At 40.8% G+C, this 286,784-nt stretch overlaps 14 protein-coding genes across 35 annotated transcripts in view; 7 read left to right on the top strand and 7 right to left on the bottom strand.

Moving 5' to 3' along the window:
* Positions 1 to 42,861, top strand: part of mrtfab (myocardin related transcription factor Ab) — a 43,357-nt gene extending 496 nt beyond the window's left edge. For 2 of the 10 annotated variants that reach the window (XM_085170455.1, XM_085170447.1), the window contains exons 2-20: positions 409 to 470; positions 4,019 to 4,204; positions 24,003 to 24,068; positions 28,438 to 28,493; positions 28,844 to 28,919; positions 29,453 to 29,614; positions 31,020 to 31,183; positions 31,292 to 31,441; positions 31,642 to 31,710; positions 32,249 to 32,433; positions 32,793 to 32,964; positions 33,985 to 34,380; positions 34,490 to 35,491; positions 35,593 to 35,799; positions 36,482 to 36,574; positions 36,969 to 37,109; positions 37,284 to 37,376; positions 37,853 to 37,916; positions 38,002 to 42,861. In XM_085170455.1, coding sequence (XP_085026581.1) covers positions 4,042 to 4,204; positions 24,003 to 24,068; positions 28,438 to 28,493; positions 28,844 to 28,919; positions 29,453 to 29,614; positions 31,020 to 31,183; positions 31,292 to 31,441; positions 31,642 to 31,710; positions 32,249 to 32,433; positions 32,793 to 32,964; positions 33,985 to 34,380; positions 34,490 to 35,491; positions 35,593 to 35,799; positions 36,482 to 36,574; positions 36,969 to 37,109; positions 37,284 to 37,376; positions 37,853 to 37,916; positions 38,002 to 38,549 — 3,807 coding nt within the window. In that variant the 5' untranslated portion in view covers positions 409 to 470; positions 4,019 to 4,041 and the 3' untranslated portion in view covers positions 38,550 to 42,861. The other 8 variants (XM_085170456.1, XM_085170448.1, XM_085170450.1 and 5 more) reach the window with 8 other exon arrangements.
* A 39,530-nt stretch (positions 42,862 to 82,391) lies between these two features.
* shisa8b (shisa family member 8b) lies at positions 82,392 to 127,559 on the top strand. 2 transcript variants are annotated; one of them, XM_085169788.1, is made up of 5 exons: positions 82,392 to 82,899; positions 83,899 to 84,556; positions 101,150 to 101,274; positions 117,130 to 117,243; positions 123,077 to 127,559. In XM_085169788.1, exons 2-5 carry the CDS (start codon positions 83,925 to 83,927, stop codon positions 123,637 to 123,639), a joined length of 1,434 nt encoding a protein of 477 aa, XP_085025914.1. In that variant the 5' UTR covers positions 82,392 to 82,899; positions 83,899 to 83,924; the 3' UTR covers positions 123,640 to 127,559. The 2 variants fall into 2 exon arrangements, with proteins under 2 accessions (XP_085025914.1, XP_085025913.1); XM_085169787.1 differs by having other exon boundaries at positions 82,394 to 82,899; positions 83,892 to 84,556.
* On the bottom strand, positions 124,798 to 134,428 carry desi1b (desumoylating isopeptidase 1b). 2 transcript variants are annotated; one of them, XR_014875651.1, is made up of 7 exons: positions 134,008 to 134,428; positions 133,873 to 133,894; positions 133,689 to 133,761; positions 133,449 to 133,558; positions 132,962 to 133,084; positions 132,237 to 132,369; positions 124,798 to 130,832 (listed from the first exon to the last, which is right to left on the bottom strand). XR_014875651.1 is itself a non-coding variant. In XM_085169799.1 (6 exons), the coding sequence occupies exons 1-6, from the start codon at positions 134,093 to 134,095 to the stop codon at positions 132,291 to 132,293; spliced, it is 495 nt and encodes a 164-aa protein (XP_085025925.1). In that variant the 5' UTR covers positions 134,096 to 134,428; the 3' UTR covers positions 124,798 to 132,290. The 2 variants fall into 2 exon arrangements, 1 of the variants encoding a protein (XP_085025925.1); XM_085169799.1 differs by having other exon boundaries at positions 124,798 to 132,369.
* A 70-nt stretch (positions 134,429 to 134,498) lies between these two features.
* Positions 134,499 to 140,005, top strand: xrcc6 (X-ray repair cross complementing 6). Its single transcript, XM_085169786.1, has 13 exons — positions 134,499 to 134,614; positions 135,000 to 135,104; positions 136,036 to 136,148; positions 136,262 to 136,403; positions 136,649 to 136,900; positions 137,099 to 137,285; positions 137,379 to 137,565; positions 137,707 to 137,875; positions 138,266 to 138,427; positions 138,644 to 138,773; positions 138,944 to 139,044; positions 139,131 to 139,247; positions 139,431 to 140,005. The coding sequence occupies exons 2-13, from the start codon at positions 135,032 to 135,034 to the stop codon at positions 139,628 to 139,630; spliced, it is 1,833 nt and encodes a 610-aa protein (XP_085025912.1). The 5' UTR covers positions 134,499 to 134,614; positions 135,000 to 135,031; the 3' UTR covers positions 139,631 to 140,005.
* Positions 140,006 to 140,114: 109 nt separating this feature from the next.
* On the top strand, positions 140,115 to 145,852 carry LOC146513078 (GTPase IMAP family member 7-like). Of its 2 annotated transcripts, none has more exons than XM_085169793.1 (8): positions 140,115 to 140,314; positions 140,526 to 140,626; positions 140,996 to 141,073; positions 142,227 to 142,277; positions 142,387 to 142,437; positions 142,525 to 142,575; positions 142,818 to 142,868; positions 143,578 to 145,852. In XM_085169793.1, exons 2-8 carry the CDS (start codon positions 140,587 to 140,589, stop codon positions 144,354 to 144,356), a joined length of 1,101 nt encoding a protein of 366 aa, XP_085025919.1. In that variant the 5' UTR covers positions 140,115 to 140,314; positions 140,526 to 140,586; the 3' UTR covers positions 144,357 to 145,852. The 2 variants fall into 2 exon arrangements, with proteins under 2 accessions (XP_085025919.1, XP_085025918.1); XM_085169792.1 differs by having other exon boundaries at positions 140,516 to 140,626.
* Positions 145,853 to 145,965: 113 nt separating this feature from the next.
* get4 (guided entry of tail-anchored proteins factor 4) lies at positions 145,966 to 155,605 on the top strand. 4 transcript variants are annotated; one of them, XR_014875648.1, is made up of 10 exons: positions 145,967 to 146,167; positions 147,012 to 147,090; positions 147,263 to 147,344; positions 147,717 to 147,866; positions 149,470 to 149,608; positions 150,991 to 151,131; positions 151,246 to 151,321; positions 151,550 to 151,622; positions 153,095 to 153,307; positions 154,305 to 155,605. XR_014875648.1 is itself a non-coding variant. In XM_085169796.1 (9 exons), exons 1-9 carry the CDS (start codon positions 146,028 to 146,030, stop codon positions 152,119 to 152,121), a joined length of 888 nt encoding a protein of 295 aa, XP_085025922.1. In that variant the 5' UTR covers positions 145,966 to 146,027; the 3' UTR covers positions 152,122 to 152,264. The 4 variants fall into 4 exon arrangements, 3 of the variants coding, with proteins under 3 accessions (XP_085025922.1, XP_085025921.1, XP_085025920.1); XM_085169796.1 differs by lacking the exons at positions 153,095 to 153,307; positions 154,305 to 155,605 and adding an exon at positions 152,114 to 152,264 and having other exon boundaries at positions 145,966 to 146,167; XM_085169795.1 differs by lacking the exons at positions 153,095 to 153,307; positions 154,305 to 155,605 and adding an exon at positions 152,111 to 152,264 and having other exon boundaries at positions 145,966 to 146,167.
* vps35l (VPS35 endosomal protein sorting factor like) lies at positions 155,379 to 167,025 on the bottom strand. Of its 4 annotated transcripts, none has more exons than XM_085169784.1 (30): positions 166,873 to 167,025; positions 164,880 to 164,979; positions 164,577 to 164,759; positions 164,380 to 164,499; positions 164,158 to 164,182; positions 163,803 to 163,879; positions 163,579 to 163,707; positions 163,413 to 163,497; positions 163,280 to 163,336; positions 163,051 to 163,147; positions 162,644 to 162,691; positions 162,369 to 162,462; positions 161,846 to 162,046; positions 161,697 to 161,743; positions 161,395 to 161,506; positions 160,560 to 160,676; positions 160,414 to 160,467; positions 160,251 to 160,331; positions 160,093 to 160,155; positions 159,911 to 159,996; positions 159,737 to 159,817; positions 159,554 to 159,617; positions 159,319 to 159,417; positions 159,155 to 159,232; positions 158,759 to 158,873; positions 158,471 to 158,610; positions 158,183 to 158,348; positions 156,661 to 156,779; positions 156,268 to 156,417; positions 155,379 to 156,166 (listed from the first exon to the last, which is right to left on the bottom strand). In XM_085169784.1, exons 1-30 carry the CDS (start codon positions 166,887 to 166,889, stop codon positions 156,068 to 156,070), a joined length of 2,904 nt encoding a protein of 967 aa, XP_085025910.1. In that variant the 5' UTR covers positions 166,890 to 167,025; the 3' UTR covers positions 155,379 to 156,067. The 4 variants fall into 4 exon arrangements, with proteins under 4 accessions (XP_085025910.1, XP_085025911.1, XP_085025908.1 ...); XM_085169785.1 differs by having other exon boundaries at positions 156,268 to 156,414; XM_085169782.1 differs by lacking the exon at positions 166,873 to 167,025 and having other exon boundaries at positions 156,268 to 156,414; positions 164,880 to 166,008.
* An 88-nt stretch (positions 167,026 to 167,113) lies between these two features.
* zdhhc16b (zDHHC palmitoyltransferase 16b) lies at positions 167,114 to 175,834 on the top strand. 3 transcript variants are annotated; one of them, XM_085169791.1, is made up of 11 exons: positions 167,114 to 167,194; positions 167,290 to 167,507; positions 169,405 to 169,709; positions 169,791 to 169,985; positions 172,375 to 172,463; positions 172,553 to 172,581; positions 172,696 to 172,829; positions 173,237 to 173,322; positions 173,406 to 173,529; positions 173,687 to 173,757; positions 174,097 to 175,834. In XM_085169791.1, exons 3-11 carry the CDS (start codon positions 169,440 to 169,442, stop codon positions 174,197 to 174,199), a joined length of 1,101 nt encoding a protein of 366 aa, XP_085025917.1. In that variant the 5' UTR covers positions 167,114 to 167,194; positions 167,290 to 167,507; positions 169,405 to 169,439; the 3' UTR covers positions 174,200 to 175,834. The 3 variants fall into 3 exon arrangements, with proteins under 3 accessions (XP_085025917.1, XP_085025916.1, XP_085025915.1); XM_085169790.1 differs by lacking the exon at positions 167,114 to 167,194 and having other exon boundaries at positions 167,208 to 167,507; XM_085169789.1 differs by lacking the exons at positions 167,114 to 167,194; positions 167,290 to 167,507 and having other exon boundaries at positions 167,514 to 169,709.
* Positions 175,361 to 193,347, bottom strand: mms19 (MMS19 homolog, cytosolic iron-sulfur assembly component). The gene is made up of 31 exons (XM_085169780.1): positions 193,217 to 193,347; positions 192,679 to 192,727; positions 192,464 to 192,564; positions 192,203 to 192,288; positions 191,970 to 192,044; positions 191,263 to 191,332; positions 189,686 to 189,814; positions 189,493 to 189,554; positions 188,055 to 188,141; positions 187,855 to 187,929; positions 187,561 to 187,638; positions 187,108 to 187,246; positions 186,049 to 186,203; positions 185,764 to 185,842; positions 185,183 to 185,308; positions 184,772 to 184,853; positions 184,580 to 184,677; positions 184,336 to 184,494; positions 183,952 to 184,107; positions 183,644 to 183,743; positions 183,249 to 183,351; positions 181,801 to 181,878; positions 181,557 to 181,683; positions 181,363 to 181,469; positions 181,204 to 181,260; positions 180,918 to 181,104; positions 178,534 to 178,616; positions 178,281 to 178,445; positions 178,051 to 178,110; positions 177,180 to 177,280; positions 175,361 to 176,674 (listed from the first exon to the last, which is right to left on the bottom strand). The coding sequence occupies exons 1-31, from the start codon at positions 193,302 to 193,304 to the stop codon at positions 176,644 to 176,646; spliced, it is 3,093 nt and encodes a 1,030-aa protein (XP_085025906.1). The 5' UTR covers positions 193,305 to 193,347; the 3' UTR covers positions 175,361 to 176,643.
* Positions 193,348 to 193,755: 408 nt separating this feature from the next.
* ubtd1b (ubiquitin domain containing 1b) lies at positions 193,756 to 207,223 on the top strand. Of its 2 annotated transcripts, XM_085169798.1 has the most exons (5): positions 193,756 to 194,551; positions 202,474 to 202,538; positions 203,078 to 203,305; positions 203,428 to 203,585; positions 205,527 to 207,223. In XM_085169798.1, the coding sequence occupies exons 3-5, from the start codon at positions 203,131 to 203,133 to the stop codon at positions 205,797 to 205,799; spliced, it is 606 nt and encodes a 201-aa protein (XP_085025924.1). In that variant the 5' UTR covers positions 193,756 to 194,551; positions 202,474 to 202,538; positions 203,078 to 203,130; the 3' UTR covers positions 205,800 to 207,223. The 2 variants fall into 2 exon arrangements, with proteins under 2 accessions (XP_085025924.1, XP_085025923.1); XM_085169797.1 differs by lacking the exon at positions 202,474 to 202,538.
* Positions 207,224 to 232,519: 25,296 nt separating this feature from the next.
* Positions 232,520 to 272,385, bottom strand: antxr1c (ANTXR cell adhesion molecule 1c). The gene is made up of 18 exons (XM_085170344.1): positions 269,356 to 272,385; positions 258,835 to 258,906; positions 257,545 to 257,616; positions 255,883 to 255,964; positions 255,730 to 255,760; positions 255,569 to 255,642; positions 255,368 to 255,436; positions 254,856 to 254,936; positions 252,267 to 252,327; positions 250,914 to 251,012; positions 250,651 to 250,720; positions 247,195 to 247,273; positions 245,101 to 245,196; positions 244,965 to 245,003; positions 244,741 to 244,842; positions 244,467 to 244,634; positions 243,229 to 243,309; positions 232,520 to 236,259 (listed from the first exon to the last, which is right to left on the bottom strand). The coding sequence occupies exons 1-18, from the start codon at positions 269,514 to 269,516 to the stop codon at positions 235,996 to 235,998; spliced, it is 1,701 nt and encodes a 566-aa protein (XP_085026470.1). The 5' UTR covers positions 269,517 to 272,385; the 3' UTR covers positions 232,520 to 235,995.
* A 106-nt stretch (positions 272,386 to 272,491) lies between these two features.
* Positions 272,492 to 275,873, bottom strand: rbp3 (retinol binding protein 3). Its single transcript, XM_085170343.1, has 4 exons — positions 274,279 to 275,873; positions 273,931 to 274,121; positions 273,516 to 273,658; positions 272,492 to 272,935 (listed from the first exon to the last, which is right to left on the bottom strand). Exons 1-4 carry the CDS (start codon positions 275,470 to 275,472, stop codon positions 272,601 to 272,603), a joined length of 1,863 nt encoding a protein of 620 aa, XP_085026469.1. The 5' UTR covers positions 275,473 to 275,873; the 3' UTR covers positions 272,492 to 272,600.
* A 126-nt stretch (positions 275,874 to 275,999) lies between these two features.
* Positions 276,000 to 280,580, bottom strand: irbpl (interphotoreceptor retinoid-binding protein like). Its single transcript, XM_085170342.1, has one exon. It carries the CDS (start codon positions 280,488 to 280,490, stop codon positions 277,710 to 277,712), a length of 2,781 nt encoding a protein of 926 aa, XP_085026468.1. The 5' UTR covers positions 280,491 to 280,580; the 3' UTR covers positions 276,000 to 277,709.
* A 133-nt stretch (positions 280,581 to 280,713) lies between these two features.
* On the bottom strand, positions 280,714 to 286,564 carry gdf2 (growth differentiation factor 2). Its single transcript, XM_085170345.1, has 2 exons — positions 285,861 to 286,564; positions 280,714 to 285,113 (listed from the first exon to the last, which is right to left on the bottom strand). The coding sequence occupies exons 1-2, from the start codon at positions 286,303 to 286,305 to the stop codon at positions 284,194 to 284,196; spliced, it is 1,365 nt and encodes a 454-aa protein (XP_085026471.1). The 5' UTR covers positions 286,306 to 286,564; the 3' UTR covers positions 280,714 to 284,193.
* Positions 286,565 to 286,784: the final 220 nt, after the last annotated feature.

The following is a 286,784-nucleotide window of genomic DNA, read 5'->3' as shown; positions in this document are numbered from 1 at the left end:
TATTATTGTAGTTGATAGCGTTTCACGTTCAGTATGGTGCGTGTGTCCGCTTTTCTATAGCAGCCCGACTTTGGCTCGCGTATTGAATGTTTAGGTTCACTCCCACCCAGACAGGCTAACAATAGCTTAGCATGCCTGTGTGTTTTGGACAGTGACAGCTGCGGGCTGCGGCCCCATGACATCTGTGGAAAGGCCTCCTGAAACGTGGATTTCTTTAGCCCATCTTATCAGTTGTCATGAGTCTTGTACTGTTGTAGATCTTTTTTCTCTTCTTTTTTTTCCTGCACATGCCCTGGTTACTGTGATACAGCTGCTCAGCATCATAGTACGTACAAGTAGTGGATCAGAAGAGCAAAGGGGTATAACAGACTATTTGTACTGAAGCTTTGTTCTTATTTTGCTTTACAGGACCGTTCAAAGCTCTGTCCTCCTGAAATGGGAAAACCCCCCTTCCAGATTTTGTAACACAGGTAAGCAACAAGCCTTGTTCACATCTGGCCTAGTTTATGATAAGCCAGGTTGCAACCACATCCTTTTACCTGTTTGCTGGGGAACTGAAAAGCTCTTGTAATTCTTGGTAGCTGGTTTCCTGTGACTGATGGTGAAACAGCCCTGGCTGTCAGGACGTGTGTGCCTGGCAGTGTGTACCAGTGTAATGATGATGCATATCTGAAAGGCTAGTGTGGGCGTGTAGGGAGGAATGCTTCCAGTGTGTTTCAACATTTGAATGTACTATTCAGCAGAATAGCACATTATGCATGTTTGAACAGCAGCTGTTTGTTGGGGAAAGTAGGGATGAGGCAACTGTGAAGATCTGTCGTATTCATTTGTGATTTGGAGGTTAATTTAATGTGTGACACTTGATATTTAGGTCACTGGCTGTTATTGTATTAAGCTAGCTTTTGTGTGAGGCCTCGACAAAAGCTGCAGACATAACGCCTCGCAGTTTTTCTCACCTGTTGTCGAGGAGATAGGCATCTCAGAGTGGTGTGCTGAGACAAAGATCACACATCAGATTGAAGAAGCAAGTGCATGCATTATCTTGCGTGTCTCATCATGTTGGCTTACGCTGTTATTGAGCTCATGCAGATACAGCACTAAATAATTTCTTTATACAATTACAATACAATACAAGATTTAGTCTCAATTATTGAGTTAATGTTATTTTAACACCATTGTCAAGGTTTTCTGAGCCTTTCTAAACCCGTTTTCGGATTTGTTTTCTCTGGGTGAGCAGTCAGGCTGTCTAGCTAGACTAGTTTTGGCTGTTGTCATCTGTAAAACGATTACAAATCTCTTGCGTGATCAGGTCAAAAAATCATTGTTAAATATCAGGTGATTTTGACAGCTGGACAGAATGGTGAAAAAAATGCTTATGCAGTTTGATTTCTGTCTGTAACATGTATACGCACTGATACAGGGTTATTTGGACCAGCTATATAATTTGTTTAAATAATTGTCATCTTATTAAATCATATTAAATTATAATATTTTGCTAATTTTTAGCTGTGTTTTATTAGGTCCGTCATTGACTAGTAATGAGAGAATCTGGTTTATAATTTGTAAAAGCGGGTTGTGTTAGCCTCGTGATAGACTGGTGACCTGTTTCTCACACTTTCACAGCTGGGTTAGACCCTAAAATTGGATGGATGGATGCTCTGCATAAGGTGCAGATACTTACTGAGTAAAAGCCTTGTGCCAGATAAATGACTGAACAATATGTTTAGTTGTTTCTTTAGAGGATCTCTTGTCCATTTGTTGAACCCCCGACTCTACCATCTTGGACAGTAGCTGCCAACGTGAACCCGCTCGTATTCTCAGATGGATAAAAAGTAAATTAAAGTCAGTTTGTGAGGAAACTCAGCCCCACAGATGAGAGAAGACTGATTTTCAATCCAGTTTTAACAACTCAAAATTATTAGTATTTTCCATAAAAAGTAACACTATTCACCTACATTCTGATAGGTTCACATATTTTTTTTATCTCTCTGTTTTAATTGACATAAAAATAGCATTTGATAGAACACAAATGTTATCTAAATGTTTTATGTCTGTTGCGATCAAACGTGCAGTGATCCAGTGAGATCAAGAGAAACTTTAGTGTCGTGCGGTTAGTGTGTCGCTATTCAGACGTGTGAGCTTGTGTTTGATTGTGAGAGAAAGAGAGGAGCAGCATCTCAGACAACACTGCCTCATTGTTTGCAGCCCCGCTGTGCAGTAATGACAGAATCCCCATCAGAACCCCACAGCTAGAAAACACATATTTGCAGAGAGAGCCTTTGTAAACAACCATTAGCGAGTAGCTGTCAAAAGTTACCGGGCCTGCTCAGTCCAGAGGAGTGCTTGAGAAAGGAACCAGTTACACTGGGCTTGTGCCAGCAAATCAGGAAAATCTCTTCCATAACATGGGTTTGAATGGTTTGACTATTCACAGGAAGGTTAGCCTTCAGGCTTCGCTTCTTCACACGCTTAACCAGTTTGTGTTATAAATGTACCTGCCAGTCAGAAAGCAACAGCGATTTTAAGAATTTTTTTTGCCCCCAACCATTACGCCAATGAAGTGTTAATCGCATCAAGAACACATTTTACACAATTGCACCTGTTGCATCACTTTCACACTGTGATGGCTTATTGGGGCTTTTTTTTTTTGTAAACACAGCAATAATCACCTAAGAACCAGAAATGGAGTAAAGTTATTCAAAAGTCAGTGACATGTACGACTTTTGGCTTATTACGGAGCAGTTTAATGCTCTATGTGTTTGTGCTTTGCATAAAATTTCCATGGAAACATTAGAAGATATCCATGCTAATAATATGATAATGAATTGCATTTATATAGTGACACTTGTCACTAAAGCCAAGTAGCCTAAGCTAAACTGAACGCTTTTGTTGCTAAAAACAGGTTTAGCTTGTTTAAACCTGCACATTAGTTTAGGTTACATTTGCATTATTCCCATTGCTCATTACAGGTTTACAGGGAGTGGGCAGCCTCAGATAGGGAAGTGTCTCCTGAACTCTTTGTCTCGAGGCTCCATTTAGTCCAAATTGACTATATGGAAGCATTTAAGTTTTTTATACACTTCCTCAACTCAACGTTCAACTTTACTTTAACTCTTCCCATGGAGGGACTTTGTCTCTCTGCAAGTGCAAGGCAACACACAGCTAGACAGGCACTTTTTTTTCTTTAATAGCTTCCTTTATGAGATACCTCGAGCTCTGATGGCGACTCATTACACGGGCTAAATGTATGGAAATCGTGCTGAGGTTGTTAAGAAGTAAAGAACAAAACAAAACATAAGCTGCCTTTTTAGAACAGCGGCCACAGCAACAGTTGTAAAAGTTGAAACATGCAAATTCTTCCGCGATGGCTGATTTAATCCCTGGTCTACAGTCCAGCATTCTTTCTCTTTCCCAAGTTATTTGTGTATGAAAGAGACAGACAGTCAGACTGAACGGTTTCTGGGACTAGGACTCAGGTTCCTGGAACTATGTTTTTCAGACTTGTCAAAGCCTGTGAACATGTCTGGAGTATTGTTTTGTTTTTATAGCGTGGCATAGTTGAGGGTTCCTCTAACTACATAAAGGACAAGCTGACACTGGAATTTCTTAAATCCAATTCTTAGTAATTCATTAATAGATCTGTTTTTAATGGGGAAATGAATTGCAATTGGAAGAATGGAGGTCACTGCGGCTTCAGCAATTAGACCAAGGGAATATTATCCATATTGCAACAGCGCTTCATAGTCAGTATAGCTCAGAAAAGTACAAACTGACTCAGTTATGAGCCACACTTTGATTTGTTTATTCATTTCCTGTGTAGACATGCTGCAAAAAAATGAAAAAAATAGATGTGTGTGTATATATAATCCTGTTTGGTCAATTCCTAAATAAAAACTGCATACATATGCATTAGTTGCATTAATCACTGTCCCTTTATATGGAGCTTTCAACTCTGTGTCCTCTGATTATTTCACGAGACATAACACTTTCTCTTTCTCTTTTGAAAAAACGATTCCAGGTCTTTCTGTCACCTTGGCATCGATGGACTCACAGAAAGGGGAGGAGCCAAATCCTGGCAGTATGGAAGTTGCCAGTGTGCCAGGCTCGGCCTCGAGCCCCCAGAGCGACGCCGTGACCAGCGAGCTTCAGGAGCTCTCCCTTCAGCCTGCTCCCAATCTGCTGCCTATACAGGAGCGCAAGAACGGTGAGACAGTGACGCGCATGACCTTTGTGTTTTTCAGCCACCACCGCTTCAGTTGGATGCTAGGTTTTGGATAGGTGTTAAAGAAACCACAGCAGACATCTGTCACGTGGCACAAATACATCCAAAGCTACGACTGTTATTTTAATTAGACGTTTTTACACATAAGAGCTTGCTCTCCAAAACGATAAAGAAGTTAAAAAGGTTCTAAAATCCAGTTTTTATGAATTAATACCATTTTACCATTCACGGTGCCAGGATGTTTGATTAAATCACACACTAAGTATTTTCTCACAGCTGCATGTAAACAGAGTTAAATGTGATTCAGACCTGTAAGATTGTGGTTTATACACGTCAGTTTCTCTTCATAAACTTACCTCTGCCTGCTCTTTCTGTGCTACAGCCCTGCAGTTTCTGAAACGCCAATTAGTGACATAGTCGATGGATAGTGTTGCTTTGATAGAGTGCAAGATTAAATTTTAGCGAACAGACCCACCTGACCCCCCCCAGTCATATTGCAGCCACTGCGTCTAACAACTTTTCTGGTGGAAAAACCTGGTATAAACACTGTCTAGCTACACTTCCTTTGAGCATGTCACACCAGGTTTGCTTCAGTAATTGGGTCTTTCTGTGAAAATTCACACTTATGTGCTTTTCAACATGTATGTTTTCTGCTCATTTTTAATGAAGTAGTATTCTGCCCTACTGCCTGACTCTTGGCTCTCACCACGAGTTTTTGTAAAGCAGTTTTAAAAACACTTTGTCCCTCTGTCATCTTGTAGCGTCACACTGTTTGTTTGGGGTTTTCTGCCATTAGATGTTTGCCATTATATACATTACTATTATGTCATAATGAATAAGTGTTGTATTTACAGTTATCCCTGTTGGCTTTTCAGAAATGTCCTTTTTCTAGGATGATGTGTAAGAAACGCTTAACAGCAGCACTCTTGCTTCTGCCCCAAGTTAAGATTTTGTCGAACACTTCTCATGCCTAATAGAAGTGAACATAAAATCCTCCAAGCAAAGAAAAGGTGTGCTTGGGGAATATGTTACGTAAGTTGAGGACACGTGAAAGGTGTGGAAAGCACTTGTCTGGGAGGCAGAAGTTAAATGTCAGATGCGCCTGTACTTCTTGTTCATTAGTCAGTAGAGAGATTAGCTCACCATCCAGGGCGTCTAAAGGCAAGCGAGAGACTGAGATTTAAGTTCTGACGTGGTACTACGTGTATGTAAAAGACTGTGTGCACTGAACTCTCCAGAAAGAAGGGAGTGAAGAAGCTTCTGTGCCTAATTGGCTTGCTCCTCAGCTTTGACCTCCCGCTGCAGTAGATTAGAGTGTGCTGCATGTTTGCTCTGTGGAGTTAACACTCTGTAGACCCTTTTTATGTCTGGAATTAGGATAGAGCTTGGAGTACTTTGTTCTTCTGAGTTACTTGAGCATCTTCCTTTAGTCACCGTGGAAAGGTTACGTTTGCTGGATTAATGTCTTTGATTTGTTTAAGGTCATAATGCTAAATTACAAGTGAAGCAGTGCTTAGTGGCATAGTGTCAAGAAAATGCTTGGTAGCTAAGAGAGCAGAACTTGAGCTGTTTCCAAAAAGGTATAAGTAAAATTTTTCTAGTGAATGTCTTTAAAAACGTATTCGTTTGTTACAGTTTCAGAAGTAACCAGAAAATACTTAGCAAAAGTCAAAGTTTGTTAAAACATTTTTGTAGCTAAGAGTCATCGAGTCCTTCTCCCTTTTCATCCATTCTTTCTGCAAAGGGCTTCTGTTCTCTCTTGACCCATCTTGTATGCAGTGCTATTTATGTCCATAGTCCTCAGTGGACTATGAGGGAAATGGCAAAACCTTTAGCTTGCACCTCTTGAAATAGTCTATTGTGGATTTTACTTTGTAAGCGAAGACATGCAGCTGGTCATCTGGTAGGGAGTACGCCTAGACTAGCTGGTGTTTTTTAACCATAAAGTGGGCTTGTGCTCTTGTGGAGGGCAGAATGGAAGCTATGGGGAGAGTTGAAGCCAACTCATCTGAGATCTTGTGGAAGCAAAGGCGGCTGTAGTCAAACACCTTGTTATGCCTTTTAGAAAGATTTTGCTGACCAAAGACTCATTTTCTGTCATCTTGGCTTGAGCTGAACTACGCTGTGAGTAAGGTTGAACTTATAGGGATGGCTGTGAGCGCAGTGCTATAAAAGGAAGGAGGAAGTATCTAATTTATAATGCAAAACAAAATGAAAGCTATCGGCTGATTGCACAGCGCTACCTTTGCTCATAGAGCCCCACAAAAAATCTATTTCAGCTTCATCAGTCCACAACATTTGTTTCCAGAATGTATTAGAAGGTCAGTCAAACACACTCACACATGCACATGTATCTTGCCATATCAGAATTGTCAGCCATATTGGCCATTGTTCCCAGCTGGGCGTTGGTCACCCATTTACTTGGAGGGAAAGTTAGTTGACTTGGTGTTGATTTGTATGGAGATGAAGGTTAGGCAAGGTTGGATCAGTCAATGATTTATAAATCACCAGTGGGAGAGAACAATGCACAATAACACATACAATAAAAATCCGAGTTACAAAGTACAATGGAAAACAGTTAAGGCAGTAGACGGCTAACTTTTAGAGTGCACTGAAAGCAATAAGATAAGAAACTTCGTGTTTCTTGAACATTATTTCAAATATGTTTATGTCGTTACGGAAGTATTTAAGAGTGACTCTGTGGCTGCTTGTCCCAACACCCTGTTTACTTCACCGTCTCACAGCCTCAGGCCATCACTCCCTTATTTAAACAACCCCTGCTCTTCTTGGCCTTCTCCTTACACTTCAGTGTGGCAGCCAGGAGCAGACATGTTGCTGCAGACACCCCTGCAGCTTATCTAGATGCCTTTACAGCACTGCGTGTGATTGCATGCACATTTCTGCACATGTGTTGCAGTGGAAGCGCAGAACCTGCATTGGGAAGGTTATCAAAGCGTTATCTCTGATACCAGGTTGTGCAGTATGCTAACTGTACTGGATGAAGGCTGGGACATTTGTTGTTAAACACGCCGTAGAGATTGGGGGCATGTTTTTCAGGATGGTCAGGTCTGTATACATTAATGCTTATGCAAGAGAGAAGAATAGGTCTGTTTTTAAGGTGGAAGGCTGATATAAACCAAGACTAGTCTTGAAAGCATTTTACATTTCCTGCCTTCCAGGTTGCAAACTTGTCTCTGAGGTTTTCTGTGCCAAAAAAACCTGGTTATGCTATGATAATGGAAGTGAGATCATTTGAAACTTTGAGCTGGAGAAACTTGCTTGAGTGTGGGCTGCGAGAGCAACATGAGAAGGAGGATGGGGATGTCGTAAAGAGCGGGGGGAAGAAGGGAGGTCATGTCTGAAATGGCTGTATTGCATAATTTCCCAGAGAGGGAACAGAAGGATAGTGAGGAAAGTGGAAAGGAAGAGAAGAGGGGGTGTGTCACTTGGACTTGAGGAGGTGAGGCTTGGAATCGGCTTGTTTTTATTCTTGTTTTAGAGTGCAGAGGAGTGACCAAAAGTTTCCCTTTTCTTTTTAAGAAGAGCTTAAAACTCATTCACGGAACAGTGTATGGGTGGATCTTGTTCTTATCCAAGGAGCAATAAGACACAGACGCACAGACCTACACACACCCTTTTTGTTGGGGCGTGCATGCACTTGTAGTTCAGAGAAAGGGACTGTGAGGTGGAGTACCTGTGGAGTACTTTGCTGTGGCTTTTCTGCTGTCTGACTTCTCCTCAGACTCCTGCGTTTTCTCAAATGAACAACGCTGGCTGTCTTTGGAATATGAATCCATAATCTTGCCAGGAAGGTGAAGTCTCCCTTCAGCATGGTGCAGAGGGATATGACTATCCAGTCAGGTAAAGCCCATTTGAGTCTCTAGTCCTCGTGCATTTTGTTTTAAACTTAAGGTCCATCTTAAGGTAGACCAAACTTTCAATTGTTTCCTTAAGGTGAAATACATGTGAAATCTTTAATCGTGCAAAGTGCCACCTTAGCTTTTAGCTGCAACGCTGCAACCTTTTGAATATATATAATCATGTGTATGCAGTACATGTGTGTAAATTAGATCCGCAGGGCACAGAAACTAGGCGGGGCTGTGAGGCCAGGTTTGTAGAGTGTGTCCTAAGTGGAAGTTAGGGAGTGAGGGAGCTGTGCAGGTTGGAAGATGTAGTTAAGGGCAGGAGGAAGGCTATCCGTCACTTAGCAGCTGTGAGCTGTCCAGCCAGGGCAGCAGTTCTGCCCGAGGAGTGACTGCAGGCAGTGGGCCAGGATCCGGGCAAACTTGGAGAGTCAGAGGTTAGCTGAGGGAGGAGGGATAGAGGTATATGTCGGGCTCACTGACGGAGACTGAGGCTGGGGGGAAATTAGGTTAGAGGCGTCACAGATTTTGCTCTCGATTTAAGCAGAAATGACCTGCTCAGTCAGAACAGATTGTTCCAGATCACAATGTAAACTACGTCTACTGCCACTCAGAGTAGAAAGTGGTTTTTAAATGATAAATGGAATGAGACCGTGTCAGCGCTGTCTGCAGCTGACAGCTGATTGAAGAAGCAATATACCTGCAACTACTAGATGCTGCAATGTTTGCTATGAATTTAAAACCTGCAGAATGTTCTGTTACAGGCACAGAGGCGAGTTCAAACTGTCTGATCCAGAAAAAGCCTCCATGTTTTTAAATAACCTCTTGTACTTTCTGGTCACTTAAACCGTTTTGACCTTCAGGACTTGACTGCAAATGACCCCTTTACAAACTAGAGGTAGTTGCAGACTAAGAGAGGTTGACTGCTAAAACATGGTCACGAAAAGGGTGAAATGTAAGAGTGGAGCTGATAGCCTCCTGCTGAAATTCCATGAAGTGAGATTTTGGATTTGCATCCCTGTGTCATTCAGACTTGTAAACAAAGACAGATAAATATCACATGCTTCTTCATCTTCAACACATGACGGGCTATAGATTACATCGGGATGTAGGACAAGGGTCTCGTTTGCATGAGGCTGAAACGATCAGTGTGAAAAATTAAAAATGTGAATATAATGTGATCCCTGCACAGCCAGACACTCATGCTTTTGGGTAGTAGTTAAGATATGTATCATTGCTGAGGCTAGCCTAGCCCAGCAGTGATTCAAGGGAGGCTGCTGGTACTGTTATGTAACCTACTGGGATGCTGCCAGCAGCAGAGACCCCAGATCATTCTGTCAAGCTGAGAGTAGGAGTGAAAGGAGAGGGAAGAATAGGATGGAGGGACTGATAGATGGTGAGAAAGCGAAGGAATAAACGTGGAGAGAAAGAAGAAGAAATGCAGAAAGAACTGAATATTCCAAAAGGTAGAAAAAATATAAAAATTAAAGAGAGGAGGGATGGAAGGAAAAGTTGTTTTACTCTTATCCCTGCAAACAGCTGCAACCGACACAATCCAGCTGCATGTCTTCTTTATTTTATAACAGTAATTCTTTCATGGCATTAGGTATTCTCCATAATTCCCAAAAAATCATTAACACACATGAAATGATACAACATAATTGCAACAACACGCTTTTGGTCATATTTTCACTGGACATGCTTCATATCTTTATGCATTTGAGGATAGATAGATCTATGCACATTGGAGTTTATGAAACTGCAGCACAAATCTGTGCTTCCTAGCAACACGGCAAAACAGATTGAGTCCAAACAACGGGACACCAAATGTCGTAGCTTTTGGTGAATGTAAACAGCATCCAGTCTAATAAACACACAGGCAGGAGAATATTTATGCAACACAGGCAAGTCCTGCAAGAAGCTTAGATCTTAAGTGTGTCCAGCACACCACGCACACACCCACAGGCTACCCGTGACTCACCCTCACCCTCACTCACTCACACACACACACACACACACACACACACACACACACACACACACACACACACACACACACACACACACTTTTCACAACTGGTGTCACTGTCAGAATCTGGACATGCTCTTCTGGGAATTGGTAGGCTTCCATTTTTTCATTAAAAAAATGTTTTTTGACTGTGTGTCCTGAGAGCATGGTATTTGAACAAGCACAGACACACACATACATGTTTGATTTACAATCCTGCAAATTCCTGTTAGATAATGAGAAGTGTGAGAGCATATCCAAAAAAACCTCACTCAGATCTGTTGCCTAAAGCTGAAGAAAAACACTTCGCAGGTCTGCTCGTAGCAACAAGAACACAATGCTTGCACACCCACAGGTACAAGCCCACTCATGTAGCTCAGTGATCTTTAAAGACACACAAGCACACATCTTGCAACGTGCAATTCAGTTTCAAAGCTGACAGATGGACACACATTTACCCCAGCTAATATCAGTTTTTTATCACTTGAATGCAACATGCTGTGTACAACATGAAACCTTTTGATATTCTGCTTCACAAACACGGTTATGCTGCGGTGTGTATTTTGAGCACAGCTACAGCACACATTTGCACATTTATAATTGGTGCTGTGAGTAGCAAGACAGAACATGAAGGCAATAGAGTGCTTTATTAATGAGAATGTGTGCTGCCTTCACATTACTGCAGTAGTTGTGCATTGTATGGCAGGGGTATTGGTAATCATGTATTGGAATAATACTATATTACTAACATGGTACCAAACATACTAAACCCAATGTTATCCACTTAAAAACTGGAAGTGTAAAATATGGAAACGAGGTAATCCCAGTGCAATGGGAAATAAACTGACTGGCTATTTTATTTATGCAATAATAACTCTGCCATAGACTGGCAACCTGGCCAGGCTGTACCTCCCCTCTTGCCCTGTGGCAGGTGGAACAGGCACCAGCCTGTCATCGTATACTGGGTAAGCGGTTAAGAGGATGAATGAGTGGATGGACCGTGACAGTCAATCTTGCTGTTTTTCAACGCAGCAACAGATTCCTAATTTATTTTATCTTTACATCTTTCTTTTCTTTTCTTTTCTTTTCTTTTCTTTTCTTTTCTTTTCTTTTCTTTACGAACTACCACAAAATGGCCTTTTTAAAAAAAAAAAAAGTATTGAATACATTCAGTAAACTGGATGTGAATTAATTAGAAAATAACAATGGAAAACTACTAAACGATGCACTGATTTCAATTTTTATAAGAAAAATCTGGCCTGACAATTCAGTTCTTGGCCTGTTCAAATTTTTCTTTCTAGGAGTTTTAATAAAAGAAAAAGGTTATTTATCTGCAAATTCATTTTAATTTAAAATCAATCTGAAAAGAATTGCATGCGTCACACTTTAACATGTTTTACATGTCTTTGTCTCTGTAATTACACTTCCTAATATGCTAGATGGCAATGTGGTTACTATGCTGTGTTTAGGTTCTTCTTGTATGCAAACAGAGTTGAATGAACCCAGCAGTTCATGCAGAATTAGGAGTAATACATTATATCTTTGCTAAAATGACTGCAATGCAAAGAAGAGACAAGATTTTTGAACAATTTGAGTTTACTCACGACAGACTGAGGAAACTGCTCATGCTACACTGTTAAATTATTGCCTGTTGTGCTAGCATCAGCATTATAAGGCAGTCTGACAGAATTATAGCCAAACCAATGTGAAAAAAATGTATTATTACCAAACAGAATATGTTGGGTTTTTGGGGTTTTTTGTTTTTTTTTGCGAAGGTAAAAGTCAAGTTGGAGTGGAATTGGCACAGAATTGCATAGATTTGAGGCTGACTGGCCCGACACCAATCATGGCCAGTCAGCTGAAAACTGGCAGATTCTGTTCATCAATCAATTGATCAGTGAATCTCTAAAATTATGCTCAGGTTGTGTAGTCCCTCACTTAGAGTTCCAGGCAAGTGCAAAACAAAAAAAAGAAACTGTGAGAGTGAAAACAAACAAAGAAGACAAGGCGAGCACGTAGCTTAGGTCACATTTTCCTCTAATCTATTACATCTACTACTTCCTGAACAAAGACAATCTGTTAACCAGCTGCAAGCAGGAGAAATAATTATGATTTTAAACAATAATTTCTGTCCTACTTGCTACACTTGGATGGAATTGCACATGTACAGATAAATATCTGGACAGTTGCATTGTGTTTTTCAGCCTTTTTATGGTCACCTTCATTTGCATCCACATCTCCTAAGACCTTATATCTAGAGTTGCAATGATCTTGCATGCATCTTTTATCAATTGACCTTTTTGAGCCTCTGAAAGTCTGCGCTTCAATCATGCCTTGATTGCTTGATTTAAAATTCACTGTAGTGGTGTACAGAGGTATAAGACAAAAACTGTGTCATGTTTCAAAACCTCCTGCAGCTAACTGAAGGTTTAAGCTCTTGCTGTCACAGGTGCAAGCTGTGGGAACAAGTAGGCCCACAAACAGAAGACATGTGCTCTATGATCATCACCAACCCAGTGTGCTCTGGTGTTTCTGAATAATAGAAGACCTATTAGCCTGTGACTCACCTGCCAACACCAAATGTGGCGCACTTAGTGTTCGCTGATGAATGTAACAGAGGTCACCGTGAACAGGCAGGACTCCTGTTTCATCAGGATGACTCAGACACGAGTCACAAGAATCAAAAATCAGGGCTGTAGGCTAGGATGTGCCTAGCATACATTATTAAAGCTATATGTGAAACACACAAAGAAGAACCACCAACATTTGTCATAACAAATGACAAATCTTAAGTATTTTCTCCCTGACATGTCACCTCTTTGGCTAAATAAACTGGAAAATTGTTTTAAGTTCCAGTAAGTGTGAGAACAGAGTTGTCTTTCTGCACAAACAAGAATATCTGTTGGCAATGCTCGATAACATCAAACCTTTCACCAATCTGCAGAGATTGGGAAACTCTCGTAGAGGTTATGTCACATCTCAAGCATTCCTACACTCGACTAAAAACAAAGCTGTGTGTGGCTGGATTGAATTTCTTGAGTTTGTTCTAGACTTTACAAAGTCATTTGAGGTTTCTGCATTTTGACACATTTCTTTCTTGCAGGTTTATATGCTTTTGTGTTATGTCTTTTGCTTTTGCAATGAACGCAAACCACATTTAAAGTTTTGTGTGTCTGTTTAGTCCCTGTGTAAAAAATCTGCCTTGTAATAGAACATGAAAGATCTTTTTAATCAGCATCGCGACACATCTGCAAATATGTCATGTGACTAATGATGAGTTTTCTTGAAAGCAAAGGTAGAAGAATGGGTAGCACTAGCAGCTAGCTGTCTATGAAGCTCAATCGTTTTGTACGCTTGGATCTGCACCTGCCTGTCACTTAAACTCTTGTAATAAATAGAAACCTGTGTCCCCAAAGGTCTGTGTCTAATAAAAACTCTGCTGAAGCAAATTAAGAGCCAGGCTTTTATTAGATGTTATATACAGTAACAGAAAAAGGAGAGGAGAGGATGAAGCAGAAAGAGCCCTATAAAACTCTAAAGAGCACCTGAAGGAAAGAGACTTGTAAGAATACAATCAGTAAGTATTAAAAAGACTTTCTCAAGCCAGAAAAAAAAATCTCTATCAGATGCTTCTGTGCTGTAATGTGCACTCAGTCCAACAGTTTTTTAAATTTGTGTCCACTCTGTCTTTGTTTGCTGACGGCCTGCCCAGGAGTTTGTTGTTGTACATCTGAAGGAAGAAAAAAAGTTGTTTCCTCTGCAACTAGGGCAGGAGGTTAGGGGGTTTGCTACAATAAAAATTATTTTCAGATGTTGGAGTTATGTAACAGTGTTACGAAGCTGTCATCCCAGCACTGGGAGCTCCCTTTCTGCTGCTCTTGCTCTCTGTTTTTCCCTCTGTTTCTCTGAAAGTCTCATTTTGCTGAACACGACCTAAACCCCCACCCCCCGTTCTCCTCCTTACCCAGTCGTTTCTGTTTTACAATAAAAGTTCACAGAACCAGATGCTAACAGCTGCCAGCTGGCTTGTGGGTCTTTCGGTGCTTGCACACTTATAGATGCTTCTGTTTCCTTCAACAGTATACAATAAGAGCTCGTTTAGACTACTTTTCATTGACATGATGTGACAGAGTGAGGGGTGCTGCTGCAAGCTGGTCAACAAAAGAACCTTTGACTGCGTTTAAAAGGAGTGGGCTTAATTAGTTCCGCTGCTTTTAAAAGCAGAATTAATTTTCTCTTTCGGCCATCTGATGAATAATCATGTGGGGAAATCAAATCAAATAAAGTAGTAGTAGTTAAAATAGGCAGGACTTCAAACCTCTGAGCTCCTTAAGCATATGTGAAAAGTCAAAGCTACCAAACCAGCCTGTAAAGATGTAGCTCAGTAGTACAGACTAGTTATGACTTGCTCCAGCTGTGACATTTGAGGATTATCGGCGGTATTTCAGGTAGATCATATTGAGGTTATATCTGATTAGGATCTGGGAAAGGTTTGTGCTTATTTTTATTATTCTATTTGAACTTGTGCTAATTGAACCAATTAGTATTCCGTGCATTTGGATATCTGACTGTAGCACTTTGCAGTAGAAATAGCCAAATAAGTACGTTGCAAAGTATAACCTGTCTTTGAAGTTTTGTTACCTCTGACAGCTGAGAAAAGCACAAAACTTGATTCCTCTTTGGAGTGAAGCTGAAGTTCAGCAGTAGGTCAGTCAGGGATTATGCATCTGATAAACCCGGGACTTCTACTGTTCCCTCATCCCCAAACATGTAAAGAGCTGCCTTTTCCTGTGAGTTTGCTACTTTAATTACAACTATAAAGCAAAGTAAATGATTAAGTTCAGTCTTGTGCTGCATTTTGTGGTTTGTTCAAAATTCCACGTCTTTTCCTAATGATTACGCACATGGCTACAATGGCTAAAAGTCTCCTCGGTTCAGGATGACGCTGAGTAATCCCCTGCCTGATGTCAGTGAGTCCCAGGAAACAGTGCTGGTAAATTCCACAGAAGAGCGAGTGGGTGGGGGGAGACCAGGAAGTAAAAAGGAAAAAAATTGTTGCCTGTTTTCCTTGCTGGAATGTTAATGGCTGGTCTGACCTACGGTGGCCTGTCACTTGGCCTGGTTTGTTTCTTGGCAGCTCGGGTTTTGTTGAGTTCATCTGTTTAGTGCATTCTTTGTCCATCTGTAAACTTGCCTTTGACTAGAAAGGCATCAATTCAAACATTCGGACATCGTGAAAAGATACAAGTGAGGAGTTTTGTCTGGCTCAGTGCTGATGATGTTATGCAAGTTTAAATTTACTTGTGGTGCGTCTAGTTTTTATATAACATTGTAAATCCTTTTGCACTGGACAAACTATTTGATGTGTGTTTGGTGTAAAATGTTGCCTAAATAAAACACTCTGAAGTTAAAAGCAAGCTTAAACAGTGGTGGTCAGGTAGTGAATAAACATGCCAAAACATTCTAGTTAATCCAGTTGACGGCAAATTTGTAAGGTGAGGTCTTTGCCACTTTGTGGAAGAGGTGCTAGTTCCCAAGGATGTATTTATTCAGTCAGAATTCATGAACTCTTATTCGATAATTAACATACTTGGAATCTCGTTGCCTAAAATGATTGCTTTGAAGACCAGGACCAGATCTGCAATCGCCCAGTCAGTTACTGTCTTCAAAGTGATTTTGAGGCATCAAGGCAGTGATAAGATGGCAATAAAATAGAGTCAGTCTGCTATCAGTTTGTGATTAATCAACAAGGAGACACAAATCCCTTCTGGATTGTGTCATGAAGGGAATTTTGAATAAAAAGGCTGCTGCAGTGCTAGCCACTGTGATCAGACTGAAATCAGCTATTTCTATTTAATTAAAAAAGACTTAAAAATACCACAGAGCGGCGGTGTACCGAACGAAAAACACCATGGTGGACAAAGAATAGCGGAAACAGACACGTGTCTTTAAACAAAGGAAGTCCCAGATATATGAATTACCACTTATAGTTTGAACTTTCAAATAAAAATTGAAATCAGGCTTTGAGATCAGAATTGAAGTAGCAGGCTTCAACATTAAACACTCAAGAGTTCAACATTATATTCTTCTTTTAACCTTTAGACCAGATTATCCACTCCTACTAGATAACGTGTTTTCAGGTTTTCCCTCCATTAATTTATGGACGTCTCTGACTAACTGTGAGACCTTCAAGTCATTCTGTCTTCTTCACAAAATGCGTCTCTTTTTCTATTATAAAGTCACAGAAATGTTTTTAGTGAAGGATAAAGGAAAATACCCAAGGCCAAATAACTTCAGTGGAAAGTACTGACGCCCAACAACACCCATCAGGTCAAAGGTTGTAGAGTCCAATACTTTACTCGAGCAGCGGTACAGTTTGGACACAGTTTAAGCTTTCACCTCTCTTTGGAATCAGACCCTTTGGAGTTTGCAGTGCTTTGGTGGTTTTTTGTGTAGTTATAGAGATCCTAGTATCAACTAATTCAAAGTAATTCTAAAGAAGATCATAACTTATCTATTAGTGTGGGTTACTGGTTGCTACATAATCCTATTTAGTGGGGTAAATCCTGGGAAACTGTGAAACGTGCCTTCCACACACTGTGGTCAAGCTGATTTAAAACCATAAAATATTTGCCTGCATTACTGGCTCGCTCAGTACTGTTATTACAGGGGAATCGCTGCCCCTGAGGTTTTTAGTTATGTGAAATATACAGCTGGCTGGACTGTAGAGGCTGAAAGCTGGTTACGAATAGTTGAAATGTTAATGTAACGAAGGATTTATGATTTTGAGCTGTGGAGGTGTAAATAAGCCAATATGTGTTTAGCATGCTGTGTCGGTTTGTGATGTGTGCAGTGCTGAGATTCAGCCTACACAGCCATGTCCTAATCCCAGCGTGTGCTGTCTTTTCTGTGTTTCCTGCCCAGACTGTGAATCATAACAGCAGGTGGACTTTAATCTCACACTCATAACACACAGTAATTGTAGTCACCAGACAGGGTTTGTCTAAGGTGTTGTCTGTGTTTTCAGGTGCACTGCTGCCCTGTGTGATATCAGTGTAGTATGCTGTTCATTTCAAATTTGGTGTTTAAACCGGCTGCGGTTGAAGCCTCTCTGTGCTGAATGTATGGTAAAGTCTTCTTTTGTATCATAAAAAACTGATTTAGTTCAAGGAAATGGGGCTTAAAGTTTTCTTGTATGTGTTTGGAGCTAGAGATGTGCATGCCTGTCTCAGAGTAACCTTACCCTGCGAGTGCACAGGTGATACCAAGCTGTATTTAGCCCCCTTATGGCCAGCTGGCCCTGCTATTTAAAACAGATTGAGGGGGAAGGGTGACTGTGGCCGTGGCCGGCGTTTACCGTCAGCAGACAGTAGTGCTGAACTTCAGAAGAATCTGAACATTTTAAGACCAGGTTAGGACGCATTGGATAAGTCGCTGGTCGCACCAGACCAATTAGACTGTTGTTGCTTTTCTAAAATGTTTTTTCCAGTATGAGTGCAGATTTGTGTTCGCTGTCTTCCCTGAAGGGCAAACCGTTTGGAAAATCTTTCAGAATTTCGTTTGTGATTGGGTATCAAATCAGCCACTCTAAAAGTCAGCCTGTGACTCATCCTGGTATCAGATTTACTCAAGCATCTTTGGCAAAGGTCGTTTATGGTGCACGGAATCATTTCTACCTGTCTAATAAAAACTGTCCATAGCTTGTCTGAGTCATTGTTTTGTTTAGCCAGACGAAGTTTTTATGAGCCGATCTTCCGTGTTGTTGCTTTGATTTTGATCAGCTTGCTGTGTTTGGGTTGAACAGCGAGCAGGTTTTCATGTTGGAGCCCCCCTGAGCTTGTAACTGTGAATGAATGGCAACAGCTGAGCAGGAAAACTTTATCAGCAGCCCTCACTGTGTGTGTGTGTGTGCGCGCGTCTCCCTGCATGTGTGTGAGATTCAGGAGGAGCTGCAATCAGAGCAGTCTCACTGGGGAATCTCTCTGCTGAGCTCACTGCTGTCCTCCCTTCCTCAGCCGCTGGCCTCTTTTCAGTTTCCTCCCTTTAGCTCTCTTGTTCTTTCTATCCACGACTCGTCCTGTGGATTTCTTTACCCCGGCTCATTGGGAAACTGCAGAACTGCGCTGTCGTGACTCGCCGGCTGTCACTGCAAGGAAAGTAGAGCACAGGAGGCAGGAGAGAGAGAGCAAAGCTGAGACAGCCCAATCGATTTCTTTGATACAGAGAAGAAGCACCGGGATAGAAGGGCAACGGCGGTAGCTGTGCTTTTCTTTGTCATTTTGGTTTAAAAGGAGATATCTGTTAACTTGGAACGGAGTCTTCTGAAGCATTTGAATCACATCTTTCCCTTGAGAAGAGAGGACAGCTTTTGACACGTCAAGGGTGCCCTTCTTCAGGGATACGGTCAAATCTGGGACTTGGGAGGAAATCTACTTTAAACCGTGGTGTTCAATGTTTACCTAATAATCAATCCCTATTCTGAATGATAATGCTGGACACCAACCATTGCCTGTCCTTTGAACCCTCCTCCCTGGACTCTCCTCCAATGGGGGATGACATGGAGAAGGCAGGACTGAAGATGGATCATGACAGACTTGTCTATCACAGCTTGAAAGAAGGTGGGCAATCTAGAGTCGGATCTGGAGATCTGTGTTGTGTTTTTGTTCCTGAGTTCACTGTACATTTTCAAAACAGGGCTTTATGGCCTAATATAAATAGCTAATGGGGTGTTGCTAAAGATAAGTGATAGAGTTTACTGGCTTGTGTAAGATGGAAGGAAGTTGAAGAGGTTTTAGGTTCTTTCTGATAAACCCTTCCAATAGAGCAGACTTGACCACTGTGAATTCAGGAAGTGCTGACATCCGGGCCTGTGACGTCGGGCTAACTTTGCTCATTTCTTCAAGGTTAAAGCTTCCAAATAATATTTCAACTTAAAAGGTCAAGTTAATGTTTAAAATTAGTCAGTGCTCACCCCAAAAAATCATGCATATGTTTAAAGAAAGAAATGTGTTGACGTGCGTTCACTCACAAACAGCTTTCCCTAGTGTAGTTTGAATTTGGGAATAGTGTAACTGTGGTGGAAATTTACAAATGTCACATAAATGCTCCACACATTCATAAAGGTACAGACTTCAAAGGAAGACAGCTATGAAGACACTCTGAGTGTGTGCGCACGTTTATGTCTGTTCAAAAAGTGTGTCTATAACAGGCAGATTGTGGGTTGTAGTTTGCTCTAGAGCCACGCCTCCAAACTCAATGAGCGAGCAACACATTTGTCACAGGAAACCAAAAGCATAAATAAATAACATAAATAATAAATAAATATAACACGTCCAGGTGCCGTTGTGAGTCTCAGCTTGGGTTTTAGACCAACAGTGCAATGAAATGGCTTTTGTTATTTTTTTATAATATTGAAAAGATTGTTTAAGTCCTAGAGTCTAGGTTTTAGGGTTTACGTTTAAAAAAAAATAGATTAAACAAAAGCTTTATAGGATAAGAGGTAGAGTGAGGGTTCAGCACTTATTTGTGATGCTAAAACGTGGAATTAATTAACCTGAGAATGTGTTAATGTGAATGTGAGAGCCAAAAAACATGGCTTTGTGTGGATGTGTGCCCTCCGTACTGCACACGGATTAGGGCAAGTAACTCGAAGGGAAACTCCAGTAACAGATTTTAGCCTAAATATGAGATCTCCACATCCCAATATTGGAAGTTTGAAGTGGATCGTAGAAATGGAGATGCATGCACCTTACTTCACCTACAGTGCAAGTTTCAGCTTTTATCTTTTTACAGTAGTGTTTTATTTCTAAAGTATTTCAGGATGTATTAAATATGACTGTGTGACACTTGTTGCCACTGTGCATGTTTGAGATTTAGATGTGGTGTGCAAAAGGCTCAAAAAAACATGGCGTTCCAAAAAAATGAAGTCATCCAACACTGACATACTATCAAAAATTAGCCTAATTTGGTATGGTCCGTGCAACAGTAAAAAGGCTTCACTTTGTTTATAACCAGCGTTACGAGCATGGACCAGAGTCTCAGATGACTGGCTGCAGATGAAACAAAACATTCCTGTGAGGTTAGAATGACTGAAGATGGATGGAGTCTAGAGAAAAGCAAAGGGATTAAAAAAAAAGCCATCAGTTAAAGATTATTAATCCTGGTGTGCTTTTTGCTTACTCTGAAGTATGAGTGACACAAACTGCAAAAGCTGCAAAAGCCATTATCCGTCTGTTCTCACTTGAACTTTAAGGATGATTAGTATTCACCGCACCTCTCCGTGTTGTCATCCTGCTTCTCGGCACAGTGCAGCAGAGAAAAGGCAGCGGGAGTGAGTCCAAGGTGTGAATGGCCTTAACCTTGCATTGTTTCTGCCCTTTTAGTTCTCTAGCTTCTTTCCACTCTCACTGATGTGCGAAACATTCGCTGCGGTCATGCTCTGCGTTCGCCTCTCCGTTCAGCACATGCAATTGAACGGTGCTACCGTGCGAAAGATGAGAACATCTTTCCCGATTAAAAAACATTTCCAAAGCCAGTGCCAAGCGTAACGTCTGTTCAAAGCGTCTGCAGGGCTCGTCTTTAGGTGGGTATGTGGCACACGCTCTGTGGGCCTGAAGCCTTTTGCCTTCATGTGTGTCACTTGGGTTGGTGCGCGCAGGCTTAGTCGTGCCAAGCCAGGGGTCTTTGGGGACAGTGACGAACTCAGACATGTTTAATCAGATCTACTGACACATGAGCACAGCAGGCTTAGCCCAGTTGGCCACCAGCATCCCAATTCATCCTCGTTCTTCTTCTAATGTGACTTTTTACCTGTACAGCCTACTTTTAGACAATTATGATGACTTGAAACCGATCTGATCTTGACATTTAGGAAATAAAAGCTCTATAAGTTCAGGTAAAGATTTCATTATTGGTGATTTGTTGTAAAGTTAAGCTTGTGATAGGTTTAAAGAAAGCCATGACTTTAGTTGCCGGGGAGAAAAAGTGTTTTGTTTTGGGGGGTTTTATGTACACCCACACAGAGATCTTAGAAATAACAAATCAATGTGCAAATCATAGTGTTAGTTCTCTGACGTTTGCAACGACGAGTTTAATCAAAAGATCGAACAAGCGAATTGTCTTCAAATAAGCCACCTGCTGTCATTTCCTCTGCTTAATCTAAAATCTTCAAACGCTTGCATCTCTGCCGTCTTCCTCTTTCTCCCTTGTCTTTCTTTGCTCTAACTTTTTATGAGTGTAGTAGCAAGCTTTGGCTGTGGCCTAGTATCCCAATAAAACTGTCCTGCCTTTTCATCCATTTTCTTAAATTAACCAGAATGGCCTTCAAACCTGATTTGAGTCCCAGAGCATGTCCTGGTCGCAAAACACAAAGACACATCCCTCCTCTTTTTTCCCAAGCAGTAATCTGCTTACAGTTAACAAAACATCACTATCCTTGTTGGTTATGTTTTTGTCCACTGTCTTATCTTATTATAAGTTCTTGCTGCAGTGCATGTAACCATAGTCACAGTCGTAGTGCAAAAGTTTTCATTTGTCTTTCTGGCACCCATTTAAAGTTTGTTTTGTGGTTAATCCAGAACAAACAGTTCACAGCCTCCAAGTGGTTTTTGTCTGTCTGTTATACTCCTGTCTTTGTTGCTATGCTGCAAGCAAGCAGTATTTATTTGTGTAGGACTAGAGTCACAAAGTGCTGTACAAAACACATGACAGTTTAGTTCAGCAGACAAAAACTAGGATTAAAAGCACTGCAACATTAGGAAAAGTGGAATTAAAGTAGATACAAAATGAGAAGAAAAGTTAAGAAAGAAGACAAAATAACAGGCAGTGGCGCAAACATGATTATTTTATGCACATGAATCTACAATTTCAGCGCTGCTACATTTTTCGCGCCATGATTGTCTGCCAGAGACTTCTGCAATGTTGGGTTTGGAGGTTTATTGATAGCTGACGCTTTTTTATTATTATAGGCAACTATTATAGTACAGTGTTGCAACTGTACTGAGCTCATCAGCTTGGTGTTTAGGGTGGACAGGAAAGAGAGGGCGGGAGAAAACTGGAGTATCCTGGGGGAGGGATAGAAGATGTGGAGGGGATTATGGATAGAGGGAAAGTGTAAGAGTCTCTTTCTAAGAATAAACCTTCCTTCCCTGGAAGCCCCGTGTGGCATGGCATCTAATGCCGCATGGCACGGTCAGTCTGTATCAGTGTGTGTCTGTGTGTGCACGTTCCTTTATTGAAAGTGTTTTCCTGTGCGTTTGCTACTGAGACAAAATGAGTGCTGCCAGCTGCTGTACAGGCAAGACCATATAGATCGACTCGCCTAAGTGTGTTTAGGCGTGCGTGTTTATAATGTTAAATGTCAAATGGCAAGTTATTGCTTCTAGAGAGGAGTCTGATACTTTCAGACTTGGAGCATACACACTGCAGAGGGGAGCCGGGATCGGCAGCAAGAATTTGGAGCCAAAGAATGACATTTAGTTGCACAGGCTCTGACATTAATTCATGGCTCTTGCAGCATTCCCGTCTAGGCGATGATTCCTTGTCATAATACAGAGGCAGCACCGCAGCAGCAACAGCTATATCGTGAGCTAGACAGAGTAGCAGTGATGTCACTTTGTTGGCGAGGAAGAACAGGTGCTGCTTGACTGAAGTAGCAAACACAACCCTAGCTAGAAATGCTTGGGAATCTTCTGTGGTTTGCACCAAACTGTATATACACACACACACGCAAATAGATACGTAGCCCTTCAGTAAAGATTGCTGGGACAACTTGAGCAGGAGCGTCAGCTAAATGTTTACATCAGTAGTGAAGTTACTTGGTATAACAACATACTGCTTCCTCTTCTGATACTGTTAATATCTTGGAAATAAAAGATAAACAATGAGATGGAAAGACATCATGCACTGTCTCTTACTTACTTACTTACAAGCTAAAAAAAATCATTACACACAAGTGTCTGCAGCCATTCTGTGTGTCTTTTTTCATGGGTGGTATGTTTGTGTGATGTGATGGTTGACTAAATAGTTCAGGTCACTTCCCTAAATTGCTGTCGTGTTGCAACGAAGCCATCATGACAGTGATGATGAAATGCTGTGTACTTGTGATCTTGCAGGTGTCTATATGTAATTGTTAGTTTGTTATATTTGTGTCTTTGCTTTGTTTAAACGATAGCCAGCTCATTTCTAATTTATTATCCGGTTACAATGATGACGCCAGACTTTGTGGGCTCGTTAAAACTTAAAAAAAAAAAGTATCAGGATGAGGAGGACTGTGCCACACAGCACTCAACAACTGACATTTTATTTGTTTAGAAATGTCAGACATAGTCCAACTCTTTCTGTCCAGCTTTGTGTTCCTTACAGTTCTCCCCCACCCCGCCGCTCCATTATGTAACAAGAGCTTCCTGTTTTGAAATGACGATGCAATCGGCCCATTTGAAAAGGAAAAAGGAAAAAAAAAGTAATTTAGCTTCAAATCGGAGCTTTTATTTTTTCATTTCTTTTAATTTTTTCGTTAATTTCTTATAGCAGCATTATGCCTTAGTGTTCTGTCTCTCTCACTCTTTGATGGATGTTTGCTGCTTTTTCACACATCTGTGCTCAGAAACAGGAAGTGTGTCTACACACACACACACACCTTGTACCCGCCTCCTTTGTAACTTCAAAAAAAAAAAAAGATGCATGCGAGGCAGGGAGACTGGAGAATGAACCGGTTGCCACAGAGTAAAGGTCCTCGTCGTGTCAGTCATATATGTTCCTTTATGTGCTTATTTACCTAAATATTGTGGATCTGTTGCTGATTGTAAGGCTTTACGGGCACAGAGGTTCACCGCTGCAGTTTCTTAATCTCCCCGGCCGTCACTGACTGTCTTCTCTTCTTTCTCCTCTTACCTCCTGTGTCTCCATGCAGTCCTCCAGCTCAAACTTCAGCAGAGACGCACACGAGAGGAGCTGGTCAGCCAAGGGATCATGCCACGTAAGTCTGCTGAGTGTGTTTTACTTGCTTTTTTTCTTTTTTTTAAGCTCATGAACCAAAGTATATATCGTCAATGTACAGTAGTCTGACTTTAAGTGTGCTTTGAGACGCTCAACTGATAGAGTTTTACCCAAAGAAAGCACTTCTTTATTGTCTGGAACAGACAGTATCATCTCGTTTTTAGAAACTCGAGCAGAAAACAGGAGCTTTGGCTGTGAGCTGAGGTCAAACTGCTAACCCTTTCCTGTTTCAGGATTACACACCAAATCTTAAACAGTCACACACTAACAAAGTCGCTACCTGATGCTAGACGCTAAACGATACTCACGTATTTTTGGAATGTCGTTTAATTCACATCCCGCTGACACATATTGGTTCTCAACAACAGAACCTGGATATGTTGGTAAATAGCGTCTGTCAGTCTGTGCCATATATGCTGTCATATGATGGGTTGCATAGTGAAGGTCTGGAATGTCGTTTCTTGTTTTTTGCTGAAAATGTCGTCTCTTATCGGCATTATCAGTATGAGTATGTGTGTTCTGCAAGTGTCATATTTAGCTGTATCTTTGCAGCACTTTGTGTTATCAAATAGGGCAGCTTCCTCTTTATGTCTATCCACTTCCTGTTTCAGGGTTCCTCACATCACAAGAGTCAGAAATATAGTTTTAAAAGTTTCCCTCCGTTTCTGTGTAGAACCGAAAGCACTCTGCTTTTTCGTTTTTCCAAGAAGACTTTTGGTTTGAATTAAAAGTGTGCAAGCGAGTGTTCGCCCTCATACTGTAGACGTGGTAGCCAACATTCATTCTAACTGAGTAGATTTTCAAATGGAGACTAAATACCTGTTAGATTGCCCAATAGGCCTGTTCAGACATACAAACTTTGACGTGCAGATTATGATAGCTGTGTGTTAAGAAGGGTATCAGGGAAACAAGTAACTGTGAATGGATGGTAACATGTGGCACAGCTGTTGTCATATTTTGTTTTTGACAAAAGCAGATGCGATTGAAAAGATACACCATGCAAGCTGCTGTCAGCCTGCAGTGCTGCACATTCGGTTTACATAACAGTTTAAGTGTTAGATACATAAGAGTACCATAAAGTGATGACTGAGGGTTTGTTTTGGTGGGCAGCATGGAGCCTTCCAGTGAACCATTTAAGTAGTGTAGTAAATCGCTCTGTGTCCTCTTTTCTGCAACAGGCCTCGTGCCAGATTGTTGCAGATTTAGGATTTCGCTTAAATGAGATTTTAGATTGCTCCCAAGTCGATGACTTTGTTGACTACAGAAATCCTCTTTTAAATTGTTTCTCCGAGATGCAGAAAGATGGGGCAAAGGTTGTCCAGGCATCAGGTCCGCTGTCGTGTTATAGTTCAGTAAAGATCATATGAACCGTTCTCTTCACTTCTCACTTCATCTTCGATCGATTTTCACGGTAACTGTATCTTGTTGACAGGAACAAACTTTGCCAAGTAGTTCCACATTGCTCCACACCCTGAACACTTTCCAGCAAAGAAAAAATAGTCTTTATATTTATTAATGACTCTGTAATTACTGTTATTTGCTGGATTTTTGAAACATAAAAAAACAAAATCTGAAAATTTCACTTACAATGTCACCACATGGTTTGTTTTAGTCAACATAGAACCTTCAAAGGTGACATAAATGATCAGGTGTTTTCTGTCACTTCTCTAATTCTTACATTTAAATGTCCTTTGTGCTGTGTTTTCTGGTACTAAAAAAAGACTTTTATGTCTGAGTGCTGAGGTAGGGTCAGTTCCTCCTGTGGTATCAAATCGTCTCACTGGTTTTGCAACTGAAGGTGGTGTGAATGAATAACTTTCCACTTTCAAACACTTTGGTGAGGTTCCTGAACACAGACCTTGACTGTCCAGCTGTGAGCAAAAGTCAGTTAATCGTCATTTAAGAATGCCAACAAATCTATAGTTTTGTAGCATTAACATATTTTGTTGCTCCGCTGTATGAAAAACTGGGCTATGTGTGAAGAAACCACCAATGTTTTTATAGTGAAACTGTAGCTAATGGGGTCAGGGAGGTTGTGGTGTTTCACAGGGGAAAGTTCTGAACAGTGTTATGTGCCCAGCTATAAGAATAGGCTTGAAAATGCTGTTTTTGAGCCGAATGTTTTCACTTCCTCCTGGCATGTTCAAATAACTTTTTAGTGTTTTCTTCCCCATGAAGTTTCGGTTTAAAAGTGCTTCAGGAGCAACATCGTGAAAGAAGAACTGTTGATCCAGTAGCTCGTTTTGGGAGTTTAATTTGCACCTTGTTCTATTAGTGTGTGCGTGTTTTGGTGTTTCCAATTCTTTTAATGTTTGAGTATAGGTTACATATGCAATGATCATTTACACATCATAAAAAACTAGCTGCTTTGGGTCTTTTCTCTTTCCGTTTAAGCCATATTTCTTTTGATTGGCTGCCTCTTGCAAATAGAAGGTTTAAACTGCAAGGGTTACGTGAAACTGGGACTGGTGGGGACGGCCGCACCAATAAGCACCAATGACAGAAGGGCTCACAGGCCAACAGACTCGTTGTCCATTCTTTTATGCATTTGGTGAACAAGGTCATAACCTAACATTTATTTCCCAATGAATGCCAGTAAGAGTCTGATATGATTAAAATAAAACCAGCCCAGCCTTCCCTTGCCCATACGCAAGGAAATGTTTTCATTGAACATCATATTAAAGCAATTAATCTGTGTTTAAGTAGTTTATGGGCCCGGTTTGTCCTTGTGGTGTTATTATTGTGATCCAGACCACTCGTTGGTCATATTACAACTGGTATTCTTTGAACGCCAGGGGTTGTGACACAAGGAATGCTTCCGACCCCCACCCAGTCATCTGTGGTGCACATACAGTTGACGCCCAGCTGTAGCCAGAATGTCCTATCTCAAACACCCTTGGCAGGGATTTCACCAACTCTTGACCAATCAGACGATCGCTGTCTTACATCATTATAACTGCCGCTGTCCTCTGAATATACTTCCCCAAAAACGGAGCGGGCATCTCCCCTGTCTGTTTAGCTTTTCTAAAACCTCGACTTTATATTTGTGGTTAAAAAGAGTTTGATGTCTAGCGCTTTGTTTTTTGGATAGAAATGATCTTCTAGGCTCAAAAAAATCTGTGATGGGAGATGGACTGTAAAACTTTTTGTTTCCTTGCACTGGACCTTTCTGCAAACTGAATAATTATAAAAGTGTAAGATAAAATGCAAAATATATGATGCTTTGGACTCATTTTTCATGTTGACCACCTCTTTCACCTCAAAGGTAATACAGATTTTTTTTCTTTTTACACAATTTTAGCCAGCTGAAATTGCTTTTATGCATTTCTCTCTTACAAAAATACTGCATAGACGTTCACTCCCCCACCCCATACACTGGTCATGGCTGAGCAATGAAGTGATGAATCTAGACTTTCGCTGGGTGTGCTGCACTCTATTCATCAGCCTCTCTTCTGCTGCTCGCTCCTTTTTAAAGAGCCCTTCCAGACTCTGTTCATCAAGAATTGATGTCCCTCAGCTACAGTCCATCTGCCAGACTTATTGCAGATAGTTTGACCTCTGAAATGCAGTTTCTTTAGACTTACCTTTTGTCATGGAAAAACTTAGAATGCACCACAATCTGCAGCACGTTTCTGTGTAAAATACCAATAAAAGTATAATGAAGCTGGGCTATATGTAACCTGTAATCTTTATAAGTGTTTGTATTCCCTTTTTAACACTGTGTAATTCTAAATAACAGATCAAGACAAAGCCGAATGTGTCCAAAAGTGTCTAACGTCAGTTCAAAGTATGAGAAAGAACATTTGGAAACTTTGGAATTCGTGGAAAACTCTTGCTGAATAATGAACAGTGTGTTCTCATTTAGGTTAATGAAACTGCTGAGTGAATGTTTGGTACAGTTTGCGCTCATGGTTTTAGTCATATTGTTCCATTAAATCAAGCTCATCTAAACTACTTCACTACCACTGACCACATCGCGACACTTCCTGCAGCTGCCTTGGTGTTTGAGTTGCAATGAGAATAAACGTAACACGACTGATGTGAAAGGCCGAGGAAACGCTGGCAGTAACGGTTTTCTCGGTGATAACTGAGGTGGATGTGCACCACACTCAGCAGCAGAGGCTGATCTGCCTACTGAGTTGTCATCAGAGTGTGTGGTTTAGAATAGCACTCCTGACCTTCTCTGCCAGAAGCCACTTCTGCTTTGAGTCTGTCTTTGACTGTAGCCGTACAGGTTCTTACATTTTTGCTTGCTGAAAGGAGCATCACGACTTCCTTCACAGTCGGTCTGAACTGCATTAATCTTGGCTTTTTGTTTCTCCTCCTGTTCCCCCTCCCTCTCCATGCAGCACTGAAGAGCCCAGCAGCCTTTCACGAACAGCGGAGGAGTCTAGAGCGAGCAAGGGTGAGAGCCATAAGAACAATGAGTCTCCTGCAGTCTCAGTGGATTTTCTTCAGAGAGGCAAAAAACAAACGAACAAAAAAACCCCACAAGAACCTAACAAATTGAAAGCTTGGACGCCACGGATACAGATTGGTTGTAGTTGGGTTATCGTACAGATCATTTCTGGTTAGTTGACGTTTCTGCAAAATTGTTGTGAGCTGCAGAGCCAGGAAATGATGAAAACAAGTGACTTCACAGTTTAATCAGAGTGACATGGAAACAAAAGCGTATATTAAACTGACAGAATAATATTTTATGGTGTTGTATCAATTTGGAGTTCATGTGATTTTGGCATCTTGTTTTCTTCCCAGACTGAGGACTACCTAAAGAGGAAGATCCGGAGTCGTCCTGAGCGCTCCGAGCTGGTCAGGATGCACATTCTGGAGGGTGTGTGTTTTTCATTTGTTTTTTTAATCAGCAAGTGCCAGTGTTGTCAAAAAGTCACATTTTAAGCTTTGTAAAATACCTAGACAAAAACAGAACCAAATCTTTATGAAGAGGTTAATGTATAGTTCCTCCTTCATATTTCTGCTTGAAGCAATTCCGTGTTTTTTGAGGGTACTGCTTCTGCATCTTAAAACTCGGTAGCTCGGTTCAGGCGCTGTGAAAACTCTTTTATAAAATGTGTTTCGGCATGTTGTCTTCATGAGGCAAGGTGCTTATCTTCACATTTTCACATTCATTTTAATATATGTGTTTGTGGTTTAAAGTGTTGTGTTTGTTATGATTTTTTTGAAGCAGCTGGTTTGACTGTTGGTTTAGTTTCTTTTAAATTAGGTTGAAGTCAAATCGAGGAAGTGTTAAAATAGGCTAAAACCTGCTGTTACGTATTTAACAGATCCACAGAGGATTATATGTGTGTGAATCACTTGATAAATAAATGCACATGTATCCATAACGGCCTGCTGTGCCCTCTGCAGAGACGTCGGCAGAGCCGTCTCTGCAGGCTAAGCAGCTGCAGCTGAAGAGAGCACGACTGGCCGACGACCTCAATGACAAAATCTCTCACAGACCGGGTCCCATCGAGCTGGTCCACAAGAACATCCTGTCTGTTAACTGCCATCTGCAGCACTCACTCCCAGGTAATAACACACACCTCATCAGCGTTCACGTGTACACGTCTCAGCTCGGGAAAAGAAAATGTCTTCATTGATGGCCTTACTCTTTCTTTCTAATGTAATCACAAGTTTAAGTCGTTGGGAAGGTTAGATTGAACCTGCGATCAACGTCGTCAACGTTATCGTCGTTTCACCTGTGTTTCATCTGCTGCACCTTCCCGTGTGTGAGAACGTGCACCCGCAGTTAAACTGAGAGCAGGAAAAGGAAAAGCTGGCGTGACCTTAAATGACAGTAAAGCACAGTAACGACTCACACTGAGATGAAGTGAAAATGAGTGAAAATAAATGAGATTTGTATAAAAGTCTCTTTCTGAGGAATAATCACTGGTGCAGGATTGGTGCTCATTATCAGTAGATGCTTAAAGTCCCGAAATACACAAGTTTTACAAATAAATGCCTGAAAAAATAAATCTTATCTCACGATAACGATCGTACTGTATGCATTTATTTATGTCTGCATGCAGGCTAGCATCTCCACACAACATCGTCACACGTACAGCGATCATTAAGATCTGTATTTTAGTTTTTTAAACTGCTCATTCTTTATATGTCTTTATTATTTCATCATCTTGCTGGTAATACAATGTTACAATCTGTGTTTGTAAAAATTTGAACCTCTGATGAAATTTTGTCGGACTCGCCTGGAAAAATGAAATGAAGAATTAGAAAAGGTGCCGCAGGCTATTGTTTAAAAGAAAAATTGTGCAATCTTGTATATTTATGACACTTGGTTCCGAGATTTATACACACACACACACACACACTTTTGCACAACGTTGCACAACACTCACAAGCGTACCTGCAGGAATTAGCAAGACTTGTAAATACAGGACAGTGGACAGGTTATGGTGAATTCAGGCTGAGCCTCAGGCGTGTTATGAATACAAGTTCAAACACGTCCCCTTCCACTGTTCGCGGTGCTATTGTACCTGTGACTTGGTGTGCAGTTGCGCCACCTCTACAATTGGATTTCCGTTCAGACTGAACACCTGAGCAGTTACACCATTCACGTATTTACAGTCAGGCCAGTGTGTAAACAAAACAAGCAGCTCTGAAACAGAAGTGACTCAAAAGCTTTGTTTGGACACGGCGCTGTTTTGAAACATGAGACACGCGGTGTTGTAACTTCTCTAAAATTGCTTAGTGCCGATTGCTAAAGAGCGGCGACTAACTATAGAGAAACTTTATTTGACTGTTAAAATTGCAGGGGAAGCTGGGAATTAAGCTGTCCTTTCCTGTGTTTCCCAGCGGCTCTGGAAATTCCAGACAACACCAACCCCGCTTTCGCACCGCTGAACCGCTACACCAGCAGACGCCACCATTAAATTGCGGTTTCATTAAATGTGTGAACGTTTGTGCACTGTCACAGATTCTCCAAAGGGAAACGGAGGAGAGAGCTCATCTTTGGACGAAGACAGCAGCGATGCTCTGTCGCCTGACCAGCTAACCAATCAGGACTCTCCCCTGAGCGCTGTCCCTCAGGTCTCCCCCTCAGACGTGCTCACCCAGAACGGAGACCTCTCCCCCACACAGGTATTACTGAGGTGGAACAGAAAGAACTGGACAGAGCAGTTAGTGAAACAAAAGCAAGTGTTTTTCAGCAGGATCATGCAATTAACCACAGTGATATCATCTCACCAGTTTCTCACACAGCCTCCTGCTCCACCTCCACCACCACCTCCGCCGCCCCCTCCCTTGTTGAATGGGTCCGCTTCGTCCCCTCTACCTAAAATGACAAACGGGACAACGGTGACCTCGGGATCCTCCCGCCATTCTGCTGGACAGGTCAAGGTGCGCCGATCGTTCTTTCAGACGGCTCTCGCTCGAACTTCCTGTTGATTTTCATGACTTAAAAATAATTCTGACCTTAATCTCTATTTATGGGAACGCTGTAGCTCACCAAAACCCCCTCCTCATCTCTTCATTTCCTTCCTCGTCTCTCCCCCCCCCCCCCCCCCCCCCCCCCATTTCTCATGGTTCTCTGACTGCAGTCTCAGGCCAAGACGACTTCAGACCGCCCTCCACAGAGATCTAAGAAAGCAAAGGACAGCAAACCAAAGGTCAGAGGTCTTTGTTTTGCTTTCATTTTAACACACACACCGGCACATGATTTATGGCCAATTTTAAATTACGACCAGTCACCGGGTAAAGGCTGTTTTTTGATGACATCTTGTCTGCAGTAAAGATTTTACGACTTCAAATTGTGTTTGTCTGGCTTGCTGCTCCCACAGCTGAGGGACAAATATTAAAAGTTACTCCTTAGATTCGAAAGAGCCAATAAAAGTCTTCTTTGTGGTTTTTGCGTCGTCTCTATTAAATCATAGAGCAGGGGCTTCTCTCTAACCTCAGTGCTTTGTTCTGACATTTTACAATCATACTGAGGAGAAATGCTTGTAAAAGAGGAAGAGATACCATTTTATGAAGCCACAATGGCCTCAGCACATCAGAAATATATACTTGCCTTTCTTAACTGGAAGTGCGTTAGCTTTTACTTCAGTTAAGTTTTTATTAGTATGCATCGTTTGCCCTACATGTACAGAATGCCCATGCACTTGACACGTGTCTGTCTGTTAAACATTCCCTTCCTGTCGCGTGAAGGTGAAGAAGCTGAAGTACCATCAGTACATCCCCCCCGACCAGAAGGCTGACAAGGAGCGTCCGCCTCAGATGGATTCATCGTATGCGAAGCTGCTCCAGCAGCAGCAGCTCTTCCTGCAGCTGCAGATTCTCAGTCAGCAGCAGCAGCACTACAACTACCACACCATCCTGCCCGCCCCTCCCAAGTGAGTGTCGAACCACTTTTGCGTATGTGTGCGTATGGAAGCGAGGATGAGTAATTGCTGTGGGGTTTGTTTTTTTTTGCTGAGAGTCAACAAGTTCAACACCCTTATTTTTTTTCCTGCATTAAGCTAGTAGTTGCAGTGTAGCTTTACAGTATTTTTTTTTCCTTTTTACTTTGAGTATACTTTACAGTTAATATAAAACTTTCATGTTTCATTTTAAAATTCTAGAAAACTTATTTAGAAATTTACAAGTTTTATCTTTAGAGCTGATCTCTCATCATAATTTCCCCCGTGGTCTGCCGGAGAAAAAAACATGCTCGATAATCTATATTACAACTTTGTTGTTTGTCTTCCTTCAGGCCACAAACGGAGCAGCTTCCCACAACCAACGCTGGCCCTTCCCCCTCCCGTACCGTTCACACAACAACCACCACAGCTTCCTCGAGTCAAACGGGGACGGCCCGTCACAGCCAAACCGCAGTGGGAGGAGCCAAACCAGCTACTCTGCCAGCCAACCTGGATGAGTTCAAAGTAATTAAATCAGGACCCAAAAACAAACTTATGAGATCATTACTGCGCACAGTGTTGTGGCTCATTTTGTTGGGTAATTCAAATCAAAGATCTAAGTTTGTACTCAGCAAAACGGCCCCAAACGACAACAGCATTGATCCTGCCCATTCTAAAATAGAGCTCTGATTTTGGTCCTTTCTCAAAGGGGAATCTGTGAAAGTCTGCAGCAGTCTAAGCTGTAAGGATTAGATCTGCGCAGACACCCCTCATATGGTGGTGGACTCTACAGACGTGTAGATGTTCTTATACTTTCTTCATGTATTGTTTGTGCTTTGTCATAACTGCAAAGCCAAATTAAGAAAGATAGTTAAACTCACTTGGCCAGAGAATAAAAGACGTGATCATTAGACAGTTATTGTGGCGCACTGAGCCACAAGCCAACAAAGTTATGTTTTAAGGCTCTTTCTTTACCCCTTGAAACCTTACTAAGAGTAACCCTTGAAACTCTTCTCTGCCCTGAGTGCTTTCTATCATATTTCAATCCTGCTTATAGAACAAAATCACCTGGTTTGCATTCAAAGTTAGTGAGTGTCGTCTCTGTCTGTGCGGGAGAATGCTGGAAACTATTCAGATGGTAATCAAATCACGTCTTTGTTAATATTTACTGAGGTGTCAAAACTCATTATTAAGGGTACAAGGGAGTTGTCTTTTTTGGGTGAAAGAGTTGAGCTCTTTATCTTTGCTTTTACTCCTGATTTGCATGCAGTTCTGTGTGTGTGAATGGTTTACACACACTCATTATTGTTTTGGCTTTAAAATAATGTGTCATTTTATTTGGGTGTCATTTTAAAGAGTCACTTGTCTGAATTTGTCCGAGGCGACCTTTTACATGGCTTTTTTTATCAGTACATCACCACCTACGCACCCTTTAAAGGTCCAGCTGCATAAAGTTCCTTTGAGCTGAGCGTTTTAAATTTGAGTCTATTCTCACTTTGAGTCAGTGTTTGTTTTATGAAAACCACTTTTGTTTCCATCTTCCAGGTTGCTGAGCTGAAACAAGAACTGAAATTGCGGGGTTTGACCGTCTCAGGCACCAAGAATGACCTAATTGAGAGGCTCCGTAACTACCAAGAACAAAATGGGGGAACCGCAACTGTTTCGAAGAATGGCCTTTTGCAGTCCGGCTTGCAGGGCACGACCTCAGCTGCTAGCATCACCACATCTTCTCCCACCACAACTTCCACCTCTGACCACCAGTCAGTAGAGGGTGGGTTTAAGTTGTCTCTGTCCTCACTGGCTCAGGCGGTTCCAGGGCGGGTGATGCGGTTTGGCAGCACCAGCTCGAGCCCTCCGGTGTCGCCGACTCCGTCGGAGAGGTCGTTAGCTGGAATGAGTCCAGATGAGACCAGCTGCAATGGAGACATGTTTGGAGAAATGGTGAAATTTATGTTTCATTTGTTATTGTTAGAAGCACTTTGTCATTTTTGTGTCTGCCCAGACATTTTCCTAACATCCTCTCTTTTTTTTATGTGTGTGTGTCCTTCAGGTGAGCTCTCCGCTGACCCAGCTCACCTTGCACCCCTCTCCTCAGCACCCAGCAAATGTCTCTCCACTCGCAGTCAAAGATGAGATCCAGAGCTCTTGCAGTCTGTCCAGGTCCTCACCTGCATCTGTCCAAACCCCCGAGCCCGGAGCAGCCATGGACACGTCATCTATGGATAAAGACCAGATGCTCCAGGAGAAGGACAAACAGATCGAGGAGCTCACCAGGATGCTGAGGCAAAAGCAGAGGCTGGTGGAGACTCTCAGGTCCCAGCTGGAGCAAGGCAAGATGGCAGGTGGGATAGTGGTCAAGAGGGAAGGGAGCGATAAGAGCAAAACATCCCCCGAGGTTAAGCTCCAAACTCTAATAAAAGCCTCAGCCATTCAGCCCCCTACGCTCCCTAATGGCATCGTGTTGAAGGTCAAAAAGGAGGTGGAGCCAGAGGAAGGAATGGAGGGAGTAACAGAAGAGGCTCTGTCAAAGAAGCAGGTCCCGACGATGCAGTATTCCCAGGAGACTCTGCTCAGGCTGCAGCAGATTCAGCAGCTGCAGCTCCAACGGTCTGATCAACAAAAACAGCAACCACAACCGAAACAGCAACAAAGTCAGGCGCAGCCGACGAAGGCCGCAGAACCCAAACCGAATCCTCAAAAACAGCATCACCAAAAGAAAGAGGCTCAACTCCTGATCCACCAGCAGCAGCAGCTGCAGCAGCTCATCTTCCAGCAGACCCAACAGAAACAGCTCCAGGCTCAGCAGAAGATAACGCAGCAGAAACTGGCCCAGCAGAAGCAAGTACAGCAAAACCAGCTCAAGCAAACCCAAGGGCAGCAGCAGGCTCAGCAGAAGAACCAGGTTCAGCTAAAGCAGGTTCAGCTGCAGATCCAAAACCAGACGGTGACAAGTCAGAAACCCGCACTGAGCCAAACTCAGCAGAGGAAGCAGCTGAAAGCTCAGCAGAGGCAGCAGCAGAAACAGCAGACATCAGCAGCCTCAACACAACAGGTAATACTGTGAACTTCAAAGACTGAAAGCACACACGCTGCAGTCTTTACGATGACTATATAGCATATAATAAAATGCTAACGCAACTTTTCTGTTTCCAGGTGACTCCAGTCATCATCAAGCAACAGAATGGCACACCAGTGCACACTCAGGCCATCTCATTAGACCTCCTTAAGGCCAACGGCACACCTACACTGGTGACAGACACCAACGGGAACCACTACCTAATCGCTCTCACCAGTCACACCACAGATGGACAGAATGGAGTGTCCTCATTGGCCAAAACCAACGGACGCATCACACTGCAGGTACAGGGAACATGGTATTCTCATGATAATGATAATAGTGCTAAGTGTTTCCCTCTAAATTAGACTATTTGTACATTATACAAAAATAATGAATATATACTGTGTAGCAAATAATTTGTTGCACCTTCAGTCAGTATTTTGAACAGCAGCGAGTAAACTTAGCCCTACAATTACTCTGCAGCCTTTGTGCGTTTGTTGTTGTGGCATGTGTAACCGTTCTCCACCTGCTGTGGGTTTTCTTAAGATTCCTTGTCTTAGCTCGTAGAGCTTCCTGAGCAGAACAAGAGCGACTGTCACCAGCTGTAACCTACAACAGCAGTGTCTTTTTGACGATGTTAGTTCAGTTTTGTCAAAACTCTGAGTGAGTTGCTCATCACAAATTGCTTTGAACCTGACAGCTGGTCACTAGGGTATATTTACTAATTTAGGAAGTTTATCTCATGTTGCCGGTGGGGTGTTTTTGTTTTCTTTTGTCCCCATCCACCGTCACCTGAAGTTGCCAAATGTCATTGACTTACTGTAGTATTTCAACCTTTACTGTCCATGGATGAAAAAATTATAAAATAAAAAATATACTTCTGTAGGATAGGGTTAGTTTTGCATGTACTGTTTATATATGGGAAGCACATAATATTAAATGGTTTGACAGAATATGAATGTTTGCGTACTTGTAACGTTTCAGAGATTGAATTCAACTCCAAGTAAACTGCCCAGCACCGACAGCCAATCAAAATGTCAGGCAGAGGCCGAGCCTGTGAGCCAACCAAGCAAAAAGGTACAGCAAAAACTCTTTCTCAGTAAAACATGTAAGCATGGTATAGATTGTAACTTTCACAACATTTTTACTTAACTTTTTTCTTCATTTCATTTGTATTGTTGTAGGGTCTTAACCTTAGAGGATATAAAGCGCCCTCAGGCAACTGTTACTGTGGGTTGGCGCTATGTAAATACACGTTGAATTGATCTCTGTTTACTAATTTATTCCTGAAGACAACAATAGCAACAGATTCGTACCACAAGGTGTCGCCACTGAGACACTGTAAAATCATCCAAGTGAGATTGTGGACTAACAAATGTTAAAAAACAGCATCTTATCCCAGAATAAGACTTGCATGATTAACATATGCAAGTGCGCCTTCCGTTCTAAACGTGCCACTCTTTGCCCGTAGGGACAAAAAGCGGGGCTGCACTTAGACGCCAACGGTGATCCACAACCCAGCCAGCCCGTCACCGCTCCACCCAACCTGCAGCCTTTCTTTGATGACATTTCAGACAACGAAAGCCAAAACAACTTAATGTCATCTCTCAAGGTAACGCCAGCAGCAGCACCTCCTCCTCCTCCTCTCCCTCCTCTGCTTCCAGGCAGAGTTACCTTCAGCATGTCATCTCTAATGGTGGTCCTGCTCTCTCCACATGTTCATTAAATTTGTCTTCTTGTTTCTTCTCTTTTCTCATTTCATCACTTCATGGCACCACGCTGACAGAGACAGGAGGTGTGTCCGCCTTACGACCGACACACGCTGTTCACCCCTCCCTCTCCTAAACCCAACACCTCCCTTTCTTCTCAGCGCTTCAGAGTATGTCCTCCAGCATGTCTTGTCTTTCCACCTGCCTTGCAGTATTGACCTTTCTCCCTGTCTCGACTCCTTTTTTCCATCTTCTCACTTTTTTGGTCTCTAATGTTTTTAGCAGAGGAGTGGCAGTGGTGTTGGGTTTGTTAGGACGTAGTGGTAGATTAGATCAGTGTCATCCTGTCAGACCCAATTATCTAAAAGAAATCGTCCCTGCAACATTCCAGTGAAGAGCACCTGCTGCTGTTTTTTGTGTTAAATAACTACATGATACCTCACTGTTGCTAGGGCCAAGTAATAATATTCTTTAGCCAATGTGAAAGATTTTGCATCTACACCTGACCGGTTATTCACTGACCTAATTAAACTGAAACTGTAAGAGAAAAATAGCCCATGATTTCATTTTTTGGAGTTTGTTACAGTATAGAAAGCAGTGTTGTGTTTACACGATGGCTAATGAATACTGTGTTTCTGTTCGACAGCCCGAGAATGGCCTGAACAGCCAGCAGATGGACGACCTATTTGACATCCTGCTCAAAAGTGGAGGTAATGATGAGATCTCAGTTTAATGTGAGAGAGACATCACAGGTCGGTACGTCTTGATGACCTTTATTTCTCTGTCCTCCCCCAGAAATCCCCGGCTTCAAGGCCAACCCGGACCCTTCCCTCCCCCCTCTCCACTCTGACCCACCTTCTCCATCCACTGCCCCATCCCCCCTCCACCTGTCTCCTCCCACCCCCACGGAGGCCTTCATCTCCCCCAAGTCTACGGTGGGAGAGCCCTGCTCAGGCAGCGGGCGTCTGGAGGACTTCTTGGAGAGCACGACGGGCACCCCACTGCTGGGCATAGAGTCCGACGGTGGCCTGGCGCTGATCGACGACCTCCACAGCCAGATGCTGAGCACGCCCAGCATCCTGGACCACCCCCCCTCCCCCATGGACACATCCGACCTGGGCTTCTCCCCGCATTCTGCGGGGCTGGACTTTGGCGACCCCAACCTGGATAGCATGGACTGGTTGGACATGGTAGGGAGCGCAAGTGGAGGTAGCGAGGGCAATAGAGGAGAGCGAGGAGGTGGAGACGGAGGGACGAGTTTAGCTCCGTTGGCGCCACACACTCCACAAAGCGTGTTCTCAGCCGACTTTCTGGACAATACGGACCTGCAGCTGCACTGGTAGCCACGTCTGTAGCACCTCACACAGATGAACACATGGTCGCTCACACTGTGTACAGGCGCCGTCTTTATTTCATGCACATACTCTATGCTGTCTCTACCACTGCGGGGGGTGTCTGGCACATGCACGCGCACACACTCACTCTCACACATTTACTCAGTTTGTCTTGTCTTTCACTGGCTGTTGCTGTATGCAAGGTGAGGTGGTGTTAAATTCATTGAAATTACTTGGTGGACCTGAAGTGGACTTGTAAAGATTTTAACTCTACAGGGAACCAAAACGGATAAAATCCCATTTCCCATGTCCTGACCTGCATTAAAGCCAGGTTTAAGTAAACCAGCCGAAAGTTGCAGGTCGCTTTCAACCCATTTCAACCCTCAGTAAACAGCTGGACAGATCAGAGGCGAGAAGGGACTGTCCGTGATGTTTTCCTGGGCTCCTAGAGATAGCAGTGTGTGTCAGTGCCTCCTAAACTTTGCACTTATGCTGAATCTGATTGGTTTAAAGGGTGGGTGTTTAGGTCAACAGCTGAGTGAAAGCCACCTAATGTTACAATGGTCAGCTGAGCCACTGATTGTTTTTGTTTTTTTTAAAAAAAGAAAAAAGGCAGCTGCTTGTGGCCTCACCATGCCAACCTAAACCCCACCCACACTAGTCAAAGATACAACCTTCATTGGTTGAGAGTTGCTGTTGAAATGAACCTTATCAGTGGCAACAGTTTGAATTGAAGCCTCATTGGAGGTTGCGTATAATTGGTAACATTATGGTAGACCACTATGTATTGCTGTATATCGGGTGTATATTACAATTTGTCCATATGACTATTTTTCTTTGCTGGTTGCTTTAGAGTCAAGCTAGCTGGCTTGGGGACAGAGGGGGAGGGCGGGGCTTCCAAGAGAACTTGGACCTTGTCATTTTTTTAAAGAAAAAAAAGATTAAAAAAATAAACATACCATTAAAAAAACCTCTAAAGATGTGTTTCTTTTTCCTTTTGATTTTTCACATTAACAGATACACTTATTTCATCTCAGCTTTGTGATTTAAGTAAGCCTGCTAATGAAATTAAAGCCACAAGAGGGCGATGTTGCTCAAGGAATAAAGAAAGCAGCTGGAACAGGAGGGTATTTTCCAGAAATTTGCTTACCCTTGTATTTTTTATTTTTTGTAGTGCTAAACGACACCTGAGCACATTTACCAGTTCTTTGTTTGGTGCTGAAAGACACGTTCAACTGGATTTTTTGAGTGCTACTTAAAACCTCACTTTACAACGTAAGGGTTTTGTGTGCTAGTTGTCACAAATTTCAAGCTGCATTTCCCCCACAGCTGCTTCTGAATGAAAACACACCCCTGCCTAAACGGATCAACAACTAGGCTTCTCTCAACCACCTGAAAAGTTTACTTTTGATCATCTCGGGCAATTTATTTTGAAGGAACACTATAGATCATTTCTGTGGGACAGCCGGCAGGTTTTTGAATCTTTAAATATGTTTCAGAGTACATGAGAAAAGCCCAGCATCAGCTGTTTAATAAAGGCTTCAACTGTGGCATGTATGGATCTGCAGACCAAAAAGTAATGGTGTAAAATTATCGGCATTAATAAAAAGCCACTAGATTACAGTGTAATTTTGACAAATACGTTTTGTCACTTATACAAATACTCTGGGTCAGACTGTAACAGTTTAAAACCCACAGGTGTTTTAAACTGTACTATATATAAAAAATACATAAAATATTGTATTATGATAGAAAATATATAATACTGCCAAGGCGCTCTATATAATGTGCCTCATTCACCCATTCATATAAGCACTTTGTTCCATGTGTATGCACTTTCTGTCAAAAATTCACACACATTCATATACCGATGGATGCATCAGAGAGCAACTAGGGGTTAGTATCTTGATCAAGGATATTTGGGAGTCTGGAGCATCAATAAGTTGAACCTTCATCATTTCTTTTCTCTTTAACTTCTGCCTCTACCGTCCAGTTTGACTCACTCACTATGAGGGGATCCTTGTCAATGACTCTTAGGAGCTCTTGGGAGATCTCGTCCTCTCTCACACACAGGAACTGCAACACATGCAGATAAACAATGCACAAGATCCAAGCATGAGCCAGCTCAGTGTGCTCTTACAAATTCCTTTCACACTCACACACACAGGTCGCCGCAGCTCCCCAGAGCAGCATCAGTACCATCTCTCTCTCACCCATATACAGACAGAGCAGATAAAAGTCCCGAGGCCATGCCTCTAATTAGCTACAGTGAGCTCTAAAGGGCTACAGCACCACAAGGACTAAAGATCTCTGTATGCCACATCTCTCTGACAGGAGCCTGCCACCCCGCAGCCAGCCATCACACAGGATTTTTAGTCACACATCCTCAGAAAGCCTTTTACCACCAAATTATCATAGCTGGTTCTAACATGCCCAAAACTAAACTTTCACTTTTGAAATAGTTTCAGCTCAGGTTTTATTAGGTACACCTGTTCAACTGCTCCTTAGCATAAATATCTAGTTAACCAATCACGTGACAGAAACTATACATGTAGACATGATCAAGAATATGATGACCTGCTGAAGTTTAAGTGAGCTTAAGTGTAGCATGGTTGCTAGTGTCACATGTGCTGATATACTGCCCCACATAAAAACATCTCTGTGGTTTACAGAAATTTGTCTGAAAAAGAGAAAATGTCCAGAGAGTTCTCTGGGACAAAACGCCTTGTTGATGCCAGAGATCAGACAAGAACGGCCAGACTTCTTCAAGCTGATAAAAACACTTGTTACAACCAAGATATGCAGAAGAGCATCTCTGAAAGCGCAGCACATCAACCATCAAAGGACGTGAGCAGCAGATGACCCCACTAGGTGCCACCTAGTGGCAGCTATAAAAAGAAAACTAAGAACATAACGGTGAGTTCACAGCACTCAAACAACCTCTACAGTCACCACATGTCAGTCCATTAGAGCAGCATTTTCACGTGTTGGAACAGGAAATTTTACATGAGGAACGCGAAAGCTGACAAATCTGCAGCAACTGTGCGATGCTATCATGCAAATATAGACAGAAACCTCTGGAATGTTTCTAGAACCTTGTTTAATCTGTGCCATGAAGTATTAAGGCAGTTCTGACGGTAAAAGGGGGGCTAACCTGATGCTTGCATAGGGTATATACTTGCATAGACAGTATATTTATACTTATATTTGGAGTCTATAACTGACCCCCCGTTATACAGTTGATGAAATTATGTACTGGGAAAACAGCACTATAGAAATCCTGATTTGCATAATCACAGTAGGGGAGACCGGGGATAGTTGTAACATTTTTGACATTTCTGTCTGTAAATTGGAGTTCTTTTAAGGTAGTGGATTCAAAATGTAATGCAAAGTATTTACATGTCTCGGCTATTAAATAGTGCAGCTATTTTCTCTGCAGCACAATTACCCATTGCATGGTATGGTCTCAAACACAAAGAGTGAAATGTTACAATTAACCCCATAGTCTGGGTTAGTTGTAACATATCCTGGGGTGAAATGTAACACAATGAAAAAAGGGTACTAACAAAACATTACCATGTAATCGTTGTTTATTCAACACATGAATGCACTTAGAGCCATTTATGTAGCTATGTGTGTGTGTGACAGAATGCAGAAATCTAGCTTTTGAACATATTCCAACCCCCCGAAAAAAAGACAAATTATGGAATTTTCTGCAACTGAATATTTCATTAATTTTGGTTGGTCTTCCTTGAGTTTGGCCTCATTGGCTCAGTGGGCATTATAACCTACAACTCTTGCATCAATTTTGAATATAACAATGAAGCTGAAAAAATGTAGTTGTTCACCAGCATCGCAATTCCATTACTTTTTATCATGGCTTACCTTGGTGTGGTTTGCAGAGTGCTTCAGAAAGATGAGGAAATCTGTTTCTTGCACCCATCCTGATTTATTTCCATTACCAGTACTTCCTACTGGTCCATCTCTGACACAGTGGTCTGCATAATGTATGTGTGGGAACACAAACAGTGGAGGAATTGTGTTGCCAATGGCATTAACCGCATATACAAAAGCGACCAGTGAACCTCTCTCTGCTGATGTCGTTGCCCCAACTTGTTTAATATAAGTTAAAGTAATAGTGTTTTAAGTTGTAACATCTGCATTATTGTTACAACTGACCCAGACTGTTGCTGTTACAACTGACCCAGACTGTTGCTGTTACAACTGACCCAGACTCCTATAGCCATGAACTAGCTAACATTACAGCCAACGGCTAAAACATTAGCACTAAAGACCTACACAGAATATATCCCCATAGACATACAAATAACATAATTTAAGTTTGATGAGTTTAACTGCAAAGCAGATAATGCTATTAGAAATTGAAATAAAGTAGAAAAACATACTTTTTGGCATACAAATTACTTTTTTTCATGTTAAATTGTCTGTGTTTGACAAAATGTGCTGATTTTTCACATGTGATAGCAGAACTGAATTGGGCATGCACAGGATGAGTCACATCATTTGAAACTTAGCCTTGATTGGAGAAATTGGAAGTGTTACAACTGACCCACGTTACAACTATCCCCGGTCTCCCCTATCACAAAAAGGATGTCTGTGTTTCTGTGTGGTGGTGTCGCCTGTCATTACTCAGAACAAGGATTTTATTTTCCAGGCGCTTCATGATGATGATGACTTAACATGAAGATTGCCTCTGAAGCGTCCCAGTGCTGCTTTATAACATCACGCTGAGCCACAAAATTACAGAAAACCAAATTACGACACACGTAATGTTGAACCGATCGTGTGTTTCAAACACTTTTCTTTCATTTTTTCATTGTTCCCCTGTCTTCACTTGTTTTCGTGTGAAGCTGGATGATGTGAGAGGAGCAGTCAGGTTTGGGTGGATCCTGCTGCGAATGCAGAGCCTTTGATAGCAGAAGATGTGAGGGCTGACATTTGGGTGGGCAGGGGGAGACGGAGAGGGGATCAGTGAGGAAAATGGGAGGCAGAAAGGTGCTGAGAGAATAGACACACTGTTTTGTTCTACACCTGCTCATCTGAAGGAAAACAGAGCGTGGAGGCACAAACGACAAGAGAGTGACGCGGTCACAGAGAATGGTTTGCAAACGTTTCAAACTAAAGTCTTCTTTTTGCTGCTTGGTATTATTGCCAAAATATAAATAAATGAATAAAATATCTATTCGATCTGTGGCTTTCTTCCACAACTTGTATCCTATCCTCACCCCCCAACCAGTTGGACCTGATGGATGCCCCTCTGTGAGCCTGGTTCTGCTGGAGGTTTCTTCCTGTGAAAAGGGAGTTCTTCCTTCCCACTGCCGAGTGTTCACTCAAAGGTCATGTGATTGTTGGGGTTTTCTCTTTATTATGTAGGGTCTCTACCTTACAATTTAAAGCGCCTTAAGGTGACTGCTGTTGTGATTTGGCGCTATATAAATAAAACTGAATTAAATTGAATGGATGACAACCTTTTTCAGTGAAGGTCTTGCTTATTTCAGCAAGACAATTCCAAACCTCATCCTTCGTCTTTCATACATGTAGTGCTGAGTCCAAATCTGCCCCTCCCTAAAAAAATAAGAAAGAAAAAGGAGGTTATTGTGTATTACCTGGAAGAAAAAAAAACGTACTGGAAGATATAACATCTACAGGACAAACTGCCAGTGTCGAGGGAGGCAAAACCTTCTCTAATTTTCAGAGAAAATGTAATCTGACATGATGAATTTAGCAGGATCTGACTGCGCTTTGGGAGGGACAGCTGGGCTCACGGTCCACTGGACATCATATAATCGAGGTCGGTGTCTTTTAACATAACCTTGGGACAGCTAAACTGTGTGAGGCAGAGTTATGTAACGCACTCACGATGGCCTGGTTTCGGTTTTTGTCGAACTCCACAGATGTTGGTTTTTACCTTAAAGCATGAATATGAAGGCACGGCCCTCCACTTTCTCCATCATCATCGGACCACAATTAACTTAAGGCTGCCCCCCCCCCCTTTTTTTTTTTAAAAAAAAAAGAAAAGCTTGATATTATAGTCCCGAGAAGCACAGTCACTCCACATTATCAGAACAACACATGCATATATCACAGGTGTCAAATCCGTCTAATATTATATTTCTGTTTTTTAATCACAAACATCAGATCACTGTTTGTTTCAGTGATCTGATGCAGGATCAGTGAATAATGCTCAATGGACACGATGAAAGGGCAATATGAAAGCAAGCTTATTACAATGGAAGCATCAATTAATTGACTGGTTGAGCCCAAACAGCCCTAAGCTCTCAGTTTAATTGGAGGGAAGCGCTCGTTCAGATGCTTGGTGAGAGCGAGATTGCAGAGAAGTAATCAGATTGTACTCGGAGTCACTGGCATTCATTGGGTACAGTAGATCAGCGGTCCCCAACCTTTTTTGCGCCACGAACCAGTTTATGCCCGACAATATTTTCATGGACCGGCCTTTAAGGTGTCGCGGATAAATACAACAAAATAAAACTAGAACCGGTACAGAAAAATTTATTCATAACACACGTGAAAAGACCAAGGAAAACCGAGTAAAAACCGATAACAAAATAACGCTAAAAACCGATAAAAACCCTGAAAACTATACATTTCACACCTGAGCCTCAACTCTCGCGGCCCGGTACCAAACGACTCACCGACCGGTACCGGTCCGAGGCCCGGGGGTTGGGGACCGCTGCAGTAGATAACACAGTGTGAGAAAGTAGACAAAATCACTGATCCGTCAGGCAAGGATTCTGTGATGTTTTTGCATCACAAATCTCACCAGAGCAGGTTTTCAGTTTTCTGTTGTCCAGTTAAGTAGAGTCTGTGCGAACTGTAGCCTCAGTTTGACTCGTAATGTGCTCTTCTGCTGCTGTTGCCCATCTACTTTAAGGTGCTTGATTCAAAGTCACGCTAATCACTTTCTTCAGCACGTTATCATGACCATGTTAACATGTTTTTAGAGCTCTGTTGTCCTGACAGAGAGTTATAAAGTGGCCACTGCAGTAATTTATGCTTGGTGATATGGCTTTTTCTGGGAGCTACTCAGCTTTCCAAAGGCATACACCACTGGTCAAAAGTTTGAAAACAACACAGTTTTTTATCAGAAGTTATGCTTTTAATGTCTCATTGCACTCTGAAATGAAAGCATAGTACAAATACTAAGTAATGGCTTTCTTGCTGCAACTCATCCTGTCAAACCTGTAGCTCGAAGTCTTCTCTTCACAGTTGAAACTGGGACTTGTTTACTACGGACACTATTAAGCTGTTGTCATGTGAACAGCCTCTCTTCCATTGCCTTTTTCTCACCAATTTTGTAGCAGCACACAGTACAGCACTGTTTAGCTGATGCTCGCAAGGATATGGTACCACAATGTGTTCCAACACTGCTTTTATGCAGACAGAGGAGGTTCAAGAAAAGTTTGGAACACCTGTAGGAATTAGTAGCACCAGGTTTCACGGCTTGATCAACCTCTATTGCTGCAGAACAGCTTTAAATTATAATTCTGAAATGTACATTATTTTTCAGTTTGGGGTAACCTTAACTTTTTTTAACCTCTGGCAGTTCACCATCACTTCAAGCTAATGGCAATAGGTCAAAAATGTGAAAACAGCACAAAATGGAGAAGTTGGGTTGCACAGACAACAGCAACCATGTACTGACTGTGGGAGCTTAAAGGACGCAACCTTATGCCCCTCCCATTCAGTCACTAATTCACCATCACATCAACAAAGACCAGCAGCTGGATCATCACACAAACTCAACTTTTGAGTTTGTACTTCTGTGCAATAAACTGCAAAATGTATTAAAATGACAAACATCTGAATCCTGCTATCTGTTGCTTTGGACAGACCTGGAGCACATGGAGTCTCTTTTTTGGATCAAAGCAGTGATGATTGATTAAACAAATACTGTAAAACCAAAGCAGTTTAACTAATTACCAGCTACGAATGTGTGTAAAATCTAATTCTAAATCCAGCTTTTTAAAAGAAACTGTTCTGTGTGTTGGTGGCCTGGGAGTGATACATGCAGCGCAATGACATTCAACCTGAACATCCCAGAGAGGCTCCGGGTGATTAACTGAGAAAAGTGTGTGTGGGGGGGAAACAGAGCGAAGTGTGAGATGTAAATGAGAAGGATGTGCAGATATAGATCTAAATAAAAACAAGGAGCTGCAGTGAGGAGAAAAAGAGAGCAGAGCCAGAAAAATATAAGGGAAGAGCCAGTGGTGACCCCAGAGAGGAGCTACAGTGCTGTTGTTCAGTGTGATTAACTCCAGAGAAAGCAGCCTGCTGGAGGACTTACTGAAATAGCGAGTCCTTGTTAGAGTCAACTACGGCAGCTGCCACTCACCTGCTGCAGTTTAGCATTGCAGATCCACATGACATGACAGTAGCTCACAGTGCCTATAGGAAGCCTGGTGCACTGATTGAACACAGGTAAATGGAAAGGTGATCATGTTTATGTTTAGAATATTGATCTGTCACTAAATTCATCTTCTTTTACGTTATTGCTGAGAAAAAAAACAACACTTTTCTGACAAGCCTGTTTTGCCATTTAAGCTGTACTGCACATGGTGAACCACCAAACATGCAGAAAGATGGCTTTTTTTTTTTTTTTTTTTTTTTAGCAGAGTCTAATTGCAGCAGGTAGTGTGAAGTGTGAATACAAAAAGTGTTCCCTGTTTTACTTTGATAGTCCCTCAGCTTGCGTGTGTTGTGTTCAGTTTTGCTTCTTTTGGTTCATTAGTTGGATTTTGTCAGTGTTGGGGAGTAACAGAATACATGTACCGCCGTAAGTATTTAAAATACAAAATATGAGTAACTGTATTCCGTTACAGTTACCGTATAAAAGGGTGGTATTTAGAATACAGTTACTTTGTTGAAATAAATGGATTACACGGCGGTACTTTCCCGTTTCATATTGTGGCGGGTCAGGACTGTTTGGGTTTTGTTTGACAGCTACGTTCTGTTGTTCCAAGTGGCTATGGTTGCCATGGTTACAGGGTGACGCTCTCTCTCTGCGTGTTTCCTGGGTGAGAGAGCGCCTGTTTGTTGTTGTTGTTGTTGTGCTAAGCTAATAGGCAGAATGCTACAGGCATAGCTCTAAAGAATGTAGCATCATAGGCAGTGTAGTCCGTGCTGCTGGGAGAATGGACTGCCATACACGTTATGTGTCTGTGAGCGAGGGAGGGAGAGAAAGGAAAAGTACGAGCTGTCATTGAGCAAAAACGGGAGCTGGAAGCATGTAAATATAATAATAACCACTGCAGCCAAGAAGAGAGCCTGACGAGCCCAGTTGTAAGTAAGCTATTAAGACTCGACTGTACACCGTGTTCGTGTTTTCCACCGAAAACAATAAGTTCCGTTGGAGCAGCCTTTCAACGCCTCTCTCTGTCTCTCGCTAGCAAAGTTGACCCAGACAACAAAGTAAAGCTAGTTTTCGGCTACGAGCCCAACACGGAACCCACCGTATTAGCCAGAGGTCCCTTTACTACGGTTCAGAGCCGCAGACCTTCAGTAACAGTAATAAATAACAGCAATAGTACATTCATGTAGTTGTAAACAGCATGATAATATATTAAGTAATCCAAAGTATTCAGAATACGTTACTCTCATTGAGTAACGTAACGGAATACGTTACAGAATACATTTTGGGGCATGTATTCTGTATTCTGTAATGGAATACATTTTAAAAGTAACCTTCCCAACTCTGGATTTTGTTCAGCTGTGTTCCTCAGATGTGTCTCCACTATTTAAGTCCTCAGCTTCCCTCTGTTCTTTTTCATGTTGTTGTCAATTCTTCTGTCAATGTTGTGTTTTCTTTTGCCCTGTGTGTTTAGTGTTTCCTGGTTCCATCTGTGACATTATACCATCTAATACAGTAAAAAGACATTTAATTTTTTCCCCCCACGCATTTAGTGGTGAACAGTGGTGAACAGTTCCATCAGTGTTGCAAATTTGGTGACCGATAAGTAAAATTTGGGCAACATACGTGGAACGTAAGATGAAACAAACAGAGAGAATAACACAACATTCACAGGCGATGACGATTCTTTGAAATATATAAATGATAATACGTGTGATGATGTTCTTGCAAAGTTTTTAGTTTGGCACACCCATTAAAGAGAACATAGAGGTGATTGCTTATAGGTTAATGGCAGAGAAAATACATAGTATTAGTTTCAAACCATGAACTGTTTTGTGACCAGTAATTCATTTGCGAAGTTTAAAAAGGATATTATGTTTTTTTTCTATCGATCCTGCAAACACAGTGTGTAAATTATTTATTTACTACAATATTGCATCCACAGTCTGGTGATAATCACATTTGTCTGACAAACAAAACGTCTCCGGTAAACTCAACCTTAAGGATCACAAGCCAGTGGTCTCCTGGCGTGGGACCCAATCTGGAATAAAGTAGGACGAGCATTTACTCACTACAGCGTGACATCACTGTGTCTGTGCATCATATTTATTAAATTTTAATAATATACACATCTGAATAATTATGTCTGATCAGCTTTTTGTCTGCCATTTCCCACTTTACATTTCTTCATAGCTGCAAACTGATTAACTTGCATTAATTTCATGCTCATTCATGATGCAGTTACTCTGAAAAGTCAAATTAGAGGGGGGATTAGTTTAGATCTGCTGTTCAAAAATAGTGTAAAAATAATGTTGTTATCAATGTATTAGTAATCCTTTTGCAAGAGGAAGCCACGTTATTTCACGTATTCTGATATTTTCTTTCACCGTATGTCTCTAAAAGTCTAAAAGTCAAAAAGCCTTCAATGTGCCAGTAACCTCAGTTATAATGATGTCACGTTCCCTTGGAGCATACATATGCATTAATACTTGCTATAAGAAAAAGGGATTTCAGGGCTTTTAAGTTATTCTTGTGTTTAGGAGGTAGCACACCAAAATAACCACTGTGGTGTGTATATGCATGAATCTGACTGGATGCTTCCACTAAGCTAAAAAGTGGCCTTGTATAGTCTTTGACTAAAAAAAATGTGTTTTTACCAACTATTGCTGAGTGGTGTTACGTGGACAGTTTTTAACAGTGTATCTGCAATGATTTAAAACTACTGATCACTCTCGTGGCACGTTAAGTGTTCTCAGATTCAGACAAAATAAACTTGACGACTGTCACATGAAACAGTTTAAGAGGCAGCAAATCTCTGCTGAAGTGTGTGGCGTTTTTAAGGCTCCTGCCTCTTTTTCACACCTCATCACAATGTACTCTGTCACACATATATAGGCTTTGCACTCATCCACTAAGCCATCCCTCATTCTTCTGCTGCATTTTCTCTCATACACAGATTACAGATTTCCTCACATCCCTGCCCCGAGTCTCAGTCGGTCGTGCGTTTCTGTTCCATTTACGTGAGAACATGATTAGATAGTCAGTTTAAGATTGTCATTGGGTTAAGTGATTTAGATGAGTGATGGAGATTAACCCCTGATATTCCCCACACTAAAGAATTTGTACACGCTAGGCAGCAGTTTCATGTCAATTTTTTAAATATGTATTTATTAAACTCTCGATATTAAAACTCTCTACTGCAACTTAGCTTCCACTTCAAATCAGTTCAGATGACAGAAAACAGTGTCTTTTCGACAGACTGACACATGATGCCCGAAGCAAAAAAACAGTTCTAAGCTTGGCTGATGTAATGGGAAGTGCTGACACCTTGACCTTTTCCAGCTACAGCCCAGAAAAGTCCTTAGCTGAGTAGAAATCAATGACTTGACACAATTAATGGACTTTATGTCTCATGCGTTGAGTTGTTTATTGGATTGTAAAATTAAACTCCAGAAAATGTTTGAAAGAAAGTGGGCTCTCTTTTACTTCTAAGATTTTAGACATGATGAAAATGATTTGGCCCATCAATCTATGAAGGGTTAGGTCTTGATTATACTCTGCTGTGATAAAGGTGGTTTTGCAAAGTCCTTAGTATTTCACACTGCCTCTGTATTTTGGATTAAGTTTGGGGAAAAAAGATAACACAATAAATAATTTTAGAATCTGGTAATGACAAGGTGATTTTATTTTAAAATCACATTTGACACATAAAACCTTAGATTTCCAAGATGTGCACTTTTTTTTTTACATGTTGTTATATTGTGTCTACTTTAGAAAACAACAGAAAATCAGCATATAGATCATTTTTAAATTATTACAGTCTATGATAAATGTAGTTAATAAATGTTGCACTGTAACAAATATTACTGCAAAAATTCAGTGGAACATTAATAGGTGCTACATATACTCATCCATGGCCTCCTGAGCTGTTAACAGTTACTGAACTATAAATACTGCATTCTGTTATATAATGGGGTTTTACAGTAAAATGCAAGGGATTGTGTTGTCCTACATTTTATACTGTTTTTATATTATGATCTTTACAAGACAACACAGCTACAAGCTAGTTTTAAAAAAAATATCCTACAATAGAAATGACCCTGATAATAAACGTTGCACGAAAAGTAAGGAAATTTGTATTTGGTTGATTATTTCTTTGTTCTTTGTAACAATGCTTCTTGGCAATAAATATCACACTGTTGGTAAGTTGGTTTATTTCCCCTTAAATGGTGTTACATTTGTAAGGAAAATGAATGTGGCAACCATGAAAAACTTTCCAAATCTTCCTTCCAAACTTTTTTTTTGGTGTTGTTTATTTGATTGGATGATCAAAGTCTGAAGAAGCAAGATATCTATATTTAACAATTTGTTCATTTACCAAACAGGGTCCTTAGTAGCATGTGGAAGAAGAACCATACACAGCCACAATAGCTTGGCACATCCTCCTCATGCTGTTCACCGGCATCGTCACACACTGCTAAGTAGGGGTGCAACAATACTCGTATCGATATTGAACCGTTCGATACAGTGCTTTCGGTTCGGTACACATATGTATCAAACAATATAACATTTTTAATTTATTTTATCAACTTTTCTTCTGACGATGCTGTCTGTGTTGAGAGCTCAGTGGATCTGCGTTCGACTTTTCCGCCTAGGCTGCACTGTGAGTGCAGATCCACTGAGCGCAGTGCAAGCTAGAAAGACAGAAGCTAAACTCGTTGCAACATGGCAACTGCCTCAACGCTAAATTGAACTTCCCACACCCTCATTCAGATCTGGCGTTTGGAACTATTTTGGTCTCATGGACAAAAGTAAAACAGTATGTCGGATGTGCCACGCAATGCTCAATTACATGGGTGGGAACTAGTGCGTTAGCGCAGTTTGCTCGTTAACGTGTTGACGCCGTCCAGCCTCACGCACGGGGCGATCCGCGGTAGCTCGTTAACGGAGGTTTGCCATGTTGTGGTGTTAAAGTCATTTCAACGAGATTACCGCTGACAGCACTAGTGGGAACACAACGAATATGACTGCACGCCGACATCATCCTAGTGCAAAGACAAGTGGAAGCAGACAAAAACAACAAGCACGCATGCTACAAACTTTACCCGAGTCATTTAGACAGCCGTTAGCACATGATTCTCCTTATGGGCACCTGATATGTTTAATATGCTGCTGAGAGTATAGCCCAGAAGAAGCGTATAGTATAGCTTTTATTTTGGAGAGAGCGATTTCTCTGTAATAAACTCTCTTTTCCAAAGATGAGTGATTTCTCGATCAGATAGATTTATTTTTTTATTACTTTGTTGTTTCAGCAACATTAAATTTAAAAACTGTACTTTTGAGTTAAAATATATATTTATAATTTTAATAAATGACAAATTAAAAAGGCATGAACATTTTTTTTGTATCAAAAAAATATCGAACCGTGACAACAAAGTATCGAACCGAACCGTGAATTTTGTGTATTGTTGCACCCCTACTGCTAAGGGATGGTATCCCATTCTTCAACCAGCATTTGTTGCTAAGCAGGCCATTCCATCGTCAGCACTTCCAAATTCTGGAGGTAGTCTGAGATGGAATAGAACAGAATAGCCCTTTATTGTCATTGTACAAGTACAATGAAATTAACAACAAAAAGGTGATTTTATTTACACGAACTTTCTTAAAATGTGATCTCTGGAGGCAATCATCGTCACCTTGTTTTTCCAGTGAGCAACACCAACACATTGCCTCCACGAAAAGCTATTCCAGCAATCAGCCTCTCTGAATCTTCTCCACACCTTGACCCTATAATCCATCTGCTGTAAGGCAGAATCTGGACTCCTCATTGAACATGACTTTCCTCTGCATGTTCACGTTCTAGTACACATGTTGCCAATACGGGCGCATATGGGGCTGAGGGTGAATGACAGTCATGCCAGGCTTCTTGGCAGCCCTATGACACTGTAAAGTGGCAAATATGTTAAAGAGACAGGAGTCACAAAGATTTCTAAGTGCTGACAGTATAAGACAACTTACTGTGGTGTCTTCTTTGGGTGTTCAGTTCGTGCCAGAAGCTCAGGGTTATGAAAAAATGTGTTTCATAAGTTTGAAAGGGCATTTGCATTATCTATGGTTCATTTTTACAAGTATCCTGTTTTATTGTGAAAAGTTTTGTAAGAGGAAGTGAGTGGTGTTTTGATCGGAACCCTGCTCTGAGAGAAGTTGTGATGGAAAATACAAGAAGTTTGTGTTTGTATTGTATTAGTACAAGAAGCATGTATGAACTGGACTATCTGCTTAACAGTCTTTGTCGATTAGCACATTTTGCAAACCGTCTGTGAGAAGCTGGGGGCATTTCTGTTTGAAATCCACGGTCCAGCTACTCACTTTTGTTTTAGCATCAAGAGCCCGTGCCATCCTGGAGATGTCCGCTGATCACTCTGCATTCCTTCACACATAACTGTTCCTGTACAGAAAACATACCCTCCACTCCCTAAAAACATGAGATTACAGAGCCTATACGTGTAGAAGCATTATAAAAACGACATCTAAAATGAGTCAAACTTTGAAAGACATCCCCAACAACCACATTTGATAAATGGAAGGATTCTTATTTAGCACTTTTCTACTCTCCCAGAGCAATCTATACAACATGCCACACTCACTTTCTTCTATGCTTTAAGTGTGTTCTACATAAGCATTTACACACATTCATACTTGGGATTAGTATCTTGCCCAAGGATACTTGGCATGCAGATTGGGATAGCCAGGGCTCAAACCACCAACCTTCCAAATAGCAAGTAGTCTGCATTCCCTCCTGAGCCACAGCCAGCCACTTGCTATTTATTTGGACTATACACAGCACATACACGGAGGTCCTACCAACGTCAATCCAAGACGTTTAGCAGACGTTGAAAAAAAGACATCCCCTGGCAACACAAACCATCGCCTTCTTCTATCCATCATCTTCCGCTTATCCTTGTCAGGGTCTCAGGGGGACTGGAGCCTATCCCAGCTACCATACAGCGAGAGGCAGGGTACACCTTGGACAGGTTGCCAGTCTGTCGTAGGGCTAACACAGAGAGACAGACAGACATGCACTCAACTCACATCTAAAGGCAATTTAGAACGACCAATTAACCTAACCCCACAAATGGCATGTCTTTGGACTGTGGGAGGAAGCTGGAGTACCCGGAGAGAACCCACGCAAACACAGCAAGAACATGCAAATTCCACATAAAAAGGCCCTGGCCAGGTGGTGGAACTGAACTTGGGATCTTCTTGCTGTGAGGCAACAGTGGTAACGTGAGTTACAAAACAACCCCTTCAGTAAACCAAAACTGGGGGTCCAAAAATGACTTATAAAAGACGTCACTCCAGCATCACTTTGCACAGTGAAAAAATACAGTTTATAAGGTTCTCCATCTATATATCAAAAGCCTTGTTCTTGGTGTTTTGCGTAGTTATTTTGATAGGGCTAGAGGTTATGCTACACTTACATGTTATTGTGGCCTGTTGGTGGCCTCTGACAGTCCCATTAGTCTTTGAGTTCTGCATTGCAGAACTGGAAGAATCTGAAAAGCAAACCTTATTTTGTAACTACAGTATTTGAACCCTTATTGTAAAAATGCCTCAACATTTCTGTCTTTGTGTGTACTATGTGAAGTAGACGGACTGGTAAGTATGGCTTAAATATTGTGTTAGTAACATTGCAGAGCATTTACAGTATTTACCCTATTTAAGAAGAATGGCAGCAATTTACTAAACTTTATTTCATGCCCTTCCTTCCAGGTACCTGGGCATTTGCTGATCTATTGCATCCATTTTTTCACCCACCTATCTATTCAGTTTTACCAGCTTTTGTCCATTTGTCTATGTGACATGACTGATATTCTGCGTCAAAGGTGCATGCCACCCACAAATTAAATGCACTTTGTTGGATATACAAACTTAAACAGAATGAACACAGATGTTTATGAATGTGTAAAGTAAAAATGTAGCAAATAATGGTGTTAAAACTATATGAGAGGAGAGAGAAGCAGCGGAGAGAGACGTGAATGCTGTGGGGAAAGAGATTCATTACAATTCCCTCCAGAAATGATGCCAGTAATGGACGCGGCAGCGTCAGGGCTGATTTGTGTCTGTTGAGGAGAGTCGAGGGCTGGGGGCCGAGGCCCTTCAAATTGCTAATCAAAGCAGGCCGTGAAGACTGACAGCTATTCTCACAGGGCGTCTGCACAGAGCTCATTCACTTCTATACGTTTCTGTATGTGCAGTTGTAATAGGCCCAAATGAAGCTGGATATTAGCATCTCCTTTGATTTAGTAAAGGTCACTGCTGACAGGGAGGTCCAGGGGGGTACTGAGGAGAGAGATGTACACAGTACCCTGATTGGACCCAATACTCTCACTCTCTTTGCTGCCCCTGCTTTGTGTCTAAATCATCCAAAAGGAGCCACTGCATCGTTTTATTTTTCTTTTGGACCCTTTGTGCCTTTCCTTTTCAATTAGCATACAGTCTCTTTAAACTGCACGCACTTATCTTTTACATATTTAGTACTTATTTAGCCTCAAGTCTTCCTTTTTACCTTTTGTGAAATTGCTGCTCCTTTGTGTTCATTCCAGACAGCTTTTTACATCTCATCCTTTCTGCATCCCAAAGCACAAAAATCTCCATAACCATCGTTTTTTTTATTATTTTAAAGTCAATAAATAGACAAATCAAATAATAAGAATAAGAATAATAAAAATAATAATGATAATAAAAAATAAGCAGCAATAAAATTCAGAAAAAAATAAAATTTATAGTTGTTTTAAAATGTTTGTTAATATATCTTAGTGAGGGGGGGCCGCAAAGTCTGTTTACAATAACTAAAGCCATTTGTGTGCGTATTGGGGATGTTGTGGTCACGCGGGCCGATTCAGGCCCTGTGGGCTCTGCTGCCCTCTTTGTCTTTGCTTTTTCTAATTGGCCAACTGTGTGGAGCTGAACATTCAGAGAAATGTCACTAATCATTCACCTAGTTGACTCTAATAACTTGGCTCTCTTGCTCTCTCTCTCTCACTGTCCCTCAATAAACACCTTTTTCTGTCTCTTCTGGGATGCTGTTATTTCCATGCTGGAAAACCAGACTTCTGTCTCATCAGAACATAAAATTTCTGAAGATGATGTAACTGAAAAAGACCTTCTGAAATACTGTGATAATCAGAGAATGGTTCACGACCTTAAGGACTGCTGGCTAGATCTGATTAAGTACAAGTCTTTATTTAGATCACTTTGGTTTTCTGAATAATCCCTGCCAAAAATATACCTTATTAGCATGTGACTAACAAACCTCTAACTTTACTCTCAGCGAACATAAAGAAAAAGCCAACTTTGACATTTGGACCTTTTTAAATCCTTTGAGAAGTGTTTCAGTCTAATTTCAAAAGAGTTTACTCTGCATTTAAACTACCAGTCAAAGGTTTGTACACAAATAACTTTCTACACTGAAGAATGTGAGCGGGGTCGTTGATGATTTTGGCTGCCTGTCCACAACCGCAAAGCTCTCCAGAGAGTAGTGCGGTGCTCTGAACGGATAATTGGAGGTGAGCTTCCCTCCCTCCAAGACATCTACAGGAAGCGGTGCCTGAGGAAAGCGGGGAGGATCATCAAGGACTCCAGTCACCCCAGCCATAAACTGTTCAGACTACTTCCATCAGGAAGGAGGTTCTGCAGCATCCGGTCCCGAACCAGCAGACTGAGAGACAGCTTTTTCCATCAGGCCATCAGACTGCTGAACACTTCATAAGACACCTCACCTCCACTACTGGAACTTCAACATTATGCACTACATACTGTACATTAATGCCACTGTTTTGCATTACATATTGTACATATATTTATTAGTCTCAGATTTAGCCATTTTTATATTTTGCTTGTTTTACGTTATTGTATTTTTGCACAACTCTGTTGCTTGTGAAGCTCGCACACAAGAATTTCACTCACATGTACTGTACCAGTGTACCTGCACATGTGATGTGACAATAAAAAGTGATTTGATTTGATTTAGAAAGCGTTGAGGTTGTCAGGGAGGGAGGAGGGGTTGCTGCCCTCCACCTGGATGGTTCTGGGGGCGGTGACCGCAGTATTCACAGAGGCCATGGTTTTGAGGCCCTGCCAGGCTGAGTGGAGGTCCCCTGTGGTAGATGGCCAAATACAACAACAAAAAGAGCATTAAAGTTAGAAAAAGAACACAAAACTGCTCAGCTGACTGGTCGTTCGACCGCACGACCAGCGACCCGGAACCGGAAGCCGTTTTTTTATTTTAGAATAATCAAAGAAGCCACCCTTTGCTTTGTTGACAGCGCTGCAAACCCTTGGCCTTCTTTTAATGAACTTCATGATGTAGTCACCTGAAATGGTTTTCACTTCACAGGTGTGCCTTGTCAGGGTTCATTTGTCGAATTTCTTGCCTTCTTAATGAGGTTAGGACCATCAGTTGTGTTGTGCAGAAGTCAGCTGGCAGCCCTATTTGACAACTGTTAGAATTCATATTATGGCAAGAACCAATGAGGTAAGTAAAGAGAAATGACAGTCCATCATGACTTTAAAAACTGATGGTCAGTCAGTCCGGAAAATTGCTAAAACTGTGAATCTGTACCCAAGTGCAGTCACAAAAACCATCAAACGCTACAACGAAACTGGCATACATGAGGATCACCCGAGGAAAGGAAGACCAAGACTCACCTCTGCTGCTGAGGATAAATTAATCCGAGTCACCAGCCTCAGAAATCGCAAGACCTCAGATTAGAGCCCATATAGACAGAGTCCCAGTAGCAGACACATTTCTACATCAACTGTTCAGAGGAGACTGCGCATCTCAGGCCTTTATGGTCAAATAACTGTTAAGAAATCACTACTAAGGAAAAGCAACAAGTAGAAGAGATTTGTTTGGGCCAAGAAACACAAGGAATGGACATTAGACCAGTGGAAATCCGTGCTTTGGTTTGAGTCCAAATATGAGATCTTTGGTTCCACCCGCCGTGTCTTTGTGCAACACAGAAAAGGTGAATTGATGGTTTCTACATGCATCGTTCCCATCATGAAGCATGGAGGACGAGATGTGATGGTGTTTCTGTGCTTTGCTGGTGACACTGTTGTGGTTTATTCGAAATTATAGGCACACTGAACCAGCATCCTGCAAAGACATGCCATTCCATCCAGTTTGCATTTAGTTGGACCATCATTTATTTTTCAACAGGACAGTGACCCCAAACATACCTCCAGGCTGTGTAAGGGCTCAGGTAACTACATCATGAAGCTCATTGAGCAAAGATGCCAAGAGTGTGCAAAGCAGTAATCAAAGCAAAGGGTGGCTATTTTGAAGAATATGAAATATAAAACATGGTGAGACTTATTTCACACTTTTTTTAAATACTACATAATCAAAAATGTTCATCCAAAGTTTTGATGCCTTCAGTGAGAATCTACAATGTAATTAGTCATGAAAATAAAGTAAAATAATTTTTATGTAGCACATTCATTCGCAAGCAATATGTATGTATGTGTGTGTGTGTGTGTGTATATATATATATATATATATATATATACATATTAGAGATGGCACGATACCACTTTTTTATGTCCGATACCGATATCATAAATTTGGATATTTGCCGATACCGATATGAATCCGATACAGTGTTTTTTAATCAATAAAACTGTTTTTTTAATATCTTGCTGCATTTTGTATAAGTTCATACTCAAGTTTAAATAAACAACAACACTAAAGCTGTTCTGTTATACCTGTATGTAAAAAAACACACTGCACCCGAAATATTTCATAGTTCAGCAACACTGATCAATCTAATAAACTTAAACCTACTCCATCCTTCCTATTCTGGTATTTTAAAGAGTACTTAGCAGAAATATTAAGCAACCTAACTAATAGGGTTGCAAACTCCCAACAAAAGAAAATAGGGAACCACCCCCCACCCTCTTCCTTATGATGCTTAATTGATGTAATCAACTTTAATTTGATGCAGGGTAAAAAAAAAAATGCACAGAAGTAAATTATTTTTCAAGAATAATTAAATAGATTCCACATCTTTCTTCAACAGAATTGCAGAATTCACAGATGGTACCTTCCCAAAGGAAAAAGTACTATAGCTTACTAGGGTATATTACACTTAACAGTTACTATATACAGTAATGGACTTCTATTCATTTTACATCAGATTAAAACTTTGGGTGTAAGATTCAGATAATTATTTATTAAAAGCTCGACATTTTAAATGAGAATAAGAAAGAAAAGTATGTCTTTGTGCCCCCTTTCCCTGTTCATGCCCTATCGGCCCCCCTGGCTAAACTTTGCTAGATCCGCCCCTGCACAGTTACCAGCCGTCAGCTGCTCAGAAAAAGATCCTGGTCTAGAAAGTAATATTAAATAAAGTCTAACAACAGCTTATCAAGCTTAAACGTGCTGCTGTTGTTCAGCCGCTGGTTTCCTCTTTCTGGTGCAAAGTGGTCCAAAAACAAAGAAGAGAGACGGACTCCGACAGAAAAGCCGATCAGCTGATCATTAAGCAGTTTCTCGATTGAAGTAGCAGCAGGAAGGGGAGGGAGAGAGAGGCCGTCGCTCCATATATCGGTTGTTAAGCTTAACATGGGAATGCTTTACAAACATTCAGAGATGAACTTACACTCTTGCTTTACTTCTCTCTGGGATAACTTCCTCAGAGATGAAATGCTGGTTTGGTAGAGAGGCTACAAATACACACAGCCGCTCTATCACTTTACTGCTCCAACCTTATGAGCCGAGTTACTCCGTGTCGCAAGTTTTGTGAGGTGCTTTTTTGATATTTAATGGATCATTACATTTTTAATTTCTCGCCGATATCCGATCCAGTAATTTACATCAGTATCGGACCGATACCGATACGTAATATCGGATCGGTCCATCTCTACTATATATATATATATATATATATATATATATATATATATATATATATATATATATATATACCCAAGAAAGAGGAAGGAGACGAGGAACCATCATGGAAGGACAGGCCCCTGCAGTAGGGGAGACCGGGGATAGTTGTAACGTGGGTCAGTTTTAACACTTCCAATTTCTCCAATCAGGGCTAAGTTTCAAATGATGTGACTCATCCTGTGCATGCCCAACTCAGTTCTGCTATCACATGTGAAAAATCAGCACATTTTGTCAAACACAGACAATTTAACACGAAAAAAAGTCATTTGTATGCCAAAAAGTAAGTTTTTCTATTTTATTTCAATTTCTAATAGCATTATCTGCTTTGCAGTTAAACTCATCAAACTTAAATTATGTTATTTGTATGTCTATGGGGATTAGGGTTGCCAACCGTCCCTTAAAAAACGGAATCGTCCCGTATTTAGAAACAAAAGTACACGTCCCGTATTGAGCTAATAAGGGACGCACTTTGTCCCGTAATACAGTGAGAATCAAAAGTAGTCTATAAGTTTTAATGTAATTAACGCTTTGTTTGAAACCATAATTCCCAGCCCCGCCCCTGCTTTGTGACCAATGAGCTGACAGCACACTTATGACAATTCGAGTATGACAATTCAGATTACCGCTCATCTCATTGGTTGAGGAAAGGTCGCTTGCGGAGAAAATACCGGAAGACAACAGATGACCACAACAAAAAGCATGGCCAACAGGGAAATAAACGCCGACACTGCGGTGCAAGTCTCAGACGACAGTACACCTGAAGCTGGGCAAACACTGTGCGATTTTCAAACTGCACGATTGGCTCGCATGGGTTATAAGTTCGTAGGTCACGATGCAGGATCTCACACTATACCGCCCGATGCTCTGATGCGACCTGAGTCACACTGTGCCTCCATAAAATGAAGGTTATAACAGAAAATCTGTCGCTCGCTCTCCCTCTCTGTCTTTCACTCACACAGACACACACCGCCATCAACTTTGCTAAATTACTAATGACAAACATGATCAGGCAGCTGTGATTGAGCAGCAATGTAAATCCAACTATTTTCACGGTTGTTGTGGTCGTGATAATTTGGTGATGCCACATCGAAAAGGCTCGGATGAGCTTTCCAAAGTTCTACAAGTTGTGCCTCCATCGCTTGTGTCCAGATCACACGCTGCACAGCCGTGCTGCGCCGTCTTTTTCACCGACGTTTACGTGTTTGCGCGTGAGCAGTGTGAGCGGCTGCGGTGACACCCTCACGAGCGATTGATGATCGGGAGCTGGTCGTGAGGTGTTAATCGCTTCTCGTTACCCCACGTATACTACCGCGGTAAAGTGAGCCGTCATTTGTGAGCCGCGGTCAAGCCAGCCGCCTCTTATCCGCCGCATAAATTTCCTTGCGCTTTTACACCAGTCTTTACGGTAGCGCCTTTTCGCTTTATATCCCGATTGAGAGCCTAGACCCGCGCACACGCGCACGCGCGCGCACACATTACGATGGAACAGCCCAATACAGTCAATACAATTATGTCTATTACAAAAATTCATTAAAAATCATCCTTAGTAGTTGAGGTCCAACTTTCAACAGATTCCTTCTCTGGGAAGCCTACTGTACCTGTGTGCCAAGTTTCATCCAGATTTACTGTAGAATTCCTCAGAAATTAAAGGACATTTATATTCAATGCAATACAGTCAATACACTACAATTATGTCTATTACAAAAATTCATTAAAAATCATCCTTAGTAGTTGAGGTCCAACTGTCAACACATCCCTCCTCTGGGACACCTACTGTACCTGTGTGCCAAGTTTCATCCAGATTTACTGTAGAATTCCTCAGAAATTAAAGGAAACTTATATTCAATGCAATACAGTCAATACACTACAATTATGTCAAATTTCAAAAATTCATTAAAAATCATCCTTAGTAGTTGAGGTCCAACTTTCAACAGATTCCTTCTCTGGGAAGCCTACTGTACCTGTGTCCCAAGTTTCATCCAGATTTACTGTAGAATTCCTCAGAAATTAAAGGAAACTTATATTCAATGCAATACATTCAATACACTACAATTATGTCAAATTTCAAAGATTCATTAAAAATCATCCTTAGTAGTTGAGGTCCAACTTTCAACAGATTCCTTCTCTGGGAAGCCTACTGTACCTGTGTGCCAAGTTTCATCCAGATTTACTGTAGAATTCCTCAGAAATTAAAGGGCATTTATATTCAATGCAATACAGTCAATACACTACAATTATGTCTATTACAAAAATTCATTAAAAATCATCCTTAGTAGTTGAGGTCCAACTGTCAACACATCCCTCCTCTGGGACACCTACTGTACCTGTGTGCCAAGTTTCATCCAGATTTACTGTAGAATTCCTCAGAAATTAAAGGAAACTAATATTCAATGCAATACAGTCAATACACTACAATTATGTCAAATTTCAAAAATTCATTAAAAATCATCCTTAGTAGTTGAGGTCCAACTTTCAACAGATTCCTTCTCTGGGAAGCCTACTGTACCTGTGTGCCAAGTTTCATCCAGATTTACTGTAAAATTCCTCAGAAATTAAAGGACATTTATATTCAATGCAATACAGTCAATACACTACAATTATGTCAATTACAAAAATTCATTAAAAATCATCCTTAGTAGTTGAGGTCCAACTTTCAACAGATTCCTTCTCTGGGAAGCCTACTGTACCTGTGTGCCAAGTTTCATCCAGATTTACTGTAAAATTCCTCAGAAATTAAAGGACATTTATATTCAATGCAATACAGTCAATACACTACAATTATGTCTATTACAAAAATTCATTAAAAATCATCCTTAGTAGTTGAGGTCCAACTGTCAACACATCCCTCCTCTGGGACACCTACTGTACCTGTGTGCCAAGTTTCATCCAGATTTACTGTAGAATTCCTCAGAAATTAAAGGAAACTTATATTCAATGCAATACAGTCAATACACTACAATTATGTCAAATTTCAAAAATTCATTAAAAATCATCCTTAGTAGTTGAGGTCCAACTTTCAACAGATTCCTTCTCTGGGAAGCCTACTGTACCTGTGTCCCAAGTTTCATCCAGATTTACTGTCGAATTCCTCAGAAATGAAAGGAAACTTATATTCAATGCAATACAGTCAATACACTACAATTATGTCTATTACAAAAAATCATTAAAAATCATCCTTAGTAGTTGAGGTCCAACTTTCAACACATCCCTCCTCTGGGACACCTACTGTACCTGTGTGCCAAGTTTCATCCAGATTTACTGTAGAATTCCTCAGAAATTAAAGGAAACTTATATTCAATGCAATACAGTCAATACACTACAATTATGTCAAATTTCAAAATTCATTAAAAATCATCCTTAGTAGTTGAGGTCCAACTTTCAACAGATTCCTTCTCTGGGACACCTACTGTACCTGTGTGCCAAGGTTCATCCAGATTTACTGTAAAATTCCTCAGAAATTAAAGGAAACTTATATTCAATGCAATACAGTCAATACACTACAATTATGTCAAATTTCAAAAATTCATTAAAAATCATCCTTAGTAGTTGAGGTCCAACTTTCAACAGATTCCTTCTCTGGGAAGCCTACTGTACCTGTGTCCCAAGTTTCATCCAGATTTACTGTCGAATTCCTCAGAAATTAAAGGGCATTTATATTCAATGCAATACAGTCAATACACTACAATTATGTCTATTACAAAAATTCATTAAAAATCATCCTTAGTAGTTGAGGTCCAACTGTCAACACATCCCTCCTCTGGGACACCTACTGTACCTGTGTGCCAAGTTTCATCCAGATTTACTGTAGAATTCCTCAGAAATTAAAGGAAACTTATATTCAATGCAATACAGTCAATACACTACAATTATGTCAAATTTCAAAAATTCATTAAAAATCATCCTTAGTAGTTGAGGTCCAACTTTCAACAGATTCCTTCTCTGGGAAGCCTACTGTACCTGTGTCCCAAGTTTCATCCAGATTTACTGTCGAATTCCTCAGAAATGAAAGGAAACTTATATTCAATGCAATACAGTCAATACACTACAATTATGTCAAATTTCAAAATTCATTAAAAATCATCCTTAGTAGTTGAGGTCCAACTTTCAACAGATTCCTTCTCTGGGACACCTACTGTACCTGTGTGCCAAGGTTCATCCAGATTTACTGTAAAATTCCTCAGAAATTAAAGGAAACTTATATTCAATGCAATACAGTCAATACACTACAATTATGTCAAATTTCAAAAATTCATTAAAAATCATCCTTAGTAGTTGAGGTCCAACTTTCAACAGATTCCTTCTCTGGGAAGCCTACTGTACCTGTGTCCCAAGTTTCATCCAGATTTACTGTCGAATTCCTCAGAAATTAAAGGAAACTTATATTCAATGCAATACAGTCAATACACTACAATTATGTCTATTACAAAAAATCATTAAAAATCATCCTTAGTAGTTGAGGTCCAACTTTCAACACATCCCTCCTCTGGGACACCTACTGTACCTGTGTGCCAAGTTTCATCCAGATTTACTGTAGAATTCCTCAGAAATTAAAGGAAACTTATATTCAATGCAATACAGTCAATACACTACAATTATGTCAAATTTCAAAATTCATTAAAAATCATCCTTAGTAGTTGAGGTCCAACTTTCAACAGATTCCTTCTCTGGGACACCTACTGTACCTGTGTGCCAAGGTTCATCCAGATTTACTGTAAAATTCCTCAGAAATTAAAGGAAACTTATATTCAATGCAATACAGTCAATACACTACAATTATGTCAAATTTCAAAAATTCATTAAAAATCATCCTTAGTAGTTGAGGTCCAACTTTCAACAGATTCCTTCTCTGGGAAGCCTACTGTACCTGTGTCCCAAGTTTCATCCAGATTTACTGTCGAATTCCTCAGAAATTAAAGGAAACTTATATTCAATGCAATACAGTCAATACACTACAATTATGTCTATTTCAAAAATTCATTAAAAATCATCCTTAGTAGTTGAGGTCCAACTTTCAACAGATTCCTTCTCTGGGACACCTACTGTACCTGTGTGCCAAGTTTCATCCAGATTTACTGTAAGATTCCTCAGAAATTAAAGGACATGTATATTGAATTCAATACACTTACTTAAATATTGCATCATATTCAAAAATTCATTAAAAATCATCCATAATAGTTGATGTCCAACTTTCAACACCGTCTTACTCTGGGCGACCTACGGTATCTCTGGGCCAAGTTACATCTCAATTCACTGTAATCTTTATCAAAAATTGAAAGAACAATTATATGTCAATGCTGGCTGTGTGCCTTTCAAAGTGACACTAAATAACAGAACTCAGGCACATCAGGGAATAATCCAAAAGGCGGATTTATTAAACAAAAACAACATACAAAATATCCCTAACCCATACTACATAACCTAAAAAGAAACAAAGGGACACTTAGAAGCACAAGAAAACAATACTATACTGAAAGGGCAAGAGACACAGCCCAAACATAATCCACAACTAAAACGCCAAAAGAACAAGTCATCCCACATAGCAGACGGGTGTTGCCTGGATCTAGTGTGAAGCCGGCACTGCTGGCTGACTTCTGGCATGGTAAGATGGCACTGTTTATGTGATGGCATGCTACATCTGGCCTGATTGGGTGAATGTGACATGTTGTATAGAGCACTTTGAGTAATATGGGTGAGTAAAAAGGCGCTATATAAGAATCAGTCCATTCACTGTCTGAACAGAGTTTTGTCATGACAGTTTATTTGATTGTCTTCACTGACTCGCTTTGAAATCCAGATTTTAATTTTGGAATATTAAGTGTACTTGTGGTTCCTATAGAATTTTAAGGTTGAACAGGAATCATCTCTCAGGCCTCTCTTCTGTGGATGCAGCTCACATCATTCTGTACAATACGATAATTTTTAATTCTACAACTGTTTATAACCTGCATATTTCACATTTGTGTATAGCTGTATATCTCATATTTCTGTATAGTTTTTTTAATTTCATATTCTGTATAGTTTTTCATGTTTATATCCTGTTCATAGCCTGTACATACTTATAGTTATAGCATATTCATAACATACCTTCATACCGTGTACATTATAACATACCATAATAGACCCATTTCTGTAATATACTTACATACCTATATTATTGCTAATATATATTGTAATATATCTATATCATGGCTAAAGCACTTCTTGATGGATGCAAACTGCATTTCGTTGCCTTGTACCTGTGACATGTGCAATGACAATAAGGTTGAATTCTATTCTATTCTATATTAATTCAGAAGACAAACACCCGTCTCTGCTTTTGAGATTAGCATTAAAACCCTCAGTTTTGACAAATAATACAGTTAGAGTGGATCAGGTGACCCTGAATCTTCCCTTATTTGTGCTGCAATAAGCCTAGGCTCTTGTGGGCTTCCCATCATGTATGAATTTTTTCCTTCTTTGCTCTTTCTGTGTTTATACACCTCTCTGCATTTAATCATTAGTTAGTATGTATCTCTTGCACAGTATGTTGTTCTGTCTCCTTTTCATCAACCTCAGCCAGTCACAGTAGATGGCTGTCTCTCCTTGAGCCTGTTTCTGCCAGATGTCTCTACCTCTTCAAATGGAGTTTTTCCTTCCCACTCACACTAAATGTTAGCTCATATGGGGTACTTAAATTGTTGGGGCTTTCTTTGTATTATTGTTGTGTTTTTAACCAGCAACATAAAGTGTCTTTAGGTGACTGTTGTTGTGGTTTGGTGCTGTATAAATATAATAGAATAGAATCGAATAGAATAATGTACTTCAGACCGGGAGATTGGCAAAATGTATAAATAGGATGGTGATTAGGGGAATTGGAGACAGCTGTGTAACACAGCAGGGATACATTGGGAATAAGAAGACAATGGAAGTAAGACTCAACACAAGAAAGAGACAAGAGGCCACCAAACTAAAACACAGACTAAGACACACGAGCTTGACACAGACAAAACCAGAAACAGACATGAAGACAAGACTGGCTTTAACACTAGAGTGTTTTCACAAGTGTTCCATCCACTTGTGGAATGCTTAAAAAGAACTACACTTAAAAGCAATATGGAACTGAAAACAAAAGAATACATAATGTAAACATATCATCAAATAATCCAGGACTCACAAACAATGATATGATGAACAGAACTATAAAGAACAAAACTGAGAAATGCTTGGTAAACTGACCAAGGACTATGTCATCATGTCAATTTTTTAATATCATAGTTAATGTGTCCTGATTTGTAGATAGTGCCACCTGACAATTACCAGGAAATCCAACTGGGTGACAAGCCAGAGTTGTTTGCCTACACACCCACTGACTAGAAAAAAGGTCCAGGACTCTTCAAGCTGGGATACAGGCATCAAAGACAAAGATGTAACCAGATAGAAAGTCATCAGGAAGGCATTGCCTGTTGTTGCTGCTGCTGTCAGACTTTTTAATTCATCCACTTGTGTCAGACACATATTGAACAGGAATAAACATGACTCACTGCACTCTCTCACTTTGTATGCCACAATGTTTGCTTAGACACCTGTATGCTTATATTGTTTATTATATCCCAGAAACATTAATCTTAAAACTTGTGTTCCTATGTCTATATATAAGTTTATTTTCATATCTCTATATTAATCTATTTATAGCTCCATTCCCTCACTTCATTTTATACAATTGCTTTGTTCCTGCATGAGAGCTATTTAAAATGGTTTCACACAAAGTGCCTCCAGATGAATACAGAGTAGTTTTGGACAGCAGAGGCTGGAGAATGGTATTGCTCTCTGTGTGAAAAATAACTACTTATTTGAAATGAAGATGAATGTATGTTGTCAAGGCAAAAAAAAGATTTTTCTTTTAAACAGTACATTGCATAATGAGAGTTGGCAGTTCGTCTTGTCACCGGAAGGTTGCTGGTTCGAGCCCCAGCTCCCACAGTCTCGGTCGTTGTGTCAGAAAAGCGGCAGAGCTACGCCAGAATGCTCTTTGTGGACTACAGCTCAGCCTTTAATGCAATCATCCCAGACATCCTCTGCTGACCTTCCACCACTCGCCCATTGAGAGCCTACTAACTTACTGCATCCGAGGATGGTACGGCAGCTGCACTAAGGCGGATAGCGAGTCAGTGAAGACAATCAAATATGCTGTCATGACAAAACTCTGTTCAGACAGTGAATGGACTGATTCTTATATAGCGCCTTTTTACTCACCCATATTACTCAAAGTGCTCTATACAACATGTCACATTCACCCAATCAGGCCAGATGTAGCATGCCATCACATAAACAGTGCCATCTTACCATGCCAGAAGTCAGCCAGCAGTGCCGGCTTCACACCAGATCCAGGCAACACCCGTCTGCTATGTGGGATGACTTGTTCTTTTGGCGTTTTAGTTGTGGATTATGTTTGGGCTGTGTCTCTTGCCCTTTCAGTATAGTATTGTTTTCTTGTGCTTCTAAGTGTCCCTTTGTTTCTTTTTAGGTTATGTAGTATGGGTTAGGGATATTTTGTATGTTGTTTTTGTTTAATAAATCCGCCTTTTGGATTATTCCCTGATGTGCCTGAGTTCTGTTATTTAGTGTCACTTTGAAAGGCACACAGCCAGCATTGACATATAATTGTTCTTTCAATTTTTGATAAAGATTACAGTGAATTGAGATGTAACTTGGCCCAGAGATACCGTAGGTCGCCCAGAGTAAGACGGTGTTGAAAGTTGGACATCAACTATTATGGATGATTTTTAATGAATTTTTGAATATGATGCAATATTTAAGTAAGTGTATTGAATTCAATATACATGTCCTTTAATTTCTGAGGAATCTTACAGTAAATCTGGATGAAACTTGGCACACAGGTACAGTAGGTGTCCCAGAGAAGGAATCTGTTGAAAGTTGGACCTCAACTACTAAGGATGATTTTTAATGAATTTTTGAAATAGACATAATTGTAGTGTATTGACTGTATTGCATTGAATATAAGTTTCCTTTAATTTCTGAGGAATTCGACAGTAAATCTGGATGAAACTTGGGACACAGGTACAGTAGGCTTCCCAGAGAAGGAATCTGTTGAAAGTTGGACCTCAACTACTAAGGATGATTTTTAATGAATTTTTGAAATTTGACATAATTGTAGTGTATTGACTGTATTGCATTGAATATAAGTTTCCTTTAATTTCTGAGGAATTTTACAGTAAATCTGGATGAACCTTGGCACACAGGTACAGTAGGTGTCCCAGAGAAGGAATCTGTTGAAAGTTGGACCTCAACTACTAAGGATGATTTTTAATGAATTTTGAAATTTGACATAATTGTAGTGTATTGACTGTATTGCATTGAATATAAGTTTCCTTTAATTTCTGAGGAATTCTACAGTAAATCTGGATGAAACTTGGCACACAGGTACAGTAGGTGTCCCAGAGGAGGGATGTGTTGAAAGTTGGACCTCAACTACTAAGGATGATTTTTAATGATTTTTTGTAATAGACATAATTGTAGTGTATTGACTGTATTGCATTGAATATAAGTTTCCTTTCATTTCTGAGGAATTCGACAGTAAATCTGGATGAAACTTGGGACACAGGTACAGTAGGCTTCCCAGAGAAGGAATCTGTTGAAAGTTGGACCTCAACTACTAAGGATGATTTTTAATGAATTTTTGAAATTTGACATAATTGTAGTGTATTGACTGTATTGCATTGAATATAAGTTTCCTTTAATTTCTGAGGAATTCTACAGTAAATCTGGATGAAACTTGGCACACAGGTACAGTAGGTGTCCCAGAGACGGAATCTGTTGAAAGGTGGACCTCAACTACTAAGGATGATTTTTAATGAATTTTTGAAATTTGACATAATTGTAGTGTATTGACTGTATTGCATTGAATATAAATGTCCTTTAATTTCTGAGGAATTCTACAGTAAATCTGGATGAAACTTGGCACACAGGTACAGTAGGTGTCCCAGAGGAGGGATGTGTTGAAAGTTGGACCTCAACTACTAAGGATGATTTTTAATGAATTTTTGAAATGTACATAATTGTAGTGTATTGACTGTATTGCATTGAATATAAATGTCCTTTAATTTCTGAGGAATTTTACAGTAAATCTGGATGAAACTTGGCACACAGGTACAGTACGTGTCCCAGAGGAGGGATGTGTTGAAAGTTGGACCTCAACTACTAAGGATGATTTTTAATGAATTTTTGAAATTTGACATAATTGTAGTGTATTGACTGTATTGCATTGAATATAAATGTCCTTTATTTTCTGAGGAATTTTACAGTAAATCTGGATGAACCTTGGCACACAGGTACAGTAGGTGTCCCAGAGAAGGAATGTGTTGAAAGTTGAACCTCAACTACTAAGGATGATTTTTAATGAATTTTTGAAATGTACATAATTGTAGTGTATTGACTGTATTGCATTGAATATAAATGTCCTTTAATTTCTGAGGAATTTTACAGTAAATCTGGATGACACTTGGCACACAGGTACAGTAGATGTCCCAGAGGAGGGATGTGTTGAAAGTTGGACCTCAACTACTAAGGATGATTTTTAATGAATTTTTGAAATTTGACATAATTGTAGTGTATTGACTGTATTGCATTGAATATAAATGTCCTTTAATTTCTGAGGAATTCTACAGTAAATCTGGATGAAACTTGGCACACAGGTACAGTAGGTGTCCCAGAGGAGGGATGTGTTGAAAGTTGGACCTCAACTACTAAGGATGATTTTTAATGAATTTTTGAAATTTGACATAATTGTAGTGTATTGACTGTATTGCATTGAATATAAGTTTCCTTTAATTTCTGAGGAATTTTACAGTAAATCTGGATGAAACTTGGCACACAGGTACAGTAGGTGTCCCAGAGGAGGGATGTGTTGAAAGTTGGACCTCAACTACTAAGGATGATTTTTAATGAATTTTTGAAATTTGACATAATTGTAGTGTATTGACTGTATTGCATTGAATATAAATGTCCTTTAATTTCTGAGGAATTCTACAGTAAATCTGGATGAAACTTGGCACACAGGTACAGTAGGTGTCCCAGAGGAGGGATGTGTTGAAAGTTGGACCTCAACTACTAAGGATGATTTTTAATGAATTTTTGAAATGTACATAATTGTAGTGTATTGACTGTACTGCATTGAATATAAATGTCCTTTAATTTCTGAGGAATTTTACAGTAAATCTGGATGAAACTTGGCACACAGGTACAGTAGGTGTCCCAGAGGAGGGATGTGTTGAAAGTTGGACCTCAACTACTAAGGATGATTTTTAATGAATTTTTGAAATTTGACATAATTGTAGTGTATTGACTGTATTGCATTGAATATAAGTTTCCTTTAATTTCTGAGGAATTCTACAGTAAATCTGGATGAAACTTGGCACACAGGTACAGTAGGTGTCCCAGAGGAGGGATGTGTTGAAAGTTGGACCTCAACTACTAAGGATGATTTTTAATGAATTTTTGTAATAGACATAATTGTATTGACTGTATTGGGCTGTTCCATCGTAATGTGTGCGCGCGTGTGCGTGTGCGCGGGTCTAGGCTCTCAATCGGGATATAAAGCGAAAAGGCGCTACCGTAAAGACTGGTGTAAAAGCGCAAGGAAATTTATGCGGCGGATAAGAGGCGGCTGGCTTGACCGCGGCTCACAAATGACGGCTCACTTTACCGCGGTACGTATACTACACTATGCACGATGAAGGCCAAAATCGGGCCGATCACGACTCAAAAATCGGCTCAAAATGGGCCAAAAATCGCACAGTGTGAGCCAGGCATTAGACCAGCAATGTTTGTGCCTCTCAGAGAAAGAAAAAAAGGCTGCAAAAGTGCAGGGAAGAATGGGAAAAGGAAAACACCTGGCTGGAAAAGTTCACGATAACACCTATAAAGCGCACTGCACTGTGTGCCGGCGCACTTTTTCCATAGGCATGCTTCTAATGGTGGGCACATGAAGAACATGAGGGGCGTGAAAGCTCGGGGAACCCTTAACCAATTTTTGTCTACCAGGCCACGGCAGAACCAGATATGGTAAACACTGGTTTGTTTGTTTTTAAACCCTCTGGTTAAGGTTAAAATGGGCATGTGCAGTGAATATCAGCGCTATGTGGCCAGAAGTGTGATAATATAATTTATTTTGTGTAATAAACAACTGCAAGGATAGATGATTACAACAAATAGATGAGTAATACATAAAAGTAATACATAGATGAATAATGATGATGAGTTATGATGCGTAATCATGGGAACAAGTGGGTTTACAAACGGGAGCAAAAGCTGAAATAATGCCTCTGCTGAAGCCAATTGCACTAAATGCACTAAATGTGCACTGTTACAAGAATATTTTTCTTTCTATTATTTTCTATTAATTTATATAATTTTAAGTTAAGCAGGACAGAGTTCTTTTAAAGAAAGATTTACTTTTATTATCAAAAGTTAAGCATGACAGGCTTCTGTTTAAGAAAGAGACCTGTTTTATTGTGTTAATGTTGTCATTTTGAGCTAAAAATAAATGGCTAAATGATTTTTGTTTCCCATGTGTTGATATCACAAAGGATACGCATCTACTTAAATCAAATTCAAGTCAAATGGTTAAAAAAAATAATTTCACACACAAAAAAGAGCTAAAAAATTCACCACACTGGGAAGGGTGAAGACAACTGGGTCGCCCGGCCCTGGCCACGAGGTGTCCCTTATTTATTTCTCAGGGAGTTGGCAACCCTAATGGGGATATATTCTGTGTAGGTCTTTAGTGCTAATGTTTTAGCCGTTGGCTGTAATGTTAGCTAGTTCATGGCTATAGGAGTCTGGGTCAGTTGTAACAGCAACAGTCTGGGTTAGTTGTAACAATAATGCAGATGTTACAACTTACCACACTATTACTTTAACTTATATTAAACAAGTTGGGGCAAAGACATCAGCAGAGAGAGGTTCACTGGTCGCTTTTGTATATGCGGTTAATGCCATTGGCAACACAATTCCTCCACTGTTTGTGTTCCCACACATACATTATGCAGACCACTGTGTCAGAGATGGACCAGTAGGAAGTATTGGTAGTGGAAATAAATCAGGATGGGTGCAAGAAACAGATTTCCTCATCTTTCTGAAGCACTTTGCTAACCACACCAAGGTAAGCCATGATAAAAAGTAATGGAATTGCGATGCTGGTGCACAACTACATTTTTTCAGCTTCATTGTTATGTTCAAAGTTGGTGCAAGAGTTGTAGGTTATAACGCCCACTGAGCCAATGAGGCCAAACTCAAGGAAGACCAACCAAAATCAATGAAATATTCAGTTGCAGAAAATTCCATAATTTGTCTTTTTTGGGGGGTTGGAATATGTTCAAAAGCTAGATTTCTGCATTCTGTCACACACACACACACACACACACACACACACACACACACACACACACACACACACACACAGCTACATAAATGGCTCTAAGTGCATTCATGTGTTGAATAAACAAAGATTACATGGTAATGTTTTGTTAGTACCCTCATTTCATTGTGTTACATTTCACCCCAGGATATGTTACAACTAACCCAGACTATGGGGTTAATTGTAACATTTCACTCTTTGTGTTTGAGACCATACCATGCAATGGGTAATTGTGCTGCAGAGAAAATAGCTACACTATTTAATAGCCGAGACATGTAAATACTTTGCATTACATTTTGAATCCACTACCTTAAAAGAGCTCCAATTTACAGACAGAAATGTCAAAAATGTTACAACTATCCCCGGTCTCCCCTATGTACCACCGGCAGATAGAGGAGGTGGCTGATATCCAGAAATCCTACCAGTGGCTGGACAAAGCTGGACTGAAAGATAGCACAGAGGCACTAATCATGGCAGCACAGGAACAAGCTCTGAGTACAAGATCCATAGAGGCTGGGGTCTATCACACCAGGCAAGACCCCAGGTGCAGGCTGTGTAAAGATGCCCCAGAGACAATCCAGCACATAACAGCAGGGTGCAAGATGCTAGCAGGCAAGGCATACATGGAACGCCATAACCAAGTGGCCGGCATAGTGTACAGGAACATCTGTGCCGAGTATAACCTGGAAGTCCCGGGGTCAAAATGGGAGATTCCCCCAAGGGTGATGGAGAATGACCGAGCTAAGATCCTGTGGGACTTCCAGATACAGACGGACAAAATGGTGGTGGCTAACCAACCGGACATAGTGGTGGTAGACAAACATGAGAAGACGGCCGTAGTGATCGATGTAGCGGTTCCGAATGACAGCAACATCAGGAAGAAGGAACACGAGAAGCTGGAGAAATACCAAGGGCTCAGAGAAGCGCTCGAGAGGATGTGGAGGGTGAAGGTGACGGTGGTCCCCGTGGTAATCGGAGCACTAGGTGCTATATGAGAGAGAGAGAGAGAGAGAGAGAGAACAAGTGATATTAAAATCAGAATTCTGGGATTAATCTCAGAATTATGACATCCAGGGACATTCAGCTGCTCTGTTCAAATGTTGTTGCAGTATATTAATGACTAACCTCGTATTGTGGATGGATTATCTCAGTTGTTCTCCTGACTGACGTTTGGTCCGTTTACAGCATCCTGCCATGTGATAGCATTTGTCCCTAACCGGCCCTCCCGTTAACTTTTATTGAGTGGAAAAAAAGTTAGCATTCATCCAGGTTCCAAGTATTGCTTCAACATGCAACAAGAAGAAATGAGAGTCAGTAATGAGTAGCTCCACCGTTATTGTTGATCACTTCAAAAATTTGTTGCGGCGTTCTTAATGCCATTGTTTTTATGAGGTGAATGATGTCAGATGGGAGTTCCTAGCAGTGAACCTCATAAGGCTGCTGGTCAGACAGAGTACCTGGCAAGATGCTAAGAGTGAGTGCACACCAGCTCACCCTCATCTTCACCAGAATATTCAACCTCTCACTACATCAGGCAGCCATCCCATCCGGTCTACAATCAGCTACAATCATCCCAGTGCTGAAGAAGTCTCCCATCACTAGCATGAATGAATATCCCCCAGACCTCGACCCCTACCAGTTTGCATATCGTGCGAACAGATACACAGAAGACACCATCGCCATAGCTCTCCACTCTGTGCTGCGCCTCCTGGAGTAGTGGCCAAGTTACATCAGAATACTTTTTGTGGATTACAGCTCAGCTTTCAATATAATCATCCCGGATATCCTCATCACCAAACTGGCCACTCTTGTCCTTCCCCTCTCACATGTGCCTGGATAAAGGACTTTCTCAGTCACCGCCTCTTGCCTATTTGGTGCATAACGAATGAAACATGCAGCAATGTGTCATCTTAAGTTCTCCTATTAAAGTGCCAGACAAAGAATGACCTTATATGGTCTCTGCTGGGTTAATGTATCAGATGCATCAAAGCAAACTGCAACAGATTGACACATTTAAATTATTCTCCAGGCAAACACTATAGAGCCAGAACAAACACTTCCTCACAGAGAGTTTATCTAGCTGAGCTCATTAGAATTCTAAAGCTGTAGCTGTGCTGTTTTACCAAACAGTGATGCGAGCCTTCTGATGCTAATTTGTTCTGGATTATTTTATAAATACTTTCTGATTTTTTTATATCCCATGAATGGACAGTTTTTTACACCTTCATAGTTTAAGAGCTTCAGGTCAATCATATTATTTTAATTGTGATTTATTTCATTTTTGTTTATGTTATTCTTATATGTGCAATACTATCATTCAGTGTATGTACTGTAAAAATATGTCAATGTATCATTCAGGACTTTCACACAAGCCCTGGTGTGGTTGCATGCACTCTATTAGCCAAGATCAATAAGCTTATGTTTGTGATCAATCACCTTCCTGTTTTAAGTTTTTAGTCAGTCTGTTCGCACTAAAGGAGGTGACCTTATAATTGCCTAACCCAAACCCCTTGGAAGTTGAGAATTAGATCTGACTTTTACAACCCAAATCCAAAAAAGTTAGGACTTTGTGTAAAATTAAATGTTTTAAAAATCCAGCAATTTGAAAGTCACACACAACTATATTTTATTCATAATAGAACACATAAAACATAGCAAATTGTTAAACTGTTAATTGCTAATAATAAATCATTTTTAATATAATGGCAGCTACACATCTCAAAAATGTTGGGACCGGTATAACAAAAGGCTGGAAAAGTAAGTGGTGCCAAATAGAAACAACTTGAGGAAAATTTTGCAACTAATTAGTTAATTTCAACAAGTCATTAATGCAACTTAGAGAGGCAGAGTTTCTCAGAAGGAAGGATGAGCAGAGCTTGACCACTCTCTCGAAGCTGAGGAACAATTTCAAAATGAATGTCCCTCAACATGAAGTTGAGAAGACTTTCAATATATCATCATTTACAGTACATAAATATCATCAAAATAACCTATAAACCGTGAGAAATCTCTGTGCGGAAGGGATATATCTGATAATAAATATTAGATATCTGTGATCTTCAAGTCCTTAGGCAGCAATGCATTATAAACAGGTATGATTCTGCCGTGGAAATCTGTGCATGGGTTCAGGAACACTTTCAGAGGACATGTCTCTGAACACAGTTCACTGTGCCACCCAATGCTGGTTAAAGCTAATAAAGAAAACCGATATGTGAGCATGATCCAAAAACAATTCTTCTTCTATCTTTTCTGGAAAGTTGGACTGAGACAGAGTGAGAAACTGTTCTTTGGTCGGACAAAGGAAATTTGAAATTATTCTTCAAGGTAGGCCTTGCATATTTCAGCAACATATTGCTAAATTGCATACTACATTTATTACAACAGCATGGCTCATAGTGGAAGCGTTTGGGTGCTCAAGTGGCCTGCCTGGAGTCCAGAACGTTCACTGTTGAAAACATTTGGCACATCAAAAAGCCAGGATATCTGAGCAGCTAGAATGCTATATCTCTATATAACTATATATATGTAATGTATATACATTTCTATGATAAAACATTAGCGAAACTAATGTTTGCTTTAGCTCCACAACAGCTAAACCCTGTAAAGGTTACCTAACCTTTACAGGGCCTAACATCGTGAAAATGGACTCTCAGATATTATGTATGGAATACTGCAGTGCTATTTATGGAGCCACACTGTAGAAAAAGCCAACTTGTCACAGAAATAAAATTTGATGGCTTGAAAAATCAATGATTGTGGCACAATTCTGGCTAACTCTCTCAAGAACCTTTACTCTTAAGGCTGTGTTGATGCACACACATTTAGATTCAGTTGTTTTAGTCAAACATCAAGATGCACAATCATTTCTCATGCAATTAAAGCTGGAAAGCTAGAAACAAGTACTGGTCACAGAGAGACACACACACACGGACTGACCTATAGCCTGAAACAGAAGACAACAGAAGCACTCTGAGCCTTTGATATGTGCAGACAGACAAGATCGACACAATCAGGGTTGTGGCGACATTGGGGTAGCGGGCAACTCACAGTAGTACTGGCATTCACTGCATATTAAAAAACTATTTATAATATAAGGATTAGCATGTTTAGTGATGACTCTTCAGTTATCCACTTTGTTTTTTCCTGATTAACCCTCTCGAGGCAGGCGTTGCCGATTTGCAACAGTTAAAAACTAACAACCTGATTACCACACATACATATTTTATGAGTTTTACTCAGACGTACCGCTGCAGGACTTGGTTGTGCATTAGCAACTAAAACTTAATTTGAGCCTGAGAGGGTTAAAGCAAAAAAAGATATCCACCATAAAATCAATTCAACCCATCACTGGACTAAGTGACTCAACAGCATATATTGTACATCCATCCATCCATGCATCCATCTATGGTCAGCTAAGATATCTGGAGTAGCTTGTGTTACCAGTGTGTTCCTGCATTGTGTCTGACAATGAAAGGTAAAAGAAAGAAAGACCTCCAAGTCATTAACTTGCCCGCTCCAGCTCCTACAACCAAATGCATTAACGGTGCCTAGAACACATAGAGGCACACACATACTACACATTTACAGCATCTAGCAAAGACAGGCACAATGATGACAATAATTGAAGTAAAAAACACAATCAGAAATATCAGGGTGGCTAAATATACAGTATATGTGTGTTTTACAGTGTTGGAAAAGAAATGACACCAACCTCCCCCACAGGAGAATTGTAGAAAAGGGGAGAGGCCAAAGGGTTACCCAATATTTGCACCAAAGAAGAAGAAGAAGAATGAGGAGGTGCTCTAACTGATAATGAACATAACTACAGGTCTGGAAGTCCTAAAAGTCAGGTATAAAAGGAACGGTTTGGGGTCTAGAACACATTTTGTGTAAGTATAACAATATGTGATTTGTGACCCGGTTACACTTCCCGTGTTGTTGCTTCTTCTCATCTCTTCCCTACATGGAGCTTCAGCGCCAGTTCATTCATTTTTTTCTGTCCAAGTGATAAAAACTGACATCAAACAGTAAAGACAACACTAAAAAATGTGATCCAGAGAATGTTTGCCTTCAAAGTGGTGGATTTACAGTCAGTGTACAAACTACAGACAGCTATAGTAGAGATCAAAGGTATTGAAAGGAGGTTACTGCTGCAGCACTGTATACGTCTGTGTGACTGATTTCTCCTAGCGACTGTCAGCGATCTCAAACAAGCATTTTCCACACATTTTTCTCTGGTGACTAGTGGTTATCAATTGGTCTCTAGGTGTATGTGATTGGGGTATAGAATATTGTATAGTAGTATGGATGTGAATTAAGAGTAACACTTGTCAGTAGAGGCACATACAGCTAAAATGCAAATATTCATAGATTCTGGGAAGTCATCACATTAAATATTCAATACATCTGGGCAATGTTGCTGCATTAAATGAGAGACCTGCAGCCACTTTGCACATCTCTAAATGAACTTTAATTAAACAAGATAATTTAGTATTCAACAACAGCCCTACTGTGTTTTAACTGTATGACACACACACACACACACACACACACACACACACACACATTTTTATATTTCCATTCACTACTTAACAAACGCTAAGAGAGTTCTCATTTTGACCTCAATTTTCCTAAAAGGTTTTACGATAGTAGAAACACCAACTGTGATGCGAGCTGCTTTTGCACTTTTGCACTCGGGATGAAAATGCAGTTGGCACGTATAAGCTATAAACATCTGCAAAGTAGTGATTTTCTGTAACTATATATACATCACTCAGAGAGACATCTGAGCTGTGTTATCGGTGCATGTGTGAGTTCAGGGTGGTTATGGCCTTTGGGAAGAAACTGTTTTTGAGTCTGTGGGTTTTGTGCTGATGCACCTGTAGCGCTTCCCTGAGGGAAGCAGGCTGAACATGTTGAAACCAGGGTGGGAGCTGTCCTTGATGATGTTTGCTGCTCTGCTGAGGCAGCGGGAGGATTAAATGTCCATCAGCCGATGATCTTTTGTGCTGTCTTGACTACACTCTGAAGCCTCGCTCTATCCGCCGTAGTGCAGCTGCCGTACCATACCGTGATGCAATAAGTTAGCAGGCTCTCAATGGACGAGCAGTAGAAGGTTAGGAGCAGGTTGGAGTTCAGCTTGTACTTCCTGAGGACTCTCTGCCTCGTCTCCCTTTGAGATAAGTCCGACTACTGCAGTGTCATCAGCAAACTTGATGATGATATTGTTGTGGGTCGAACTGCAGTCGTGGGTGTAGAGAGAATACAGGAGGGGGCTCAGCACACAGCCCTGTGGGGAGCCGGTGCTCAGTGTGCGAGTCTTACAATCAGGGGCCGGTTTGTGAGAAAGTCCTTTATCCAGGCACATTTGGTTTGGGAAAACCCGAATGCTTTTGTCCACAGTCACATTTCCAATACAGAACTTGATATAGTCCAGTACTGATCCTGTGAAGGTTTCTGGTCCTGGTGTTCAAATATGTCCCAGTCTGTCTGTGTGAAGCAGTCCTGTAGTTTGGAGAGAGCATTTTCAGGCCAGGTTATTGTTTTGATCACTCTTTAAGATCAAAACAATAATGAATAACAATCCAAAAACACAAAACACTGGGACAGTACTGCCTTGTCAAAATTCACTATTTAGTGTAAAAGCGTGCCAGGATTATGCAGAAAGATTAAGGCGGCGCCAGCTGGTCAGCTGAGTGCATAGTCTGGTATTTTAAGTGTCACAGAGCTTTAACTTCACATAGTGATTGATAGTCATCCACAAAGTCTGATGTTATTTTTTGATTACTCATGTTGGGAATGTCTGTCATGAAGCAGCTGTGTGCAGGCAGGAAAGGGAACCAAAAGCAGACTTCACAGAGTCGGAAATGTAAACTCAAAAACATGTTTATTGTTGGCAGGGAAAACTACAACAAACTACACGGGGAAAATATGAACTAAACACACAGATAGGCACACAAAGAAACACAGCCATGGAAGAGGGACAACAAGCAGGGGTCAATAGAGGACTAAAATACATGACGGAGTAATCAGGAAACTGGAGACAGAAGGGAAACACAGCTGGTACTAATGACACAAACGAGATGGGGAACAGAGGCTGAACATAGGGCAGAACTGTCAAAATAAAACAGGAAACAAGAGACAATTAACAAAGATGCACACTAGACACAAAGACGTGGAAACATGACAGACCTAAGAAAGCTGGATCAAAGTAACCCAGAACCATGACAATGATATTCTGAGGATGATGCAAATTTGCAAACAGAGAAATAAAGAAATAATGCCAAATACAACACATTTGATAAGATCTCTTTATCATCAGTGTGAACATGAACAAACTGAACAGCAAATATAGCAAAAATGATTTAAATTAAAACTCATATATGCAAATTATTATTTAGTTCCTTTAAAAAAATGGTCACATGGTTCAATAAAGACTCCAGTTTGAAAAATGAAAAAGAAAATCTGACAATTATTTCATGGTTTGGGCTTTATGGGGTTAATTTATTACATTTTTATGACATAATAGAGGGATGAGAGAGTTTAACACAGTTCCAGTGCAGAGCATGAAACTGATGATGTTGCAGAGAGTTTATAGCCACTGCCAGTTTCCAACACTTGTCCCTGGTTGGGCTTTTACATCCCCAGCACACAAATTAAATTTTACAGTATTCAAAGGTTTTCTTTTCCATCCTGGTTCTCTTTTAAAGCTTCTTGCTTTAAAAGTTTGCTGCTCCCAGCTCGATGACCTGCAAATCACTGTCCCATCGGCGCTATAGTCCTATTCTCACATAACAGGCATCTGAGTTTGGCACCATCATGAGTCTGAAAATGATGAAGAAATGGACTTCATCCAGAAAAGAAAGTCCTTTCTAATCCTCCCCCCTCTCAGTCCTGCATCCTGTACCTGTCACCTCTCTGCTCTCTTGTTCTCAAAACTCTCACCTCTACACCCCCCACCCAACTCCTTACTCTAAAACCTTCTTTCGCTTCCTTTTCTCAGTGTTTCGCCTCTCATCTTCAGCCGGTCGTTTCCCCGCTCCGTATTCCACCTCTCCATTCCCCCTTTCCTTCCTTTCTCTCTCTTTCCTTTCTTTCTTTTCAATCAGCCTCCTCTCCACTGCCCTACATTGACTCTCTTCTTTTCATTCTCTCTCTCGCCCTCTCCCTCTGATATCCAGCACGCAATAGAGTGAGAATCGGAGGAAAATGAGGGAAGCATTGAGTCTGGAATGACAGGACATAAAGAAGGGGATTTTTGGGACAGGCGATTAGCGGGAAGCAAAACAAAAAGCCCCTTGTCAATCTGGCTTATAATTCCATTAAAATCTGTAAATGTGGTAGTTTACTTTGAGAAAAGCTCCTATAATTGGCCTCAGTGGAGGCATGTGAATATGTGTGTGAGTGCGCGTCAAAGCCATACATGCACAGTAAGTGCAAAGGTTTGAGACACATGAACCTTTACATATTTTTCTCATGCATGTGTCCATCAGAGCATATACGAGTGCATGTGCGTGTGCGTGCGTGCGTTTGTGTGTGTGTGTTAGTCTTCAGCGGTGTGTGCCAGTCTCGGCTCCCAGTTTCGGTATTTCCTGCGCAGGTTGGTACTGAAACACAGTACCAGTAGGCAAAGCTAGAGTTGGACCCTCCTGACTCCTGAATCTGACACAAACAGATGCTTACAAGACACACACGCACACACCTACATGCACACACTCGACACAGAAATCCACAAACAAGTGTGTTACCTAAGCCTGCGGCAGGAGAGGAGGGCGGGGAAGAGACATGACAAGACGGATAAGGGATAAGGATGGGGAGGCAGGGTGGGTGGACGACGAGGTGGGGCTTGTGTGTGTGTGTGTGTGTGTGTGGGGGGGTATGATAGGGGCCAAGATTTCAACATATAGTAAACACACACACACAAACATTTGAGTTTTTTTCCTCTCCTCTTCTTTATATTTTCCCCATCTTTCTCCCTCCAGTCCTTTTTCCCTCTGGGAATGATGAGAAATGCAGCTGGATATAGCGCCCCTCTGCCCCCCCCCCCCCCCCCGGGACCCCCCCCACCCCCCACACACACACACACACACACGCTCTCTCCTATCTCTCCTCTCTCACGTCTGGCACTGAGTGGAAGTAAACAGAGGAGGAGATCGCATTTGGTTCCTGAACTGTTTCAGGGCTCGGTGCAACCACCACACACACTCTTTTGATTTCTCTCTCACACATATGGACAAATACACACACACACACACACACAGCGCAAAGGGGATCTTGGCAGTAGAGGAGCCTAAAAGTCATTGACCGCCTTTGTCTGCACAGCGTTTGAAGAAGAGAAGAAGAGCAAGAGGTGATAGAGAGGACTGTAAAGAAGAGTGTAAAGACGGTCAAAGGAGTGCATCGCTTTGGGTTTGTTTAAGTCCTTCAATTAAATCAACGGCTGAAAATGGAGAACACGTGAGGGAAAGAGGAGCAAGGGTAAACTTGGGGCAAAAATGCTGCTGGCTAAAGTTTGTGGATATTTCTAGAGGGATTTCGTTTTTTTGCCCTTGAACTTTGAGGAAGAAACGCACAGGGTCGACGGAGGACTGCGAAGAAGGTGAGAACCCAGTCAATGATTTTCAAGCATGAAATGACTTGCCTATTTAGCTCTTTCAAAACTAAACAAAATTGAACTGTCACTTGCTTTTCTGCATTTTTTTTTATATTTTTGAGAAGTAAGTTGAAAAGTCACCTTAAACTGATTCTCCCAGCTGATTATCGAATAGAATAGAATAGAATAGCCCTTTATTGTCATTGTACATGTACAACAAAATTGTGAGTGCTCTACACCAACTGTGCTGGAATAAAATATTAAATAATAAGACAGCATGAGTAAATAACAAACATGAAAAATATTAATAATCACGAGGAATTTAGGAGGAAGAAACACAATAGAAGAACAGGTTGCAAAGTGCTTGAAAGTAGTATAATGCACTTGGTCTGAGTGGAGTCGGTGTGTGATTAGGACAGGATATTGCATGTTAACAGTGGCAATGGCCCAGGGAAAGATGCTGTTTGTGAGTCTGCAGGTGTGGAACCTGATTGACCTGAGGCGACATCCGGAGTGGCAGCAGGTCAAACAGGTGGTGAGTGGGGTGCAAGGGGTCACCTGTGATGGCCCGGGTTTTACTGAGACAGGACGATCTGGTGATGGGCTCAAGTGATAGCAGAGGGCAGCCAATGGTTTTTTGGGGGGTAGTGTTAATTAGCCTTTGCGTAGCCTTCCTGCTGTGGCCCCTGCATACCAAACACCCAGGGAGTAGGAGAGAGCAGCGAGTGTGTATCACATCGCATTTTATGACAAATGTCTCCGATAGTGACCTATTTAAAAATGTACTCTGCCCTCTTTTCATTATTGATTTCATAAATGTGTCAGATCAATAGATAAGTCATGTGTTTTAACAGGAACATGCTTTGAGATACTTCTGGGAATTTTTTTTAGACTGTGGGGATTTTTTGGTTTGCTTTTCTCAGTAAAACTACTTTTACCTTATTTGATGTCTGTGCTGTTTCTCTGTTGCTAACACTCTGCTTCCCTCCTGTTCAAAGCCTGTAGGTGGGACGTTGGGTTCTCCAGGAAACATGGCAGCCACCAACCCTTTCTCCTGCCCCTTTTTTCTCTCCTTCCTCTTTTTATTCTCTGTTATCCGGCCAGCCTTCACCCAGGGTCCATCAGTTACAGCTGTGGGAGTAACTGAGGATTCACCTACCACATTAACTAACCAGACAACTACCAGCTATACAGAGACCACCCAAAACACTCCTCCAGAGACAGGACTTTCCACTCCCAACAGTGGTGGAGATACAGATGATGAGGATCTCCCTCCTGTGGGTGGGACACGTTGCCAGGGTTACTATGATGTCATGGGTCAGTGGGACCCACCTTTCAACTGTAACGCCGGTGTCTTCCTGTACTGCTGCGGTACCTGCTTCTACCGTTTCTGCTGCCAGTTCCGTCAGCAGCGCTTGGACCAGAGCATCTGCTCCAACTATGACACTCCCATCTGGGCAAACACTGGCAAACCAGTTGCCACCATTACTGAGGGACAGGGAGACCTGGACCGGGACCGCACGCAACTTATCGTGTACATCATCTGTGGGGTGGTGGCCATCATGGTACTGGTGGGCATCTTTACTAAACTGGGCCTGGAGAAGAGCCGTGGGGGAAGCGGAGGAGGAGTAGGAGGGGCAGCACAGGCCGACCTCAGCTCCAGGTGAAGAAGCGTGTGTGTGTGTGTGTGTGAGAGAGAGATGCACGGGTTTTCAAATTTCTAGAAAATGCAACTTTATCCCCTAATTAAAACATACGACAAAATACATGTTTATTCTTTATCGATGGGTCTTTTTTTCTTGTTCTATATGAATATAGATCGTTTGTTGTATTGGAGTAAGCCCAACCACAGACACAGGAGAGGTACTCCTCTCCTTTGGCACTCTGTGCACACCAGCAGGTTAATAACCAAGCAGTAGTCATGAGGGAAAAGGAGGAGGAAGATTATTCGTGAGGATTCATTTTTCCAGCTTACAGAGGTTATTGTTAGATTGCTAATAAATGAAGACAATGTTCCCAGCCCTTATACTTTATACCTAAAAATCCTCTCAAAACACAGACGCATGCAAAAACCATTCTGAAATACAAAACAGTTACAGTCAAGGGTTAACAAAGGCACATTTTGAATATAAGCATTTTTGAATTTAAATGTACATTTGAGCAGGTCACTTCCTCAGACAAATGACACAAACATCCTGAAATTAATAAATGCTGCTTATTTATGGGTTTGCTCTGGCTTACCTTAGCATATTGAGCAGAAAACTCAAAATAGACTAAATGCAGATTTGCATTTATTTATTTCGCAGATTGTTAATTCCAAGATAGCATTTTGTGTCTCCGTGTCAGACTTTGAATTTTTTACTGGAGGCCTTATAATATGTGAATGTGCTCAAATTAATTTTCAAACCCTGGCAGACATGAATGTTAAATACATAATATTAAGTTGTCCAAAATTTTCCACTTGTGGCAATGATGGCAATAATGTATAGGTCAAATGAATAAGGCCCCCATCACACAGACCTTTGAGACTGGTCTGTGACCCCCTGGTAATTACTGGTCTCCAGGCAAAAATATTGGACTCCCCAATTGCTTTGGTTGCTATCAAATTGTTATGGTCACCTGTACTTTGCATGGAACATGTCTGTCTGCAAACACTAGCCAGGTATTCTTCAAGCAGCATAAAACTGAAAAGTGCAACGAAAATCTGCCTTTAAAGGAAACATTGGGATATCTATTAGTATAATACCCCTTTGCCACTGATTTCATCTACAGCATTTAACCATTGGTTGCATAATGCCCAATATGGTGGACGTGAGTCAAGCAATGTGTGTATCACATGATGCGCAAAATCGCTATACTAGGCTAGGCGCTGCTGAAGAAAGTCCATCTGACCATTTGAAACTGAGTCTGACTTATTTATTAGGAGAGTAATATTAGCTATTTGGCAATTTACTGGTATCAACATATATAATGTTATGATGAAAAATGAAAATTTAAAAGTAAAGAAATGGAGAAATGCCCTCCAACTACAAACTTGGGTCATCTGTCCACCAGAGGGCAACTTCCCCACAAGCATCACAACCAGCTGATCTGAGCAGAGTCAGGCAGAGGGTAAGAGAGTAGATAAACAGAACAAATGCACTTGATAAAATTTAAGAAAATGTGTTCATCTTTTTTTTTAAGTAACTAAATACTGTATTTTTAAATCACCAAATATTTTTCCTCAAACATCCAATAGACGATGTAGTCTGAAAAGTTATAATGAGTATGGCATGGGAAATATCTGCACATGAATGAAGATCACTTGCAAATATTACCAAAGCTTAATGACATAAGCGAACATCAACAAAAGTTCCCAAAGAACATTTTAACATTCGTTAACTCATCAGTTTTGAATCTGAATCTACTTAATGACGCATCTCATTATTTAAATGATTACATTTTGTGCAGTAAAAGCACTTTTTATTTCTTGGTTTTTAGAGATGCTGATGTATGATCCTACCGAGGTTTACAGGGATGTGTTTAGATTAGAATTGGCACTGAATGGGGCCTCCATGGATGGCACTACTGAAAATGACAGTTCTCCTGAAAGAGAATAGCACAGGAAGACGCTTGCAATTGCAGAAATACAATGTCAGTATTATTTGAGAGGTGAAATAGCGTAAACAACATCACAACAACACAAAATGGGCACATACAGTGTTAAGCTTTGAGGCAACCACCAATGGGAGTGAAGCGAATTGTTGATTGGCATAACTGGGGGTTGGTAAACGAACATGAGGGTGGAATGTCAAAAATAGTGACCAGCTGTCAGCTACAAAGTAATGTGCTGTGAGCAAATTGCTTTATATGTGGGTGAGGCTTAATTTTCAGTTTAAAGTCAGCTATGGATGTGAACTAGTTTATTTTCACCTGTGTTAACTAAGCTTTGAGCTAGTGCTTCATCAGTGTACACACCTAAAACTTTACATATTTATTCTTGTTTATTCTCTTGTCTATTCTTAGGGTTCATTTATTTGTTTCTTTTTCAGTTTTTCTTTTACACTTCAGCTCTTTGCGTACTGTTTGCTTTTCTTGTAAGCATGAAACAGAGAAAATCAACCAACTTTCTAGTTTTTGAGGGGTTTCTTTTTTGCAGCTAAGCACTTTTAACTTTGTGCGTCTGTGTTAGAATGTCTCATGTGTACAAATGTGTCAGGGTTTTAGAAAGAGCACATGAAGTCACATTTTACACTGTGAATATGATGCTTTTAAACTGAGTTACTGAAACACAACTTAGAGTTTTAGCCTTTCTCCTGATACAAATGCAATCGTGCATACACTCCAGCTGCAGTATAGAGTTAAATACATGGTTCAAAGTTCAGTCTATTCGCCTCAGGAAATCATTACAGCGCAGCATGGGCTCACATCTCTCTGCTTTCATCCTGAACCAACTCTCTAGCTGCCTCTTCTCATTCTTTTCTCCATAGAGTTTGTTCTTCTTATCTCTCCAGGCTTATTGTTTTTGATCTCATTTTCTTGCTTGAAAATCTGTTTCATCACACGCTATTTGTCCCTCTCATCCTGAATTTCTTCACCACAAATCACTTTGTTTTGGTTTGTAAGAGTCCTCTCCTTCAGCCTTCTTCCACATCTCCTCTATTCCTTCTTTACCAGGTCAAATGTCCTTCTATCAACCTCTCTTGCTTTTTATCCCCCCTTTCACTCGAAAGGATAAGAAGTGAAACCAGCAGCTACTTTCAGTCACTCTGATCTTCATGCATTCCTCCCCCCTTTTCCATTTCACTTTGCAAACATCCCATCTCTCCCACATAATTTTTCTCACTTGAATTTTAATTGAGAAGCTAAACGTGAGGACAGCTGCACTGGTGCCACCAAAACCTCCATTGACCATCAGTCGTCTTTGTGTGTCTCCAATTAACTCAAACTGCAAAACTCATTCTGCAGATACCGAACCACTAGGATTAACGTTTTCTGCAGGGTAGCACCTAAACTGAAATAGAAACACTGTGGCTGCATAAACATCCTCCCTCCGTGAGCCCATCTTGACAGATTACTGCTCCCCTTTGAGATTAAACAAATTTCACTGAGATTACAGCTTTACCGTTTTTGGGTTGCTCTGCCTGCTTGCTTGTTTAGTTATTAGCCTGCTGACATAAATCCCTGGTATAAAAGTGTACGTGCAATCCAGGACTTCATATACAGCGCACACACTTCATGAGGTGAGATGCACAAATTCTGCATGCGCTTTAGAGACGGATGTTAGAGCGGCCAACCACGAAGCAGGACTTTTGCAATCTGCACGTGTGCTGTTGCAGCTCTCAAACTCGTGCTGTGCACCTGCTTCCCACCACAGGTTTCTCTTTCTCTTAACATCCTGCAAGCAGAGGGTGATTAGCGGGCTAAAATCCTAACAGTTTTCCCAAATCAGCTTTGAAAGTTAAAATCCAGAGTGATCCTCCTCGCAAACTTCCTTCCCCTCTCCTTCCATGCACACACACACTAAAACCACATTTTGAGTTTGAAAAATGCCTTCAAACTTGTGGGGACCGGGATTTTGTCCCCGTAGCATCGTAAACTTCCAATTTCTGGTCACCACAAAGATATATAAACAAGGACATACACACACACCTTCTAATACCCCTCGACTCGTTCCAGCCGCACAAGGTTCGGGGTATTTGCAAGCCGCACTAATCCCCAGCCAACAATGGAGAGCGCCTTAGGTCACGCGTGTCGTGTTTAATGAAAGGCTTCAACTGGAGCGGGGCCGGTTGTACACCGTAAACAAACACAAATGACCTTCATGATTTTACGTGTACACGCACACACACACTCACACTCGTCTTGATTTATAGTTCAATTAACAACAAGAATAATAGCGGTGGCATTTGGGTTACATGTGCATGGGTCAGATCACCACAGTGAGAGGTCAGAACAGCCATGAGGCGAGATGTGTTGCAACATAGCGTCCAGCTAGCAAAGTGGGAGAAACCTGGAAACAACATGGTGGAGGTCACATGGTTGGGATGGAGGGCTGTGTTTTTGTGCAAGTAAGTACATTAATGAGTGTGTGTGACACAGCGCTCCAGGTGCTCTCAGAGAAGAGACGAAAAGATTGGGTGGATAGAAAAAGCCTCGCCTTCCGAAATCTATTTATATTTTACTAATTTCTAGCAGCTAGCGTGTTTTGAAGACAAGACAGCTGTGACCACTGTTAATTAATCTATGTGTCAAGGCACAACAATACTGACAGGAATTTTTAATTTAACGTATGAGTGACTCTTTGTTGCCAAAGTGATTATAAAATATTCATTTAGTCTTAAATAATAGCGGTGGCCAAAAATGCTAGTTTCGTGATGTCTCTCTGGCGTCATTGATCAGAGATAATGTGTCAAATACAGCACTGCACCTACTCTTGTCCCCAACACACTGCCAAGACTGAAACAATCAGGGGAACAGTCACAAGATACACAGAGTTGTTCATTTAAAGATCCATTCATCAGAGACCCATTTATTCATTCATGTATTTTTGAACTGCTTGTCCAGTTCAGGGTCACAGGGACTGGAACCTTGCCCATCTGACTTCAGGCAAGCGGCTGCGTACACCCTGGACAGACTGCCGCTGCAGGGCTAATACAGAGTGACTGACAGCCATTCATGCTCTCATTCACAATTGTGACCAGTTTATAATCGCTGATTAATGCTTTTCAATATATTTTTTATTGATTTTATAATTGAGCAGCATACAACAATCACCTTCAAAAGAACACAATAGAAGGTGGACGGCACGTCAACAAGGTGGTAATACAGCATACAAAAATTGTAAGACAGAGTACATTTCACTTAAGTTTATCCATCAGGCTAATGACTGGTTGCCAAATCTTATAAAACACACTCTCTCGGTTAGACAAGGTAAACCTGATTTTCTCCAGATGGAGTACACTTCCAAATTGTCTCAACCACATTTCGAAGGTAGGAGGTTTATCAGACTTCCAGCTAAGAAGTATCAACTTTCTAGCCACAAGAGTAGTCATTGACACAACCTGCGTCTCTGTCTTGTCCCTTGCCCAACCTGGTTCAGACACCCCGAATAATGCTGCAAAGGGGGTACATGGGACCTCCCTGCCAATGGCTTTGGTCAGAAAATCAAACAAATGATTCCAAAAAAGCTGTAGTTTTTGGCATTGAAAGAAAAGGTGAGATAAAGTTCCTCGACCACTTGAACACTTAACACAGAGGGCTGAAACGTTCTTATATATTTTTTCCACTTTAGTGGGAGAAAAATGCAACCTATACACAACCTTAAATTGGATCAGACAATGTCTAGCATTTATAGAACTACAATATATATTCTTAATGCACTCTTGCCAAAGATCATCAGTAACATCCACCCCCAGTTCTTCCTGCCACTGCTCCCTAAAAGTATCAGATGAAGGACTGTATATATCTAGTAAGGCCCTGTAAAAGCGAGACACAGCACCTCTAGTGTAGGGCTCAACTGACATGAAGCTGTCAAGCACTGAGTTTTGAGGAATCAAATTGTATTGTGGAATAGATGCTTTGATGAAATGTCTTAACTGTAAAAATCTGAAAAAATGTGAATTAGGAAGATTAAATTTCACCCTCAATTGCTGAAAAGATGGAAAATGTCCATCAATGTAAATATCTTTGAGAGAACAAATCCCTCTTCCCTGCCATGTCACAAATGTGATGTCCTCCAGCCCAGGCCTGAAGGCATGATTGTTACATATTGGAGCATCCAAATACATTTTAGGAGCCTTTACTGTGCCCAATAGTTGGTTCCAGACCTTAATTGAATTTTGAATCACAGGATTTCTGCCATATAGTGTATTCATCACTTTTATCGGGCTATTGAGCAGGGCTGGAAGACAAGTTTGTCTACAAGACAGGTGTTCCATCATCAACCATGAAGGTTGTCCTTCCAAATCAGCACCTGGAGTACACCTTCGCCAAAATGAAAAAATATTTAAGTGTGCAGCCATATAATATAATCGCTGATTAATGCTAACACATGTGCGTGAACAGAGGCAGTACTCAGAGTGAACCCATGTGGGGACAATTGTGCCCCTAAAAGATTGAAAACTTTTTCTGGTGGAGAAACCTCAAACAAAAACCCTTCCTACATCAAAGGACGCTTCTGTTGGAATTCTTTTTCACAACATTATCCTTTCTGTTCTTGAGGTTTCCATCCAGCATCAAAGCTACATCTTTGACTGCTCTGGCATGTCATCTTTATCCGGTGTGTTTTTAAGCCAGCTGCTTTTTTAGTCCTTGCATTACATAACGAAGGACGCCATTGCTTAAATGGTTTGACTGCTCTGCCCTGTATTAATGTCCACAAATAAGTGATACTCAATATAGCATGGGCATATATATGGGTCCATCACCACTCACACAAAGCACATAGAATCACTTTTCTATTAACCCTTTCTCTCGCTTCCAAATAGAAAATATTGGGTCACATTTTGTAGCTCAAGGACACTAGTGACACGTTGATGTAAACTTTTTAAAAATAAAATGTACAGTGGCCCTGAGAGGTCAAACACACGATCTGAGAAAACAGGAAATGCAAAAAGCAGAGAGAAGAAAAACGGAATTTAAAAAAGAAGCAAACAAAAGAAAAAAACTACGCAACGGAAGTGATTTAGGGGACGACTCGCCTCCTATTACCAGTTTCAATTCCCTTTTCATATAAATTAATATATTTTTATTAATATGTAAGTATACATATTTGTTACTAATGTCAGACTGAGTTTCTGTTATTATTGTGACCAACCTGCAGTACTTCAACAGGGGGCTCCAGCTCTAGCTACATGTTCACTATTCAATACTTCTGTTAAATCATGTTATTAACTCACTAAATTACTTCTGCTGTAATTTGTGTGGTTTTGCAGTATTTTTTTCTATTTGCTAGTGTTTTTTTAAGTTACAGTGTGTTTGACCTCTTAGGTCAAGCAGAGGAGCGAGAGAAGAGCTGTACCTCAAGCTATTTTAAAGCCTTGAGATAAGCATTTTGGACACTTCTTTGTTGTTGTTGTTGTTTTTTGGTTTTTAAGCCAGATGTCATAAGGGAGGTGAAGATGTTACTGATAAACTGCTAACTGTAGACTGTGATTGACAAGTTGGTACCTCAGGAACATGCAAAATACCCACACCTTAAAGCATGCCCTGCTTTATCATGGATTCAACTCTAAATGGGATAAAAGTGTACAAAATGAACATTAAGGCATATTAATGAGGACTTGAAATTAGCAATTGAGAACATCTGCTCATCACAAATGTTTTTAATAAGATCCTACAATGAGAGAGAACTCTCTCTGCTCTTTTTACAACCAGAGTTATTGCTCTCTGCTGGCCATTACAAAGAACGCACGTACCTCATGATTTCACTTTTCAGACCCAGAAGTTGCTCCTTATCTTTTATTTGAAATATTTTGGATTAGCAGAAGAAAAGGATGGATGGACAAAAGAGGGGGATGAGATGTGTCTCATACTTTTTAACTGTTTGCCTACTGGTGGTGGTCAGAGGGCCCGGTGGCGCCTGTGTCCGGCAGCCTCGCCTCTGTCAGTGCGCCCCAGGGCAGCTGTGGCTACAATGTAGCTTACCATCGCCAGTGTGTGAATGTGAGTGTGAATGGGTGAATGACTAAATGTAGTGTAAAGCGCTTTGGGGTCCTTAAGGACTAGAAAAGCGCTATACAAATGCAGGCCATTTACCATTTAACTCAATCCAATCAATAGATATTGGCATTTGAAAGTTCCAAACCAAGGAGCATCAGACAGTCTGCATCCACAATGCTGTGCACACCTGAACCAGACCAAACTTGAGGAGATGCCCTTGATTATTAACAGCTCAGCATTAATCCCGGTGAACTGAGAGGTCTCACCAGTGAGAATTTCACATAACTGGACAGAGAAGGGCCAACGAAAAAGATCAAGGATGAACAGAGTCTTAAGGTCATCAGAGTACAACAACCACACCAAATGAAGTTAAATCCCCACTGTGTGGCGTTCTCTTTGCTCTGTGGCTCAGAGTAATGGGAGGTGACAGACAGCGACCTCAACAAACTTTCAACCTTTCACACCAAAAGCCTTTGGAGAATCCTGGCCATCGTTTGGCTGAAAGCGATCTCTAACAGAGCCCTGCTAACCCAGTGTTATAAATAACTCCATCACAAAGACGGCTCTACGCTCAATGGTCAAAAGACACAAGAGAGTGACCCAACAGTACTTTAGCTCACATTTTTGGGCTCCAAATCAAGAAACTAGTAATAACGTTACAGCTATCTGCAGTTTTATAATGTAAATAACAATTTAAACAAGCTTGTCCTCTGAGGGGCTCAACGATATAAGGGATCTCTTTCTTAATTAGCTTTTAATAAAAGGATCTTGATTGGATTCTCTGGAACTGATACTGGAGGTGCTTAATCTGTGAAGGAAAAGCACCCTGAAACCTGCATTCATGAACAGCATCATGGTTCACAGCTTAACAGGTATACTAGAAAAGATAGATGTGAAGTTATCCCTGCAGCCTGCCCCGTACACGGACTGCAGACAGGAAGCAAGTGAAGCCACTACAAGCTGTAAATATCTACTACTACTAAGTTTCCTCCGCTCTCTCCTACACTTCCATAACCCCACCTTCCAAAATTTCTCCTACTTTTTCAGTACCTCCAGGGTTGAGCTGTCACTCTCTATCACCTGTCACCACTGTTTGCGTGAGCATGTCTGCATGCATGCATACTTGCAAACAAATGCGATAAAGTGTGCATATGCATGTGCCTGCGTCATCACTCGTCGCAGTTCCTCCCCAAGTGAAAGAACATATAAGCTGACAGATTCCTGGCTCCATCAGAAGTGACAATTTTCACCCTGCAGCTACTTTACCTTCCTCTCTCCTCCTCCTCCTCACCGCTGCCGGGTTTCACTGGGCCCACACGCACTTAAATGTGGGTCAACGCACACTGACTTAAGGGTTTGGCACTGTGTTGTTTCTGTGTTTGTGGTCGCCCCCCCTTTTTTTGAGTAAAGGTGCTGGGAATTGAAAATATCAAAGATAGCCATCCTTACATCTCTCATGTCTGGAACAAGACATTTCAAAAAATATTGAGTCGTAACAATGAGAGTTTTGTCTGTTTGTCTGTTAAAGTTTTATTTTATTACATTTGGATCATTTTTTGAAAAATTTGAACTGAAAAGGGTTATGAAGCAGAAATGCTGTCTGTCCATTAGTAAGACTTCCACAGGTTTAATGTTGATAAAGGAACATGTTGAATTTCCTAAATTGAAAGGTGTTCTTGTCCTTATGCATAAGTTGACTGACAGGTAACAGGCCAAAAAGGAGAAGCAGTCAAAAACAATACTGCATGAAGTGTGCTTATCTAGACACTGGCACAGCTTCTTGTAAGTTTTCCTTTGCTTGTTGTTGTTATACTTCAACTTCAATTTCAATAAAATTTGTTACGCCGCGTAAAATGCAACTAAAAATAGAAAGCAATGATATCCAAATCACATAATCTCATATTTTATTCACAATAGAACAGAAAAAGTATCAATGTCATGAAAAATATTGCAACAGGTCAGTAACATGATTGGGTATAAAACAATATCTTAGACAGGCAGCGTGTCAAAGAAAAAACTTACAAACACTCCCACAGTTTGCAGTGCCATCCACTAGGACTGAGGCAAAGTGGAAAGCTGCTCTGTGGTCAGACAAATCGGAATTTGAAATTCTTTGCAGAAAACACAGACATTGCATTCTCCAGACTAAAGCGATGATGACACTTCAGCTTGTTATCAGTGCTCAGTGCAAAAGCACTGAGCACTAAGCAGGACGTACCCACAAGAGGTGGGTAAGTCCTGTAGAATCGCTCAGTGTATTGGTCATTACACACAAAAGCTTAAAGCGCTCTCGTGACTTCCTGATATTCACTTCTAAATGACTGATGTTGCTGTTGGAAAAATATGCTGCCGGAATGGCAACAGAAGGGAACATTCACTTGTAGGAAGCCTGAATGAAGAGTTTTTTGCAGAAAGTCTTAAGTATTCAAGCGGTTCTGTGCCTTCTGTGAAAATCTGTGCTCCTGCATTGAAATATTGTAGAGATGTCTGCAGATACTGACCTGCTTATTGTGCCCTCAGCTTCTCTGATTTGCATATGCACCAGCCTAAGTGGCAGGGGTGCGACCGGATACACTGACAAAAGGAAAACTGACACATCTCCACAGAGCAGTGCTTAATTGTTTTAAAAGTAGTAGGCGGAAAAAAGCAACCAAAAAAAGAAGGTACTCTTGCCTGAAAGGGAAAAAAAAATCATAGACAGTGTAAAGATGGATGTAGCTTTCAGCTTTGGATGTAGGTTTGAAAAGTGCAGAAAGCATGGTAGTGCTGTAAACTTTCATTCTTTTTAATGGGAATGGAGGGGTGACAGCTAAGGTTGCGAGAAGAGCTCTGGTCCAATGTTATAGGTATTTTGTTGCACTGCATGCAGAATTCCAGACTTTAGAAAGTGGTTTTGAACAGAAGACAGGTGTTGAACATGTGCAGAAAAATGAGAGGAAGAAAGACTCAGAGTGGAATGACATCTGTTACAATATCGTTACCATGTGCATGAAGCTTAACCGCTGTCTTCAGGAAAAGGTCAGAGACAAACACTACTCATCAACGGCTAACCTGGTTGGAAGGAATTTTTATCTGTCATTATGTTTATCACTCAGACTCCACAGCTTTTTAGGAAAAGCCGTAAAACCAAAATCACCAAGAGCTTATAAAAATGTTTACATAGTAGATATTTACTGCTTGTAGGTGCAGTGTACAGAAATGGTGTAATGTACTCACTGAGAACATCTTACATTCAATCAGTGCAGTCATACAGCAGAGAGGATTTCACATTTCGAGAGTTACTGTTAATATTTGTTGGAACGACTCACTGTGCACGCTCTAATGTGGGTGACCTGAGAGGACTAATTGATTGTTACAGGACATTAGTGAAGTCTCATTTCACTGTGGCTTTAATGTGATGAGATAGGATGGAAGAACTGATGAGCTCTCCGATCTCAGGCACAATACTTTTATATAATATGTTAAAGGATAATAAGCGCAGTGAGGGTAGAAGCTTACAGAATATATAAGTATAATACACATATAGGTTCCATAAGGTTTCTCCAAGAGTACAGATCAGAAACAATAATTTTCACAGGGAACACTGTTGAGGGAACTTTAATCCAGTGAAAGTAAAAGCTACTCTTCTGAGCTTTGGCCCGCCCTTTCATATCATAGAGACATTGGGAGTCTGGATACTTTTGCATGTTTTTTATTAGCTTTCTAAATGTGAGTTTGTTGGGTAAATACAAAAAGTAGTGTAACAAAGGTGGTTGCCAATCTTCCCAGGAGGTAACAGATCAGAAAGTGCAACCTAAGGTCAGATCCTGCAAACTACAAACTACAAAACCTCTGGAACAATGGCTAAAGTGGGGCGGTCGTGGCTCAATCGGAAGGTTGCCGGTTCAAGCCCCGGCTCCGACAGTCTCGGTCGTTGTGTCCATGGGCAAGACACTTCACCCGTTGCCTGGTGGTGGTCAGAGGGCCAGATTCTATGAAAAGATGTAAACGCAAAACACTGTTCACCCAACAGCCACGTACATGGACATGCAAGTGCTGAAAGTAGACATCTCATAGATTCCGAAACTGCAGGTTTCGTCACTCTCCGACCAAAATTCACTGAACCAAAACCAAAAGAAGACAAAACTACGCGTCATGTTTGAATAACATTGTAATGAATTCCATTCAAATCCCACTTCCTGCACAGTTCTCTCATCAGTGAGCTTTGAGACCAGTTTTCCATCAAAAATCTTTATTTTCTGGGTTATTCGCTTGCTTATTACGCAACAATCTACCGTTCTGTACAGTGTTGTCAGCCGCTGGTTCTCTCTCTCTCTCTCTCTCTCTCCCCCCCCCCCCCCCCAAAGAAAAAATAAATAAATAAATAAATAAATAAATTACCTCTGACAGGAAAGCGTAGTTTCTGCTATTCAATACTTCGGTATTGAATAGCAGAAATTCCAAAATGTCCCTAATTAAACCTCTGTAACTGTTTTTGTAATTATAATTTTACACATTTATTTCTTGAGATTTAAGTCGAAAGAGTCGTGCTGACAGATTTATGTCTTTGTCACAGCAGCTTTTTCTTTATCATGTAGAAAAACAGCTAAATATGTAACTTCTTTACACTGGTAGAAAGGGGAGTTTCACTGGTCTGGCCTGGTTTCAGTGGGCTGTATGTGGCCCGGGATGTAAAATGAATTTGACACTCCTGTTGTAAACCAATAAACAAACATGAAGTCCAAGAGTAGTCACTAGCTGGACTTCAACTGATTCTGGTTCATTAATGAATGTGTTCCTCTTAATGTTCACATCTGGGTTGTTTTTGCAGATACTACAGACTTTTCTTGTCAATCTAGCCCACACTCCAGTATTAACCTCTTAACCAGCGACAAAGACGTCTTCATTATTTAAAGGCACCCACAGAAACTCTCATGAAGCTCAGCCAACGCTCCATAAACACCACATAGCCTGAAGACAGGTGCAGTTTTTGTTGCAGATTAAAAGTCCAAATCAGCAAGTTGTTTGAGCAGCGAGCCAAGAGAAGCGTGCGCAGAGGCCCGAGGCACTGTGTGGTAGTGAGTCACAGAAGGGATGAGGAGCAGAGAGAGGGTGAGGGAGGAAGACAAACAGTATGGTTTGAAGTGGAGGGAAAAGACAAAGAGTCAGATTTAGGACTGAGTTTAGGAAAGGAGGGGGATGAGAGAGAAAGAACGAGACTCAAAGAAAAACAGAATAAAGAAATGAAAGAAGATGAGAGAAAATGATTCAAGACGTTTGGGTTTTTTCCTCGTGTGTCAAATGTTGAGAAATGTTGAGTGAGTTCAGAGTGAGAAACCAAGAATGGAAGACTCATTAATGAGTCTTTTAAGGGTCTTATCAATGTTGGAACTAGTGTGTTTAGTCTTAACCTTAACATTTTAGCTTTCAACATGAAGAACTGAAGATGAGTCGTGTCTGGACTCCGGTGCAAACATTTACAGTTCTGTGCAAAAGCCATGGATCACCCCTCATATCTTTATATTTCACTATGAAGAACTGAAGGAAATAGGTCGAGCGTTTTACAGCGTAGTATGATCACCTTTATTCTTCAACACAGCCAAAATATAATCTAAAATTGGTTCTTTGCTAAGTAGACACAACACTGGTATGTTCCATATGCTGTCTGGAATCATTATCGTGCTAAAATGAAACCAATCATATGCTTTTGGGTAGTAGTGGAAGGTGGATCAACATCAGCTTTGACAGGATCCTCAACACCACTGGCTGAAATTCAGCCCCAAACCATGACAGAGCCTCCACCATGTTTTACAGATGGCTGTAGATGCTCATTGTTGTAGCTCCTTTTATATATTAATGATGATTTGAACTCAAAATTTAAAATTTACATTCATCACTCCATAAGACCTGATTTTCAGTCCAGTTCTTGTGAACTTTCCCCATTTCTTAAGAACATCTTATTGTCAGCCACTCTTCCACAGATACCATTTCTAGTGAAGCTTCAGCAAATATTAGATGAATTAACTGAAGTGTCAGATCTTTGCTGTGGTTTTTTTCTTTCAGAGGCAGGTGACAGTTTTTTTAAGGCCTTCCATTTGTTTTGTCCTCCTTGTCCAATGTTCTCAAACTATTTAAGACACACTGCACATCCCAAGTTTTCAGCTCTGAGAATCCACTTGCTGGTACAAATTTTTTTTTTTAAAAAAGGGATGAAAAATGCAAACAAAGAGAAAAAAGTCCATCTGAAAATAGTCATGTACAGGTCTGGACTGAAAATGAAATTGGAAAAGCAATTCAGGAAGCCTGGAGAACTATTGCTTAAGACCTCTTTGAAAATGACAGGAAGGTCTGGCTTCTTGGAAGCCAATTATAAAGAAATAAGGGGTGACTCAAGACTTTTGCACTGTACTGTAGTTCCAGTTATTCAGTGAAATTATTGTTAAATCATTGTCCACGTGTTTCATCCATATATATTTTGTAGTGGCTTCATCATTCAGCACAATTTCGAGTGCTGGGAGTCAAATGTGGGTCACAAAGACAAGCATGCACTATTTGGGCGATCGTGGCTCAAGAGTTGGGGGTTCGCCTTGTAATCGGAAGGTTGCCGGTTCGAGCCCTGGCTTGGACAGTCTCGGTCGTTGTGTCCTTGGGCAAGACACTTCACCCGTTGCCTGGTGGTGGTCAGAGGGCCCGGTGGCGTCAGTGTCCGGCAGCCTCGCAACACTGTGTCTTGTATACCTGTGTATGTGTGTGTATGAGTGGTCAGTGCGCCCCAGGGCGGCTGTGACTACAATGTAGCTGCCATCACCAGTGTGTGAATGTGTAGATGACTGGTTGTGTAAAGTGCTTTGGGGTCCTTAGGGACTAGTGTCTGTTATCTATAACAGACACTTGTGGGTGATGACAGATGGGATTATATGTACATCAAAAGAGTTTCATTGCAACAACATAGTCCCTGCAGAAGCCACTTTTTGGCATCTGTGTCACGGTTACTCACACACCATCATCACACCTACAGATTATCAGAGAAGTGGCCAAAGGGACATGCTTTTCTAGTCGGTATCTGGGTGTGAACAAGAGGTCCCTGGCAACACTGTGTCTTGTATACCTGTGCATTTATGTGTATGTGTATGTATGAGTGGTGCTGTGGACTTCCTTTTGTAAAGCTTAACTACAACTGTTTTGAGTCAATAGTGGTTGTATTTGGGAAATACACAGGTAGCAGATATGTGTTGGATGAAGGGAAAGTCCCCCAAACTGTGCATAAACATACATCTGTGTGTAAAGTGTACGTGTTTAGACATCTTTCTGAGGACAGAAAATTGGCATGACACTTTACTTTTGGAGACAAACAGTCACTCATAGGGACAAAATGCCTGTCCCCATGAGTTAGGCCTTTATGTCAATCAGATGTCCTCACTAAGATATGAAAACGAGTGTGTGTGTGTGTGTGTGTGTGTGTGTAGGTGTGTGTGTGTGTGTAGGTGTGTGTGTGTGTGTGCGTGTGTGTGTGTGTGTGTGTGCGTGAACACTTGCACTCACACTTGTTTGGAAGCATTTCTTGCACTCAAACTCAAGCCAAGTCTCAATGTGAACATATTGCAAACATGACAAGCAGCAAAAAGGCCGCCAGTCAATACAGCTGGCTGAGATTTAGCCTGAAAATAAAAATATGTTGCTCAGGCTCAATTACATAAGCATATTTCCTACAGTAAATGTAACAAGATGCAAACAGTTAACTTTGTCAGAATACAGGCAGCGGCATCAAATGTCTCCCAATCTGACACAAATCTTTAGCTATATAATGTACATGCAGAGAGACCTGACACAAAGTGGGAAAAATGTTTTTTCCATGGTCATTTGTGCACACATGTACTTAACACTATGTTTGTGGCTTGGTTCAAATTGTTTGTTGGTCACACTTCATAATACAGCCCACAACCAAGTGTGTAATTCCTCTGTAATTAAATGGAATTTCAGTGCATTTTCAATGAAATTACCATGAAATTATTTACCTATAAATACTGCATATGTAATTTTAGGTGGTGTACAATTTCATGGTCATTTTGCAGAAAAACATTATTATATTATATTTCAAAATATTTTTCCACTTACATCGCACATTAAATATTACCATGAAATTACACAATGCTTACAATTACTCATAGTATAATTTGAGTCTCCTTTGCTGTATAATTTCCATAATTTAGGCACCACTTACAATATCATTATTTCTTCTTTTCTGTAAAATACATGAAGTTGTGCAATACACACATTTATTTACGTAAACTTTCCTTTAAATTACTTACGCAGTACTTAAATTTTCTTACAGTATTGCTTGTCTTTGTTTCCTGTAAAAAAAAAAAACCATCGTAATGAAACACAAGCCCCCAGTTTTTATAATCAATATATTTTATTGAGAATTCTGTTATGATTTCATCAGGGTAATTGACTGGATGAGTAGTCAAATTTAAAAGAAAAATAAGCATTTCATTAATAAAATATCACAAAAAAGTCACATACATTTAATATCTATTGTACTCTAACTTGGTTTATCAAATAAAATAAGTTGAGCACCGTTTTTAACCTGTGTGTGTGTGTGTGTGTGTGTGTGTGTGTGTGTGTTGGTCTCCAGGACGCTGACAGACCTGCTGAAACAGCAGGGGAATGAGGTGAGCTCGGTGGAAAATGCCACGGCCAGTCCGCCCAGTGCAGGGAGAGTCAACGGCGTCTCAGCCAGGATGCTGCGCAGCAGGAGTGGTAAGTGCAAAGAAAGATTGTGCACATACAAAAACACATGTAAACACACGTGCACATGTAAAAGGTAATGCAGTAAAAGATTAGTTTACTGCATTACAACAGTACTGTTCCTGTACTATGAAGCAAGATGTCATCTTACCCTGGTAATTTCAGGGTTAAGCCTGAGTTTCCTGTACTATGAAGATAGTTCCCTTGTTACGGAGCATATCGCCGTAACTTATGAGAGGGTATTTTTTAATGCTAGACTCCTGTACAATGTTTTTCCTCTCACACGCACTCATGCCACTGATTTGCTTGCAGCAGCTGTGTTGTTTTTCATCTCTATTTTGTGTTTAATCGCTTCAGATTTTTCTAATAGTAAAGTTTCACGTGTCATGTGAACGTACAGGAAATATCCTGCGTTAACTTATTGAATTGATAACTAGTTTCGGTCTCTAGTGTCATAGGGTGAGAGGCAGGGTACACTCTGGACCGCTTGTCAATCTATTGCAGGCCTATCACAGAGAGACAGACAACAATTCACACTAAATCCTATGAATAATTTAGAATCACCAGTTAACCTAAAAAGCACGTTTGGACTGTGTGAGGAGATATCACATGCATGTTCAAGGAAAACATGGAGACTACACACAGAAAAGCCCCAACCAGCCAGCTGGTTCAAACCAATGTCTGCAGAAAAGTAGTATTTTTCTACAGTCATTGGTTTGAACCAGGAAGCCTCTTGCTCAACAACACCCAGTTGCTTTGAACTTCCTGTTATATTCATAATCCTTCTTTGAGAGATATTTCAATGATATGAAATTGAAACCATTTTTCATACAATCTTATTAAAACTTTCAATTTTTTTAAATCTCTTATTGACCTCAGAATCAGCAAGACTGACCATATTAGATATGAAAGACTTACTGAAAGTGTAGGTACTGGCCAAAACATACAGGGTTGGAGTGGAATTACAAAATTCATCCACCAGCAAAAATGAATGCACAGAATGGAGACTAGCAGGGAGGCAGGTAGGAGAACAAAAAGAGTCACAGAACTAAGAACAATCTGCAGCAGCGGGAGCACATTGGATGCTTTTTGCTTGTTTGTGTCTACAAAACACTTGAAACTGGACTAAAGAAAGTTTATTAGGTTAAAAACCTTTTCAATAAGCAGGGAACTGCCAGTCATCTGTCTTGCAGCTTGAAGCTGATCAAAGCAAATTAGCTACATGCACCACTGTACGCCAACCCCATTGTCAACCTCAAGTTTGGTGAAGTAATGTGTTCCCATCTACTCAGACACTATCGTGACATTTGGTAGGTGATAGGTTTGTAGCATAAACCTATTCGCTGGAACGTTAAGGACAATTTAATTACACAGCAAAGCAAGACACGAGTAGGCAAAGTTCTTCATGTTTCTCATGCACAGAAGAGAACCGGACAAACGCCGTTCCTTCGCTTGACCCCAGTTGCTCTCATCTGCTCCCCCGTAACACTGCTCTTTTATTGAGGTTACATGAATATGCATAGGTGCATTAACATACGACGTATACATACACACAAAGAGTACCTTGCCTGTGCGTTGTGTAAGTGTGTGTGTGTGTGTGTGTGTGTGTGTGTGTGGGGGGGGGGGGGGGGTCAGAGTGTGACCCCATAAACAACTTCCCTAACCCTGCTGGTTTGGAAGTCCAACAGTTCATCTAAACAAAAGGCACTTAGCCTAAAACAGATATAGACATGTTTATCCTACCATAAAACAATAAAGGAAGGTATGCCCTCTCCCATGCTCCCAGAATGTGGGTGTGAATGCCAGAACACTCTGGAATGCGCACAAAGCCTTTGCAGACTATTAAGGATCACACATCCTATCACTACACAATCAATTATACACCTCTAAGCATATATGGTTAAATATTTCTAAGCATAAATGACAATAAACAATATAAATCTATCAGTAGGTTAGCCTGTTTACCGGTAAAACTGAATGTTCTAAACTGCGACGTATTACTGGCACCGGTTGATGAGATGTATTTACAGGATAGGACAAAGTGAAAACAATAAAAGGCAGAACACATGCTTGTTACACGTGTGACTCATGCTCAATATGCATACACATGCACTGTTTAATTAATATGTTAATGTAAGCAGGCCTGAACCCTGAAGGCAGCATGTGCCTTTTTCCTACATTTCCATCCGCAGATACAGCAACGTGGAATTTAAACACCTATTTTAAACATATTTTACTCAGAGCAAACCACCTCTTGTGTGCCTGGATTGTTTCGGTTTGTGCATACCAGTAACTGATGGTGCATGTACATTGATTAGCGATGTGATGGTGTGTACTCTGCATCTGATGGTGTGGAAGGGTGGGAGAGGGTGGGCGTCTCGTATGAGAGACCCTGCAGCTTCTATCTCGCATCTCTCACTGCGTGGAATTTCACACCCCGCTAATGACATGATGCCACATGCAGTATGTGGCAGACACTTTAATCTAGTCATTGATCATATGGACTTGAAAAGGGCAACAAATATGCTGGCTGGAACTAAATCTAAGAGGACGATTGTTGCAGTGTGACTTTTCTCTCTCTCTTTCTGAACGTCTGCTATGAAGCCTTGAGTTGAGCATTTTCACCGTTGCCATTTAGTATTTTGACAGTGAAAGTAACCAGGGAGGTTTTTATAAACTTTCAAAGGTCAAGAGTTGCTGGATTAGGGCCTAAATGCAAAATTCAGGATTCTGAGAGAGGTAGATGAACTAGAAGCATTTTATTAAAAAATGGTAAAAAAAATCCACAGAGTGCAAAGGTCCACAAGCAAAGAAAAAAAAGAATCCAAAATAGGAAAACACCAAGAGGGAAATAGATGCTCTGACAAAGGACAAGGGAATTAGACACAGCTGAGGAGTGAAGCACAGGTGAAGCTAGTTAGGATAACGACACAGCCAAGTAAAACACAGGAGACGATGAAGATAAACTGACAGGAAAACAAGGAAGACAGCAGTAAGAAAACTATTAGTTTTATACAAACAGTAACTGCAAGTAAGATCACTAAAGAAAAGCACAGATGATAATATAATCATGTGAAGAGTCAAAGTCAAGCAGAGAACATTCATCATAAACAGAATTAACAGGTTAACCCCCCTATTGTTTGAGAATATACTTAAAAACAAAATATATTTGTCATTGAATGCTGTTACATTCTATATCTTTATTGTCATTATAAATACATGAAATATAGGGAGATTAGGTGCCTTCCTTACGGTGGCGGTAACACAATTGCATGGGAACACCATCACATGTGTGGCAATATTGCACGTCTTTTACACATGGTGCTAGGTGGTGTATAATGCCCTGATGGCTACTTGCTTTAATGCTCCTGTTATGACTCCTGTTCAGCCAAGTACATTTTTATTAATGTTCTTGGCTTTCCTACGGCAGTGGGACCTGTACGGTTCTTCAAGAGAGGGTAGAGGATAGTCGATGGTTTCCTGGGCAGTCTTAATGATTCACTGGAGTGTTTTTCTCTGTGCTGCTGTGGAGCTGAAAACCACACACAGAGGCAGTAGTAAAGGATGCTCTCAATAGAGTATTGGTAGAAGGACACCCACAGTTTTTGAGAGATGTTATTTTTCCTGATGACACTCAGGAAATAGAGTCTCTGCTGGGTCTTCTTTGCCAGCTCTGCCATGTTCCTGAAATCCACAGTGAGCTCATTGGTCTTAGTTGTGTTCAGGATCAGGTAGTCTGTGCACCATGCTGTCAGTCGCTCTACTTCATCCCTGTAGGCAGACTCATCCCCCCCCCCCCCCCCCCCCAGAAATGAGCCCCAGCAGAGTTGTGTCATCTGCAAATTACATTGCTAAAAGTATGACTCAGCACAGCTTTTTTAAACAACTCCAAAACCAGCACACCCACATCTCACATTTTAGTTTTAACATGTAGGGAACAAAAAAGAATGGTTATGTTTTAACAAGTTCTAGGCCCACTCTTTACCCCCTCAGGAACTCGAAATGCCCATTAGCATGGCCCGACCATCAACCCAACACCCACTTCTATGATGCAGGACCGAAAACAAGAGAATAGTGCACCTAAAATTATTTTACATAATGCTGCATCAATATATCAACTTTGTGTCCGGTTTGCTAGTCAAGTTTGTCTGAAAGCAGCTCAATGGATGTTGGGTTTTTATATTTTCAGTGAGTTGATGGAAGTATAAGAATTGGACAGTGTGGACAGAAACAGGGTAAAAGTGAAAATACAAATGAATTTAGATTTAAAGAAAGGGGAAGAAAGACAAAAAGTTGTTCATTATTCCGTTGATTTTGTACAACAAACATCTGTAGTCACTCAACTATCCCAGTCATTGAATTCAGGTGCTCCAATCGCGTCCATGGCCAAAGGTGGATAAACTCAAGCACCTAGGCATGCAGACTGCATGTGAAAATATTTGTGAAAGAATGGATCATGGTAAAGCGATAGGATGAAACTTGTGCCAGTCCACTGGTGAAATTTCATCACTACTAAATCACGCTTCTCTGTCTAGAAGTCCAATAGATGAGTCTGGGTTTGGTGGTTGCTGGGGGAACGGTTCCAACATGACTACCAGTCTACAAAGCAAGGTCTATAAAGGCAGGTGAATAAGAGTGGAGACTGTAAACCAGGCCTTCTCATCCAACATCAGTGTCTCACTTTACAAATGTGCTTGTGGACGAATGGCCCCAAACTCCCATACACACACTCCGAAACATCACTAATCTTTGTGGAAAGCCATCTTGAAAGAGTGGAAGCTGTTAAAGCTGCAAAGGGTGGACCAACATAATATTAAATCCTATTGATTAATAATGGGATGTCAGTCGAGTTCATATAAGTGTGAAGGCAGATGAATGAATACTTTTAGAAATATAATGTATGTGGATCTCCAAGGTGTTCAGACCTCTTGTGTTCAGATTTTGTTGCTCTTTATTTTACTTCATCTAGACTGTCAGAGGGCATTTCAGGGGCCCATACTGTCCAGGTGTGGGGTTTTTAGTTGTCTCAGTTGTTTTAAAAGAAGGCAACTGGACTTCTTTACGTTCATGAAAACATTTCTACTCTCCATTCAAGAGTCTTTGTCAGGTGTAAAACAGCTGATGCAGAGTCTTAAGTAGGCATTTATCCTCAAGTGGCAACTGTCCCCTTGCAGGCGATCCTGAAAGTCATTGACCTACTATTAATCATTTGAGTCTTCACATTAGCCAAGTTGTGACAAAAAGTGCAGGTGGTTACTATCGCCTGGGCCAAGGTGTGAAACTTCCGTAAGACAGTGCCCCATTCCACCTCTGGCAAGGTGTGAGTGAGGAGTGTGTTTCATATTTATGTACATAGTAGTCATTTTTTCCCACAGGGAGAAAATGTCCAGTGGCTGTTTGAGATAGTCTGAGATATGGACTTTGCCTTAAGACTGCCTTGTCTACCATCTACAAATATATATACAGTGGGGCAAAAAAGTATTTAGTCAGCCACCGATTGTGCAAGTTCCCCCACTTAAAATGATGACAGAGGTCAGTAATTTGCACCAGAGGTACACTTCAACTGTGAGAGACAGAATGTGAAAAAAAAAATCCATGAATTCACATGGTAGGATTTGTAAAGAATTTATTCGTAAATCAGGGTGGAAAATAAGTATTTGGTCACCTCAAACAAGGAAAATCCCTGGCTCTCACAGACCTGTAACGTCTTCTGTAAGAAGCTTTTCTGTCCCCCACTCGTTACCTGTATGAATGGCACCTGTTTGACCTCATCATCTGTATAAAAGACACCTGTCCACAGCCTCAACCAGTCAGACTCCAAACTCCGCCATGGCCAAGACCAAAGAGCTTTCGAAGGACACCAGGAAAAGAATTGTAGACCTGCACCAGACTGGGAAGAGTGAATCTACAATAGGCAAGCAGCTTGGTGTGAAAAAATCAACTGTGGGAGCAATCATCAGAAAATGGAAGACATACAAGACCACTGATAATCTCCCTCGATCTGGGGCTCCACGCAAGATCTCATCCCGTGGGGTCAAAATGATCATGAGAACGGTGAGCAAAGATCCCAGAACCACACGGGGGGACCTGGTGAATGACCTGCAGAGAGCTGGGACCAAAGTAACAAAGGTCACCATCAGTAACACACTACAACGGCAGGGAATCAAATCCCGCAGTGCCAGACGTGTTCCGCTGCTGAAGCCAGTGCATGTCCAGGCCCGTCTGAAGTTTGCCAGAGAGCACATGGATGATACAGCAGAGGATTGGGAGAATGTCATGTGGTCAGATGAAACCAAAGTAGAACTTTTTGGTATAAACTCAACTCGTCGTGTTTGGAGGAAGAAGAATACTGAGTTGCATCCCAAGAACACCATACCTACTGTGAAGCATGGGGGTGGAAACATCATGCTATGGGGCTGTTTTTCTGCCAAGGGGACAGGACGACTGATCCGTGTTAAGGACAGAATGAATGGGGCCAAGTATCGTGAGATTTTGAGCCAAAACCTCCTTCCATCAGTGAGAACTTTGAAGATGAAACGAGGCTGGGTCTTCCAACATGACAATGATCCAAAACACACCGCCCGGGCAACAAAGGAGTGGCTCCGTAAGAAGCATTTGAAAGTCCTGGAGTGGCCTAGCCAGTCTCCAGACCTCAACCCCATAGAAAATCTGTGGCGGGAGTTGAAAGTCCGTGTTGCTCGGCCACAGCCCCAAAACATCACTGGCTCTTGAGAAGATCTGCATGGAGGAATGGGCCAAAATACCAGCTACTGTGTGTGCAAACCTGGTAAAGACCTATAGTAAACGTTTGACCTCTGTTATTGCCAACAAAGGTTATGTTACAAAGTATTGAGTTGTATTTTTGTTATTGACCAAATACTTATTTTCCACCCTGATTTATGAATAAATTCTTTACAAATCCTACCATGTGAATTCATGGATTTTTTTTTTTCACATTCTGTCTCTCACAGTTGAAGTGTACCTCTGGTGCAAATTACTGCCCTCTGTCATCATTTTAAGTGGGGGAACTTGCACAATCGGTGGCTGACTAAATACTTTTTTGCCCCACTGTATGTATATATATATATATATATATATATATATATATATGGTTATAAAATGGTTTTAAGCAAACTCACAGCATGGCATTTAAGGGTCAGTGCACCATGAATCACCTCCCTCTGTCCCAGATATTCATTTGCTCTTTGCTCGTTTCTGAGCTCTTCATCTTCATCTGTTTCAAGGATTTTTTATTTTTTTTAATTTTTTTACTTTTCAGGCTATTTGTACTGAATCTAAACTGACAGACACTGTATGTACATGTATTCACCATCCAAACTGTTCCGTTATTGAGCCACAGGGCAAAGTGGAGCACTGCATAGATTGCTGGGGTAGGAAACAGATGAACATTATTGGTTTTTCCACTGTAGACAAGAAAGCAGACGTGGCTTTGGAAAAAAGTAAAACTCATTACACACAGAGTAATTGAACACATTTGAACTAATTGGAGGGTTGTTGAGAGGACTGCTGCCATTTTCTCTTGTGCTGACATTCACTTAAAAAAGATTGTGGACTTTATTCTTTTATGTGAGAGTGCAGATAGATCCTAAACTATAGCTTATTAGGTAACATGAAAACTAATCTAAATATAGGTTACACAGTACTCTTTTGCTGTGTAACCTATAGCAGGCAGAAAATACCTTTGGGATTGTTGCTGCTGTTGGACCTGGCCTATAGGATGCTGTTAAAAAAGTTTGAAGTATCCACTTGGTTCCACTGAGCACCATAACGAGATGTTCTGCAGATCTGTGATTTTGTGCTCCTTCTTCTTTACAGCCTGTTGCTCTAGTACACAAGCCACAGATTCTAATCTAAAACAGCGGTCCCCATCCTTTTTTCCCCACAGACAGGTTTATGTCCGACAATATTTTCATGGACTGGCCTTTGAGGTGTTACGGACAACAAAATAAAACCACCACCAGTACCAAAAAAAAGAAGATTTATTCATAACACACGGGAAAACACCCAGGGTAACCGATTTAACGATAAAAACGATTTAAAAAAATAACGCTAAAAACCATGAATTTCACACCCGAGCCTCAAATCTCACGGCCCGTTACCAAACGACTCCTGGACCGGTACTGGTCTGTGGCCTGGGGATTGGGGACCACTGATGTAAGAGACACATACAGTGGGGCAAAAAAGTATTTAGTCAGCCACCGATTGTGCAAGTTCCCCCACTTAAAATGATGACAGAGGTCAGTAATTTGCACCAGAGGTACACTTCAACTGTGAGAGACAGAATGTGAAAAAAAAAATCCATGAATTCACATGGTAGGATTTGTAAAGAATTTATTCATAAATCAGGGTGGAAAATAAGTATTTGGTCAATAACAAAAATACAACTCAATACTTTGTAACATAACCTTTGTTGGCAATAACAGAGGTCAAACGTTTACTATAGGTCTTTACCAGGTTTGCACACACAGTAGCTGGTATTTTGGCCCATTCCTCCATGCAGATCTTCTCAAGAGCAGTGATGTTTTGGGGCTGTGGCCGAGCAACACGGACTTTCAACTCCCGCCACAGATTTTCTATGGGGTTGAGGTCTGGAGACTGGCTAGGCCACTCCAGGACTTTCAAATGCTTCTTACGGAGCCACTCCTTTGTTGCCCGGGCGGTGTGTTTTGGATCATTGTCATGTTGGAAGACCCAGCCTCATTTCATCTTCAAAGTTCTCACTGATGGAAGGAGGTTTTGGCTCAAAATCTCACAATACTTGGCCCCATTCATTCTGTCCTTAACACGGATCAGTCGTCCTGTCCCCTTGGCAGAAAAACAGCCCCATAGCATGATGTTTCCACCCCCATGCTTCACAGTAGGTATGGTGTTCTTGGGATGCAACTCAGTATTCTTCTTCCTCCAAACACGACGAGTTGAGTTTATACCAAAAAGTTCTACTTTGGTTTCATCTGACCACATGACATTCTCCCAATCCTCTGCTGTATCATCCATGTGCTCTCTGGCAAACTTCAGACGGGCCTGGACATGCACTGGCTTCAGCAGCGGAACACGTCTGGCACTGCGGGATTTGATTCCCTGCCGTTGTAGTGTGTTACTGATGGTGACCTTTGTTACTTTGGTCCCAGCTCTCTGCAGGTCATTCACCAGGTCCCCCCGTGTGGTTCTGGGATCTTTGCTCACCGTTCTCATGATCATTTTGACCCCACGGGATGAGATCTTGCGTGGAGCCCCAGATCGAGGGAGATTATCAGTGGTCTTGTATGTCTTCCATTTTCTGATGATTGCTCCCACAGTTGATTTTTTCACACCAAGCTGCTTGCCTATTGTAGATTCACTCTTCCCAGTCTGGTGCAGGTCTACAATTCTTTTCCTGGTGTCCTTCGAAAGCTCTTTGGTCTTGGCCATGGCGGAGTTTGGAGTCTGACTGGTTGAGGCTGTGGACAGGTGTCTTTTATACAGATGATGAGGTCAAACAGGTGCCATTCATACAGGTAACGAGTGGGGGACAGAAAAGCTTCTTACAGAAGACGTTACAGGTCTGTGAGAGCCAGGGATTTTCCTTGTTTGAGGTGACCAAATACTTATTTTCCACCCTGATTTACGAATAAATTCTTTACAAATCCTACCATGTGAATTCATGGATTTTTTTTTTCACATTCTGTCTCTCACAGTTGAAGTGTACCTCTGGTGCAAATTACTGACCTCTGTCATCATTTTAAGTGGGGGAACTTGCACAATCGGTGGCTGACTAAATACTTTTTTGCCCCACTGTATTACCACCCTGATGTCACTCATTGAATTCTGGACTCCCACATAAAGCCTTAAGTTTGTTATCCTGGCAGTTGCCATCTGTCCATTGTCTCTAAAATATCATCGTTTACTTACTCCATCATTTATTCCAACTTCTTTGCACTATTGCAAAGATGTCCGGAGCCCAATTCCATGCATGTGTCCAGATACTTTGCCAATCAAGCTGATTCTGATTGTGGTAAAAGTGCACTTGGCCATTAAGCTCTTGGGTAGCAAGCAAACCAATAACTTTCAGCAAGCATATTTTAATATATAAATATTTTTAAATGTGGTTCTGGCAGAGTAACCAGTATGTGTAGGTTAGCTTTTGTCGTCAGACCTGTGTTTAAATTCATGCGCCCACGTTACATTTCATCTGGAAATATGTCACACTACAGAAGCTCTGAATTCTGCTTCACTCTGACTTTATAGGTTAGAAACGTCAAGAAGTCACAAGCCTTTAAAGTCACAAACTTTGAGATGTACATGAACCATCCGTGATGTTAACTGGAGACGGGAGGCAAATATTTGGTCTCTAACAAATATGAGTCATTGCAGATAGAAAGCTTGAAGCAAAAAGCGATGACCTATTTATCAAAGTCGACTGCAGAAGTAGGGTGACCCAGTAACAAATCACTCCAAACACAAATTTCACCTCTTCTCCTCCCACATCTCTTTTTTCCCTGTTACCCCAGCTGTCAGAAGAGTGACTCTGAGTGCTTGTGTCATCCAAAATGTTTTCCTGCCCTCTCAACTCTTCCCTGGGGTCAATTAGAGGCAAACTACTTAATGATCTTAGTACGAATCTGTACTCCCGTGTTCTTGTCATGTTTATTATTCTCACAAAAGGCACGTGTACGCCTGACTCAGCCAGTCGCACAGAGCGAGGGTTATAAAGTAAGTGGATGTGGGAAAAGGTTGTGTTTGTTCACACTGCTTCTATTACACTCAGTGATGATGCACACAGACTTTCACGTTGTATCGTACTGTTATTAGACATTGTACCCACCCTCCTTACTCGCTTTATTCCCAGCACTTATGTCTCCTTATTCTTGCCACTGCAGTTTTGCTGTTCACGGACACACAAAGATGCTCCTGTGTTATCTTGGAGATGAGAGACGCCATGCAATGCACTCTCTCCTTTATCTCTTTCCCCACGGCACATAAGACTCCTTTTATGCATCATTTGTATCATGCCAACGCACACTCAGAGATGCACAAACACGCTCAATGCACAGAAACAGTGTTTCGTGGTCTTGAGCACTCACAATTGCAGGCTGGTGCAAACAGCAGGAAGATGATTGGTGCGTGTGAATGTGTGTATGGAAGTTATTGAGGGAGGGAGAGGGAGAGAAACTGAAGAAGTGTGAATGCATTTGCATTAAAAAGCACTTAAACTTCTTGAAAACTCTAACTGCTTTTAAGTTTGTGACCTTAAAATGAATTTGAAGCTCCTGTTGCTGCATCATTAGCCTTCTAAAACTCTGCTAAATAGTTAGACACTCTGGAAAGTGAAGATATCTGGCAAACTATGAGCCCGTGCTTGTTAATTTATTGATAGCCTAGTATTTTTCATGTTGCGAGAAAAACATATCGTCCTTTTCATCATAAAAAGCTGCAAATCAGAAAATGTCTGTGTTATTAATAATCAATGTCTCGGTTATTTAAATCAGACGAGACTTCATCTGAACCTAAAATGATGGCCAATTACCAGCACCAGTTATTTTACCATTTAAATCAATGTGCTGTTCTCCTCAGCACAGTTTACTGAAGTTACTCTCAAATGCTCTAAAGGGTTTTTTTAAAAAAAAGAAGATTAGCTGAAAACCCCTCAAATCTAAATCTCCAATAGTTTTGGGAAAAATCTAACAAACATTTGCCACCAACGCTATGTTTTTTTGCCCTCTAGGTTTTTTGGGTTTCCTTATTAGGTTCTAAAATGTTCCAAATTGCAAAGCTCTGTAAGCAAAAATACAGACAACAGTTAACATAATGCCTCTAAAGTCATGTGTAAAAGACAATTTTCACAAGGTTCTATGTAGTCCTGTGTAGAAATAAACCAATAGGAATTAAGAGGGTAAGTAGAACTGAGGTGCTGCTCTGTAGAAGCAGAGGTAGTAGTTCATGCTAAATAACAAAACACTAATCTTTATTTAAGACATCTTGGATGTGCTACCACACAGCAGGCTTATTATTTGACAGATAATTTCATTAAATGGCACCAATACTACAAATGTGGACTGTAGAGAAGTCCAGTGCAGGGACAAACTGCTGGCTACAGTTGCCTGTCTTGGCACTATTGTGTGTCAAAGTGACCTCGGCCCTAAAGTTAAACCTTCACAAAACCCAGCGGGTAAGTTAAAAAAAATCCACCAACTAGAGTTGTTGTGAAAGAGAGCATCAGTTCTTAGAGCAGTGTTGTTCTGTTATGGCAAGCAAGGCAAACAGCACTGCTTGCCCAGTGTAATCTAAATACAGACATCAATTAAAACAAACATGAAGTAATCTCTCTCCTTGCATCTCAAACAGCCATGTGTCTCATGAGCTTCTCTCACTGCCTGCGAGAGAAGTTTCCCATCTTGTTGCCATCGTTGGCTATTGCCTCTGGAAGCAGGCTTGACTAAACTTATAATGTTTATCATTCAAGACAAGCTGCAGAGACAATCTCACTGAGATTATTTATGAGCTGTGTTGTGTGGAACTAAAGCTTTCATTAACAAGTAAACAAGCCCTCCGTCATCCTAACATACACATTTTCTTTTAATAACCACCTTGGCGATGTGTGATGTAGAGCTATTAGAGCGTAGTCTGAAAACGTTTTTTAATAACCTCTTAAGCATGTTAGTGAGGAAAGTCTGGATAATGGAGCGGTATACTGCCATCTCTACTTTCATATAACAGGCAAGCTGAGAAGTTTCAAATGAGCTCCTGTTTGCCTTTCTATAAACTCACCCTATGCCACTGCTTTAAAGACAAAAAAAATTGTGCCAGGCTGTACACATGTTCATTTCTACTGTTAAGTTGGGCATGGGGACGGACTTGGTTTCAGAGCCATGGCCACACCAGGAACTACAGTCTCACGTTTGACTCTATACATTTACCATCAATTTGTAACACAATAATGTTACTTGCCCTTCTCTAAACCGATTCATTAGGTTTAGATCGAAATGAATCAAACCTGTGGAAGTATATCTGGAAATCATGGCAAACAGAAGCCATTTCTACACAAGAACTATGGACAATGTTTGGAGAATCAGGTCGAGACATTGTCTAAAGTTGCCTGTTCTCACATGTAGCACACAACAGAAGGCAATTTTATCTGTGCCAGATGCATTCTTTTACTGGAAATACTTCTGTTTTGGGACAAATGTTCACTGGATGATCATTGGCTAGTCTCACATCTGTACAACACATCACAGGTCCATCACAGTGACCTGGAATAAGGAAGCTAGCATTGCACACATTTAGTGGATCCTATAAATAGGCTCACCATTGGAGGTTGGGTGGCTGTCTGATCAAAACCATTTTACAACCAAATGTTAATCAAGTGTTGAATTAATAGCCAGTGTGTTGTGATCGCTTGGTCATTTATTGGTCCAATAGCTTCATGACAGGAAGATGGAGGTATTGATAATGATGATAACGACGATGATGGCATAAAAAGGACTTTTTTCCCCACTAATCTGGCAAATGCTGGAACATCAGTACCATGAGGTTATTTACTTGTGTCTGTGTGTGTGTGTGTGTGTGTGTGTGTGTGTGTGTGTGTGTGTGTGTGTGTGTGTGGTCTCAGAGTTGTGTTAATGTTGTTACCATAATGACTAACTCTTGACATTTCTCCATCCCGCCGTTTCTGAAAAATGTTCTAATTTATTCGACTAGCACATCCTACCATTTTCTGTAATACTCTCTGTGTCTCTGTCTCTCTCACTAGTGAATAACATTTAAAAGCTATACAGTGTACACATCTGTACCTCTCTCACATGTTTTCTGCTTCCAACACTGTGACACTCTATACAAGCACTATATTCCACCAATTTTGTCTTTCTCTTTCAGATGACCTCATGAAGGATGTTTAGGTATGTGTGTGTCAGAGTGAACATTCGTGTGTATCCATCCATCCCTGGGGCTCACATCAAGTGCACTGGCTGCATCAGTGGACTTCATTATTGCTAATAGCCAGGGATTTACTCGTTTACTCCTAGTTTGTTCCATTGTTCATTAACCTCGGTTCATTTAGCTTTGGACCGACTGCCTGTCAGGGATGGAGCTGTTTCACCCAAAGTCACCAGTCTCAAAGTAAAAGGGCATATTTTTTTGTTTGTTTTTTAAACTCATGTTAATCCTGCATTTACAGTTCTCCTCTGAAGTTTACATGCACTCGTCATGAGAATAAATCACTTATCATTTTGGTGTTTTTTAAAACTGGCTGGTACATCTTAAATATAAAGCTCAATAAGTTTTAAATTTATTTTTGATTTTCTCTAATCTGGGTCCAAAGTATACACGCAGACGCAAATATATACATACCCCTATACTAACATTTGATTAAATGTCCCTTAACAACCTTGACCAGCTGCTTTTGGTAAAAAAAAAAAAAAAAAAAAAAAAAAAGCTTGTGGCATAAATATTAGACCACTCTTTTATGGTTTTCAGGGTTTTTAATCGCTTTTTATCGTTATTTTTTAATCGTTAACTCGGTTTCCTGTGCGTTGTGAATAAATCTTTTTTGGGGAGGGTACTGGTACTGGTTTTATTTTGTTGTACTTATCTGCGACACCTTAAAGGCCGGTCCTTTAAAAATATTGTCGGACATAAACCGGTCCGTGGTGCAAAAAAGGTTGGGGACCGCTGGCTGGAACACCATGGAAATGGTGGAGGAAGAGGCGTAGGGAGATGCTGGTTTGGACATTGCTGCTTAGACTGTTGCCCCATAACATAATGGATGGATGGATGCGTGGATGGATGGATATCTAACATTAAATACAACAATGGACAAGGAAAAATGCTTTTTATAACAAGGGAAAAAGCAATTACTTGGAAATCTATTGCATGTGTTAAAAGTGAGAAAAGCTGGAGGCTAAAACAATAATAAACTCCTCTAAATGAGTGAAATCTCTCCATTATGAAGTTACATTCATCAGCGATTAATGACAGCCCAGCAGCATGCTGTGGCCTGTTGCTTTGGCTGGGTGTGTCATAACCCTTAGGCTGCAGTATCATCCAGCAAGGCCCTCCGTTGGTCAATCAAATGAGTTCACACAAGACACATTCCTTTGCAGTGTACACAAAGAGGTATTTCTCCTTTCTACCCTGCAACTCTCATGATCAAAGATTTTAAAATACAGTAACTTTCCAGAGCTTGAAAATGCTGTTTTGGCATCTGATGAGGTTTTAAATTCACAAATCAACAAATTAAATTTTATTTTTCACAATTATGTAGCTGTCTGTGTTCTGAATGTACATTTATGGTGTAACATCTTTAATGAAGTGCTTACTGGATGAACATGCAATGGGTCTGTACAGAGTCTTTTATGCAATATTGCCTCTGGTGAGGCAAAGGTATATACTGCTGCAGACCATAGAGCGTCCCTATAGCCACAATTCATTATGTTGGTTTAGAAATATTAGTATAATCTGAACTGAAACTGTAAAAACCTTCAGGCAACACACGCAGACCTTTATTATTTCACTTTATATTACTATTAAACAAATCTGTGGGCAAATAATAAAGAAGTTGCCGCATGTACTGTGCTACAGTATAGGCACTTTGCACTGGCAGTGCTTCAAGTTGACAGGCTACTGTAAGGATGTGTCGGCCATTCTTGCTCCCGGCAAATTTGTACTTCACAGTTAAAAAAAGTCGCATGGCCCAAAGCCAAGACTCGTAAATGTATTTAGTGCCTGCATTTGGTAACTGCAGCACAGTTACAATCAATTTAAAACACTAAAAAGCTGAAGTTGTCTGAACGAGACAGGAATATGTTGTGAGACTGTTTTTAAAGGTAAAGCATCCATGTACTTACAACTGACACTTTGTCTATCTCTTACCAGAACAGTACCAGCTGAATAACTCTGCTTATGGACCATTTGGACAAGGGCTTCCACAGCCTCACAGCAACCACAGCACAGTGGGACTGAACAAATACACCTCCCTCAAAGCTGTGGGTAAGTCTGACACAAATACATGCTAAATGATGCTTATTTCAACTGACATTGCAACCTTTACAGTACAAGTTAAGAGTACAGGAGCTGTCAGATGATGAAGGGTCCCTTTACTTCGTGGAAAACAGATTTCATCTTAAAGAGAGGCCCCCCACCATGTTCCCATTTAAGTAACATTAATCATCTAAATGTTACTAAGTGATTGACGTAAACTGGACTTCACAGGAGATTTACTTCCCTATGGTACCACGTCATGCAGACAAGCATGAGCTATTGCAGTGGGGCCTTTGTGTGATTTGATTCAAAGAAACCTCACTGTACAGGAATATTTTAGGAAGATCTGACCCCACAGACCTAGTCATTGCTAAGGACAGAGCTCTATGATATATGGAGTGCAGGTAATACAGATATGATGATTTTTATTTCAACATAAAATGTGTAGCTAGCTTACTCGCATGTACACTAAAAAGTTGCACAGTACTTTACATCTTTTTATTCCATGATTCACTTTATAATCATATAAAGTCTTCCATTCAAATCATTGAACTCAGGTCTTCCAATGACTTGAATGGGCACAGGTGTATAAAATCAATCACCTAGGCATGCTTCTACGAACAAGTAATCGATCGCTCCCAGGAGGTCAGTGAGTTCCGGCATGGTACCATGATAGGATTTCAGCTAATAATATCCAGTCATGACATTTCTTTGCTACTAAATATTCCACAGTAACTCGTTACTGGTATTATGATAAAGTGGAAGCAAATGGGAATGACAGCAATTCAGTCATAAAGTGACAGGCCATGTAAAATCACAGAGCAGTGTCAGCGAATGCTGAGGAGTATAGTGGGCAGAAGTCACCAACTTTCTTCATAGTCAGTCGCCAAGGTCCTCCAAACTTCATGTGGCCAAGCTCAAGAACAGTGCGTTGAGAGCTTCATGGAAGAGGTTTTTGTGGCCGAGCAACTTATGTCACCAAGTGCAATGCCAAGTATTGGATGCAGTGGTGTAAAGCACGCCACTACTGGACTCCGGAGCAGTGCAGACATGGTCACTGGAGTGACAAATCACACTTCTCAGTCTGGAAATCCAATGGATGAGTCTAGGTTTGGCCGTTTGCAGGAGAACGGGACTTGTCTAACTGCACTGTGTCAAGTGTAACGTTTGGTTGAGGAGGTGTGGGGTTGTTTTCAGGAGGAAAGACATTTTGGACAAGTTAGGCTCGGGTCAGCATACCAAGACAGAACACCTTTGGGATGAATTAGAGCGGAGACTGCAAGCCAGACCTTCTCGTCCGACATCAGTTTCTCATCGTACAAATGTGTTTCTGGATGAATGATCAAAAATTCCCATAAACACACTGCTAAACCTTGCTGGAAACATTCCCAGAAGAGTTGCAGTTGTTGTAGCTGCAAAGAGTGTGCATACATCATATTAAACCCTATGGATTACGAATGGAATGTCACTCAAATTCATATGCGTGTTAAGGCAGACAAGTGAATACTTTGGCAATATAGCGCACATACAGTTTCTTAACTTACTGTATAATGTCTAAATTTTATATTGACCTCAAATACAAAATGGGGCGACCGTGGCTCAGGGGGTTGGGAAGCATATCTGCAACTGGAAGGTCGCCGGTTCGATCCCTGGGCTCTCTGTCCTGGTCGTTGTGTCCTTGGGCAAGACACTTTACCCTACCGCCGATGGCGCGATATGGCAGTCTCAGCCGCCAGTCTGCCCCAGGGCAGCTGTGGCTACAACTGTAGCTTGCCTCCACCAGAATGTGAGAGTGAATGAATAGTGGCATTGTAAAGCGCTCTGGGTGCCTTGAAAAGCACCCAAATCCATTATTATCATTAAAATCAAAACAGCCTATATTTGTAAAAGATAGGTTGAAAGTAGTCTGAAGCTAAAGTGTACTACCTCCCTGTGAGTCAAAATAGTTTTCAGTATCACAAATGGGCACATTAATCAACTAAGACAGTTTGCAGAGCGTCTGGTGGCTAGGCCTAAGTCCATGGGGCCTGGCCGGGCACAGCCCAAAAAAGGGACATCAGCACATCTTCCTGCAGGCCCACCACCCGCAGGAGGCACCGTAGGGGTCGGCTGCATTGTGAGCCGGGCGGCGGCCAGGAGCAGAGGTCCTGGCGGACTGATCCCCGGTTACCAAGACTGGCACAAAATGTTTGCAGTTAAAAAATGAGATATTCTAATCCAATAGATTCCTTCATATCAGACTAAGAACACAGTGCTTTAATGATAGACTCTTCTTTTTAGTTGCACCACCTTACCTCACTTTTTTCCACATCTGCAAATCTCTGATTACAAAACTGCAGCTAGATTCTAGCTGCAATCTGGTTATATTATTGTTCTATTCCTACATAAAAGCAAGGTTGCTGAGTTCCTATGTCATCTGCAGTTAAATTGCCGTGCCGCAGCAACTACGACACCAGCTGTGTTGGAACCTCAGATCTGTGAAGTTATTGCTGGACTCTGAATGCAAGGAACTGAATGTGATTTTTCTCTGATTTAAGTTAATCACAGTTAATCGCACCATTTTCAGAAAAATAAATTGGACATAATCGCCCACTTGACCCCATTTAATCAGAAACTCATAGCAGACTGACTCTGACTTATTGCTTTTCTATCACCATTTTGACACCAAAGTCACTTTGAAGACCGCAAATGGTTGCAGACCTGCTCCTCATCTTCAAAGCAATTGCGTTCTGCAGCAACATTTGAATGATACTGTCAGAATGTTAGAAACCTTTCATGTTAGAAACAACATGAAAGGATGGATCCATCCTGCCTTATTTCAGTAGTTCAAACTTCTGCTGGCTGCAAATTGTGTGGGTGATACCATGGTGCTTAATCTTCGCATCATTAAAACAAGAAAGCCTATCCGAGTATTGTTGCTGACTACGTCCATCCATTAATGACCGCAGAGTGCCCACCTTCTCATGGCTGCTTCCAATAGGATAACACATGATGTCACAAAGCTCAAGTCATTTCAAATGGTCTCTTGAACATGACAGTAAGCTCACAAATGGCCTCCATAGCCACCAAATTTAGGATGTAGTGGAACATGAACTGTAAGGTGGTACTATCACCAGACCAAAACCTCTGAGCAATGTTTTCAGCACCTTGTTGAATCTATGACATAAAGAATTCAGGCTGTTCTAAAGGCAAAACAGAGACCACATTTATTCATAGTAGAAGACATCAAATATTACAATTTTTAAACTGAGAAAATATGTCATTTTAGGATAAATATTAGCACATTTTAGAATTTAATGACAGCAACAGTTCTCAAAGAAGTTGGGACAGGGCCGTATTTATTTTAGGGCCGTTATATGCTTGTTGTACATGCTTGTTCATTTGTTACTTATGCATGTAGCACAACCTTTATAGTGGCTGTTAACGCATTTATCTAAATAACTTGCTCTCTCTTCTATGATAACTACTGATATATCACAAGCACAAAACATGTATTTGTCACCTGTCACCTGTCTACCCTCCTGGTATAAGGGCCCCAAGGGGCACCTTAGTCTCCTTATGCCTCAGCTGGCTCTGAAGCTAGTTGCCAGGATATGCTAACATTCGCAGTTAAGATTAAAGGCATAGTGTAATTACATTTTTACTTGTGCTTGTTTTCCATTACAGAAGCAGGGAACTGTTACCATCTGCTCAACAAAATATCAGACTGAATCATGATAGGAGTTCACTTGTTCTCAAAGTTTTTTTTATGCTTTTCTATGAAATAATAAAATAAAATGACATTGTTGAGATTAAATCCATTTGCTTTTGAAAAGAGCGGAAACAACCTTTGTCGGTGTACTCTGATTTTCCAGCAAAAACAATGAAAGCACACTCAGAGACAAGGTTACTGTTCATGTAACCAGGAAGCTAGCGGCGATAACCTCAGTGTTTAGTTTATGCAGTGTGTGCTGATGACACGCGCACACACATGCACAAGCAGAGTCAGACTCAGGGCGAGGGTATTTATAAACCTCCATCGCTGTGTCCCCTCTTCCTGACACACATACCTTTACCTCCATCATCTCCATTGCACTCTTCAGTTTCTCCTGCTCCTCCTGCCCTCCAGTATCTCAAGAAAAGATTAACACCACTAATAGTCACTCACCTCAAGGGCATGCCAGTTGGAAATACTTAAACAACCAGCCTGCCCTTTGATCTTTTTCAGATCCTCTCTTCACCTTCCTCTGACTCCCTCCTTTCCGCTCCTTTAAATGTACTTTTTAAAAGCTTTTACGCATATAAAAAAGGGCATTTTCATGCTAACACGGTTCATTGTGTCATTTTTTTAAATTCTGCCTACAGGAGTTGCATAAAAGCTTTCTGATATATTCAAACAATAGTGACATTGCTGACAGGTTGGAGCCAGGAGGCCAGAAATGCATCATGGATTAACCGTGATTCAGACTTGAGCCCTCCTCCTATGATGACAGATCATGTGTTTGTGAATTGACAGTTAATTTCTTAGCCTGCTTCTGCATGTGACTCAGAACTGCATCAGACTGTGATAAATTGAAAATGATTTCAAAGTGTAAACAAGTTTAAAGAGGCCAAATATAGCATGTTTGCGCTACCGACCCAACTTTTTAACTTCTACTGTAACACTGCACTGTGACAGAGCAAGAAGTGAGCAGAAAGCTATATTTATTAACACTGTGAATGAGTGTACCCAAATTTGGTACATAAATCCCACAGTCTACACACACGTTGCCATTGGTTAAAGGAATAAAATAGAATTAAAAAGAGTAGAGTAATAATAGCCATTTGTGCTTATTTTTTCCTCTAAATAAATTTGGCAACTTTGTATTTGGGAAAAATTCTATAAAGACTAAGATTTGAGGAAAGGTCATTTACTACTTTTATTGTCACATTGCATGTGCAGGTACACTGGTACAGCAGATGCAAAATAGGATATAAGGAGGTCAGCAGTTGGATATTGCGCAAAACAAGTGGCATTTAAGTACAGTATGGAGTGCATAATGTTGAAGTTCTGGTAAGTGACGGTGAGATGTTTACGAAGTGTTCAGCAGTCTGATGGCCTGATGGAAAACGCTGTCTCTCAGTCTGCTGGTTCGGGACTGGATACTGCAGAACCTCCTGCCTGATGGAAGTAGTCTGAACAGTTTATGCTGAATAGTTTATAGAAAATAACAACACTAACAGTCATGTGAAAAGGACTCTATGCAATCCTTTGAAAAATTTAATACAACCTCACTGCTTCCATAGAAATTAAGAAGGTCAGAAGCAGCCAGGTGCTGGTCTTGAGCATTCAGGTGTGTGTTAATATAGTATCCCTCATGCCCTGCATCAGTTTAGTAATCCAATTAGAAAAAGACTGAACAAGCATGGCTTATTTGGTCAGAAACTAAGCCTCTTGTCTCTACACAGAACAAAGCAGCACGACTTAGGTTTGCCAAGTTGCGTCTAAACAAGCCACAAGACGTCTGGAACAGTGTCCTTTGGACAGACAAGACTAAACTGGAAATACTTGGGCAAAATGCACAGCGCCATGATTAGTGACAACCTAGCACAGCATATCAGCCAAACATCAGCCAAACCTTGTCAAGCACGGTGGTAGAGAAGTGTAAAGTTTAAAAATAGAACTAGACCTTTGTTCGTGGTCACATCTGTCTGAAAATAAAAAACAGATTCGACAAGATTAATGTTGGGCTTAAGCTCCGATCTTTCTCGATGCCCATCAAACTGAAAGCCTGGAGGGTGGGGAGACTTCTCGGGTATTTAAAGGTTTTACGGTTATGGTTGTCTTTGTCTCACAGACTGTCTCCACCCTGTCTCTCTGCAGCTGAAACTGCATCTCGGAGCTACTACAAGAGCTTCCCTCTCATGGATTTCTCCCAATACCAGCCTGTAGCCCCGCCTGCCTTCCAGCCTGTGCCCATTCCACCTAAAGAGAAGTCATACATCCATCACCAACCCCTGCCAGCACACCACGACATCCACTCCCCTCTTTCAATCTCCATCCCCCCCAGCCACCTCGAGCAATCACGCCTCTCTAAGACAACCACACACCCGTTTCTCTCCAACTCGGCCTTCAAAGCATGGGAGCCAAACGCCCGGCATGTCCACAGGCAGACCTCCGCCCCAGCGCATACTTCCACCTCTCTGCACAGCTCCACCCGGAGACACAACTACTCAACCCGGAGGCAGCAGAGCACAGAAAATGTCCCAGATCTCTATACTCAACCCTATGGAGGGATGTATGGAGGAACTGGAGGGGGAGCAGGACAGGGGCCACATGTCCAGGGGCCACATGTCCAGGGGCAACATCCATCTCAACCCACTTATTACCACCACACCAGACAGAAGAGCTACTCCACCCACAGTGCAAATGAGGTGACTGTCTAAGCGGCAGAAACTCGGAGTGTGGCCTTCCACCATGTTTAACACAAAAACGAAAATGCTTTGGCGTAAGCCAAAAAGGCCAGAGTTTGGGACAGCTCGTCCAACATGTGGTTAATTAAACAAGGAGTTTCTTTAAGACACGAAAAAATGAAAAGGGGTGTTTTCATAAGAGGAAACAGTCAGGTTCAGGAGGAAAACAGTGCAGAACCACCACTTTGTAGAAAATGGACTGTGCTGGTAAAGGTTATTACCGCATTGAGCAAATGTCTCGTATAATAAATGTTTAGATTTCACCCAAGGATATCTCAAATCCAGTTTCAGGCTTCAATAGGCTGCAAAGCTATAAAAATGTCCAACTACTAAAGATTTTCCACTACAGTGTGCTTCAATTGCGGTTGTACAGGCCATATGGTACGGAGCCCCGCAAGGGACATGGGAGAAAAAAAAAAAAAAGAACATTTGCGAGATCTCGCAAATGTTTTGGCCGCATCCTTTGGAGGCCGCCAGCTCGAAGCCGACCGGGAGGTCGAGTCACGATGTGCCAGGAGTGCGGTGTTCCCCCCGGCTGTAGTGGGCCTCAACCTCCCGTTAGCTTCGAGCTGGTAACAGACGTCTCCGAAAACGCCGGAGCACTTTTGCAAATATGTGATCTCTTGATAAACCGGGCAGATATTTGAAGTTTACACAGCTACATTCACGCCTAAAAATATCTTAAAAGTTTATTTTGTGACCCAGAAAGAGTAATATTAAAACTAACTAGCTGCCGCCATTGTTGGAGACTGGGCCATGCTATGAATTCTGGGGAAGGTTGGGTCACAAAAGATATACTTTTGCGAGATCTTGCAAAAGTTCATCTTAATTTTTTCTCCCATGTCCCTTGCGGGGCTCCGTAATATAGAAACATGGGCAGAACAAAAGAACTACAACATACTACTGCCAGCCACTCTAGAGGAGAGGGCTTGATACTTCGAGTCAAATTAGGCAAAAAGAAACAGTCAGTTTGTATTATTCAAAATAATTCTACCTGAGCACAGGTGAAGCAGGTGATCAGTACATGTGGCTACCAATTTAGCTAGAAAAAAATTATCTAATTCCATTCCAAAGAAATAGTCACAGCTAGCATGCAGCTATTTTGACTCAAATGTAGCTTTCTGTGTACTCTTTTTGTCATTCACCTGCAAATGTCAGACCTCAGGAACATTGGACGTGTTCATGTCATTTAATGGGAACTCTGTCTGTGTTCTCCTACTCACTACCTCCTCCACTTTAAAGGAACTCATTGTAAATGATAATAGTTTGAAAACTTTTTTGAAATTAATGTTATCAAAAGAAACCCAAGAGCTGTTTTACTTTGAGGTGACAGTGCTAGCTACTGCACCTTGCTTCTTCTCCTGAGAAGCACAGGTATGACGCACACTAACGCAGACAGTTAGCCTAGTTTAGCGATAAAAAAAAATTCTTGCTGGGAAATTATCAAACTGATGTTTTTCATCTACATTCAGTATTTATCTGGATTAAACAAATGTATAAAATCTCTGTGGCTAATGGTGTGTTCCATTTGAAGTCAAAAGTTGGAATTTAGGAGTTCCTAATTGGAATTTTCACCCACCCAAGTTAGATTTCCACCTTAGAAAGATGGAATAGCATCACCAACCTCAACTTCATAATCCAAGATGGTTTGAGAGCATGTAAATGTGTAAAATCTATAATTTGATGCTAATGCTAATGCTACACGAATGGCTCTGCCTCTTGCTTGCTTTTGCTTTTATAGCTTTTCTTAATTTACTACAGGGACGTGCTCTACCTGGGAGATCTCTCTTAACTCTGTCATCTGAGGCAAATGGAACGCAGCATTAATAATGAAGCCCATGAGGAAGTTTTGGAAACTGCAGTTCCTCAAATGGCCACTTGAGGTTGGCTCTTAAAAGAAAGTTAATCATTGGCGTTCATGTTTAAAAAAAACCCCAACTTGGGCTGGTGTACAAATGAATTAAAAATAAGTGCTTTTGATGGTGATCCAATTGGAGCTGGCTTAGTTTAAGAGTTTTCTCATTGTGATCTATATAGATATCATCAACCATTCAGTGCGATTGTCGAGGTAAAAGTTCAGGTAATTTTCAGGCCCCACAAGCTTTTGTGTGCATCAAGTTACCTCCTGTTTATCTTGTAAAAACACCTCTTCTATTTTGCAGCTCTCAGTCTACCTCCATGCACAGCTGTTTTCTCCTTGTCCCTTTTTCTCCCACCAATTTTCTGAGATGAAGCGCTTTGTATTCTTCGCCATCAGGCCAAGCATACGGGGACGGCATCCCCGCAGGTCACATTAACTGACGGTGAGGACAATGCCACCATCATGTCAGGTCCCATCAGCCTCCATCGTAGCTAGAGAAAAGAAGAGAAGGGAAGAGCGTAAGAGCCAGAGGCTCAAACTCTTTAGAAAGGAGAGAAAAGGAGGAAAGACAACAGGAAAATAAAAAACAAACACACACTGCTGCATGTTTTCCTTCCTTGGGGGAAGGAGTCAGTGTGGATCTGGTCTCCTACTATTGAACTGTCTGAGGCATAATTCAGAGTGTGCAGATGCCTGTATGTAATTTCTAACCTACAGGCACCATTGCGGGAAAGTTTTCTGAGGCGTTTCCAGCCCTGGAGCGTTAGACATTTCTCATTTCATCTCTGAACCCTGGACAGCAAAGGACACTGTGCAGAGTTGCGGCTGTTGATTTAAACATTCAACAGTTTTTGCATTGCTTCCACTGCACTTGTTGGTGAAGATGTACAACTAGAACACCCTCAGGAGATGTACAATGTACGACACATGTGTCCAGAAATGGTTCCATGAGGTTCGTGAATTGAATTTGTGCTGAAAGAGCCGAGGGGGGAACTTTCCTTTGATTATGTAGCAGCTGAATTAAGAGGCAGGAAAAAAGGTTGCTGTAGGTTAAATTGAGTCAAGACCAACGCATGCAAAACAACACAGCTGCTAAATAAAGACTGCCTAAATATAGCTCTACAGCAACACATAGATGCACTGTTGGTCAAATGCAATTCTGCAGTACGGTATTTTAAACATGAAATCAAGATACTAAACAATAAGAATGTTATATGGTTAATATTTTCTTAAATGAAGGCTCCGTATATGAGTATGGCAAAGAGGTCACAGCACCTTAACAATATGTCATAAGAAGACAGGTGAACAACAAAATCTGACCTATTCTGCCCTTTTGAGCAGACCAAAATTTTAACAACTCTTCCAAATGATCGAGAGGAACATTTTGTTTTGGCCTCTACCCAAAGTAAAGTTTAACACTTTCTCTCCTCTCACCTATATTTGTCTGTCTGTGAAGTTTTGGAGTTGTTTTCCACTGGAACAGCTGCCTGATGGAACAAGCTTGAATATTCCTATTCATATTCCACCTGAACTTCTTAATAAAAAAAACACGAGGTTTAAAATCTTGCCACCAGGCTTATAGAAGTTATCATTTATCCCTGGAGAAATGGAGGCATTCGTAACAGGGGTTTAAACTGTTCATTTGAACCATGTGGAGAAATGTCAGAAATTTTGATAATAGGTAAAAGTACAGTAAATGTATATTTGGTGTCTTTTGTCAGCCAAAATCTGTCATTAATGGGGACCTAGTATCATATTTAAATTTTGGACTTAATCCGACAGCGACCCATAGCTTGAAGCAATCCTCACGTCTTATAATGAGCCTTAGTGCAGCCCCTTGATCCACTGTTCTAACTCCTCTCCCTTTAACCCATCCTCCCAACTTTGTTCTGATTGGTTGCCCCTTGCAAACATAAGGTTGAGCTTCTTTATCCATAGCTGGAGCTATGTGCCTGAAATGACCATAACAGAGACATGTTTAATATAAGTAGCCACCACTGTAACAGTACATGAGTGACAGAAAATAATAAAACACACACAGCAGGTCTCATTTACATTACATTCATTCACAATGATGTCACATTGAGTGAATGGCATTTAGAGCTCTGTGGCTCCTCCAGTGTCAAGAAAACAAAAAAACAGGCAACTCTTTCACCGCACCCTCTCTTGTCTTCATTCCCTTGTATGTAAACACAAGAAGGACACGTCTGTAATTATGCGATTCCCCTCTTCAACAGTGCAGTGTCCTGGGCAGGCATCCGTTTCCCCTCCAAACGGTCGGTGTTGTGGGTTTAAAATGTTGAGAGCTGCTGCTTTTTTCCCCTTAAACAATAGCAGTTTAGTTCTTTGCAGTGAACAAGTGCTTCCGATGTTTGTTTGCTTTCCCCCCGTGGTATGGAAAACTGCATTTTTCTCCACCTGATCTTCTAGTCTGTGCAGATGAAACAAACCGCTTTTTCACGTCTTTGTGATAAATTCTTGACACATTTTGTACATTATTACTCCGTCTTTTGTTGATTTTTGTTTTATGTAGTGCAACCACCATCTGGGAATCATTTGGATTTGATTTATGACTATTGTGTAAATATTTTTATTTATTGGATTTCCTATATATTTTATTTATATAAGGGCTGTATGAACAGAGAGTATTTATTATTAGTAGTAGTATTACTGCTGTCAGGTTTTAACAGAATATTTGACTTTATGTTGGCAGAGTTGGGCAATAGACCGGCCTTTTCACATAAGTGGCAAAACACAGTGGCACAAACGAACTGCAGTACCTCTGTCTAAGCCACGGATTAGGTCTATATGACCAGAAGTGGTGAGAAGGAACTAGATGTGCTTTGGAACATTTGTCTGCATGTTTAAAACTGGAAGAATTAATTTTTGTTGGGTAAAGACTGCCGAGTTTACACCACTTTGGCTCCCTCAGTTACTGCAAGTAATAAAATATAATAGATACAGATGAGGTCAAAGTGTATTGGAGAGAAATACAGTACGTAGTGTTTATGCTGTATGTATCCATACTTCTTACTACAACAGAACAGCTACTTTATACCCAAAATATTCTAGAGATGTTGTTTCTAACAGACTGTTTAGAAGACACTTTTAATGATGAACTATTAAATATTGATATTAAAGAAAAATTTGAGTTTGGTTTGATTGGTTTTCATATGAAATTAATATTAGACTTCTGATCCTCATGGGCATACCACTTCAGACCACTGATAAATTGGCAGCTCTCATTTCATCAGACAAATATTCATTTAGTGAACTTTCTGGAAACTTTTTCTTGGAGCAGCTGGAGTAAAATGTGTTTACTTCAGAGGCAGCAGGTTCAGTACATGTTGAATATTTGAAGCAGCGTCGCTCACACAAATATTTGGTCATTTAAAAACATTTAATAGTCGACCTGCCTGACTGACAAATACAGCTGATGCTGCAGGACTGATCCTGTAGTGCCACCTTGTGGCTGCTTTTTATATTACATGGAACCAGAGCAGTAGCAGTTTTGAGTCCTGGAAACTTGATTTCTGAAGCGAATCACCAATTGCTACTAATGACGTACAGTGCAAAGGTCTGGCGCAGTCTCTTTCCTTTATATTTTGCCAGGAAAATGGAAATAGGTGCAGAAAAACTGTGTTTGTACAATTTTACCGAGATTTGAAAGTTAGTACTTGGTATAAACGCCTTTATTCTTTAACACAAAAGAAGCAAAACATGAAGAATTTAGAAGTGGCTTAAGATGCTTGATAAATACTATAGAACTGAACATTTTAATAAAGAAGTCACCAGAAAAGTCTTCAGAGAATAACAATTTTAATGGAAGATAGTATTTGAAAATGTCACACATTTAATAAAGTGCAGAGTTAAACATTTGCCTTGTGAGGTCTAGATCATCATCAGTGATCACCCCAGTTTAAACAGCCCAGGATACCACCTATGATGGTTTAGATGTCAGACGAACATATATATTAATCATTTTAAGACAAACATTTGTCTAAACCACGTGTGACCCTCTGCTTGTAAGCAAACATCTTTTTTTAAGTACATTTTTCCCCCTCAACAAATTCAGGTTCAATTCAGTGATTTTAGATTCACAATCTGAATAAACTAAAGACCTATTTATATTTGAATAGAAGCAAAATGATGGCCTTTTTGAGACTTGTGCATTAATGATCTACGCATACCCTTTATGTAGGATCAGGATGGTGAAGGAGCAACAGGTTAAACAATATTTAGAGTAAACATGTCCCAAACACAACAATTAAACACAGTTTGCCAAAACAGTGATGGAGGTAAGTGGTTGATACGCATAGTTTTCCTATGCCTGGTTTAATTGTGCAAATATAAACAGTCAAATATGTATAATGTATATGAAACAGTGCGTCTTTATAAACTGAAAAAACTCTAAACCCGACAAAGCAAATGAAAGCTGTAAAGCTGAGTGGTCCTGAATTTAAAAAAAAAATAAATGCATAAAAAAAATATATAATTCCCTGTGTTCATCAGATGTTCCTGGACGAAATGCATAACTTGGAGGTGGCATTCTGAAGATAAAACTTTGGTCAAACGATACTTTTAAAGCCAGACGAGCCGGCAGAACGGGTTTAACCGAGCTGGCATTGAAAGGCATCCTGTTCTAATAACTACAGGAATACAAACAGTAAAAACAAACAAATGAAAGGAATTAAGGCACCAGATTACATTTTTTCTCCCTCTCCACCAAGTTCCATGAAATTCAAGTTAGTAGTTTTTACATTATTGAGATGACGGACAGAAAAAGTGGAAACGATTTCACACCCACACTGAAGAAAAGGCAGAACGCAGCATGGCACGTTAAATAAACAAACTGACCAAAATGTGACAATGGACTAAGGAACAAATACCTCATTTTTGGCATTGGACTCAAATTCAGATTTGGATTTCTGCCAAAACAACTGAACTTAAAGTATCCTGTTACATCCTGGCACTTTGTGCATTTTGATACACATCTAGCAATTTGTTACCAACGTAACACAATCAGAGTCTTTACACCACCATTTTCAACAAGAATATTTTTTGTAATAAAGTACACGCCTTGCCAGTGATCTTTAAATGCCTCTAGGCACTTATTTGAGTAGTTCCTAAACTAATTTTATTTTTAAAAGTCACTATAAAAACTTCACATATAGAGAAATATCAAAGAAAATGTTTCCTTTAATTCCATAAATGTCAGATTTTAACGTAGGAGTCCTTACATGCCATCTCTCTGCCTCACAAGATCTCTGGAGAAAGACACAATAAGGTCTGCTGTCCATGAAAACTATTACAAATTCTCATTATCTGTGTGAATGATTAAAACCGAGACATCCTTTAGACACATTAAAACAGAAAGATTGGAAGGCAAGGCCAGTGCTGGTTATGTGATGATAGTACGATTCATGGATTCTTCATCATTCGATTTTTTTGAGCAGTTATCTAACATCTAACTATAATAAACTTTGTGACAGACTGCCACAATGACAGAGAGACATAATGGAGCACCTCGTGAGAGGATGACAATACCTGTTGAAAACGCCTCTCATAAGTAGCAGTGCATGAGAGGATGAATCCTGCCTCTAAAATGACAACTTTGAATACTAATACTAGGATATGCATGTATAGTGATCCTGCTGACTAGTAATCCGAACTCGGTTCGGATTACGGTTGATCCGTAATCCGAACCGATCCCACTCCATGTTTCGGCACGCACGTGATCCGAAGATTTGAAAAAGAAGAAAAAAGTATGTGTATGGTGCGCGTGGTGGGTCTGTCAAGCGATAGTTATGGCCAGCGCTAGTCCAAGTGGAGGAGCAGAGGAGTTTGCGGTATTTAAGCAGCCCTTTGCTGCCCAGTCCGACTGGGCTAAAGCTATTACAAAAGTTACTGGGGTGTTTAGCTGCAGATGGGAGGCCGTATTCCATTGTGCAAAACAAGGAGTTTAAACTATGATGAACGTGCTTGAGCCACGCTATGATATCCCGTTCGCGTCCACTTTAGTGGCAAGATCGTTCCAAGCATGTATGAGCAGGAAAAGTTTAAAGTTATGGCTGAACTGTCCCAGGCATCTTCTGTTGGCCAACTACTACAAATGGGTGGAGCTCCAGGGCAACGGAAAGCTACGTGACCGTGACAGCTCATTATATCACAGCAGAGTGCGATATAATGAGCGGTATGTATTAATGTAGGGTATACCTTACAATATAAAGCACCTTGAGGCGACAGTTGTGGTGATGTTGCGCTTTATAAATACAATTGAATTGAATTGAGTGGTAGATACAAAGACTATACTGGCCTATATTGAACAATAATATTTTTTTTAATAATTGCGTGGAATGAGTCTTGAGTTGAATGTTTTTAAAAAGGCAAAAAATACTTCAATAAGTAAATGTTAAATTTGTCTTTTTTCTTTTTTTGCTGATCCGAAAATTGATCCGATCCGTCACTTAAAACCGTGATCTGATCCGAACCGTGAGATTTTTGATCCATTGCACCACTACTGCTGACCCAAGAAAACGTAATCTTAAACATGTTAATGTACACAAACAAGTATAAGATCCATTTTTAGTCCCCTGTCCACAGAGTTTAGCACACCTTCACCCCTCGCATACACCTCAGAGTATGTTGAATAACACCATAAAAGTCAATAACAATAAGTGATGGCTAATTAAATATAGAAGTGACTTGCCAGCCACAGGCAGGGATGTTATCAGTTATCTTCTAAAATCCACAACTCGGTCTATCATTGCCCAGCCAGGTTGTTGCCTCCAGGATTTATGACCATGGAATCCAGGAAGGGACGGAGAGCCTGGCCAAATGGTCTGTGAGGAAATACAGCAGAGAGTACAGTTACATTACAAACCAAAGTCTTAGTCAGTTATATCATACAAAAACAGCAAACACTTAATACCACAAGAGTAATCGTTCAAAAGAGACGCAGGATGAAATGATTGTACAGCATACATCTTTAATGTCTTTAAATAACAAGAATTGGGCACTTAAGTTTCCATTTATTTCGGATTTTTCTACAAACGACACCAGGTCAAAATTAAATCACTCACTTAAATCTTTAATAAGTGGAGCTTAATGTTCTACATGTGAAAAGGCCAATAAATGTCTTATTAGTGATCATAGTTGACCAAAAATAGTAGTTTATTTTGGGCAGTATAAAAATACTTTTCTCATTCTCAGTGTTTTGAGTGTTTCTCAACCCAGGTCTCTAATTTTTGACAACTGTACATTCATATTGTAATGGTGTATTTAATACAACATTCAGGGTGCATATAATTCCAAATGCATTTTTCCATTTATATTTATTATCTATAATATAATTGATATTATTATGCATTTTTAGTGTTTTGCCATCAGTATCAGCAGATACTCAATTCGACTGCACAGAATTAAGAAGCTTACGTTGCGAGGATGTCAGATGGAAGGTCTGTGATGTACGATGGGATCTTTCTGCCTGTCAGGAATTGAGCCACTTCACTGCTGAAAGTGTTGCAGTTGTTCTCAAACAAGTTGTAATTGGCACCTCTGCAACAAATGAAGGAGGAAGTCAGAGGAGGGAAGAAGAAGGAGTTCAAAGCGCAGAGAGAGGGAGAGAGAGGGAGAGAGAGGTGCACCACAGGGTGGAGAAAAGCAGGTGAGTAGCAGGAAGTGATGAGACAAACATTTTAAATGCAAAATAATGAGGGGGAAGAACACTATATGTACATTTTAGCTCATTCCTAAAAACGATTATTTAGACTCAAACAGGGCAGTAACGCATGAGCCTTGTTCTGTGCATTCAAGCGATGCACTTAATTTTACTGGTGCTACTTAAAAACAAATAATTTGTAACTGTTTGGTTCAGTTGTATTTTTCCAAAATAACAACAACAATAATCATCTTCTTTTACCTGTACTTGGACTCTCCCAGTGAAGTTAAATACTCCTTAAAAAGGTCTTCAGGCACTTCAGTGGAGCCCATGTCTACTACAGAATCAGGCGGACCCAACAGGGTGCCTCCCTAGGAGACAAACAGATGCACACTTCAGTGACTTGTCACTGAGACTCTGACACAAGTTTCTTGATTTTGTGTCTAGATCAAACGGCTTTAAAGTGCACTGTTTATATGAGAGGATGGTGCTGATTCTTACAGGTGGACAATTGGTGATGCCTGTTGATCCACCAAAGTAGTGCTCTTTCCCGTGGACCACAACACCCGTGTGCCTGTTAGACGCCAATGCATTTGTTTTTTAAACAGTGGTATTAAACTACTTAACTGCAGCTCAGGTGATCAGTGAGAATACTTTTTATAGAACTTTCTTTATGTAAACTCACCATATCCCATCAATATGTCTCCCTGTAAAGAGAAAATAATTTATATTACGATCAACTTTTTCCGCCCTTAGAAAACAACAACTTTCACTTCCGAAGCATCCCACTGAGTCATGACAGAGTTTGTCAGAAACTCACCCAGCATGGAAGCACTCAGCTGACGGGCCATCCCTCTGGACAGGTCATAAACGTAAAGTTTCACTGGATAAGAATCGGTTTGGTCCATGATAACGCAAAACGATTTATTTGAAACGACAATGCGGCTAACCTTCTAGAAAGTTACTTAGTCACTACAGAGTTCCCAGCTAGCTAGCTTCCCGGTGACAAAGAAAAGTTTAATAAACCTCTGGTGGTGGAACTGTGAGAAATAATAAATTCAGGCTACAGGCTGTTTAAAATGCTAGTAATAACTGTAAAGTAAAAAAGTAAATGTAAAACCTAGCTCGAAGTTGCCGGGGGAGTCAAATCCAGTGCTGTGTCACTGTCTATCAACGATAACACTTCTGTCCTATCACGTGAACAGCAGGCTTCCGGCTTTAGGGTAAATAAACCCCGCGTTTTTAAACGGGATTGGCCAATACCTTAGATTGGCAGATAAACTGCCAATAGACGATAAGACATCCAGTAGGCGTTTGAACCGTGCTTGTTCGCGTATCTGAACGCGCCAGTGATTAAAACTAGCCTGGACTTGTGTGCAGAAAGGAGAAGCACACGGCAAGTGACGGAATTCTCTGATGAAAACTGTGTATGTATTTCATTTATGTTGTAAGTTTAGACTATCAATTTTCGTGCCTCATTAGACCCATAACATTGTTACATAGTCGGCTCCTAAATGGAAATGGCACGAAAAGTAGCTAATTACAAGCTAAGCTAGCTAACATTTGCTAGCTAAAGTTAGAAACATAGTTAATTAAACATTAGTAATGCGTTAACGAGACATTAAAACTGTTTTGAAATACCTTGTCGTGTGCATAATAATTATTATCTGGTGAAAGTTGCACCACATGTTTATTTGTAGGAGTACATAGGATGCACTTTTTAAATACGCCACAGAAAAGCCTTCTGCCATTGATACTTTGTTTGAATCTAGTGTTGTAAATGCGGCAGTCTTTTATCCTTGGTTTTCACAGTAAATCCTGAGACGGGACTGAAGGCAGCACCAATGGCAGAGTGGAACGCCTACTACCAAAACGAGGATGAGGAGGGAGAGCAAGAAGAAGGGGAGCAGTCAGGGGGTAAAAGGAAAAACCGCTACTCAACGCTTATTTACACCACTGTGCAAAAGTCTTGAGCCACCACTTATTTGTTTATATTTAGCTTCCTAAGAGCCCCACTTTGTTGTGTTTTGTGCAATAGCTTTCCAGGTTTTATGAAGGTCTTTCAAAGTTTTTCTTTAAACATTGGCTGCTTTCCTCCCCCTTATTAACTCCAGTTCTTGAACCTGGCAATTTTCAGAGGAATGCTTTTAATTGTTAATTCACTTAACACTGACTTATAAATCTTTCAGGTGTGGAAAGGCAACTAACACTAAAAGTTCAGCTGTTCAGAGTTAGGTGAGGCATCATCAATATGGAAGAACGGTCGTAAATCACAGCGGCATAGCTCCATATATTAAACGTCAGGGCTGATATAAAAGCATAAAATACAATACAACGTAGGCAGGTAGAAGTCAAGCCAAGCAAAGGCGCCATCTTCCTGTCACAGTCAGCTGATCCTGTCACAGTCAGCTGATCCTGTCACAGTCAGGAGGTTTGAATGTTCTTCAAGAAGCCTGGAGAACTACTCCTACAGACTACTTAATGAAATGACAAGAAACTTACCTTAGAGAGTTAGGGCTGTGTTGATGAATAAAAGTTGGCATACCAAATATTGACTTTCAAGTTTGTAAAATAGTATAAACTCGCCTTTGTGAGAATACTTGCCTTATATACTGTATTTCCTTGTATCTTTGCACATGTTTCAATAAATGCTGCACCTGGCAAAAAGTCAAGAATTGAGGGGTGGCTCAGGATTTGTTAAATGATACTTTTGCTGTTATCACATTTTATTATCACATTTTAGTTATTAAAATCTACTTCAGCACAAGTAAAATGTTGGCACGTAGCATTGATACAAAAAGTGATACTGAAGTGACAACAGAATCAACCAGGTCTCCATCTTCAATAGGAAACTACAAAATTACAGGGAGAGACAGCTTGGTGTTCTTGGTTGATGCCTCCAAGGAGATGTTCATCAAAGGGGAAGACGGGGAACCCTCCAACTTTGATATGACCATGCAGGTGAGATGGCTGGTTATCTCTTTCTTTTGCTAGTTTTAATTTTATAGTAGTTATTTCGCTCTGCTTCATATAGCAACCTTGTAACAATGATGGTTTGTGTGCTGCTCTTGTAGGTTGTGCGCTCTGTGTACACCAGTAAGATTATCAGTAGCGACAGGGACCTGGTGGCTCTGGTTTTCTACGGCACAGAGCAGAGCAAGAACCCCAGAAACTCATTTAAGCATGTCTATGTGTACCATGATCTCAATGAGCCTGGTAAGCTGCAGCTCTTTCAAACAAACACATAATTACACTTTATTTTGTTATTGTTTTGTTTCAAACACAAATGTAGGCAATCTTCTTATCTGCAGTTCTTTTTCCTCTTTTTTTCTTTATTTTAGACCAAAACTTAAAAAGAGCAGAGCAAAGCTGCAGTCAATATTGGCTCATACTTCCTCAGTAGTTTGTAAACTGCTGAACATATCTTTCTTATACCCTTGTCTGTCTCTTGCTTTGTACAGGTGCAAAGCGAGTCCAGGAGGTAGATGCTCTGCGGGGGGAAAAAGGTGCCAAGCTGGCGGCAGAGACCATAGGCAGTGGAGAGACATCATTAGGAGACGCTCTGTGGTGCTGTGCCAACCTCTACAGTGACATCAAGCTCCGCCTCTCGCACAAGCGGCTTATGATTTTCACGTGCAGGGACGAACCACATGGAGGCGACAGCGTGAAAGACCGACAGGCTCGCACCAAGGCCAGTGATCTCAAGGAGACTGGTGGGTCTAAAAGAAGCTATTCACGCAAGCCCTGTTAACTGTAAATTTTATCACTGCCTGGTAATTAACTTTACCAGCCTTTCGGGTTTCTATCTTCTGCTAATTCTGCAAGTTCACATTATTTTACTGAAGTGTGATGATTTGTTATCATTGGTAATTGTGTATGTGGGCTGTCTTCCCTCGACCCTCTTCTTTTAGGCGTCGTTATTGATTTAATGCACCTGATGAAACCGGGGGGCTTCAACATCTCGCTCTTCTTTTGCGACATTGTAAGTCCACCAGAGGATGAGAGTGAGATGGGGCTGCAGCTGCAGCCTTCTGACAAGCTGGAGGACCTCCAGAAACGGGTGCGGGCCAAAGAGCTGAAGAAAAGAGCCTTGGCAAGGCAAGCGATGGCTTTCTTTGTATCCATAGCGTATTTATTTACCTTTTCCTCTTGGCTGTTCTTTACACTATCTATTCTTTCTGCTGTCTTTAGGTTAAACCTGTGCCTCGGGGAGGGCATAAATGTAGCCGTGGGAATTTATGCAACTGCTGTGGCAGCTCGCAAACCAGGTTCCATCAAACTTTACAGGGAAACCAACGAGCCAGTCCGCAGCAAAACTCGAACCTTCCACACCCAAACTGGCAGTCTGCTGCTGCCCAGTGAGATAAAGAAAGCCCAGGTAATGAAAATCTCGTGATCCCAATCGAAAGCAGTGCTATGTTTATTCCATTATTTGAGTGCTTTTCCTTTTCTTTTTATTTTTTTAAGATTTAACTTACACATGAAAACTCCACTTTATCTGTGTGTGTGTGTTGTGTAGTATTATGGTGGTAAAGAGATTGTGATGGAGAGGGACGAGGTGGATGCCATTAAGAAGTTTGATGACCCTGGATTGTTTCTGATTGGATTCAAACCGATGGAAAAGCTCAAACTGCATCACCATATCCGGCCTGCTGTCTTCCTCTATCCTGAGGAGGATGAGGTGAAAGGTATAACTGTGTGTGCGGTTGTATGTCTGATTTAATTCTAGAAAGGAAGAATAAAACCACAGTGTTGACTCTGGATATTTCTAAATATTTTTTCAAATAAAGGTCATAGTCAACTTAACTTAAGTTTCACTCATCCACACCCTGCATGCAAAGACTCTTTGTTCCAAGAACGCTGAGTTAAAGCTGAGTTATGCTTAGGCTCCCCTGAATTTGAGAAGCATTTGATAAAATAGAATTGATGATGGGTTTAAAGTAAAAGCTTTTATTAAAATGTAAGCAGCTATAAAAATTGTCTGTTCAGTCATAGTAAATGTGGATCTCATTGATACTGAATCGGATATCCTGTGATTTTTATTTATTCATTTATTTATTTATTTATTTTCACTCAAGGCAGTTCATGTCTGTTCTCCGCCTTGCTGAAGAAGTGCAGCGAGAGGAACGTGTTCGCTCTGTGCCGTTTCATCTCCCGCAGAAACTATCCACCTCGGTTTGTTGCCCTATTGCCTCAGAATGAGGAGCTCGACGAGGGGAAAGCACAGATTACACCACCAGGTAATGTGGTGCTGGGGTCAAGATGGCTAATTACATTTAATTATTTTAGCTTCTTTAAGTGGAACTTCAGAGTCTTTACAGCTTTTAGCAAAAATAACTAAATTTTACAGTAATACAGAGAACTCGCAAATACATAAATATTACTGAAACATTTGAACTTAGTTGTGTGTAATTGACTGCAGTGTGACGCGTCTTGTCTGCTCATGACTTTACCAGGTTTCAACGTCATCTACCTGCCATTCGCCGATGATTTTCGGACTCTGGACCCTCCGCAGTTTCCCTTGGCCTCACAAACACAGGTGGACAAGATGAAAGAGATTGTGTCCAAACTCAGGTTCAAATACAGGTAACTCTAGAGCCCCCCTTTTTTTTTTTTTACAGGAAAACTGAGGAGTTATATCAAATTTCATAAAACTAACAACAAGAATTACTCTGGTTTATAGCAGACTCACGCATTTCCTTTTTGTTTTTTGAGTAACCACTAATATTATTTTCACACTCTGTAATGTCATGCAGGAGTGAAGGTTTTGAGAACCCAGTCATCCAGCAGCATTTTAGGAACCTGGAGGCCTTGGCTCTGGATATGATGGCTCCAGAGGAAATTGAGGATCTCATCAGTAAGATGCAGACCTAAACACAGATCCCAGTTTCCTTTTGTGGCTGCTAGAGTAATTCTACTCATCGCGTTCTTTCTCTTCCTCAGTGCCAAAGGTTGACCAAATAGACCAGCGTCTGGGTCCTCTGGTCCAGGAGTTCAAAGATCTGGTCTACCCTGCCTACTACAATCCAGAGAGCAAGCCAGCTGCCAAACGCAAAACAGGTCAGAGCATGAACCATCAGTGAAACTACGTAAAATTATGTGCTAGTATGTGTTGTGAATTACATCCCAAGCAAAATGTTTCCAGGTAGTCAGATTGACTTATTAATAACTTGCATCATTCAGTAGTTCAGGAATTCTGTGATTTGATAAATCTAATTATTCTTTTACTCCATGAACTCGCAGCTGATACTGGAGGTGGAGCTGAGAAGAAGCCCAAAGTAGAGCTAACAGAAGATGAGTTGAAGGCCCACGTGCAGAATGGCACTCTGGCAAAGCTGACCGTGCCCGTTCTAAAGGACGCCTGTAAGCAATTTGGGGTTCGAACCACTGGGACCAAGAAGCAGGAGCTGATGGATGCTTTGATTGCCCGTTTAGGCTCATGAGGAGTCTACACCAGACTTAATCCACAACAGCTTTGCACAAAGTTCTGGTTAATTTTTGAATCTGCTTGAGCAGTCATCATGTATGGTTCCTGTGCTTGTTTTAAACTCGCTACGCGGCCCTCACATGGACCAGACGCTGTGTTTTCCTGTTGGGCTTGATTAGATAAGAACAGCGTGACAGCCCCATTATGTATAAATACTGTTTGAATGTTTAAAAAAGCCTCATTCTGTTGTGATCAAGCACTCACTCTCGTGGTGTTTGAAATGATAAAGAAGTCTAGAAGCATTGGAATACACTGATCTTATAAATACTGTAACTAGCGGTGACACTTGATGGCGTTGCATTTGCATTAATAAACTGTTTTATACTACTCACCTGATTCCTTTTATTTACATAATCACACAGGTTAGTTCACCTTAAGCTGCATTTCTAGTTGTTCATGTTGCACAAAAAAGGGTGTGTCCCAGGTCAAACTGCATGATCAGCATTCCTGGGCCTCGTCAATGATTTGTTTTGCTGCATAACAAAAAGGAAGTACTGTTCCTGATGAGGGCAGGCCTGCGCAGGCTAATACTTGCGCAAAAGCAGGAAGAAGAAATCAGAGTTTTAACCCCATGTGAGTTGTACTGACAGTCTGAAAGCTGATGTCACTCTTGGAGGGCGATTATCTGACTACACATCAGGTAAAAGCTCTTCATGAGCATTTTGCTGTCGATATAGCTCAAAAAGGACTTAACAACATTACGTTATGTTTGGTTTTTCAGCTGTCTTGTAGTCTAGACACCTATTAATCAGATGAGTTTATTCCTCCTTATAACTGAACAGTTAGGAAAATTACATAAACGTTGCAGCGTTTTTCAAGCAGCTTGTTTAACCTGTGTTAGCTCTGAGCAGAAGTTGTGCTGCCTGTTCTTCTTACCTTCACACCAACTACAGCGTTCCCATCTGCTGAGACATGGAGTGTCAGTGTGAGAAAGACACCCCTGAGGATGCAGGTAGGCAAAATATACATAAAAATAAAAATTTACACACAAAAAATGTGATATTGACATGTTTTTTTTAAATTTATTGGTCTTTTTTTTAGTATCATATTCTGATGATGCATCTTTATTGCTGCAAAATGTATGTTACATGTAAAGTGTTGAGTTCAGGCATTGTAGTTTGCGGTCTTTACAGCCAAGTTAAGTCTTAAAAATAAGTGTAAACAATCAAAAACCATGTGACACAGCTTTCTTGGGATCCTTCAGGGGATTTCATTTCTATTTTTTTTCTCTAAATGTGGTTGAAAGGCTAAACTGATGCTAAGCTGTGAACAGCTCTGCACCGCTAATGTCATGTTTGCCTCCCTGCCGTCTCCTTGATAGGCTGGTGGATGAACACCAACAGTGTCCAGATGGGACTTTTTACCGTGGTGGGGTATCTTCTCTACAGGTTCTCACAGAGTCAGTCACACAGCAACACCCACACTTGTACTGTTTAATGACTTTTACTGAGTCTGGAAAATAAATAATGAATCTGTAATAGTGAACTATTTTCAGGTAGTAAACAGATGTTTTTTTTTTCCATTTCTTTTTCTTTTAAACTTCTCCTGTCCAGCACTTTTAGCAATGCAAATGTGGCAAACACCTTTGCATTGCCAAGAGGAGTGCTGTAGACAGTCTATAGGCTCCTCTTGTTGTTTTCTTTTATTTATTTATTTTTTATATCTTTTATTTTAGATCTCACATTATTATCTGAGTGGTTGTCATGCCAGACCTGACAGGGTGTGAGGCCAAGTTATCGAAAGACAGGAGATAAGGGGGGTGGAGGGGGTAATTGCGAGTAACATACCACAAACATACAACACACTAGTCTAAATTTTTAAATCGAATCAATAACCTGTCATCTGAACACTTAAATGATTCAAAATGGGACAGAGACTAGAAAGAGCATATTTCTCCTATACTGGCTTCTCTTTACTGGCTGCCAGTTAAATGCTTAATCAAATTTAAAATCCTTCTCTTCGCATGAAGATCATAAATAATCAGTCCCCGTTCAATTTAATTCAATTCAGTTAAATTCAACTCAACTCAGTTTTATTTATATAGCACCAAATCACAACAGTAATCTCAGGCATTTTCTGACAATAATAGAGAAAACCTCAACAATCAGAACAACCCCTTATGAGCGAGCATTTGGCAACATCAGGGAGGAAAAACTCCCTTTTAACAGGAAGCAACCTCCATCAGAACCAGGCTCAGAGAGGGAGACAGGACAAAAGATACACTGAATCATCTCTTAGTTATGCAGCAATATGCTTAGGATGCTGCAGATTTCCCACGATTCAATGAGTGTTTCGTCTTTAATCAGCTGTTTTCTCTCTCTGTGTTCATACACCACTTGCTCATGTCTACAGTGTGTCTTTTGTCCTGTATCAGCTGACTGAATGTAGAGTTTGATTATAGTAAATCCAAAAGAAACAAATACAAGAGGGCAGTATGGATCCTACAGTTATGGCATATGAATAAATCCATGTTCATTATAGAAAATGAATAAATAAGTCTCCCTGTTATTATCACACTCTGCGATACTCATTCTAGCCACACTTCCCTGCAGCTCTCCCAGCTCTGATTCGATGGCCGATTCGTCTCTTTTGTTCTTTAACTGGTGAGTTTATCTAAGCCAATACATCACTTTGACTTCCAAGTTTCAGGACAAAACCAGCAAAATGAAACTGAGTTAATTCATGCGCACTGATTATTTCTTTTCCCTTCAGGTCTGTCAGCTCTTTGGGGGTGGATAAGTCGGCTTGTGGGAACCCTCCGAGGTATAAAGCACATCCCCCATTTTACCATTTAAAACAAAATCTGTTAAACTGGAGCTGACTTTTTCCACTCCATGTCTCGTGTCTCAGTAATCCAGACCTTGTTTAAGTGGCTGTCTCGGATTTGGCGCTTTTTAGCCAGTAAGTATTTCTCGTATCTTTGTTGGATTTCGTTTTCTCTTCACTGCGTGTTGCAAATAGGCTTTTTCGGAGAGAGCGTAAAAGAAAACGTTTAGAATCTGAGTGGCTATCAGAGGACGTGACCCAGCAGTGCAAGCAGACATGTGACAGCAGTTTAAAATGTGAAGGCATCACAGCTGTTTCTGTGATACATGCGAGTAATTACAACACTAATGTAAATTTCTGTCTGCTTGCTTCATCAGCATTTTCCTCAAGGTTCAAGTGGATCGCTGCTGTCATCAAAGCCATCAACAGTCAGTTTGTTGTCATTTTTATTAGCTATATTTAGCTACATACTCTATATATCAATATGTATTTGTTCATTTTTTGTAGTTTGTTTTTGTGCTTTTATGGGATTTGTCTCACAAAACGATCAATGGTCTCAGAAGCTAGTGGTTTTACAGAATCAACCTTATGAGAGGTTTTCTGGTATGTTTAAGAACTCTCATTCAAAACTCCTTCAGTTTCAGGATATTTCAGGTTCTTGCGCCCTTATAATGCCCATTTTGCATTATAAGGATTATGGAGTGATTCATCTTTCTGAGATATATTTCTTGTTGTACTTGCAAATCTGTTCAGGATCATTATCCTGAGCACAAGGTCCACTTTCAGCTCAGTCTCAGGTTTCAGACAAATGGTCCTACACTATCTCTCAAACTGGCCTAAAGCATTCACTGATGTGACACAAAATTCATTCTTATGTCACTGACTGTATGTAATTGAGGCAACGATGTGCCCTCTTTTCCTGAATCACCATCTTTGGCATGTATTGTATTGTTTTCAGCAGCAAATATTGTTATTCCACACAAGTTCTTACGGCTCTTCTTATAAATTTCCCAACTGAGAAAATGAAAAAAAAATGAAATTTTAGATAATCAGATTGAGCTCTTTTTGATTTAGAATCACAGCTTTACCCCATAAGGCTTTTTTTTATTCTAAAATAATATTGTATTATCTCTGTAGATTCATCCAGAGACGGGTCTTTGAACTCACAGAATGATCAAGTCATTAGCAGCTTGCTGAACCAAATGCTTGATCCCTCTGGCGGCAGCATTCCCAAGAAACCAGGTCTCAGGCTGGTCCTCCTGGGGCTTCCTGGTGGAGGACGGACTTCCTTAGCAGATACTTTAATGAACAACAGTGAGAGAAGCACCAAAAGGGTTCCTCTAAAGGAGAGTACTGTGCAAAGGGCTTTTATAGATGGTAGAGAACTTATAGTAATTCAGAGCCCGGATCTTTTGGGGACGTCACTAGGGAACAAAGAGAGAGCACTGGAAGTTCTGAGGAGTGTCCAGCTTGCCAGTCCCGGACCACATGCCTTTCTACTGGTGATGCGTGCTCCAGGCTTCACCAAGGGGGCTGAGCAGGATGCTGCCCAAGCAGTCCAAGCCACAATGGAACTGTTCGGTGTGGAAGTCAAGAGGTACATTATCCCAGTGCTCACTCATGCAGACCGTCTGGGTCGAAGGAACACTTTAGATCAGCTGCTTGATGCAGATGCTGGAAATCTGAAAAGGGCTGTGGCACTGTGTGGCCAGAGGCCTGAACTGGTGGATAACAGTCCCGACCGCCCTGCAGAGGAAAGAAGTGTTACACGCAGGCAGCTGGTGGAGCGTGTGATGGAGGTAATGGAGCTGAAGGGGCATTTTGTCCACGAGCTACAGAGAAGAGAAGACCACATGAGGGAGGTGCTGCTGGCTGATATGACCTCTGCACTGGCTAAAAGACTGGGATATATGTAGAGAGAGAAGAGAAGAAGAAAGGGAATTATGTGCAACAAGTTGGAAAGATGGTGGAGGTGGAGGTGTTTGCCACTGTTCAGCAGTGGACAGTGGTATGTATTATAGTTTCCAACATACCCTAGATTGTTTAAACATATATTTCATATTCATTTTTATATTCTTAATTAGATTAATCCATCAATTTTTCATCACTTTGTGTTCTCCAGATGGCTGTTTACAGCTACTAAATGCTTAAATGTTTACTGTTTACTTTTCTCAGCAAAGTACTGATTGCTGATTATGTGGCCCAAATATTTAGCTGAATTTGTCTACTGATGCATAAAAGTCACTGTTTGCAGAATTAGCATTTTATAAATGAATATTTTATCAAATTTACTTCTGCTTTTCATTCTTCTTCCATAATTTAAGTGGGGAAAAAAACTGCAAAACCTACAAAAATATATAAAAATTTAAAAGAACTAACTTGTCTGTCACTTATGTGTTATTATAGATAACAAATAAATGTGCTCTTAAATATGATAACATGATAATATGATAACAAATAAATGTACACTTAAATATACTCATGAAACAACAATCACTTAAATTTTTCAAATGTATGGCTGTCAGACAACTGTGATTACCTAGCTTTGATAAGTAAATTTTTCCACAGACTTCTCTTGATAATGTAGCTAAAATGCTGATAACGAATATAAGAATAGTGAAGCAGAGTTAGTTACATCAAGTATTCAATACACTATGTGCTCTTATACTTTCACTCCCAAAAACTACAGTCAGAGTCACCAAGTATGCCAAATGTCCTCTGGCTAAATAAATTCCATTAGTACTAATATTGCTATAGACTCAAAACCACAACAAGAAAAAGTTGTTATAGGATATAACCTATAACCCCTACACCTCGTCTATTTTCAGGTTCCAGATTTATTCCAGATTCAAGTGTATTAAGACGCGTTTTTGACTGTTATAAAAAGTTGAGTGACAGATACAAGTAACTTAAGCTGTATGAAATGATCCTCCTGTTGTTGTAATTACAGCAAATATCTATAGAAATGTTCTATCTGTGATCTTTCCTGATTAGTAATGTTTCTCATATAGCTTTCTACAGACACCAGAAGAACAGTAACAGTACAGTCTGTAAGCACAACACATATCAGAAAGCTGGCTTTACAGCTAGCTAATGTATGACAATAAGTTCACCAGATGGCACACATATTTAGCATCTCTGCCACTCTACAAAACTATGATTTATTTATTCTTCACTATAAATCCCGTTTTCAAGTTTTGCTCCAAATCTAGATAACTCAATCTGTTATAGTAATTAACAGTAATTAATCAATTAAAGTCCGGCATCAGGATGCAAATATGTTACTTACTATCCAAGCATTTAATAATATATGCCAAAAAAAAAAACCCGGTGAATCTCCTTTTTTTTAAATAATGTTTTTATTTTTAGTTTGATTTTCCCTACAATTAACCTCGTTACCGTGTTGCCTCAAGCATCCTCTGCTGGTTACAAAAAGGTTTCAAAAGTTTTCATGCTTCCATAATTTTTACACCTACTGCGATCCACCGGCTACGGCAAGCGACGAGGGTCCATTAAGTTTAAAGCTTTCCGGGTTCACCCCTGTCAACAGTCGCTGGGTGTGCTGCTGCTGCTACGGAGGAGCAACGATGTCGGAGCAGGAGTCTCTGAGGTGCTCCAGTGCCAGAAACCGTGGAGGCGTACAGAGGGTGGAAGGAAAACTGCGAGCCAGCGTAGAAAAGGGGGATTATTACGAAGCACATCAGATGTACAGGACTTTATTTTTTAGGTGAGACTTCGTTTTTACGCTTGTTCATTCGGTTATAATTGCCGTTTGGCTTCGAGGCCTGCCTGTTCCAGATCATTCTGCTGTCAACCTTGCTTTTACACCTGACTGTCTGTGATTGGTCTGCTTTCACAGCGGGCCCACCCACTCTTCGTGATCCTTGTGTTTGTTTGGACGGTCGCGTTTTCCATCTAGTCTCAAAACGGGACTGCTAACTAATGCTAGTTAGCCAGCTATGTGTTTGCTTTTGATGGCTGAAGTGTAGTTAGCTACCCGGACAATGCCTACCACAGATATTCTGCTTTTGTGTGAAACTTGAAAGTCTCTTTATTCGTACATAACCGAATCTAGCGGCTAACGATTTTAGTAACTGCTGAGGTTGCAAAAACTTGTTAGTTGAAGATGTCCGGCTGAGTTAGCCAGTTAGCAACATTCTGCACTGTCGCGGTCTGGACCGCGATGGCTGGACGTGTTATCGCTAGCAAAAGTGTCTTCATTCACAGCCAGTCCATTTAGAGACCTGAATAAGCCTAAGCGTTTGTTGAGTGTTCCAGTTTTTGTCATAAAAGCTCAGTCTTAACTCCCTACTCCAACACTATGAAATCTGAGCTCTATTTAGTGCAATAAAATTATTAGTCAAGGTGCAATACTGCTTAGCTGCTCATTCACTGGTTTTCATGATTGAAGTGTTAACACCTGGAAATAAAGGGAGTCTAAAATATTGTTTTCCTTCATTGATACCTGCTGTGAAAAGAAAAAAAAAAAAGGGAAGCAGGACTGAGCTTGTGTGCCTTGGAAACGGATAGTGTCATCTCTTGTGTAATACTGATACTCTGTCTTGCATCAGGTACATGTCACAGGGGAAACATGCGGAGGCCAGGGAGCTGATGTATAACGGAGCACTGCTCTTCTTCAGCTACAACCAGGTACATGCAGCACTGAGTTTGTTAGAAAGCAAATAATTTTGGCTGTAATAATTGACTTGTTTTGTGTAATTAGAATATTTTATAGTAGATCATTAACCCAAGTTCCAGACAGTTCCGGACGTGTAGATTTAAAAAAAAAAAAAAATTACACTTGCTGTGTTTTGGTTTGCAGCAAAACAGCGCAGCAGATCTGTCCATGCTGGTTCTGGAGGTTTTGGAGAAATCTGAGACAAAAGTTGAAGATGAAATATTAGGTGGGTGCAAGACTTTGTCTTTTAAAGTTCATCTACAAGACTTCTTGTAAATAGTGGTAAATACATTTCTTTCTATTGAAATAAATATTACCAAACTAAAATCACATATAGAATATGTGTAGTTTATCAAACATATCCTGATGATTAACTGCTGCAATAGCTGAACTGTGGATTTGTGCTTCATATAATAAATAATTGTTTGGCCTTGACTACTGTACTGATCAGCTAAAGCTCACTTCTCTATCTGTGTGTATAACTGATCGCAAATGATGCAGTTATAAATCCTCATGATAGTCAAAGAAGTCTGCACAACAGGGCATTTCATTTATATTTCATTTATATTTCTCTGATTTATTTATTTATTTTTTTAAGAATGTCTGGCTAAACTGTTCAGCCAGATGGACCAGAACTCTCCAGAGAGAGTAGCATTTGTTTCCAGAGCCTTGAAATGGTCCACAGGAGGGTCTGGCAAGCTGGGTCATCCAAAACTACACCAGCTGCTTGCTGTCACTTTGTGGAAAGGTAAAAGTTGATCATATTGATTATGTAGCGCAGAGAGTAGAATGTTTTTGAACGTACGTATTAAGATATCAGTAGACACCATCGGTTTACTGATAGTTTGTGAGATATATTGATTATTAACAGTGAACCCATGACTGCAAAGTAATTATTAATACCAGATTACACACTTTGTGAATGGCTGATTGGCTTGATCAATAGAAAACATACAAAATGTTTTGATGCACATACACACTAGATTTAATTGTGGGTGTGTATGATGTCTAGAATACTCAGAGAACACACGCAACACCCTATTCCAAAGAAGTTGGGGCTCTGTGTGAAATGTAAATAAAATCAGAATGCAATAATTCACAAATTACACAAGTACATATTTTATTTACAATAGAACATAGAAAACATATCAACTGTTTAAACTGAGATGAACCATTTTAAGAAAACTATTAGCTCATTTTGAATTTGACGGCAGCAACACATCTCCAACAAGTCTCCTCGAGCTGAGGAGAGCAGTTCTTTGACCCTTGGGAGAAGAATGTTAGCAAAAGGGTCCCATTCTTGTCTTATAGAGATTCCAGCTGCTTTATAGTCCTGACTGTTGCTGAATATTTTCTTCATGAAGCACTAAATGTTTTCAGTTGGTGAGAGTGTAGTGTACTGCAGGCAGGACAGTTCACCACCTACATCTTCTTCTAGTAAGGAGCCATGCTGTTGTAGTAGTAGTAGCTGCAGTTTGGCATTGTCTCACTGAGATATGCAAGGCCTTCGATGTAAAAGACATCCAGATGGGAGCATATGTTGCTCTAAAATCTGTACAGATAGATGAGATATTCAAAGTGTTCACAGCTTTACACTTAAGAACATCATTTTGACATTGTTACACAAGTTGTAGACTGTTTTTTGCAGATTGGTGAAACTCTGCCAACCTTTACATACTTTACTCTGCTTCTCTAAGATGCCCTTTTTAAAACCCAATCATGTTACTGACTGCTTTCCAGTTAGTTTAGAAAATATTCCTCTCACTGTTTCTTTTTGTGCCACTTGCATTTCCAGCCTTTTGTTGCCCCCTTTCCAACATTTTTGTTGAAAAGGGGGCAACAAATGTACTGATCAGCAGTTTAAATGTTTTAAAGACATCCAATGTCTTTAAAACACTTTTGAGACATTTTAGCTGCCATCAAATTCAAAATGAACTAATCTTTTAAAATAATGGTGCATTTTTTTTTCATTTCAAACAATGGATATTCTATTTTAAATCAAAGGAGTTTGTGGGTTTATGAAATCCCTGAATTTTGTTTTTATTTATATTATACACAGTGTTTCAACTTTTTGAAACTGGGTTTAAAATTCAATAGCTTTGTATGTGTTAAAACATAGTGTCATATCACAAGGTCAGAGTGTGTCCTTATTCTAGAAACACAGGGCATTTGCTCCTTGTATCAGTCCGTCTTGACTAATTATGCTCGCATGACATCTTCTGTGTATAATGACATCCTGTTTTGTGTGTTTCCTGGTAACGTTGTTTTGTTTTGCTTGCTACATCATTACTGTCCTGATGTTGCCCTCTTGGAAATTAAGATGTTGTTGTATTTTTCTTTTAAATCGTCAGAGCAAAACTACAGTGAGTCTCGTTATCACTTCCTGCATTCCTCTGACGGGGAGGGCTGTGCACACATGTTGGTGGAGTATTCAGCATCACGAGGCTTCCGCAGTGAGGTTGACATGTTTGTGGCGCAGGCCGTCCTACAGTAAGTGAACTGTCACCTTGTCTATTCTCGGATGCAAAATTAGGAAAGGGGGAGGGAGCTAAATTTAGCTGTGTGGTTGTTGTTTTTTTGTTTGTTTTTTGGAAAGCTGAGTTTGATTTCATTAGCTAAACACCGGCCTGATCAATGCCAGATCTGTTTGATCAAGACATCACTTAAATAGAACCTGTCTGACAAAGTGAAGCAGGCTAAAAGATCTCAACATGCAGTGATCTACAGAAACTCAAGAACAGCTAAGAAACAAAGTTGACAGTTATCAGCGTGGAAAGGCTTGGATAGTCATTTCTAAGGCTTTGGGACTCCAGTGAGCCAGTCAGAGCCATTATCGATAAATGGAGAAAACTTGCAACAGTAGTGAACCTTCCTAGGAGTGGCTAGCCTACCCAAATCAGAGACTGGGCAAAAAGGGCCTGCATGGGAGAGCTCCAAGGAGGCCAAATACAACACAAAGTCTCACATTTTCCAAGAAAAAAAACATCTTGATGATCCCCAAGACTTTTGGGAAATATTCTGCGGTAAAACTAAGACAGCATTTCATAAAAAGTTCATACCAACAGTCACACATGGTGGTGGTAGTGTGATGGTTTGGAGCTGCTTTGGCGCTTGCATGACCTGCTGTAACTGATGGCACCATGAATTCTGCTTTCTCCTGAAGGAGAATGTCCGACCATCAGTTCATGACTTGAAGCTCAAGTACACTTATGCATCCCATCTCTGAATGGTTAAACATAAATGAATAAATAACTCAATAAAATCACGGTTTTGGAGTGTCCTAGTCAAAGTTCAGACTTAAATCTGATTGAGATGTTTGACATGACACTAAACAGGCGGTTATGACAAATGCTTGATTGCAGGTCTTGCTGCCAAAGATAACACAACCAGTTATTAGGTTAGAGGGCAATTCATCTGTGGTTTTCTAATGTTTCTGATTGGAGTAGGTGGCGCTCATAGGAATCTTTTTGTGCAGGAGAGTCACATGTCATGCATTTTTATGTGAGTGACCAAGCACAGTCTGAAACAGAAATTCCACCTTAACAGAGAAATTTGATGACAGTGCTAGTGATTCCTGTTATAAACTGGGGATGTAGGTTTTGTTGAACCAGCTAAATGCAAGAAAGCTTAGCTGTGTGGAACTTGGTTTGCAGTTTACCCCTCAGGAGTATTGAGTATAGTGTCAGTGTTCAGAAGCAGTAGAAATGAAGAAAATGGTACTGACGCATCCATCTCCAACATGTCGACCAGCAGCTGCATCTATTTTTAGTCTGTCAGCCATTTCTTCAAAGAGGCTTTGAGCATCATTTACCTTTATTATCATGCCATCTCCATAACTCTCCCTTTCTTCTCTCAACTCTCAAACCCTCCAGGTTCCTCTGCTTAAAGAACAAAAACAGCGCTTCCGTGGTGTTCAGCACGTACACAGAGAAACACCCGTCCATAGAGAGGGGCCCTCCTTTCGTGCAGCCTCTACTAAACTTTATCTGGTTTCTGCTGCTGGCAGTGGACGGGTGAGGACAGATGTTGGGATTGTTGAGTTTGCTTATCATGCCTGACAGAAGTAAGCTTAAAAATATCAGTGAATTGTTTTCATCATTTAGATGCTTTTTGTTTGTTTTTTTTAGGGGTAAATTAACAGTTTTCACAGTGTTATGTGAGCAATATCAGCCTTCCCTGAAGAGGGATCCCATGTATAATGAGGTGAGTGTTGAGCTTCATACTGTTTATTGTCTTTGCCCAAAATTTATGTAACAAATGACTACACCATGTGCACTAGGCTAACTTAACCTTTGAATTCATTTGGTTAAAGATGTTGGAGAAAGTCTGTCATTGAAGTTTCATTATGGGGTTAAACTGCCTGTAAACACAGACTCTACTCAGGTGTAATCCTCTCTTCCTCTCTCTCTTGACATTTTTGTGACTCCTCAGTATCTCGACAGAATAGGACAGCTTTTCTTTGGCGTTCCACCCAAACAGTCCCCATCGTATGGCGGACTACTAGGTGAGTTGGCAAACACAAAACTGATGTGTATATATACACACACACACACACACACACCCGTTAATAGACTTACCAGCAAGATGAAGAGAAAGACTGATAGCGATGTTTTTCATCACCAGCTACTTTTGAATGTGATGCTATCAAGAAATTCCCTGAAGCCTCTGCATCATTTATGAAGGTGCTTCAAAAGCTATTAGACAAGATGTAAAATAACAGGCAGCTTAATTAAAGGAACTGTTTGTAGTTGTGACTTTTACCCATGTAGAATGTAGGCTGTCTGACCTGGTTTTAACCCCCAGTAACTTATATGTAAAAAAATAAAAATGAAGGGAATATCATCACTGTAGTTTCAGTGGCCACATGGACATAAACACTTTGTGTGGAATCACCAGACCACCAAAAACAGTTTAAAAAGCTGGATATTAACTTTATCCGTTTCTATTTGAGATTTCTATTTCTCTTTTTTACGTCTCTGTTGGAATTTGAAGTAGGAGACTAATAAGGTGGCAGATGCTCTGACAGAAGGAGGCTTGTGGCCAAATACGAAAGAGCAGAAATGGAGACCATGATGGATGGCTCAGCTTACCGCTGGAAATGTTTAATCCAAATCTTTTAAATTATTAAAGTTTAAATGTTTTCCTGCAGTTGTTTGTTTTTTGTGTTCCTTGTCAGTAAAATAAAGATATATTTCACCTTAGGGCTGTTCGATATAACGATATATATATATCGGATGATGATATAAAAATGTCTATCGTTTCATTTTATGCCATCGTTTGTTTCGTGGTGTCGCAAAATAAACTGTTTACGGCAATATTTTTTCATTGTTTTGATGATCACTGTAGTGGCTATATTAATTTCTTAAAGTTCTTTCTTTCTCTTATATTTAATATAACCACACTATGGACGGACAAGCGACTGTTTTTATGCGTTGTCGTTAGCAACAACGACAGTAAAACCATCGCGTTTCCGCTTGTTTATCTTCCACAAACCTTTCACAATAAAGCTCAAGATTCTGTTGAGACTTTTCAAAATAAACTGAATCACGTAAAAGAGTATGCAGAGTACTTACGGATGAGAAACAAAGAGCCGCCAGGTGCTACAAAATAAACCTTAGACTCAAACGTTAGAACAGGCTTTTTCCCGCAGCACGCCGTGTAATAAATACTCACAAAGAAAACGACGGCCTTTACAACTTATGTCTAAAAATGTGTAGTTTCATGCATCTGTTAAAACACTCGACTCCAGGTACACGACGCCCAGCTGGAAACACTTTACACAAGTCGAGCTGCCCGAGATTCACAGAATTTACAGAAAATGTTAAATTTCTGTGATTTATATCGTTATCTGTTATCTGTTAGCTGTCTTATGACCAAAATGTCATATCCCGATATATCGCACAGCCCTATTTCACCTCACAGTTGGCTCTGCAGCAGCCTTTGAAAGACTGATGATTGTTGTTTTGCACCCTGCAGGCAATCTGCTGAACAGCCTGATGGGTTCGGGTGAGGAGGATGACGGAACTGAAGAACCTCCAGAGGACAGCCCCATAGAATTAGACTGAGCACGCAGCCTGGGACGAGGGAATCAAGAACAAACACACGAAAAATAATGAATAAGACCACCCAGCCTCCTTCCTTCAGGTCCACCGCGGGGTCAGGGCACGGTGGTGGTCTGTGATTTCAGAGGTGTGCTGTTTAACAGAAACATCATCTCTCAAATCATCCAGTCAAAAAAAAGAAAGAAAAACTATTGGACCGGCAAAACAAACGAATACAAAAAAAACACCCCCGTCAGCACTGCCTGGACTGACAACGCCAAACTGCAAACTGTTTTTGTGTTGAACTGTTATATACAATTATTTTAATCATCATTTTTGTTCTTTAAGGGTGTAAGATTTTTAAACAAGACATCACAACTGTCCTCACTGCTTGTGAAAACCTGCTCCTAGGAGGTAGTTGGAGTCTCAGTGGAGAGGACAGCATCACAAGTCTGTCTCCATGACATAATGTCGCAGATAAGAGGGTTTAGTTGACTCACAGCAAGTCTCCAACTTGCCACGGTATAGCTGCTGTTGGCGTTTTTCAACTTAATCCGTTACAGGTTTCTTCTTCATCTTCTCTCAGTAGGATATTAAATTATGCTCTTTAGTTGAGGTCAGGTTTCAGCATCTCATCTGCGGTTTAATGGACATTAAAAAAAAACAAACAACCCCCATCAGAGCTCTGAAGTTATTATCAGAGGTCACGTTGCACCTTAAACATCCACCAAACAAACCACTCTGCAGTGTCATTTCTGTTGTGTAACACTACTGCAAACACACAACTGTCTGTATCAAACGGCTCCGTTGTTGTGTGGTTCAACTTTTTGCCCTATGCTGGCTGAACTGCTGCTGAGTTGCTTTAAATCTCCAAGATGAATTCTGTGCCCCCCCCCCCCCCCCCCCCCCCAAAAAAAAAGAATAAAAAACCCTCGGATTTGACTTTTTGTCCCAACTGCAAGACATCAAATTGTGGCGACTTTTTAAAGCACTTACACAGCTGCAAAAGTGACCTTTTTTAATGAAAGGAGCGAAATCGGACACTGTGAAACGAACGTTTGTTAGACTTAAACTTGCATCGCATGTTGTAAATTGCTAATATTTAAACCAGCTGCTTGACTCTCGTTCTCGCGCCTCTGTTTTAGGTCCAAACCAGGTTTTTCTTGGAGGCGGTGAAACATCAGTTCAGCCGGTGCGAAATAAGAAGCATGATTCATTCAGTAGCTGCTGCTTATCAGTGTTAAAGTCATCGGCCCTCGGAGAGCACAGCGTTCTTGTCTTTTGCTCACATTGAGAACTTCTCATTGTGACTTGTGATAACTTCAGGTCTTGTCAGTCTGTTGTTTATCGAAGTCCGAATTGTGCTCCATGTTATCTGAAAACACCTTTTTCAGCCCTGATTATTTGAAAAAGGTGTGCAACAATTTTCCTTCAATAAATGGCAGAAAACTTGGAATGTCTTCAGGTCTTCCAGTGTAAAGTAATCTTTATTTGGTTAAACATTTTTCTTCCCATCAGCAAAGAAACAGATTTTAATCCACATCTTCATCGCTTTCTTTAAAACTGCAAAAAAATAAAGCGTATCTGCTCTCTGAGGGCTGTTCTAGTTTACTTTCATGTAGTTACGTGTTGGGCTGTGGAAGTCCTAAAAGGCCAATATTAATAATAAAATAAAAAGAACAGCAAATAACCAATGAAATACATTAAAAAAACAAACAATAAATGGTCTGATAATTCAATACATTAATTTCTGGGGAACTTCAGTTTTTGTGTTTTTTGCATTTAAGTATATTAAATAAAATGAAGACAGTAGGTATGCTAATAAATAGCAGTCAGAATAATTTATTGAAACACATCATTACTGACATTCCCCACAGAATCTGGCAGCTGCAGAGGGACAGACTGAATAGTGTAGACGCTCCGTGTCGTCAGTGTTTATCTCATGTTGGAGAGAGACCATTTCTTTCTGCAGTTGTCGTCAGAAATCCTCCTATTTAAACGGCTGTTGTTAGTCATGAAACATTCAGAACTAGGTTCATCCTGCTGGCTTCTGTTACCCCACAGATCCGGGTCCACCTTCCAAAAGGGAAATTCAGGCCAAAATGACTTTCAGGCGAGTACATCCAAGCACGTGTTACCGTGTTGTCAGTTACATTTTTATTCAGTGTTAATTTTTCACAGCATCCTTTGAGTTTTGTAAGCAAAGGAAAAAAAAATAATTTTGTTTTCTTAACCTGAAAGTCAGTTTAGTCAGATGTGTCCTGTTGTTACCAGGAAGAAGTGTGTGACCAAAGGCCTGCAGTGTGTGTCGGTGAGCGTCATCATGACTGTTTACTGCTGTTTCTGATCATTTTGTCCTTTGAGAGCTAAAGCGAAGTGTTTGACTTTTCAGCTGTCACTAAATAAGAAAATAAACTACAACTGAGAAGAGTGTGAGAATGTGAAACGGCTTCCTTGTTGTTATTTATTTGCAAGCACTGGGAACTACAAAAATTATAAGCTGGTAACAACAGCTAGCACCAGCGAGACAGAGGGGAGTTTCTCTGTGAAACCATTTAAACTTGTGTCATTAACTTGGGCTGTGAGGCTGCAGCTTATCAGAGGTTTAAAGGTGGTGGTTCAACTCCTGATAAAAGTATGTGGGGTCCTTTCTCCCCTAGCAGGGGCTATTTTAGTTTGGTGGGAGGCTGTTTGTGTCGTTTGCAGAATAAATCACTCAGCTGGAGGCCACTGTCTTGCAGTCTTGGACAGTCAACACACTAAAGGTGTCAAGGTGATCTGATTCAAGTACTCAGACTATATAAAAGTTTACACACAGACACAGAAAACAGGCATATAAAATTCCTTTGTTAGGTTTTATTTACACAAATTTAAATTGAGCAGTGTAACACGTCATTGAGTGTGGAGCTCAGGTGCGAGACTGCAGCGTGAGCCTCTGGACCATATCTGACAGATGAGTCATGTCCGGCTGCTGAGTCTGATGTTTGATGAACTCCAGAGTCCGAACCTGCAGCAGACAAAGATGAGAAGTCAGTGAGGCTGCATTCACAAATACAGCAGATTTAAAGTGTACAGAGTGGGCCTCAGAGCTCTGAAACATGAACTCACGGAGGTGCGGGTCTCGCAGTATCCATGTTTGTGGCTGAGGTTCCAAAGGTTGACTGCCAGCTGGCTCAGCTTGTTGTTCCTCAGATCACCGTGAGCCAGCAGGACCCCAAACAGGGAGAAGGCCAGAGCGCCCTGGCGGCGTGTGCTCTGCTGCAAGAGAGTGGGAAATGCATGTCAGCGTGGTTTTCCAGTTTTTGGTTTTCATTCCCACATGTACATGAAGGCAGCATAACTTTGGTTACACAGCATCCAGATTTTGGCAAGCTTGAAATCTGGATCTTCACTAAAACCAGATTATTTTTCATTAAAATAATTCATTCAGCCGTGGAAGCAGTTGCTTTTTGTTTTTGTTTTTTGAATTAAGAATTTATATCAAAAGCACCGTGTCCTCACCTCATCACGACCAAGTGTCTTCAGGTGGTCAAGGATCTGTCCAATCAGAGTCTCACACAGCTTGTTGATCTCTGATAGGAATTTGGGATCTCCGCCATAGAGCGTGTCATTAGAATCCACTGAGCCAGGAAACAGAATAATTAGATTAACGGGGAAAACTCCTCACTGTCTTACTACAGATGAAGACAGAATTATTAACCCCCTGTGGAATTTGCAGAACAAGGTTCCTTAGCATTTCTAAACATACTACTAGTATGTTTATACTATACTACATACTACATACTACTACTTTTTATTTGTGGGGTATTTACATGTTTATCTAAAACATTGTAATATGTAATAGTAATACATTAGCTAATACATAATATAAAATAAATTCTATCTATCTATCTATATATATACATATACACACACACACACGTATGTCTCTAATATCTAATAACCATGTTAATAAAACATCTTAATAAGATTGAGGACATTCAGTTACAATAAACAACAGTAAGTTGTGTGTTTGTGGAGATGTGCTTGGTTTCAGCCCCTGGCGTCTGATCCAAACTGAGATAAGTCAGAAGCATGTAGCAGATGTCATTAAATGAAGATATATTATTTCTGTAGTAATATTTTATTCTCTCTAAAGTCACGTATTCTGTAATAAGACTGATGCAGTGGTTCAGGAGTAGTAATCTTTTGGATTTCCAATTTCAAAATATAGCTTTCTTGGATAGAGAGATAAAGAGTGGGTTCCTATATTTCCCATTTTGTTAAATTCTGTAATATTACCATGTAAGCATAGGGATGGAGATGAAGGGATTCGATAGCCAAGGACAGTGGATGATGTCTTAGGGACCGCCATCCAAAAGGAGGGGAGTGGGGGAAGTAATTGTGTCTAAAGACTGCAGAACAACAGCTGAGTCACGAGTGAATGACTTAGCTAGGACAGGAATTTAAATCTTGAAGTTGACAATCACTAGAACGCTGCTGAGGAATGGACTGGAGAAAAACTCCACTTCTACCGAAGACACATGTTCAAGCCAGACTTAAGTGCACTAAGGAGGACCTGCTGTGGAGATGCATCTGGAACTGGGAATCATGAAGAGAGAAGGATACAGTCAGCAGCAAAACTGGGTCTGGCTCACGTATGTTGCTACTGCTGAAGAACCACCTCGAGAAGACCAAGGTGAATGTTACTGCACAAAGCCCCGACTTGAACCCCACTGAAAATCTGTGGAGTGAACTGAAGACCAACATTTGTGCCAGAAGACCATCAAATCTGGAAGAGCTTGAGAGATTCCTTAAAAAAGAATGGACTGGAATCCCTCTGGAGACATGTGAGAGACTTGTTGAAAACAGCACTGTCCTCAACATGTGACAAGAACAGGAAACGTCACAAGTAAAAGCTCAACGCGTGAAACTCTTAACTTTTAGGGCTTACAGAAATAAGCCTGGGGAAATCTGTGAAAGAGGAGCCTGTCTTTGTTAGCGGTCTCTGATGTAAATTCAGTCTTTATGTGTGTGCCGTTACCTTTGGGGATAGAGTACAGATAGGTTTCCTGGCTCATGGCTGCCAGCAGGGGCAGAGCACTGATGTAAACCCGCACCTTTGCATCGCTGTTGTCTTCCCAGGTATAATCCTGGACCATGTTGAGCAGACCCCGGACTAAGTAGAGCACCCCATGCTCTGGATGGTCCTGTTAAAAAACAACAACAACAAAAATCAGAACATTTGTCAAGCTGTACTGAGACAAAAATGGGCGATTACAGGTGTGGTCCGTCTCCTGTAAACCCACCTCTGAACCGTAATGAACCTTACCGGGATAACGAGCAGCGTTGCCAAGAAGCTGTTGATAAAGTCCACGAGGAAGTTTTCAGAAGAGCGAAGTTTTCCCTCCACGCTGATGGAACGAGGAACCTCCGGAAGAATGCTTACGGCTGCCTTTAGGAAAGCATCGGCTGGAAGAAGGAAGGTGGAGAACGAGTACGAAAAGGCGTGGGAAGGACAAGAGAAACAGAAATGATCACAATATAGTAAAAACATCAGGGACACAAGTTTTGATAGACTAAATCTTAAACTTAAATCTCGAATGAGACAGCTACTCACCCTGGGACAGACACTGATTGGCCAAAGCAACCTGACCGGACAGCAGGTAGAGGCTGAGTCGACTGAAGATGCTGCTGAGAGACGGGATGGTGATGAAACTGTAGGCGGCACATGCCTAAAAGAGAGAGAGGGAGAGGAAAATTTCATGCAATGTTATTTCTGTAAGAAAGGCCTATAAAAAAGCTTGCTAGCATTAGGTGATAAATTAGCATTAGCCAATGCTAATGTTGAAGCTTAGAAATGCAGAGCCCAGAAAACCATGAGTTACTTTATAATGGGTCTGTCTTTTATATACAGTCTGTGGTTTTTTGACTTTTCCTTTGGCATTGCTAAAAAGTCATCCAAGAGGAACGTACGGTGATGTGAAATGATTAGAGACTGCATGTGTGGACTCACTCTGACGAAAGCAGCGGTCTTGCGGGAGTGATTCCCTCTCATCACCCTCCTGGTCTCCATGGCCAGCTGGTTCACCGTCTGTAAACGACAAGGTTACATGAAGGAGATGGCGTTGTGGTTTCTGTCACTTAATGCTGAAATGCCAAACACAAACACAGGCTTACATGAATGAGTTGCACCAGGACAGGCTCCAGGTTACAGAAGGTGGCTCTAGCCTCCACACAGAAACTCAACTGCTGCTCAAAGTCACGACCAAAGGAAACCTGAAGTGCAGAGAAAAAAAAACAACCCAAAATTGAAACAAAAACAACAGATGCAGATCAAAACAATGCAATACAAGAGGCCGAAAGAGCAGTTGTGATTGTTGTTGACATAATATAGTAGATGTGATAATCTCACCATGCGGATGAAGCCGATGATCAGCAGAGCCAAAGATCTTTTCTCGTCTTCGAGAGTAAGAGCACTTCAAGACAAAGAGAAAAATAAATGCGTTACCGCACGAACACAGCTGAAACGACGACTTTAAATCACAGATATAAAAGTAGCATACGTCTGTATAACACACACAAACGAATACCCTACTTGACAGAGTCGTGCATGGTCTTGCAGATGTGCAGCATGGCGTTGAGGATCACCGGGTCTCTGGTGAGCTCCACCTGGTGTCTAAAGGCCAGAGAACAGAGTAGAACATCAATACAAAACATCAACGTTTCTGCCACAACTCTCAATAATCTCATGACTTTAATGAACTCTTACTTGATGAAGACCTCCATGATGGATTTGCAGACCTCCACCCTCACGCTGTCCTTCTGGAACATGTCCAGGAACGGCAGGAATCGCTCCTGAAGAACCGAAAAGAACAAAAACTGAAAATGTAGCTCGACTTATGGCACTGGAATCACAATTTCATCGTTGCAGCTCAAGCTGTAGAAGCTCACCATGGAGAAGAGGACAGAGAAGTCGTGGAAGTAGGTGAGGATCTTCCTGATCACCGACTGCAGCTACACGCAGAACAGACACGAGACAGTTAGTACAGAGCAGAAGGAAAGAGGAGGGTGGAGAGTAGCCGAGATTCAGAGAAGCATCGTGCACCAACCTGAGGGTAGGCGTCCTCAAATGCTCGGTCAGGGGTCATGTGTTTGATGATGTCAGCCAAAATTGTGTTGACCTCTCGTTTCTGACAGTCACGCAGAGAGAGGATTAAGAAAGGTAGTGCATTTCCAAAACATAAATAAATAACTTGACTGCTTTCTACTCACTGTAAAGTGTCTGCAGGTAAACTCCACCCAGATTTCAGCACAGTTGATGTAGTCCTGCAAACCAAAATGAGATTTTCAGTAACGATCTGGAACATTCTGGCAGGAATAACGGGACCTTTTGAAAACTACTGTCAGCGGTTCAAAACCTGAGGACTGCGGACTTTGGTGATGACTTTCCAGGCTTCATTCAGGATCGTCAGCCTCTCGGATTCTGGAGGATCGGCAGACGCCAGGCTGCGACCCAGAGAGCCAAACAACAGATGCTGAAAAGGAGACAAAATTCATTCCAAAAAGATTTAGACAATGACCTGAACATCTGCCTCTATCCTTTATATATTTTAATGACTTTATTACCCAATGAGATTGATTTTTCATACTCGTTGTGAATTATGTGAAGGTGTAATGACTACTTTTTCTTCAGCTTTTATAAACCTTCCCAATAAATTATTGGCAGTAATGAATTTTCACCAGTTGATTGTGTTGACTATAATCCTGGAGGAGATGTAGAGGAAACAAAGAGGTTTCAGATCTGGATCTGATCCAGCCATCATCATGGGAAAGGAGTGGAAAGAATTTGTCATCAGTGTTGCTGTTTGAATCCAGCTGGAATCAGCACACTGATGGATTCCTCCATTAGCTGATGCAGAGGCCATGTAACTGTGGCTGTAGACCTTCTGCATCACTTCCTGCACATACAGCTGAGCACATCAGTTTCGTTTCCACTCGCTTTGAGCTCCTTATTGTGTCCATATTTAGACTTTAATTCACTGAGCTCTGAGATGATTTTTGTGGTGTAATTGTTTTCCCTTTCCAAGCTGTTTTGCTCTGGGATATTTTAATTATGTTACTGCTAAGTTGTTTTTCATAAGTACTTTTTTTTATCTTGTACTTATTTCCCCACATCCAATAAACAGAAGATGACTTCTTTGTTTTTAACCAAGGTAAGAAAAACGATGCAGTGAACATGAAATGTTCTCTGACCTTTGGGAAGCCGGCCTCGTCGCAGTCTTTGATCATACCGATGAAGTCTGTGGCTCTGGCTGCAACAAACTCTGGCCTGAACGCCCTCATTACTGAATTCAAAAGCAAAGCACTGTGGGAAAGCAAAGATGAATTAGTGCTGTGCCATACATCCTGTGACAACTTTAGCTAAACCCATGCTAATTATATCTTAAATGAGGTTTGTCTAAAATAACGGTCATTTCTATGAAATAAAAGGATTGTGGCACTTCCAGGTAAATCACATGACAAGAAACAGCTGCTAATAATTTTAAAGCACTCACTTGTTTCCCAGTTTTTTGCATCTCTCCATCATCTCTGTTAGCAGAGACTGAAACAGAAACACAAGCGGCATTAAAAGCAGAAACATCAGTTTGTGCCCCTGCGACGCTCTCACTGAGCTCCACTTTTTCAATAAAGTCTAAGTAAATACCTCTGGAGCTCTGTACGCGATACACTGCAGGATCCAGCTGATGGCAGGTGAGTAGAGTGTCAGGTACTCGGGCATCTCCACCCTCTGCAGCACCAGCTGGGCCCGGACGTTCTCGCTGCTGATCTGTCGAAAAGTGCCGAGCAGGTCAAAGAAGTTGCGGTTCAGGCTGTCTTTCAGGTGGGGGGCCACCTCCATGCCCACCTGGAAAGAAGGATATAGGTGAAACAAACAAAACCTACAAAGCTGGTAAACAGGGCAAGTCAAAAATAGCATTGTTCATGCATTTGCAGCATTTTTTTATGGCAACTGTTCTGGACAGGGGGAGTTGCAATATGCTCACTCAGAAAAAAGAGGCATCAACGACAAACGACAGGAGACAGAAATAAGTCTGAAATAACATGAAGGAGAGAAGCTGGGGCCACAGTGGGTTGCAGATGTAGCAACAATAGCCTAAACAGGACACCCCACAAACACAATCAGGAAGGTAGGGAAATTAAGGAAAGACGAGCAGAGTCCATCTCACCCTGCAGAGGTAAGCTCTGGCATATGCAGCCACCAAAGGGTCTCCAATCCCTCTGACCATGGCAGTCAACCGAGGAAGGGTCTCCTGAATGCCGCTGTGGACAGTGGCAGGACAGATGGTGTTTTCTTTATGTCAAACGATTTTATTCCAGTTTACAAACATGGTTGATGCATCACAGCTATTAAAATGACATTTTCCAAATATTATTGCTAAATCGTTACGTATCCTAAAGAGAACTCCTTGTGGAAACTGGCTGATAAACTGTGAGGACTCACGATTTGTTGAGGAACCGGTTGCACTTGAGAATGGCAGCTTCAACATAGCTGTATCATGAGGTTAAAGAACAAAATTTACATACAAATTACTTACAAACATACATAGCTGAGCCACTTTGCATTTAATCGTTATTATTAATATTTGGTTCTCTTTCAAAGTTTGTGTTTTTGGCCTGTCTCCCTCCACACCTCTAACCGGTCACAGCAGATGGGTGCTCCTCCCCGAGTCTGGTTCTGCTGGAGGTTACTTCCTGCTAAAAGGGAGGTGAGGTGACTGTTGTTGTGATTTGGTGCTATGTAAATAAAACTGAATTGAACTTGATTTTAAAACCAGATCTGCGAGTGAATGAAACTCCTGCCAAAAGCAGACTATGAACAGAAATCCTTCTGAGGGTGTTGAAGGATACAGTCTGGGAAGGAGCTCTCTGATGGAGGCGATCTTGTAGAACCAGTTGAGGCACGTCTCCTTTGCGGTGTCATTCACATCTTCAACTGTGAAATTATCTGGCAAACAAAAGTCAAATGTGAATTAACAAAAACTAAATCAATGCAACATGACTTCAGAAGGTGCAAAGATCGTCTAAATGCTATGAAGAATTTAAAGCTTTAAGTTGATTGTCAGCATTTCCACTTTACCTGGTAAAGGTCGTGGGTCTGAACACATGGTCCAGATCCTGTCGTACACCAGCCGGCCTGCAAACAACAAGGACCCGAGTCACAAAACTTGCACATTGTTCAGGTTCAACTGTGGAAAAAAATCTTTACTGACCAAATGTGTCAAGGATGTCAGTGATGAGAACAAATTTGCTGGGGTAGAACTGGATCACCGAATTGTCGGACAGAAGCTTGGAGCACTGCAGCACAGATCACAGATCAGGGGTGATATTTATTAAGGCGACACCAGTTAAAATGAGCACCAATTAAATAAACATTACCTGGATGACAATCTTCAAGGCTTTGACCTTCTGGTCAGAGGACCAGGCCTCCTTTAGGGACTGGTTCAGCTCCTCGATGCGGTTGGCGTAATCCTGTTGCGAGAGGTTCAGCAGCTCTCTCTGGGAGCCCTGCACACACACACACAGGCAAGAAGATCCAATAACATCCCCCATTGTATTTCTTGAAAGAATAATGCAAGGCCAGCCAACAGTGGGACGCCTACCTCCTCTAGATCATCCAGCTCCTCCAGACGAGTGCGAACCTTCTCTGAAACAGCCGATCCTTGACTGGTGGCTTTTCCTAGTGAAAACAGGAAGTGATGTATAAGTTGTGAAGTTAAAGACCAAATAACAACTTAATAAGTGATGCTGACATTCTTCTTGTTTGCCCATTTTGTTTTTGCTGCCATTTATGGTTATGATAGACAGAAAAAAGCAATTTGGAAGGATTTAGGTAGTAAAATGAATATATTCTGATGCTGTCACAGGATTTATTGATACTTCAGATAACTATAGACATTGAAAGCATTCAGAAATTTTCTGAAATCATTATATGTGATAGAAACAGGTTGCTCTTACCTCTGTCAGAGCCTATGAACAGATTCTATGGAGAAAAAACAAATTATAATTAAATTTTAGAACATCAAAAAAGTGCTAAACTCTCTTGAATATTTTGTTAATTGGTGAAGCCATCAGGTTCATTTCCACTATGTTTTCAAGCAGCATTAAATTATGAGACAGCAGGCCCTACGGTAAGAGGTAAGCATAACAACAACCTTGCTGCTACAATAGAGGACTCACTATGGAGAGTTTTTCGGTGGTGGTGAACCTGGCCAGGATTTCCCCTCGCTTCAGTGACCAAGGTTCAAAATCTGGTCCCACTGCCTCTTCTTCCTTCTCTCTCTTCCTCCTCCCCAGGTCCTGAAAGCACATCTTTATTTAGCTTCACTTTCAAATGAGCACATGCTTCAGAATTTACATTTGTCCAAGTCACTGACTCCTGTGGAGCTGCTGTGGGACATGGACGGCGTCTCGCCGGCCGAGGCCGCGGCAAACATGGACAGGGGGTCGGTCCCGTCCAGCATGGAGCTCAGAGGGTCTGGCGGTGCTGAGGAAGAGGAGGATGAAGAGGAAGAGGTGCTGCCTTTGCGGGTCCCGCGGCGGGTCTTTGTATCGGTCACCTGGACGGATTGAGAGAGGGTCAAGTCAAACCTGTCACAGGCCCGTTAATAAACCACAACAAGGTTTTTGCATGTTTTCAGTGAATTAAAGCGAATAGAGATGCAGCTCAACACTGATACCATGATGGGTTTGAGTGGGTGGTAGTCTCCAAAATCAACAAGAGCGGCCTCAAGACGACACCTCTGCAGCTCTGTGTCATAGTTGCGGCCATGCGAACGCCTGGTGGCAAAAGAGATAAGACAGCTTTTTGGTCCTGCTATCGTTGATAAAGCACTGACGAACATGACCCAGTCACACAAACAAAGCTAAACTAATTATGGCACAACTCTGTGAAAGAAAGGCATAGAATGTGTGAAATTGCAAAGAAATGTCTGATTTTATCATCTGTGGTTCATAATTAAAAGTCTAAAAGAATCTGGAGAAATAAACGTACAGGAAAGTGAATGGCTGCTACATTTCTGAGAAATATGTTGGATATCTACACTGATAAGGACTGTGTAATGGGTAAGGAGTGAAAGGATGGTACATTATCAACCTACAGACGGCTAAAAGCTTCAAAACACACAAAATTTGATTGCACTAACTCAAAACTGTACTCAGTAGTTTGTATAGCCCCCACATGCTTGTAGGTATGTCTAACAATGTTGGGGAATGCTCCTGATGAGATGATGGATAGTGTCCAGGGGGATCTCCTCCGAGATCTGGACTAGGGCATCACTGAGCTCCTGGACAGTCTGAGGTGCAACCTGACAGAGGCAGCTGGACCAAAACAAAGTCCAAGAGGTGTTCTACTAAATTTAAGTCAGGCAAGTGTGGAAGCCAGACATCGGTATCATCCTCAAGGAACTGCCTGCATACTCTCAACACATGAGGCTGGGCATTGTTGTGCACCAGGAGAAATCTGGGACCCACTGCACCAATGTAGGGCTCAAAGGTTTCATCTTGATACCTGATGGCAGTCAGGGTGTCACTGCCTGTAGAGTTAGTGTGCGCGTCCATCCATGTATATGTCTCCCAAAAGCATTACTGAGCCACCACCCACCATACCACTCACAGTGAACAACATTACAGGCAGCATCATGTTCTCGATAACTTCTACAGACTCTTTCATGCCTGTCACATGTGCTCAGGGTGAACCTGCTCTCATCTGTGAAAAACATAGGGTGCCAGTGGACCTGCCAGTTCTGGTACTCTATGGGAAATGGCAGTGTAAATGCCACAGTGCCTTGCAGTGAGTCGCAGCAGATGGCCGCCCCTCCCTGAGCCTGGTTCTGCCGGAGGTTTCTTCCTGTTAAAAGGGAGTTTTTCCTTCCCACTGTCGCCAAAGTGCTTGCTCATAGGGGGTCATATGATTGTTGGGTTTTTCCTCTGTATCCATGAAGCGCCTTGAGGTGACTTTTGTTGTGATTTGGCGCTATATAAATAAAATTGAATTGAACTGAATTGAATTGAGTACAGGGCCCACTAGACCATGCTGGGCAATCAAGCCAGCTTCATGCAGTTTGTTTCTGATTGTTTGGTCAGAGACATTGACACCAGTGTCCTGCTGGAGCTCTGACAGTTCTCATCCTGCTCCTTACAAAAGAGCAAATAGTGATCCTGCTGATTGGTTAAGGACCTTCTCCGGTCCTGTGTCCTTAAATCACCTCCATGCTTTTGAGACTGTGCTAGAAGACATACCAAAACTTCTGGCAGTGGCACGTATTAATATGCCATCTTGGAGGAGTTTGACTACCTGTACAATCTCTGTAGGGTCCAGGTATCTGCGGCCAGCAGTGACAATGACCAAAGGCAAATGCAAAACTAGTGAAAAACCGTCAGAAAAGACGAGGAGGGAAAAATGTCGTTATAAGCCAAATCTACACCGTAACTGAAGAAGGCGTCTGATTCAAAGTCACAGTCATAATAATACCACAAAAAGCTTCTTCGTCTTTAATGTTATGTTGCAAGCCTGAAAAAAGTTGACATTTAGTTTACGACGCTAACTGAACATTAAACGCACGACAATCGTATCTACACTACATGTGTGTGCTCAGGCGTGGCTCAGTGTTTAAATACTAAAGATTTAAGTTGTTAATAAACCGTTTGTAAAATAAGAAGACAACATCTTACCACTGCACCGCAGCCATTTTTCTGCATCATATGACACCTCAGGCCTCAGTTCGGAAGTTAATTTAATTTGCGTGGTTTTTTTCCACAGTCGAGGGGTTAGTTAAATATCTATCGCCGCCACACTTAATGGATACCGCTGTGAATGTGTATTTAAGTTTCATTTATATTTTTTTTTACGAAGACAGTGTGATTTAAGAGGCATTTTAATGAACTATCGCAAAATACAACTTCATTTCCCAGGATATATTGCGAGCTTTCGACGCGCTTTCGCCACAGAAGAGAACAAATAGACAAGAGGCGCCACTTTGGAACAATATACTGGGTAGCGACTTTTTATGCTTAACGCTACTGATTTTATCATAATTCTGACTGTTGCTGTCAACTCCTGGCACACTTTTCCTTACAAATATTTTCCAGATATTTCGCTAGCGCTCCAGTCTAGGAGCCAGAAAAGAACAAGCTGCCAGCTTTGCTGCTGTCGAGCAACTCATCGCGTCAATACACGATCTTCTTCGTGAGTCTCGCCGCTTACAGTCTGATTGCTGCAGTCAGAGGAGTAGCTGCAGGTTCCAGTTCAGCCGAACCATGACCTGACCGTGGTGCTGCAGGTCTGTCTGCCCAGTTCTCCTGACCAGGTACAGTCTAGCGATGTTAGGTTTGGCTCGGGGCGGCAAATAGTTTCTATTAAAACAAACACGTAAGGCTGGCGTTTGGAAGCGGCTACAGTTAGCTAGCAGCTAGCCAGCTAGCGTTAAAGTGTGACATGTCTGACTGTTTGGATATAATGGACACGAGTCAAACTGGTTGTAGTCATGTGGCCATTAGTAATACTGTTTTGTCTTTTATATTTAGACTTCATCAGTCATAACCAGTCACTGTGAGAAACATGTTTTGTTGTTGTTGTTTTTTAAAAATATATAATAACATTAAAACCAATAGCAGAACTGTGATTTGATAAACTTTGAACTGTGGTGGGGTCTGAGCACAATGTATGGCTTACATGTCAAAGTGATGACCAAGTGGAGACCTCTTGTGTTCATTTGACTCAGCCAGATCTTCCTGTGAAACATCCATCAGTTTCCATTCATCCAGCAGCGCAGTGTAGACGCTGGTATTTTTATAATATGATAGCACGAAAGTGTTCTTGTGATCTCACTTCATGGCAAGCTGAAGGTGGCAAAGAGTCAGACTCACAGTCTCCATTAGTTTTATAACTTGAAGCTGAAGACGTGAAATAAAAGCCTTTCATCCAGCAGCATGATCAATAATGCGCAAACCACATCACAGTCACTAAAGCTGCTATCAAAGGGACTGAAGACAGGGCTATACTTAAGATTATCTCTGTGTCTGTGTTTTATTAATCAGTTTCAGAAATAGTGAATGATATTCCAATCATTTCCAATATCCAGAATCCAAAAACATGAAAAAGCAAGCTGCTGACTACAAGTGAAAAATATCAGACAATCCCCCCTCCTCCTCTCTGACTCACAGAAGACAGTGCAGAGGAAGAGGACAAAGTAAAGCTTATTATAGTGAGACTGTGAGGTGGTGACCTTATTCTATCTAAGTCCAGATTTAGGGCAGCAGGTTGCCATAGAGACTGCTTCTTCTCCCATGAATTCCCCATCTGTGTGGCACGATCTCCTTCTGTCTGTCAGATACAACCATGCACGTTAATATTATGTCCTTCAAACACCCTTCAGACACCCACCAGCCTTCCTGTGCAGTGGTGAGACTCGTTCAACTTGTCACACAACCAGAAATCGTGTTCGCTCTCTTTATTGCTGAAGTAAAGGAAGTAAAGGCCCTCTCAACAAGAATTTGTCTAATGTTTCTGTATGTTACATGTAGTCCCTGACTTATGCGATTATGTTAAACTTGACAGATCTGTACATGTCACCTGTTGCTGGATGTCCCGTCTTATTTTCATCTTCTTTTAAATGTAAATAATGAGAGATGCACTCTCATTATTAATGCCATCCTGTTTTGGAGAACCTGAACAAGTCTTATCTGTGTAACCAATACTCACTTTCATGACCCGACGCTCCAGGATCAGGTGGCCACTTTATCTTCCTCAAGACGTCTGTTTGCGTTTCCCTCTTATAAGGTTACCAATCTGCATCTCCCCTGAGAGTCCCCAATAGGTTTTTGGCCTGCAGATGAAGATTTGCCTTCAATTATTAAGAGGAGAAGTTTATTTGTAGGGGCTGATGGGTGTAACTCCTTACCTGATAGCCCTTGTCCTTGTGTGATGGGCATATGTCACACAGGAGATGCTGTTACTGTACTTGAGTAACTTCAGTGTTTTCTAGGGAAAGGGAACACTTTCTGGGAAAGGGATACCGTCTCCTCTATAAAGCTCACTAGTCTTCCTGTTGCCTGCCTTCTCAGATACACTGGGAGCTCTCAACAAGCACTCGGTGACGATGGAAAGCTCCGCATCTGTCAGGCTGCGCTACGAGGAGCTGCTGTTTTATGCGGCCTGTGTTTCTAACTGCTGGTCTGTGTGTCTGTGTGTCTGCGTGTGTTTAGAAGGCAGAGTGTGTAGGAGAGGAGGCGGTGGTGGCATGCGTGTGAGCAGCAGCTGGAGGTGGCAGCTCTCCCGAGCCATGCGACTGGCGCTGCGCTGGTGCTGGCTGTGCCGCACGCAGAGGGGGGGCCAAGGCGGGGGTACCAAAGCGGGGATCGGCGGCAGGTTGTCAGAGGTGTGGCGTTACAGCAAGCTCCTGCTCAAGTCGCTGTACTTCAACAGCCTCACCAACTCAGACACTCTGCTGGACTGTGCTTTTGAACCCGTTTATTGGATTGTGGACAACGTGACCCACTGGTTTGGAGTGGTAAGCTCACTTCCCTCCTCTCTTGATTCCCACGTCTGCTGCTGCTTTCCTTAATCGTTTTTCCTTCTCTTACCCTCCCAGGTGTTTGTCTGTCTTGTCGTCTTGCTGACATCCTCAGTTGTGGTCATCGTCTACCTGTTTGTCCTGCCCACAATCGTCAGCACTTACCCTGCACACTGGATTGTGTGGCACCTCTGTTGTGGCCACTGGCTTCTCATTATGGTGGTGTTCCATTATTACAAAGCAACCACCACCTCTCCAGGACACCCACCAAAGGTAGGAGTCACACTCCTCAGAGGCTGACCTGTGTCCCAAAACGTCGGCTGCATCCTCCGGAGGCCGCATTTGAAGGCCGATTACGTCACAGCCAGGCGACGAAGGCTGTCCCAATTCGTCGACTCCTTCAAATGCGGCCGACAAATGCGTCCTTCATTTCCCCGAATTTGAAGGAGGGGTCGGGTGTGTCCTTCGTGGCCCACCATATCCCAGAATTCATAGCGCGGCCCAGCCAAATTTCAGCTGCCAACAATGGCGGCCGCTACTAAGTTTTAAAATTAGTCTTATTAATCTTTCTGGGTCACAAAATAAACTTTTAACATATTTTCAGGCGAGAAAGTAGCCGTGTAAACTTCAAATATCTGCTTGGTTTATCAAGACATCGCATATTTGCAAAAGTGTGCCGATGTTTTTGGAGACGTCTGTTACCCACCAGCTCGATAGCTCTCCGGGGGGTTCAATGGTCACTCCAGCTGGCGAGAGCAGCGGACTCCCGGCTTCATCGTTTTCAGACCCCCGCTTTTTCGCTACTCAGGTTAAACATGATATATAAGTCACTCGGATAACTTAAAAATGTAATTGTTTGCCTTTTTTCTGTGTTTTATTTGTTCCAGAGTAAATCGGTTTGGCTGAGATCAAAGTTATTAGATTAAATAAAACTTTATTAATCCATCGGGTGGGTTCCTCCGGGATTTTCACACGGCTGAATAAACGTTAAACAGAAAACTGATTAAACAGAAGTGTGAGACGGTCGAGAATTTACGCCAGACTCCTGTTATATTTTAAATAGCAAGGAGCAGACGGCCGAGTTTATTAAACTCCACCGACACGGCGGTGACGCAGATCTGAAGGCTAGACCGTCCCATTTCACAGCCTCGCACTTCCGGCCTTCTCGGTCTTTGAAGGACCCGGCCCACGTAGACCGCGAAGGCCGGGTCCTCCGAAGGATGCAGCCGACGTTTTGGGACACAGCTATAGTGACTTATTCTGCTGCCATCATTGATTTTTACATTTTTCTAAAGTACAAATGTGAATACTTTTTAACATTTAAAACATTTCTTTTTTGGTTTATGCGTTAGTTTGTAGGTATTTTTTGAGGTAGGGTGATTATATTTCAAAGACTGTAATTGAATTACTTTTTGAATATTAACAAATCATAAAATCATAAAGTAAAAATCTACATACAAAAGTATTTCCCCCCCCTTTCTGATTTCTTAGTGTTTTTTTTGCATATTTGTCACACTTACATGTTTATATGTTACATAACCCAAGAAAATTTTTTTTTTTTTTAATGATTTTATTTAATTAGGCAGAAGTTATCCAAACTTACCTGCCCCTGTGTGGAAAGGTAGTTGCCTCCTAAACCTAATAACTGGTTGTGCCACCCTTGGTAGCAAGAATTGCAGTCAAGCATTTGTGATAATTGGCTATGTGGCTTTCTAATCGTTGTGGAGGAATTCTTTTGATTCAGTCACACTGGACAGGTTTTGAGCATGAATAGTCGGTTTAAGGTCATGCTAAGGTCATGCTAAAGCGTCTCGATCGGATTGAAGTCCGAACTTTAACTTGGCCGCTCCTTCAGTTTGTCTTTTTGAGCCTTTCGAAGGTTGACCTGCTGGTGTGTTTACCATTGTCCTGCTGCATACCCATGTGTTCTTGAGCTTCAGGCCATTAACTGAAATTCTGTGTTAGTTTTACGTCAGATGTAACCTTTTGTCTCATCAGAGTATTTGCCCAAAAGACTTGGGGATCATTAAGATGTTTTTTGGCAAATATGAGATTGGCCTTTGTGTTCTTTTTGATCAGCAGTGGTTTTCTTCTTGGATCTCTCCCTTGGAGGCCATTTTTGCCCAATCTCTTATTGTTGTATCATGAACTCTGACTTTAACCGAGACAAGTTGAAGCCTGCTTTAGATGTTGTTCTGACCTCCTGGATGAGCTGTTGCTGCACTCTTGGAGTGACCTTTTTTTTCCTTAATGAATGAAATCTTGACTTTAAATACAGCGTTTTGTATTTACTCAGGTTACCTTTGTCTAATATTAAAATTTGTTTCATCTTTAATATTCAAATAGTCAAAAAATGTAGAAATCAGAAAAGACAAACTTTTTCACAAAACATAACATTGTAACAAAAGACATCAAACCTGTGAAATAATTTACTACGGTTACAAATCAAGTGTGAAGTAGGTAAATTTTTTTTATATTATACAATTTGACTTTTTAAAAGCAGAGGAACTGCCCCTGATGGTCATTAGAAAGAATGCAGGTTTATGTGTCACTTCTCAGACCCAGCGGTCCATCATTCCATCTTTTATGTACAGGCTGTGGTATTTTCTTCTGAAGATGACAGAAGAGCTTTTGTCAAGCTGCATTTTTTTTTCTATTTTAGGACAAAAGTCCCTTCCCTTCTGTGTCCATCTGTAAGAAATGCATCACTCCCAAACCACCGAGGACACACCACTGCAGCATCTGCAACGTGTAAGTTCTTCACGTAGTTCCAATGTGGAGAGTTGGCGTGTTTTATGTTTGTTTTCTTTTATCATATTAAAATGTTTGCTATATTGCAGGTGTGTTTTGAAGATGGACCACCACTGTCGTATCCTTTGAGCGAGGAAAAACTCATGAAAATGACTTTTATTCTGTTCACTTTTTGTTTTGGTGTCTCCTGGTGTTCCCGCTTGTTACACGTATTGAACTGAGCTCTTTCCAGCCTGGTTGAATAACTGCGTGGGCCATTTCAACCATCGCTACTTCTTCTCCTTCTGCATCTACATGACCATGGGCTGTATCTACTGCAGCATCAGCAGCAGGAACTTGTTTCTGGATGCCTACAACGCTGTAGAGGTAAGGCTCAATAAGGAAAGATTCAACCATCCATATGTTTGGGTGGCGTTTTCGTCATGGCAGCTGCAGCTCATTGTTCCAGTTCAACTGAGATCCATTCTGACACGACATATTCCTTTAAGCAGGTTTTTCTAGGTATTAATAACACTACCCCTCTGCACAGTTTGAGTGAGGAGCTATGAGGAAATAATTTGCATCTGTCAGTAAAGCATGATTTGCAAAATTTGAGCTCATGTAACAAACAACAAAGGGAAACACCTTCTGCTTTCATTCTTACTCTGATTAAGGACCTCAAGGGTGCCAGCTGGTAAACAAAACTGTAGGCTTTGGATAGTAACGTTAAAGGAGCAGTTCAGCACAAAATACAAACTTTGGACACTACTAACTGTCCTTCCTGTCCACCTCAGACCTACTATCAGACCCCTCCTCCGGACTACAGTTTCAGAGAAACCACTGCTCATAAGAGCATCATCTTCCTCTGGGTGCTGACCAGGTGTGAGACACTTTACCAAAAAGTCCATAATGCCACTCGTATAGTGCAAATTGTAATATGCCCCTTCTCCCTCTTCCCTGCAGCTCTGTGGCAGTCGCTCTGGGTGGACTCACCCTGTGGCACGCCATGCTTATCAGCAGAGGAGAAACCAGCGTAGAGCGGCACATCAACCGCAAAGAAGCCAGAAGATTAAAGGAGCAAGGAAAGGTACTCCTGTGCAGAGTCAGTTGCTATATATGAGCAAAAGTTTAGTCTTTTATTGGACAAACCAGTTAAAGTTTACCAGACATGAATCCTGCATAGGAACAAAATTCAAACTCAACGAGGGTCTCTGAAAATCCTGTTTTCTTCTTTTCCTAATCAGGTGTTCCGAAATCCATATCATCACGGTAAAATGAACAACTTGAAGCTACTGTTTGGTGTGCAGAAGAGGAGGTGAGCTCCGTCACTGCTTCAGCTTTTGGGCTCTTATTAGTCATAGCTGGGATCATGTGCTCAATACAAACTATTATTCCACCTGTTTTTCTAACTGCATAAAGAAAAAGAATAGGAAAATATTTTTATATTAAATTGACACATTTGATGGTTTTCATGCAAAGCCAGCTGGCAGGTTTCTTTCAGTGTTGTGCTTAGTGAAAAGCAGGGACACAAATTACCACTGTTGTATGTATGATTTTTGAAATGATCAGTTGTGTCCCCTTTAAAAGATCACAGCTTTGTCATCCTTCATTGTTTTCAGTCACATTTCATGCCATCTGTTCTTCTGTTCCTCAGTCACTGGCTCACACGGGTCCTCTTACCCTCCAGCCATCTTCCCTGCGGAGACGGCATCGTGTGGGACTGCACCTTCGCCAGGAGAGACCCCATGGCCATCTGACTTTCAGCCTTTTAATGTCGTACCATATTAAAAAAAACCAACTTCAAACCTGCATTTATAACCAGCAAAGAAGAAAAGACTGTGGTTACACAGATCAGCAGCCTTTTGCTGTGTCTGTATCAGCACTGATAAAAGTGGAGAAACACAGGAGTGTCTCAACTTCTTGGATCCAACTGTCACTTTTCCAGCATTGTACAGTGAGACTAAGCTGTGACTGCAGAGCTGTCGACTGATCTGATTCATGGATGCTGCTGGTCAGCATCTCAGTAACGCCTCGTTCACACAACTTTTATTGAAGAGGTGATGAAATGTTGTGGGATTCTGTTACAGTGTGGTTTGGCACCATCACAGGAGCCAAAGTTAAAGCTTGTTAATGGTGCTATGTGTTGCATACAGTACAGCACGTTAAAAAACTATTTTATCGTTATTAACTGAAGACCTGAAAGTCACGTCGGCAGACTCTTTACAGCAGACTTGCACATTTCCCCTCAATCTGACTTTAGCTTGTAAAAGAGAGCGTGCCACCTTTATGTGCTTTTTAGTAATCAGTGATAAAAGTGCAAAACAAGGCACCATTAGCAGCTGAGACTGTATCAATCTCCAGCTCTGTTGAAGGATCGGCGTCTTTGAAATAACAAGATAGCTGTGGGAGGCAAATCGTGAAAACATTATTTAAGTGTTGTGTTAGTATTTAAATAATTGTTATTTGTAAATTGTTTTTAATACCGACTACTCTACATGTGTTTCGAAAACCATCCCCTGGCATTACTGGGAGCCACTGACCTGAACTCATTTCTTGGTGCCAAAGACGAGTGAAAAACCAACTACACAGCTCTTGATTTCAGAGAACCTTAAACACAGACGTGGTTGTGTGCCTTGTTCGGTTATTCAGCCTTGAAATGTGTGAATCAGACACTGAAATATTATTGTCATTTAATTTATTTTTTTCCTCCCCTAAAGCCACATTTTCATATCGGCAACCTCATGATGGTTTTGGAGGCTCTGCAGTTGCCATAGAAACAGACATCCAGCTGTGATAGTGTTGGAGCTGTGCTCTGATTTCATTTATCTCGCCGCCTTAAAATAAAACAAGGTTTTGATATTTCTGGGTTGACGCGTTTCCGTTTTTAGGTGACAATATTCAGACAGACATGAGTGAAATTTCAGTGTAAACAAAGGTTTAATGACATCTTAAGTTAGACATTTTAAATATTGTCTTGTTTTCTTGGCATAAGTTGATGTGAGGTCCAAAGTCAGCCAACATTTATGATTTAATATTAACAGAATACAAGGCAGATGTTGAACATGATGTTCACATAACTTACAATCCAAACAAAAGTACATTAACCTAATATATACTTAATATTTCATTCTGTAAAAAGTATCCTAAAATTTCAGTCAGCGGAAGCTTTCGCACTCGATCCACGGACAGTTGGCACATTCATATTCTAGCAAGTCTCAACATCGGTTAGAGACGTCACTGCTCAGGTATACATTCACATGAGTGTAAAAAGGTCACTGATGTGTCTTCCACTGCTGTGGGGGTTGGAAGAAAAGTGGTTCCAAGACTGGAGTAGGTGCCTGCTTTGTCTGCAGTGTGAAACTGCTGGGACACAGTGTGATAACCACTGTTAAGTATCCAAGTTTCTGCTACGTTACAGTTCTCTAATCTGCTGAAATAATGGCTGCTACTTAAAAGGCATCGAGGCAGATCTAGCTTCACACCGACGCCTTGTCAGCGTCACTCTCTCTGCTTTTATATGCAGTGGGGAAAAAATTGCTTCTTTTTATACAGGAGCTGAAAAATCCAATTACCTGGCACTACCTCATTATGGTGCCTACTGACAGATGTTCATGATCTCGGGACAGTAACACTAGATTTGAGACATTCTGAAGAAACACAAATGATTACATGATCTTTGTAAGTGGTTTTTGTTATTTTATTAGCTGAAAGAGGATTAGCTGACCAAACAAGTGTCCCTTCATTATGATTATGACCTTAATGCATATATGATTTTACCAGCTGTAAAACCTAAAATATTAATACGCCTAAAATCTCATTTTGAAATTTTTGCACCTTCAGCAGTGAAATATTTCCCAATCAAAATGACGTCATCTCATTTCATGTGACTGTTTGGTCCAACAGGACAACAATATTCATGAGGCGTGCTGCATAATAACAAAACACTCATTCCATTCTTTTGACTTAAGCTCTGCCATCAGATTTATGTGCATTAGTCTATACAGTCTTACTTGTGCGCTTGTGAAAATACAGACAGTTAAAACATTTCAGTATAAAGGGGAAGAGTAGGAGGGGCAGAAGGAAGCTGGGAGATCCTCAAGGGTGGAGGTTGCTGGAGAGCTTACCCGCAGAGGGTGAGCCGTTGAGTGCAGCACAGCTCTGCTACTTGGCATCTGTAATTTGGTGTTGATTAGGGGGGAAATCATCTTCCACCAGGACTTCCTAAGAGGAACCTACACGGAGAATTGGAGAAATAGCCATAAACACATGCTTTACTAAATGCTATGGCACCTGTTTACATGCTAGCAAGATTCACAGGACCAGAAAAAGAGTTAGAGTAACATCAGTATAATCACAAGCTGACATATGTCCTCTAGGTAAATCACTTGTTTTTGGATTTTTTTTAGATGAGTCCATCTTTAACCTCCTAAGACCTGAACTCTTCCACGGCATGCATTTTTAATTTCTCTTTGATATTTGGGCGGATTGGGGCCCGATGAATGTAAAAACAAGGAATTACCTGGGTTTTTTTTCACCTTATTTTTGTTTTTAAGAAAAATAAGAGGTCGATATTTGTTTAAAATTTTGATAGAACAGTGTCAGTATAATGTCCTCGTAAGTGGATATCAGGCCCTTGTAGAGCAAAATTGAGTATTTTGGTCTAAATAACCCAAAATGTGATGTCCACATATGTGGACGCCAGGTCCTAGGAGGTTAATAGGAAAAGGTAGTTCTTACCACTGTGCTCTGGCCTGAACCGCCTCCCTCCTCACCAGCCTCTTCTTGTCATCCAGAGGTTTGGCGAGCGCTCGAAGTACTCGGGCCCGAAATGGCAACACCTTAAATCACACACAGACAGGAGGAAAAAAATCGGTAAAGCAATTAATATGTTAACATTACACTTTTTATACAAGTTTCCTGTTGAAAAAATGTTGGGAAAAGTGACGATTAGAATCACAGACTCTTCTTCTAAGGCCTTAAAGGGGCAGTTCACCACGAAATCCTGTTATGCTCATGAGTGGGTGACAGGATCTAAATATTAATGGTGCTCATCTCGGCTGAGCTGTAATGTTTCTCATTGGTTTAAGTACACAGTAGACAGAAAACAGGTCCCACATGAAGTTGCTCACAAAAAAACTCATGATTTCTAGAGAGAAACATCACTGCTGAGCTTCTCAAATACATTTAACGGTACTTTTGGCAACCAAGCACAAATGCCATTGATAAACAGCACTATGTCCAACTGTTCCCCACTTATGAGGATCAATAGTGACACATGATGACAAATTTGTAGCTTGTAATTCTCTGACTCAAACATTGTGGTGAAATCCAACAATCATTAAGACTCCTTTAGTAATTAGCTTCAATATAACTGACTGCATTTAGTCAGATTGGTCAATTCAGTCTGATTGCTAAATGTTTCCATGTTCAGGAACCGTAGTTTATGTTTGTGAGTCCTTATTCAGCTTTTGTAAAAACAAAAACACATTTCAATAAACTGGTTGAATTTAAAGTTTTTCAAACAGTTAAAGATAAAACACACAAATTAGGAATTTAAAAAAATCTTATGAAGGTTGAAACCAAAGTATTCAAAGATGGTATGTTTTACCTCATGTACAGGGAAGTAGGAAAGAGCGCTGATGCAGGACAGCGAAGCAATCCGTACACTCTGCAGTGTAAAGGAAAAAACACTGTCATCATTTAATGAACTTATACAGTCCAATAATGAAGGTAGGCTTTTATAGAGCACTTACAGCATTAAATACTAAAACAAAACAACAGTTTATAATCTTGAGGAGACTGAATAGTTACTGAACAGACAGTGGTGATCTAACTAACCATCGCTGGACTGCAGAGGAGGGCCAGCAGCCTGTTGACCAAAGCTTCCAGCTGCTGTATGAGAACTTGTGGTGGGTTAACGAGGACGGGCTCCAGACAGGACAGAGTTGTCAGATGAATGTCCTGATCAGGACACGACAAGGCCTCCAGCAGCAGAGAAAGAAGCTGCACAGGAACAGGACTTTGATGATTACAGGCACCTACCAGCTCGAGTCATTTCTTACGAGCATCAGAGCTGCTCTGTGTTACTCACCGCTGGAAGTTCAGTGACTTGAACCTGCTTGGGCAGCTTATTGACAATGTTAGATAAAGCTTTCAGGTAGTTGGGCTTCTTCTCTGGTGGAAACAAACAATACACAAATAAACCAAAAACATTACATTCTGAATCTTGTATATACACTGATCAAACAGGGTTTAAAGCATGGAAATCTTTGTCTTCATCAGTATTTGGTGACAAATTCCAGCAATGATCAATTAACTTTTCAATATATACAGTGGTGTAAAAGTGTTTTTTGATGTTTGTCTTAAATGTTTCAGATAATCACATATAACACAAGTAAACACAAAATGCAGTTTTTAAGTGAAGGAAGTGAAGAAAAATATCAAAACCTTATTGGCCCTGTTAGAAAAAGTGATTGAGCCCCTAACCTAATAACTGGTTGGGCAAACCTTAGTGGCAACAACTGTAATTAAGCATTTGCGATAACTGCCACTGTGGAGGATTTTTGACTCACTCATCTTTGCAGAATAGTTGTAATTGCTGTGAATTGCCCTTTGTTTTTCATGAGGCATTCGGAGGTGGACTTTCTCGTGTGTTTTGCTGCAGAACAGACAGACACCTTCCCAAAAAGTTCCACTTTTGTCTCATCAGTCCAAAGAACGTTTTTTTTCCAGAAGACCTGGGAAACATCAAGATGTTTAATGGTGAATGTGTGACTGGCCTTTATCCTCCTTTTGGTCAGCAGTGCTTTTCTCCTTGACCATTATACCCCCCCCCCCCCCCCCCCCCCCAAGTGAGGCCTGCAGTTCTTCAGTGTTGTTTTTGACCTCTTTTATGTGTCGTCGCTGCGCTCTTGGGGTAATTTTGGTCAGCCGCTTACTCCTGGGAAGGTTCACCACTGTTCCAAGTTTTCTTTATTTGTGTATGATGGCTCTTACTGTGGTTCAATGGAGTCCCCAAGCCTTAGAACCCCTGACAGACTGTCAGGGATTTTGTATCTCAGGTGTTTCTTCAGATGGTGGCACGATGTGTTGCTTTTTGAGATCTTTCAGCCTGCTTCACTTTGTCAAACAGCTTCTAATAAAGTGATTTCTTGATCCAACAGGTCTGCCAGTAATCAGGCCTGAGTGTGTTTAGTAAAACTGAACTCATCTTTCCACAAAATGTGGTTAATCACAGTTAATTCATAGTTTAACAGGAGGGGCAATTACTTTTTTGGACAGGACCAGGAGAGTTTGGACGTTTCTCTCTTAATCAATGAAATCATCATCTAAAAACTGCACTTTGTATTTACTCTGGGTATCTTTGTCTGATATTAACATTTGTCTGATGATCTAAAAAAATGTAAGCGTGACAAATATGCAAAACACTAGAAAAATCAGGAACTTTTTTTATTAATTTTTTTTACACCACTGTAATATAATGTCTGGACTAAACAGCTCACATGTGTAGTTTTATATGTTTCTGCTAATGGTGAAACATTTTTTACACATTTATTTTCAGTAATCTTGTACATCTGAGCACTGCTACTGCACTGTAATTAGTAGGTCTAGTGAATAACACTTCTAAACCTGAAAACAATTGTATGAGTGCTGCTGTTTGACTGCGATTGGCTTACCATGACTAATTTAAGAAAGCAACAATATGATCTATACCAGTTTTTAAATTGTGTTGATAGGCCTCGTAAAACCAGAGTCATGATAAACAATATATACGCTGCATTTTTTCCTGAGTAGTTTCATCACGTTTACTCTCTAAGGACAGCGCTAGCAAGCACTCTCTGCTTATTGAATGCAGAACAGCTGATTGTTATGTAAATAGTTTGAAATGGTTATACAAACGGTAAAAGGTAAATGGCTGCAAGTAACTTTGTTGTTTGCAAAACTTGTGCATATGATTTTAAAATTGATGATTTATATTTGCATTTAAAGTTATGAAATATGATTAAATAAACATTTTTGTGGTTACAGTAAAAAAAATATAACATTTTCTACTCTGATTTTATGTTTTTTGCCTGATTTTAGATCAATTGTGTTAGTACAGTATGTCAAAATGAAAACATGACTGTAAATTCAGACACGTGAGGTTGTGCTGAAAAGGATGATACCAAACAAGGCAAAGTAAATAGTTTTTAAAGGTGAAATGTAAAGGAAACATCAAAAGTAGTTAAAAATGGCCAATTATACCCTGGACCCCAGAGGGTTAAACTTTTTTTTTTAAAGTAACGCAATAGTTAGTTTTCAAGTAATGAATTACTTTTAGACTCTTGTAACTCAGTTACTAACTCAGTTACTTTTTTGACGAAGTAACTAGTAACTATAATTAATTACTTTTTCAAAGTAACTTGCCCAACACTGATTAACGGGGACCTATCACCAATAATGTTTGTGTAGGTTCGACTGTCCTGGTGCCTCTACCTTGGGGTGCAGCGTTGAATCCTTGCACCAGCTTGGCTTTGTTCTCGCTGAAGAAGCGCTGGCGGTACATGATGCGTACATCAGCGTGGCAAGCTCTGTTCAGGACGTCGGTGGAGTCACTCATGAGCAGAGAGAAGCCGTCTGCCGCCATCGGACCTAAACCGGCATCGTCGAGCAAAGAGAAGAGCTGCGAGGTACACAGAAAAGAGAGTAACACCAAATATGCTTTCCACTAAAAACACAGTAAGAGTGAAAGCTCCACTGTGTGCTGCTCACAGTTTTGTACCTTGTCGGTCAGTGTTGTGAACAGAGGGTGGTATCGCAGAAGCAGAGCCTTGGAAACCTGCGGACAAGCACAACCTTACTATCATTCTGAAAAGGATTTGTAAGGCGAGTTAATGCGCTGATGATTAGGAGTGAGCAGTACAGACAGAGTCACTCTTACCCAGATCATAAGTGTAAATGCCTGAGTGTGAACAGAGGAGGAAGGTGAGTCCAGCTCGCTGCACACTCTCTTCATCGTCCTCTGAATTAGGCTGTCGAGGGAATCTCCTGAAGAAGAAACAGAAAATGTTTTAACAAATGACCTAAAGCTTTTAGATTTAATAAAAGCCAAGCTGTGACAGGACACAAACTGACCCTGTGGTTTCTTGTTGACCAGGCCAGCAAAGCACTTTGCAGCTGACGTGTATGACAGCGGGTGGCTGCAAGTGCAGCTCATCTCCTCCAGTGCCGACAGCAGTTTGTCAATCTGGGGCACCTCCACCTGCAGACGACACTTAACACTGTCAAAACAAACTTCAACATACATTTCCTAAAAGTTTTTATTTATTTCTTTAAATTTAACAGCAATTCTGAATTAGTTGTTTAACATGCGACTCACGCTGCGAGGTAGAGAACACACACTGCCCATAAGCAGACAAACCAGCCGAGACAGGCTCCAGGAATCCCCCTCCTGCTTCTGAGAAAAGTAATCACACTTGTTACCCGAGACGTGACCTGATGGAGTGGTTCCAGTTTAAAGCTTGCTTCTACTCATAATGGGATGTGAATGTTGGCATTAATGTGCTTTCAATACTTTTGTCAACTGCTCTTTTTCTCAAGCCAAATAATGGCAAAACGCACATTTAAGAGTTAAACAAATAAAAATAAATAAATAAAAACTAAACAAATGACTTTTCACTTGAGCTTTTCTGAAATAAAAACATTGTAAAAATATGCATATACCCAGTTGGGGGTTTAGGTTAACTGCCTATAGGTGTGAATGGTTGACCCTGTGACCTGTCCAGGGTCCCTGCCTCTAATGCTGGGCATACACTGTGCGAGTTTTGGCCCATTTTGAGCAGTTTTCAGTCGTGCGACCGTTTTGGGGATCGGCTGAGTTTCGCCTTAATCGTGTGTCGTGCATCGTGTTGTATACATGGGGTAACGAGAAGCGATTAACACCTCATGACCAGCTCCCGATCATCAATCGCTTGGTTGTAAGAAAATCAAACGTGTTTGAAATCCTGTCGGCCTTCGTGAGGATGTCACCGCAGCCTCTCACACTGCGCACACACAAACACAGAAATGAAAGTGAAAAGGTGGAGCAGCACGGCAGTGCGGCATGTGATCTGGACACAAGCGATGAAAGCACACCTTGTAGAACTTTGGGAAGCTCATCTGAGCCTTTTCGATGTGGCCTCACGAAATTATCACGACCGCTCTGAGCGTGAGAATAGTTGGATTTACATTGCTGCTCAATCACAGCTGCCTGATCAATGTTTTTCATGAGCAATTTAGCAAAGTTGATGGTGGTGTGTGTCTGTGTGAGTGAAAGACAGAGAGGGAGAGCGAGAGACAGATTTTGTGTTATAACCTTCATGTAATGGACGCACAGTGTGAGCACTCAGGTCGCATCAGAGCATCGGGCTGTATAGTGTGAGACCCTGCATCGTGACCTACGAACTTCTAACCTCTGCGAGTAAATCGTACAGTTTGAGCAGGAGGTGAGTAACGCGACTGAAAAAAAAATTGCACAGTGTTTGCCCAGCTTAAGACGGCTGAGATAGGCTCCGCCCCCACTGAAGAGAATGGATGAATGGTATGTACATTTATGACCCTATATGTAGTTCTGACATTGTTTATTTTAGAAAGCTAAGAATTAGAACGAAGAATTCTTATGTTTTTTTTTACTCCTCCACTGTATTTCGTTCAATCAGAAAAAGCCATTCAGAACACAACACTGCCTTGACATTTGTGTTGTTTGTATACTGTCTGATTCTCTAAACTCTAATTATATAGTCACTAATATTTAATACATAAAATAAATGAGCACAGACAAAAACAGACCTTGAGAAGCTGCATGTGTGAAGGGAACGAGTTGTCAGGCAAAAAAGAGACATCGCCATCCAGGAAGAGAGACACAGCTCTCGACGCCGTCTGCCCCGCCAGGCTGAAAGGAAGCCACACACACCTCATCAAAAAGTACGCTCTGTATTGTGCAAACAAATCAAAGGCATTCGCAAAGAGAGACTGTGAAACAGACAGGAAATAGTATATTTAGATCAGCAGGTGTGACACAAAGGAGGAAATACAGCAAGTACAAGCCACCTTTAGTCCAACTTTGTTTTGTATATCTCTGCATTTAGAGACACTAGGTGTGTTAAGAATAACAACATTTACTATGTGTAAATGTGTCAAAAGACAAAATAAAATCAGGCCAAGAGGTGAACAAGATTACTGACGTGGGCTGCAGTCTGGAGCAGGAAGTGCTGATGACAGGAACCATGGCAGACAGGACCACCTCCTCTACCAGAGGACTAGGAGTTCCAGATGATCCCTCACCTGAAGAGCAAATGTTTTTAAAGTTGGGGGACTAAATGTTTTTGCCATGAACACGTTTTACAAATGAAAGCTCAATTCAGTTAGAAAAATATAACTGTAGCTTCAGGACTCAATGGATGGAAGTCTGTTAATTCATAAGTTATACTGAGAAGATTCAAATTAAAACTATTTTGATGACGTAAGATGAAGCTGGTCAATCCTTTCTCACCCTGCAGTGCTGCCTGGAGCGCCAGAGACAACAGGTGTGGGATGATGATGTTGTGGAAGCAGCGTCCTACTTCCTCGGTGTCCTGGACCTGCTCTGCTATTCTCTGAAGGCTGCGGCACGTCAGCACCACCTCATCCACTGAAAAACTAACATCACCTGAAATGAACAAGATGTCACACAGGTGTTAACCTTAGAGCATTTCATAGGACAACAACATGCTTTGGTAAAGCTTTTTGAATTTGGAGACTAACTCCAGTGAACTGATGTGTGATTGTAAATTTGCACCATGACCCACCGATCAGTTATAAATATACTATATATAAATATAAGTACTTGAAGCTAAAAAAAAAAAAAAAAAAAAAAGCATCTTTTTTGCCAGATTACCTGTGTGTGCTGAACGAAGCACCTCCAGGAGGACAGGTGTGCTCTCCTGGACAACACTGGGTTGGATGGACACTGCAGCCAGAGCTGACAAACACCGCTGACGCACTGAATGATGGGAATGTAGTTCAGAAGCCTCCCCTTGGTCTTGATTCATGGGCTCTGAACAGACAGGAGGGCCAGGTCACATAAACACCACTTGTATGTGTTCCTGTGCTTAAAATACATGATATTTTCAGCAGCTTACCAGTATACATCTCGTTCTTTAGTCTTGGAATCAGTTTGGAGATGACGAGTGCCGGGTGCAGCTGCGCTAAGGCTCCAGCACACTCCACCACAGCAAGACTGGAGGCAGAAACAAGACAAACACAAGAGAGGTGTCAGGATGAACGGGATTCAAATAGATAACAGAGAGCATCAAAGAGAAACGAAAGCTCACCTGACTGTGTCATCCTCTTCAATCAGCAGCAGTCTGGTCAGATGATCAAGAGCTAGCTCAATATCAGATTCTAACAGCAGACCTGAACAAGGGGAAAATATTTACAACATTCGCGAAAAATGCCTGACTCTGTTATAACGCTTTTAAGCAATTATATATATCCATCCATTCGCTTCCGCTTATCCTTTTCAGGGTCGCGGGGGGCGCTGGAGCCTATCCCAGCTGTCATAGGGCGAGAGGCGGGGTACACCCTGGACAGGTCGCCAGTCTGTCGCAGGGCCAACACACAGGGACAGACAACCATTCGCACTCACATTCACTCGCACATTCACACCTAATGGCAATTTGGATTTTCCAATTAACCTATCCCCACAAGCTGCTGCAATTATATATATATTTTAATTTAAGTACCTGCTTGTTGTGCCAGTGATGTGAGCACAGAGGTGGCAGTGATCTGCAGGCTGGAGTTGTTCTCAGAGAGAGCCGAAAACACGATGCTGCACAGAGCTTCTCGGAAGGCTAAAAACACACTTTCATCTGAAGTAAAGAGACAAAACGCAGATATGAGAAACAGAGGAGGTCAAAGCTGTAGTTCCCTTGGTCACAGTCAAGCAGCAAGTAAACAGTTTTTTTTTTTTAACCACACTATAACTGTTTGAAGTTTGTGACAATTACAGTGTAAACACACAGAAACTGACAATGATTAAAGGTCAACAGCCGTAACCAAGTAAAGTTTTTCTTTGGTCACTGGACCGAATGTTTTAGCTTGACTCAGTTCAAACAAAAGACAAACAAAACTGTTTGATATATATCAGCAAAGTCACAGTCAAGAAGATTCAAATATTTACAGGATCGAGGACGTGCATATCTGAAACAAATGTAGAGTAACAAATAAAGAGCTATAATTTCAAGATTTTATTGCCGATGTTGAAGTTTAATGAGATGCAGCGGTGACTAGAAGAGGGAAAAACAGCAGTGAACACAGCACTCACCATTGTCTGAAGACTGGCAGTTTTTTACTGAATGGATAAATCGCTGCACCACCTCCAGTAATGTCCTTCTATGGGAACACTGCACAGAGAGAGAAACAGATGTGATTATGGACTTAGTTGTGTTAAAAACAAAACAAAAACATAAAAATCCAGATGTTAATAAAAGAAAACAGGGTCTAGAGTTCTCATACAACACATTCTCTCTACTCTACACATACTTAAATAGCCAAAACCTTAGCTCATATTAAACCAGTTAAACATGTGGACATCAGCTGTCTCTATTACCTGTGCTCTGTTGTTATATTGCTCAAGTAGCGATGGCATGACAGCAGCTGTAATGATGTGACTCGCACTAGTGGAGGCGCTGCAGGCGGCTTGGAGGAGCTTTGCGCTCGGCCATACAAGCTTTAAGTCTGGTTCACACAGGTGATGTTTGCAGTCTGAAAAAAAGCACAACACAGTACAACACAAGACCCATGAATGTCTCAGAGACTCATTGTTTAAAACTACATTTAACAATAAATACTGATTTCTTCCAAAGAACCGCTGACAATTACAGTGTGTTTACGTTGACTGTATAGACTGTAAATAAAAGATGGACCCAGTAACTGTGACATCACCCTCAGTTTTTTGGGCTCCTCATTATAAAGCCTCAACATTAGCAATTTTGGTCACTGCACTGTTGTTTTTTCTGCAGCTAAAAGTGTTTAGTATTTAGGCAAGAGGGGGTTGCTAAGTTATTAGCTAATGCTAAGTCTAAAAAGCTCACAAAGGCCTGGCAGAGAACCCCTGGCTACAGCTATCTGTGTAGACATCTGTCAGTCAGAGAGGCCATGACCCTAACTTTACAACAGTATCCAAATATATCTGCTGTATTTAAAAAGCAGCGGGTAGAACACTTTTTCTAACAGGCTGTAAAAATGCATTTTCATGTGTCATGTTGGGAATTTTAACACTGAAGTCAGCCTCAGGGGGCCTTGAGAAGTACCAATTTTTCCATAGCAAGTGATTGTTGCCATAGGAGTTGGGATCTAGGCCTTTGTGACAGAACCCTAAGACTCAAATATTGTGTTTTCAACCCACCTGTACAATCAATCTGTTAGTCAGCAAACGTGATATATTAGGTTATGAAAAAGTTGTGGGTTAACTTTCAGATAACCACCGTGGTATACACAGTATATATATTTTAAAAAAAGTTTCCTGCCAACTTCCTCCCCAGTGTACTGTACTACATAGTGCCATATTCCTGCTCATCAGTATATAGAATTTCATTTTATGTTTCTTTCTAGAACAAATGTACCTTTTTTCACATTTTCATGCATGCATAACAAAGCTGCATTTTACCTGTGAGAATGAAATCCAGGAATGTGCTGAGGGAGTCCTCAGAGTCAGAGCTGAGGACTGAGCGAGACAGACAGGAAGTGAGTGCGGTAAGAGCAGCGAGGCCTGCAGACTCAATCCTCTCGCTGGAGGTTTGAAACACCTGCAACGACACAACAAGCACAACTTAACTTGACTCTGCTGTTGTTAGTTAAACAGCAGTGAGGTCTTCATTCGCTTAATGCTACAAAAGAAACCTAGTATTTGGTGTTTCAGAAAGCACTACTGGCCTTAAATGTGCCTATGTTTTTTTTATGAGGGTGGAGTGGGTCAGAACGAGCTAAAAACAGAAATTCAAATCACACCACACCGAAAAAAGACCAGCTACAAGATATTAAAATATGTCTTAACAGAGCCAAGGCACAAAATACACAAGTACTACTGCTATTTACATTTAAAAACTGATCTCAAACAGACCTCTCTGCGTACTGCTGTCCACAGTCCCTGCAGGAATTCAGCCACATGCTTGTGTTCATACTGTGACACACAAGCAGCCTGAAAATGTAAAAATAATCACAAGTTATCTGCATGACTCTCTGCGCTGGACCACGTGTGACAAACGACTCTGCTGCTTAAGGGAATCGTGAGCTGTGCATCATTCACCTTTACTCATGCATACTCTGTGCAGCTGACAGTCAAATGTTTATATCTGAACTGTAAGCTCCTGTTTTAGCTGGAGGCACACAACATTTTTAGAGACGAGTTTCTCACCAGAGTCTGCAGCGAGTCCAGCTTTGCGCTCTGAACGTCTGAGTCCAGCTTCTCGATGAGGAGAGGTAACAGAAACTGTAAGATAGCAACAAATATTAGCGCAGAGGCCCTTCGTTTACTTTGCTTAGGAGGAAAAGCTTCAAAACAGAAAAAGTGTATCACATTTGAAAAAAACATAAATAAATAATACTTTCGCTCACCTCTGCAAAATTTGGAGTCCCAGTAAGGACGGCCCTCAGAGCCTGAACCAGTTCCTCCCTGGTGATGCCATGTGGGTCATTAGGAGGCTGAAGTGAGAAGAGATTTAAGAAGCCTATTAAAACATGCAGAACCCTACAAACATTCACAGATAATGGAAAGTACATCACGCCCCCTCCCAGTTTCCTCTCCCTCTTCACTGCGCTATCAAATAATGAATATAAAGACTCCAATGTATATATGAAAGATGTCTCTTTTGTTATACAAGCACCAAGGTGAGTGCCGATATTTCTGACAAACACAAATATATAAATGCAGAAAGACTCGTGCTATTGCAGACTTGCTCTCACAATATAGCCTCTGTTTGCATTTCATTTAATACCTGAAATAATACAATAAAAATGTAACCTCAAAGACCACTGATCAGTCATTATCAACTGGCAACCAATCGTGAAGCAAAAATGCTGCCCAAAATTCACAGGGTTAAACTTTAGATCTCTGTCTTATATTACTTTACAACACATGAACAATATTTATTACACATTGTTGTCACATGTATCCCAGTTTGGCCTAAAAGGAGTTCTAACATCAGTGTTAATTTCCTCAACCAACAATTCTAATGAGGTTGTTGATGCATTCGCTTTCATCAACACCCCCCCCACACACACACAAAAAATGCACAAGGACAAAAACACTACAGTTTAACGTATCAACATGTTCATTAACGAATAAAAATGAAATGAGTTGTAAACAACTCTCAGTGGCAGCAACATAAACTTTTACACTTAAAATTTTCGTCACCTTTAGATTTAGTCTATGATAACATCACAACATTTAGCTGATAAAAACTTAGGAAATTTAGACGCCTAAATTATGAATGAAACTAAATGATGTTTTAGTCAGAAGATTAAGATTAAAGCTAAATCAAAATTTGCTGCGAAAATGAAAACTTTGTAACATGTTATGGTTTAAAATGGTCGCTAATTAGTGAATCAGTGAATCTAATCCTTATTAAATATAAACTATGACTATCATAGCATGCTCATATAGATCAATGCAAATGTATAATAATAGATTTTCTAAATGATCCAATCTGTCGACTGATGTGTTGGGATATATTGTCTAAAGTGTTCATAAACTAATGCTGATCCTGCACTGTTTCCTCTTCAGTTTAGACTGATGAGGGATACTGGCCTTGAATGCTTAATAATACACATGGTTAAATATGCCTGTTCTTATACTTTACATGATGTTTTACGTCACATACACAACAAGCTTTGCGCCCATGTGCTGCTTTGCTCCAGAGAGACCTGTGATGCTCTGTGACATTGAGCTCAGACAGCCTCAGAGTCTGTCTGAGGTCACAGGAAGTCAGTGATGACATTTATGTCTGCTACACTCAGTTCTCGGTCCAAACCAGCTGAGTAAACAGGGACTTACTGGGGAGAAGTCGATTGGGAAATAGCAGGACGTCACTTCAAACAGTTCCTCTGTGAATTTACCTGAGACAGCAGATAGGAAATGAATGGGAGTTACAGTTTGATCACTGTGGCAGAAAAAAGGTGAGCTGCAGGTCAGAGACGCCCAGAAATACAGAAGAGGTGACAGTGAGGAGAAATTATGGTGTTCTCACCGAGCTCATAGCCTCTGTGAATAAGGTTTTTGGCAATCTGAAAGGCCAACAAGAGGTTGCGAGGATCTCGCTCCCCGTCCATGGACTGCACAAAACCGAAGACAAAGTCGGCACCCAAACCCTTAAGTTCTGTGGGAAAACGAAGCAGGGACACATCATGTGGAGAAAAAAAAAAAAAGAGTTTTGCAACACAACTGAGACAAACACTGGTTTACACAATGACTAAGAGTGGCTTGCGTGAGAGTGCCACGATAAAGGAACTATACAACCAACCATCTCTTCCTCAAAACTAGGAAAGCTGGTGAGGGTGTATCGGTGAAGCTTACAACCATCTTCAGGTGGGGATGATTATTATTTTGGCATGAAGAGCAAAAATAAAACGCAAGATTAATTTTCTTATGTGAAGTTAAAATATTAAAATGGAAGAAACAAGTAACAGCAGCTAAAAAACATTGGTACTAAGGGGATTTATCAGTTTTCTAATGATTGCATCTTCTTTTCAATCATTCACTTCCTACACACACACACACACACACACACACACACACACACACACACACACACACACACACACACACACACACACACACACACACACACACACACACACACACACACAGCTCCTGAAGCAGCTGTATGACACCGTTTCATTCCCTAAGTCAGAGGGCAGATATCAAAGCTCATATCAGAGCCAGAAATCCCAGCAAGATTCATTCATGTTTACTTTGATAAATCAGTCTTTGATGACTCGGTTTGAATTGTGATTAGTCATGTTGATTATCATCATATTGGAGATGAAGAAGAGTGTAATGATTTTTAAGACTCTGACAGTGTTCTTAATATAGTTTAAAACAGAGTCATTAAATGCATTTCAGGGTGCTGCACATCGACAAATCACCTACAATCAGCCTTACTGGATCTGATTAATATCACCAGTTTGTAATTAAACTGTTGTATCTACAGTTGCTGTAACCTGCATGCTGTACCTGTAGGTTACAGCTGAATAACGAAGATTTACAACTCATTTAAAATCTGTTTAGATCCCAGCTGTTTTTTTTATATATAATAATGAAATGATTCTGTGTAAATGAGTAAACATCTCTGCTACTTATAAAAAAAATATATCATATTTTTCCCCTCTTCTGTTTGTTAATACAAACAACGCAATCAAACATGATCCACAGAATTAAACAGGAGGGTCTTGCCCGTTGCCACGGTGAACATGGTCTGGAACCAAACATTTAAAGTTTGTTAAATCTAATTTCTGGAACAAGAAATTAGTCACAGTACCATCCCTCCTGTAAGCGTTTCCATTTTAACAGCTGGTAGCTAAACACAACTATTCCACTGTTAGCCCTCCATTTTCATTTTTTTTACAACATGGCTGTTATCCTAAAATATTAGCCAAACAGAGGACAGCGTGTGAGCGCCTTCCATTACTGCTGTGAGATTGTCCAACTTTTAAAACTCGTGCTCAATTCTTAAATCACCGGTTATTTCAACATGACCTGCTTCCTTCCACAGAGCTTTCTGTCTCTGTTAACTGAGGTTTTGTGAATCAAACCATAATCTCTTACCCGCCTCTCTGGTCTCCATGATGTTGATAAGCATGCTGTAAACACATGCTCTCTCTGACAGCATCAGAGACTGCAGGGGAAATAAATACATTTGTTATTAGTAGGAACAGTTTTAGATGAGTCAGTTTTACCAGCAAAAACAATAACAGAGAGGAAACAAGAACATCTAATAAGTGTGGCAAGATGTTTCCGACAGTGTGCTACATTAGGTTTTAAATGCATTACTTTCGGAAAAATCAAACACTGCAAAACTAGGAAAAGTCACAAAATGTCCACTAAAGTCAGAAAAAACAACTCAGACAGTGGAACTGTTGACATCATATGTGGAATGTAAAATGTGAATTGTTTGGTTAATCATAATAAATTCTTTGAATAATGGTGCAAACTCATGCACTGCAAATTGCTTAAATGTAATTTTTAACATCAGCATAACCCTCCAAGTACAGTGACCTAGATTAGTTATAGATGTTAGGTGAGTTATTTATAAGCAACAACTTGATCTTGACAATAATTTTGGTTAAGTAAAATACACCATGTGGTCTTTGTAAAATCCATGTTCTCTTCAATTCCCATTTTAAAGAACACAAAGACAACAAAGCTCACAACTAAGTATTAAAACTATGAAATTATGTAGGTAAAAATCAATCCAGCACTGTCATTATTCCTCACAATAACACTTTAAATGTACAACAATATGACAGTCTCACCTGTACGTGGATGTCCTGGAACACTGACCTCAACATGGACACAGCTGAGCCAGGAGGCAGGTTTGTACACTTTGTCTGAATTGGGGTGGGGTGGGGGGGAATGTACATTAACAAAACAGTAAGAGGAAATCCACAACCTTGCTCACATCTGGAACTTCTCAAAAAAAGTCCCCCAGCCTGAAATAAACTTGCAAATTTGAGCAGAAACTAAATGTTATCAAAGAACGACTAACCAGCTCCTTTAGCCCCTTTAAGACGGGAGGTGTGACGACATAATGATCCTTCAGACGGTTTTCATAGAAGGCAATAAGCACTTCCACTGCGGAGAAGAACAGGAAGAAATGCTGAGTGCTGATCGCCCCTTGACATGAATAAGCGTCATCGTAATCAACATATATGAATATAAAATGTAGTTATTTGAGTGCATTTTTGATTTGTCACTTTGCAAGAAGTTGTGCAATGCCGGCACAGTATATGGAAGGAGAAAGGTGTACCTTCTCTCTCTGTAAGCTCTCTATAGCACTCCTGCAAAACCTCAGAGAGCAGAAGGACTCCTCGGGCTCGAGTGTGAGGCTGAGAACTGGTCAGACTGGACCTTGAACAGGAAAGGTAATGAAGGTGGAAGTTGATATTAGATAGGAATATAATTGCAAACTCTGGCTGGTTCGGGCTGATATTTTCCCCTGACATGACGATGAACACAGCTTACCCCAGTGCTTCCACCAGCTGCAGAACTGTAAACTTCCCATCTTTGACACCTGAGCAAAACAAACAAACAAACAAACAAATAAGTTTAGTGAAGTGAAGTGATGAGCTACAGCAATGCAAGTACACGCATGCTCTAACTCTAGTAGTTGTACCAGGTTATAATTCAAAGGTAAGGACACAGGGTCATTGACAGGCTACCTTACACAAACACAGCAGCTAGCAAGCAGCATGTGCTTTAACCACTACGGACTAGCATCAAATTAAGAGTCCTTGTGAAGTGGCAATGTGTTCAAACTCGATGTATACATTCAGAGTGTGCATTTACATCGACAAAATAAGCAAATATATTTTCACGGCGAATGCTTACTCTTTATCTTGCGGTTATAACACTACACAGGATGTTGTGGCGCTAAGTTAGCTAGTTAACCATCACGTCTCGCTGCGCATCCTCGGAGAGCAGCTCTACAGCCTCTCCGGTGTTACTCTTATGAAAAATGCACCGTAAATGTCACCGGCAAACCGAGACAAAAGCCTTTTACCTTTTGCTGCATCTTTGGCCTTGCTGTCCTGCAGTCCAGACACAAATTCCTCCACCAGAGACAGCGCCAAGGTACTGTCCGCAGCCATCGTGTCCCTGTAACTACTTCACTGGCACTACGCATGCGCGAAAACTTTAGGTGAATCGCGAAAAGCGATTGGTTTTAGATTATATCTGATAAAAAATAAAACCGTTAAAAACAGTATAATATTATTTCCACACGTTTTTCATATTTATAGAAATGGTGGAAGAAAATCTTCAATATTATTTTTCCTTTAATGCCGCATTCAAGTACTGTCCGAACAATGCATTACAAATACTAGAACTAGTACGTCCTCTCCCTTCCACTAAAGTTTTGCTTTTCAAGAGGTTCCAATTAATTACTACCAGTATAATTTCAAGTAAGAGTATTGACATTAGAAGAACGTGTAGCTGTTATATGATAACTCCGCTGTACAAATTAATTTGCGGACTCCTCCGTTGATAATTGCGTCAAGTCCCGACGCAATAGAAACCAACACCTGGCTGGATGCTTTTGCGCAAGCGTAAAGAAAAAAGTTCGGGGGCGCTAGCAGACTGCCGCTGGTCACCTTTCACCAGCGAAGTAGGGAGAATTTTTTTAGGGGGGCTATTTAAAGAAAACACTGTACCCAGCTCGTCAAAGAACTGAAGTACTCCTTCGTACGGCGGACAGAGGGAGACTGTAGTGACCCGCTAAGTTTGTCAGAGACGGAAGATGCGGGGAAATGATATCGTGCGCGCGGAAGTTTGTGTTTACTTACGCCGTGGTAGCTAGCGTGTTGGCCCTGTTAGCCTGTTAGCGAGAAAGGTGCGCTGTGTCTGGACGGGTTAATAGCAACGCTTACAAGTCAGCCCAGCTACGTTAAACAGTAGAAACATACTGTATATATCCTGAAGCTAACAACGAGCTGGTGGCAGATGCTGGGGATTGCTCAAACTCTTGAAACGTCGGTGCGGGCCACGAGCCGTGAACTCTGTGTGCGCGTGTCAACACGCAGGCAGAAGTTATTTACAAAGAGGGCACTTTAAGCCCTAATCTCAAACGTATAGACCTGCAAAACGTGATTTAAATATTAACTGCCGCCCTCAGTGCGGTTACGAATGACATATCAGGCTTGCGTCCGTGTGCGTGCAAATCATCCTCCTCATCGGACCTAGTACATCGTCCTCGTCCGCAATGGGGCCCCTGTTTAGCCAGTGAGACCCGTAAAAGCGATCTGGAGCCCGTTAGCCATGGGGGGATGTATGGGCAGATACTTAGAAGGCTGGGAAGACTCGCAGAGTCGGGGCTCCTCCAGGAACGGTGGACGAGGAGGTAAGGCAACATTGTGTGGATGTTGTATTAATATGCAGAGAGGTTTTTTTGAAATATAAGAGCTTGAAACTTAGTCATACAGCAACAGTGTCTCTGTCCGTTGATGATCAGTGATGCCAAAAAAAGAGAAATATTTCGGCGTTTATAGTTTTGTGTTGCTACAACAATAGCAGGTTCAGACTTATCTAAGAGTGCATTTCTGGCCACCACTTGTGATTCGCATCCTTTTTTTGTGTCGTGGCTGCTGTTAAACAGAGGTCGATACCTCTGTTTAAAAGCAGCCACGAGAGGGCAGGTGCACGAAATCTTCATTCACGATTCCTCACACACATGAGGAAACTGGATTCTGCTGTAGCTGTCTGACTTTGATGTGTGCCTCTTCTGTATCAGTAAAAAAGGGCTTGATTCTTTAGCTTTGACGAGGTAGTTTTTCATCTTATCAGTTCAGACTGGTGAAGCTGTATATTCAGATAGTCAGATAACATCTGTGCCAAAGTTGATGACAGTAAGCTCGTTGGGCGATTTTCGTATATTAAATGTGTTAAAATCTAGGGCGTAAGCTCTGTGTTGTGGTTACTGTAACAGCCAGCTATGTTACATTAATTCCAGAAGTTGCTCTCTTTTTACATCAGTTCATGTCTGTTGGTTATGGACTTTCCTGGAAGTTAACATAATAATAAACTGCTACTTTTGTAACCAAACTAAAGTTAACCATCAACACACAGGCGCAGTGCAGATGAATTATTAGACACTGGGAACTTCTACTTTTCCAGAAAACAATGGTGATTATATTTTGTGTGACCTTGTTATGATACAGTCATTATTGGGAGATTAGAGCTTTACAGCCTGGCAGGTTCATGAATGGGGGTCTTTTCCCATCCCAAACACTTTGGGATGGGAAAAGACTTTCCAGCTTTTTCAGATTTCTGTCATATTGCTTTAAAAGCATGCTCGGTTGTGTGACTACAGTGCAAGCACACTTGAGCTCAGTGTTTGCCTTAGAGTGGCTGCTCAGGAAACTAAATGTCTGTTATTCATTTGGATGCAGGTTCTGTCCCCTTGATTTGTTACTGCTGGAAAGTTTTTCATTCCGCCTTTTTCCAGTGGGAATTGTCTCCAGTTTGCATCAGAAAGATGGGAGGTTTTGAAGATGGAGTCCAACTTTCGCCATATAAAAAAGGGCGTTGTTTGAATAGACTTTCTGACCCCTGCTTATAGAGTTGCATCCTAAAATTAGACTCTAACATAGATTTTTGATGCCAATATGACCTTCAAAGTAAGTTTCTTTGTCGTGTGCCAGAGTAGCTATTTAAAGTTAAAGCTGTCAGGGCCAAGATACCCAGGCAGTGGCTCATGTTGATTTCCCAACTTGATTAGACTCAACACGCTCCCTTTGCTAGACAAGGCTTCGATCAAGAACAAGTCACATCATGTGTGAATGCTGTATCAGTGACTGAGACTAATACTGACTGTAACCCTGTTACACACATGCTCATAAAGAAACCCCATTTGATAAGAGGAAGAATTGGATAGCTCATATGTGATCTCAATTTTTTCGTTTGTTCCAATTTTGTTTGGATGAGAGCTCACTAATTTGTGTTACTATGTTCGTGTTAGGTCTGCCTACCACACGCTTAAAGGAACAAAAAGGAGGCTCTTTTGCATTGTGATGCTGAAAAAAATAATGGAAGAACATGTTTGGACTTTAAATAAAGATCTGCAGAAACCCGTTATAAGATAGTAACGCATTTAGAAGCAGCATGGATGTAACTGAAAGGTGATTCAAAATGCACAATTTCCAGTTTATTTTAAATATTGATTTTTAAAAAGTCAAATATCAATCAGGCTATAAGAGTATACAAAACCTGCTGAATATATATTCACAAGGTTCGCTTGCTAGTTTTGTAAATCACCTAATAATAACGGTAGACTGATTAACCATGATAATGTCAAAGCTCTCATTGATTAGGATCTCAAGAATCAACAAAACAATTCACTGGAAAGTAAGCTGAACTGTAAATGAAAGTGAAACCTACCCGTTCCAAGGTGGTCTATCTATTTTGAATGTAATTGCTTTAGAAAACAGCTTGATTAAGGAGAAACACATTGTTTTAGTTGACAATGTCTATGTTGTCGTTGTTGTGTTTTTGTTTTTTTAAGCATCTCTGTAACAGTGGTTTACAATTTCAGTAAAAAGCAAATATAGATCAAACCTCAAACCAGCCTTCCCATGAGTGGCTCTCAGCACTGTCTGTATCCAGCTGTCTCAGACTAACCAGAAATCAGCTGGGCTGTTGTATTGTCACGTCTAGGCTGGATTCTAACCTGGAGGCGTTCAAGTCATATTTTCACTTTATTGGCTGTCTGGTACAGAGCAGGGTTACTGCTACACCAACACATCATCGCTCTGGTTGAACCAAACCCATTTCACAGCTGTCTCAAGCACATTCCCATTTAAAGGGTGACCGCTATTAGAGTGATCAATCCAGCATAAACAACATAAACATACACATGGACAGAAGTAATGGGCCACACCTCTTAATCTTTGAATGCAGGCTTTGTCACAACGTATATAATCAGTCACATAGTCGTGCCGTCTGCCTTTACAAACAGTTGTGTAAGAATGGGTCGCTCAAAAGAGCTCACTTAATAAGAGGATGATATTATAATTGGATGCCACCATTGTGACAAGACAGTTCATGAAGCCTCTTTACTCCAAAATATTCCCCGATCGACTTTATGTGATCTTTTTGCAAAGTGGAAAGACAGCTGCTCAGCCAACTAAAGTTAATGAGTGGGGTCCTTCTCTGGTTTTAACATCAGCACAAAAACAGTACACCGGGAACTACAAGGTATGGCACAGCTGAGCAGTTTGTGTTACATGTGGGTGTCCCAGTACTTCTGGCCTTACAGTTTACAGTACATGCTTGAGCTTGATTTCTTATTGCATTTATGATTATCTTGTTTTTATGTTTGCTGAGTGCCCAAATTATAATTGGAAAAACAAAAATAATTACCCAGTCTATTAAGATTAATTAGTTTCGCTCAGAGTTTGCTGGAAATATTCTGTAAAATATTATAGTTGCTTCAGGGATCATTTTCAGATTACAGAGACTCATTGTATCTTTAGTGTAGTGTAAACATTGGTTTGACAGGGAAAAGATCCCCCAGATCCATCCTGGGAGGAGACATGAATCCCTTTGGAGTTGTGTCATGAAGGGCATCCAGCATAAAAACCTGTCAAATCAAACACGCAGAGCAACCCGCTGTGACGGGAGCAGTTGAAAGTAGCTTTTAGAGGCTGACTGTATCTTTAGCTGCAGAAAGGTGAAGGAAACAAAGTGGTGATAAGATAAGCAGTTACAGCACGTGAGTGAGTGTGCGCCAGTACGTCCTCATATTGATTTGGTCAGTGGCAATTCAGTCAGTGTCATCTGGCAGCGGCGTTATCTTTGTTGCTCTTTAAAGGAAGACCGTGGACAACCACACCTTCCCCCCTGATAGTTTGCCTCATTTCAAGGGAATGTGTGCAGCTGTTAAATGTCTTTGCCGGTTCAAAGCAACATCTTGGTAAAGTAAAGCATTTGTTCCTAGCGTTAGGTAATCTTCATCAGCCACCTGTAGTTGCTGGGTGTGCTGTTTTTGCAGCACAAGGAAGCCTTGTTGCTGTTTCTGGTTTATGAGGCATTTCACCGAGTCTCATAAATAGTTCAACCTCATAACGTGACACTTGCTTCTCTGAGCCCATCATGATGAACAACACCTTGATATTGCTTCATGTGTCTGTAATGTGTTGCTTCCTGTTGTTTTGGGTTTTTTTTAAGACACACACACTTATCCCCATAAATTTTATTTCTGTCACTCGCGCTCTCTCACCGTACTGCAGTTTCAGCAGTATTCTCCTATAATGTGAACATTTTTGCACGCGGTCACACTCCCTATTCTTTTTCTATACAGTTTAGCTCACCGTTTATAAGTACAGACACAGTGACACTGATTCATAGGAGTGTACTGCAGCACTGCTGTTTGCCTGCGTGTATCAACCCATCCCCTCTTCTGATGAATTTTGTTAATATTCAAACTTTAAACTCCTGAGCATCTCAGTGGAAGATGAAGAGGATTAACCAGTATGAGGCCAAAGTCTCTGTTACCTTATTTGACCAAAATAAAAAAAAGCTTAATGACTAAGACATTATATGTGCACCACACTGCTCACATAATGTTGAGGTCCGGGCTTTGTGAAGGATAGTCTGTGACCGATAGTGTTACACGTACATATTTCCTACCCAGGTATGCTTTTACTGCATTGATAGTGTTTTTGAGATCATTGTCATGCTGAAAAATGCCAACTGTGAATCAATTGGAAAGAGATGGCACTGCTTGGCAGATTATACCCTAATGGTACTTTCCTGTGTTCATAATTCCGTTAGTTTTGAGAAGATCTCCAGCATCACTGACTAAGGGGCAGTAGACTGCTTTAGACCAGGGGTAGGCATCTCCAGGCCTCGAGGGCCGGTGTCCTGCAGGTTTTAGATCTCACCCTGGGTCAACACACCTGAATCAAATGATTAGTTCATGACCAGGCTTCTGGAAAACTTCAAGACATGTTGAGGAGGTAATTTAACCATTTAAATATGCTGTGTTGGATCAAGGACACATCTAAAACCTGCAGGACACTGGCCCTTGAAGCCTGGAGTTGCCCACCCCTGCTGTAGACATTGCCCTTTGCACCTTATCTGTACTTACTGATAACACTTTGAGCCAAAAATCTCATATCTGGATTCATCCAGCAAAGACCTTTGCCAAGTCTTTGCTGGATTGTCTGCTATTATTCTTAAGAACATGACTTTTAGACACTTAATTTGCTGTAGATGACATTCAAGGCCACTCCATTTATCTTTGGTCCTCCACCTGTCAGGTTTCCTCTTTAGGAATCAACTTTTAGGGCAACATTACAATGCTGCGCCTGCCAAAATGTGTAGTCTTTGGCATTGTTCATAGATTCAGCAAAAGAAATGGGTATTTCGTGCTTTGGTGACCGGCTGCTAGTAACAAAGTGCCTAAAGAAGCCATTCACAATTGGTTCTTTTCTAAGTTGCCTGTTAGGCACAAAACTGGTTCATTCCTTGAGTTAGAAGCCTTTTTAATGCTTGAATGATTTATAGGTCGTTGTTAAATGGCTTAACAAGCAAACAGAAAAGGAGTAGGGTCCAAAGAAAACCTTCGCAAGACCTTCAGAAAGCCGGGAGAACTATTGCTCAAGATCCCATTAAAAATTACAAGTCTGGTTTCTTGGAAGCAAAATATAAAGAAATAAGGGCTGGCTCAAGACTTTAGAACAGCCCTGTACTAACCAATAGATATAAATGCAGAATAAAGTGACACAGACTGTAGGGAGGAAAAAAACAGTTTGCAATAGCTGTAGGCAAAACTTGCAAAACTTGAAAAGAAAACATTTAAATAGTTGTTGTTGTTGTAATACAAGCCTCTTTTGTATGACGCGTTTTGCAAGTGTTACGTCACGTTGCCTCGGCAGAATGGAAACAGATAGTTGAGGATTTACAGCATGTGTTTCATCTTAGAAATAAGGAGGTCTTTATGGTGCACCCAAGTTTTATAGAGCAATGTTGCACAATGGAGTTTTCAATGAGCTCATGAGAGTTTGGAATCTCATAGTGCCTTTAATGTATGCAGTGTTTATTACTGATGCAATAAGCTTCTAAGAGCCAGCATGTTCCATGTTAAGGGCTATGAGCTACAAAATAGGAGCAGGTGGACCTGTCGGTAGCTTTTCTGAGCGGAGTGATCTGTAAACAGAGCATATAAAGACAGTGGCGGCACTATTGTAGTAATAATGCATGTGTTTTTGTTTTTTTTTTGTTTTTTTAAGTACCATTATAGATGCTTTAAAAACACTTTTAAACAACAGTGTCTTTAACTGCAGAAAGCTGAATGATATAGTGTGGTGATAAGATGACTGACTACAAGGTTGAGCCCACTTGGGTGTCCTGTACACTGTGTACGTGCTGATTTGGAATACGTCCACATTGACATAACTGCGATATGTCTATAGCTCACAAATGTCAAACACATCTTCACATCATGGGCCACATACAGCCTAATCAGACCAGTGATACAGAAGACAGAAGTTTAACCATACAATGAATCCCTCAGATATCTTCATATTAAGGAAAGAAGTACTACAAACTTTCTTCATCATGTAGAAAAACTCACTTACTTTTGAAATTGTAAGTTAAAGAAATCTGTCACCATGACTCTGTGGAACCAAGTTGTACATATTAGGTATGTAAAATTACAGAAAAAATGGTTGTTACTCTGTAATGATATAACATTTTTTAACCAGGACCCATAAATACATTTTAAAAAAAAGAAGCAAAAATATAAAACATTTGTGTTGTAGGTAGTGAAAAAAATAGACTTTTCTGCCATTTCATTCTGTATGAATTACTTATTTACCTGGTGTAGTATATATTGCCATGGAGGTTTTCATCAGTAATGCTATAAAATTTATGAAAATAAAGCTAAAACTAGGGATGTTCCTAGTGACTAATTTCTTAGCGTACTTTCCCCTTCATTTAGTCAACTAACTATTCTAAAATGAAGAAACAAGTTAAATTTGTCAAAAACTCTCTACACAAAGGCATTTTAAGCATTTAACACATTCTTTAATCAATCATGTTGCTTAACTGTGCAGCACCTTGGTTATGAGCATTATGAGCATTTCATGTTCTCCAGAAAAACACTTCTTCACCGATGTTAAATAGGATGTAAAAACATGTTACTACAAAAGATGTTAATGTATTAATAAAATGTGACAAATTATCATCAGAAAAACAAACTGTGACTGAAAAGTGTGGCACATTGTGCTGTGTGTTATGAATGATGCACGCTGTTCCATATTCATGCCAACCACTTCAATAAAAGTTTAAATCTAAAATAATGAAACGATAGAATGATAGCAATATATATTTTTTTCTGTTTATCTGGAGTCGGGGCGCAGGGGCAGCAGCCTATGCAGAGAAGCCCAGACCTTGCTCTCGCCTGCAACCTGATCTGCTTAATCTGAGGAACGTTGTACCATTCCTAGGCCATCCGATAGATATAATCTCTCCAGCATATCTGGTGCCTCCTCTCAGCAAGACATGCCTGGTCACCCAGAAACCTCACCCAGAAACTGCCCGCCTTTCCTTTCGATGTGGAGTAGCAGTGGCTCTAAAGCCCATCCTGAATGGCTGAACTTCTCACTCTATCGCTCAGGGAAAAACCATGCACCCCTGGGCGAAAGTCAATTTCCGCCGCTTGTATCCACAATTTCGTGCTTTTACCTTTAAAAGGACTAACAATATTTGTGTTAATAATAAGATCAGTCCCAAGATTGGTGCATTCATGCTGTTTCTCAACAATGATCCTCCATCTGATGGCAGATGGCTGCATAACATTTGGGACACAGCAATTAATCGGCGTTGGATATCAATTCAAATGTTTTTGGCTCTCATGGACACCACAGGCCTTTTTTTAATTTTTGCTCAGTGGTAGTGAGGAACCTGCTTTACTTTGCTTGGGATTCACTCGCCTTTAAATGCTAATCCTACACCAGGATTACTTGTCCTGAGCCTCCTGCACTATAGATAATTATTCTGGAAGAATACTTTTGTATGCTGTATTTTCCATCAGTTCACACTGTGACGCAGGCATTAGCAACTATAGGCAAGTTTAGTTCTCAGTTTTATTGTCGAGCTTTTACATTGATTTATAGCTTCATGTATTTTATTTCTGGACATCCGTAGCTTCAGTCAGAGGAACTTTATGCCGGCTATGATACAAACAGGTGTGGAAAATCACTGGAAGTTTCAATGATGGCTGGCTGATCCTAGCCTGTTGTCCTTATGCTTTCCCTCCAGATCAGTCAGTGTTCTCCTGGCCTAGGTGTGCTCTGTATTAATACTGAATAGTGGGAAACATGAAGGTAAGGTTACATAGACAGATATAGAGTAAGCATACGCTTCATGGATACAGCAAACTCTGAATGACCTCCTAATTTTAGATGGAGAAGACATGTTAGGGTGGGGTAGGACGATCTTTCTCTGATGACAGCTCGAGTTTCTGTCTGGCAGTTCTGTTTATTACAGTGAGGAGATGAAAGAACAGAGTTAAGGCTGGGCTTTCCTCATTAGCCAAGCTGCCTGCTCTCTGCATTCGGCATTTACACGTGATAATGAGGATTGTGAAAACGACTTCCACCGACTGTCGTGTTTGGATTCCTGTTGTTTCCTCCTCCGCTTTTTTAAATAGTAAGAAGGGAAATAAATTGTACATGTGGGTGAATTAATCAACACTTGTTTTGTAATGAGAGGACCTCATGCTGTGTTCAAATGTTACCTTAAATGAGGTGTTTTCAGAATTCTGCCTCTGACCTTAGAATTTAGTGGGGTGTTTGTTTTATTTGTTGCGTATTATGAGTGTGAAACTTCAGCATTAAATCAATACACTCCTCTACCTTTACAGGGCGTAACGAGCCTCTGAAAAAAGATCGTCCCAAGTGGAAGAGTGACTACCCGATGACGGAGGGCCAGCTACGGAGCAAGCGGGATGAATTTTGGGACACGGCGCCGGCCTTCGAGGGCCGCAAGGAAATCTGGGATGCTCTGAAAGCAGCCGCTGTGGCCTTGGAGTGTAACGACCATGAATTAGCTCAGGCTATAGTGGATGGAGCCAGCATCACACTGCCACACGGTGAGGACAGAACACACACAGTATACTTATACAGTACAGTTCTCACCTCACTCTCACATAGGCTGCTTAAACCAGACTTAACTTACAATGTGACCTGTTTTTCTGTGGCATCCTCTTCTCAGGTACCCTGACAGAGTGTTACGATGAACTTGGGAACCGCTACCAGCTGCCCGTCTACTGCCTGGCACCACCCATCAACCTCATCTCAGAGCGTAGTGACGAAGACCCCAGCGACAGCCCTGAACCCCCAGCAGCATCCAAGAAGGAATTCCAGCTCAAGGTACCACGACTAGTACATTTCCTGTAAGACACGGGTCACATTACCAACTGATTAGGACTAAATGGTGTCATCTGCATATTAATCCACACTGTAAACACTGTACTCAATGTAATCAAATAGATGTACTGGTCTAATATTAATTCGGAGTAACTGATTAAGTTTAGACGAATATTCAGTTGGGTATATTGACAACTCAAGAGGCAATGGTTGCCTCAGTCTTTGTTTTGGGGTTTTCCTTGAAGTTTGCATAAAAAGCTAAATATGTAAATCTCCATACAGTCATGCCAAAACTACAGTTCCAAGGTTTTGCATATCAGAAAATGCTAAAAAGTGATCTAGTCCTCTAGCAAGTCATAAAAACTGATAGAATTATACTGCCATTAATCATGCAATAAAAAAAATGCAGAAACAGTGTGTGAAAGGCTGAGTACACCCTTACTGCTTCCACAACAATTAAGGGGGTAGATAGCAGCCAGGTGCTAGTAATTTGAATGGATTTGTTTGCTGGCACTTCTGTAAAAGCAGAAGTTTTAGTAGTTTGCTATTCTGGAGCATTCAGGTGTGTGTTGACACAGTTCCAGACAGGAAACACAGCATTATTCGTACCTACAGTTCATTTAGTCTGCTCCAAATCAGTTGATGACTTTGTAAACTTGTAGCTTTTGCTTGTATTTTGGTTTCTTTTTGCACACAGAAAAATCTATATTAATTCCAAGTGAACCAAAATGTTTCACTGCAAGTCAAGTGAGAGTGTTCAGTTTGCTGATTGGCCAGATGTGTCTGAGGTGAGAACAACTAAAGTAAATACAAGAAGAAGGTGCTGTGCTCCCGACTATTGAACATGACCATGAAGAATTTACAATCACGTCACAACTAGTTGCCTGTCTGTACAGACCTTTGTACATCTATAGTACCTTGCCTCATCCCAGAATACAAAGCATACGAGGGTGCAGGAAGATTTTAGCTCAAGCCTACAGCATTTGCACCATAAAGAAAGTTTTCTGGAGTTCATTTGGAACCACAACAAGACCAGCTCCTCCACAGTGGTGTGGTTGTTTTTGTCCGCACCCAAGTGCGATTGCCGTGGTCACACCTGCACAAACGAACCGCAAGGGGGAAAACGAACCAGTTCAATTTAAATGGACCAAACACTGCAGATATGAAAACACCCTAAGAGAAACAACAATTGCTTCCACCTACGTGGGAAGGGTTATGAGGCCATTTCCAGTGACAAAGATGACTCACGTGGAAAACAGTTATGTCAGCCACCATTCTTCCCAGCAGTGGAAGTAACAGAAAATTCCCCCCACGTCTCAGACTCTACAGCCCTACTTTAACATTTAACATGCTGAAGTGAACTGTTAAAGTTCTTGACAGAACAACTAGACAAAGACTGAACAAAGTCTCTTCTCTCTAAAAAGAACAAGGCAGCATGTCTTAGGTTTCAAGAACTGATAAAGTCTAGGAAATGTTTTATTATGTTCTGATATGGAGAACCTTAATATTAGTAGAGTGTGACTACATCTGGGTCAAATCATCATTAATGTTGTGGCTGTGCTTCTCCTGATTAATTGTTAAACTGCTGTCCATGTAGTCCATGTAGTTACACATTACTCTGTTTTTGTGTTAGCTAGCTGTTTGAGCCGGTTTATCAGCAGCTGGTTTCACCTTTGGACAGAAAAACAGATTTCACCCATCATTTACTTCCTGTGGTTATGAGTCATATCCTCATATGTGCCTAATAAGTGCAAACAGATGCTAGAGAAGCTTATGTACTAACATTCATGCAGCTTTTGACATTTATTAAGATGTGGTTAAAACTGTAAAATGCCAACACAAAACAAGCCACGGACCAGTTTTTGAGTTCTTTGCATTTGGAACTTGGCTCACCTCTCCATGCAGCATTGTTAGCTCACTCTTCTGGTCCCTGCTCCCCTGTAGGTGAGGCTGTCCACAGGAAAGGACTTGCGTCTCAGCGTCAGCATGGTTGACACCATAGGCCAGCTGAAGAAGCAACTGCAAGCCCAGGAAGACATCGACGCCGTGCACCAGCGCTGGTTCTTCTCCGGGAAGCTGCTCACGGACAAGACGCGGCTGCAAGACACTAAGATCCAGAAGGACTTTGTGATCCAGGTCATCGTCAACCCACAGGCACTCCAAGCCCCCAAACCATCACCACCGACAACCACCGCCTCCTCACCTGTGCCCGAGTAACCGAGGACTGTCAGAGGAGCGATGCAGTCTGTGATGGACCAGAGGTGCCTCCCAATGCTGGATAACTTATTCTTCTTGACAAAAGCTACTGTTACCGAAAGAGAAATAAACTGTGAGGGTGAAACAAACAAAAACAGACAAAGAAGAAACTGAAAAGTGCTGCTTTTTTTTTCTCTTTTTCTCCTTTTTTCTAAATGTCCCTGTGTGTGCACGTGTGTGTTTTTTGGAGGGGATCTGCTGAGTCGTTCCAGTCATCACACTAACCAGAGATGCCTGTCATCGTTGCATATTAAAGCAGAGCTCCTCGCGCTGGTGTGCAAGCCTTTTCTCAGTGCACAGAACGTGCACATCAGAGCTGCACATGCAGACTCTGCCTTTGCCCTTTAGCCTGCTAACACAGTGCCAACAGAGGAACTGCAGAGGCGTTGGTTCTAGAGCGTATTTCTGCTATGACACCTATAAACTTGGCACTGTTGCTCTCTTTGTCCTCCACAGAAACAGGAAAGGAAAGCAGGAAAAAAGAAACGTGCTGAATATTCTTCTTTTTTTTCCTTTCCCTTACTGAGGAAATAAAGTCAACTGGGCTTTTTTGCACATTTAAAGATTAGTACTATACTTTTGTGGTAGTTTGTGTGCCTTCTACAAGACAAAAGGGGGTGGGTAATCACCTGCAATTTTACTGTTGGGCTAATATATCTTTTTTTTTTTTTTTAGATTCAGGAACTTTTAGATGGACCTAAGCTATAAGTGTTGCCTTTATTTCTTTTAAAAGATCTCTTGTGGACAGAAGAGAATGGTTGTGTATGTGTGTGGGTGTGTGTGTATGGAGGGGGTGTGCGACAAGATTACGAAGCTGACCCATACGATGCATTGAGAGTCGAGACTGGACTAAAAGTCATAGCTTAAGTGAATCATGTCATTGATTTAAGGGGGAAGCGGAATTCCCTTGAAAAAAGTGTCGTCTTAACCGCTGTGTTGCTGACTGCGCAGTGACGCCCTGACCAGCAGGAGGGAGCAGCACAGGCCTTATTAAATTTGATCAGATCAGTTGTTTATGGTCACTTGTTTTGTTTTGTTTTTCCCCTTCCACCACCGGATGAATGTAAATCCAGCTTTTTTTGCTCTCGATGTGGTCTGGTAATGTTGAACAAAAAAAGAAAGAAAGGAGGGGAAAAAGGCATTTTCTCTTCACCAGCAGGTATGATACGGAGCGGCGAGTGAAAACAAAAAGCTCAAGCTGATTTCTTTTTTCTTTTTTTTTTCTCCCTTCAGTAAAACTGGCCATACTGGTGATCCCCTACATATCATGACTGTTGCTTACAAGCACACCCCAGGGATTTCCACACGATGTCCAGTTTGCTTCTCATGTAAAAGCAGTTGTTTAAGGCCTTCTATGTCGCAGGAAGGCCCCACAGAGTGATATTTTTTTTTTTTAAAAAAGGTGGATTTGGGAACTAATTTTGCATATAGCAAACTCAGCGTATGGCAGTAGGCGAGGTATGGTCTTAAGCAGGCAGGGAAAGGGAAATGCAGCATGCTGCTTTATGGGATTTTTTTTTTTGGGGGGGGGGGGGGGGGGTACAAATACTGCTGGAGTTCTCCTTCAATTTTAATTTAATCATATTTTCACAGATCCGACTGGAAAGCTAAAAATAAAACCAAAATCTGTGCTTCAAGGCGAGAATGTTTTTTTTTCTGTGGTGGCTTTCCTGTAAGCTGGTGTCGATTCAGAGAACAAGGAGAGGTTTTTTCGAGCTTGTTTGTCTGTCTTAGTTTCACACTGAGCGGTGAGCACGCACTGCCTGTTTTCTTTACATCATAGCACATCTGTTAGTGTTCATGCCCCGACTCTAACCGGCTCTTGAAGAGCAACAATAATTGTTTGGAGGGAAGAGAGCCATCAGGTTTGTCGCCAGCCGCAGCGGTCACCAGAGGAAACAAACGAGTGAGATGTGATATCTGTATGTAAATCTGCAGACGAGCTGCAAGATCTTTGGCAGTGGAACATTTTCACTTTTTATTTATAGCTGCTAGCAGTCCGTAGTTCACTCAACTTTGCTCACCTTAAGCAGCCTTTCTTTGTATGTACGCGTGGAGAGCATTAGCTATCATCTGGGAACTTTTTAAATTTAACAGTATTCATAAGTGATGACCAGTGCACAAAATAAGCTTGGCTGATGCTGGAATTCCTGAAAAATTGGATGTTGTCACCAGAGGCTGGACTCCCAGATTGATGAGCTACAAACAAAACAGCCCCACATTCATCCCCCTCATGCTGGACCATGTGAATCCACTTTAAATCTCTGTGGCTGTGTTCACACTGGAGCTCAGTGAAGATGATTTTGCCTGAATAATAGCCATGGATCACTCGGTGTGAAAAACACAGTGCTTTATTATCACAATCACCCTTTCTTGTATTTGCAATCAGAGATATGAGACTGCTTTCCTGAGCAGTGTGTTTGCACAAGAGTCTGTTTCTATGGGAGGAAAAATAAAAGCCATAATCCTGATCATGACATTTGTGTCACTGCGTAGCACACTCCAGCTGATTTTCTTTTCTCTTTTTTCTTTTCTTCAGTGACTCATTTCAAACTCAAAGTGCATTTAAGCTATCTTTTTTTGTCAAACTTCAATTTTCTGTTGTCCTGTTTCTGCACACAAAGGAGGAAAGCCAAAGATACAAGAGCACTCTGTGCATCAGTTCCAGGTCATGTTGCAGAATAACGCATCAGCTGTCACAAACGTCCACAGCTGGACGAGCTTTGTTTTCATTCTCCGCTCCTGTCGCACAAATATCCTGCATCATCAGCATCGTGGAGGTAATAAAACTGACCTGAGCCACAGCAGCAGTTCACCACATCAAGATGATGTTCCTTCTCTCTTTGTCTAGCCACTTTTCAGCCTTGTGGTTCATTAACTTGTGTGTGTTTTAAGGATGTTTTTCTTTCCTCCTTCACCTTTTACCTGTGGTTCCTAAAGGGATATGTTTTGTAACTATCGTATGCAAACTTGAACAAGCGTTTGTCTCTGTATGTGCAATACAATAGACATAGACCTCATCAGTTTCGTGTCTGATTTCTGCTTTTTGCTGATATCCAACAGCACCAGCCATGAGTATTGTCAAAAGGTACAATCTGCAGTGCTGCAATCACCTGTGTTTGTGTTGTCTCTTTAAAATGTGTTGCTAGCTGTCGCCTTGACCGCCCCGTCCCCACGGGCTCTTAATATTTCTAGAGTAAATATCTAAAGATTAAAATTTGCCCACACAGTTTCATTTTAGTGTCCATTTAGCATTCTGCGGCGCTCATCTCGACCGTTAAGGTTAGTGTCGTCGGACTTGAGGGTGCTCTGCTGACAGTTTTAATTATGACAACTCCTGTTATGCCATTCTTGCTGAAGTAAGCTTGTTTGCTTGCTCCGTGTCTTCAATTTGTCCTCTTTATTAATGTCTTTGAGACTTTGAGCACCGACCATTGTCCGACATTAAAGGGACCACATGTTATTACACTGTAAAGTGCTTTAAGGTGCCCTCAGAGAACTGCAAACAGGACCCCTGATCCACAGTATACAAACTACTAAAGCCCATCCCCCTCCCATTAGCGGTTCAACATGCCAATTAAAGGCAAAGTATAAATATCTGTATGGTTGCATCATAGGAGTGTGCTTCAAAGCACAGCCAGACATTTAGTTATTGCATTATTTAGCCCCCTAAACCTAGAACCCTAGTCACAACCTTGCTTATTTTTATTAAATGTCTTTGTTAAACCAGGCTCTGTGCACACTCACCATATCATATAAAATATGGACATGGCTTGTAGGACTAAAAACTGAAGCCTACGCTTAAGTGCCTTAAACCGGTATTGTTTTTGACAGCCACCAGGGGGCCACATCTGTGGTTGCATAAAAAGATTTCTCATCCTCTAGTCGTCAATGGGAAACCGTTCCTTGTCCAGGTTAAAGGGGAGCCTAAAAACACTGGCTTACCTCGCTAACACATTAATCTTGCGCCGTAGCACACCCCTCTTGGGTTACTCTGGAAATTCTCTTGTTATCAGTCTTTCTGATATGCTGTTGCACATATAGGTCAGACAGAATTAAAGACAGGTTTGTGTTTTGCGTTGTTGCTCTACTCACTGCTCTGCAGCTTTGTGAACTAACCCAGAGAAAAATGTTACCACTCGCAATAGTCTTTTCTTTGTCTCATTAGATACAAGTTACTGAAATCTGTTCCCATAAGGAGATAACTTATCCTCTCAACCTTAGAATAAGAGGAAAGATGAGATAAAATTCCAATTCTGAGGCGTGAGATTAAGCACTAATACATGTTTGTCAGTCGAGTTGTGTTTTGAAGCTCACTCTTAAAGTAACAGCGGGTAATTCAAAATAAAGATGACTTAAGATAATCTGTGAAGATACATCAGCACAGGCAACATGTGTGTTTATTTAGCCCCCCCCCTTCTGTCCTGAACCACTTCACCTCCTTTAGTTTGAGTTGAGTCCAGTGACTCATCTTTTTCAGCGAAATGTAATCACAGTTTACGAGAAGTCAAGCACTCAAAAATGTGATAAAGTAGTGCTTAAATCAACTTTATGATATTTTTGAGCATCTGGAGATGTTTTTAAATGGGAGGTGATGATGAGGTGAGGTGATTCTCAACTGCAGACTGTATAAAAAACATGGACATAGTTTTCAGGTCTTAACAGTGACAATGTGAACGTGCCTTAAACCTGCATTCTCTTATATGTCCAGCAGGGAGCTGCTACTGTCAGTGTAGCAGAAATCCAGCTGCATAGAATCTTTGCAAGAAAATTCCCCCTACTTCTCCCATGATTTACAATCTCACTAAACATGTTCCTGGTGAACTTTATGGGCGCAGTCACTAGTTTCAAGTCTACATTCATACAGTCTGATGTTCATTTTGTAAGTTGTGTTTATTGAGAGTCAAATTCATGTTTATGTTTATTACGCATCACCTCCAGTTTTAAACACAAAAATCCTTGATGGTCATAACTTAGGAGTGACGTCACTGCGGCTACGTCCAGCTTTTATATACAGTCTGTGTTCTCATCAGATACAGTTTAGCCTCTTTCGTCATTTGCTGAGCACTCTCAATGTGTCGAACTTCAGTCGAGCAATGCAAATGGACACTGATCACACACACTCAGTACTGGTCTCAAACTCCTTGGAATAGTGCTGCGTATCTGCAAACATGTAAGACTTGACTGAAATAAATATGTGACAGCAGGGACATATGTTCATGATACCCAGGAATTAAATTCCATGTAAAGCTGGTTATAAAAGCCATAACAAGCTAGCGATATTTATTAAAATTCTTTTTTTTTGTTTTGTTTTTTTGTGGCTATTAACACTCCACACATTACTATTAAAAAACTTTAATTATTCTGGCACAAGAGCAGCCATATGTAAAGCACTCAAAAAAGGAAATGAAAAAAAGAAAAATAGAGAGATCCTAATACATATTTTTGAAATTGTCCACACCATCCAAGTGCATAGAAAAAAACAAGCGTCTTTTAATGAATATGTCTTGAATGACATCTGCAAAATAATTATACCTTTGTTGGGTTCATTTTTGTGCTGACTTCTTTTTAAAACATGATTTTAAAAGGTTGAATAAAATCAAACTATTATACAAATAAAGCATGTGTTTGTGTTTTTATTCCAGAAATAAGGATTTTTTGGGGGGTTTTCTTTAATTCTTTACCACAAGATGGCGCTGTGCTCCAAAGCAAACACTTGAGTGAGCTGGTCCCAGCAGAGGTGGATGAAACACTGCGTGATTTATAGGATGTGTGTTTCTCAAAAACAGTACTGCTGAAATAAAGAGGTTCAGGGAAAGAGTTGTGGAGTACAAAAATTCCTTTTTAGTGGAAAAACTTTGTATTTTAGCATTTTCACATGCTTGCCTCATAGCTTTTGTAGGAATTATAGTTCATAAGCTGATAAAAGTACTGACTTTCATAAACATACTTTAAGGCCCTTTCAAAATAAGGGAATTCTAATCAGCAGGGGTGTTATAGACCTGTTAAAGTACTTGGGATTCTGTTGTATCCCACTTTTTAGATGCTTGACATTAATATTTCTGCACTGCAGAAGTGTGGATGGCAAAACAATCAGACAGTCTTTCCAGAAGGTTCCCCTGTTGAAGTTCTGGTTTCTGTAGGTGGCGCTCTTCTCTTATGCAGCTGACCTGTGGTGAGCAGACTGTACAACTGTAAAATGCATCACTTCCTGTCTAGGATGTAGGAAAATGCAGGGAGTGCAGCGTTGAACCCCCCCCCCCCCCCCCCCCCCCCCCCCAAACCTTCAGTTTTTGGTGCCATAAATAATAAACGTAGGCATTTATCATTTTTCTACTGCACTTTTGTTTTAAGGGCCTACATTTTTAATAGGGAACTTGTAGCGCAGCTATGGGCTGCCTCTATCTCAGTCTCTGCAAATACAGTCAACAGAGGGTCTCCGGAGGGTTGTGGTGCACCAGGCCTGGAAAAAGCCCCTTTTGACAGTGGAATTTCACAGGGAGCGCTGTGTTTGCGGTCACTCGTCCAAGTCTTATTCTACACTCTGTTCCCCCACAGACAGTCCCAGGATGACCTTGACTCCACAGCAGAGAGGATTTGAAAACTTGGACAGACACAGATGCCCAAGGGGTCCTAACATTGTCATGGAGACTGGATGTCAGTCATATTGTTTTATGTAACCTTCCAAATTGAATGTACAACGTTCACTTTTTTTTCTCTGTGCCGCAAAACCACTGTAGTGGATATCATACATTTTTACACTGATCCTCCCCAATGAACGGCAAACTCTGAACTTTTACAGGATCAATTTAATACACAGTACTCACAGGCCTGACAGGAAGAGGTGAACCAAAAATGCAAGTGAAAATCCACATTTGCTGACCCCCAGTAGACATAGACATGCTGTTCTGCTCAAAGCTGGAAATTCCCAAGTTATACACTAATAACACTGTAATTCTAAGGCTTCTGCTCCTATTGACTGTTACCTTATTGTGCAAACCTAAAGCTTGCTGGTCAGTAAGGGCGTTTGCAAATGAGTCACTTTGATAATTTCCAGCTGCACAACTGAGATTAATTTTCTAGTCAGTCTATGGATTTACTGTCATGATTGAATAAATATTTGTTCTTCACATTAGGTGAATTCCATTTCATTCATACAGTGGTAATTCAAAACATTGATCCTGACCATAGAGTGTTGCAGTTATCCTCTATAAACAAGTACTTGGCGATGATGGGGAAGAAGAAGTCTCTTTCAAACAGAGTCTATTCAGTCTTGATGCATTCTCAATCATCCAGGAAAGTAAATCTCCAAAAGTTGATTCTGTTCATCTGGGCGTAGCATTTTCAGTGGGAGAAACATTTCATCACTCATCCAAGTGACTTCTTCAACATCCTTGCTAAAGGGTTGAATTTTGCTGTCACACTGAGACAAATCCCACTAGTGGAGCTGATCACAGCCACAGAAACAGCAATTCGTAACAACAATATTGCAAAAGTGGAAGCAGAGCAACTACGGGCGAAAGTTTCGGCCTGTCTCAGCAATGCAAAGCCCCCAACATCCAACATCACCATGGAGGAGAGGAAGGCACTCACATCACTTAGTGATGACAACAACATTATCATCCTTCCGGCAGACAAGGGTAGGTGCACAGTATTGCTAAACCAGAAAGACTATTATAAGAAAATTTTGTCACTACTCAGTGATGAAAATACTTATGAGCCCCTGAAACGAGACCCAGGAAGTGGCTACAGGAAGAGGGTGATAGACTGTCTGAAGCAGTTAGAACAAGACAAGGCTAATGGCCGGACCTCATACCACAGGCTGTACCCAGGAGAGTCTACACCAAGTCTGTATGGTTTACCGAAAATACATAAACAGGGTGCACCTTTAAGACCGATTGTCTGCATGATCAACTCTGTCACCTATAACATCTCCAAGTTTCTGGCTTCGATCCTCAAGCTGGTGGGCAGCTCTGAACACCACATCCAGAACACTTTGGATTTTGTTGAGAAGGTGAGAGATGTCATTATGGAGGCAGATGAAACCATGGTCTCGTACGACGTTACATCTCTCTTCACTTGCATCCCAGTCACGGAAGCGTTGGAGGTAGTCCGTAAGACATTACAGGATGACACCAACCTCAGCAACAGGACCACTCTCAGCATCGACCAAGTGTGTTTGCTTTTGGAACTGTGTCTTCATTCCACCTACTTCACATACAAGGGTCAGTTCTACAGGCAGAAACATGCGTGTGCCATGGGCTCCCCAGTTTCACCCATCGTGGCCAATTTGTACATGGAAGAAGTGGAAAAGAGGGCTTTGCTATCCTACCCTGGAACACCACCAAGCCATTGGTTCAGATATGTGGATGACACCTGGGTGAAAATCAAATCTCAGGATGTACCACAATTCACGGATCACATTGACTCAGTGGACCGACACATCAAATTCACCAGGGAGGATATGAAAAGTGGCAGGTTAGCCTTCCTAGACTGTGAGATCATCAGTAATGGGGGACATCTAAAAGCTGACATGTACCGTAAACCTACACATACGGATCAGTGTCTAAGGTTTGACTCTCATCATCCACTGGAGCACAAACTGGGTGTCATCAGGACGCTACAACACAGAGCGAACACCATCCCCACTGACACAGCGGCCAGGACCACCACCATCACATCAGGAAGGCCCTGAGTAAATGTGGTTATCCCAGCTGGACTTTTGTCAAAGCTGGAAAGGCGCCTAAAGAAAGCTCCAGCTGCCCAAGCGAAAACCTGTAGTGATCCCATATGTGTCAGGAGTAGGGATGGGTACCGGGTTCTGTCATAAACGGTAGTAACCAGACCGAAAAGCAGCGCACATTTCGGTGCTTTATTTCGGTGCTTTTTTTCCTGAGATGTCATACACTTTAGATTCTAGCCAATCATTTTACGTTTATAGTAGGCGGGCCCAGGTACGTACGTTCTTTTAGAGCAGAGCTACAGATTAAAAATGCCTGAGGCGAAGCGGTCAAAAGTCTGGCTGTACTTCACAGCAAAAGATACAAACTCAGCAGCCTGCAACAAGTGCTTTAAGGTGATACTGTGACACTGTCAAAGGAGGTAACTCCTCAAATCTGGTGAAACACTTGGCGACGCATAGCGTTTTTTTTTTTAAAGCCGAGAAATGCGCCGTATTTGATAGCTTGCTGCGAGACCTCACACCGAGCGGATCTTCTGTGGGTGTGGTGCCTGTTATCAGACCCAGAGTTAGCAACATCCCCCAAAAACCCGAAGAGGAGAGTCCTGGCCCCCTCCTTGCCAGTGTAGCAGAAATGATGACGGATGATGATGGCAGCAGTAGCCGTTCTTCTCTGCGTGAGTAGCTTAATGTTGTTCGTGTGTAATTTACGTTGAGTAGGCTAACCACGTTATTACATTAATGCATGTAAGGTGAACTAGCAAACACCGTCGTAGTTACATGCAGCTGTCTTCTTGTTTGATGGCAGATACTCCCTTCACCCTGGCCAAAAAGGCTAAAATGACCAAAGAAAAAGTGGAAAACAGTTAAACATGAGAGGTTTTTGGACAAGCACTGCTTCCAGCCAAGAGTGATACCATATATGCCCCATAGCTGCAGAAAAGGCTAACATTGTTATCTTTTTACAAAAAAACAGCTGAACCATTCTTTAAGCACCGTTTAAGCACCGGCACCGTTTCAAAAGTACTGGTTTGGCACCGGTATCGGATAAAACCTAAACGATACCCATCCCTAGTCAGGAGTATCGGAGCAGTTGAGACACATTTTTTCTAAACACCAGGTCTCTGTGGCTTTTAAACCCCAAAACATGCTCCGCCAAAAATTGGTCCACCCCAAGGATTGGGTCCCCCCGACACAAACAGAGTAACATAGTGTACGTAAGTAAGTGCCAGGAGGATTGCCAGGATTTATACATCGGGGAAACCAAACAACCTTTGGCGAAGCGGATGGCACAACACAGAAGAGCTACCTCGTCAGGCCAGGACTCTGCAGTCTATTTACACCTACAGGCCAATGGACACTCTTTCAATGATGAGGATGTACACATCCTGGACAGGGAGGAACGCTGGTTTGAGCGCGGAGTCAAGGAGGCCATTTACGTGAAAAGGGAAAGACCATCTCTGAATCGAGGAGGGGGCCTGAGGGTACATCTTTCACCATCTTACAATGCTGTGATTGCAGCCATTCCCCAACTCTCTGTGAATGGTACTCATGGCTATTGATCAGTGGTCTTTGATCAGTGGGTTTTGGTCAGTGGTTGTTGATCAATGGTCATGAGAATTTGAATAATTAAGATTAAGGAACTGACCTCCCATCCCATTGTTCCTTCAGTGGGCTGGTTTCAGTCATTATGCAAATGTACTGTTTATAATATTGAAACTTGCAGTCAGCTGAGACTGAAGAAGTCACTTGGATGAGTGACGAAACGTTTCTCCCACAAAACGCTACGTCCAGATGAACAGAATCAACTTTTGGAGAGAGTCTATTCAGTCTTTTAAATCACGTCTTAAAACTCACTTTTTTACTTTGGCTTTTAATTCGAGTTCAGTATGAGTACCATCAGGCCTGTTTTATGTTTTTATTGTTAATTCACTGTCTTCTTATCCACCTGTATTTGTTTCTACATTTGTTTCTCTATCGTTTGCTCTTGTTTTTAACCAATTGTGAAGCACTTTGGTCAACTCTGTTGTTTTTAAATGTGCTATACAAATACATTTTGAATTTAATTAAATTGAGGAAGGGGTAGGTATTTAGGAATTTTAGAGCATTTTTAAAGCAACCATATAGAGGGATAATGTAGTTTTGTTGTTAATTGTACAAAGATTTTATTCTTTTTAATTTAACCAAGCTAGCTAGCATTAGCTGATAAGCTAGCACCCAAACACACACACACGCACACACACACACACACACTTATCACTTCTTACTTAAAAAAACATAATACCCATAGTAAAAGAAGCAAAAACTTAAACTCAAGGTTTAAAAGTGCTCTCCACACAGCTACTTTCATCTTTTATATACAGTCAGTGGCTCTGATGCCCTGTTAAAATTTTGTATTCCTCCATCATCTGATACAAACTGTAGCTCATAAATAAATAAGGTCTTTTAAAAAATCTGTTGTTTCCATCTTGAAGCTCTGACTGCCATTTTTCCTTGGTTGTTTAAGTGGAATTTCCTACAATCCACAATCCCAGAAAACACCAAAAGAACCATAAAGTTACATAAAGGCATTGAATGATTTCTGTTTCATGGCTGTTGCTCCTGCTGAGTTTAAAGCATTCAATTTCAGATCCCATTCACCCCTTTTCTACTGTTTCCATCTTATTTTCATCTTATCTCAGTTCATGAGATATTTTCTATTTTACTGCTGCTTTTTTAAATACTTTGATAGTTTGATTATTTTTGTCAGACAGCAGAAGAAGTTTCCAAATAAAATGTGTTTCATAGCAAAAGTAAACCATTCAAAAGTGGTTATTTTCCTTAAACATGGTGGGTTTTTTTTGTTTTACTGGCAACACTAATCTGCTTTCTTGTTAATTCTCCTCTCAGCTGCTCTGTCATCAGTGTCATGCTGGTTTGCTTTACAACAGAACCTGCCATTGTGGCCAAACACTGATTCCTTTCAGTGTAAAGCAGACTTACAGTGAACCTACAATAATCAGCCGCACTGACTTACAGGAACTATAGAGGTCATTCTTGAGTCATCAGGATGTTTATCAGAGGAGTGTCTGCACTCTGTGGGATAAATACAGGGAATTGTTATGCAAAGCAGACTGTCATCCAGAAGAGATGAAGCTCAATCCTCTCAGCACAGAGCTTGGTGGCTTGTGTTTGTGTTTGTGTGCGTGTGTGTGTGTGTGTGTGTGTGTTTGGCTCTAGGTATTGGAGGTTTTAAATCCAATCCCTCTTTAACTGGACCCTCATCCACTTACCTAATGCTCACCTTGCACACACAGCTCACGCCTAAACCTCCTCTAATTCTATGTTATGTGTGTGACTCACCTAATACTTTCTACCATAAACTACTATTGCGAACCTGTTCACCCCATGGCCTGACAGACACGTCACAGCACCCACTTGGAGCAGAGTCAGCGAGAGGTGTTTGGAAGCTTTGGAAGGTTTCCAAAGCTTAGCGCTGTACGAAGCATCGCAGGATTACTGAATGGGTCGTCATAGGCGCCATGGGTCTGGGGATCTGGTCCACAGCCTTTGTTGGAAAGTCAATAAAAACTGCAGGCAAGCACGTAGAGAGAGCGACATAAATACAAATAAAAAATCATCACAAATGACCACAAGCAGATGATATAAGCGACCCTCGAAGACCACAAGCAACCACCATCAGAGAACACATGGCCGCAGAGATATAAGAACAGAGAATGTCCACACATGCACAAAACTATCCAAAGAAAACAAAAAGGAAACATCCGTAAATATCTGTGAAACGGCCACAAACATACAAAGTATATTTAAAAAGCCTGCAAAAAAATGCAAAATGTCTACAACCAAATTCAAACAATCACAAATATACACTTGCTTTATAAGGTACACCTGTCAAGCTGCTCATACCTAATGCACTAGATATCTAATCGGCCAATCACATGGCAGCAAGTCAATGCTTTTAGACATGTAGCAGTCGTGGCAAAGATGGCCTGCTGAAGTTGGTCCAAATTTCAGAAACTGCTGATCTGCTGGGATTTTCCCACATCTCTAGAGTTGAAAGAAAGAATGAAAATATCCAGTGAGCTGCACTTGTCTGAGTGAAACAGCCAGATTGCTTCAAACGGAAAGAAATTTGCCATCAGCAGCATGAAAGCACGGATCCATCCTGTGTCAACATTTACGTCTGGTTGTGGTGGGGCGAGTATTGCTGCTGATCATGTCCATCCCTTTTTGATCACAGTGTACCCATCTTCTGATGGCTGCTTCCAGCAGGATAACACAACATGCCACCAACCTAAAACCATCTCACACCTGTGCTTTAAACGTAACATTAAGTTCCCTTTATTCAAATGTATCTCCACGGTCACCAGATCTCGATCCAATCAAGCGCCTTTCGGATGTGATGAAAAAAGAGGGTTTGTGTAGAGCCAATAAATCTGACCTGCAGCAACTACGTGATGCTATCAAGTCGACAAGGATTAAAAGGAATGTTGCATCCACGTCACAAAAAAATTGCTGAAGCCATGATGTGTACTCAAAATGACCTCAAAAGAGAATATCCACCAAAAAGATGCAAGGAAGTCACAAAGACACAAAAAAGCTACATCAAAAGGAGCATCACGTGTGGTTATCTGCATTGCCAGGTCATTGAAAATTGAGATTGTTCACAAGGAAATTATTTCTGACAGCTTATGTCACCTGCACATGTAGACTTCTCACCCCATAAGCAGCGATGTTTGTGGGATTCACGGAGCTAAGTTAATGTTTCCATAATGTGTTGTTAGTGTGCTCATTTTAAAAGTGAAAATGTGTTTCTTGAAAACCCTGCAATGACCAAAATCAGAGGCTCGGGTGAAGTGAGATGGCAGCAGATGGAGTGCTGGATGTACATTCCCACATATACAGAACACATAAGGACATGGACAGCTGCACATGAGTAGGCATGTTTGTAAAGCCAATTAGGCGCACTCTGTTCGCAGAATCAACACACTGACCAGACCAGCCAATAAACCAGATCCGCTCTAATCAGCAGACTGTCAGAGCTCTGACTGTACCCGACTGCAGCTTAGCTGAATCTCCCATGGAGCCACAGGGTATTAGATGCTGATATGAGTTCTGTCAGAGGAAGATTTTCCCATACCTTTGACTGGAAGTCTGAGGAGTTTGATTTATTTTCTGAAAAATTAAAAACAGAAATGTTTCTCTCTAATATTTAAGAACCTCAACCTGTGTGTTTTTGAAGTTAGTCTGTCTTTGCACTGATGTTCTTTAAGTGAACTAGGGTGCCATGATAGCCTGGTACTCAATGATAACTGGGATATTGTGATAGAAAAAAGGAAGAAAAAGATACATGTGTTTATGAAACTCAAGTTTCAAGTCTTTCAAGTTTTCTGTAATAATTTATACAATATTATACCTATATTATCAAGTTAGATTTGCTGTTAGCCAAATTTTACTTACTCATGTTGGTTGGAAAATAATCTAAAGTTTATTTTTCCCTTCATAACAACTGTGCACAGGATGATTTCTTTAGATGACTCTTCATTTAAAAGGCTTCGATGCTTACACTCATGCAGAGTCGTGTCTCTGAGCTGGACCTCGTCAGTGTTTGTGGCCTCATAAGCTCTCCTGTGATATTTAGTTTGCATACTTGGATTATTCAAATGAATGATTAATATAATATAAGCACTGTTGCCGCACAGCAAGAAGGTCCTGAGTTCAATTCCACCATCAGGCCGGGGTCTTTCTGTGTGGAGTTTGCATGTTCTCCCCGTGTTTGTGTGGGTTCCCTCCGGGTACTCCGGCTTCCTCCCACCGTCCAAAGACATGCAGTTTGTGGGAATAGGTGAATTGGATAATCCAAATTGCCACTAGGTGTGAATGTGCGGTTTGTGGGCATATTATTTTGAAATGTATCCAATCACAGCACTACAAAAGGCACAAAACCTGTGATGTCATCACATGGACACAAAGCATTTCACTACATGTTGTACACTGTATGAATTTGTATGTGCCAAATAAAGTTTGTTTGTTTGTTTGTTGTTGTTTAAATGCATAAAGTGGGGAGAAATTCGGCCAACTTAAACAACTTGGTTGTTAAAACAAAGATAAGGCAGACGCAGAGAAATGCGGACGCAAACACTGAAGCATCTAAAATGACAGAAGCGAAAATGGAAACGGTCGTCAGACCAAAAATAAGGATTTTGCAAAGACCGAAAAATTAGCATGAAAACCCCAAAATCCTGAAACATGTCCTGTGGCACAAGCTCAAACAGAAGAAACCCAATAAAAAAGGGGGCAAAAACAGAAAAAAGTGTCTGAAGAACTCAGAAGACCGATTACTCGGGCATATGCTCGGCCTCTTCTAGAAGCTCAAAACAACACGGCTGATGGAACAAACCAGAGAAATGAAGAAATGCAAGAAAACACCGAAGCAACTTCCGATAGGGAAGACCCTGAATCCCTCACTATTTCAGAAGCAAAGGAGGATATGAATATGGAGACAAAGGGAAATGCGAATAACCCCAGCCGGCAAAACCCTGGGCATAATGGATGGACTTGGCACCATCAGCCCAATCCCAGATTTAGACCCCATCAGGACAGACTCCAGTTTAATCCATGGAGTGAGATTGCTGCTCTCAGACATCAACTTCAAGCCTCACAAAACCATCAGAACGAGCTTTATTGGAAACTGGTAGCTGCTAATAAGAGGGCTTCTTATTACAAGTCTAAGGTGAACAAACTTCATGCACAGATAAACTACGACAAAAAGAAAGCATGAAGAAACAATTAAAGAGCTCACAGAGCAGCTGGAGGAGGCTTTTAATAATAAGCCTGATAACAGGGAGAAATAGGTTCGCACAAAAGACAACCAAGCAGTTGTCATACTGGATGACATTACCCGTGTCCTGCACGAAGATGTCGGCAACCCTACCACAGAGCAGTGCGTGGATTCTTCAAAGCAAAGCACAAAGGCTTCACACATGGACTCCGTAGGCCTGAAGGAGGCTGAATTTGAGGTCCAATGCAGGACTCAACAAGAGCAGATAGAAATGCTCCGGCAACAGCTCCTAGAAGCTCAAAACCAACTCACAGAACAGGCGGTTAAACATAGGCAGGACCAGGAGACACTGAACATGGAAATCAGTGAGCTTAAATCCCAGCTCTGCTGCAACAAGGCCCTTCATGACATGAAGGTAGAGACTCTTGATCGAGAGCTGAAAGCAGCCAAAGCGTCCTACGTTAAAATCACACAAGAGCAAAATGAACAAAATTCCACCATTGCAAATGAAAAATCTGAGCCTCTGGTGGAAAAAGACACTGGAGGCAACAGGACAGAGAAGAAAAAGAGGACTCCCTGCCAAAGACTGCAGTGTCTGTACATAACTCTTTACAACAAACAGAAGACAGACAGAAAATGACTACTAGCAAGCCAGCTGAAGTCAAAACTGAAGCTAAGACTGTGCAAGAGAAAAAAACACAAAAGAAGAGGAAGCGGGGCTGCTTCGGCTTTTTAGCTGTGCCAGTCCCAGATTGATTTAGACAATTGTGGGGGGAAAAAATTAAAAAAAAATGGGAAAAAATAGATGTGTCATTGTTTCATATAGATTTCTAATAACATACCATTTGATGTCAACATATTTTTGTTACATTTGCAGTGCTAGTGGTGTTATATTCTTATAATTCTGTTCATCTTATATCATCTTATATCCTTCTGCCTTGCTTCACATATTTACTGCCGCTTTGCTAGCTTTACTCATGCTTGCATCAGCAAAGGTAGAAACAGCCATGCATCGGCCAGTCTAAATACAAAACATTAGCTAAGTTATTGGCTAATGAGTGAGATGCTAAACTGAGGTGTAAAAGTAGAACATGTAATTAAAAAAAATGGTTGTAGCCACCAGACGCTAACAGTCCTCCTAGACTAGTAAAGACCAAACCAAACAAAAAAGCCTCTGACTGTTTTGAGACGAACATCGCTGTTTAGTAATGGGACGCAGAGTCATGATGCAGCTTTATCACTCTCTGTGATATTAACTAATGCACCACTGTGCATTAGTTAATAATAACTTATGATTAAATTAGTTAATATTAATCGCTGTCTGTCCTTCACAGTGCATCTTTATCCCATGTTCCTCCCCTCGTGCTCAACCGGTCGTGGCAGATAGGTGCCCCTGTCTGAGCAGATTTTTGCCTGTTAAAACTGAGTTTTTCCTTCCCACTGTCGCAAAAGCACTTTCTCATAAGAGGTCATCTGATTGTGTGATTTTCTCTGTATTATTGTAGTGTCTATACCTTACAATTTAAAAGCGCCTTGAGGCAACTGTTGTTTTTATTTGCTGCTATATAAATAAAATCAAATTGAACTTAATCTTTCCATAATTTGTAGAAAGCCTCTCATTTCAGTGTGGTTTGAAAAGAAATACCCCACTGAGAAACAGAAACGGAAACATAGTCAACAAATCAGGCTGTTACATTAAAGTCACGTCTTTCTTTCCTTTAAAGATGTTCTGCTGTTACAGAAAAGTGAAATTTCAGAAGCTGCAAATCACCAGAGATATTTGCAAAATTCAAATTCAAAATTCAAGTTTTTGTCTCCTGGGTTTGAGTCGCCGGGAGAGCAGCTTTAAGGATATTGATGCAAAAAAAAGCTCACCAGCAAAGCAGCAAACAATAAATAAATAAATCAATTGAATTGTGTGTTTACGCTTCTCTTAAACTTGTATGTCTTGTGCTGTACCATAGTCTCTCATTATCAGTTTAGGGCACTTTGTAATTATATTTTAAGAGCCATTTAAATAACATTTTATATTTTGGCATAATGACACGGATCAGTCAGAAATCACCACAGATATTTTCTTCGGGACAAACCAAATAAATGTTTGGCTGTCACAGTAGAGGGGCAGTAACATTCTTAATGGAATCACACACACACGCACACATAACCCTAATCATGCACAATTACTGCTGGCCTATATTGCTACATCCAAACCGCGTGACATGGCAGGATAATAGGAACATGACAATTTATGAGGAAAGATGAGGTCCTATTGCTTTGCCCCTGCTGTGTTTTTGTCATTCTGTGGTTTGTGATGACATCTGACTGTCGCTGTGGATTTGAAGCAGAAACGGTATACTGGTGTTTCTCCATTTGTGCATTATTAACATGGTTCTTTCCACATGTTCATATCTGACTAAAAATTTGTCAATCTTCTTTCACAGGAAATGATGTAGGTACAGTTTGAAGTTCCAGTGAAGTGTTAAATTAGATGCAGGAAAAAAAAACAGACTTCCTTCCTTCCCTGGTTTTATTTTATCAAGAATTTTGGTGGGTTTGCAGGCGTCTTTGTTTTGTGCTGCTCATTACTTCATTGCTCACACTTCCTCACTGCTGCTAATACCAACACTACAGCTCATGGTTTCTTGTGAAATACATTAGTGGTTATGTCACGGCCAGAATGGCCAGTGTGTTTGTGGAGCGGACCTAAAGGCAGACAAGCGAGAGACGGAACTGAATCATTAACAAAAAGTGAGCCGTTTATTTTGGGCTGGTGTCAAAAACAGAGAACAAGGCTAAACATACTGGGAGCAGCTAAATTACTATGATAACTGGAACATGAAACCAAAACTGACCAGGTATATGCGAAACATGAACCTGAGCAGTAGAAATAAAACTCTGTGACCGGTCGTGACTTGACGTGGAGACAACAAACAACCTGACAAAGAACAGAGAAGGAAAGAGGACTTAAATACACAGAAGGGTAATAAGGGAAGTGGAAACACCTGGGGAAACACAGCTGACACAAATGAACCTGAACACCACAGGAGAAACAAAACTAAACACACTGAACATGGAATACGACACATCTTCTCATTTAATGTTTTTTCTTTATTTTCATTCTACATTGTAGATTCTCACTGAAGGCATCAAAACTATGAATGAGCACATATGAAATTATGTATTAAACAAAAAAGTCTGAAATAACTCAAAGCACCCCATCACTCTCCTTCCTGGTCAAACAGCCTGGAGGTGTGTTTGGGGTCATTGCAAACCGGATTGGATGGTATGTCTCTGCAGGTCTGTGCACCCCAACACCGTCACACCTGAATTTGCAGTCTTTCTGCTTTTGCTTCAAATACAGGGACCAGGTCTGCAACCACTTGCGGTCTTCAAAGCAACTTTGGTGACAGTACTAAAAGTCCTTTGTGATTATAGGGGGATTAACCATCCATCCATCCATCCATCCATCCATCCTCATCCGCTTTATCTGAGGCCGGGTCGCAGGGGCAGCAGCCTAAGCTGCCCCCTTCTATTAACCATAGAAGAAAAAATCCACTGATGAAACAACCCAGACATTCAGTATGTTCAGATAGCTTCATTTTTTTGGACTCATAATGTTGCTTAACCCTGACCAATTGAAGGAACCCTGGATCATAACGATGACATCATCGGTTTATGTAAGGTAGGCACTGGGCATCACTTCACATGTCTTTTTTCCTACCCAGGAACAGAGTAAATCTGGACTCATCAGATCACATGACCCTTTTTCCATTGCTCCAGACACTAGTCTTTATGCTCCCTAGCAACCTGAGGCTTGTTTCTTTTTTTCCAGATTAGCCTCACTGAGAAGTGGTTTTCTTGAGGCTTTTACTTTCACACTGAAGATGTTGGTTCACCACTTTTTATTTCTGCTATTCAAAGTGTGTTGGGCTGTTCTTAATCTGGTTTTAGTAGTTTCAACAACCTCATTAGTTGTCTTCTTTGCTTGATGAATGCCAGTAGTTTGACCCTTCTGAAAAACCAAATATGTTTTCCACAACCACAGAATATGTCTTCCAATGAGAAATGAGAAGCTTCTCACTGCATCACTGGGTTAAATAGCCTGTTGGTAGCTGTAGTAATTATCCAGTGGAAAGTGCTTACCTGTTTGCTTTGTTAAATCCAGGTGTTTACCTGATGATTTCATACATGTCAGAAAAAAGACAAAGAAAAGATGCTGAGATGGTTGCAACCAAAACACTGTTGTTTAAACATGATCTGAAACCTGAGACTCTTTATTATATCAGCACTGATTACTTCAGTTAAATGTCTGGCAATGACTTCTCCATTTGTTTTCTAGGGGCATGATGATAGGATGTGGGGATTTGTGCAAGCAAGGCTTCCAGAAAATATGGAAAAGTGAGGGACATGAGTGCATTTGAAGCATGAGAACGGAGCAAGCCTGTGTGTGTCCTGGCTGTGCAGCTAGTTGAAGTAAATGCTGCGTAACTGTGAGAATTGTATCTGATCCCAGAGTTTGGTCACATCCTGTCCTCCCCATCTCTGGATGTGTCTCCTGTGTCTTTATACGTGAACTCATCCGCTCTTCCTTCCAATGATGTGAAGCTTTTATTAGGAAGTGGAGGTCACAGTGGACGTAGATTTATTTAGTTACTTATTTTCTGAATGGAGAGTATCAATGATTTCCTCAGAAGCAACATTTTATTTATTCCACACGATCTTTAATCAAAATAATACTTTTAATACTAAAACTATTGTAGTTGAATTGAATGTAAATAATTTTCAAAAAAATGAAAAAATATATTAAGATACAAAATGACAGCTACTTACTTGCATTCCTTAAAAGAAAAAAAAAAGTTTTAGTGGTTGAATATTTGAAATACATATTGCTTGTCAAGGAAATACACAGACTTTAAAAACTTTTTAAAACTTGCTTAACCCAATTAATGTCTTTTCTATGAACATAATTTTTCAGACATGTAACTGGTCATTGAGCAGTAATTTCATATCTACCGATCTTTTATCATGAACCTGATCCAGTGCAGGTTAGGTCTGCAGTGTAAGTTATCATTACACTGGTTTTAAAATGCTAAAGACGCAGGCTTAAAGTGACCTCAGTAAGCTCAAATCTGCTGTAGTACAGGCCTCTGATGAGGTCATGCAGTGATAACACACATAAATATCACATTCAACAGCTGAAAATAACATGTAACCCCTGAGCAGTACAATAACTGCTATTTTTCAACCATTTCTAATTGCACCTCTGCAGCACAATTCTGTTGCTCTATGGCAGTTTTTAATGAAACGGTCTTAAAAAGTAATCTAAATGCACACAAATTATATACTTCAACCACAAATGATGTCAAATCAGAATCAGCTCTTTACACATTCACTGGTGAAAATAAATTTACGACGTTACTGTACTTAAATCCAGTTTTTAAAGTATTTTATTCAAGTGCTTCTATTTTACTCTTCTTTCTTCTAGTATATCATTATGGTGTATTTTACACTATTGATAGATAACATATAATATTAAAGTAATCCTGCAGATTGCAGACTTCATTCTGCTTTATATGTGCTAATAAAATGTCTGGGCATTTGTTTGTAGTAACTTTGATACCATGTATTTGTGCTTCTTCCATCTCTGGTCAAAGACCTTTAAGAAAAGAACTTTAGAGAATAGATGATAGTTTTTGAATTGCTTCACCCCCATCCTCCACCCCCCTCCCACCATCTCATTTTAAAACCAGGCCACCCTCATTTCTCTTGATCCCTGAAAACAAGCTCCATGTGTGTGCCTGAGCGTGTGGAAGGAACACGCTGTGAGCTCTGTTTATGCTTCTTGTCAGGGGGGTTGCAGTGTAATAAAGGGTCTAAGGTACAATCAAAGCCTACTGGAGACAGTCTGGTTCAGACCAACCTGAACACAATGTAACAATGTTACAGTAGCAATCATTTTCTAACTACACTGTGACTGGTGCTACATGAAAATATTCTATAAGTTTGCTGGTTTGGTGCTTTTTAGAATCATTAAGAGAACTTCCATAGCTCATACAGAGCTGTTATAGTAGTATAGATAGTGGTGAAAGGTAATGGCAGAGTTAGACAGACACTACAAGATCGCGAGCACATGTAATGTGTATAACTGAGGTGGTGGAGGTAAAGGAGAAGAGGTGGAAATGGAAGGGGAGGGGAGTCTGTGCCACACAAGTTGCCCCTGGGGCCTGAGCGGTCATGTTGGCTTGGCAGAAGGAGAGAGGAAGCACAGAGGGGGGAGTGGGGCATGTGGGTGTGTGGAGGGAGGGCAGCTCTGGGTGCCACGTTTGCATCACAGGACTGTATTTCCTTTCACCTCAGAGCAGAGCTAGCACAGTGGCTGCTTCACTTTTTTTTTTTACTTAATTCGACCAGTCGTTGCTCAGCTGACACCCACAGAGGGACATTTTAACATCAGAAAATAGCTTTAGCATTTTTAGACTATGACCGACAAAAGCGGGCTTTTCTTTTTTACCCAGTGACCGTGAAATTTGCCATTTAAAATGACTTGTTCTAAAAGTTTGCACGTGGGGTTTGGACAACCAGGTGAATGATGGGAAACTGAGGTGCGTGAATGTGATTGTTCTGAAACATGCACAAATGTGCTGATGCTATCAGGCTGATCTTTGTTTGGCGGCTGATAGAACAACACGTTCTCACTCCCAAAGCATAACATTTTATGCTAGGTGACAAATCGTCAACATATTACGTTTTCGGCTACCCACCACGTTCCTAAATGACGACCTCGGAAAAATGAGGAAAAATGAGAACCATATGGACTCAATCTACACATGTTCGCTCTTTTTCTTCAAATCGCTTAGAAACACGCTATTTAACATCATTAAAGTCCTGGGTAAGCTCAGGAAAAAGGTTATGGTTAGGGCTAGGGATAAGGTTAGGTTTAGGGCTGGAATACAGGGCTGGAACGTCTATTACCGCGGGAGCGTCATTGCACTGGATTTCGCCCATAACCCACCGCGTACCATAAGAACGCCGAAGGTCTCCTTTTGCGTTCCTCAGGAACGCCGCGGGACGTGACAAAACGTCACCATGTTACGCCTTGGGAGTGAGAACGGGCTGGATAGAAATAGTGGGTTGTGGGGGTCAGAATTTGCTTCTAAACTGGCAAGCCAGAAGGTGTTTGAGAACCACGTTGTTCACAGGACCTGAAAACATATTTGTTGCTTTCAGCTGTGCGTAGGAGTCTTTCCTTCCTTTGGGGAGCAGGATCCAAAGCAAGAGACTTGCACATGGAAGTTGGATAGTTATTCATAACTATTAATTATTAGTATTAGTTTAGTAATAGCTGACGGTTTTTATGTTACATTTGTAGATTCTTTGTAGAGCTGAGGACTGACCCATTGTGAGTTATGATAACAGAGCTTAAGGTGACAAAAGTACAGTGTAACTAGTGTAACTACCGCCCCCCCCCCCCCCCCCCTTCCCAGCGCAAGCACAAGGCTCGCATGCTGAGTGAAGCGGGAAAAAAGTGCGAGAGAGAGGGCGAGAGAAAGAAAAAAAAAACCCCACGGCCCACGATAAGGAGCCGGCTCGCGTCGTTCACGTCAAAGATCCGGCTCTAAGAGCCATTTCGTTCGCGACTGACACATCACTACTTTAAAAGTAACTTAAATCACTTTTTTTTCCTCATTCTGATGCTCGGTTTGGACTTCAGCTTCCATTAATGCATTGAGTAGCTGCCATAGGATTAGTTTATTAAATACATGTGTTACTGTTGAACTTGCATAGCTAAGTGGCCAGTGAGTATATATGATTTGGCAGACATAGATCCAGACACTACTGCTACTGTGGGGCATGATTAGGGATTAGTGTTAATAAGTGTAAATGAAAAGAGTTGAATGAAAACCTGAAATCAAATTGAAAGCCGAACACACACACACACACTCACACACACACACACACACACAGTCTGCAGCGGTATGAGTCAGCAGTAGCTTCCAGTGGAAGATTGGAGCAGCCTTCTGTGACACTTGGGGTTTTCCAAAGTCCACAACATCACCAGTGCTGGAAAACTCCTTCAGAGTTGACGGCCAGGTGGTCTTTATTGAACCGATCGCGGGATGGCTATCGCAACCTTCAATCTCAGGCTGAAAGCACAGATATTATGACCCCAGCAACGTGCACTTTTGATATATGATTCATATTTTCAAAATCGTGCTGGAGGTCTAAAATTTAGCTTTTTCTCCTCTTTACGATGCAACCCAAGTTGTCAATGCTGAGTAAAAAAGCGACATTAGAAATACGCTATGGCTAGATCTTTGGAACAAACTTATCCCCACATGCCCGCAGCAAGAATTGTGATTTAATGGGAAAAAAGAGATTCTTGTGTTGCATTAACATTTTCAAGTGACTGTGCAGAAAATTTAATAAAGTTAAAATTAACTTTCATCCGTTGTAGTCATGTGTGGAGGTTCAGAAATAGGATATATGGTCATAATAAACCACCGCAGTGCTAACGGGACAGCTTTCTATCTTTCCAGCCTGCTGTTTGCACTAACACCAGTTACCATGGATACTAAGGGCATCAAAATACAGGCACAATGACAAATACCAGTGTGTGTGTGTGTGTGTGTGTGTGCATGCGTGCATGCTGGGTCAGTGAGGTTCAGTCTTGGTGGTAATGTGAGACCAAGATGAAACCCTCAGCCATCAGCACATTCCTATGGGCCTCGGTTTTCTTCAGCCTCGAGAGAGAAAGAGGGAGGGAGGGAAAGAAACAGCTGTAAACATGTCTTGGACTATAAATGATGCAGCTGCCATTTAGTCACAATCATAATCATATGGCAATAACTCATCCACCTCTCATTACTCTGTATGTTGATTTAAATTTTACATAAAGAAATGTTTCGCGGGAGCTTTACACAGATACATTGTGGTGTTTGGGGGTGGGCGGGTTGCCGGATTTACTTGCCACAAATATTGTCTGAATATCTGTGAGCCAGACTATAAACAGAAAGCTATCTTGAAAATTATTGTTGTGGTGTGGCTGCAGGGCCGCTTAATTCCCACTTGTAACCCTGTGCAGCTTTGTTAAGAGTAAATTGGGATGCAGAGAACTTTTTAGCTGTCAGCTGTAGGTTTGAGAAGTCATTGTGGAAAAATATGTTTCTTTTAATCAAGGCCACAAAGTTTAGTTAGAGCACTGCTATAAACCTGAGATATACTCAAACTGTGCTTTGATAGAGCATTCTGGCTGAGCTAATCTCTCAGTGTGTGTCCAATTATCCAGGCGGGATTTATGGTTTATTATTTTGAACAAAAACAAAAAAAGCAAAGACATAAACATTTAAGCAAAAGTGAAGGATGACAAGGACGGAGGATCGAGAAGGTGATGCGACAGGAAGGGAGAGTCCGACCTGCTGTTATTCTTACTTTTCTGCTTTCTTCAGCTCTCCCTCAAGTCTGTTTGAGGACCGACTGCCTCATTTTCTCCATTCTTTTCTCCATTTTTTCTCATTCAGCCCTCCCCTTTCAACATCCCACATCCTTCTCTCCTCTGCATGCAGAGGGGAAAAACGCAGACTCCACAGTAATTATCCAGCTGGATCTGCTCATGGGGACTGTTCAGGCTGTATTAAACTCATTACCAACCAAAGACAAAGAGATTCTGAGTATGCTCTGAGCGCAGATTGTGTCTTCATATATACTAATTTATCAGTGTTACATGCAGGGTTGTTGGCAATTTACTGAGCAGGAAGGTGATGCTCTGATACACTTGAATTCAGGACTTCCTGTGACATCATTTCCTGACAATTAGGGAGGCAGAGGTTGACAGGTTAGCAATAAGCTTATGACCAGGAAGCAGCCAATGGTGTATTCCTGAAGTATTCAGGAAAATTAAAGGGAAATCACTCCACCTGAAATAAAGAAGCCACCTCTCTGTTCCTCTCTCTCCCTCTCTCTCCCTCTCTATTCCTCTCTCTCCCTCTCTCTCTCCCTCTCTGTTCCTCGCTCTCCCTCTCTGTTCCTCTCTCTCCCCCTCTCTGTTCCTCTCTCCCTCTCTCTCTCCCTCTCTCTCTCCCTCTCTCTCTCCCTCTCTGTTCCTCTCTCCCTCTCTCTCTCCCTCTCTCTCTCCCTCTCTGTTCCTCTCTCTCCCTCTCTGTTCCTCTCTCTCTCTCCCTCTCTGTTCCTCGCTCTCCCTCTCTGTTCCTCTCTCTCCCCCTCTCTGTTCCTCTCTCCTTCTCTCTCTCCCTCTCTCTCCCTCTCTGTTCCTCTCTCTCCCTCTCTCTCCCTCTCTGTTCCTCTCTCTCTTCCTCTCCGTTCCTCTCTCTCTTCCTCTCTGTTCCTCTCTGTTCCTCTCTCTCTTCCTCTCCGTTCCTCTCTCTCTCCCTCTCTGTTCCTCTCTCTCCCTCTCTGTTCCTCTCTCTCTCCCTCTCTGTTCCTCTCTCTCCCTCTCTCTCTCCCTCTCTGTTCCTCTCTCTCCCTCTCTTTTCCTCTCTCTCCCTCTCTCTCCCTCTCTGCTTCTCTCTCTCCCTCTCTGTTCCTCTCTCTCTCCCTCTCTGTTCCTCTCTCTCCCTCTCTCTCTCCCTCTCTGTTCCTCTCTCTCCCTCTCTCTCCCTCTCTCTCTCCCTCTCTCTCCCTCTCTGCTTCTCTCTCTCCCTCTCTCTCTCCCTCTTGAAAGAAGCTCCTTATGTCCATTCTTGTATATCAGTACATTACTGAAACCGATTTATTTAGCCGTGGAGGGAATCAACAGAAAATATGAAATAAACACACATGTAAGCTGAGACTCTCTAAAGAAACAGCATTGTTGTTGTTCGGCTTTTCATTTCGAAATTTGTTGATTCACTTGAGCAAGTAACGTAATATGGGTCAAGTGATCAGTTTGATATCAATCTTTAGTCATACACCGTCATATTTACATTATTTGTTAAGTAAGAAAGATTTGCTTTGGTACCTGGTCAAACTTCAGTTCTCCTCTGTCTCCCCCGGCCCCCTCGCTCAGTCGCTTAGTGTCTGAGCTCAGATCATACCAATATTAGGGGGGATTTACGCACAGTCGTAAATTCCCACAGTGTGCGCTATGTGCTTCGAATATTGTGTGTAGTTTTTGTTTTATACAGTTTTCAGCCAGACATCTAACTATGAAAAAATTACACTCCAAAAGACCCCGGGCTTCTGGAAAAAACAACCCGGGCTTAAGCCCAGTAAGCCACCCACTCCGCCACTGCTTTGGATGCTAACAGGTTGCCATAGTTGCCAGTAGTTCTCATGATAGATGCCGATCTGTCTGCAAACACTTTCCAACTGCTGACCAAATGATAAAGAAACTGTTCGAAAAGTGCAAGAAAGAATAAACAGTTAATGTTTGCCTTCTAACGAACTTGTGCCTTTTACAACATGTTGGTTTCAGTGGTAATGCATTCGTTTTTATTTTGGTGGCAGACATTCTGTTTACAGAGAGGCGCAAATTACAGGTGAACTCGTCCATCTGCAAATGACCAAAGCAATCAAAAGGAATAGCCAGCGACCACATGCCAACTGATCAGCAAATAAACATTTTTCACTAGTGACTGGAAATAGTACATACATCTTGGGCCTATGAGTGAAGTCAAAATGTATATGGGGAGTCAGCTGGGAGAGTATGAAACTGTCCAAATCAGTAACGCAGGCATTTATATGAATCTAACAAAGATCACAAAGATGAAACTTTCTTTAGCTTAGGAGTCAACCTTTATTGATACTGTTAAAAAAAATCACATCAAACAACAGAAAATTATATACGTCTTTCATATTTGCTTCAGTACTGCTGTTTATACTCGTATGCTGCATTTCTTATTTCTTATTACAGTTGAACTCAATTAGCAGAATATAAAAAAATATACCCAGTCTGCAAGACATAAAAAAATCTGTAATTTATTGATGCTCCAGCTCCATAAAGCACAATGTTTGAGAGTCTGAAAACAATTAACATTTCTAAGGCAGAATCTTATTTTTTGCAGTGGCACATAAAAACAAAAAGGTAACAGTAATCCATAGCAGGATATCAAACGGAGCCATAGAAAACAGGGTGGCTGGTGGTATAATCTCCATTTTCATCCTCTTCCCTGATGTACATACTGACACCTTGTAGGGCCATACAACACCTCCAAGCAACAGGCAATGCAGCCAAATATGATGCTAGAAGCTGCTAGCAAAGCATGTGTTTGTCTTGCTAATGTTACATTTTGTTTATGGACATTACAACAAACCAACTGGTTTGATTTAGCACGTTGACATCAAAGGTATGAACTACAATGAGCTAATTGGAGTTTTTCAGCTGTTACCAATGCATGTAGCAACACAACGGTACAGGACACAAGTGAATGACGTACATTGAAATTGTAATTGTAAAAAAAAAAGATGATGAAGAAGAAAACTTGAAAGGGCATTGGATATAGGAGGAATACCAGCAGTTTCAACCTCTTTCCTAAACCAAGAAATCTAAATGTTTTTTGCTAATTTCTGGCAGGTTTTATCTCAATTACGATGAGTTAATGCTAGACTAAAAAATTGTCTTTTTATCTGCTAGCTAGAACGATTTTCTAATGTAGACAAAATCTTTTTCAGATTTACCAAAATGCTCATTTTTAGTGTAGCTAAGGGGTTGATAAATGCTGGTAAGCCTAAAATGACCTTTAAATGGTTATCTGTTGTGTTTCCTAACTGTTCACACAGTGTTCATCTCGGTGATTGGACACCTTGTCAATATTCAAGTACTCTCCTATATTTCTGTCGGGGAGTAAAATAAATTAGATGCGCTTTGAACTGCCCTGCAGTTGCAACGTGACCGGTGATGATATAACTGAAGACATACAATACACATAATAATGGTATTAAAGTACAGTATCAGCATTGTGTATAAAAAAGTGAGGAGAGACATGAACCTGATTTTTGAAGATTGATTTCATCAGCTTCACTGCTAAAAAAAGCAAATACACATTGTAATTTCCCAGCAGTCTATGTGCGTAGTTACAAAAAAACCAAAATCAAAACAAACCAAAAAACATAAATTGCTGTAACCTAAAATCAACTACATGAAAATGCGGTTAAGGACAAAATTCCAAAGCCTCAAGATATCAACCAACAAAGTATTTAAAACATATCTCAAACACATACTGTAAAAACACACCTTCCACATAACCTCCGTACACTTCCCTGTCACAAAAGGTACAAAAACCTGACCACAAATTATATAACTGGATCATCTCTGGACTATATAGTCGGGATTTGTTACTTTGGTACGTTGTTGTTGGGTAACAAAACAGCACCAAATTGCAAATCTTTTTGAAGAAATGTAGAAAAACATATATTTCTTATCAGTTACGTAACACCATTAAAAATATGATCAGCTAAGATTACTTGGAAATCCAGTTCTTAAAAACCTTTCATTGGTCACACAGCAATGGAGAAATAAGCCAATTGATTCTACCTAGCGCTTAACACAGTTACTTTGATTTTAACTTAACAAAGGCCTAACTCAGTAGTTGATAGAGACAACAAAGAACTTTCATCCATTGCAGTAATCTTTTTTTTTGGACTTTTCCGTTCCCACATGCTTTGCTGTCCAGCAACAATCCTCCCTGATTTCACAAATGCAAAGTAAAAAACTTTCCCAAATAGCCCCATTCACTTTATATGAGACAGAATATTAAGTTGAACTGCTATGCAAAACAATTTTTTTGCTCATCAGCAAATAGTCACATAGTCTTTTTCGCAGCCATATGAAAAAGAAAGGTTTACCAGGACTCTAATCAGCTCTGTTAAAAACTCCTTACATCCTTACTGGAGTTCATAAAGTAAGTAGAAGCAAGTCGCATCATCACAGCAAAGTCACGCTAATGCCAGACCATGCAATGCTCAGAGAAACAGCAAAAATCTCAAGAGCTACATCTCAGACTCAACAGGCCTCGGTTAATATGTTAAGTACTAAAGTTCACGACAGTAAAGTAACAAAAAGACTGAACCAGTATGGCTTGACATGACAGCACGACAGCAGGGCTTAGGTTTGTAACGTTGCATCTGAACAAATCACAAGTATTCTGGAAGAACAATGTCCTTTGGACAGATAAAACCAAAGTGGAGTATATAAAGCATATAAACATAAACTTCCTAATACCAACTGTCAAGCACTGTGGTGGAGGGGTGATGATTTCAACTTGTTTTGTAGTTAAAGGACCTGGACAGCTTGTAGTCACTGAGTCAAGTGAACTTAAGCAATGCCATAAACATCCATCCATCCATCTTTTCATGTTATTGCTGCTAATGGTGGTTCTACAATCCTGGGTTGCACTTTGTTTTTCACAGAACTGCACAGAGGCCTGTGAAAACTTTTTCATGTGACTATACATTTTTATTTTTTGGAAGTTCAATCTTAGATTGCCACATAAAAAACGACATACAGAGCTCAGTTAGATATCCTGTATTAAAATGGCTTAATTGTCAGCTAACAGTTTCACTTGATATGCTATCCCATACCAGATGTGGCACACAGAACAACTGGCATTCAATATACTGCTGATCTTTGGCTTATAGTAGGAGTACCTTTGGCAGTGAGGACCACAACCTTCAAAGTGAAAGAACTAGTCAACAGGACGGTAATATCAATGTGATATCAAAGCAGGTGCATTGGTAAGTTGGGAGGAGTTTGTCTGTGTGATTTAGGGTCGAAGGCTTGGGGGAGGACGCGATGGCGGTGGACAGGGAAGCCCTGGGGGAGTGCGCGATGGCGGTGGTCCTGGGGGCACCTGGCCTGATGGTGGAGATCTGGCAGGGGGGCTGGTGGCAGTGGTAGATGGTGGAGTGGTGCGAGTTATGGGGCGGTAGTCTGGTGGTGGTGGCGAAGGGGTGTGGATAGGGGTACGAGGTGGGGCCTTGGCTGCCGCTGACTCTTCTTTCACTCTTGTGAAGTTTATGCATCGACCCTAAAGAAAAAGAAAGAAAAGTGGGATTAAAAAAACTTTAAAATAATTTTTAAAATAAACATAAAATAATTATATAATCCTGTTGTCAGGTCTTTCATGTTGGTTGGACCCCAAACTTAGTCCAGACTGACGTATTAACAGATAGTCACGGTGATGAATGATATCTAATGGCGCCTAGCATTAGCAACCACGATGTTAATGTTTACAATGAAATATCTAACCAGCTGTAATAAGGCTCGTCTTGAAATGCTCTAATTGTCTGATACAAAGAAATCTTGTAAATAGAGTCATGCAGAGAATAGACGTAATTTTTTTCTACCTGCTAGCATGCTAACAGGGCTTTGAATGTAAACCAAACAGCCACAAATCAGCACAGTCAGCATATTACCATGCTAACTAAAACCACCATATGACCATCCTCACAGAGCCTTTTGCTGCAGACTCCGACCCCTTCCTAAAATCACACAAATTTTATAATTTACCCTTCTATGCGTTCACACTAAAAAGCACAGCTGCATGAAATAAAGAGTAAAAATAGGACAGCAACCTATAAAACAAACTTTCACCCTGCTCTCCAGCGCATTTTTAACTCCCGAATGCTCAGGTTGTTGTGGTGACCAACAGATCGCACAGAGGTTAGGGATGGAACGCCCTAAACTTCTGAGACATTTTGATTACAAGGCAACTGATCAGGTTACCTTGAGTAGATAATCCTTCTCCAAACAATCACAGTTAAACTCAGATTCACTGCAATCATTCTCAGACATACTACCAACATGGTTACAATCAATCTGTCAGTCTGTCTGTACCAATGAGCTCAACTCATCTGCATCTCTTTGCAACTGGTCACAAAGGACCTGTGTCATTTTGCTGTTGATGTAGGGTAAATATGATCTTGGAGCAGTTTCCATCCGTAGGATCACTGTAGCATAGCAACAGCAGTAGTTTTCAGTCAGTGATGGTACGTGAGGTGGGGTTTTTTTTGTGTTTATGCATGTTACGTTCTCATCTTCAGGATAGAAAAATATAATATTACTTATGTTCAGCAAATGCAGCAGCTGCATGGCATTTGTGATCCAATGCTGCTGTACCCATTTCCAGTCATCACACTACCTTACCAAAATTTAAGCATTGCACAAATAAGTTAATAGAGTATTACATGGAAAAGTACTAAATGAAACATCCAAATTGAGACACAGTATGTGTTGTTATACGCTGGTATTTTTTTATGATAACATGGAAAATACTACAGATAAAAAGCATCTGATGCAATATATAATACATAATCTATACATGAGAGTTGTTTTAGATTAAAAAAAAATCTGGAGGAAAAAAGTGTCTACTCTAAAGTAGGCTACATCTGGGCTAAGAAGGCATCCGAGCTCAGGTCATGGTACAGTCACTGCTCTTTGTATGCTTGTGTGTGCCAGTCTGTGTGTGTGGCCAGCTGGTGTTCCAGATTATGCTTAAATCCCCGCTTTTACGCCCCCACTCCAAATTATCCCTGCTAGTCCAATGTTCTGTACCGAGAACTGTAGGTCCGAATGCCGACGGTCCATATGGAGAGAGAAGATTAGTGTTAGAGGCTGGGGCTGAACTGTGCCAGAGGTGGTAAAAGTTAGCAGTGAAGCTGGAATACTTTAACAGGTTGACTTATCAGGGCGTAAAAGCAACAAATTTATTTCGACAGAAATCACATTTTAGTTACTCATAAAATGTTACACCAACCACTGGTTTCAGCGAGTTCACAGAGGTCACTGTTACCAATGAAACTCTACCCGCTGCATAGCTGCATGCGGTTGGCCGTCAGGGTGGAACGAAGTAATGTTAATCTGCTAATAAGCAGTATCAGCGACTTGAGCCGCAGGTCCCTGGTTTTACATAGTGGAAAACGAAGGAATGGGAAATGATGTCACTTGTAAAACTCTAATGAAAAAGACCTTAGGCACAAGGGAAGATGGATTTTGATCTTTAATGTTAATATAATGTGACAGTGTTGCAGATAAAGCACGACAGTGAGTAAAAGTGAGACACAGATAGAGAAAAATAGCCAGAGAAGAAATGAAAGACAGAATAATCCAAACTGAACTGAGAGAATTCCCCATTCTTAAGTTTTTCCCTTTATTCAAGCCAACCAACCTCTCCTGTCTTCTTCCATTTAGCAAGAGCATCTCTGGATCTACAACAGACTCCACCCTGGCACTGATGTTGACGTTCATCAGAGTAACTTAAAGCTAAGGGATACTTTAGATGTTAAAAATAAGGTAAATATATAAAAAAAGCATGATGCAGATTAAGCAGTGTCTTTTTCAGCAACACATACATACACTCATCAGCCACTTTGTTAGGTGCACCTGTTCAGCTCGCAAATATCTAATCAGCCACTCTCATTGCAACAACTCAATACAATTAGGGTTTGATCCACCATGCAATACCAAGAAAGTGTTTGATTTGCAATGGATTTATTTTTCAGCATGACAATGATCTCAAATACTCCACCAATAATGAAAGCACACCTGGACAGACAAAAAAAAAAACGCAATGAAGAACTATCAGTCGTGGATTGGCCTCCCCAGAGCCCACACCTCAATGAAGCAATCTGGCATCATCTTAACAGAGAACAGAAAAACGCAGCCAACATCCAAAGAAGAGCGTCTTTCGAGAAGCCTCGAAAACTTTTTCAAAAAAGGTGTTTGAAGAATAACAAAAATCATTAAACTAATTACACTGTGGGGGGCTGAGATAAGTATTTAACTAAGAAATGTTGACATTAATTGTATGTGAATTTTGTTTCAATTTCTTCATCCTTAATCCATCTTTGCTTCTTGAACGTCACTCTGTTAGCACCCAGCTGTGGTTTGAACCTCTCAACATTTTCCCGGATTAAAGAAAGCCACACTCGCTTGGTCTTTTTCACTGACCTCCACCACTGTCTACAGTCTTACCAAGGTCATTAAATTGTCTAGGACAACGCAAAATGTATGTGTGTGTGTGAGAGAGTTTTGTTCGGTTGGCTTCTGAAGACGGGCCTGGCAGACATCTGCCAAAGGCATTACCTCGTGTCCTTCAGCCAGCTAAATGGCTCCCGTGGAGCTCCGTGTTTATGTCAGTGAAAGACAAAGAGGGGAGGCAGTGTGGACTAGCTCTGCTTCATACTGTACACTCTGACGTCAGTGTAATGCATGCGGTTTGGTGACACACATTCGCATAATGGCTAACTCCGTTCTCCAGTTTAGAAACATTTACTGTAACTCTTCAAGTACACACACACATTCTCACACACTGCTGCTGCAGTATTTTTCCAGGGTTAAAAACAGGCCTTTAGGGATGAAAACTCACATATAGTAAAGAGTCAGTGCTACTGCATTCGACAGCAAGTCATATTTGTGTTATTTCTGATTATTCGACAAACATAAATGTCTGTTATAGTTGAAAAAAAAATCAAATACCAGTTGAATAAAATGCTTAAAAACAGAGTGATTTATCGTCACGTTGGAGATTTAGCTATGCTGCTGTCTCTGGCTGAAACCTCTTTGGGAGCACCAAAAATTCCTCAAACATCCCTTTGATGAACAATTTAAAGAAGCAGAGATGTTAGTAGGTTCATTGCTGAGCGAGAAACAGTAAGTGTAGTTATTGCTCTATAGAACATATTTTTAAGCACTACAGGATCCTTAAGTAAATGTACCTGAAGCTCAGGAGCACAAACACACTTCCTCTCTTTAACCCTGGACAGCTCATCTGAATCACAATGTGGCTCTGGTATCACCCACTTGCTAATTTAAATGGCATCTTCTTTCAGGACCAGCTGTCCCATTAACAGAACAGATGCTGGTTTGGGTATTTTTTGGCAGAAGGTTGTTCCTCACCAAATGACCTAATTTTAGTCAAGTCAGTCAATCCAAGTCTTTTGCATTCATTACCATGAATCCATCATCCTATATTAAAAAAGCACAATCATGTTTGGTGTTGTTATCTCATTCAGTCGTGGCCGATAGCCGCCCCTCCCTGAGAGGTTTTTCCTTTCCACTGTCACCAAAGTGCTTGCTCATAGGGGGTCATATGAGCAAGCACTTTTTCTCTGTATGTATTATTGTAGGGTCTAATTTACAATATAAAGCGCTTTAAGGCGACTCTTCTGATTTTGTGCTGTATAAATAAAATTGAATTGAACTGAATCGTCATACTTGATCATCACTGAATGTCCTCTGACTTTTGTTTTAGCAAGGGAAAGTTTTAGTTCTATATTTTTTATATAATCGTGTTATCAGTGAAAAGAAAACGGAACAGCCAAAAAAGATTGCGACTGTATCTGATCCTACTACCCACCCTGCGTGGGTGTCTGATAATACCAGTGTTTCTAGTAGAGTGATCACAATCATTTCGTTACCAAATTAACCGTCAATCAGATACTTTTGGATAAAAAAAACAAAACAGACATACACATTTGCTTTCTTATTTGTTTTGATATAATAAATAGTTCTTTCTTGGTCAGAGAGTTTTTGACTGGTCCACTGCTGTGTGAGGACTGTAAACATCTGTCTGTGCAGTCTACAGCGACCAATGAGCAATCAAGCAAACTGTGAGTTTTCTGACAACAAATAGGAAACAGCTTGTGTACTGCTTGATCATTAAAATATTTTGGTTTTTTTTATCATCATTAAAAAAAACAGGAAGTTGCATAACCACAAAAAAACGAGTTCACTGTTACAGGACTGTTACAGGACTGTTACAGTCAGTCCCCAGGGTGACAGTCATGCTGTTGCAATTAGCATAAAGAAACATGCATGCGGGAATGCAGCTGGAACTCATTTAGAGAGTTTTCTTATGGATTTGAATGTGTGCCAGCTTTGCAGTGTGAGACTGTAGATCTGAAAACCTCAGAATGAAATTGAAAACCACCAGCTTTTCAGGTAACATAAAAGGGAATGAGGTGTCTGACTCTTGTTTCTGCTGTTTCCTCTTTAATAAAAACATATTATTCTGCCTGGAAACGAGCCGGCATGCTGGCCTGTAGGCCTGCTTCTTTTGTTACAAACCACAAATGACTGGTGGAGGCGACATCGTTGGAAAGAGAGGATTTCTTCAACAAAATAGGCATTGCGTCATGTTGAGCTTGCCCGAGCAATCATCATTAAAAAAGCTTTTCTGAGTAAGAGAAATTTGTCATTAAGGAAATCTCTTTTTATCTGTGTGCCAGGTTGTCTTTGGTGAAGATGGAATTCTAAGCTGAGGGTGACTTTTTTAGGTCTCGGGGAATCTGAATGTTTATGTGGCTGCAAATTCTAACGCTGTACATGTTCGTTGCGCCCAGAAAACAGTCTTAAATGTGGAATTCCTGCTAAAGAAGATCACTGGAAATTTTCTGCTAATTTTAACTAGTGCTTTGGATAGGTCCTGATCAGCAGGAGAGTCAGCTATGGAGAGGAAAGAAAAGAAACAGGGAGGAAACAACTGGCAAAAGGAAAAAGGTGGAGAAGAACCAAGGGAGGGGAAAAAGGAAATGCTAACAACTGTATATGTCACCAAAATGGCTTTGAGTCACACCATAGAGAATTTGAGGGTAGTGCAACACAGTTATGATCTATCATTGAATTACAAAGTTGCCTTTAAGACCAACAGAGTTGAAAATAATATGCAACACATTTAAACATTAAAACGGTCTCTGCTAAGATTGTCGGAGGGATTTAAAGCATCCCTAGAGAGCTTCCTCTCCCAACATTCAGCCCAAACTCTTATCTAAGGCTTTTTGAAAGAAAGGCCCCAGGCGTTAAAACTAAACCATGTGGCTTATCTGCGCTGAAGAAGAGAGACTTTTTACCAGCTTATGCGCACGAACACATCACAAAACTCTCCCGTTGAGCTACAAGGATGTGAGCTGCGGTTCGGCTTAACATCCGATTTATGGCGTATAATGTGAAGCAGGTGTGAGATCGAGGCTAGCTCAACAGCATGGATTGGGCTAGCTGAGGTGTCAGCCAGCACAGCCACACCAGGAGTGAATGAAGTGCAGATGAGCTGGACACTTTTAAAACTGCACCACTTCTCAGCCTATAGTGGATCACCGCTCATCTTAGACACTCAATACGCACTTGGTCAAAACTGTGCAAGTAAATGGATACATCCATTATTAGTGAGTTCGATTTGTTCCTACTAATTGATGCACTTTTATTGCAGCTGACCAGTCACAATGTTGTGATGTCATAATTTTGCAACAATCAATTCCAGTTTCTTTATATAGTACCAAATAACAAGACAACAACAATTGCTTCAAGGTGCTTCATATTGTAAGATAAAGACCCTACAATAACAGAGAGAAAATCCAACAATTAAATGACCCCAGTGAGTAAGTACTTGGCAACAGTGGGAAGGAAAAACTCCTTTTTAACAGGAAGAAACTTCCAGCAGAATGACGCTCAGGGAGGGGCAGCCATCTGCCATGACCGGGTGGGGGTGATGGAATACAAATTTACTTCTGACTGCCCACTGATCTGCAAGCAACTTTGCAACTTGACCATAGCTCCTCCTTTTATGCTGAATGTGACTTAATGAACAGTGTAGCTGTTGTCATTGACGCCTGCTCTCTGTGTTAGGGTGTTGCTCTTCCACCTCTGGCTTTGCATGTGTGTTTAGTTGCCTTGGTAACTAGTGATGATTAAATCTATCAGCAAGTGTTTCAGTTGATTTATAGTTTTGAATTGAGACGCTTGAAAACCAAGGCTTTGAAATCAGGGGTTCATTATTCCTGAAAAACTCCCTTGATTTATATGCCACTCGTATTACTATTGGATGAAAAATAAATCTTTCTTACTTTTGAATTCTCGCTGTCCAGTGAAAAAAAAAATTCAACAAGCATATATGAAAAGAACATAAAAACATGACATATAATTTAAGATGGAGAGAATGCAGTGAAGGAGGGATGACCTTGCAGATGAATTCTTAGACATCTGATGAAACAGAGATACTTACATGATCACCGGGCTGGGGTCTCATTAGAGAGACCTGGTCATACCCACGGCGGAACAGAGCCCAGATGGCGTCCAGTTTCCCCTGAAAAAGAAGGAGAGGAGCGAGAAGTTAAACACCTGACCAGATGTGAATTGCACAATTCTCCACACTGCAATCTATCACCTAATAAAAGACTGCTCATACTGACTTTTCTATATCAGCAAACATTTGGTCTGTGGTTCTTTTTCAAGGCCGAGACCAGGTTTTAATCCCAAACAAACACCACGGCAGCTGATTTGACTGATTAGTTCCTTCCCCTCTGGATAAAGCTGCTGAATCACTGATTAGTCACAAAGACTGCTGGATATATTTTAGTTAACTCCAGTCATGAACGCTTTAACCTTTAGCAACATAAAGCAATTAATAAAGCATGATAAAACACACGATCTGCCAAGAATCAGAGCGTGGGCTTACTTCTCAGACACAGGAAAGAGCTGATCCCAGCTAAAACAACTGTAGGAATCCAGCGTGTATTTTACTGTAGACAGTATTTAACATTTGACAGAGCTGAAGGGCAAATGTTTTGAGATAAAATCTTCTGGATTAACCGAATAAAAAAATGCTAAAAGATGTTGCATTTGCTTGGACAAATAAGCAGTGGTGGCATGGATCCTAAACAGTGACACATCAAAAAGTTTTAGAAAGATGGGGCCAGCCACAGCCCAATTTCCACATTCAGTGATCAATTTACAGTATTTACCCCACAGTTCAGTGTTCACATTCACCTTCTGTACATGCTGTTAGGCTGCTGTGAATGAATTATGAATGCAGCAGTGTGTACAGATAACAGTAGGCTTACTGTATGAAAAGCGTCACACAGAGTGGTTTTATTTTAGGAGTAATATTTATGCTGTGCTGGCAGTCTCACTATGGGCATGTGTTGATGCTATGGCACTATCAACTAATTACATGTATATAGCATGTATATACATGTGTGCTGTGTGCTGGAAAACTTCTGCTGCCCTCATGCCTTTAAAAAAAGTCGGTGGGTGAAAACTCAAAAATGCAAAGTGGTCTGAGTGTAAACAAAGCACATTTTTGACTTTCTAAAAAAGGAGGGTTTTTATGTAAGAGTGGTGAGCGTGAATTCCTGAACTAAATGCAAACAGTACGAGCGTCTATACGGGATAACAGAGTGTGTGGGTATATTTTACATTACAGTGTCCAATTGTGTGCTGATTCTGTGAAGCTGTGTTTACCCGGATGGGCGTGTACCACTTCCGGCTCTGAGGTGGCTTCTTGTTCTGAGGTTTCTTAGGTTTTGGCTCATAGGGTTCGTACTCCTGCTCTGGCATTTTCACCACAGCGTTCTTTGGCTTTTCCAGCTTAGCCCCCTCCTCAGTTGAACCCTTCCCTCCCCAGCGCACCTACAAGACAGTAGACCATACAAAAACAGAAAAGGTCACTGTAATCTGTTGTCTGCAGATTTAATCGTGACTTTATTTCAGCAGTGTAAATGCATCGTTTTGACACCTCCATCCTCTTGATTCCCCCAATTCCTCTTCCTCCATAATATGAGGCATCCACGGTGGGCCACTTCTTTTTGGGAAGACCGTCGTCGTCGTCATCTGACTCCTAAACACCGGTACACAAAAGAGTTTGTCTTTCACAGATGAAATAAAGGTGCAGGAAAGTCTTGGGGTATTGCTTAGTTAGGCTGTATTTATGTGCGTGTGTGTGTGTGTGTTTTGACTCACAGGCTCAGGAGGAGGTGGTGGAGGAGGCTCTTTGATCACCTTTAGACAAATAACAGACATGCCATGATTTTAAAAAGCTCATCCATAACATCAATGCAAGTGTTTGTTATTTGTGAAACTAGTCGGTGTTTCTTACCACAGTGCAGCAGAGCGGCCAGAACCACCACAGGAAGAGCAGAGCAAGGAGGAGGAACAACGCCAGCAAGGTGATCAGGAGAATGGTGCCATCGAACTGGAGGGCAGACACAAACACACGACGCTAGAACATTACGACAAGTGCACCGTGCACATCATGTTTCACAGGCTGGACATAGATGCTAGCTAAAAAAACATGCAGGCGCCGTATCTCCAGGAGATAGAAGGAAGATGGCAACTGGCACAACACCTAATAAAAGTAGTAGTACAAGTAAAAAGGGAAAGTAACGCTGACAATTTTAAAAGTACCTCAACTACCAAATTTGTGGCATGTATACATCCATAGCTCTGATCTGGGACCTCGCTGCCCTTCTTCACTCATGCATAAGGTGCTAGCCTTCCATGTATGCGCATAGAAATCTTGACTTACTTGTTGTGTAGTGAGATACACAACACATATATAATAAAAACTGAAATAATAAGAATAAGTACTTCCCCTTTTGGTACTAGCAGGAAGGTTTTTGTTTTTTTGTTTTCAACTATAACTAATATTAGTACCAGCAACAGCAACTGTGACAGGAGTAGTGGTCGAACCAGATGTAGTGACTGAATGCTCGTATTATCCACAGTGGTAGTGCTGACAAGAAGAAGTAGCACAGTATTTTCAGCACTAATAGCAGTAGCGACAACAGATTAATCATAGCTGTGGTATGACTGATTTGAAGGAAAATAGTAAAAGCATATAGGCTCTAATATTCATGTTTTCCTTTCTCGAGGACAGTGGTTAATGTGAGCTTTTGCCATCGCATGAATGAATGAATCCTTATGTTGACATTGCTCGCTTTAAGCTAGGCAGATGTCCGCTGGCCAAACATGGTTCTCATTAGAGACCACAGATGAGGATCACATGTGGTTAGACTTTCCCCTATCTATCTATCTTGTGGCAAAGCTGTGGATGATTTATCTGAACTCAGCAGTGGGGCCCGCTGCAGAAAGCACGTCAGCGGAGCCAAATGATTATTTATTAAAAATCACCCGGATTATGATTTCCTGTGACAACAATTTAATTTGCAGAAAAGTTAAAACAATAGATGGTGGGGTGGGGGTGATGGTGCAGGGTTACTGCTAGCAAACAATGCTGAAAATTTTAATAGTGGCCACATCTGCATTTTGCTGCTTTTTCACATGTGAAGTGTGCGTTTTCTCCCATGCAATATGGGTGTTTTTTGTGGGCTAAGTACAAAGGCTGAAACCCCTCAGTGTGACACTTTGACAGATTCTGGGGAAGGGCTGCAGGGGGTCAGTGGGTTTGTGGCTTTTGCTTTTAGCTTTGATTCAGAGACTCCAACTTGCATGTTGTTTATTGCACCAGGCCCTCCAATCTCCAGCTGACAACTTTCCGTGCCTTCTCGAGCCTGGTGTGACTTCAGTCTATATGTTTTAGTTTAGTGCCATGAGGCAGCTAATTGCAATGGTATGTCTAATTGAGGTCTCTTTATCGTGAACCACAACATAGTTGTTTAAATTTGCAGCGTCTTCGTGGATATGATGCTGCATGGATGGAGGCGGTGCAGCTTCAAAGACTGCATATCTTTTTGTTTTTTGGGCCTATTTAATATGTTCCAACATACCAACTTCATTTAGTTAAACTGCTTTAAATTGCATTTGTTAACTTGTTTTCATGGACTGAAAAGCTGCTCCGTTTCACACACGCACCACCTCTAAATAGCAGTACCAAGAGTGCATCTGTCACAGATGTTTCACCCACAAAACTAAAATATTAAACCAGGAACTCCAAGGTCACCAAGCAGCTTCTTTAACCTTTTTTTGTGCCCGACACACGGAGGTTCATAAGGTCTTTGTTGGGTGGCTCACTGCTCCCAACCTCTGTGGTTTGGCTACCAAAAAAAAAAAGGAGAAAAACTAAACTGAGAGTGGAAAAAGCGAGACAACTAAGAAAAGAGAGAAATGTTGGAGAAAGCAGAAGAAGAAGCAGAAGAAGAGTACAAACTACACAAACGTTTTTTCTTTCTATTTTTTCCACAATTAACATCTTTGCAGTGTCCGTGCGTGGATACATGAAGCTTCCACTTACACACTCTGTGGTGGTGATGTGAACGTTGCTGCTGATGAAGGACAGACCGTCGTTCATGCTCACTTGGAGATAAATCACCCTGAAACAACACATAGACGCACACGGATGAAGGAAAGGAGAGTAGATCAGTGTTTGGGTATAACATTACAATCCACGCTAAGTGAATCTAGATCGGTTTATTTAGTCTGTCTGAAGTTTTTCCAGCTCAAACTCGACTTTGTTTGATGGGAATGATGTCATTTAAACTTGGGTTCATGCCAAATAACGTCACCGAACTGTCTGCGAAAGGCGAGGTGGTTTGTTACATGTGAGAACGAAATCTGAACCAACAGGGAACGACCACAAGAGCGGAGGATTATGAGCTGAAAGTGACAGATTTTTAGCTTAGGAGAAAACTGAAATCTGAGCAATTTCTTTTCTGCAGTAACTCGAAAGAGGTTGCTTTTGACTGTTTCCAGCTGCGAAAATCTCAACCCAGCAGGAGGAAATGTTATTAAAAACTCTTCCTAATAGATGAGGTATGCGCTGAGTCGTGTGACTCTTGTTTACAAGCCCCGTATCACTTGCAAATTGTGCAATCTGACTCCAAATAAACCAAACCTTTTTTTTTAAAAGAAAGAAAGAAAAGAATCGGCAACGGTTAATAAACAAAGACAGAAAGTTTAGAGTGTTTTCATGTGACTGATTGTGCAACACACAGCCAATCCAGGGAAGAACTGAAAACACAACCTGCTAGTTCGGGCTATTTTTTTATGGTTCTGGACAGGTTGTGTGGTTTCTTTTTTGTTTTTTCCAAGAAATGACAACATGCTAAAAGCATCACGAGGAATAACAACAACAACCACTTGTCCTCTTTAAAGGCAGTTCATCATATCTACTTGGAACTACAAAATAATTTGTTCAACAGATCTCAAGTAAATATTTTTCTCACTTCAAAAATGTATAAACTTGCCAAAAAGAGTACAGAGTACAGATTTGTGCCTGTATTCCAGTGCAAACCATGTAGGTTTTCCTGAAAGCCAGAATCCCTTCTTCCTTTGAGAGGTGAAAAACAATTCAAGTGACCCCCAGAGACCTCTCCGAAGCCTGTTGTTATTCACTTCATAAAAACATGGATGAAAGGCATGCCTGGATGTGAAAGAGGTCTGACAGATGGAAAGAAGGTGGGTGCGGACAGAGAGGTGAGCTGGGTTAGTGGGTGAAGTTCATGATCAACATCATATGGATCGTGCTGACGACAGACATCTGGACACGAGTGGATTGAAACCTAAAGATAGCCTAGACCCGAGCATGCGTTTGATCACTTCTGCATGGATGCCGACTCCGTCTCCTTAGTTCAGGTCTGGACATCTGTAGACAGAGTGTGGTATTAATAGCATCAGTCCACGTATGCATCCTAGCTGATGCTCAGTGGCTGACTGACGGCATTTTTGTTTCCATATTACCAGTAAAACCAATAAAAATGTCATTTATATAGCACCAAATCCTAATGCTAACTAGCGCATCTGTTAAGGGCTAAATAGAGATTAAGTCCTTTTGATATGTAGCCATGTCATCAAGTTTACTGCAGCAAAAGATGCCAATGGGAGCAAAAGGCTAATGACCATCACTAATCATAGTGGTCTGTAGTATAATGTAGTGTCTCATAAAAGGAAACTATTACAAGAATAAAAAGCTAGAGAAAACCTGGGGAGGAAATGTAGGCTACTGTAATAGACAGCTGTTAAGTAAGGAAGTGAAACAGACAGGAGAGATAAACACCCACTCACACTTTTAGATGCCCACAAAATATATAGTATAGAAACGATACACTGATTAATTGGTCAAGAACCTACTTTATTAGTCTGAGTTTCAGAAGAGTTTCAAATCCTCACTAAGAGGTTTTTACACTCTGCTGAGAATCATACATAAACACATATGGCAAGGCCAGGGTAGGCGCTACATAGCTTTGATCAGCCAAGGCTGCAGAAGCAGACAGCGCAGAGGAGTGATGATGGGATCAAATAAGGAGGTAATGATAAAAGACAGAAAAGAGAGAGAAAAATAAACAGATGGGCAGGCAGGAGCTGTGGTGAGGTTTCACAGAAACTAGCAAATAGGTCAAAAAGAGCCAGCCTGGCACTAAAAGCTGCAGAAGTGGAGTAAAAGCGAGAGTCTGGAGGTGAAGTGTTTAGATTTGAAAGAACTTGAAAGTTTACAAGTGCTAAGGTAAGATCAGAACAACAAACAAAGATCCAAATGAATCTAATCAGCGGGAAGTTGTGGGGATGTAATGCCGCCACATCTGCTTTACAGTCCTTCCACCTTCGACTGAAGTTTCAGCATCAGAGCCATCACTCCAGGTTTCCTAAATCTTTCTCCAAGGACGCAAATCAACTTCTCTCTGCTACCGTACCACAGCCAGCACAAATATTAGTGTTGAATAAAGGAATTTGTAAACAATTATAGAAATACAAGAAGTACCCTAAAAAAGTCAAGAAAGAAAGCGTGAGAAGAGAACCTCTGGTATTAGCTGACAAGGTCTCGCCTGCCTACTTTGTGTGTTTAAAGTCTTTACCACCATCCACTCAACCTTGTATTCTGTGGCCCAGTGTACTTTTCTTCCCATAAAGACTTAGGTTAGAGAGGTTTGTGGATTGTTGATGTTGGAGCATAGTTGGGCTCTAAAAGGAGAACACAGCTAGCTGATGAGAAGCAATTCTGGCCCCTTCTTGGGTTACACCGAAAACTTGTGTGACCGTCATGTGGTCAAAGTTCGAGTAGGCCAACCTCAGTCTTAGTTTTCAGAGCCCTTCATTGCCCCTTTGAACTTGACAGAAACACTTCTTTTTAATGGCCTGTGATCCTGAACTTTAAAATGCAGCTCATTTTTTCTATTGTAATGTTAATCAGCTTCATGAACCTCAACAAACACAGATCCCTGATTTGAATCTCATCTAAACTTGGACTACAATAATTTGAAAGTCATTATACCAGAACTGATTCCTTTTCGGACACTTCAGAGCAAATTTAAAAAAAACTATTGACGTGGTATCAATTTACATGCAGATGTGGAACAGTGTTAGCTTTCATTACGTTTTTCTTCTTGAGGCAGTACTTTCTATCTGTGTCTACCAAGAATTTGCTTTAGTTTTCACTGCTCTGTTCTAATTTACGATAGATCTAAGACGTATTTATGAAGGGTTTACCACTGAATATGCTGCCACAGTGAGAGAGCCTCTTTTATTTTGGTAAGCTCTACTGGGATCAAGAACGAAGGAATCTGGCCTCGGATCATAAACAGCTAATGTACAGCAGGCGTCTTATGGTCTGTGCACATATACATGCGAATATATTTATGTGGTCTAAGATACACATGGACGGCACTGAAGTATGAGTACTTTTACTTGAAAGGGTGATGAAAGGGGATCTGCATAACTAAATGAAATCATGAAGTTATAAAGAAGAGGGACTTACTTTCCAACTTCATCGATAACAGGAGCTGGACACAATAAGAATGTGTCTTCTACATCAGCTGGCTTTTCATCTACAAGAAAAAAGAACTGAGCTATGTGGCATATATGTAGCATGTACAGACAACATACACGAGTGAAAAGTGAATTTTGTTTCTTTGTGAGGGTTTCTACTTTTTCCTCATAGAAACTGTATACTAATAACACATGCATCTGTCACAGTTCAGCTTGATTTATATTAAGGAAACAAAGCATAGGTGTACTCACTGATGGTGATGGTGTCATTGATTTTGAAGCTGCAGAGCACCTGGTCAATGTTCCTTGCATGGAGAAACCCATTCCCTTTCACCACCACTTGAAAAGACTCTGGTTACACAAGGTAATTTTACATTTTAGACACTTGGCAGACAGTCTTTGCTAAGAAAAATCTGACACTTTATTACTTTATCCTAAACAAAGCTCACTTTCCTGTTTAATGTGGCACAGTTGCACACCAGCATGGTGTGATGTCTCTCTAATAATGTAGTATTATTTCGGAAAAGCCAAGAAGCCTCCAGCTCAGCTCAGCTTAGCTCATCAGTCTCACACAGGTCGTTCTATTTAAGTCTCTCCACAGTTGCTGCGCGTCTGCAAGCTGCCTTGCAACCCACCCTTAGTGCAGCTCCTGCTTTTCTTGCTGTTTCTGACTAAATCAGTGCCACATCTCCTGTTATCAATGTCCTCCCTGGCTTGCACTTATGCACCTTTGCAAATACAAGGGTTTTCTCCATCTTATCCATGTCATAAGGTGGATGAGAAAATAACAATATTTTGACTGTAGTGGACCTGAGTGAAACTGAGCTTATTTTTCCACCATTGTCATGGAGAGAAAATAGCACGGGCCTTAGTCTCCTTACATTGCTTTAAAATACAATAAAAATTAATAATGTAAAATAAATAGAACTAATGTCTCTGCTGGACCTTAAATAGTTACAATGTTGCCCATCAAAAATTGAAACTACTGTTATATATCAGCCATATACGTATATAATAAGGTTAAATCTGTGAGGCAGCTTGCTCTAGCAGCAGGCCATGGTATAATATTCAGTGTGAAGTTAAATAATTTCCCTCTTTATGGGTGAAAGTAATTCATTGCTTCATAAAAGGCTACAGCAGATGTGAAAAACAGTCAAAGTCCTTCTGCTATTGCCAGAAACTTTTAATCCAACCCTGCTTTTATCTGTTCATTTGTGGCTTTTAATGTCCATTTATTGTTGCTTTAACTGTCATAATCTTTCTCTTGGCAGGAGAGTAAAGAATGGTGTCTACTTTACATCATATCTGCAGGAAATCTCACCCCTGCCCCCCCTCTCACGGTCCCTCCTTTTAATGAGACTCTGTAATATTATTCCCTCCGTGTTACCCTGTCCCAGCAGATTTCCTGTAAGTGACCTGGATGGCCATAAATGGTCATTTCTTTCAGTCTGGGATTGTGATAATTCAAAGAAGCCGAGACCAGGCACCCACTAATGAAAATGACACAGTGGAAGGAGCAATGGTTTGCTGGCATATGTGTCGATGACTCAGGAGGGACCGAGTTCAAGCTGTAATTGTGAATGTGTGAGTTTTATAGCTCCTCACCTCCTGCACAAACACTGGAAGGCTCAGCTGCCAAAATTTCAATGCAGGATTTCTTGATGATCTGGGGGAGAAAAGACAGCAGTGATTTTTCCACATTTATTTTGATACTAGCCTTGTTCATGAGCCAAGAGCTCAATTAATATGTTTTGAGTATATTTGGGAGTCATCTGATGTAAAATAATCCTTAATAATACTTATCAGTGTGTGTCTAAAAGACAAGTTTGGGTTGGTTAAACTTCTTCCCAGAATACTCAAAACTCTCACTGCTTTGCAAATACAGCTGAATACTTTCATGTTTTGATTTCCTTGTTATTTTAGTACAATAATGAGTTTTTCTCCCTGGTGATATTATTATTCAGTCTCTAATTTCTGTCTTTTCTTGATGACTGATTTGTTCTGAGTTTCAGTTTTGCGATCATGTGTCGTGGTTAATGTCTTGATTTTTATCTATGACAGTTGCAGTTCCCACCCTTTGTCTCATTTCTCTGTTTTTGTGTTGGTTCCTCTTTGTTCCCCTGTCTGAGATCTTGCTAAGTGTAAGTATTTATGTCAGCACTACTGCTCTTTTAATTATTTCCTGTTATTTCCTGCTTTGAAAGATCTTATGTCTTGATTACCTCCATCAGCCTCTAGTTCCCCATTCTGTTTCCAATCCCCAGTTAGTCATGTGCATATAAATAATCCTGTTTTATTTTTGTCACATGGTTTGTAATGCTTGCGATTCATTCCCCTCTTTGCAACCCTTTGAGATCTTCAGTTCTCTTTATGGATCTGTTTGTTATACCTTTTATCCTACTTTTTAGCGATTAAAGCTTTTAGCTGTTGGATCCTCCGAGTTCTGAATCCTGCCTTTTATGACTCAGACTCTACGCTCTGCACATCTCATTGTGACAACTTTATCATAAATTATCAAAGTGAAGGGACTTAGTGTAACTTACTTTCCAATGGTTATGTTCTCCAATCTTAATACTTTTACATCAGAGATGTTTAAAGCATTAATAAAAGCAAGACTTAAAAATGACCGATCCTTTAAATAGGAAGTAAAAATCTTTTAAAAGCAATTCCAGCCTTAGATATTTTTCACGGGTTTTTTCTTTTTTATATACTCTGCGTAATAAAACAGTGAGACACACGATGCATTCCATTAAGGTCAAGGAAAAATGATTTGGTAATTACATAAGCTAATGTTTTTAGCTATTTGACCATAATCAAACTCTTGGTGCGACACTTAGGTTTATGAGCTTGTTAGCTACAACGGATTAAATGTTCAAATGACGATCATTTCAGCTGGAAATGATCTGGTCACTGGCTAACGACTATGAGCTTACCTTTGTTTATTATTCGCCGAAAGGACGACTGCAGCTGAGAATATTAGGCTTTAGAAAATTGTGATTTAGCTGAGTATATTGAGATTTCTCATGTGATGTCATTGCCTAAAATTGGAAGTGATACAGCCATAGATTTCACGGGAAAATTACATTTTCCCAGACTGATTGGCAGCCGTTCCCGGAGGTTGCTGGCTGTTGGAGGGTGAGAAAGAAGAGGGTAATAAACCAAAAATCTCCTAGTGACAGCTTTGCCTGTAGATTCACATCTGTCTGCAAACACTTCCAACTACTAGCTGAGTGGTATTAAACAGAAATGGAGGTTTTCCTCAGAGCTTCAGCCAACATGTTTCAAAAGAAACAACTTTCACAAAGAAGGTCTCCAATTCCGGTTTGTATTGCAGTTCTTACATTTTCACTTCAGCTCAGAGAGCAGCTGGCCAGTGTTTGTAGACAAGTCCATCACTTCCATGCAAACCACGGGAGACCGCAACAATATCCTAGCGACCAAAGCAATCACAAAGAATGTTTCTGCCGACCAGCTGAGGAACACACATTTTCCCAACTGACAGGTAGGTTGCTAGGAAAAAATGGGGGTCACTGATCAGTCAACAAGACCATGTGCCTGGAGCTTTATCAGTCCTTTTCCCAGTGACTGCCATCAACCTCAACCAACCACTCTCCACCAGCTGATGAATACTAATTTCACGCCCAGGATCGGTGTTTGCCAGATGTTTGTGAACAAGTCTCAAACCTGTGCGACTGGTCCTTTATTCACTTGATCCTACACTGTCACCGTGATTGTCACAGATCCAAAACTGAAAAAGCAAATTATTGCTCAGTGAGCTGATAAAAAGCTTTTTTTTTCACCATTCTAGCTGTAGGAGAGAACGCAAGTTGAAGTAGCTTACCCTGCTTGAACTGAACTCTGACTGTGTGTTTCAGTCAGTATACACAAAGAGTTACAGTTCTGCATGTTGCATGACAGAATACTGAGCAGAGAGTTGAAACCTCGACAAGTCAGTGTTCCTCTTAAAAGCTTAAAATTAGTTGTATTAACTGGTCTGAGAGAAAATAAAATCTTAAATAGATATACAGTCATTATGAAATTGTACAATAGTGCTTTCAAAAGCCAGGTTTTGCTTTCAAATAAACAACTGTTTAAAATGACATTGCAGTGAAAAGGGATCTTGTGTTGAATATGTAAATACAGATGCCTGAACGGAGCCTGCTAGTTTCTCTGCAAGGAAAAGTGCTTATTTACCGAATCAATGACACCCCGCAGGGCGTGGAAGCCTCCCAACACAGGAAACACATGTTCAATGGTGTCTGCAATGGTGGCCAGCTACAGTGGGAAAGAAGTTCAGACAGAGGTACACAAACAGAAGAGAACAGAGGAAGGATTAACAAACTAAATAATCAAAGGAGGCTAAATAAACTTCAACAATGAAAGATGAGGCCACGACAGGGGGAAAGCTGCCTCAAATGCACTCATACTCATTTGAAGCAATTTCAGATGTTTTAGAGGTAAAGAACTGTACAGTAAGAGAACACTTGAAGAGATCAGAGTTAAAAATCACTGGAGTTGGTTCACAGGGAAAATGATGGGTTAGCCAATTTGTAAGATTTCTTCTTTTCCAGAATAATGAGCACATGTAGTAGAGTACATGTCCTGTGGTGAATTTTTGCTTTTTTCCCTAATCAAATGTCTTATATTTTGGGAATTAAATGGAATAAACTTCCATATACTGCACAAATTTGTTACATCTGAATTACCTGTGTCTCGTTGAAGTCTTTGACACCAACACAGTACACAATAGCTCCCAGAGATCTGGCTTCATTCGCCTGTTTGAACAACAAAGGCAAAAAGTTGAGCAAACTCCAGAAAACTGTCAGTCATGAAGCTAATGAGAGCAATTCTGCTTCCAGTTTAGCCCTGTTACTGAGCTCTAACCAGAGTTAGTGTGAATTTGTTACCTGATGTTGTGCATCTCTAAGCTGATGCTCATGTAGCTCTCCATCAGTCAGAGCAATAATCACGCTGGCAGTACCTGCAAATCATATACGCTGTGTTGTAACTTCACCATGTGCCCCATTGTTGCCCCAAAAATGAGATAATTATGTTTATTAATGCTTACCAAAGTTTTCTTTCCTTATCTGCTGATTTGCCTTTAAATAAAGTCACAGCACATTTCAGATTTAAACAGGCAATAAAGGAGCCTTGAGTAGCTCTGTACTTAACAGACTGATTTTGCAGTGTAAAAATGTTACACATTACAGCACACACTCACAAGCTGTAATCCGAGGTGCATGAAGGTATCTCCACCGGGAACCTCTCTGTTCAGTGCGTTCAAACCCTTCGTGATGTCGACTCTGCAGAAAGTAACAAAGCAAAATTGGATTCCTGTCCTGCCTGTACATTTCTGGAAGCTAACCTACGGTACTGATTTAACTTTTTTGGTTATTATATATAAAGCAAATACAGAGTTTGTACAGTTCTAATGAGCTTGAAAGTCAATATTTGGTATGACCACCATTATTCTTTAACACAAACTCAACTCTTATATTCAAGCTTTCTTATAATTTCTTTAAGTATTCAGGAATAGTTCTCCAGGGTCATTCAATAATGCTGAAGTTTGGGCTCTGTGGAGGCCAATCCATGACTGACAGTTTTCATTGTGTATTTTTCTATCCAGTTATGCTTTTACTCCATTGGCAGTGCATTTGGGATCATTGTCAAGCCGAAGAATGAAGCTGCTGCCAGTCAGATGCTTTCCTGATACTGCATGGTGGACTAAACTCTGAAACTACTTTTCTGCATTCATTCATTGATTGCATTGATTCATTCCATCAATTTTCAGAAGATTCCTACCACTGACTGAAATACAGCCCCAAACGATGACAGATCATTCACCATATTTTATAGATGGCTCTAGATGCTCATTGTTATACTTCTTAGCTGACCTCCTTCATATATATGTAGGGTGATTATTTGCACCAACAATTAGAAATTTGATCATTCCACAAAGACCTGTTGCCACTAATTTTCAGTCCAATTCTTGTATAATTTGGCATACCTCAGCCTTTGTATGCATGTAGAGCAATGTGATTCCCAGCAATTATTTAACTTCCCAGCAATCCCAGCTGAATCACCTTGGCATATCTCTGCAGAGTATGCCAAGGTGATTCAGCTGATTGGTGGGTATTGCACTCTTGGTGCAAAAATACTATTTTATATACTATTTATCCACTAAACTATGTTATATTTGCCAATTTCTTGTAGATTCAACTAAGGAAATGAGAACAAATAATAAGATGCTAATAACAAAGTGCCTATAGATACAGCTTAAAAGTTATGTGTAGACTGCATTAAACGATTTTAACTGCATTAAAATCGTTGCTTCTTATGTGCTGTGTTCCTTTGAGCTGTGAATTTATTGACAATGACATATTTGGGGGCTTGACTGGGATTTTGACCTATTGCACCCAACGAGTGAAACGTACCTCTAACTGATGCAAAATTTTTAACTTTTTGGCTTATTATCCATGAAGGACACAAAACACATTTATAATGTATTCACATGTTTAACTAAGCAAAATATCTGAATACTTTCACTACTTAAGGATTATTCTATTCTATTCTATTCTAAGTTATAGCTACTCCTGTTAGAAATGAAACTTGTTTACACAATAGCAATTATCAGTGCTCTCATTCTCATTCTTGTCTCTTATTCAACAAATGTTATTCTGTGACAGTTCCACAGTGACATGGGCCAATTTTCAGTTTTATCTGCATTGATTCTGATGCAGTGGATTAAGTTTACTGTTGCATGAGATCACTTTATGCTACAAAGATTTGCACACGGAAACACTCAGCTAATGTTAGCTGTGTCTAAATATTGACATTAAAATGTTGTATTCATTGTAAGGTTCTATAAGAGAAATTAATTCACCTGTTTTCCGTCAGTTTCAAAATGATGGACGCTCTTGAGGAAAATGTTATGAAAGACATCCTCAGCATAGGACTATGAAAGGTAAAAAGAAAGAGCAAATAAAGCATCACACATATTATTAACGGTTCACCCAAAAGAATGACCAGGAAGTAAAGATATTAGTATTCGTCCACCAAGGACAACAGCCTGTGTGAGCAATACAAACATTTCTATGTCATCTGAGATTGATCAGAATTCTAAGTAATAACAATAAAACACAAATAATATAACAATTTTCCTAGAAAACATAAAATAACTCTTTGTATTCATGACTTTTCTTTCTTCTCTTTTCTTCAACAGATATCTTACTGGAGACAAACAACTTAACTGATTCACTCCAGCAATCTGTGTTTCTAGCTTGAGATCAATTAGATTTGTTTAGAGCACACAAAGAAGCCATGTGACATGAAGTTGTTCCAGCGTGCAGAATTTGAACCCTTTGTTGCGTGACAGTGACATAAATGTTGATATTGAGGCTGCATTGCTGAATCTGCAGATGTGGAAAAGTTCTGTTTACTGGTGAAAGGAATTACTCACACTTCAACTATTTGAAGCAAGAATGTGTGTTGCTTGTTTGAGACAGTAAGTTAGGACAGATTTGGATTGTTTAAAACTTTTTGCATAGTTGTTAAAAAACTATAGCTTTGAGGAGGAGCTGTTCTTTGCTATGTCTAGGCCACAAAGCTCCAGGTGTTGTGGCCTTCAAATTGTGTGGGGAAAAAGCCTTTCAGTCTGGCTGAAAGCTGGCTATTTATTGAAACTTCTTGCTTTTAAATATATGCCATATTTTAAGAATGATATTTCAATTTTGAAATTATAGATGCAATATCTGCATCTTAGAGAGATGAGAGAGATCTTAGAGACATTTGGAGGAAAAGGAACTTTAAACTAAAGACAGTCCATCAAACCAAGCCAGCTCACATACATAAAGACATTTTTGCCTGTAGTCACTGACACAACTACTGGATACTGAGTAACTTAGCATATGGCAAGCTGTAGCTGTAAGGACAGATTTTTTTCACTTTACCAGAGTGACTACTCTGTAAAATGTGCTTTTCTCTTCAGTAATTTATATCTCTGGGCTCCAGGAAGTCGAATACGAGGCAACATGCTGTTTGGAGACTGACAATGTTGGTTCCAAATGTTGATTTTGCACTATACGGTGTATATCACCTATATTATCCCATTTATCTATGCAAATCTGTTGGTTTAATTGTGTCTGTTCACACACGCTCATTAAGTGTCTCTTACCTTTTAAATTTTTCTGCTAAGTTCTTCACAAACTCATAGATTTCATTCCAGTGATCCTTCACACTGCCAGATCTAGAAAACGGATGGCACATATAAAAAAAAAGGTTATATCAAGAAAAATGTGAGAAATATGACTCTGTTTGATATCATAGTAAGTGACTGTAGCAGTTCAAATAAAAATAAGACAATTAAAACATAAAAAATAACTTTATAAGTTATCTAGTATATCAGTTAGACTCTAACCTTCATATGCTAGAGGACTCATACAAGAGGATAAGAGCTTCGCTAGCCAAAAATGACAGGGGGTCTAGTCATTAGCTCCACAACATGAAGAACAAGCTGTATATATGCCAGGCAAAACACAACTGCTCAACCTGTTAGCAGTGCCTTTACTGTGCGTCATTTACTTGCAATAAAAGTACTGTTTTCATTTATTTAATTAAAGTAATTTGACTTTCATTCCTGAGCTGCCAAACATAACAAGCATCCTATCATACTCATTAGCAAGAAATAGTTAATCTAATACACCATTTGTTAGTGATCCTCAGAGGGATAAATGTAAAACTTAATTTTGTTATGAATATGGATTATTTTGTAACAAAAATATGCGTGGTAATAGTCATTTGCGGCAGGAACGGGAGTATGATTTAGCAAACTCCTGTATCATTAACGTGGCCCTTGAGGATGAGGAAACAGACCGTGGTCTCCCTAGATGATCCTCCATAAAGTGAACTATCATAAAATGATATCCTGTGGAGCTGCCTTCATTTCCTCTAGCCAGACACCATGTGTGCTGTGGGGCGATTTTATTAAGAGCGATCATTAGGGGAGAGAGTTTTGGGCATAAAGTAACCAGTCAGTAGCAAGGGAAGAAGCCAGAGAGATAACACCTTGTAAATGAGCCAAATGATGGTCGTAAAATTGGAAGAGGATGAAGCAGGAATTATTCAGTGTTATTTTCAGTACTGATATGAGTACGTTTATTATTTTTGTTTGTTTAAATTCAATATTAATTCAACTTATTCACCTGCATTCATCCATGCAGTTCTCTAAGAAAGAGACGAAACACAAAGGCATGTCATATGCTTAAAGTGGAAGTTCATATCCTTGTGATGGGAGAAAATGGGAAACAGACTAAACATCCACTCTGTTATCCTACTTTCTAGCTGAATGAGTTCCTTGCACACTAATGGTCCAAATAGCTGCCTGAGACCTCTAGACACAACAAGGTGAATCAACCATTCCTTGCAAGCAGGTTTCTCATGCTTTAAGCTGATAATAGTCATGTGTATTTGTATTTGTATTACATGGATAGCTAAACTTGCAGGAACCAACTTAGCCTTTCTTATAGGAGTTGGGTGTTTTGGAAAACAGCGCCAGTTGCATGGCCTGGCTTGAAATGAATTGTGACTAATGTTGTTTTCCTGCAATAGCATGTCAAAGAGGTTTTAACCCTGGTATTTTTGTATTATTGCTTGGAAGCAGAGGAGTAATTATTGAATTTGGCCAGGATTTGGGGGAGGATAGAGCTAGGGAATACCAGGGAGTTTCCCATCATGCCTCAGTCATTCAAGACTTTTTATCGTGCCAAACCAGACTCTAAGCCTTCATTAAATGCTTTGTTAGATGTATTTGTTTCATATAATTTTTGTTTAAAGTAGGAAATAATACTTCCACTGCTCATTTAATATATCCAAGAGATCAGTACAGCTGCCCACGAGCAACGCTGACATGTCTGACTTACACAGCTCAAGACTTATTTTACAGCTACTGCACAGAAATTTCAAATATTGTCAGCGTGGTTTATCAGAACTTTTTTGACTCATACAAAAACCTTATCAAGAGCAAATGCTAAAAAAACAAACCAATTGATTGCTCAAATGAAGCCAAAACGCCTCTGCACTATTATATCTATGTATTATGTAACTCTTAGTGGTTTTACCCTTTAATTCAGAATGGTTACAAACGCCGGTCAACTGGGGAAAAAAGCCTCTTCTAAGCGTTTTCTCTGTGTTTTTGCACTTCTGATGACATGACTTGCTCCCCCCACATCAAGGCTTACATTCCTGGGAGGCTGACTGAGCAGAGAAAGAGGACAAGACCTACAAGCTAAACAAAATTCTCCCAAAATAAGAAGTAAAAAAAAAGGTCTGAGGTAGACTGGAGCATTTAGTTCAATAAAAAGTGCAGCGCAAACAGAAAGAGTCCCACATACACATGCAGACGGGTTCAAACCTGAAGGAAAGGCAGCAGCCAGTTTCTTGTGCAAATTGTTCCATTATAGCAACAGAGGAGGGGAGAAAGAATAAAAAGTCTGGTGAAATTTGCAGCTAATACTTGTGACGAAGTGTGGGGATCATTCTTGAGTATTTACTTAACACGAGGGTGAATCTGAGGACATCCACGTTTAGTTTTTAGCTGCTTATCTGTGCTTCTGGACCACTGTGGCTCATGTTTGCCTTGGAGCAGTTGTGATTGTCTGAGGTGGCTACAGTCGTGGGATTGAGGCCTAGCTTGCAGTTTCACTCACCTGTCCAAACAGTGCTGGAAGAGGAAGTGGTCCTTTTCATTCTCTGATTCTTGATGACACCATTTTATACGGTGTCTTATTCCCACCACAATCCCTTGATCTAATTTTAATGACCTGAGTTGAACGCCGAAGTTTAGCAGTGTGCGGTCTGGACTCAGAAAGCAAAAGTTCAGAAAGGTGAGGGCCGGCCACAGATCGCCGACTAAGTGATGAAGCCCAACGGCGGTGTGAAGTTGTGTCATAGCAACTTGTTATAGCCGAGTGACAGTGTTTTCTCTGTACTAATGAGATGAAAACCATGTGTCTTGTTGCAAGCCATCTGAGAGCCAAGAAACAAAGAAGCAAAAGAAAAGGAAGGACAGAGCAAGGGAAAGATGAAGAGCTTTATCAGTCAATTCAACTGTGGGAGTGAGATAATGGGAAAAACCTGTTGGCTCATATCAAAGTGCAAGAAAACATGCCAGTGGTTCAGTGATTTAGTTCAACTCCAAGGCCAAGTTTCTGACCTGCTTTGGTCTGTCTGAGCCAGCATGGCTACTAGAAGACCGATGCAGCAAGTAAACTGTTTAGTCACTGTGCAGTTCTCTGTTTTATAGAGACTGGAGATCTGTGTCGCTAAATAGCTAGTTTTCAGTTGTTTTGCCAGATTTAAGACCACTCCTGGAAAAACACTGCAATCCATTAAAAAAAAAAAAAAAAGAGTAAGCACGCTTAGCTTAACATGAAAAATACTGTGGCAGCCAATTATATAACACTGTATAATTTGACATTAAAAGAACATTGAATGTACTAATCTGATGAACATATTGCAGATAAATCAGAAGGAGGAAAAGGTGTTTAATGTAGGTTTTGTGTAGGTTTATAATGAAAATACAGCTACAAGGCCTCTGCCGTTTCACAGTGGCTTTTGCAGCTTTGCTCTCAAGTGCAGCAATGGTTGCTTTTACGTTGTCCTGTAGGGAACCTGTAGGGGTTTTCTTGAATTGTTTGTCTAATAATTTTAGATGCAAGGACAGGAAATGAAGAAGAAAAATGTCGGATAAGAGACACATTTAAGCTCTTTGTCCAAACTAAAGTGAGATCTCAGGGAGCAGCGCTTCAGACACGCTAGAATGAAGCATTCAAACATCCAAATTACTTGTGGTGCAATACCATCTGATTTTTAGTAGAAGTAGACTCAATTTCCTTGTTAATACAAAAGATCAAATGTGACAATATGTATTTAGATAATATCTATTTTTCTAATGTTTTAAGACGCATAGTTTCAGGTTAGATTGTCTCTAACTTTTTTTGTCTCTGCAGCTGAGTCACATCATAGGTGCTACATTCAGGTTTTCAACAGGCTGAGTTTACATTCAACCCTTAGACCAAGCTATTGTGCATTATACAGTATTGGGAACATCGTATCTTCTGCAACATTATGCACATGTATGATTGTTTGTAGCAACCTTGAGTTTCCAAAATTGCTAAAAGCACAAAGGGAGGTACTATGCATCATTACTAGTCACTGATGCTAAACACACTGTGACTTGTGGGTTGAAGTCCCCCAATGCTTTGAGTAGCCCTGAAGAATAAAAACATCTTTAATCATTCTCAGTAATGTCTTTTTCTGCTGACTGGGTAGATTTCGCAGTGAGTGGACCTGCAGAAAATTACTCAGAGACTGTGTGTATATCTCGAAAGCACAAAGTTCAGCAGGAGGGGAGGGGCAGAAGAAAGACAAGAAGAAAAACATTGTAGAGGAGACAGAACAAGCAGGGTAGGGCATCAACAGCACAAAGAACTTGAAGCGTTTATGAACTTTTATGTTCACTGGCTTTCTTTTTATTTCCATCCACTGAACAGTTTTGACACACGCATGATTTTGTACTTTTCAGTCATCTCTTTGTAAGAGATACTTGCCATTTCAGTTTAGAGTGATAGACTGCTAATATTTGCTAATTAGAATAATGAGCTGAAAAGCTCAGAGCTTTCAATGGTTAAGTGGGATAAATGACACACTGAAACACGATTAGCATTATGTAAGAAAATACCAGTTTAAAGCTGCTTTGGAGAATATTTCAGGTTTTCACCAAACCCGATAATTAACACACAGCTCTGCACTTTATTAAGTTTATTAAGTGTTGTAGCATCTCTCAGCTCACCTCTCTGGGCGTATGGCTATTTTGCTTCACTGCTCTCATCAGCCATGTGAAGAAAGCAATAAGCCTGATGTAAAGTACCTATATAGCACCAGTTGACACACGAATTTAGTGACAAGTTTGACGATTAGCTTTGGAGCTGGTGGAAACCGAAACAGACCTTAACAGCTATTTGACCTTTAACATACATGATCTAGAAAAGGCTTTCATTTCCTAACAACAAATTAAATTAAGGGAAAAAAAGTTTAAATTATTTTATTGTTGCATCAATTGGTTGCTCTATTACCTCCAGTTGGCTAAGTAATAATAAAATTGCTCAACGTTGCAGTCACAGTGGAGAAAACAGTGGTTGCCGACCACAGTATCACCAAAATTGTAAAGACCATGCGCAATAAACTTGCAATCTCATCTTCTATCAGTTTGCTAATGAATGGGGTCGAGTACGGAATTGTTTGTGATAATACTGTGAAATTGGAGAAAACCACAAATCTGTTTCTGTCTGTTGCAAATATGTTGCCATCTGCTTCGACAGAAATTCAAATTAAACAGAACATTCACATTAACTATTTACACTTAAATTCCAAGAAGTAACTCTAAAACACAAATTCCATTGCAAACATTGACGCAGCTACTGAAGTATTCTGGATACAACCAGCTGGAATGGGAAGTACAGCTGTGTGGTGGTTAGCATCGTTGCCTCACGGCAAGAAGGTCCTGAATTTAAAACCAGAATGGGACTTTTCTGTGTGGAGTTTGCATATTTTCACTGTCTAGTGTGGGTTCTCTGGCTTACTCCCACAGTTGTTGGCAATCTCTCCATGTTTTGAAATTAATTGGCAATTATATAAACCTCCAATCTGCTTGAGTGTGGTTGCAGTCAGTCTGATATGAACCGTGATTAATTTGTAAATAGGTTGCCTCCTATCAGCTGCTCTGTGCCTACTGCCTAGTGATGGAAAGTGGTCGCCCAGAGGTTGAAAGTGTTGCACACATGCATCTCTGGGCAACCAGCTGGCTGCTACAACAACTTGCAATCAGTTGCCAGATGCAAAAAATAGACAAATAAAAATGCAATCACCAGGGGGCAGCATGCATGTGGGAAAAAGCTCCCTACACCACTTAGTGGTGCGACGTTCTTCTCGTGGTTCAAAGTGTTGAAGATGAAAAAACAATCCCCCCAAAAAAACAAACAACAAAAAAACTCCACTAAGGAGTCCATCTACCATTCCAACTGGGCCTACCCACACCACCCCAGCCTGCAGCCAATGATGCCGCACCAACTTAACTGAGTGGGAACAAGGATTTGTTTGTTTAAAACCACTAACCTACTTTTACAGCCACTGCAGAAGTCAGAGTCTTTACTGCGTGATTGCTGAGCTAACGCTGCGTGTCTATTCCAAAACCGAGAGGAATCGTTAGGTTTGATACTAAGTAACAAGCTGATGAATATTATGTATTCTTCAAAGCATGCTCTTCTTTCTGTATCAAATATTAGAGCTAGAATGAGATACAGTATATCTATTTTCATTCCCCCAGTCTTGTTTTTGCAACCCAAATTCTTGAATGACAGATAACACAATAGCATGTCAACAGGCATCTGTCCTCTCTGTAAACATCACAGCAACATTTTGTAAAAAGCCCCAGACAGCAAAACACAGAGTGGGTGTCATTCCACAGCGAGAACGTATTCAGACATTTGAAATGTATTCACAGACTGCAGCTGCACTTAAGGTTTTCCACTGACTCGTCTGGATTCCGGAAGCATGACCCAACGCCCAGCCGGAGCGCTAACTTGTGACTACATTAAAAGACAAGAGAAACATTTTGCAAAAACAACGACAAGACTTGATGAGAAATTGACAGATAAACTGTTATTTTTTTAACACAATTAATAAACTGAATAATGTGTTTCCTCATCTGTAGTCAATAAAAGTAATACTGTAAAATGGAAAGAGGATGTGGAAAAAAGGACTAGTACTGCATAACACTGTTGTAATGCATTTTTGCATAAATTCAATCACCAGATACTGTTGATTTACCATATTTGAATCTGCACCCAGCCATCAAAAGAAATGCAAACTTCATTTTGAGGTTGAACATTAACATGTACCCTATATGTGAATTCCTTTATCTGCTATGAACACACCCAAAACCATTCCTCAGGCAATGTGTTCCATATAAAACAGCAAGCTGCGTCCCACCTGGTCTGAATCAGCAAATGCAAAAAGTATGCAAACCTGCAGCTATATAGGACTTAAAGATATGCAACATATTATCACAGAGGTTAAAAGGCTTCATGATTTTAGGAACATCATGCTCAGCGCACCAAGCTAACTTAAATGATAAATTCATGACGTCCTGTTTGGAAAGACGGGACATCATCTGTTGGCTGGTTTAGTTTAGTTTGCATGCTGTTTGTAAGCCTAAGCCTGTAGGTCAGGGCATGTTAGTATTGGTCTTGGGACCCTATCATCCTATGAGATTTATTGCTATTCAAAAGCCTAAATCTAAATCCTTTATTATTATCCAAGGCCGTTTAAGGGCTATTTGACCAAGAAGGAGAGTCCTGGAGTGCTGTGCCAGGTGGCCTGGCCTCCAGAGTCACCTGACCTAAACCCAATTGAGATGGTTTGGGATGAGATGGACCACAGAGTGAAGATAAAAGCACCAACAAGTGCTCAGCATCTCTGGGAACTCTTCGAGACTGTTGGAAAACCATTTAAGGTGACGACCTCAAGAAGTTCATCAAGGGAATGCCAAGAGTTTGCAAAGAGGGTGGCTACTTTGAGGAATCTAAAATATAAAACATGTTTTGGGTTATTTCACTTTTCTGTTTGCTACATAATTCCATATGTGTTCATTCATAGTTTTGATGCCTTCAGTGAGAATCTACAATGTCAATAGTCATGAAGATAAAGAAAAACCATAAAATGAGAAGGTGTGCCCAAACCTTTGACTGGTAGCGTACATGCGCAGTTTACTTAGAAAATGACTGTGCCACGAACAGCCCAGGGTTGGCTGTCCACAGCCAGGGGCCCAGTATAGAGACGAATGAAGATTAATACACTGACTTCTGTGGAATTAGCACGAGTTTGATGATGCCATATCGCTGACCATTATTTCACTAAACTTCTTCCTTTTTTTTGCTAATAGCTAAAAAAAACATGTTGCATTTTGGCAGCATGTCAGCATGCTTACAGCACAGCCTCGCAGAGCTGCTCGTACACTTCTTAGTCTTGTTTCTGTGTTAACTTGAGGACCATAAACAATACACCACAACAAAGGGATATGATGTCAAATTATTAACTATGGATGGTTACTGTGCCTAAAACCCTTTTTTAATAACTTTTATTTACTAATACAATTTTTAGTTTTTGTCAGCAAGTACTCTTCTTTCATAACATTTTATCTGGACACCCTTTGTTTTCTACATATGTATACTGTAAATCTTACCATCATATGTGTTGGAAGGCATCCATTTACACAACCATCTGTTTTATATTAGATGTAATGGCCTGTGTATTAAAGTAGAACTTAGATGTGTGTGGTTTGGGGGCTTAAAATGAGACCCAACATCTATATTTACTGGATTTCAGGCTGTGACTGGATGCTCCTAGAGAATTTCACATATAGATCTTCACGGCACATACCATTTTAAAATAAGGTATATTGCTACAGCAACCACTTTTTCCAAACACTGTCCCAGATGTTTCAAATTCAGCTGACTGCCATGCAGCCATTAGCCACCTTGTCATCAGAGTGCAGCTACCCAGATGTCTAAACAAGCAGCGTCTCACAACTTTGAGCCATCACATGACATCATATGCTCAAGGCTGCAATAAACTTCACTTACAGCATGCATCCCTTTTTCTACATTTAAACTGATCCATCGAATTTTCTACAAACTACCAATTTGATCTGCAGTCGATCGATCAGGTGGTTAGTCTGTCCATCACGATGGTGAGGACTGAAACAGAAGAACCTAAACTGTACTGTGTGTTTAGTATGAATTGGAAAATGAGCCAGTATCCGACTGATCTGAGGGTATAAACACTAACATTTACTTGCTAAACACCAACATGTTAGCAATGTCTTTGTGAGGATTTAACTCAAAGTATGGCTCTGCTTAACTAGAGCCTCGGAGCTCCACTAGCACAGCTTTAAGCTTTAAAACTGATCTTTAAAAAGTGAAAAACAACAGAGTTGAAATCTGTGAATCTGGCTTAATCTTACTATAAAGCAACTTAACACTTCAAAAAGAATGAAACACACAACCTTGCACCCAGTGTTGCCTCACATATTTTAAAAACCGAGAATGACTACAGCGCTTATGTATTAATAAGCTAAATGATTTCACCTTTCATTAAGATAAACCAGGGCACAGGGTTGAGACTGTGTCTCATAAAGCCAGCTGAGGCCTCAGGGATCGGTGGTGAGCGACGGCTGTAGGAGGCCGACACCGGTCTCTAATGAGCTTCCTCTCGTTTGAAGTCCGCAAATGGTGACTTGTTAGTCAACCTTGGAGTGGGCACCGCAGCACGCAAGAGTGCTAACAATAGCATTAGACACACAGAAAAAATGAGCAGATTCTTTATTTGCAGCATGTGTCAGTGTTTACCTCACAGCACAAGACGAACACAGCCGTCCACATCTGGGAAGCAGTCCTGTGTTTTGCGTGTGTGTGTATGTGTGTGTTTTCTTGGGACTGAGTTCCAGGAAAAAACTAAGCCTTACTAAGATTCTGTAAACTTCAATGGACATAGGAAGACCCTTTTACCGTCTTTACATATGGAGTCTTTTTCCCCTCTGGAAAAAGCCAATGGCGAAGGAGATGCTGTAAATACCCCATGAAGCACCCCCTCCCCACCAAAAAAAAAAAAAAAAAAAAAGGTGCTGTGTGCAACATTTCCTTCAGCAAATTAATACCACATTATCCATAAATGTTGTTGTTTCCTGTCTTCTCTTCTTTCCCCACCCATTTCTGGCACTGGTTCATGTTCGCAAATTAGATTGTAGGTGCTGGTTAAATGTTTTTTAATCATAGTAAGATTATCTCAAGATAACTGCTGGCAGTCAAAACATGAGAGCAGCATCACTGCTTTAAACAGATTCTCCACAACATTTGTACCATTTGTGCTCTAAAATAAACGGAATATAACTGAATCACAGTCATGTTCATGTCTTCAAAGTAAATGCAGAAAAAATGACATGTTAGAAAATAGCGAGCAAGAGAGAGGGCAGGCACTCCAGAAGTTTCTCTGACATTTTATTTTCTCTCCAGCTGCTGAAGTCCAGTTCAAAGATGTCACTTAACCACAACATTTTTCCTATGTGGGCGTACAGAGTGGAAATGAAAGAGCAACGGTGAGCAGTCACATTAAAGAAATCCCTTCGGAATGGATGGGAATAAAGGAAACTGCTTAAAAAGTTGTATTTCTTTATAAAAACGAATTGCCAGATATAGAAGACGAGGGTTAAACAATTTAAGCCAACATATATCGCGGGATTTAATTCCAAAACCCCACTCGGTGTTTTCGCTTATTCAGCAGCCTGAACTCTGACAGTCAGCCTCCTCTCCAACGTCATCACGCGCGCGCGCACACACGCGCAGATGCTAATCGGCTAATGCAAGCTCTCGAGCCCGACTTTTTTTTCTTTTTTCAGTCTTTTTTTATGTCAAAAGTTAAACTTTTCTATCATTCCCCTTTTCTTAAAACAGCAGCTAGTTTGTTCACACTTTGAGAATGACACGCTTCAAAAGAATATTAAAATAAAATAATAATAAAAAAACCTCTGACAACAACAAAAAGTTAGCTTATTTGTGGTGTATTGCTAACAACCTCCACTTACTTATCAAGCACGAAGTACAGGTCAAAAGCTCCCTGGCAGGAGCTCTCCTCCTCCTCCTCTTCATCCAGCAGCCCCGGCTCGGCTCTTGCAGATGGAAAAGAAAGCAAAAATAATCCGAACAAAACCAAAACGAGACTTATGTTCAACAAAAATCTTGCCATAATCTCTCCTCCCGGCGAAACAGCGTAATTCCTTTATGGAGAGGGAAAAATGCCAAAACAAGCCAAAGTACTTCAGCGGGTCTTTACATCCCACAAACAATACTCTAAGTGGAGAGGCAGGGATGCTACCGAGACAAAAGAAAGGATGATGATTCAACTATTTTGAGATCAGTGTACAATCAGGACCACCCGCATCCCGGCCTGATTGCAGCAGGAGAAGTGTTTTGACTCAGAGAGGTTTATTTTTTTTTTTTAATGCTGGTGGTCTTCAGGCTCTTTTTCGGATAGTTTTGAATCCACATGCAACTGACAGGCAAAAAAAAGAAAAGAAAAAAAACTGCAAAAAATAAAAAGTTAATTGAATGGGTGGTTCGTAAAAACGGATAATATTTTCCTGTCAGTGTGTCAAAAGTGATTTAGTTCTAAAGAAGCCAAATGGAGCTGGGTGATGCAGAGCTGTGTTTGAAGCCGGAGGAACTGAGAGCCCGGGGGACAGACTTGGCTGAAATGGCCCAGGTTTCAAATTTCATCTTGAGGAGGAGAGAGGAAGGGAGGCAAAAAGAAAAAAAAAGAAGAAAAAAAATGGGTCAAGATCCCATTTTGCGCCTCCCTCACGTGGCAGACCGGCGCATGGGTGACAACAATTTATATCATTACAATTATACAAGGTATATGAACTTCACCGTGGCACTGCGTCCTCAAGCCACACCAGCGCGTTTATTTATCGAGCCTAGCATTTTAGCACGTTGTCCTCATTTGTTCGTTTACTTTCAGCATGCTGCTGATGGTTAACTATAAGCAGCAATATCCACTGTAATTACAACTCAGTGAAGCAAAGACTGTAATGAGTGTGGTAGATATGGTGAAGGGCACATTTAAAGGGTAAAGCAAACCCTCACATGAAGTGTGAGTGCTGCCATACATCAATCACATGAGGTAATCTCTTTCTTCTAAAATATGTTTTTAGAAATAGGTGTACGATTATTTTGAACAGCCATGAATACACTTAAATGATGACTTAATTAGAAATTATGGCGTCCTATTTTTAAATGTGTGTTTTGCTTTGGTTTGTTTTGTTTTGAATAAATAACCTGTTTAGCTTTTCTTTGAGTTTTGGAGCTTGAATGAATCTTGTCATCTGAGCTTTCATTAGCTAATAGGTAATCATTCACTCTATGATCAAATATGGTCATTTGCAGCTCCAAAATACCAATATGACCAAAGGGTTTTTGACACTTTTGAATCACGCTGTGGGGAAATGAGGCATGGGTAAAGATGACACTTCCTTAAAGTAGCACAAATGCTACTTTTCACAGTGAATCACAAAAGTGTATGCCAGGAAAGACTGACAAAATCAGCTGCTACCCTGATAACATCTAGAACAAATAACATCTGAAAGAAATGAGAAATGACAGTTAATAGAAACAGGACAGAAAACAGGAAGAGAGATGTAACTGTGAAGCTGAAAGGAGTAGAGTTAGTGAAGGTAGATGAGTGGAAATACCTGGGATCAACTATCCAAATCAACTGACAGTGCATTAGAGAAGTGAAGAAGAGCATGCAGGCAGGGTGGAGTGGATCAAAACAAGTGTCAGGAGTGATTTGCGACAGGAGGATAGCAGCAAGAGTGAACGTCAAGATTTACAAGATGGATGTGACACCTGCTATGATGTCTGGTTTGATGACGGTGGTACTGTCCAAAATACACGAGGCCAAACTGGAGATGCTAAGAATGACCAGAATGGACAGAGTTAGAAATGAGTACATCAGAAGGACAGCTCAGGCTGAGTGTAGCTAACAAAATCCGACAAAATCTAATCTAGTTGTTTTGTTCTTTCAGTTTACCTTCTACACTGATTTTTGTAGTAATTGCCAGAAAAAAGTCCTAGTTTTCTGGCTCTTTTCATATTTCCTCTTCCAAAGCCATATTTGCTGTGATCTATTATGCTGTCACTTGTACAAAAACCAGGCAGAAAAATAGATTCCTGAAAAGTAAACAGCAGCCTTGTTGCATCACTTGGACACTCTCCCTTTTTTCCATTAATCCCGTGGCCCCAGGCTCAAAACATGTGCTCACTTATCTATCCAAGGCAAACATAGTTCTTCAGTTTCTCACATAACATGGTGTAATCTTCCCAACTGAAATATCACTGAGGAAAAAAAACACCATCTGAAAAACTGCACATCATCCCTTAAACTAAATGCTCTGCAGAGCTAAACATCATGTAATGTATACTTTATTGATCTCCGTGGGGAAATTCCTCTCTGCAGTTAACCCATTCACTCAGTGAAGTAGTGGGCAGCCACCAATCAAGCGCCCGGGAGCAGTGTGTAGGGACGGTACCTTGCTCATGGGTACCTCGGGGTAGCCGTTCACTGGATTCGAACCCCCGACCTTCCGATCATGGAGCCACCACTCTACCTACTGAACACCATCTGCACATCAAGTAAAGTCTTCTTTCTCCCTTAATCTGTAAATCTTGCATTTTATACAAAAATAAACCAAATATACTGTTAAAATAATGAAATAACTTTTGTAGTGATGCAAAAACGTTTTATCTTATGTCATGCTTTAAAAAATGAGCACGACACTCTCCGTCATATATTTCAGTTTGTTTTTTATTGTGTCTGATAAAACCCAGAAATGTTCACATGGCACAAAGTTCGCTACATAGTGGAAAAATGATGCATGTTGTATCCACAGTAAGAACATCACATGTGATGGTTTCTTCATCAGAGTAACAAATTGATTATTATACAGAGCTCCTAATTATAATTTTACAAAGTTTTGTTGATGTTTTTTCCAGACGTCTTTGACAAACACTAACTTCACAAAGAACTGCATAGGCTTTTGAGAGCCATTCATTCTCAACCACCTCAGCACAGTAATATATGACAGAAATGAAAACTACAGAAAACTTTCCTCTACTTTAAGAACAGACTAAAAAGGCTTAGTTATGAACAACAGATTATACTTTATTTTTTTACATAAAACCTACATTGTTCACTTCTTAAACAAGTCTAGACTCTTGAGATTATTTGGCTGCCAAAACAAAGAGGCGATTGTGTCCCCCGTGACTTTGTTCAGGACTTGGTTTCTTTAACTGCGAGGTGCTTGTTGAATATGCCTTTGGCGGTGTCGAGGGCAGCATCAGCTGGGACGGGAATGTGAGGTGCAATGCCGGCTCCCTCCCAGGCTGGCCCTGCGGAATTGTCAGAGTGAACAGTGGGGATGCTGAGGAAGATATCGGTCTCGCCGACCTGGAAGGTCTTGGGTGGGTGGGACGCCCCAGCTGTAGTTTCGCCAATGATCATGGCGCGGCCCAGCTTCTTCATGATGTAAACAAACTCTTCTGCAGCACCAGCAGTAGCTCCACTGGTCAGGATGATTACACTTTTCTTGGAGCCATACCGTACACCTGAATAGGAGAAAGGTAGATAGAGATATGGCTGAAAGTCAAGTAAACAAGGGAAGTAAGTTATTTCTGGATAATGGAAAGGATTAAGTTTGAGCATGAAAACAAGCTGGTAGAAAAGGGATATGGATAACTGTATGCCAGAGAGGCTGGATTATATCGTGGGGTTCCAGGTGAGGGTACAGATGAGAAAATAGTCTGATATATTCTAACCACAGCTGCCCTGCAGATAACTTTGAAAGACTGGTAAATTCAGAGCATTACAACCTCCAGCACAGGGCCAGCTGGTCTGTTTGTATTAAAAAACAAAGGTGCCCTTTTGTCTGTTCATAAATCTGCGTATCACTGTTTCATCAGACTTGAAAATATAAATATATATATATATAAATAAATTAATATATAAATAATATATATAAATGAAGCAATGGGAACAATTTGGAGACAAGTTTCTGGATACCAGATGAACGTCTCGTTTCAGCTCTGGTTTTGAATCTTTACCAGATTCTTATTGACACATCTGTCTTCTACTGAAATCTATTGCACATATTCAAAAAAATACACAGACTGGATTTTTTTTAACTACCGGTGAGTTCCTGCAGAGTTTGGAGCTCTGTGATGGTTCCAGACGATCTGTCGTAAAGCTTGTCCAACACAATCTGCTTGTCCGCGTCAAAAAAGTAAGAACAGAAGCCTGCGATAGCTGTTGTTGGCCCCCCGAGATTGTTCCTGCAAATTCATTGATGGAAAGGTTTGATTCTTAGTTAAATTTAATGGTCATTTGTGATTTCTTTTTATTGATGGATGTCAACCCACATTAGGCTATCTCTGGACATCAACCTGACGATTTGAGGAAAAATCATTCTACATTCTTCAATAATGATCAAATCCACTTTATTAAGAGCTAGACTGTTGAGCTATAGCAGCTTTAATGACTGATTTAGACACAAGGAACGTTTTTAATAGAAACTTGGACTGTCATGTCGAGTAATATTACTCACCTGAGGTCAACGATCAAAGCATTAGTGTTGAGAACTTTGTTCCAGACATGTTCAACAATAACCTGGGCAATAGGCTTCACCTCCTCAAAGTCTCCAAACATGTCAAAACGCAGATAGCCGATGTTGTTTTCAAATACGTCAGTATGGAAGGAGACTTTGATCAGTTCAATGTACATTTCTGGGGTATAATCCTGTGGAAAGCAACAGGCACCAACTTAACATGTATCATAATTGTGACCAATATTTCTATGCCTTATTTTTTAAATAGCTCGCCAGTTCATTTGCTTAACAGGAACTTTTGTCCATCAAACTGAAACAAAATAACAAACTCAAGTCTGAGTGTCTTACCATAGGTGGTAGGGCTGGAGTGTTGCTGGTGGTCTTCAGGCTCTTGTCCCCAGAAAGGGTCTGCAGATCAGCAGACAACTTCAATTCCAAACTCTGCTTGGAGACAACCATATTGTACGTGCCACTTTCCAGCTGCTCTTTGAGCTTTGCTGCAACATCTGACCCAATATTTTCAAAGGCATAGTTGTCAGCGATCAGGGTTGCTGATCCCTCAATGATTGCTGGAACTTGGGCACGGAGGTTGATGATCTTGATAGCGGTAGCAAGGGCATCCTCAGCATTTACCTCCACATCTGGGGTGACACCTGTGACCTCCCAAGTGGAGCCAGTAATGGGGTTGATAGACTTAGCAGTTGGTACAGTGACATAGAAGTCAGAATCACCAGCTTTAAATTTATCAATTTTCACCGAGCCTCCCGCTGTCTTCTCACCAACAATGGTGGCCCTTTTCAGATTCTGAAGACAGTAGGCAACATCTTCGGCAATGCCCTTGGTGTTTTTGCTGGTTAGGACAATGATGGATTTAGTTGCACCATATCTCTGCCCAAGCAGATCCGGCATAGTAAACAATGGAGTGGTGGTGTTCGAGGGACGGTCATAAATGCTGTCGATGTGAATCAGAGGCTCAGCTTCGGTGAAGTAAGACACAATGTAGGGGATCCCAGTGACTTCCCCACTGCCAGTGTAGCGCAAGTCAAAGATGAGGGCAGATGTAGGCAAGATTTTACTCCAGACAAGGTCTAGAAGCAAAGGACCAACCTTTTCAACTGCCTCTTCTCCAAGGATGTGATCAATCCTCAGATAGCCAATGTTGCCCTCCAGGATATCAAGCTTCATGGAGTTCTGGATGACTGCGATGAGCTGCTCAGGGGGCAGGGGAGGCAACTTTGGGGGAACTGCAGGAGCGTAGTTTGGCTCATAGGAGACCTTCAGGCGTAGGTCACTGACTGTGTGCTGAACCCCACTGCTGAGGACATTCGTCAGAGTTTCGGCATCTGGCATGTTGAGAATACCTGTGTTGCTGCTGGCTGCTTCGATTGCCTCCTTCATCCCCACCAGCTTCTCTGGTGAGCAGTAATTGTTCAAGATGATTGTTGCTATGTCTACGATGACACTGGGGGAAAAGGAGGCATGGCTAAAGAAAACATTTCCCAAAATTAGCAGAGATGCAACCAGAACGAGAGTCTTTGCCATTTTTTGCCAGTTCAGCCTGACAAAAAAGCGAGCAGACACAAAACGCACGTTGTTGAACCAAACCTCTTTCCCCAAAGAGGTCTTCTGTCAAATGGCACTGTTTTGGCTGCAAGGTTTCTGGTTAGTACACTCATAAGAGGATTTATCCCACATTAAACCTCTAATCGCATTATCCTGAGTGCTTCTGCAAGGTAATAACAACCTAGCTAAGTAGATGTAGTAATACAAGGTGCTGCTAAAGATACTGGTGCTAGAGTTACGCAATGTATCCTGGAGTGAAAGGTTCCTGTGTCAAATAAGGCCAGTTTTATAATTGATAAAGGTCAAGAAAGGCATTAAGGGTAGTGAAGATATGACCTGGGTAAGTCACTACCTGCAAATACAATATACAAATGGGGGTAAACATTATATCTTAAATCTTACATAATATTTGAAGAAGGAAAACAATGGAAATGGAGAATAACTGTAAAAACATTAAAAAAACCAGCAGATGCCGAATACACCATCAATAATGTTCCATCAATAACTGAGAAACACCTAAGTCTTTATTATTTTTTAGAAAATATACACATTTAACAGCAAAGCATCACAAATGAAAACTAAAGAGGGAGATCTAGTTTAGGTTTGTTTGCTTGGTACTTGCTCCCTCTGCTGGACTGTTCTTTTGTTAAAGACCAAAACAAAAAAATAAAAATAAAAAATAGAGCATTATTACAGTAAACTAAGCAAAAGTACGCTAAAACAAGTAGGCAAACTCAAACAAAAAACAAACAGGGATTTCACGTGACAGGGTCGAAAGAATATCCACATTATTTTACATATAATTTAAAATGTGATAATTTTAAAGAGTAACACAGAGAAAACAAGTAAAGAAGAAAGAAAAAACTACAAAAACCTTTCCTATATTATGAATAACTGGAAGTTGTTTTACTTACACAATATTCACACTTAAATGGGGCAAATGTATTGTAAAGGAATCATCAGCTATCACATGCTTTTCACAGTTAAAATGTCCACAGCTTATACATTCCCTTCTGTAATAAGATCAAATATTAATTCGTGCTACTTAGTTACTCAAAGTCTCTCTAAATGGAATAACAAGCAAGTGCTCTTGGAGCTTAAAATTTCATATTGAAGTGAAGTTGAGTTCATGTAGAAAGGCCTTCGAAAAAAGTAAAAAGACTAGATTACGTGAAGCCTAATGCCAAAAAAAACAACAACTGATGACAGTTTGGCATAATAGAAGACCTTCTTTGTTAAACTACTAAAAAACACTGCCTTTAAATCAAGGTGTCAAACATGCCATTTGGTCAGCTCTGTCCCACTGAATATCTTTGCAATATCAATTGTGAAAACAGCAGAGAATTAACTAAAGTTTCTAATTTTTAAATAAAATCTTCTTGTGATTAAGCGAGATTAACTGAACAGGAGTAAAAATGTATGGAAAAAGTAAAAACCAAAAAAGTTTAATATTATTATAGTTTTATTGTAGTGTACTGTAATATTATTTGAGGGCTGGATATTTAAAAATCCAGTGATTTTCAATGCATGTAATAAAAGTGAGCTGAAGAAATGTTGAGAAACTGAGACAAATCTGTTCATCAGTTTTGTAAATGAACGGTGTGCTAAATGTGAAGATTTCCAGCATATACTCTGATCCTTTTGTGCAGCATATAAGATCAATCCTATGCTGTTTTACTTATTGACTGTTTTAAAGACCAACAGGTGCCTGCCTCTGTGGGAACCAAGGGAAAAGTGCTGGGAACACAGACAAGTATCAAGGTCCCCATGAGTTTCAAGATTCTCTAAAACCACTGTCTTCCTTGAGTTGACCCACAATTTTGGATCTAAAATCAATCTGAGGAAAGTACCCATTGACTAAAATGAGTTTGACACCCATGACTTAAAATAAAATTTCTTTAGGTGCCAGTTTAGCTCAGTGAGTGAGCATGCCCATTCATTCAGTGGGTAGCTACCAATCTAGCAACCGAGGAGCAGTGTGTGGAGACCATTTGGTGGAATTGAACCTGCAACCTTGCGTGCATCGGACAAACACTGTACCTATTGAGCCATCCCTGCACTTTGGTGTCAGAGCCAAAGAAATTAAATAAAAAACAAAACAAAACATCTAATTACAAGGCCACACATGCTACACATGGAACACAACAACACACACATTTACATTGAAGTGGTGCCTAAGCAGAAAAACTAATTAACTAGTCATTTTTGTTGCATTTTTATTGTTTACCTTGCACTCTCTTCAGCAACCTTGACTCTAGGATTTTCTGAGCTACAGATAAAGCCTCATTTGCCTGAACAGCAATATGGGGCTCAACCCCCGAAAAGCTCCACATTTTTCCAGTGACGGCACTAAAAACAGCTTGGTTAGGAATGGAGGCATACAGGACAGTGTCTCTGATCTGATAGGTTCTACTTGATAAAGACCCACCAGTTGTTGGCTCGCCAACAATTGTGGCCCGATTTAGGTCCTTCATTGTGCAAGTGAATACTTCGGCTGCTGACCCAGTCATATGACTGGTCAAGATGAATAGTTCCTTGGAGGATCCGTATCTTTGACCCCTCACCTGTGGAATTGTCATGACTTCTGTCATTGTGGTTGTTGTTCGGTCAAAAACAGAGTAAAGATGGTGTAGAGGTTCTGCATCAAAGAAATAACTACACAAAAGTGGAATCGCGGTTGAATAACCACCACTGTTGTACCTCATATCAATTATGAGGGCATCTGTATTTTTTATCTTGCTCCAAACAGATTTTATGAGATGCGGCCCGATGGCTTTTACCACTTCTATGTCTGCCATCATATCAAACCTTAAATAGCCAATGTTACCTGGTAGAAGCTCAATTTTAAAAAGAGCATCAATTATATAGCCCACTTCCTCTGCTGTAGGAATCTTTGGGAGTTCATGAAGTGACTCAGGCTCAACCTCACAGTGGAAAACATGCAGTCGGTGATCACCTGAAGTCTCTTGGAGATCTGCTGTCAGCTGTGATGCCAAAGACTCAAAGTCAACCACCGAGCGGTATAATCCGTCAGCCCATTTACTTACCAGCACCTTGCTAACCTTTAGCGCGACTTCGTGGATTGCGTAGTGATCTTCTAACAAATCTCCAGCTCCTTGTATGAGGGAATTTAGTCCTTTGTGAAATTCAGCAATCTCATGAACATGGTCCACTGCTTCTTCAGCAAGCACAATGGCATCAGGTACCACCCCACCACCCAGCCAGAATTCTCCATTGTTGTCGATAAAGTTTATGAAAGGAACAGTGATGGCAATATTGGTCCCCTCTATTTTAAAGGTCTTTGAGTGCATCAGGGTACCAGATGTTATTTCCCCAATGACTGTGCCACGATGTAATGACTGTATCAGATAAGCAAACTCTTCGCCAACACTTGCTGTGTAATAACTGGTTAACACGTAAATCTCCCGCTTTGAGCCATACGCTGGTCCTGTAATTTTAGGCAAAGTGTCGTGTTCTGTTGTACTATTCTGAATTCGGTCATATATTGTAAAAAAGTGTTGCTTCTGTGATGTGTCCTGTAGATAAGACAAAATAATGGCTAGAGAGGTGGAGGATCCACCGGTGTTATAGCGCAAATCAATAATCAAGTTAGCAGTATCTTTGAGGGGTACCCATACCTTTTTAGCCATGACCTCTTCTAAGTTAGCAGATGACTTGACAAACCTGTCAAAGCGGACATAACCAGTGTTGCCTGGGAGAATTTCCACTTTGAGCAATGTATCAATGTATCCCGTTAATAGTCCAGGATCGTCTGGAACTTTGTCATGTTCATGGCCTTCCTCTACATTGGCTGCATATTCTGGCATGTATTTGATTGTCAGTCTGGGATCTTCAGACACAGTCTGGAGCACTTGGTTGAGTCTGATTGCTAGACCCTCTTCAGATACGACAGACAGGAAGTCTGTAGATTCCAAGAGTTGAAGAAGAGCTGGAACTCTTTCAGTAAACGTGTAGAACTGGTCGATTTTGTCAGAGATTCTTTGGACAACTTTTGGAATATAATTCCTTATAGCCAGAAGTGATTTGGCTTTTGCAACAGCTTCCTTGGCAATGATGTGGACATTTGGAGCAACACCAGTGACCTCCCAGCTCTGACCTGTAATTGGGCTGACAGATCTTGCCACAGGAACTGTTATGTAGAACTTCGACTGAGCAATCCTAATTTTTTGGACTTTCACCGACCCACCAGCAGACTTTTCTCCAACTGTGATGGCCCTCCTTAGGTTTTTTAGAGCATACGCCACTGCCTCAGCAGCCCCCGTTGTGCATCTACTGGTCAAAATAATGACATCTTTTTTCTTTCCATACCTTTCCCCCACTATAGATGGGATGGTCCATAGCTCCCTGGTTGAATTTGAAGGCCTGTCATATACAGTGTCAATATGAATAACGGATTCAGGGTCTGAGAAATAGGAGATAATAAAAGGAACTCCAGAGAGCTCTCCAGCTGTGCTGTACCTTAGGTCAAAGATTAGTGAGGATGTGTGAGCAATATTATCCCAGATATTTCCCATGAGCTGCGAGCCAAACTTTACTGCTGTTTCCTCCCCAATGATCCGATCTATCCGTAGATAGCCAACATTGTTTTCCAAGATATCCGCCTTGACAGAGTTTTTCACCAGCCGGATCAGCTGTTCTTTTGGAAGAGATGACAGAGTTGGTGGCATCACTGGGACAAAATTAGGCTCATAGGAAATGGTCAACCGAGGATCATTCAGTGCTCCTTGTACTCCAGCTGTGAGCACAGTTGCCAGGGTCTTCCTATCTGAAATCTGTAGGATTTCTCCACTGTTGATAGCTTGTTGGATGGCCTCTTGCATCCCAATCAGGTTCTCAGGGAAGCAGTAGTTTTCCAAAAGAATCTTGGCCATTTCTAATACTAGAGCAGGCTGGAATGACGAGTTGCTGGATAGAGTAGATAGAAAAAACATCAATAGAAGTGGCACTGTCGTATGCGCCATCTCTAATATCTTCATCAACGCTGATAGAAAGAGAACCACCTCCGTCTTTGCTTTTTCTGGGTTGTGTTAGTTGATTTGTGTTCAGAGACTGTGGATTTCACTGGAAGGAATATGTCATTGTCAAAGGTTTTTTGGGCAGCAACATCAACATAAGAGGCTTTTGTCTACAATAAACCTTTAATCGCATTATATGTAGTGCTTCAGCCTGCAGACAATAGCAGACAGAATGAAAAATGATAAATGGGAGGTACAGTTTCTCACTGTTTTTGACACAAATGTAATAGAGGTTTGGGTTCTGGTACCTCTAGTTTGAACACTTGTAACTGAAAGACAGTTTACTGTTTATTAGAATTATTTTTCTATTTATTTTTCTATTACAGTCTGCATCATTTACCAAATTCTCCCCGTGGAATACTCAGTACTAAAAAGGTGATAAATGAGGCTGCACTGATTTGTGCCAAAGCCCCAACTGAAACACTCCCACTCCTTGTTCCCTCTTTCTTCCTTGCCTGTTACGAAAGCTTATGGTGGTGTATTTTGGTGCTGTTGGTAGCTTTAGTGGGTCATGTCTGGGTCATTTCACTGGTGACATGATTACACAGTTTACAGACAAAGCCTTCTTAAAACACATCCAGGATCAGAACTGGGTAACAAGTTCCCTAATTCAAAGTGTGTGTAACACCCACACTTTGAACCCAATAATAATAATTGGAACAAACAGTTGAGTGGAAAGTTTTTATGTCTATTGAATGCCTTATTTTCACAACAAGGAAAAGTTTGGATATAATAGAAAATTGATAGCTGGTAACTTTCCATTGTTTACTCAGATTTAAACACCAAGGCATCATAAGACCAGCTCACAACTAATAGTGCCAGACACGAGCTTATTCCAAATACTAGACTTGCTAATCTTAACGTCTTAGCGTTTATTACGGCCTCATACCTTATATAACAAATTCCAGTCTCATCCAATTCCCAGGGTGCTTATCGAGAACTTCGAAACACTGAATACTTCCTGATGTTGTCACTTTGTGTCAAATAAAAGAACAGATTATATCATTTTTGCTGATAATAAAATACCTAAGGGTTAACATTCTTGAATTACTGATTCAGAAAGTAGACTGTAGAAATGAAGTGGCGTAAGAGTTAAGATGTTTGCTGTGATAGTCACGCAACAAAACGTATTAATGTCAGCAAGATTTAGAGCTGAGTTGCCAACACACATTCAGGAATGAACAAACGCATGGATCATCAGTGTCCATTTCATTTTGCCTTTCATGGCTGTTCTAATCACTGTTCTTAAATGATAATATTAAACAGTAGAAGAAGAGACTTAAAGGCTCCGTTGTCCCATGCTGTTAGTGATTGGAGGAACACACTGTTATGAAGCAAAAACTAATGGAGCTTTTTCCTTGGTTCTCAGGAAACAGGAATTCTGACCCTGACACTGATGTTATTTTAAAACAAGATCAATTTAGTGCTACAGGACATGGAAGTGTTTGCACAAACTTGTCCCCTCATTGATTTCAACATGGTGGGTCGAACTCAGATAAGACTATGTCACTGACATTTAATATTTACACAGCTGACAGTATAGATTACTGTATGATGAGTGTGTGTAAGGGGGATAACTAATTGTTTTTTCCACAGCCATTAGTTTATACAGTCATTTTTTCCACAATTACATTAAAATGTAGAACCTCACTTTCTCTTTCTCTTTGTTGTTTTCTATAATTTGTGGACTTTTGGAAAATAGCATTCATGGAGACATTATACAGGCTTTTTTTGTAACGCTATTACTCTGTGCAATAAAAAGTCAGTATTGCACAATGTGAATAACTGTGATATTTCTTATTTCATCACCTGCCTCTAATCATCTTATTAGTCTTCCACTGTATAGCAGCAGTTCAGAGTTTCAGTACCTAATGACTAATTGTCTTTGTGGATCAGCCAGCTGTGTCTTGTGTTTTGAGTCCAATTGATATCGGATTTTTAGGAGCAATGGTGATATTTGATGATTAAAAATCTGATATTTTGGCTGATTTTTCCTTTCATATGCATGTAAAAGACAGATTTCCCTGATTTGTTATATGTATTGGTTTACAGTTGTTTTAGGAACATATTAATGAATTCATGCTCTGGACAGCTATGGTCAGGTCAGCTGGTTTATGTGCTTGTGGTTTTCCAGACTCACGGATGTTGCCAACAGGGAAGTGGCAGAGTGCCCTCTAGTGGACAAACTGTGCCCTGTTGACACTCACAGCATTTCATTTATTGTCCATAAATATCAATAACAATAGACTAGCTAATAACTAATATAATATGCTTAATAAACTAAATGCAGTCATGTAGGATGAGGTGAGTAAGTCAAAAAGGAGACTTCTGGCTGAGAAGAGCCCAAGAATTTTTATTAATTTCAGGGTTGGAATGCCTTAGAAACAAAATGATGACATCATGCTACATCTGCACACTGAGAGCAAATATTCTAATAATTATTATTTCTTTTAAATATACATTTTTCTGTAATTTCTTTCTCTCAGGGATCATAAGTACAGATACACACCTATCAATGTTTTTCTTCTGCCCCTCTGTAGTAGCCCATGGTGGGCATGTTTATGCTGTCAATGAATGCAATGTTAATAATTTACAGACTAATATCAGATATATATCAATATAAATAATTTATACATACAATATCAATATACAGATGTGTTATATCAGCAAATGAGCAGAGATTATATGTGAATTTATGTTTCACCAACTTATTACAAACAATAATTATACCTGTTTTACCTGTAATAGTAAACTCGTTTAACTTTGCTTTTTACATGCTTTTTATTATGTACTCCACACATACAGGGAAAACCTTTAATGTACACATAATGAGAATTAAATATAAATGCAAAATGTGTCCCTTTCCTTTGCTCTTCCACTATTCTGGTGGTCTGACAAACCGTCTCGCATATCTTACAATGAACTCTCAAAAGCAGCAAGTCTGTGATGCTGTTAGCATTGGGGTATTAATTTAAGTGATTGCCAGTTTTTTTTTTTCATCAATTATGCATAGGACCTTACTTCTGACAAAAATAGGTGCATAGTTTAGAGCAATTCTTTATTCCTTAGTATTCATTTATTTAAAATATTTGCTAGAAAAGTTCTTATTTTGAAGTTTAGCTTCTCCCTAGCTTAACTTAAAATTGAACCTAGGGATGGGAGCTATTTTGAGCACAATCAACAGACTCCTGTGCCTTGTATGACATCTCTTTTCACGCTGTAGAGAATTCTAGTCCACAATGATAGATTAGAAATATCCCTTCTAGTCTAGAAGAGCTAATCACAGCTTTTTTCACGGTAAGAATAAAATAATATGGAGAACTTAAAGCTAAATACAGGTGGTGCGCGTTTATTATGAACTTCCACGAGGGAGGGTGGCGTTTCCCACATGAAGCCATAGTTTGCTACTGAACTTTTTTCTACATATAAGTCATGTGCATATATCAGTTGAATCAACAGATCAATAAAAAAAAAAAAAATCAGTAGAATTAATAGAAAAGACTTTAAAAAACAAAACAAAACAAAAAAAAAACTCTGGAATATTTTACAACCTTTTGGACCAATACAGGGCATGAAAGTTGCCATATGACCTGTTATCCTTGAACATTGAACTAAATGGAATAAAATTTAAGATGATCATTACCTTTGCTAGGGTAAGGGCAAACTACCTGCAGCCACACTCTGCTACCTTCATCTCTTCATACAGATATCTTATAGTGATGCGCCCATTCTCCTGATACATGACTGTGATGGGGTCAAGTTGGATTGGGACGCAGCATGCCATGTTGGCCTTCTTGGGGTCCCTCATGTTCATTAGCGTCTGGATAAGGGCGTGTTTTGATGGAGATGACTCATCCGTCAGTGGATGGTAACACTGGCCGCGACATTCAAAGGCATCATATTCCCGAGGCGCCACGATCCAGCTGTCCCAGCCAATGTCTTTAAAGTTGACCTTGAGCGAGGTCCGCCGGCAGTATTCCCTCGGTGCTCGTCTTTTTGTTCTCTGTGGGTGCTGAGAATCGGGGATCTCGTTTGGTAGCTGATATCCTCTGTTCCAGTCAGCCCCTGAATGTAGGATGGTTTCTTCTTCATGAAGGATCATCTCTCTTAGTTCCTTCTTCATCTCCCTCCTCCTGTTACTGAGGTCATTTGAGAAGACAATCAAAGCCGCAGAGGTATTATCGCCGACGGACACGCTCATGTTTAAACAGCTGGCCCCTGCCGCCCCGCTTCCAGAATCCCCACAATCTTTCATATCCACCGCTACGTCAAAAACAGTCGGTGCAGGGCCTGACTTGATCCAGCTCTGAATAGCCGTGGTCACATCAAACGTTGTCCATGTGCTCTGAGAGCCTGCCACCTCTTTGCCCACCAGCAGTTGGGCCGAGGATGTGAAATTGTTCGTATCGACTTCGTAGACTTTAACCATGATCTTGAAACTGTGGGAGGTGACTCTTGGCCTGACGTTTGGGAAGAAGAAAAGCTGCAGCTCAGCAGTTGTGATCTTTTCATGGCTGGGGATGCTGATGTTGAACTGCAGCCTGTACTTTGACTTTGTCCCATTCGTCATAGAGAGAGTAAAATCTGTCAAAGAGAAAAAACACCCTGATCACTGATACATCTGAAACAGCAGCAGGGATTGTCATGGTCGGCCACGGACTGTGTACCTATTGCAGTCAGAAGTGAAATCTTCTTATTTATTTCTTATTTCATTTTCTATAGTACCCTAACATTGACAATATTATTTGATAGATTCGATATCTGTCTCAGGAGAGACCAAAAACAGTTCACGAACACTAGAGATCCAAAGACCACACAGGCAGTAACCATAATACAGAAACTGATGTGCAGTTCTCATTGGCTAATCAATCAAAGGAAATCATCTGGGGATACTTTCGTTGGTACTTTACATCCTGCATCTTCACCAGAATATATAAAATCATGTAATAGCAAAGGAAAAGCCACTGATGAGGGCTTAGAAGCAAATATTTCTCTATTTCTAAGAAGTTTCAGCTCATATATGCTAGGAAATGTTAATATTACCCCAGCTGAACATTTCAAGAAACAACAAAAAAAATAGCAATGTGGATTTATCAGCTAGTTGTAGCTCTGAAGAGGGAAACCTGTATTACCTGTGTTAGCTGCAAAGATCTAAACCAGATATAACACAAATGTGCATTTCTCAAGGTGGCTTTTCCAGATATGAGTCTTGATTTGGAATACTGGAATAAACAAGACTCATTTTCATGATCCATGAATGTCCCTCTGCCATCAGCTACATGTAACTCAGAGTGTACTTTTGCCGTGTCCAGTTAAATCCAATTCAGATACCTTGCACAGTGAAGCTTCGTATGACATCAGACTGAGGGGCTGCCGAGGTGTCCGAGGCATACTTGTTGTACAGTTCCATCATGAACTGAGGGGGGATGATCTTGCTGTGCTCCTGAGGAACATCTGACAAGTTGAGCTGTCTCAGAAAACCCTCCTTCATGGTTCCCAGGAGGTTCTCCATCCTCGAATCTGTCTCTTCCTCTTCCAGAAGGTCCTCTGAGAGCTGAGAGTAGAGTTCCTCCATGTTCCTTCTGATGTCATTGTTGATAGGTTTACAGTGGCAGGAACCAATGGTAGCCACCAGACTTAAACACACCTGGAACAGGCAGCTTCTGGAGAGCTGCATTTTGAATGTGACTAAACTGGTGAGAACTTCACCGTCTCCCCTGCTCGAAAACAGACTTTGCTGTGGCAAATTTTGAAAATGGCAATTCTCAGTACACATATCAGACTCCTGGTGTCCGCTCCCATGCTCCCAGAGTAAACAGGGGGACTTGTGTCAACCAAAATAGTAGCTTGGCCATGCTTATCACTGCAGCTGATGCCTTCTTTAAAGCTTTGTTATCATTAGAGGGCTGTCTGCTAATGAAGACACTGTAAACAGTTGACAGGGATAATGAAGGGGGTGCTGGAAATTGCGAGGTTACTGAAAAACAGACATTTATAAAATTACTTTCCCCAACTCGGATGTGGCTTCATAATGAAACCAGCCAAAAGAAAAAGTGATAAAATGTCAGCTTGAAGGCGTAACAGCCTTGCTTGTTAAAATCTGTAGCTAGATTAGCTTTGTAGTTCTCGTGGTTTCAGTGCTGTGGTCAAAATGTCAAGAAATGTTCATGTTTTTATTAAATTTCTAATTAGGCAGCAGGATCCAACCAATCCTATCAGTGTGTATGTTTCACATTTCACATCTCTGGCATCAGT

This window comes from Neolamprologus multifasciatus, chromosome 8 (genome assembly GCF_963576455.1).
Source record: "Neolamprologus multifasciatus chromosome 8, fNeoMul1.2, whole genome shotgun sequence".
In the NCBI taxonomy this organism is placed as follows: Eukaryota; Metazoa; Chordata; class Actinopteri; order Cichliformes; family Cichlidae; genus Neolamprologus; species Neolamprologus multifasciatus.
Note: the sequence above shows the minus strand (reverse complement) of the source record. Positions and strands in the feature narration are given on the sequence as shown.

Coding starts and splice junctions, on each gene's coding strand:
- shisa8b (XM_085169788.1), top strand. CDS start 83,925: ATGGCAGCCACCAACCCTTTCTCCTGCCCCTTTTTTCTCTCCTTCCTC. Junction 84,557..101,149: donor CAGGCCGACCTCAGCTCCAG/GTGAAGAAGCGT, acceptor GTTGGTCTCCAG/GACGCTGACAGACCTGCTGA. Junction 101,275..117,129: donor GATGCTGCGCAGCAGGAGTG/GTAAGTGCAAAG, acceptor ATCTCTTACCAG/AACAGTACCAGCTGAATAAC.
- desi1b (XM_085169799.1), bottom strand. CDS start 134,095: ATGGACCAAACCGATTCTTATCCAGTGAAACTTTACGTTTATGACCTG. Junction 133,762..133,872: donor AGACATATTGATGGGATATG/GTGAGTTTACAT, acceptor GGCGTCTAACAG/GCACACGGGTGTTGTGGTCC. Junction 133,085..133,448: donor CTGGGAGAGTCCAAGTACAG/GTAAAAGAAGAT, acceptor CATTTGTTGCAG/AGGTGCCAATTACAACTTGT.
- xrcc6 (XM_085169786.1), top strand. CDS start 135,032: ATGGCAGAGTGGAACGCCTACTACCAAAACGAGGATGAGGAGGGAGAG. Junction 136,901..137,098: donor CAGTGATCTCAAGGAGACTG/GTGGGTCTAAAA, acceptor CTCTTCTTTTAG/GCGTCGTTATTGATTTAATG. Junction 137,566..137,706: donor GTGAGATAAAGAAAGCCCAG/GTAATGAAAATC, acceptor TGTGTTGTGTAG/TATTATGGTGGTAAAGAGAT.
- LOC146513078 (XM_085169793.1), top strand. CDS start 140,587: ATGGAGTGTCAGTGTGAGAAAGACACCCCTGAGGATGCAG. Junction 140,627..140,995: donor AGACACCCCTGAGGATGCAG/GTAGGCAAAATA, acceptor TCTCCTTGATAG/GCTGGTGGATGAACACCAAC. Junction 142,278..142,386: donor TCTCTTTTGTTCTTTAACTG/GTGAGTTTATCT, acceptor TTTTCCCTTCAG/GTCTGTCAGCTCTTTGGGGG.
- get4 (XM_085169794.1), top strand. CDS start 146,028: ATGTCGGAGCAGGAGTCTCTGAGGTGCTCCAGTGCCAGAAACCGTGGA. Junction 147,345..147,716: donor AGTTGAAGATGAAATATTAG/GTGGGTGCAAGA, acceptor TATTTTTTTAAG/AATGTCTGGCTAAACTGTTC. Junction 147,867..149,469: donor TGCTGTCACTTTGTGGAAAG/GTAAAAGTTGAT, acceptor TTAAATCGTCAG/AGCAAAACTACAGTGAGTCT.
- vps35l (XM_085169781.1), bottom strand. CDS start 165,044: ATGTTCGTCAGTGCTTTATCAACGATAGCAGGACCAAAAAGCTGTCTT. Junction 163,498..163,578: donor CCTTGAAGATTGTCATCCAG/GTAATGTTTATT, acceptor TCTGTGCTGCAG/TGCTCCAAGCTTCTGTCCGA. Junction 161,507..161,696: donor TGCAAAAAACTGGGAAACAA/GTGAGTGCTTTA, acceptor GCTTTCCCACAG/TGCTTTGCTTTTGAATTCAG.
- zdhhc16b (XM_085169789.1), top strand. CDS start 169,299: ATGGAAAGCTCCGCATCTGTCAGGCTGCGCTACGAGGAGCTGCTGTTT. Junction 172,582..172,695: donor GAAGATGGACCACCACTGTC/GTATCCTTTGAG, acceptor AGCTCTTTCCAG/CCTGGTTGAATAACTGCGTG. Junction 173,758..174,096: donor TTTGGTGTGCAGAAGAGGAG/GTGAGCTCCGTC, acceptor TCTGTTCCTCAG/TCACTGGCTCACACGGGTCC.
- mms19 (XM_085169780.1), bottom strand. CDS start 193,304: ATGGCTGCGGACAGTACCTTGGCGCTGTCTCTGGTGGAGGAATTTGTG. Junction 181,261..181,362: donor CATTTACACTTATGATCTGG/GTAAGAGTGACT, acceptor GCTTGTCCGCAG/GTTTCCAAGGCTCTGCTTCT. Junction 176,675..177,179: donor GTTCAGGCCAGAGCACAGTG/GTAAGAACTACC, acceptor TTCTCCGTGTAG/GTTCCTCTTAGGAAGTCCTG.
- ubtd1b (XM_085169797.1), top strand. CDS start 194,470: ATGGGGGGATGTATGGGCAGATACTTAGAAGGCTGGGAAGACTCGCAG. Junction 194,552..203,077: donor CAGGAACGGTGGACGAGGAG/GTAAGGCAACAT, acceptor CTACCTTTACAG/GGCGTAACGAGCCTCTGAAA. Junction 203,586..205,526: donor AGAAGGAATTCCAGCTCAAG/GTACCACGACTA, acceptor GCTCCCCTGTAG/GTGAGGCTGTCCACAGGAAA.
- antxr1c (XM_085170344.1), bottom strand. CDS start 269,516: ATGGCAAGATTTTTGTTGAACATAAGTCTCGTTTTGGTTTTGTTCGGA. Junction 255,761..255,882: donor TGCACCTCGGATTACAGCTT/GTGAGTGTGTGC, acceptor CTTTATTTAAAG/GCAAATCAGCAGATAAGGAA. Junction 245,004..245,100: donor GGCCGCTCTGCTGCACTGTG/GTAAGAAACACC, acceptor ATTTGTCTAAAG/GTGATCAAAGAGCCTCCTCC.
- rbp3 (XM_085170343.1), bottom strand. CDS start 275,472: ATGGCAAAGACTCTCGTTCTGGTTGCATCTCTGCTAATTTTGGGAAAT. Junction 273,659..273,930: donor GCTTTGATCGTTGACCTCAG/GTGAGTAATATT, acceptor ATGAATTTGCAG/GAACAATCTCGGGGGGCCAA. Junction 272,936..273,515: donor AACTCTGCAGGAACTCACCG/GTAGTTAAAAAA, acceptor TCTCCTATTCAG/GTGTACGGTATGGCTCCAAG.
- irbpl (XM_085170342.1), bottom strand. CDS start 280,490: ATGAAGATATTAGAGATGGCGCATACGACAGTGCCACTTCTATTGATG.
- gdf2 (XM_085170345.1), bottom strand. CDS start 286,305: ATGTGTACTGAGAATTGCCATTTTCAAAATTTGCCACAGCAAAGTCTG. Junction 285,114..285,860: donor ACGAAGCTTCACTGTGCAAG/GTATCTGAATTG, acceptor TCTCTTTGACAG/ATTTTACTCTCTCTATGACG.